The sequence below is a fragment of the Calonectris borealis genome, chromosome 21 (genome assembly GCF_964195595.1).
Source record: "Calonectris borealis chromosome 21, bCalBor7.hap1.2, whole genome shotgun sequence".
Taxonomy (NCBI): Eukaryota; Metazoa; Chordata; class Aves; order Procellariiformes; family Procellariidae; genus Calonectris; species Calonectris borealis.
Window position 1 is genome coordinate 11,385,057 of NC_134332.1, and position 254,021 is coordinate 11,639,077.

The following is a 254,021-nucleotide window of genomic DNA, read 5'->3' on the forward strand; positions in this document are numbered from 1 at the left end:
ACACCACAGCAGACAATGAAGAAGATGCCTGAAGCTACAATTACATTTTAATTCATAGTTTATTGTATGTTCCCATATATTGCAGTCTAATAACCGTAGGGGCATCGAAAACATATGAGATATCAATCACTCTGCCCCCTGGTCTTTCATGTTTATATTATTCCACAGCCTTTAAATTACCATAAGTAGTTACTTATTTTCTAAGCTTTCTTCTCTTCTCTCTTACCTTTTGCTTCCATTTATCTTTTATTCTTAGTACCTTTATCCAACAGCTATAAGTATTTGATGGAAGTTTGTAGCTCACTTAAAATCTGTAACAGACAACCTGAAACCCAGCAATTAGCAAAGACAGCTTAGACTTGTGTTCCTTTGTTGAAGGAGGCGTTGAATCTTTTGTTCTGATTTAGTCACGGTAGCTGGGTGGAAGCTGGTACCTCATTATGTGGTTGGTCTGTTTGTCTGGTAGGTAGCAGATGGTACTGGAGATGACGTTACCAAGAGAGGCAGGGTAGAGAAACTCAAGACCTGTGATTTGTTCACCTGTCACCTATAACAAAATACAGGTTAAAAGACTTTATTATTAGCTGCACCATTTTTTTAATGAAAAAACTCGTATTTCAAATGAGTCTGCGTTTGATTCTAAAGATTATTTTGCTATAGCAATTTTTCTGGTGCTCGTTATTCAAGAATATCCTGGATTTTATTCTGAACAATGTAAATGTCATTCATGTGTCAGTGTGTATGTTAGCAGCTTTGTGTTTACATTCTGTTACTCTCCTTGTGTTTTGGTAGCAAGGGTTGGATGTCTTCTTGTGTTTGTATATCCATTAAGAAGATAATCAGAGATAGCCTGTGAACTGGAGGTCATGCCATATCTTTTTAACGTGCTATTGGTATTATTGGTTCCAACCACTTAGGCAAAACTGTTACATAAAATATTGTATTTTAATTCCGTAAAATATATAAAACCTTTTTGATAATTAGCAATGTCAGACAGAGTGTACACATCCGTGACCTTTCTTAACTGCAAAATGTCTGTAATCAATTATGTGATAGGGAATTAAACTGGTATTAAAACATCTTAGGATAGTACAGTATGCAGCTATAGATAAGGATATATACAGCAAATTGCTTAAGTACAACACAATGCAACGATGTTCCACAATGGTGTACGTGGTGTCCAGTGAGCAATATTCCACATCTCTGTTATTGGAGGCAAATCTCCCATCACAGGCGGTATTTGAAATGTCTTGCAATTTAACGGAGGAAGGGAAAGATTATTTCATCACGATAAATACTATACAGCTCCACTAATTCTATTGCAGAATTCTAATCTGAATTAAAACATGAACTTCCATTGTTTCCAAGGTCTGATTTTAGGACAGTCTTTGGATAGTTCCCACAGATGCCAAATTAGCTTGCATTCTGTATGGTTTCTTGAGGGGTCTTGTGGCTATTTCATATGCCTTTCTGCAAGAGACACTTTGTTCTCCTCTGTGACATGCAAATGTATTTAACCACTCAGAGCAATCCCAACAGAAAGATGATAAAAAGCCTAGATTATTTTAAGAAGGGAATACATAAAACCAGCAAAGCTTGACTATAAATGGAGTAATTCCAGTTTTAGAAAAGATAGTCTTAACTGTGCTAACCCTCTAAGAGGCAAATCACTATGTCAGAAAACAACACCTAACAGGAATATGCCAAGTGATGTAATAATTTGCATTCGCGGATTAGGCAGCGAGTCTCATCATCTCAGATGTGCATTCAGATTTACTTTCCGTTGTGCTACCTTTTCTAATATAATTATAAGTGTGATATATATTTGACATCTTTAATACTAATTAGTCGTTCCTTACTACCCACCTCCTGGATAAATATTTAGACATCGTGAACAGTTTCCCTGTGTACTCTTTGTCTTTTCTGGTGACTTCCTGAAGCTTCTCCTCAAGTTCAGAGACCTTCCTGGCCTGGTTTTCTTACAGTCTACTTGGAAATAAGAGAAGCAAGAGGTCTCGGCCAGCGGAAGGCTTCACGAATCTGAATGACACAAATTACTACACTCTAAGGGTGAATATTTTTCATCACGAGTGTTCTTGAGTGCATCCAATTAGTCATAAACGTTTGGGGTACCACGATCTCGGAGTGTAAACAAACTTTCGAGCCCCTGCTTCTCCCGCGCTGGAGGCATTTTCCCCGACAGCCCCTTTGTTGCTCCACGGCGAGGCACGTCGCTGGCTGTCACCAGGCGGCAAACGCAGACCTCCGAGCGGCTGCCGCTCCCGGCCTCCAGCGCCCGCCTCAGCCTCTCCCGAGGCCACGGCGCGCCCGAGCCGCGGCGGCGAACAGGACGTGGCAGCGCCCGGCTCCCCGGACGCCCGGCGCCGGGGCGCAGGGGCCGGGGCGGGCGGGCGGCGCGGCCGCGAGCGGGCAGGGCGGGCCGCGGCCCCGCGCCCCTCCGCGCCTCCCAGCCCCGAGCACATGCCGGCGGGCCCGGGCGCGGCGGCAGCCAATGGCGGCGGGGCAGGACATGATGTCAGAGGGGCTGTAGAAAAGGCGCGGAGCCTCGCGCGGCGGCCGGGCTGCAGACGCGCCGCTCGCAGGCACGGCGGCGGGCGGCGGCTCCGGCTCCGCCGCTGCGCTCCCCCCCCTCCCCGTGGCGCGGCCGCCTCGCGAGCAGCCGCCCCGGGCCCCGCGGGCCGCGCCGCTTTAAGGAGAGAGGGGGGCCGCCGAGTGCCCGTCCCATCTGGTGCCCATCCAACTCTTCCTCCTTCCCCTTGGCTTTTTCTTTTCCCAATGAGCTCCAGCGGGCTGGGGGAGGAGCGGGGGAAGGAGCAAACTTTGCCCCTGAGCTGCCGCCGCTGCCAGCCCTCTGGACTGTGAGTGCGTACGGTGGGCATCCGCCCCATCCTCCTTGCAGCGCCAGCCCGCTCTCCGCCTGGTGCAGCCTCCCTCTCCCTTGCTTTCCTCCTCTAAATTTCGCACAGTACGATGTAGGGGCTTGTCGTTATTATTATTTTTTTTTATTTATTTCTCGCCGAAGATGGTTTAATTTTTTATATTTCTATTATTTATTAATCCTTCCCAACCGTAAACCTGCCCAGCCTGCTGCCAGTCGGGCCAGAGCATAAAGCCTGGGACTGCACCTGGGGCAATGAGCCCTGCACTGAAGAAGCCTCCTAGAGGGATGTGCCGGGGCCGCGCAACAGACTAGATCCAAGCCCCGAAGCTTACACCACCAGTTACCTACCCCCTCTCCCTTATCCCCTTCGCCCGCCTTTTCTGCACCCCATCCCCTTGAAACCTCGGATCAGTGCCTGCGCTGCGCTCCGGAGACCTTTGCCGGGGTGAAAAACCCGGAGCCCAAGGAGAGACGGGGCGGCCGTGCTAGATGCATGGGGGAGGGCTCCGGTTAATGCAAGTTCTGGGCTCCTGCAGGGACCCCGACAACTGTCAGCAGCAGCAGCAGCAACTCGGGGCCTCCTCCTCTGCTTCCTCAGCGATGCTTTTCCACAGTCTGTCCGGCTCGGAGATGCACGGGGTCATCGACGAGATGGATCGGAGAACCAAAAGCGAAGCACCGGCCATCAGCTCGGCTATAGACAGGGGAGAGACCGAAACGGTAGGAGGCGAAGGAATGGGAGAGTCATTCAACCCCCTAAACATAATAAACCCCTCAAAGATACAGCTTTTCCCTTAAAATAACAGATCGGGGGGAAATGTAGGCAAAATGCTAAATCCGAAGAAAATTAAGCATAAAGGCACCCCAAAAGATTGAATAAAACCGTGGGGAAAGGCATGAAACTGTTAATTATTAATAATATGCATAGTAATAGTAACGCTTGGGTGAAACGAACGGTACTGCTCTTGCAAGAAAACAGAAAGATAGACCAGCCTTTTGGTAGCGTCCAAGAACTCCTTCCCTTCCCCCAGCCTGTCCGGCCTTCCAAAGTTTTTAGGAAGAGGCAAAGTACGCTTTTATACAGATAACATTTTGGCACAGCGAATTTTTTGTCAGCAGAATGGAAACACAAACACCAAAGAATCCAATTCTGTGCTATTTTTCAGGTAGGGTGTCTACCCTGAGGTAGTCATTTATAAACAAAAAACCAAACTCGAGTGCCTTTAAATTACGATTTTTAAAAGTAATTGTAATATATATGAACACTGGGTTTGCGAACATGGCAAACAGAACTAGAAGATATGTTTCAGGGAGACGGATGGATGCAAATTTTTATAACTTTACCACTTCTTAATCTTATGTCCGCTGATATATAGTACTTGTATATTAATACATTTAGATAATAAAAAGATGCATCCTTTTAACCAGAGTTAAGCTAGCAAAGTGGAAGAGATTTCTGAAGTGTGTTAACTGATTCAACATTTTATGTATCCTACTTTTTTGTTAAGAAATGGTAATTCTGAAGTGAAACGGTCCCGTACTTTGGTTAAGTGCTGTCTTGTAAGTTGATATGGGCATATGCGAGAAAGATAACTGTTCAGTTTTTAAAACTTCATCAGTATGCGTTATTTCTCTTAATGCTATGTAGAAATTTACTTAAAGGTGACAGTGAGAGTATTTAATCCTGAAATACTGGCTGAAAAACAGCCTTTATGCTGTAAGGGTGGAACGTGATTTCTAATCTAAAAGGTTTTGGTTTTCTTTGGAAAAGTTAATATTTCTTCGTCCAATTAAACAATATCAGATGAACTTTCCTGGAATAAATATTGTGGCATGATACCTTTATATATCTATATATAATGTATATGCATACACACGTGTATATAATAAATAGTGGGATAGAATACTGGATCCTTAAATACCTTTTCTGGATCTCAGAATATTTCTGTTACCGGAAAAGCAAAGCAGAAAAATCGTATTTCATTTACAGTGGATTTACAAGAAACGACTTTGGTTATAAAACGGTCCCTAATCAGAGTTCAGTTAATGCCTTAAAGAAATAAGCTATCGGTGGACTTGTGTGGCTAGCATACCAATGTAGTGCCATAATTTTATTTATATGTAGTTCTGATAGTGGGAATGGTGTAGTGCAAACAGTAGTGCTCATAGCGGTGGGATTTTGTGATCTCTGCAAGCACTGGATGAAAGTAATCAGTCCAGCATACGGTGAAAAAATAACTTCATTTTCTTTCGATTCTTCCCTATTAGCTGTCTTTTCTTTTTGCTTTGCGCAAGGACTTAAGAGTCTAGAGGAGGTAAAAGTAAACAAACAACTTCTTCCCCCCTCCCCTCCCCTCCCCCCCCAATCAAAACAAACTGCGTGTTTGTCACATCGGTAAAAAAATGTTTCGGGTTCTCTTGCACACGAAAAATCTGCAGTGTCCTTTTGTGCAAAGTGGATGATAGTAAGTTTGGAACGAAGTGGACAGCAGCGCATTGCAAGGTCTGCCATAAACACTGCTCCATTCTGAGCCTCCTATCTTCAATACTGGTTTAAGGTGCCGGCTAAAATAAATAAGCGTGCTTAAACGGTTTCCGATATTTTTCTCTCTTTCTTGGTAGAAGTTGACAGAATATGTATGTATTTGTTTTTTGCAGGGTTTCGATTGGATTGCGATTTGACACTAAACTATTAAATTATATAGGGGTTACATTTAGTTTTATTGCTTCCAAGTTTATCCCAGCATAATCTAAAGTGCTCTGTTGTTTTTTCTCCACTTTCTTTCCCATACGTTTCCCTCTATTTCGTTTTCCTGATAAAACATTCTGCACCTCCGATTTAGTGATGCTCGTCTCCTCCACAGTTTTATTTACTGATCCCTTTAGTGCTTTGGGTCACAGCAGATTTGGATACATGTTGTTTGGAACCAGCTTGCAGGGAGAGCTGTGTCTGTAGCACTGTGACTACTAGGGGGTTTGATCGTAATTCACTCGGAATTTTATAGCTAGGAAAATACACACACAGACACGCTCCACATACACGCACTCACAGAGTATTAACTGTGCAGACACTCTCAGTATATCCATAATAATAAATTTTAAAATTAGCTATCTGCGATTTGCCCTACTCTGTGATTATCGCGCCTGTTTATTGAACAGCATCTTTTCTTGTTCTGGGACTGGAAAATCCACAAAAAAAAAAAAAAAAGAAAAGAAAAAAAAATCCTGGGTCTCATCCGGACTCCTTCCCTAAAACCTGGGGTGTTTTTCTTCTTGTCTCGCCTTCCTCCCCCGCTCCTCCCGGGACGATGGGATGCCGCGGGACCCTGGGGACCCGCGTTCCCGGGCGCAGGAGGCAGGTCGGGGCGGCGGGGCTCGGAGCCCCCTCTGTTCTGCTCTGCGTCTGCCAAGCCCCTGCAAGGGAGAGGAGAAGCCCGGCCCTAGCCGGGCAGGGGGAGGGGGGGGAGCCCAGCAGTGCACAAGAGTTTCTCCCTCTCGCTAACGGTCTGTAATTGTTTTCCCCCAGCAGACCATGCCTTCCATCAGCAGTGACCGGGCTGCCCTGTGCGCTGGCTGCGGGGGGAAAATCTCCGACCGTTATTACCTCCTGGCTGTGGATAAACAGTGGCACATGCGCTGCCTGAAGTGCTGTGAATGTAAACTCAACCTGGAGTCCGAGCTCACCTGCTTCAGCAAGGACGGCAGCATTTACTGCAAGGAGGATTACTACAGGTACAGCCTGCCCTCGGCCACCAGCCTGGGACGGGGGGACCTGCTCGCGGCCCCCCACGCCGAGCGAACCCCGTCCTGAAGAGACTACGGAGGGCATCCGTAGGCACACGGTGCCCGTGGAGCAGGCTGCGGGCTCCTAAAACCTCCCACTGGAGAGGGAGACCCATGGCGGGGATGGGCCCCGTGTTCCCGGGAGAGGGGCACGGCCCTGGCACAGCTCACCCCCAGCCGGCTTGCGGGTACTGGGGGCTTCAAGCAGGCGTCCCCTCCCCAGGCTTCTTGGGCTGCGAAGGGAAACGAAATGGCCAAGGGGAGCTAAGCGTGTTTCCCGCCCTGAACACGCAGGGCATGGCACGGAGCGGCACCCTCACCCGTGAGAAGGGCTTGCTTTCCCCGACGGTGTCCCTTTGCAGGGGTGCAGGGATGGGGCTGAGCCCCGGGCGCGCTGTCAGCCCAGCCGGCAGCGGGGCTGGTCCTCGCCCGGCGACGGTGCCTCCTGCGCGGGCCCGGGCCGTGCGCGGGGCCCGGAGACGCCTCCGGGGGCGCGGGGAAGTTTGCGGGACGGGGGTCAGTGCGTTTGCCTGCTGGGAGCTGGCGGGGCAGGAGCGGCGCTGCGAGATGGGAAGCGGGACGGGGGCTCCCGGCCCGTGGTGCCCGCCCGGCAAGCGGGCGGCGCCCGGGGAGCGAAGGCGCTCCGCAAACGTCCCGGTTTTGTGCCGCTGCCCGGGTTGAGGCGGCCGCCCCGAGCTCCGCAGCCCCTCTCCCTCTGCCGCCCTCCGGGCGGACCCGTCGAAAGGGGGGAGGGGGGGATGCGACTCTCACCGTCTCTTCTGGCCGTTCTGTTTTGCAGGAGGTTTTCGGTGCAGAGATGTGCGAGATGTCACCTGGGGATTTCTGCCTCCGAGATGGTCATGAGGGCCAGGGATTTGGTATATCACTTAAATTGCTTCACTTGCACCACTTGCAACAAGATGCTGACCACCGGCGATCACTTTGGCATGAAGGACAATCTGGTGTACTGCCGCCTCCATTTCGAGACTCTCATCCAGGGGGAGTACCAGGTGCATTTCAATCACTCGGATGTAGCCGCTGGGAAGGGCCCGGCATTGGGAGCGGGCTCTGCCAATACTTTGGGACTGCCTTATTACAACGGCGTGGGGACTGTCCAGAAGGGGAGACCCAGGAAAAGGAAGAGCCCAGGGCCTGGGGCAGATCTGGCAGCCTACAACGCAGGTAAGAGACTCCCATCTTCCCCCAGAACGATTCAAATGGTTTGTTTCTGTTCACTTCTAAAGGGGGATTTCCGTTTATTTTAGCTTAAACCGTTAATAATAGTTTAGCTGCAGCATAATTATTGAGATCAAGTGCTGTCAAACTGCAATTACAGAAGCTAATATGTTAGCATTTTTCACTTCAGCTGGAAATAAAATGTTTTGAAGCAAGGTCATCTGGTTAAGGAGGGGGAGAAGGGGGAGTGTAGCCTGAAATAAAATCTGGAAACCAGAGATTGTAAGTTAGCACTTCAGAGAGCTGTGAATTTGCTTTAGTAGCTACACTCTCAAAGGCTGCTGATGGGTGAATTATTCTGCCCTTGTCCTGAGGTCTTGCACCTCAGAGTTTTGGAAGGAAAGAGAGAGAGAGAGGAAGTAAGGAAGTGGCTATTTCCCAGGGACCTGCAGCGGGAGGCAGATGAGGGGTGCAGGGCTGGGGGTGCGGGTGCCCGCGGAGCCGGGGCAGGGGCTGCAGGCAGCAGGTGTCTGCAGGCAGCCTCGAGTCTGCTCGTACAGTGACAAGTTCGGCTGGAGTTTTGATCGTCAGATGTGACTCAGAGAAGAGTCGGGAAACTCACAGCATCCCCTTTCTAAACCCTCGCTGCCCCGAGTCGCAGCCCCTGCCTCTCAACTGAGATCAGCAGCAAGAAGAAAGGCAGCGAACCTGGCAGCAGCCACAAGCCTGCAGCCTCTGCAGAAACTCTGTCTCCCAGGCTCTCTGCATCGAGCTGCAAACTTTCTGATGTGTTTCCTCGTTTAACCTCCCCACCACCACAGCACTGTAATTTTGCAGGCAAGGGAATTCGAGCAGTCTCCTGCCCCCCCCATCCCTGCTTCCCCCCTTCCCCCTCGCTCTTCTTCCTCCGTGTAACTGCCCACCAGAACGGCTGGGATCGCTGGGTCTTCCAGCACTGCTGCTTGTATGCAACAGGAAAAAGTGTTTGGCCAAAAGAAAATTCTTAGATCTTGATTTTATTAGAAGAATTCAAGGCGGAGGTGGGGTTTACTTCAGACTCGCGCTTCCCTGAGCTGTGCGCTCAGCCGTCCCGTTAGACCCTGGAGACGAAACTCGTTTGCCTCTTTCCTTGTGCTGCTCCAGTATTGTTTGCGCTTGTCCGCTGTTTCGAGCATGATTTCTTTTTTAATCTACGAAGTTCAGACGTGGCTCATAGGGCGTAGATTTGCCTTTAACTTTTTTTTTTTCCCGGAGAGGGCGTTAGGTAAAGGCCAAGTTTGCTGCGGTTTGTTTCCAGCCGCACCTCTGCGCGCCCCGACTGCCCCGGACCCGCAGCTCCGGGCTGCGCGGTGCTTCTGCCGTTCCGCCTTGCACCGAGGGGGTGAGGACGGGGAGGAGGAAGGTGTGTGGGGGAGACCGAGGGACGTGATGAGGGTCTCGGGCTGTGCTGGTGATCTTCCAGCACCCAGGGCTTCGGGTGCGGGGGAGGCGACCACGTCGGGGGGATGAGGCTGCGGGTGTTTTGCGCCTAAAGACAGAGTAACAATAGCGACGAAACTGAGTGGTTTGCACTGAAAATGGCAGGGAGAAAAGGCGCATCTCTAACTGGCAAACGCACCTCGGGAGCAAAATTGCCAGCTATTATTGGTCTAACTAATTGCTGAATAGTTTGGAAATAGTGCAAAAATCAGTAGTAGACCCAGTGGTGAAGGTTGATGAAAGGTGATGTGGTGTTCTCGCGAGTAACAGTTGAGCTTTAAAACATACATGAACTATGCATCTTGCCCGTTTAAAAACGTCTCCTTTTCGGGGGGATTAGGTTTTAATTGTCCTTCCGCTGTCTCCCTGTGCAGGGCAGATGTTCAGATTCAAAGGACCTGTAAACCGAACCAGAGGCATCTGTCCTGGATGGGAGCACAGCCTGAGAAAATCTTACTGCTCCCTGGCTTCCTAAATAAACCGTCTTTAACTGTATTTTTTAAAATTCGTTTTCAAAATAATTGCCCTCCGATTTTTTGGTCTTTAAATTCTTGTTTAGAGCCTGCAACTGAAGCTTAAGAGATCTTCCTTGAGGAACCTTTGGCTTCTTTGCTTAAACTATTTATCTACTTAACTATTTACTAAACCAATAATTGACTAATTTATACGATAATAAGTGCCATTGATCTTGGAAATCAGACCAGATTGCCCGTTGATGTAAAATTTCACAAACTAGTAAATTATTGCAGAGCTTTCGATTTTTTGCCTTTTAAAGGGAAACCGTTTAGAAGTGTGATAGTTTCTCTTTTTATTTTTAATGGAACTTGTCATTTCCTTCTCAGAAATACACTAGAAATGCACAGATCCTCTGAGGGGATCTGTTGCTGGTAATTTGTGTAGAATACTCTGTAAATAAATCTACACCCAGAGGTGGTGGAAAAAGGGGGACCCGTCAACTTAGGCAGACTTGAGACTGGAATTATTTCGTGAATTGCAGCAAATATTCATCAGCAACACGAATTGGACTGACTTTTTTTTTCTACTTAAACGAGACTCCGTTGGCACGGGGATGATGGGTTTTAGATGTGGATAGAGCCTGACAAGTGGAAAATAGCTTAGAAGGATGCTGAAACTTCAAAAAGATTTCTTTTTCTTTCTTTCTTCTTTCTTTTCTTTTTTTTTTTAAAAGTCTGTTCCTGTGATCATAATTTCTTCTTTCACTTGTTGGAATGGAGTTTGATGGTTTTTTTAGGTCAGTAAATCAATGGCTGAAAGCTCGCTGAACACAGAAGCACCTGTAAAGAATTCTGAATACTCCCTTTGTGAATTAGATCCCAAACCTCCCACAGCCTGCTATATTTTATTCATTTGTATCTAGTCTGTCTTTAATATGAAGACACTAAAATAGCCTCGAAAATGACAGATGCATTGCGCAGACTTGGGGCACCACGAGCTGATAAAATACCCATAATCTGCGCAAACACCAAAGATATTAGGAAATATTTCCTTCCTTTACCAGCAGGAAGATATATAGTGTTTCAGTGAGAGGGAGGCTAAATATCTGGGCTAGATCTACCCTCGGCGGGTGGGGACGGGAGTGTGGGGGTGGCTTTTTGCGGGGGACGGAGGCTGCCGAGGCGCTGGCCCCGCTCCCCCGCGGGCGGGCCCCGGCACCCGGCCCAGCAGCGCCCCGTCCCTCCCCTCCCTGCCACCCCCCGCCTCCCCCGGCGCGGCTCGGGAAAGCGCCGGGGCCGTTTGGAGCCGACCCTCCGAACGGGCTTTGTCAAAAGTTTTTTTTTCCTGACAAAAATGGGAAAGCCTGGAAAGTTTTGAAGAGCGAATTTCTCTTTCTCTCCTCATTTCCCCTGGGACTAAAAGCTCAGAATAAGCTTTCCTGTGACTACACTTGCAGAGCGAGCAAACAGGAGTCGCAGCTTAAAAACGGCTGTCTTGCAGCGATTTTAAGAAGAAGAAAAATCAGAGTTCCCTCCTTTCCCCCCTCCTCCTGCTTCTCTCCCTGCTCCTCTCCCCACTCCGACGTGGTCACCTTTCGGGCTTCCCCGGGCGCGGTGCATCTGGCCCCTCCCCGGGGGGCCGGGGCAGGGAGCCGGCACTGCTCGCTCCCCAAAGGGCGAGCGGGACCCGGGAGCGCTCGCTCCCTCCCTCCTTCCCCGGGGAGGCTGCCGAGGCGCAGGGCCGGGGGGTCCCGGGGAAAAGCACGTCGGGGCGAGCCCCACGGCGAAGGGAGGGGAGCCCGCTCCGGCCCCGCTGCTAGCCCCTTCCCCCGGCCCGGTAGGCAGCGAGGAGCCCAGCTCGGCCGGGGCTGCCCGGGTTAATCGTGGCGCTCAGGGAATTACCGCGCACTCGCACCGGCTATTCAGCGCCATTCAATTGGCTTAATTGAGGGGAAAAACCCTCCGCGGCTGGCTCCTCCCGCACAGCCCGGTGCCCGGCGCGGCCCCTCTCCGGGCCCTTTGTTCTCCTGCCCGCCGCAGCCCCGTCCCGGGCCGCTCTCTCCCCCTAGAGGCACCGCGGCCGCGGGGGGGGGCGGCCCGTCCCTCCAGCAGCCCCGGGAGGCAGCGGGACACGCAGCCCTTTTGTCCCAGGCGGCTAAGGAAGGCCGGAGGAAAGAGGGTTTCTAGTCCCAGCTCTCCTCTCTCGTGGCCTTGTGATGCTCAGCCTGGAAGACAGTCGCTCCTTGAGACAGGCTTTATCTCCCTCTTCCTAGAAACCTCTTGAAATTTCAAGGTTGAGGTAGCACTTTCTGTGTCTGTTGCTCCGAAGGCTTGGCAGGGGTGCCCTCCTTTCAATGCTGCCAGGAGGAGTACTTTGTCTGCTCCAAGTGCCACAGCTTCACCCCTTTTCATCCCAGTTGTGGTAAGGAGTTCCGGCGTCTGCCTTCTCCAAGTGTCTTCTCCTCCCACCAGGGAGAAAAACTCTGTGTTCCTGTCCCAAGTACCATTCAGTAGGCTCTATCTCACTTTTGTCCCCTTCAAGGATGCGGGTACCACAAAGTCTTTTACACGTGTCTGCCAAACAACAAATAAGGCTGCACCCCTGCCTAGTCTAGTTAATCACAAGTTCCCTCTCCAGGCAGCAGGAGGTTAAAACACCCCCTTGACTCTTATTACAGACGGAAAGGGGTGTATGTTCCTGAGCCACTGAATATGGAGAGCTGATGCATGCACCAAATGTGTCTCTTGTTTCATCATTCTTTCAGAATCAGGATTAGTTTGCTTTCTTTTTGGGTAATTTAACATGTCAAACATAAGCTACTAAGAACAAAAGTTCCCCCAAAGGAAATTCCTCTTTTCTATCTTCTCCATGTGCCATATACTTAGCGACCTATTGACTACTAAGCACATGCTTTGCCCCGAATCCTGACATGTGGGGGGATCTGGCGATTGGAGTGTGAAACAGTGCTCCCAAGCTTTCTTCTTCAAATAGTGTTTGTTACAAAGATAACAACACATCCTGCTTTACGCTCATATCGCTGTTTTTAGAGGTGGTATTATGCATTATTCTGCAGAGGATATTTTGGTCACCAATATCAAAATATAACGTTTTAATCTTGGTTTCTAGTGATGCTCTCCATGGACATCACCATCTTGTGGCCAAGTGGATGTTTGTATCGTGGTGCTAATGGAGGAGGCTGTAAGAATTGGCCGCTGGCAAGACCAGCCGAAGGACAGGAGGGCAATGGCCTGGATGTGGGGACTGGAACAAAAGCACAAGGGCCTTGAAAATGTTCTAGGGTCAAAGAAGAGACTTGGCACCACTTCAGAATTTGTTTTATCACAAAAAAGGAATGAAACATTAGTGAATTTAAGACTCGTCTATTTGACTGGAATTTTACCAACTGTATTTCTGAACTCCCAGCAGCAGCCCTAGATACTGCAATTGAATGGAAATCTTACGTACAGATAGTTCAACAATTCCTTTGGGAGATACACAGGGACACCACGAAGGAACAGGGAAGAAGTGCCTGAAAAACAGAGGGTTGCGTGAGGAGCATGTACAGTGTTAGTCTTACGCCATGATGCCTTTTGCAGAAACTCCTCAGCTCTTAAAATCTCCTCATGCTTACACCCTTAGCCCATTTTGTATCTCTGTGCCTGCAACGCCCATAGACATTTCAGATTCTGTGAGAGGTGCATATAATATTAGAGTTAATATAATAGACTGTTTGAAGATGGTGCCAAGCACCAACGAGAGGGGAACTGGCACTAACTAGGAATATTTATGTCATATCGGGTGATGCCTGGGGGAACTCAAACCACTTGCGCAAGACAACTAACAGCAGACACCCTCATGCACTTTTAAAATCTGTTCTGTGACTTTCTTAATAGGAAAGGACAATAGTTAGCCAGTCTCAAATGGTACATATTTACTGTCATTTTAATATTATTTTTATTTAGTAGATGAGGAGGTAAAATTACAAGAAATTCAAAGAGTAAATTGTTTGTTGTCCCGTTGGGGCTTGATGAAAAGCTGATACCCTCATTCCGTTCTGGGAGGGTTTAGAATCACTTTCATTTCCTTGGATCCTGAGTGTATCTCATTCTCTATGGAACAGGTTAAAATCCAACTGCTTGCAGCCCTAGGGTTTGTTTTGTTGCGTATTAACATGAACAGACCTCAGTCCTTCAGATAGATATTTTGATGCATTTCCTCCTAAGTCTCTGCCTTGTTATTTCTGGGAGGGTTTGAAAGCATTTAAGATTACACACAGAGGTCTTTTCCATTACTAATACCTAAAACTCTGGGAGTGTGTTTTAAAACCAAGTGCTGCTTGATTTTACATGTCCATAATAGAATTTGCTATGAGCAATATAGTTTCAGTTATTCATCCCAATATTTTCTTACAGGAATTGTAGCTATGAAGCAGACAGGAGCACACAGGATGACCCCGGTTTGGCAACTAGATCTCAGTTCTTAAACCAGAAAAAAGATTTTTCTACATTCCACCCAGCTCCATTAATACTGAATTTTTACTATCTCCTTTTATGCGTCTTATACCTTTTAAATTCAGGTGCTTCCAGTCTTTCCACGCCACAGGAAAACAAGCAGAAATGCTTCTTATTGCTAGAATTTGGCACAAGATACTTAGGTCTGGAAAGGATTTATACAAATGTACGCACATGCATGCACACATACATACACATTTATATATACCGTACAATTTTTTTAACCTGTTTTTTAAATTATAGGAGTACAGAAACACACAGAAAAGTTTGAGGCTTCAGACGCTTTCTGCATATATATTAAACAAACATGCTTTTGGTCTTAAAGCTGAATTTTTGCAGGCCTTGTTCTATATTGTGCCATATCTTTGTAGAATTTTTTGAAAATCTGAAGTTTGCAAAGCAGCTACTGAACATGCTGCAAAACTGCTGTTTATAGAACCATTTTTACTTATGAGTATGTGCATTTTATGTATATTTTTTTAAACTGTTTTTAATGTACGCCTTTCAGAATTTATATGTTTTCAATAGGGCTGAAAACCTCTGATGGATAGCATGAATTTAAAATGAGACTATAAAGACATGTCTATGAGATGTAGTCAATTAGAATGAACCAGCAATAATGGACAATTGAAAACAAATCTGTTTATGTGTTTAAGAAATTCACCAAAAATTCACAATTTAAAACACAATTTTTTTTCTCATTTTTTACATACAACATGGAACAGAGATAGTAATTATTTTTCATTACTTTTAACATAAAACTTACAGGAAATTAAAAGGGAGTTGTAGATACTGGAACAGAAAAAGTAAATTAATGAGAGTTTGTCAGAGCTAATTTTCAGTATATAACTGATTTTTTAGTGGATTTAAGCTTGGTTCCCAGTGTTATTTTAAGAATTTTTCTATGGTTTACTGTATGCACAAATAAATGAAAAACTACTTTTTTGTCTATGAGATTATTTTGCTTGGCATTCAACATTTAATACTACTTGATAATTATTACAATGTTCCTTGCTCATAGACCTCCTTTACAGGCTTTATGGTTGATTTATGCAAATGTATCAATCAGTGTCATTCAGTGATTTCAAAAGGATATAACAGAATTGATCATTCAAACTAGTATTTGCAAATACTTTTTTAAAAAAGGAAATATAAACATATAAATAATTAAAAAGATATTTCTCATTTGGCAAGCCAGTGATACATTGTATTAACAGCTTTATTTCTTTACTTAGTCAAATTATAGTAATAATTTGCTATCTGGTACCCACAAACTTTATTTATTTTATAGTGTTTCATTTAATGGTCTCTTTTGCACTCTACAGGGTTTAGTTTGATGGAGGAAATAATTATAATTTTAACTGGTCTGTTCCATCCAGATTTAAGTGGACTGCATTGTACAGCTTTCTTTGTATGTTACAATGCAATTTATAGTGATACAAAGTACATTAAGACACTTTTCAGAGTTGAGGACAGCTACCGTCCTACAAGCAGAAAGTGGAGGAAAGGCTGTGTGGAGATGGGGGGAAGAAAAAAGGAAGCAGACCTGACATTTTAAAAGCCATAAAGAGGCAGGTGAGGGTCCTTGCAGGCTGGTTATTGTAAGGGAAAAATAGAAGATGCAGAAATGGAGGGGAAGGCAAGTAGGATTTGTACCAGTACAATACGTGCCATGGTATGTTATTTTAATTGCTGCACTCAGATGAACTGCAAACAATGTTGGTCACAGAGCAATAGATTTACACGCCTTTTCCTCTTGTTGCCTTAAGCTTTAAGTTGCAATGAAAACGATGGTGACCACCTAGATAGAGACCAGCAATACCCCAGCAATCAAAAAACAAAGCGCATGAGGACATCATTCAAACACCACCAGTTGCGGACAATGAAGTCATACTTTGCTATTAACCACAATCCTGATGCCAAGGACTTGAAACAGCTAGCTCAGAAAACCGGCCTGACCAAAAGAGTTCTTCAGGTAAGAAGAGCAGTCTTTTCTCTTGAAAAGTAAATAAAATATCAATTTTATATTTGAAATGGCATAGATTTTGCTGATTTTCAAGCTTTTCTTAATCGTTCATACCTTCTGTGAGACTTCAGTTAAATCCTAGCAAGTATGAGAAAAGGTATTTCTTTCCAGCTTCCCAAAAGCAGATCACTTGGGTTCTAATTTTTAATGACAGTTGTGAAGGTTTGGGGCCCTGCTTGTTCTCCTGTAGTTAGTTAATTCTGGTGCATGCTTTAGCTTCCAATCTGCTGTAAGAAAAAGTGAATTATTTTAGTTAGTGTGTTCACTGTAAATAGAGAGGCCTTAATTTAGAAATTACTGTGAATGTTTACCTTTATAAGAAATTAATCAGCAGTTTGAATTTATTTTATCAGAACAAGGAGGATATCTTTTCTTTCATAACTGAAGTTATGGAATTTATGGACATAAATTTAATTTTTCAAAGATTAATTTTTTATTCATAGTTTAGTAATTTAGAATGAAAGGAGACTGCATTTTAAAAGCACTTTTTCTCTGAAAGCTGGATTTTTCTTACTTCGAGGATATACACCCTGTTTGAACTATTATGGGAAGCAACGGTGAGAATATTAGTTGATTCAGCTCCATTTTAATTTATAGTTCTGATTCAAGAAGTCAATTTTAATGGGTACTTATTCAAATAACTACACCTAGAGATAAATTTGGGCATATAGGAGCCATGGCATTCCAGGATCTATTGCTGAAATTTTTAAACGGGTCTTAATTGTAGAAAAATGGTTTGTGAGCTTCATAGAGGCAGGTAGGGCTCAGAGACAGACTCCTGGGAAAGCATCGTGGACAGCTCTCGCAAATTCATAGGCAAGTGGAGGGCAGTAGACAAAAATATTGAGAAAAACTGAATTCACTGAAGAGGTTCTGGAGCTTACAGTTTGTTAATACCTAACAGAAGAAGGAATAAAGGTTTTGCAGGCTTCCCAGTAAAAACTACTAATGAAAACCCGTATGTAATTACTTCTTTTGGCTACGTCCTCCATAGTTGGATTTTTTTTGTTTTTACGAGGCTGATTTGCAGTAGTGGAACAGATTCCTCTGATATAACTAGTGCACATCCTAACACTTGACATAGTGTCTCTCATAGCAGCTCTCCTTTATCCATGCACATGGGCAAAATCATTTACTGCATTTGTCTATCCTTATTTTGACACTTCTCCTTTATTTTACCCTCAGTGTTCAGACACTTCAGTAATCCCTATTCTGTCCATTACAGTGCATTCAGACCTGAATTATCTGAGAAATTACACATAGTGCATTAAGAAATGTCTAAGATCAGTCTCTAGAAAGTGTCTTTCTCTTGATCAATTTTCTGTTCTCTCTCCTCGCTCCGCACCAACTTTGACTTCCATCTCTCTCTTCTCTTTTCACCTAATGACTCTTTCCTTCAATCTTTTTTTCCAAGTTATTGTCTCTGTTTCTTCCTTCCTTTTCAGAATGTATTTACTTGTCTCCAGAATTGGACTTTATGTCTCCACTACACCTCACTCCCTTTTTCAGTTTCTTCATTGCTACTGTTTCCTTCTAAAACACACTGCATCTTGCAGTTTTAAGGTGCTTAGTAGTTCCTCTTTTTTGCAGCAGTCCCTTACAATTCCGCTAAACTTTTTTCATCGTTTTGGTAATTGGTGTTTAAATTCTTTTACTTTCACAGTTAAATACTCCTTTATGTCTGGGCTCCTTTAGCTGAAGAGTGGTGGAAGGTGATAGTTGGTGGTGAGGATTGCACCCAGAGGATGATGCTGTTGGAGGCACTTCAAGAAAATGACTCGGCGTGATACTTTGTCGAGTATCTCTTGAGTTTTCCTGTCTGTTACGAGCACTCTCTACTCCATACTCTTTTGAACTTTGTCTTTGAAAATTTATTTGGGCCATGAAAAAACAAACTTGTTTTTTGGATTTTAGAAGCTTTGTGCCCAATTGGTTTGTCTCTAACCTGTGAGAGGCAATTTTTCAAACACTGAAGTTCACCTATATGAGTTTCAGGGTTGCTCTTTGCTGGGGAAAACTCTGCATGATGTTGGTTACTGAGATAGTGTCACTTGTTAATTCTTTTGAGCCAGAAAGGTTGGCATTCCATCTGTGTCATTTATTGAACACGAAGTAATTCACTGACACTATTGATCTAAACAGGCATCATTACTATTAGTCTGTCTTACATACCGAAGGCGCATGGACTCCCAGAAGTACGTGCACACTTGCCAGTAGTAAGAAATCTTCCGCATTCCCTATGTTGTTATTAGGTGTGTTTGTAAGCTGTTGTATTTTCTGTATGTTCAGATCTCAGTTCAGTTGATAAAGGATTGTGGCTCTTTGTATATCATCAATAGAATATATTTTAATAGAAAATACGAGGCAGCAGATCAGGAGAAACAGATTCTCTTGTTCTGAAACCAGTGTACTTCCTAAACACATGTAGTAGAGTTCCTAGTGATTTAGGAAACAGCTATAATTCCCTTACTATACAGACAGTCCCACATAACATGTAATGAGGGTGCTTTGTTTGTAGATGACCAGAGAATTTGGCCATATTCTTAATGATCTGTGATACGGATTTGGAAGACCTGACTTCTGTCTTTGCTTTATATACAATTAGTCATCAGCTACACATGTCCAGAAGTGGAATGGCATGGAAATGTAACATTCTGCTTCGTAAATTACATTTCCTTCAGTGCCTTTGTAATGCAGACTATTTTTCGTTAGTAGCCACATTAGAATCACAGTAAACCTATTTCTATTTTTAACCCCTATTTTAATTTATTTTCATTCTAATTTAGCTTTATATTTGCAATTTAATTCATATACTTCTTGTACTGCAGCTGGGGAACACAAGCCCATTATTGTAACCTATCATTCATGATTAAAGTGACCAGCTAATTGTGAGCTAACTAACTGGCATAAATATTCCTCTTCTGGGAATTGGTCTTTCTTTTTGTGAGTTTAGAAAGGGAAGGTGGAAGCAGATAGCCCTAAGAAGATATGGTTTGCTAGCTATAGGTATGTACCTCTTCTCTCCCCAGGAGTCTGGAATATGATTATCCATGGCAAAAGCAGTTTAGGAACATAAAGCGTTATTTTTCAGTGGGTGTCTTGCACATTGCTCATTCTTTCTTGAATCACTCCCCAGTAAAGTTGCTATGAAAACCCTACAAAGATTACTGAATGCATTTGGACTTTGCTAATTCAGTTTCTGGTAGTCAACAAGCATGAAAATTTTCACAATCATGCGTGAGTCCCCGGTGCTACCTTTCAATGAAGATGTGCTTTAGGACAGCATACTGCAGACTCTTTACCGAGCCTCCATTCATAAAATATCCCATAGTTCCCCTTTAACTGTGTGTTTAATAATTACAACAGAGTAATCAGAATGTATGCGCAATGAGTGAAGGTAGTTTGCTTTGTGGTGCAACATCCTTTATATTTTTGTTTCTCCACTTACTAGTTAGTAAAATTCAGTAAACCTAAATGTCTCCAGGTAGCTGTGTGAATGAGCAAAATTGTGTTTAAAAATTTGTTTCTAGCACAAGCTATTCATACAACTAATATATAACAGTTGCAACAATGGAGGTGTTACAAACAAGAGAATAAAGTTATCTAAGGTGATTAGATGATCTCATTCACTGCAGTATCCAGAATCCTTTACAATACTTAGCGTATTTATTTTCAATGCTTCCCAATCATATGGAGATGTTATTTTATTCCTATTTTCCTTGATGGAGACAAAAAGTTAGCTGCACAGATCACTGAAGAGATAGTATAATATTTTAACCACAGTAAATATTATTCTGCCTAGCTGCTGAGTTGTCCAGCTACAGGCACCCAGCCCCGCTAACCACAATGTGGTAGCATCAGTGGTGGATCTCGCAGCTGCTTTTATTTTTTGGTGGGAATATTGGTTCATATTTTCCCCTTTGATTTGAAATAGCTCAGCCTTATAATGATACAGTTGGACAGAAAAACACTAAATACTTCCCAATGATTTTGTTTATTCCTCAGTACTGAAGACCAGATTCCTAATTGTGTAATTGATGTGAGATAAGTCCTTCTGGAACAATTCTTTCAGTTACGTATCATTGGGTTATTTCTTTACTTTACTGTAATACCGTTACAGGTGCAGGGCCTGCATTGCCAATCTGAGCATACAGCGCTACTGCCATTATGCATGGGCAACCCTGACTTGCCAGCGCTTACACGCTACTTTGCACAGCTATAGGTAATGACATGGGCAGTAGAGAAGCAGGCCTACATTCCTACAACTCAGAAAACAATAGTTTTAATTATTTCACTACTCTTCAGCATGAAGTCTTTGCTGTAAACTTTCATATCTTAAGTGCATACCGGAATATCACTATTGTGATAATTATTTTATGTTATCCCTTTCTATCGTGAGACAAGGTATTTTCAGAATTTCAGTTAACAAATATTTAGATGCCTTTTCAGTAATAACATAAATATTTATTATTGGACAATTTTGAAGAGCTTTATAACCATTAGCTGATTAACCTTGACAATATCAAAGTGAGGAAGAAAGTGGAAGTAGTCATATTATGTCTATTTTTGAATAATACTTATAAGATCATGGAATATTTTCTATGACTAACATAAATTACCACTATTAAAGAGAGAATGAACCATCTTATATGTGCAGCTCCTGAAAGCAGCATTAATGGTCATCTGAGCACAGGTTTTCATGTTTAATGGCAGATAAAAGGGAACACATAAGCACCAATAATCTTGCTCACTTTTCTTTACATACTAGATGTTTCAAATCACAAACAGAAGCAATACCGTAGAGTCTCTCGCCCTACTAAGGTTACGGAGCAGTTGACCTTTTAGTAAAAATGTAAATGAACAAAATAGTTATGGTGCCTTCTACAGTTTTACACATTTTAAGCAAGAAAATTGTTTTGTGAATAGGAATGGAAATGTTACTCATATTTGGAGCTACTGCATATATAAATATGTATATTTTTAATAAACACAAGTGTGAAATTGTGTAGAAGTATGTGTATATGCAACTGGACTACTGGTTTTGCTTTAATTACTACGTAACCATGGTACACATACATATCAACAGTGGCAGTCTCTAAACTTTCATTTCACCTTCGTATGTGTTATCCTTTTTACAATTGCTAGAAGGTATATTAAAAAAATCAAAACCAAATTACTTTGTGGGACAAATATAAATTACCTTTTACTGAAAGGTAAAAAATCCCATAAATGTTCAAACTGCTGTTTTTTACCATTCCTAACTAGTTGGTGCTTGAGACTTTGTGGCTTGAATGACCAGAACAAACTGATTTGCTTCACTTGCATCCCCTGCACACGAGGCTTATCGCTTTGCTCAGAACCATGCACACACACTTCCATCACTCCCTTCTTGCATGGCTCTGAATTAACAGTCATATGACAGGACACTGGTTGTGAATGTGTCAGGCAAAAAAATAATATTTGTTTTTGCCTGGTTTTGACCACATCGCTGTCTTTTAACGGGTTACCACTATAATGGACTATGTTATAAAATCATGAGTATATTTTTGCCAGTGCTAGTTTAGGAGATTTTTGTTTTCTTGTCGTATATGAAACCGATATATAGCCTTTAAACTAAGTGTTTTAACAAAGGAAATGCCAACATAAATACTAAGCTTTCAGAAACAAGGACCTGTAGGGATGCGATTTATGCATGGCCCATGAATGCAGCTCCTATGGCCACTGCTAGAATTTGTGCCTGAGGATTATTTCCTCGTGGCATTCCCTGGAGAGAGTGCAAGAGAGAGGCTGCGCACCTTAAAGACCCTTGGTTGGGGGAGAAAGCTTTCCAGAGAAAAAGTAAGAGTGCTCAGTAGGGGGAATTTGGGTCTGGACCATCCATAGAGGAGAAGAAAACCAGTCAGAGGAAAAACAGCTGAGACACGTTCATCAGTTCTAACTGCGTCTGGCAAGCTGAGAGTGCAAAGAGAACACCTTACAGGACTGCTCTTATTTACGAATCGCTCTTCTGTTAGCGGTCTGGCTTAAAGCGGATCCTATGGCAGGGGCCATGCTGTTTCAGAGGTTCAGGTCAGAATTTCTGTACAGGTTGGTGTGGCCTTGTGAGCTCCACGCACTCAGTTTCCCTGTACAGGCCACAGAGGAGAAATCTGATGGAGACACTGTATGGCTATGCAGTGTCCTTTCACTCACTCGGTTTCTTTCTCCGACAGATACAGAGATGATGAGGCTCACTGCATCTGGAATGGAAAGACTCGGTCATATTCCTTATAGCAGGTCAACATGAGGACAGTAGGATCAGGACTGAGTCCATTGTAAAGAATGTAACAATGACAGAAGGCCTTCTGATATAAGCACAGTGAAATTTCAGCTAGTTTGTAGGAGTAAAATTACCTGCTATCAACATATATCAGGTTGAATGCAGGGTATTTAACATTTTCAAATTTTGTCCAAGTAATATGCTGTACCTAGATTTCATGCAAGTTTCACAAACACATTTTATTTTATCTATTTTCAAATAGGTCAGAAAAATATTTTATCTTTAAACAAATCCTGCAGATAGTGGAGAGCATTATTAACTTGGACCTAAACACTGAAATTTAACTGAGAAAGAAGAAGTCATAGCTGTTGTCCTTCATAGATAATAATCAAATAATGCAAGAAGTAGCAATCTTGGAAAAATTTCTGTATGTGGATGTAATTTCTACTGAAATGACAGTTTTTAATGCAATGTGGGTCTTTAATACCATTCAAGCCTCTTTTCCTGACATCATTCCAGTACTGAAAACATTTGAAAAAGGAGACTGGCATAGGAGAAGGGAGCTGAAGCATTTGAGAAAGAAGAGAAAAAGAAGAGTAAGAAAGAGGAACAGTCCTTTTAGAAAAGCGAGAGCACTGCTGACACTGAGACATGGGAAAGTTCCTGGGAGAGCTCTCAGGGCCCGCAGAAAGGCAGGGTGCTGTGATCTGTGTCACTTGCTGCTTACGATGGGAGATGGACTTGAGATACGAGGGTGCTGAAACTCATTATTTTATATTCGTCAGATGCTTGATGTCTGCCTCATCCAGACAAATACTTCTGGGATTGAGGGCAATCGAGGATTCCTGTGGGCTGCCAAATTTCTAAGCATCCTTATACACGGCCTGCACAAAAAGACTCCCCTCCTCTATCCTTAGTCCACTGCTGTCCCAGGCAGACTGTTTATATAGGATTGCAGGAGAGGGAAAGAGGAATGCTTTACAGGTGTGCAGAGGACAATTCTCATGACTGGGGCTACTTTTCTAACATGTTACCAGTAAAAACATCTTCCACAGTTCAAGTGTTGGTGAATTTGTGAGTATGCTTTTGCTTTTTTAAACACTGCAGCTCTTTAAATGCTACCCTGTTATATTAAACTATTTCAGGTTTGGTTTCAAAATGCTCGAGCCAAATTCAGACGGAACCTCTTACGTCAAGAAAACACAGGGGTGGATAAGACTTCAGACTCAACACTCCAAGCAGGGACCCCATCAGGTCCTGCCTCAGAAATATCCAATGCCTCCATGAGTCCATCCAGCACTCCCACTACTTTAACGGACTTGACTAATCCCACTATGCCTACTGTGACATCTGTCTTGACATCAGTGCCCGGAAGTCTTGAGGTTCATGAATCTCGAAGTCCTTCACAGACAACTCTTACAAATCTTTTCTGATGACTCTTTCTTAATAATTTCTTTAAAAAAGAAATTATTCTTAGTTGAAATTCCAAGTGTATTTTAATAGAGGCTTTGAGCAACTGACTAACCACAATTAGGATCTCTCCTAAAAAAACAGAAGGAAATGTAGTGTTCTGGTATTACGGAGTATGGACTGAAGAATAACTTGGAAGATCTATTGCAACACAACATTTGTGTAACTGTACAGTTTTGTGGACTGAGCAAGGGAAACAGCAATTAATTTAAGTTGGCTAAAGCTTCTGTATTTTCAAAGACTGCCATGTGCCTTATATACTGTTTTATCTACATTCTTTGGATTCCATGTCCACTTCTCTCTTTTTCCCTCTGTATATTTATGACCAGGGCAAAAATGTTAAGAGTTTGTTACTTTGAATAGTCCTAAGCCATTCATTGGTTGCTTTGTTGTTTTAGAATTTTAAGGTCAAAGTCTGTTCGAATACCAGAATTTGTAAAATCTAACCAGTAATAAAACCACTTATGGAAACTACTTGGTTATGGTTGCAGTTACATTTAACATTAGTGTCGCAATCAAGATAGGCTGATTGTATTTAAAAGGATTAGAAAACTGCACTTCAAACACAGTATCTGCCTAGGATAAACTCTAAATATGATGTATACATTCCTCTTGTTCCTGAAGTATATATGGGTGAGAAATCCAACTTGTACGACAGTCTAGGTATCTTCATTATAGAGAAATAAATAACTGTTAGTTGCAGGTAGAAATTATCAGAAAATGTTAAAATTCAAACAGACAAACTACACTTAATTTTTCTGTGTGAAAGAAACTTGACTTCAGCTAGCATTTATGAAAACAATCTTGCTTTTGTGCAAGAGATGGCTTGTCCCATTTCATGGAGGAGGCAAGCAGATATCCGACAGCTGTGCGGCCACCATCAGTCCATTACAGAGGTGGGCACTGGGTAATATTTTCCATAGGAAAAAGACAGAAGTATTTCAGGTTATTTTACAACACTGGCGGGCAAAGTCAAGGCAAAATTATGTTTTATAAAGTCACAGCCTTACATTTTTTTGTAATGCTTTGAAGGAATAAAAAGCCAAGGAAGAATATGATATAATCGATACTAATAAAAGTGGTTATTCCTTTAATGATTATGGACCTTTAATACAATTCAATTCCTTCTCCCCCCAAAATCTGTGCAGAACATAACTCATATTTTCAGTTTTTTTCCTATTGCTTTTAAAGATGCTTTTCTGTAATTAAAGAAATACCTCAGCAAAGTTTAAATATGTATAAGAACGAATATACACTATGCTGTTTGCCCAGTAGTTTTATAGATTTTGAGTGGTACATAAGATGCATACAGTTGTTCCTTTTCAAACCTGTTACAATCAGTTTATTTCAGTCAAATGTTAGGTTGTATGTGGCTAGCTCTCTAAAACTAATCCATCATTCCCATTGGATCAAAATTGCTAAAAGATTATTCCAAATAAACAGCAAGATAGGTGCCAAGATTCATGTTCTTTGCCCTTTTCAGTGCATTGAAGATGATTTAGTAGGCCAGACTCTTTGGTAACAACGTTTTGGTTTTAAAAGCGCTACATTTATTCAGCTTTCTCAGCTGAAAATTTGCCATTCTTGTGCAAGCCAAATTCCTGTCGAGATCAGTGAGAGATCTCAGAGCATGAGGACTGTGGGATGGAAATGCTGATATAATTAGGTCAGTTATTAACCGTTTTTACACTTCAGCTTAAAAAAACCCACAGGTGAGTTATCTGAAAAGCAAGCTAGTCCTAAAAAAATCGTAACTAGCTAAGATCTAAGTGAAAGGGATTACGTTCTGGTCACTAAAACCAATAGGCTAGCATAGTTCATTAAGTTTATGCACAATGATCAAACATTAAAAAAGATAATTTGGGTTGAATTAATAACTGTTACAGGTTTGTCCAAGACATTTTTCCTCGTAAAATAAATGTCTAACAAGGAAATTGTGCTGGTTAGTGGACTGTAAAAGAATACATATCTGCCTTTCAAAGATATTCAGACACAGAGATTCTGCTGCATGTAATGTTTTGTTCATTGTCAATTACCTTGGAGATTTTTTTTTGACATGCTTAGCTGGGTCTTTTCTTAATTTAAAAGGCAATGTTGGTCCACTGTTAAATGGATACAGCCCATAATTAAAACCCCTGTGTATTAACCTGTAAACAATTTTTAAAAACTGAATCCTGAATTCTTAAGTGTTACAGCAAATGTAGCGGATAACAATTCAAATGGTTCTTTAAAATTGCAGTGCTATTATTTGTGATCTTGTATTTTAACTACCTGAATCCACATGGATGGAAGTACTTTTCAAATCAGTTCTCAATATTGCCTTTTCAAATAACTGACGTTCATGAAGGGGAATACTCTCGTGTTAATCTTATCTAAAACCTATAAGAGACAATTAGAGAAATTGTCTGGTTTAATCAAATCAGGGATTTTGCATATAAATAAGAGACAATATTCTACGTAGGGTCTTTATGTAGGTGCATTAGGATTCACTCACTGGCTCCAATGACCTATGTTGTCCCCATGATTGTTTCAATCCTGTGGTATTGTTTGATTGTTTAGAGCTTGTTGGTTTTGAATGCTGTACATTTTTTTACTACTGCAATCCTAATGTTTCTTCACATACTTGTACAGTTCCACATTTGATGTATTAGTCTGAAATTCTGTTAAAAACATGACAAAAATGGAAATGATATTTCTTTGGAAGTGTATTTTTACTGTGTATCTAATTTGAACTAGTTGAACATACTTCTTTACATTTTGCATGATAGGTGTGTAGTTCATTTTTTAAATATGGAAGAGACTTAAGAGTAACTTAGAATGAGAATATAATGAAACCTATACAAATATGGAAAATACATACAATGATTTGCTACTTTTTGAGTCAAGAAACTTTTTGAAATACATTTTACCTAGTTTATTTAAGATAATGCAGATATTTTGTCTTTAAGTTCATACACAATACAGAATATAAAAGGGAATTACACATTAGAAAAACTTTCAAGTCACCTTGGTACTCGACAGCACACTGGATTGTTCTTGTCAAGCAAAGGGAAAGGATATTTCATCTTAAGAATGCTGAATAAATATATTTTGTCCTACAGTAGAGAGGGATAGCATTACTGTAAGTGATATGTAATCACAACTTAAAATTTATTGACACTATTAATACCTACATTTCATAAAACTTATTTTTCATTCAAATTATATAAGTTAGGGAAGAGAAGACCTTTAAGGATCATTATACTAACGAAGAAGCTGAATGCCTGCCCTGGAAGCAAAAGCCAATTTATCAAATATACTATGGATGGAGAAAGTGCCTCCAGGACATTTTGGTTTCCAAACTACCTTTTCTTCCTAGCTGTTAAAAATCTACATATTTAGAGCACTTTCTTATAACTGCTTGTTATTTTTTGTCTGTTGGAAGGTAAAGACTAAAGCTTAGGCACCCATAATAATAATCTTCATCTAAAGGAAAAGAAGAAAAAAAACCCAAATCAAAATAATAATCAGGCTTCATACTTAGGTGTGATGATAGCAAAGACATCCAGGTGACTAAAAGAAGTTCCATGTGTACATGCGTGTGGTCTTCACAGTGAATTAATACTGCTTGGAAGGAGAGATTTTAACTGAAAATAGGTGAATTATGATTTTTTTTTTTTACTTCAGAAAGCCAGGACTAATTACATAACTCTGTCGCTGTTTTTTAAAATGAAATTTGATGTAAGTTACCATTAGTAAGGGTCATAACATCAAATATAGTGTGAAGAGATAAGCCTAGACATTTTAAGGAGGACTTTTTTTCCCTTTTGTTTCCATCTTTTTAACCCTGGTTCTTCTCCAGGGCACATCATGAACTGTTGGCAATGGACTCAGTTTACTTTAATGAAGGTTAGGTCATCTTCCTGTCACACAGTTTATATCCTCCTGCTTATCTGCACTCTTCATACTGACACCGGCAAACACTTCTGATTTACCTTATGCAGTTTGACTGTTCACAGCTTCTACAATGTGAATCCTCCAACCAGCTGAAAGCTTCAGTGGAGTTTTTTCCTACCTCTGCAGGAATTTATCCTTTCTGAATAATGATTTAAACCATTCCTGGTAGCAATTAATTTATCCATAGCTAAAATAATGATTTCTGAGATCACTTTGACCCACATTTGAAAAGGCTACAGGTGAAATATATGTGCAACACGTCCAATTCACATTAGCAGCCAGGGCTTAGATGGGTGTGAAATGCTTGTGCATCCACGTTTTGGTGCATACAATTATGCAATTATCTGCATTTCTGCTTTCCATGGTTATAATATTACATCTCCCTTTCCAGACCTTCAAGTCCTTTTTGTCTTGTCCTGTGACTGAGTTGATTTGAACTCTGTTTAATCCCATACTTCAAATAATTTTGTCTGAGTTTTCAGAATCTTTGCTTAAAAAACTAAGTATAGCAAACCACAAACATCGTTCGCACCCTCCCATACATTGCATTTAAGGCTGGTCAGAGTCTCTGGTTCAATATGTCACTCCCCATGTAGGCAGCAGGGGCTATACGGATCGTGGTCTGTTCTCATTCTAATTAAAGAGAAGGAAAGGAATAAGTATTAGATTCTTGATCTACAGTGAATAAAAATGTGTTTTAAGGGTATCTTAGGACTGACAAATCACTTTAAAGGGGAATAAAGAGGGCATATTTTTGACACACAGGAAGCTGCTGTGGTTATGAAGATGAGCAGCAAAGCAGCTGGACTCTGAGCGCTCCTGTTTTCACTTCCGTAAGTGGAGAGACAGTCTTTAATTCATTGCAGGCTTTAGCTGGGATCCTTAAAATGATGTGGAAAGTGAAGAATCAAGTTTGACTCTGTCATAACATTAGGTGAGTTATCAGTAATTTGTCTGAAAAGTCAGTGGGGAAAGATGGCTGCACCGAATAGCAGTGATGCCTTTTACAAGTAAATATGCTGCTCATGAAGTGTTTATCCCCTCGTTCTGCTGCTAGGAAGGCATCTTCACAGTCTCCATGTGCTTGATGTGGTAAACCTTCCTGAAAATGGTCAGGAAGCTGACCTTCTGGGGAACGGCAGAGAAAGTAATAATGTATAATTGCAATTAATTGTAATAATTTATAATTATAATCAATACCCATGTCTCATTTTGCTAACATTTCTTATTTTGTAAGCTATGTACAAAGTTAGGCTTTTGGCATTGGGGGTGTTACAGAGCCATTTTTAGGTTCTTTTACTGAAGCTAGCTTTGGCTTTGTGCCATGAACGGGAGTAAGTATTGAGTTGCATCAGTCATCATGTATTACTATCCGTAGTTAAAAAAGCATCAGATGTGAAATGGCAGTTATAGAAAAGCCTAAATCTTCAGCTGGATTTAGTTGCGCTTTTGACTGTTTTACAGGGAGCTTTCACTCTTTACGTGGAATGACATGCAGTCAAGATAAGACTCGCACTGTCACAGAGTTGTGTCCAGGTTTTGTCACGGGAATCGGCTCTGGCCATACGCAGCAGTGAACAGACAAGCCAAATGAATTACTTCCAGCACGCAAGTTTTCCATATTGAGGGAGAGAGAACCCAGCCTCAAAAATTATTTCTGCTGAAGCAGCAAATACTGACAGGCCTAACATAGAAATTTATATTACTACCATTTCTGCTACAATTGTACTCTCCCCCCTAACCTGTTATACTAATTAAACATGTGTTCTCAGCATTCAGCCTGGTAAAAATAGAGTTGTGCTGAATCACGGCCATGAATGGCATTTATCCATTGGACCATTTTTTTTTTCCAAGGACTTCTGGAGGATAGATAAAAAGATATACTGGGCATGTAAAGGATTTCTGATCAGATTAATATAATGTCAGCAGTTCTTTCTGGCCTAACAACTGGATTTTTGTAGCAACAAAGGTCAGTAAATATTTTGGGGTTTTTGTTTTGAGCAAAGCACAGTGCTTAAAATATGCAACCTACTGACAGTAAATTCAGACCTAGCAATAACATTTAGCATGCTAATGCATAACACTGTGCAAATTATAATTATTTCCTGAGAATACGATTTCTGTGGAAGTTCTTCTTTTGCTAAAAAAAATCCCTGTAAAAGGCATGGCTCTGCATATATATTTACACAGCTTGTTTACATGGCTTTATATCAATTTATTAGATTGTAAAATTGTGATGGTTTTGACTGGGATAGAGTTAATTTTCTTCAGAGTAGCTACTATGGGGCTGTGGTTTGGATCTGTGCTGAAAACAGTGTTGATAACACAGGGATGTTTTAGTTATTGCTGAGCAGTGCTTACACACAGTCAAGGCCTTTTCTGCTCCTCACCCACCCCACCAGCGAGCAGGCTGGGGGGGCACAAGGAGTTGGGAGGGGACACGGCTGGGACAGCTGACCCCAACTGACCAAGGGATATCCCAGCCCATATGGCCTCATGCTCAGCACATAAAGCTGGGTCAGAAGAAGGAAGGGGGATGTTCGGAGTGATGGCGTTTGTCTTCCCAAGTCGCCGTTACGCGTGATGGAGCCCTGCTTTCCTGGAGACGGCTGAACGCCTGCCTGCCGATGGGAAGTGGTGAATGAATTCCTTGTTTTGCTTTGCTTGCGTGTGTGGCTTTTGCTTTACCTATTAAACTGTCTTTATCTCAACCCACAAGTTTTCTTACTTTTACCCTTCTGATTCTCTCCCCCATCCCACTGGGGGGAGTGAGCGAGCGGCTGCGTGGGGCTTAGTTGCCAGCTGGGGTTAAACCACGACACAGCACTTAACAGAAAGTTGAATTTTTGCAACAACCTCTAGAAAAAAAGAAATAATTAAGCTTTTCCTTAAAGAGAGAAACCTATTCTAGCCACTGCATAGTTTAGCCCAGAACCTATGGAAAAAAAAAAGTAACAGCTAAAACAAGAGGGTCACAAATATTCGGAAAGTGTTATGCAATTCTATGGTGACCTGGTTTAATTGATAAATACCAGCAATGACTTTTTCCAGGTGCATACAGATTACTGGGTAATTAGTGTTAGGAAATTACAATTAATTTGCAGCACTGTAAACACAGAAATAGCCATACATTTTTCTTGCAATGATACAGAACTACCCAGGCCATTATCCATCCGCTGCACAATAATTACTGTGTAATTTAATGTTCCTTAGTTACTATTTGAAAACAGTGAGAAGATACTTATGCTTTGGTAATTTAAAGTGTTCCTATGAAAGGAGTTTGAATTTCCATGAGTGTATTGGCCCAATGAAGAGTAACAATGCTAAGGAGCTCTAATCCATATATTATTTGTGTTGGCTGAAACCTTTACTATACAGCTAGAGACAATTTCTTCCCTACACGGAGATAAATAACCAAATTCTCCCAGTGGCTATCCATGTATATATCTGACAGATCTTACTGGCTCTCCTTAACGACTAAAGGAAGAAATGAGTCCAAGAGGCATATTTATGTTCTTATCAGCTCTGCTCTTCGTGAATTTACAAGATAAATCTGGTAGCTGTGGTATACCCTGTTTGGCCGAATGCTTCTAGCCCAGGCAGTCATTGTGCCTCTGGAGCTACCCAACAGCTCTGGTAGCCCCACCGTAGCATGTCACACCTTCAAATATTGTTCAAACCAGGTTTTTGCCTACCTAACATCACATACAGCGATGTGGTCCATCTGCTTAACCCTGGCACGTGGGAAGTGCAGATGTGAGATCAGCGTGGACGGGTTTCAATTGTTTTTTCTGATTACAGCCTCCAGCTTACAGAAACTGCTATTCCACCAACTATTTCATTTGCCTTCTCACATCATTTCCACGTGTTTGATCACTCATTTTTAGCTGTCCTTATTCTGGAAATGAAGACTAACAAAAGAGATACTCTGTAATATGGCTTTGCAGGCTGTGATTGAACAAGAAGCTGATGCCAAGCTAGTCTGGGCAAGGATTCTGTGAATGTAGGGAAGAACAACTTCTGAAAGACCAGGTCTGTCACCCACAGACAGATAAGAGGGTAAACACATGGCATTGCCCGCACTAAGTCCCCAAAGACATCTCATCTCTTGCACCCAGAGGTTCTGAGAATTTGTTAATGGTTGTATGAAACTTTTTAAGGCAAAAGAACACTTTATTTATCATTGCTTTTGTGATTATTCTAGACAGGCAGTTTCAGCTTTTTCAAACTGTAGGTCTCCAAACGTTTTCTACTGCAGTTGCAGACCGTTGTCTCGTGGATTTAACCCTGCTGACCATAGAGTTGCCTTTATTAGTTCACATGCACAGATCCCTCAGAAGTAGCTCAAAAGCTTTTATATCCATTTTTGTTACTGTGTGATCTGACCGTTTCTGGAGAAGCCGTCAGACAAGCGTGAGCTGCCCATGGACTCGGGAGATAAGATGTTTCATACCCATGAGCTTGCACTGCTCTTTGAAAAGAGGCTCTTCCCCTCCAGCACTGTCTGCAGTGCTCACTTTCATCTGGGCAGGGTTCGTAAAAGAATTCTTGGAACAGGCTGCTGCCCTGGCCAGCTGCTGATGCCTTTTGGAGCTGATATTATGCTTAAAGAAATCGATCATGGATGTTCCTACCATCTCTTTCAGTCAACCCTCATTAACACAGACCCAGACCTTCTCTATTTCATAAACACTTGGCATTGACTCCTAACACTTCACCCAACATACTAAATGACAGCAGAAGTTACACTGCAGACAGTGTCATTTGTGTTACAGAAACAAGCCTAACCACACACACTCTGAAAGCTTTTTTTAATGTAATGAAGACCATTTTTGGCCTTCATTTATCTTTATGTCTTTTCCAGTTCTACTCCTATTGTGCCTACAGAATATAGGAATCCATTTTAGATTAATATAAAAGCTATACAATACTCTTCTCTGTGATTCTTTACTCTTTGGCTCCCCAAGCGCAGGCAGTTCCTAGCCATGTTTTGTGTTCCTACTCTCTTTTTCCGTCTTTCTGTTTTGTCCCAGAGGTTACAGCTTGTGCACACCAACACCCACTGGCACTGACAGGATTCTCCAGAGTCCTTTCTGGCTATTCCAGCACAAAAGAGGAGTCTCAGAAAAGACATTGGCAGCTATTTGGAGAACTACTTTCTCCCCACAAAACAGCTCCCGTTCCTGGGGATCCGCGTTTGGAGTGTAAGGTGTGTTGCTGCCACTTACATGCAGATACTGTTGTTATCAGGTGTCTTAGAAAAGACCAAAAGCTAGGCTGCTTTTACATTTTACATTTATCTGCATAAAAATACAATCCATTTTAATTCCACAATTATATTGGAGGTGATTGGAGGTGTTAAAAGGAAGAACGTGTTTCTAGCAGACTCCAGATATTTCTGTTCTTTCTTTTCCTGTCTGTTGGCTGGAGCAGAGACCAAGGCAGGACTCCTGCCTCCTGTTTCCACCACAGACACTAGTTTTCTCTGTAGCCGGCACAGGGAGGCTGTCCAGAGGTTACTTAATTTTATTTTGCAAAAATGCTTTGAAGTTGTTGAGTGAACAGTGCCTAACTAGAGCAAAATGTGTGTAATTGCAAAGTAGAAGTCATTGCATTTCACATGGGAAGCCATGAGAAAATGAAATGGCAGCAGATGAATGTGACCATGTGTGTGTACCTTTAGTCTCACCTTCTGAGTCCTAATTGCTGCTTGACCAAGCTGTGCTGAAGACAGGAGACCCTGATTTACTTTATTTTGGAAAACGGAAAGCAGAAACTATTGCATGTCCATTTAGGGATTTGCAAGATATGCGAGAATGCACAAATCTATCACATGCAACAAACTCAGAGGAATTTATACTGGATGGTACTGAAGGAAATCTTCCTTTTCCAGGAAGGAGGCACTAGATCATTTTATTTGGTAACTGCAGATGAGAAAGCACGGGCCTGTGAAGCAGGGATGTGGAAAACTAAACATAGTCAAAACAGGCAAGGCTGAGAGCATGAGAAGTCTATCCTTTCTCATTCCCTGAGAGACAGTAAAAGTCCCAGGAGCTTTACAACTGAAAGAAGGTAAAGATACATTTCTGTATAAAAGTCACTGTAAGAGTGCTTGGGAAGAGCACCAGGCCCAGAGGTCAGGAGCACAGGATTGCCGGGATAAGGAGAAGTTATCGTGTTAGAGGTGACGCCATCCCTTTGTCAGGCTTTGGTTTGAGGAACGATTTCAGATTCATGCTGCACAGGTCAGGGAGAAAACAATCTATACTGTGTGTAACAATACTTAAACATTCAATACTTACCACCTGCTCAGCATCCCAGCCCGTGTTGTTAATAGAAGGTAAAAAATGGCAGGAGGATGTCGGAGGGCTAGTGTTTTCTTTCACGCTTCCAAGCTTTCTGTCAGAAATTTGAAGGAGATGAACCCAGCCTATTACACATACTGCCTTTCTACCCAGAACTGCTCTTTAGTACTGTAAGCTGGCTCTCTTCATTAAATGTATTTACTTAGCAGTAGATCGTTGTTATGTATGAATAATTAACAAGGAAAGATGTCACTTACTGCAGTAGCGCCGCACGTTCCTGGCTGCCCGAGTTTCTAGTCCTACAAAGCTTGTAACAGGAAACTGTAAGCCCAATCTCTCATTTTACAGAGTTTAATTTTGGCTGTGTTTCTTATCTTGGTGTGTTACCTAACTGTTGAAAGTGACAAAAACAGATGCCATAAAATGCAGGAGAAATGCCGCTGGACTGAACCTCAAGCATTAACAAAGCATATTCCCTTGATATACACTAATCTTATACCTTCAAAACCAGGAAAGATTCAGTTAAACTCACAATCGTTTTATAGTCTCTGTAGAACCATAGAAGCTTAGGGATCCTTTGTTATTCCTCCATAAAGAGGAAAGTTATAGTGAATGTGCCCTTCTTAAGTTGGGTGTTTTTAAATACTAACGTTTATTGCTCTGCAGTTTCTCTTTAATGTGTGCACAGAGAACAAGAAAACACCTAGCTGCACAGGCGTATTTTTAGAAACAATAAAAGAGTCCTCTGTTAATAACTGGTTACTTCCTTTGCCGTTTGCATAGCTGATCATTGTTAATGAACCAGTTAACAGGATTCATAAGGGAGGTTGAAAGACTTCCAGTTACAAGGTACGTGATCTGTGATGCTCGGGAATGCAGCGTGTGTGTATGTAGCTGTCACATCTCTGGGAAAGCTCCCTTGGTTGGACGCACACAAAACTGCCCCATTTGGGTCCCACGTGCCAAACCTGTCCGTCCCCACATTTCTATTAATTTGCAAAAATGGACTAATGTGGCCCAGCTGCAGCAATTTCTTTGGATTAACACTAAATCTCCAGATTCTCCCCCTGCTGAAGCATAGCCTTCCCCAGAGCTCCAGTTTTGGGCTACCAGTCCTCCTTTCCGCAGAGGCACAGTACCTGGAAGCAAGCCGATGATCAGATTTCATAACAGTTTCCGAGAACATTTGGATATAGTAAGAACAAGAAGTAAATACCTAAATAACATCAGAGCCCCTCTGCTTTATTTTCCTCACTGCTCTTGGACACAGATCAAGACTAAAGGCACGGGTCTCCAACACATAATTCCAGGGTTTTTATTAGGTGACTCCCTGATCAGCTTTGTTGAGTAGCCAAAGTGCATTACCAGGTGATCGCTGACCTAGCAGCCCACAGCCCACTGCCTGAGCAGCCAGGCAGGGCTCAGCTTTGTGCAGAGGCAGGTGGAGCCGGCTGGGTAATCCCCATGTCATCTTGCACTGTGTGGTGCAGGCATATCCAAAAAGCCTCGATAGTTTCCTCAACAAACTAAAGCAGACAGGACCGTCAGTTCCAGATTCCAGCCTGTTGTAAACTCAGTTGCACACAATATCTTTTAAAAAAATGCAGCTTGGCCTGTGTTTTCCACAAGGCCATCTCTGCTGTTTATGAGGGGACACTAATGAAAAATAAGTTTAATTTTATGTGTTTGACGTGGCACCTGGATTGTTAAAGCATTACATTAAGTTGGTCCCAAGTAAAGGTTTTCTGAATTAAAAAAAAAAAAGATAAAAGCATTACCAATATGTCAGTTGTGTTTTTGCAGAGCTCAGCCGTACATCTGTGTGTAGGAAACATGATATTTTGCTTGCAAGCTGAGCCCTGTGCATCTCACAGGACATTAATGCAAAAGTGGGAGAAATGTAATCTTCATCTTCTAGAGACTGAAACACTGATATAACATGTCATGCCCTGTCATCACCTGTTGCTAAGGGTTGAGCTATTCCCAGTGTTGGAAGGAGACCGTGAATGAGGAGTGCATTTTGATGACTGCAGAGGAGGGGAGATTCTCAGGAACTGTTGAAGATGCTGCTATTTCATAGTGTATAAAATATACCTGACCTGAGGCAGTGGATCAGCAGAGGCAGCCTGAGGTGCATGCACTGAAAACATCTCCTTTGGAGCTACTGACACATTTAGCAGCTGTCAGTCAAGGAGGAGAGCTGGTCCTCTGTTAAGCAGACCTCCTCACAAGCTATTGTTGCACAGGCCTAAAACGTGGCTCCTTCTTCGGCATTCCCTTCTCCCAGATTGAGCATCTCTTTCGGCTTCATATTCTCCTTACGTTCCTCTTTTCATCTTTTGTATGCTGCTGTCTTGCTTCCACCTGCCGCCTCCCCAGTGCCACCTGCTTGCCTCTCTTCACTTAGACTCCTTTGTTTCTTTTCCTTGCCTCTGCTCCCTGGAGGGAGGCAGCACCATGAGCATATTGTCCCAGGTTGCTCCCCCTGGGGCTTTCTTACTTGGCTTATTATTGCAATCGCAGCCTTCCCTTGCATCACCAGGACCACTGGCACCGTACCGTACGCTTCACTGACAAAAACAAAGCCAGAAACTAAGGGGAGGCCTGAGAAGCGAGAAGCCCCAGCAGGCAGGGTGCCAACACACCAGCAGCAGAAAAGAGAGAGAGACACAAGCTGAGAAGGAGACAGTGGGCTTCAAGGACAACCGGGGCCAGAGAGCCGGAGGAGCGCAAGCCTGGAAGCAATGGCAGATCTCTACACCTACAGCAAAGCAGAAGTTAGGGGAAGAGTCACAACATCTTTTTTTCATAACCAAACATCCATTGTGCCATGAAATTCCACTAGCAGCCCAGGCTTCAGCTGTAAAGTGGGGCTGAAGTGCTCCTTTCACCTACACTTCGTTGAGTGTCTCTGGATTGTAAAGTCTTCTGGGTATTGTATGTGCTTTGGCACCTGGCACAACTGGACCCCACTGTGAGACAGAGACTCTTGGCACCACTACCACGCAAATTATTAGTATTTACATTATTAGTACTTCTATTACTGTTGTTAATAATAGTAGCAACCTAATACACCATTTTCTGGGCTGTCTGGGAAACAGGGACACCATTCCTATGGATTTTATGCCAAGGATTGGGAATTACAGTTCTCAAGTGCACAAGATTGCTGTTCCAGCTATAATAAACTGCATCAAATCAGGCATTTCAGACAAGCGCACCAACGCAGTGTCAAATGGGTGCCTTTCCTGGGCTTGGCCTGGGGACTGGGCTGGGTCGGCATGGCGTGTCTTCAGCTATGAAGCAAGATCTGACAACAAACTCACACAAGTTCCTCCTGAGCACTCCAGTGCCCGGTGCACAATCCCCAAAGAGCCTGTGGGCACGGGAGTAGCATGGCATCGCTGGTACGGCCTCTTACCTCCATCCCTTGTCCCCAAAGGGGTTTGAGTCTCTTGGACTTCTCCAGGTACTGGCTGCCCCTCTTCTGTACTATTGCATCCTCCGGTTTTGCCCCTCATTACAGACCAGCAGAAATTGGAACGTTCTAGAAATGTAACTTGTGAAACACATACCGATAGCAAAGAAGCAGCCAGCTGCTATTTAGAGGAGAGCCCGTTCCTTGACACTCTGTTCCCAGGACACGAGGCCAGTCTGGCTTTCCTTCACCCCGACCCCAGAGCCGGGGACTGCAGCGGGTCCCTGGGCTGGGCTCCTGGGGCTGGTGCTGTGAGCCCCCACTCACCCAGCCGAAAGGCAGCAGACCTGGCTGGGACAGGGTGTCTGGAGGCTGAAAGTTAATCAGGAGAGATTGGCCCATACAGCGGACATGCTTTGCAGAAGAGGAAGAGTTTCAGAGCAGAAAGATTAGGAAAGGGTCATCACTCCTTCACCCAGGACTAAAGAACAGTGCGCAAGTCCCTCTCTGCTTTGCAGGGAACCTCCTGGAGTTGAAAATGCCTCTATTTCTCTACAAACAGCTAGGCTAGAATTTGCCTTTCTCCAAATCACAGTTGCTTTTGGAGCCTCGTTGCACACGGCTGGGAGAATAAAAAACACGAAGGGAAGTGCTGAATGTGTCAAGGCAATAGAGAGGCTTCTGGGAGGCACTCTGCCCCGCCACAGCGATGGCCTCAGCAACACCTCTGTGTGCTCTGCCATAGCTTGCAAGGTCTCCTGCAAAACTTTACAGGAGCAGACTGTAAACTCACCACAATATTAAGCCACGTAAAGGCTCAAAAGACTCTCAAGCCTCCTGACCAATGAAACGTAGTTAGCAAACATGACATGCTGTAAAGCAGTGTCACATGTGCTGTCCCACTAACAGTGACCAGCTCAGGGAATTTCACCCAGTTGGGGCAAACGGAGCAGCACAACAGAGTGTGGGCTCATGCTCAGAGAGGACAGGACAGAAAGGGCTCCCAGCGTGCCTGGTGAAGAAGTTCGTGACATTTTCTGGTAGCAGAAACTATGGTTAGAAAATTAAATTGCAATGCACCACACTGTCTAGTTGTCTCTAGTGAATAGGATAGAAGCCCTTCGGTTGGAGATATTAAAAAGTGGACTTGACAAATTAGTAGAAGACACATTTTTAGCAGGCAACTCTGCTCTAGGGCTGCAGCATGAAGTTGAGGTCTGAGGATTTCCTGACCTAGAGAAAGGCAATAGGCACCCCCCTTGCCTGCAGCATGCTTTCTCTTGCACAGAGCGCGTAAAATCTGTATACAAGTAGTATATCCCCATGTTTCTGGGTAGTGAGCGGAGCCCAGCAGAAAAACTGAAAGGCTCTGAGAAGTGGGGGCTCAGCGAGTCTCATTTAATTACAAGTGTAGTGCTTGCTCTGCTCAGCCCCACCCACATGCCATTTCACGCCTGATTTCTTCTCTGATTTCTTTGGGGAAAGAGAGGGAATTCGAGTGCATGTAATTTGGGTTAACAAGACGCATTATATGCAGCTTCATTCTTGTAAAAACTTTCACAGGGAAATCACCCAGCCCATGGAGAGAAAAAGTTCTCTCCTTATTGTAATTTTTCCAAGGCTAATCAAACTCTCACCGTTATCCTATTGATCACAGGGAAGGTTTGATTTTCTACTGGTTGCCTAGTTAAGGTACAGTAGCTGTTGCTTGGCTTGCTACATGCTGTGAGTACAACAGAGATCAACCCTCCATTTCTATGCTCCTTTTTGTCCCTTTCCTAGATCCCTTTTCCTTCAAAGCTCACCTGCCTTTTGCTTTTGTGGTGCTCTACCTGCATTTCGCCTTCTCCTATATCCGTTGAGCAACAAAAGGTGGAAAGCTGGGTTTATACAATTAAAATTGTCAGAATAAGAATGGGAAAAATCAAAAATCCTGAACAGATTTGAAAACAGGAGGCAAAGGAAAAGTTAGATACGAATGTGGCATCGCCCAACAATATGGACAAAAAAGCTCTGTGTCCAGTACCTGTGGGTGTTATTAGCATAAACTCCCTCCAGCTTGGACCAGTAATTATAAGGTATGAGCCCTTCGTGGTGGTGTGTGTCCAGAACTGTCGCTGAATGCACAAGGTCTGATCCTGCCATTATTGCCATATGCTTTATAGTCGCCAAAGCTTGTCTTCCTGTGCGAGGAAAAGCATCAGTCTCCATTTCAAGGTGCAGTTCCCGTCCCTCTGGGGGACAGCTGCTGTGTGTCAGTGCACAGCACGGAGGCAGGGAACAGCGACACAAGAGCAGCACGCTGGAGAAAGGTGCAGGCTTTGCTTTGCCTTCCTGTGCAAGGGTTTCTTTGGATGTGTTTTGTGTCCCTTCAAGTCACTTGGGAGTTTAGGAGAGCCAGAGAGAATAGCTTTTTCTGTCATTATTTGATAACCAATACAGTTCCCTTTGACCCTCTCCCCTCTTCCCAAAAAAGAAAGACCAGCTCAGCATTGTGTTATTTTTCAAAGCCTTTACAAATTAAGACAGTAACATGGAAATCCTCGTTGGGTTTCAGTTCATACTTCCTCCCATGCTGGGCTGAAACGGGGATTCTTTTGTGATGGCTTTTCTGCTTATTTTTTTAAAACCTCCTGAATTTGGCACACTGCCCTACTTTATTTTCTTTCCATTCTCTAGTGCTGCTCCCATTGGGAGGCTCATTCGCTTCTAATGCATGGTGTTATCTTTTGCAAGTTGAACTCTAAATCCCCGTGTTGTTTTTCCTTGCTTGTTATTCAGGTGCAGGGAATGTTAATGATGTCTCTTTGGCTGGTGGATGCTCTGGCTATGTGGCTTTAATTATTTTTATTAATGTGTTTTATAAAGTAAATTACAGATAAATGTAGATTTTAACTACAGCTTAGAGATGGCACATCTGTGAGACTTCACAATCTTTCATTTGTGGGTGAAATGCACAATATCTTCCATAGCAAGAGGATGTTCACAGGTGTGACTGGGAGAAGCTTTACTGAAGCAAAAGCTCCAAAACTAAAAACTGACACCTGATATGCAGAGGGACAGGGAAGGGGAGAAGGAAGGGAGCAGGAGATCTGCAAAATAACTTGTATTCAGGGTCAGTGAGCACTGCTCCCGCTCAGGGACAGCTGCCCACGCCAAGGAGGAAACTTCCATTTGCACATTCAACAGTCCCCATCCATAGTCGTCAGACAATCCTCAAATTAGAGATCCAGAGACCTTATAAAGAAAGGATCCAAGTTCTTTACTCGTCACTGGTTCAAAATTCCCTGAAAACCTACTAGAAACTTCTCAGCGACTCAGGAAAACCAGGGTATGTGGGTTTTTTTTCACGGTAGGGCTTGCTGGCAGAGGTCTCTGACTGTCTGCCTCGCCCTGGCTGTCGCTCGTGAGCCTGTGGCCTCAGTCTGCAGGCGCTGGAGGACCTTGTTATGGCTGCGGCAGTAGCTGTTTATGTTGCTCAGGCGATTCAGTCTCTTGTTCCAGCACTCAGACCTCCTGGGGGACCTGGTGCATTGAGCTGCGTTGGGAGAGTGGTGCAGCCTACAAGAGCCATTAGAGGAGGAAACATAGGACTAACACTATGCTAACGTAGGGTCAGCAGAGGGTAGGGTCATCAGGGGTCCTCTGCGGACACACGGTCCCTCCCCAGGCGGGCAAGGCAGCCAGCTGCCGCCCTGGTCTCCCTGGCCAGGGACTCGGGAAGGAAGCGAATGTGGCCATATGGGGAGAGGGTGCCTGGCCCTGGCTGGAGGAACCACGCGTGTCCCAGAGCCCCCAGGCTCCCTGTGCTCCCCCCGCGTGGCGGTACTGGGTAATCCCAGCCGGGCAGCAGAGGCAGCTGGCAGAGCTGGAGCAAGCGGCTCTGTGGAGGGCTCTGCACCTGCAGTAGGTCTTTCCAAAGACCCCGGGGCTCAGCCGTCACTCGGCCTCGTTCCTGGGGCAGACGGGAGGAGGAGAAAGGGACCTGCTGCGGCGGGTGCCAGCGCAGCCCTGCGGTTTCGCAGTCCCTGGTGGTAAATCCCTGCCCGGAATGGCGCGCGTGGGCTCAGGGAGCGCTGGGCTTGCTGCGGGGACAGATCTGCCTTCCCCAGAGAGATGCCAGGGCTGAGGAGGGGGAAGGAGAAATATGTACTGGCATGGAGAGAGGCCGAATTTCTCTGAGTACTCTGGACTGAACTAGGATTAGAGGATTTAGTAGAGGAAAATACGTACTAGTGTCTGTAGTTTGTCTGGTTTTTATTGAACCAAGAGTCCCATGTGAGCCATGCAGTAAGTAAGCAGTAAAATCATCCAACAATGCCTTGAAAACAGTTCTGTCTCTAAACACTGCACCTCCCGGGCACTGGTTGTGTTCAGAATGACTTTCTTCATCCCAGGAGACTGTGTTACCTTGGACAACACACAGCCATTGGCAAAAATAAATAATTAAGGGTGGGTGGCGCTTGAGTCATCGATGCAATGAGAGGAGATGAGGCTGGAAAACAAGCTGATGGGTTTTACATTGGCAAAATCTCCAGGCCATTCTCCCCTTCCTGAGCACTTGCCCTTCATTTCTATGCAAGAGACAATGTCAGTTTGGGGGAGTCTTACCAGGAGCTTGTGAGAGAAATGTTGAAAAGGGATTTTTCCAGGTTGCCTTTTCCGTCTTCCTGCTGCATTAGCTGCAGGTGGTGAAGCTGCTGTTTCGGCATTTCTTCTTCAAAAGCTACATCACGTAATATCACTGAGATCACAAGGAGATGAGGAGAAAAATGGCCCTATAGGATTTTTGTTAAAAAAGGATCCATCCATAAAAGATGAAAGGTTAAATTGCTTTTAGAAACACAGCAGCGTTTAAACAGGTGAAGATCCTCGGAAACGGAGTTTGGATTCAATAAAGTAGCCATGCAGAAGGGCAGAGGAAAGCCTTTCTTTGGAGGGAAATGTCACACTTTAGTGTTAATAAAATGTCTAGTGGTATAATAATAATGATAGCAATCAGGAGCCTTTATTTTTCACCTGGCAGGGCTGGTTCATGCGTGTTTTTTCAAAGCTACCTGCAATTCAGGAAAGAACAAAAAAAGAATCAGGCATGCATTGACTGAAAAATATCACAGTGGAAGAGAAGAGAGCCAGACCGGCCCAAGACACCTGAATGTTACTGGGGAGATAAAGAGTGCTGCTCCCAGGTGGCAGGACATTTTCTTCCTCAGCCTTTTAGATATTGCCTCTTCGCAGCTGTGTTGTAAAGACATCGCAGGAGATTTACAATCCTAAAAGAATGTACAATGAAAATGTCAAAAGGAAAAGGCAATTGCAAACAATAGTTTTGCTCTGGACTGGCCCCCTCTACACTCTCCTTAGTAGTGATGTATCACAAAGGCAATGAGCACACAGCATTAGCTACTCTTGCATCTCTTGTATATTTGTTAGGTTTAATGTGCCAGAACTTGGTGGAACAAAATTTGTTCTCTACCTATGTAGATGTCACTTAAAACTTCCCGTAGAAAGAGAGGAAGAGTGGGGAACGTTGGTCTTTTAGGGGCAGACAGTGACACCAGAGAGACTAATATAAAACACAGCAAGAGGTCTAATTACATATTATCTGTACACACACAAATGTAAAAAATAATCACTTCTTCTCGCTCAACCTTTTTTCCCCACTGGTACTTCCAGTGCATTACTCACTATGCCTCTGTCGCATTCTGGCTCATTTCTTTGGCTGCCTCATTAGTCTTACTGTCTCTCTTTCACGGAAATACAATTCACCCCAAAATAAAAACTCACAGACCTCTCTATCAGGATATGGCTTTGTTTTGGGTTGTGACATGTGTCCATGACAGTGCCAGCGGTTGCTAATATTTCAGCTCTCTAATTCCCCGAAGGAGCTTATTTGTTCAAGTTACCACGGAGGGAAGGCAGCAGCCACACCTCTAGGCTGGAACACAGCAACCACCGCTCTCTCGAAGGCCTTTTTTCCCTCCAAAAAGTACTCCTATTCAGGATATGAAAATGTGCAGCTTTGGCAAGCCCATTACTTTTGTGTGGATGAGAATTAAACGTAGCATCCACCAAAGTTGTAACTTCTTGTTAAATAGACAGTGAAAAAGGTGTCATTTTTATGGCTGTACCCTTCAGCTTTACTGAAACTTATTAACTTGTATAAAGGTTCTGGTAGTCCTGTGTGTGACAGATAGAAAACCAGCTACGGTTAGTGGCATGTGCATAGACTGATACATATCTATGAACCAGGGAGACGAGAGAATCCTTAAGCCCCGCCCAGCAAAGCGGGCTCCCAGTTTGGGCCTGTACCCAGGCTGCTCCCAGATCCACGTCTCCGCAAAACCCCAGTGCCCAGCAGCGTGCGCCAGCCCTCGCTCGCGGTGAGGAAACCAGGGAAAGCAGCGCAGAGGGGAGCCGGGTCCCCCTCCACCGCATCCCTGCCTGGATGACAGGAGGTGGAGCACTCTGCGGCCAGCACCCCCTGCTCCGTCTCAGCACAGCCTCAATCATCAGCCCGTGCTTGGGCAAGGGCTCAGGGGCAGAGCTGGGACTGAGCACTGGGAGTGTGGCTTCAAAACGCCATTCCTGACAGCGAGAACCCTGGTGCGCGACACTGCTGTTTGCGGTCGTGTCAGGAACAGCATGGGACAGCATGGGATGGGTAGCAAGAGCAGACGCTCCTCAGAAATGTTTCTGACATGTGTTTGGCATGTGTAGAGCTTGCCATCTCTACAGCGCTTGGATGCTCTGGAGCTGAATGCCAGAGCGCACATCTGGGAGGACGAGACTGCTGTCTTGCAGAGAGCTAATAGGCTGCAGGGACTTCTCTGCTATAAACTCTCTTTGCTTTGTGCAGCAGCTGGCTGGGTTAGCTGTAGCATTAATATTTGTAGCATTAATATTAACTTCAGCGAGGCTCACACTGGAGACGATATACTCCAACCCCAGGAGCCAAGTCTTTTGAACGTGCTTGCAAGGTACAGCCACAAGCACTCACTCCAGTGTTTACTTTAAGAGATTCCTCGACTGTAGATTCGCTGCTCATGCTGGCCCAGAGTGTGTGTTGATGGGGAAGGTGCCAGCTCTTGTCAGTCACTAGTGTTGTCATGAATTAGCAGGGGCCACACAGGGTACAGCCATACGTGTCAGCCTTGTGAATGAGCACTGGAGCAAGATGCGAAAATGTGAGGTCCTGCTAAGATAAAGAATCAGAGAGAGAAGGAGCTCCCTTAGCACGGGAGCTTGTGGGTCCTGCTCATTCCAGCACGTCCAAAGCATGAGCAGCCTTCCCCCACGTCCCTGGTCCAGTTGCTGCGCTGAGCCCTGATGACAGCCTTGCTCCTGCAGGAGCTGTGAACACAGAAATGTCAATAACTGATACAGAAACAACTGACTTAATCCAGGCTCCTGTAGTATTTCAAGATGCAGGCCTTAGCAGCAACAGCCAGCCAGGCCAGGTCGCAAAGGGATGGGAACTGGTGGGATTTTGCACAGGTTTCCCTGGGATCCGAAACCCGCTCTGCCACCCTGTCCTTGCACAAGAGCTGAATGAGTGCAGTGCCAGTGAAAAGCACCAGCTCAAGTGCTTTGGAAAGTTGCTATTTGTGATTCTGCGGGGTCTGCTGGAATGGCACCAGTTGCTGTTTTACACAGGCAGCAGCTGGGCACCGTGGCACTGGTAACCACTTTTCTGGAATCACAGGGCAGTTGTTGTTTTGCCCTGGACCCTATGACCACAGATGATTTCCCTGCAGACAAATGCCCATTTTTTTTATTGTGCAGTTTAACCAAAATTCTTAATAGCATGTATTTTCTATTTACATATGAGGAAAATATCCCAATCTGGACATTGCTGGTTTAGGAGCTCACCATGGGCTTGAAGCAGGGCTCTTGAGGGTCGGTGTGTTACTTCTACCCATTATAGCAGAGTTGAATGAGCTCTTTGGTGTCATCAAACCAAAGAATTTGTTCCATGGACCTAATTCAAAACCATTTCCCCATGCCTTTGAAGCAGAGTCATCATCACTTCTCTGCAGATAATTGCATAATGGTTGTTATCAGGGTGACATGGGGCATTTTTGGTGTCAGCAAGGCTTTGTTCTTTGGTTTTGTGAAAAACAGTGGTTTTGTGTATATTGGGACAAATAAAATAAAATAACTCTGGTCAAAGAGGGTACCAGGTGCTAGCAATGAAATTGTCCTTCCAAGAAATGACACCAGCCACGGCAGCCCATGCTGTACAAAACCTGAGCTGTGCAATACACTAAAACCCACTGTTTTGGCACTTTCTTCAGAGCTTCCAGTGTTAGCACCCTGCAAAAGCTTAATTATTTAGCTCCAGTGAATTTGTCAAAGTTTATATTAAAATATCTCCACAGCTTTGTGCCAGAGTCTCATGGAAACACCCAGAACATCAAAAATAACAATTAAATCCCTTAGTTAATCAGCTCCCCTTTTAAAGGTAGCCAGGGAAAGCTTTCATTCGGTGAGCTGTTTGGGGGAATTTCTGTCAGCACTAACCAAATGGTCCAAAATTAAGTATTAATGGCAGTCTCCAAAGGCAGCTGCAGAATCACTTCAGCTGGTAAAAACTGTTTGTAAAACCCGCTGTTAAGCCCAGTCTGTGTGTGCTGATCGCTCCCGTCAGCCGCAGCGCCCGGCCAGGCCTTGCCTGCGGCTGCAGCCGTGTCTCCCAGGACTGGCCACATTTGCCCTTATGCAGCAGCTCTGTGTGTTTCTGTATGTCAGTAAAACTCCTTCTGGGCTGGGCTTGCCCCCCGATGCTGTTTCATTCTGGACTACACCCTTCCTTTACATCCTAGAAGTTTCACGGATTATTTTCATTCCGTAAGATATTTTTTTATGCTCAGAAAATAAAATAGCCAGCAGCTGAGGCAGACAGAGGAGGGAATGGGGGGACCAATGTCTGCAGTGACTGACTCACAGGAGAGTGCCTCTTTCAGGTCCTGCTGATGATGTTTCTCTTCAAGCGTGACACCTGCCATGGGGTCTGGTATGACTGGGTACCTGCTAGTGTCTGCGTGGGAGGTGGAGAACTGGCGTTTATATTATGTTTTCCCTTTGGAGGAACGACTGGTGCACGTGCAGAGGGCACAGGAGGGGCAGGGGTGCAGGGCTGGACTGGTCGTGAGTGCGAGTGCGTGGCCACTTGGTGGGTGAGCAGCGCAATCCTCTCTTCCGCAAGTGCACGGTGCTTTGGGAACTGCGCCCAAGTTCTTTAGGGAAGGGGAAACAGCAGGGAGGAAATCGTCTCTGTCTGAAGGATCCAGATTTTGGCAGCACAAAGCCATTTGTGGTGAAAGGCTCACAAAGACCTGTTTGCTCTCTCAACTAAAATCCTTTGCTCAGAAAAGTGTTTGTTTGCATGATAGAGCTACTTCTGTCATATGGAACTGGAGGCTCTTGGGCAAATTTTGGACCAGTGCCCCAGCACACATAGCCCCTATTGAGTTTTACAGCCAGTTAAGCTCTAAATATGTTTCTGTGACGAGCTGACTCACCAGTTTCTTCCACCCCTCTGGCTCTGCTTTTACCAACTTGTATGATTTTGTCACGTGCTTTTGGACAATTACTGTTTTTTCTTAAAGCCCAGCTGCCAGACTCAAGACACTATGTGAGGAATCATAGTTTGAACTTGAGATACCAGGAAGAAAAAAGATGCCAACACTTACTCTCACATTTAAATCATTGATGTTTGGTGCCCTGAGTTACACTTTTGAATGCTAGTGATTGAAATGACTGCAAATGCATCAGTTTTAAAAGCAACTATTTACAATAACAGTAAAAAACTCTCAGAGATGGTTTGAAGAAGAGCATAGGTAGCACCGTGCCTATGGTAAGTTCACCAACTTTTTAGAGAGAACATGCAGCTGCAGAACACAGTTCACTTACAGCTTGTGACCAGTGCAGCTGCTGGCTTGGAAGAAGAAAGGGCAAATTGTCATCTTACCTTTGGACACTCCTGTGAATTAAGGCTGAGCCTAGCAATGTTAATTTGCTATGGTGTGCAAAATTATTCTTGCCAAAATGTTACAATTGTTATGGGCGGGAGTGTTGATCTGCTCGAGGGCAGGAAGGCTCTGCAGAGGGACCTGGACAGGCTGGATCGATGGGCCGAGGCCAATGTATGAGGTTCAACAAGGCCAAGTGCCGGGTCCTGCACTTCGGCCACAACAACCCCAGGCAACGCTACAGGCTTGGGGAAGAGGGGCTGGAAAGCTGCCCAGAGGAAAAGGACCTGGGGGTACTGGTCGACAGCCGGCTGAATATGAGCCAGCAGTGTGCCCAGGTGGCCAAGAAGGCCAACGGCATCCTGGCCTGTATCAGAAATAGTGTGGCCAGCAGGAGCAGGGAGGTGATCGTGCCCCTGTACTCGGCACTGGTGAGGCCGCACCTCGAATCCTGTGTTCAGTTTTGGGCCCCTCACAACAAGAAGGACATGGAGGTGCTGGAGCGTGTCCAGAGGAGGGCAACGAAGCTGGTGAAGGGCCTGGAGCACAAGTCTGATGGGGAGCAGCTGAGGGAACTGGGGGTGTTCAGCCTGGAGAAGAGGAGGCTGAGGGGAGACCTCATCGCTCTCTACAACTACCTGAAAGGAGGTTGTAGCGAGGTGGGTGTTGGTCTCTTCTCCCAAGTAACAGCGATAAGACAAGAGGAAATGGCCTCAAGTTGCGCCAAGGGAGGTTTAGACTGGACATTAGGAAAAATTTCTTTACTGAAAGAGTGATCAGGCCTTGGAACAGGCTGCCCAGGGAAGTATTTATATCCCTGGAAGTATTTAACAGACGTGTAGATGAGGCGCTTAGGGACATGGTGTAGTGGGCATGGTGTGTTGGGTTGACGGTTGGACACGATGATCTTAGAGGTCTTTTCCAACCTGTATGATTCTATGATTCTATTCTGAACATTGGTAGCCATCGGCAAGCTTGTCTGGGTGCAGGTTGCTTCTATAAGAAATGTAGCCCTGATTAAACCTGTAGTTTGACATACTACAGTTGAGGTCTGTAGCTCTTGGGCAGATCTTGGGCAGACAGGGTGTCTTTGCAGAGACCGTGTGGGTCCAACTGGAAGCTCATAACCTTAAATTTGTTTCTTCTCTGAGGAAACAGAGTAGGCAAAATTTGTGGTCTTTCATCGGGTACTGAAACCTTTTGGTTGAGCAGAACTTTGGCAGAAGTTGGAAACATCAGGAAAGGTCTAATGAGAAAAAAAACGCTCTGTAGTAGTACAGTGAACTGGTGTGCTAATCGTCTTTCAACAGTTACGCATTTCACGGCGTATCTTCGCTGCTGCAATTTGTGTAGCAAAAGTGCATAATTTATTGCTGTATAGCTAGCACAACACTGAGCTGGCAGAGTGCTCTAGCTGTTGATTCATCAGCAGTACACTTGGGAGAGCTCTGGACTTATCTTTTGCCAGGGTAACATGTCTTTTTGACTAATTCTGATCCAGGATTTTCTTGGAAGAGAAAAATAACCCTGTGTCTGCCCAGATCTGTATCATGCTGCACATATAGTTATTTGTATATGTGGGTCGCAAATTCCTTTGCTTCTCAGTGTCCTCTGCTAGGCACATAGTGAAGTATGTGGAATAAATTTACACCCCAAAATCTGAGGCTAGATTACTTTTTAGAAGAACATCAGACAAATTTTTACTCTAAAACTTACATGGTTTGAAATAAAAAGGAGAAGCAAGTACAAAAGTGCTTATGGTTTCTTAGCAAAACATGGTATTAGTTTGGAAATTTCACTGTTGCGCTGAGATATTTGCAATTGAATATCACGACTTTGTTCCACCAGAGCCCCGGACAGCAGACTTCAGTCACGCTGCAGGGCTTTCTTGTTCTCTCACGCTTTGACTGTTTCCCCTTCATCCTTTTGGGAGCGATGTTGCGCCTGTGGCATAAGTGGGGCGTTATGGACCGGCTGCTCCAAAATTTCTCAGTGTTCAGTTATAGCAGTGTTTAGGTATGGCTGTAAAAATATAGGGGCACTGTAATATAATGAAAAAACGCGTGAGAAGGGAAAGTGAAACTGCTTAGGTACAACACTGCCAGCAAAAGTGAAACACACTCACGTGCTCACCTGCTGATTGAAGAGGCAGAAAGAAACAGCGGAAATTCTGCAATTTCAGAGATGCCTCCAGATTGGAGAGTGTCACACAGACTTCATATATAAAAGGAGCCAATATCTGGTATTTTTTAAACAATGTGCTTTTGAGGGTCTAGAATAATTGTTTTTGAAAACGAAAGATTTACAATGCTAACAGAAAGAGTATTTTGACTGCTTTCCTGTCTTCTTACCCATTCTCTGTTTGTTGGCTACTTATGTCATCTCTCACCAGAACATCTGGCAGGGGCCCAGCGGCTGTGAGCCGGCCCTGGCAGAGGAAGGACCTTTCTTCCGCTGAGGATGGCCCTCGGGTGCAGCGCGGTCCTGCGACCGACCTGCACGAGGCCACACAGCGGGGCAGCGTCTGAGCTGGTGGGAGAGACACGGCCCTCCCGGCTCCCGCGCCGTCCTCCAGAAAGCCTGCCCCTTGCTTCCGGACACAACCGACCCGTCGTGGAGGTGGTCTTTCACAGACAGTGAGGGCATCTTTCCACACCCACTGACATGTCTAACTAGGGGTTAACTAACTTCCAACGCCTTGTTAGCCTTTATAGCCACTGGCAAACCTCCATTCTGATTTTGGCCTGAAGCTGCACCGCCTCTTCTCTTCTTCACTCTCACCAGCAGTTTCTCTGGGAACTGAGAGGCTGAGGCAAATAATAGATACAAATCATGACCAAAGAAGAAATGACTGTCATTGCAAAAATGTATTTATTAATAATCTTCACATAATTCTCTGAGAGTGATATTCTGCAAGACAGAATTGTGATAGATTTTCACCAAATGGGAATATTTCCCTCCAGAAGTGTGTGGCATTAAAGGGAGTGAAGAAGCTGAATGTGTTTCCTCCAGTCACAAAAATGACGGATCAGGGACAAGAGACAATACATTAGTAAACAATATAAAAAATGTACATTTTGTCATTTTGTATTCCTGAGTTATTCTAAATCTGTGAATAAATCGAGAGCTTAAAGTCTCTGGAGCTGTTTTGAAGTCTCTTGCTTTCTATAAATATTGCATTTGCCTCAAGTAAGAATTTCTGACATTTATTAAAAAAATATACATTAGTAAAGCTTATAAAATAGATATTTGGCATGCTGTTATTGTTATTTTTTATTAAAAATACAGTTTAATGGAGCAATTGAGTTCTACTTCAAAGTGTCAAAATTATTTTTCATGCTTTTTCCCTGTGTTCTTTGAACTTTATGGTTGAAGCTCTAATTTTCTGCTTTCTGATTTTGTCCTTGTTTGAAGCAGTCATTCCCTTGCACAGATAACGCGCTCTGCTTCCTATTAGTGCTCCAGCGAGATGTGCATATTAGGGTGTCTTGGCAGCTGGCCATGATTAGCTGAGCTTGGAAGGCCAAGTCCAGTGTCATCTATTGGACTGGACAGATGACAGACAGTGTCACCTCTCTGGAGCAGACTTGAGGGAGTATCTTACAGCTGCTTTTAGTGTTCTTATGGGGGATTTTGCGGGGGGAATCAATGCCGAACGCGAGTACATGCTGGTACCCATGCTTAACCTAACCAAATGGTGCAAGGAGATCTCTTACTGTAACAAATGGGCAAGTAGCCTGTTTGCAAAGAGAGAGTTCTGGAGTTTGATGGTACATGAGAAAAACACAGGTTTTCACGTTTGTGACGTGCTTTGTTTTATTGCGTGCTGTTCCATGCAGTCTGCAGAGAAGTTGATGGTTATCATGTGTTTGCAACATTTAGTCCAACTAAAGTCCAGATTTTTTTTTTTGTGATACTAACCATGCACTGAGCTGCACCTCCAGCAGAAAGCAGTGCTGCCAGCTCAGGCCACTGACACCGTGTCCTAATTCAACGTCCCATATGGACTTGGCATTAGCAAACAATGCTGGATGACCTGGCACTGAACATAAGAATGTGAACTGCTCTCACCTTCCCACCATTTTTGCAATAGCTGAGCTAGCAGGTGACCATATATTTCAGCACTTGGTGGATGACTCAGCGAACCCTCGAGCAGAGGCAGTTTCTAGAAGTACAGTCTGTGTTTCTGAGCTTCACAGCCACTTTCCTTGTGGGCACACATCACCGTGTATTTACTCACAAAACTCAACTCTGCGCTGAAACAGCCAGGAGCTATGAGACCCTCTGACAAACCTTGGCAAAAGAGGGAACACATGCTGCAACCCGGCTTTACACGTATTTGCATGCTCTGTATTTCCACCTGTGGACTCACTTGTTTAGGAGAAAAATACAGGAACCTTTTACAGGAAAGAAATCTTTGAAATTTCCCTGTCACCATTACAGGGCTAGGTTCACATGGTACAATATTGAGAATTTCCTGGAGAAAGCGGTTACAGCTTTAGTTCCAGAGATACACAGACTAGCACTAAATCTTGCAAGCAATGTAAATGAACAGAACAAGGGAGGGGAGAGGCTGCAGCCGACACACCGGTGGTTTTATGCGGGTGTTGTCTGCACTATGTGGCAACAGTATGAACCACAACAGTACAATCAAAGAGCTCCTCAACTTATTCATAATTAGCAGTGGGAATGCTCGGGCTTAGTTTTGTGCTCACAAAGGACCAGGGTCTGCATCGGAGGGAACTGGAACTCTTTAATTAACTCCTTTCTAGAGCTTTTCTTTGTTGAGGTTTGCAGGCTCTGTCTTGCTTGATTGATGGAGGAAACCCTTCCTCGGGACTTAGTGCCGGCATGCTGGGATGGCCGTTTTGGGTGTCCCTCAGGGAGGTTTGTGCTGCCGCACAGCACTGTGCTAACGCTTGCACAGTTTTGGCGGGAGCTCCTGTCCCCTCCTCTGCTCCCACAGCATCCCTGCAAACTTTCATACTCCATTGCAAATGGTCGGCCCTGCTCCGTGACTGGCGATATCCCCTTCTTCAGAAAGCCCCACCAGGCCTTGTGAGGGTGGGGGTTCCTCCACGGCTGCTGCTGCCTTCCCCCGGCACAGCCCGGCAGGGCCCCTGCTGCAGCCGCCTCTCCCTGAGGGAAGGCGCCGGAAGGTTCTGGAGCTGTGCGGGCGGGTTCCTGCTCTGAGAAGTGGCGGCCTCAGTCGGCAGCCGGCCTCCCGCCACAGACCTGGCTGCAGCGCACTGGAGCAGGCAGGTGTCTGTAGGAGCTGGTTTTGAGGCAAATGCTGGGTTTTTCTGAGGTGGCCATGTTCTGAGAAACAACATTTCACAGGACTGCAGTGTTTCACCACCTCAGTGGCTGCTGGGAGGAAGCCGGGGCACTCCTCAGGTGCAAGGTACTTTCAGTGAGACGATGGCCTCTGTGAAGGGAGCTTTTATCCTCAAAAGTGGAGGAAATCCCACAATTTGCTTGAGCACAGTGAGCCTCTCCCAGCTGGAGACCCACTGCTGGGGATGGCGGGAACCTCTCTGAGGAACCAGCCTTTCGCTGCTGGTGTCCCTGATGTGAATGCCCATTCTCTATGAAGGGAAGGGCAGACGGTGCTGGTGGAAGACTCTGCGGAGCAGGCGGTCTCCTGTGGGTGCCATATGAGGAAACATCCCCCAGAAGACGGCACCAGGTAAGGCTGGAGGGGGGACAGTCTGGAGGTCCAGGGCGTTTGGGGCTTGGAGCACATGGAGCCGCCAGTTCTCCCCGTCAGGAGGTGTTTGCAGCAGGATCCCAGCAGCTGAATGATGCCATGCGCTATGCTAAGCATGGGGCCTGGTTCCCTCTGACGCATCCCCTCTGTTATAAACAACATGTGGTGCCTGCATCGGCGGGTGGCCAGCCTGAGGGCTGCATCCCTGCACAGAGCAGGCTGAGGCCATGCAGGCCTGGGTGCCACTGGGGACTCTCAGTGAGGAGACGCGAGGCGAGGGGAGAAGCTGTGTCCACAGTGCACGGTCGCCTGAAAAACAGGATGGCAGGGGCACGCTCCTTCATGAAAAGTGAGGTTGGGGCTTTGGCGTGTCACATCCGAGCACTGTGGAGGTCTGTGGCTGCCAGTGAGACAAGCAGCTGTGGAGAGCACAGCTGTGGGACAGGGGAGGGCTTTCATGGTGGAGAGATGTTTAGCTTTATTTCTGTTAGTGCTGACTTAAACCAAAGTTCTGTGAAAATCTTGTATAAAGACTGCCGTAAAAATTAACATAGGTGACTGCTCTGCGCTTTGGCTTTCATCTGTAATGTTGAGGTGCTGGAGCTCCCTTAATCTCCTCCTGCCTCACAGCATGAGGGGCCGATGGTGCTGGAGGGTGCCCCGTGTTTCAGCTTCCCAAAATGCATGGGTGCTCATCGGCTGTGCAGGCCACAATGGAAGCCTGAGAAAGGAATAAGGCTGCACACACAGGCTGGCAGGTAGAAATGGTGAAGAAGCAGAGGATCTCTGTGTCAAAATGGCCAGGCAAAGACAACATACATAAAAAATCTGCACGGAGGTTTTCTTTCTCTCTTTCAAACGCTAGAGCAACCTGGTATGGGACACGCCTGGAGGGCAGTCCCAGCAGAGGGTCAGGGGGTGCTTAGATGTTGGAGGAGAGCAGGTTAAAGAAAGAACTGGTAACTTGCCACTCCCCTGAAATCAGGAGAACTGGACAGCCTGTGGGGAGACTTGATAAACATAATTTTGATCAGGGGACTCCAGCATGCTGGATATCCACTTATTTTCTAATGCTTTGACACAACAAATCTGCACCAGAACATTGGCAAGCATGAGGTTAGGCACAGAGATGCTCTCTTCATGCATTTATGTGAATTGCATCATTGTATCTCACTTAGTTTTTATCCACTGCCCCCTTGAGTTAGTGACAAAGGATTTCAATACTGGGCATGCAAATTAAAGCAAGAGCTGCTACTGTTTTTCCAGATACCTGACAGCACCTCTTACTCAACCTAACACAGACTGAATTTGAAAGCAGAGGAGCCAGGGCTGGGGTATTCCTGGCAGAATGATAGCTGACAGGCTCCTTGCAGGCTCCAGAATCAGAGTAATGTCTGACACGGAGAAACATGTGTTGGCAACCTTGCTTGAGCCATGTTTCCAGAGCTGTAAAGAAACTGGAGCATTTCCAGGGGATGACAGAAAAGCTGCTGTTTCAGGGGAGAGCCAGAGGCCATGTCATTGTCATTCTTCTCTGGCAATCTGCACAGACTCCTTGGAAGAACACCTGAGAGTATTTATGGGACAGGAGAAGTAATAAAAGTTAAAGTGATGGCCCAGTACTAGCAAGAAACCTATTAATGCAACATTTATGGCTACAAAGGAGCTCATGCCTAGCATGGACTTGTTGCCATTCTACTGAGGGTAGAGCAGTGCTGCTGGGGCACAGTCTGCATGATGAAACATCACAGCGTGCAAGAGAAGATAACTTATTTATTTGTTCTTTGAGAATCTGGCTCTGGTGAATACTAGTGTCCCCTCCATGAGGTGCTTGCCATCCTGGGTGTACTGTGAGTACATATTGAGTGCTGCCGGTGGTACTGTGACAGATTGAAAGATCCTGCTTAGTACCAATGATTCACAATGCTTTGCTTTGCTCAAGATGCATCTGGAAAGCTTCCCAGATTATACATCTGCCCCATCGACACTGAAGCACCAGTGCAAGTTGGAGGCCAGAAGGAACAGAGAACAGATTTAGTCTGGGCTGTTCTTTGGGGCAAAGATTGTCTGTCTCCATGCTTGGAAAGCAACTGGAGAGCTACACCAGCCCAGAACAATTCCTAGAGCAATTGCAGGAGATCTGGGTGCCAACAAATTGCAAGTGTAATTGGGGTACTGGAAAAAGCAATGATTTGTTATAAATCTGCGTGTTGTACTACCCCTGCATGGCAGGTAAATTGAAAGTTGCCCAACTGTGTTCCCAGTGACAGTGCTTTCTATTTGCCTTCTTATCACCTCCTGTCGGAGCTGGAAAATACCACATATTTTTTAAATAAAATTGATCAGTTGACTCCACATGCTATCAGAAATTGTAGACAGTTCTCTTCCACCAGATGTGCTTTCTCTTTCCTTGCATGAGGGGCTGGAGATGAGGATACGTTGCATGTTCTTTGGGACACAGACCACTTTTCAGCTACTGCAAAGGGGAGTGCTCTGGGGCACACTGATACAAAAAATGACTGCAATGGGAAAGGTCTCACAGAAGCACCTGCAGAATTCACAATGGGGGAAGCAGTCAGGTAAGGGCTGAGGCAAATTGCTTTTGACATATGACTGGGAAATACCTGCATTTCCATCACAGTTAATATGTAAGGCTTCAAAACAAGGGGACCTAGTTGTTGATTGTTTCATTAGTTTTGTTGTGATATGATTTATATGAAAAGAGGCAAATTTATCTTCCTGGGAAGGATTCTGCCCGTGGATCAGAACTGCACGTGATGCGTTCACAGAATGAGGCAAAATAAGTCAGTGCAAGGGTTGCAATTAGAACTGCCTCAAAACAATTTCCATCAACGAATATCAGGGATTTATGGTATTTAAATTCTTCATTTTCCTCCCTTCTTCATTTTCCCTGGTGGAGGAAACTAAAGGATTAGGTTTTGAGTTTCTTTGTGGCCTAGGAACTTAATAAAAACTGCCATCGGAAGCCAAAATATTCTTTGTTCTGGTATGATTTGTCATTTACCTGTGTCCTTCTGAACTCTCCTGGAGCCTTCTAAGTGTGGTTGCAAAGTAGCGCGTGTGCCTGTCCTTTGTAGACTGGACCGCAGCTTCGCTGTCGTGCTGGTGCTTTCCCTTTGGAATCTGACTGAAGCCCTTGACAGGAATAGTCTCCTCTAAACGTGGCTGGGTGCGGAGGGCCAGGTCTGCTCACTGATGGTTACCTGCTTTGCCAAGTTACAAGTTCTTATCAGGGTGCACTCTCAGCAAGTTTGCAGATGACACCAAACTGGAAGTGTCACCTCTAGGGTATTTTCTGGGACACAGAAGATATAAAGTCACAGTGAGCATCTGTACTGGGTCTGCTCATACACTTCTTTGTCCCCCTGTAAGCTGTAAGCTCCAGGAGACTTTCCAGGTCTAGATTAAAATAAGGAAAAGTAAAGCAACCAAAACACATCTTAGCCAGCACTTCTTTTGTTTTTAAAGCAAATACAGTACAGGAGTGAGGGCCTTGTCTGAGCCTTGCTTCTTAGGACGGTGAGACCAGAAAAGTTCCTTATTCTTCATTGTCCAGACTTTTGACACAGAGCAACCTGCCCCATACTAACTTTTGCATTTCTCATCAAGATGCAACATGCTTTAAATAGCATCTGCATGACTGGCTCTTTTTTTTTTTTTTTCCATGGAGGCTGATATACAAAGTACCTCAAGTGGCAGCTGTCACCGGTGAGGTGGCGTTTTTCTTCACTGAGGCTGACAGCAGCTGTCCAGGAGAAATATGAATGGAATGAGAATGACATCATGTTTATTCAGGAATGACATTCCCAGCCATGGATCAGTGTCAGCAATATTTTGATAAGTTTTAGAATGAGAAAACATTTCTTGAAATGTTCCCTGATTTATCCTTTGTAAAATACACAACACAAAAAATAATTGAAGAGATTGCAGCAGGACAAAGCAGGGCTTGCCTACCATATGTTTCAACGCACACTGTTTTATTGGTACAGGAGACAATCTATAGGCACTGGGACACACAGCATCTTTAACTCTTGCAAGCCCAACAAGTTCGCTCAGCATGATTTTCCATCTCTTGCTCTGCTTCTCCTTGCCCTGGCCCAGTTTGTAACTAAACATAGCGGGTTTCATAGCTGTCAAAGACAAGAAGCCATAAAGGAAGTCAGCCAGCCAGAGCAAAGTGGATCTGGACTACCTTTTAGGATTAGCTTTTAGGATACTGGTACAGAAATAGGAACAACATGGTTTGGTTCCTTACAATGCAACTAATGGGACTGGTTTCTTAGATATATGTGCATGGTTATCATGTGATGACTGATGAGGTTTTTCATGGCTGACTGACCTGTTTGAAATCTGTCCTGCTGCTAGAAGCTGTTCATCCTGAAGCCTAATGAAAAGTTTTAGTGTACTAAGCACACAGCTTAGTGTGGATCTGAACACCTGAGTCTCACAGGGCTGAAGATCTGTTTTTTCACTTTATTGTATTACTTTTTGTGAAGTCTCTTGCTACAATGGTACAACTTTCCTCCCTTATTGCAATGGTCACGCTGTCTGGTCAGTTTTTTTACGCCTGGGCTCCTTAATTACATCTTTGCTAATATGCACACATTCAGCTCTGGTCCTTTCTCAGATCCAGCCACCCAGGCCACTCTCCCCAATAAGATTTTAAGCACTGCTTGAAAAATGGCTGGCAGGGCAACCCACATCAGGAGAGAGCCCAGAATGAGTCCTTGGCCTGAATTGTAGCATGAACTGCCGCAGGCTTTGTTGTTGCACTGTGACATTAGCTAAGAGCTGATTGTTATTGTTGTCAGTAGATTCCAAAATTAGTCCTGCCTTTCCAGAGGTTCTGACTTCCCCTCTCGTGCCTCTGTCAGTCAGGCGGTGCCGTAAGTGCTGACAGGTCAGGGAGACAAATGTTTGTCTGAATTTTCGTTCTGCCTGTAAAATTGGAAGATTTGTGTCTGTCTGTCTAGTAAGAGACATAAAGCAGAAGGACATACGAGGATGACCTCACTGCAACTAATACTATAGCTGAGCTGAAAAGAAACAAACCCAGTGTGTACCAGTCAGATGTGCAGCCTGGCGTTAACTTCGCAGCTTTAAATGTATTTGTTCAGTTGTGATCTCCTCCTCGTTCTCTCTCTCGCCTCCAGCCTTGGTTCTCTCATGGTATCAGATTTAACAGAGCTATATTTAATTTGAGTTCAACAGAAGGGCTTATTTAAATATAAACTTTGTGAGTGACAGTGCATTGGCTCAATATGCAAGAAGATGAATGTGTGGAAACGGCTGGTGTCTGGAGAAGGGTGGGAGGAGGTCACAGCATGCCCTGTGAGCAACCGGTGCAAACAGCAGATGGGCACCTTACCCTCACCACAGCCTGGTCTCTGAGCCAGTGGGTAGCTGCAAACACATGAGCAGAGAGAATGGAGAGTCTGTCTAGCCAAGAGATGTCACTGCCCTGCCCTACCCCATACCCAGAGCCTTGTCCTCATGGGCAACCAGTCCTGGTAGTCTACTTGCAGTTTTGTGCTGGTTTGGAGCATAGGTGTAATTTTTCCCTTTGCAGAGCACTGCAGGAGACCAGCGCTGACTGCAAGGAGGGTATTTTCACATCACACCCAGTGCCCTATCTCTCTTCCACCTCTGGTCTCTGCAGAAGGGCTCTGCTGAAGCAAGGCTGCTGCAGCTTCCACTGAGAGGTGCTACCGTTAGGTAGTTTTACCCAGCTGAGGCGGGAATATATGTCCCTGTTAGTGCTGCCCAGGCTCTGTATTCATGCCTGATGCTCCCTTGCCCTCTGCTTTCTTATGCAGTTGCAGCAGAGAATTTTCACAGGTCACAATGAGAGGGCGACCATGCTACAGAGACAGTCAGACCCATTTGTCTCCACTCCATAGGGCAGAATAGAGCTGCTGCAATCTCTTGTTGGTCTTCGTAGCAGCAAAACAGAGCCAGCTTCATTCACTGAACAGAGTGTGCCTGATGTGGTTGTGTCTCACATCCGTTCAGCAGGCTCAGAGATGGCAGGAAAAGCTGATGTAGAAGGAAGGGCTTGGCAGCTACTGTGCTACTGTGCTTTAGCGGGAATGGGCTGTTACTAGGGCAGCAGGTTATACTTAGTCCTTGCTCTAGATGATGGAAAATGTTACAGTTCAGCATAGGTTTCACTCAGGTGAGAACTCGTACAGTGCTGCAGGCCTCAGTAGATCTCCAGAGTGGACCACCTAAACATTGATGTTGAGCTGAACTAGTCCATCCTGCAAGCTCCTCCCCGCAGTTTGAGTACCTGGTGTGCTGGTTTTGGCTGGAATAGAGTTAATTTCCTTCACAGTAGCTAGTATGGGGCTATGTTTTGGATTTGTGCTGAAACCAGTGTTGATAACACAGGGATGTTTTAGTTATTGCTGAGCAGTGCTTACACACAGTCAAGGCCTTTTCTGCTCCTCACCCACCCCACCAGCGAGCAGGCTGGGGGGGCACAAGGAGTTGGGAGGGGACAGTGAGTTGTGGTGATGGCTTGATAAGAGATGCGTCTGCTTTGGGGCCAGACGGTTAGAGTATCTCAGAGGGAGCTGGTGCTAGCTGCTTTCCCTTCTTATTCTGATTCTTTGCAGGGTGTCAGTTGCTGCAGTCAGGCTAGAAAGCAAACCATAAATAACCTAGCAAAGGAGGAAACGTTTCAGGGAAATGTTCCACTGCAGCCTGAATAGGATTATCAACTAACTGAAATGATTTTTGTCTTATATTTTGTAGGTTGTTTCACACTATTTTTTAAATCTCAGATTTTTCTTTTCTAAAAGGAAAAACATTTTCATGCATCTTCATTTGCATTCACATATGAAATGGCTTTTTCTGACCCAAACTACACCATTATCATGAACTCGCTTTTAAGTTTGACTAAAGGAGGAGTTGAAATGCAGAATAATTTTGTATCCATTAATTGATGCATAGTATGTCAGAAATTCCTGTGTTACACACACCCCTGTTCTTTTTCACATAGCAGAAAAAAGAACTATAAAGAAATACACAGTGTTTATCTAATTTACATTTCTAGATTCAAATTTTTAATTCTCATCTGAGTTTATCTAGGATTTGTGGGATTGATAAGGTATGCTGAGGGATGGCCCAGCACTGGAGTACTGGAGGAATGTTCAGTCTAGGACTAGAACAGGAAGACCTGTTAGAAACCAGTCCTGTGAGTTCAGGAGACAGTATGGTACCCATAAGTGTTTGCCTTGCTGTAGGCAGAACAGGCAACCTGATGTCCTTAGAACGTGTGGATAAATGAATCTGGAAAGGCATCTCAGTGGTGTAGCTTGGTTCCTGGGTATCTCCAAAACTGTCCTCCCCAAGAAGGAATAAAAATGTGTTTATTTCTCTACACAGCTATAACCTCAGAAATTCACAGCAAAAGTGATCATATCCCGAAATAACAATATCAAAGTGTGGGTCTACACTGACCAGTATGTCCCAGGAGAGGTCTAGTCTGCTCATCAGCGGACCTTTTCCAGCCAGAATATGTCGTGCATGCAGGCCTGATACTGCAGCAGCAGCTTGGGGAGGTGTTGGAAAAGAACAAAAGCAGTGGCTAAAAGCTGAGGCTTTATGATCACCAAGTTTGCACAGAGTAAGAAGATGTTTCTCTGAATGTTGAATGAGTCTTACATTAAATACAGAGGAAGCTACTGTTTCATCTGTGTGAGCTGTCCTACTCAGGAAAACAGATTACTTGGTTGATCGCTTTACAACCACATGCTAAACATTCTAAACAATTTATGCATTTAAACTGTGTGTTTTTCTCTCTCAAAACTTGCTACTCTGCAATGTTCCACAGATCTTGTTTATAACACATTCATCTAAAATTATCTCAGTGCACACAGCACCCTCCTATAGAACAGATGCTATGTAACCTGCAGTTCTGTTTTGATCTCAAATCGATGTGTTTAAGCTACTTGTGTGAATTATAAATTGAAACTAAACTAAGAAAATGAAATTGTTGTGTTTTTTGCCATGATGCTTCCACAGTTCAATAGTTCTATTCATTTTAGAATGCCTTTCTGGTGTGACACTTGCAGTTGCTATTTAAGGTTTAACTATTTTTGTATTTAAGGATCTTCTGGGTTATCTTAAAAAGATCTCTAAAAATTAACTTTTCCCAGCAACATTATTGAACTTTTCCTGGGTATCTTCTCAATTTGTTTTTGCATCACTTCTGAATTTAGATGAGATTTATATAAAAGAGACATTTTCCTTTGTAATTAGCCTACTTATATGTCTTCATGCATCTTGAAAGGATGGCTAAGTATCTTGGGAGATTAGCACTTGCATCCTGGGGCCTTTTCATATCTAAATCACTGGTTATCATCCTCAGATAATTATTCGTATTTATTCGCTATTTATATTAGTGTAATTCTTACAGGAATCTCCCAGGTTGGGGCCCAGTGTACTAGGTGTTGTAGGTACATGAATAAGATACGTAGCTGCGAAGACTTCCACAGTGCTCTATGAATCTGCCTTTTGTAGGGAGTTTACATTTTGCAATCCCTCTAAGCAGAGAGGACAGAGGATGGATGAAGTCTGGCACCCTGCATCTTTTTGCTTCTAGAAAGCTATTTCAGATTTCATATTCTGGGAAAGGCAGACTGGGGCCAGGGATTTTACTGCTGCTGTCTGTGCTGTGCTTTTGCTGCTAATGAAAAAATGGACTTCAGGATCCAGAGCTGAGCGGTTTGCTCCTGTGCAAATTCCTGGCTTCACAGGCCTGGCAAGATGGTCTTTTCCCTTTTTAGGGACTCTGGAAAAGCCTTCTTTTGCACTGTTTTGGCATTGTAACTTGATTTTTGAAGCCTCAAAATATATCAGTTTCTTAGCTCTTGTTTTTTAGTTAGATGGAGAGAACCTTTTCCCTTCCAGAACCTTCTGACTTACAACAGAGCAGCATCTTTGCACTGCCCCTCCTAAAAAATCTTTTGGAAAAAAATGTTTCTTTATAAGAACACTTCATGTTTCTTTATAAGAATGAAAAGCTGAAGCCAGGATTGCTTCAAAGCAGAAGCTTCAGACCCACTTTGGCTTCAGTATCTCACCATGGGAAAGTCAGGAGCTACAAACACACAATTAAACCAAGGGCAGTAACAAAGCGGCTTTGGACTCAGTTTCCCCCAAGGTTGAGGTATTGCAAGTTCTTTGCCTCTTCAGGGCTCTGTAGGGTCCCAAAAGTATCTGTTTTCTCCAGCCTGATGCTTCCTTCTCTAGGTTTATGAGAATCGTGTTTCCTGTCTCCTCATCCCTCCTGCAATGAGTAGACGTGGCAGCTCCTAGCTGTAATCCTGACATTGCTAGGGGCTCGTGTATACAGGTCTGTGGGAATGAGGGGGACGAAGGTGAGTTAGAAGGAGAGGGAACACCTGCAGTCAATGGGAAAACTACAAAAGAAAATAACAATGTTGTGGCCAGAACTGCTAGTAAGGTGTAACAAAACCCAAGAATAAGGAGGCACCTAGCAAGAGCCTGCTGCTGGCACATAGCAAACAGATGGTGCAGACAACCTGAACAGCAAGGGTGTCAGCTTCACCAGGGCTCCCTGGATCAACTAACATGTGCTGCAAGGCCACAGAAAATAGAGGGGTCATTAGTCACTTCCAGAGGTGTACAGCTCTGCCTCCCCAGCAAGCCATGGAGACCAGCCCAGTCTCGACCTCGTGGTAGGGAGGGAGTCAAAGAGTTGGAGAGAAATGATAGATGCAGGCCTTTTCTTTGCTAGCGTGAGTTCATTCACAGCTTTGTTCTGAGGAGGCAGAGGGACTTCATGAATGAAAGTGTGGCTGGTGCAACGATGCTGAAAAGGCTGTACAGAAAACTGCTTTTGCATCCAGCACATAGAACTCAGGAAGGACCGTGGGTAGGTGAGCAAAATGTGCATTTTCCTGTTGGCTATTGTTTAATTAGGCTGTTGCTGATGCTGACACTGTGTGTATTTTCTTTGCTCTATCTCCTTTCCTTCTTTATTATTTCCTACTTTAGTTTGATGTTGTTGGTATATAAAATTTAAAGAGCTCTAAATTTTTTTAAAGGCCCCTAAAGGGAGCGGTGCTTTTTTGTGTTAAAGTCATTACATGAACACCTGTGAACTGTTGAGTTTAATTGGGCTACAGCTGTTGGGGAGCGAGTGGGGATTTATTGGTTTGATTGGCTGTCTTCAGATTGCGGTGTATTGTCATGCATTGCCCTTCTAACTTGTCTCTTTAAACAGAAGCACATGTGCATATCAGGTAGTTATAGGGACTAGCATCTGAGGGATGAGGCTGTCAAAGCAGAGTGGATCGTGTGGCCGTGTGAGGATGCAAAGGCAGCCAGCAGAGAGCATGGGAAAGCTGTGTCAGCTGGGGGAGCACCAGCTGGCCATGGCCAGCCTGCTCTGCAGCCCTCGCGGGGCATGCCAAGCTTGCAGAGACATTTCTGAGCAGTGACTGATCGTGCCATGGGGTTTCTGGGCAGTGCTGGAGAGGAAAGGATGCTTCCTAGCATGAAAGCAAGGTCCTGTCTGGAACATCACATGTCTGCATGGACAGCAGCGGAGGTCACATAGAAACAGTTTCTATTAAGGAAGCAGCCAGTGGGAAAGACAACAATAAACCAGGACGCTTCTGGGTGAACAAGTCCTCTTGCTAAGAAGTTGGATCTCATGTACAGCTAGCTAGTCACTTCAGCTCTGCAGAGTATAAAGACTCCATATGGATAGCAGAGATAGGGAGGAACAATGAGGAAACCTCCACAGTACCACTGACAGAGCTCAGTCGCGATTGAGTACCCCAGAGGCAGCCTGTGTTTAGTTCATTCTTCCCTACAGAGCTTGGCCTAGTGAAGAGCACCTCTTTCCTCTCCCTGAGGGTGCATGGGGTGGGGAGGATGACACAGGGCAGTGAGAGCCCAGCCGTGCTCTGCTCCGGACCGCAAAGGAGGCAGCTGCTGGCGTCTCGATGCTGGAGGAGGCTGGGTGCAGTGCTCACCCAGCTGCGTGGCACCATCAGCTGTGGTATCAGAGAACCTTCTCTCCTCTGGCAGAGCCCACCAGGCAGTTAGTGCATGTGCCCATTTCCTGCGTATGGGAGTGCTTCCCCTCTCAGGTGAAAGGTTTAATGAGCTGAGAGGATGCTCCTGCTCTCTCTACAAATCTGTAACTTGCACCTTTGTGCAAGTGTCCAGACCCTCGTGGGGCTCAGCGACACCCCAGTTACCAGCGCATGCCTCCGCTCTATTGTTCTGAGTCATTTTACTGTATGTGTCTGTGAAGGATATGGACGGAGATGTCTCTTTGCTGCGCCTCAGGGTAGGGGGAAGGGTAAGAAAATTCCTTTTGATTCCTTTTTTTTCTGTTGTTTTCACACCATTAGGAAATAATTAACCTCCTTAGTGAAAGCATGTCTCCTTTTCACCTGAGTAGAAAAACCTTAAAATATACATACAATATTTTTAACACTAAGCTTAAATTATGCAGTTGCTGCATTTTGATGATAAATATGCAGATGAGAAGATTTCTGCCTCTTTTATCTTGTGGTTCTAACTCTGTCTAAAAACAGATTGTCGCAGTCACCCTAATTCTGAGAAAAACAGCCTTTTGTGCATTGAAAAGCCAAAACAAGCAAGTCTGATGATCAGATCTTCTTTTCCTAGCTGGCATATGTCTGCCATGCTAGTGAAGGAATCACTTATTTCTCATGGTGACGGCAGTTGGTGCCATCAATTCCTGTCAGCTGGGGAAAAAGGGATGGGAAGCCAAATTCGTACACTGGTGATTAATTCTGGAAGCTCATACGAAGAAAGACACTGTGAATACCACTGGAAAGCTCTGAGATTGCCCATTCTGCTGCAGTGCAGATATATTCTATCCAGATGTGATTAGATAATTCTTGTCTTTCTGCATCCTGGGGACAGCCCTGAGTGGGAATCCACTCAGATGGGCTCTGGACTGTAGGTGACCAGGAAGGGCCAACATAAGATGGGTGGATTGCAGGTGTTGAGGAAGGCTGTAGAACTCAATCAGCAGCAGACCTCGTTCTGCATCTGTGCTTACCTCTTTCCTTCAGTTTTGAAGGTGACACTTTCATTGGGGGCCATGACTGCTTTGGGCAGTTTGAGGAGGGGGGTGGCCCACTGCTCTGTCTGTGGAAGGCAGGGCATTTGAGAAATTGCCTGGTGCACCCAGTTCTTCTCCCCCTTGTTTCTCTCTTTCTCTCTTACTCTCATATATACATGCATACAACCATTTTGCCTCCAAAGCATAATTGCCCATTGCCCTGGCTGTTGCAAATAGGCTGCCACGTTGACCACTGTGTCCTTTACAGTGTTTGCTGAATAGATGAGGTCAGGAAACAAAGATCCTATGGGAGTCAGGCTAGCCTCTCAGTCACACAGAGACAATAAAACCTTGTGCTTGCCTAGCAATCCAGAGCTTGTGTCTGCCAAGCAGCTCTTGAGCTTTGGTTAAAAATAATGAAAGATGACTCCAGAGTTCATCTCTTCAGGCAGAGGTTGGGAAAAAGCTGCTGCTGCTTCTGAACATAGAATTGTGCCTGCACTGTCCAAAGTCTGGGTACCTGGGGTCTTCTTGCTTACCTGCTTTCTGAAATAGCCATCATGAAAAGATCTGCTTTTTCTAAGTTTTGTCCTTCTTCTGACTGTAGCATTTGGAAGGTCACTGCCTCTGAAATGCATGTTCCGAAACTCTGGAATTCTGGATCGTTACTGAGCATAGCTGTAAGCACATGGAAGCAGTTTCTGGTCAGGCAGATGCTGTGGTTTTACGCTTTTTGGTCTTTCTGGACTTAATAGCATCCCTTCTGGTGCTGCTAATCACGAGCAAGAGCAAGTTGCTATGTTCGTCATCATCCATTTGCCATTTTCAGAGCGAACTCTGTTTTACTGGGCGTTCTTGGACTGGCCACTCACACCAGTGCTGAGCTGTGAGCTGGAAGCAGCTGCAGAGGGTGGTGGCAGCAGGGCCGACAGTCTTACCTTCGCTGCATGATGGTGAGCACAGGCCATGGCAGATAATGCCTGCAAGAGCCAAACAATCGTGTACATCCTCCTCCTTCCCCATCCAGGAAATTCACTGCATGTCTCTTGACAGATTGTAAATGAGGGTAGGAAATTTGGCAAAGCATAATTAACAATATTGAGCAGATCTGGAGTTTAAGGGTCCTAGCTCCTAATCCCCTCCTTTGACCACTGTGTAGCCTAATGCATTTCTCTGGACACCTGTCAGATTAGTGCTGAAAACACTACTTCAAACCTTACGTTTAATCAGTCAGTGGAAAAGCTATGAAGTTTGGACATACCAGAATTTATATAGAAGATGGTCTCCAGTGAAAGCTAATTGGCCTTGAATTACCTCTACAGAAAAAAACCCTGTAAAATAGAAGTTTCCAAGTGAACAGTATGAAATCAAAGAACTGTAAAAACAAATAACATTGTCTGCAAGGATTGTGAAACTTTGTTCCCAGACAGTGTAACTTCTCATTTGACCTGTACATATCCCACAGTCAAACATGAAGGGCTTTGGACTCTAATACCATCTGTGGGAATGTGATCCCTTGGCTAGTTTGCAGCTGTTCAGCACTCTCTCAAGATACACTGGAATTTCTAAGTTCAATTGAACTAGGCAGTGAAAATAAGTGTGAAGGGTTTTAATATCGATCTATGAAGATTATAGTGTTCATAGGCAAATAAACACTCTTGTGTTATGTTTTCTTGCACAAAGGGCACAGCATAACATGCTTTTATTTTAGGCTGAGGAAAACTATAGTGAGAAAGAACAGAAGGCAAGTCCCCATGACAGCACGGTGTGTGTGTCTGCGCATGCATGTGTGTCAGTCTTTTGCAAATGGTTGCATACACTTGAAAACAAAAGTAGTTGTTGAGTTCTGCACACGGGAGGGTTCTTACAATCATAGAGATGCAATCCATTGAAACTAACGGGCACTTACGGCTTGGGCTGCATAATCCATACAGACTCACACCTTAAGACATAAAAAAAAATATTTTCTGATCTCCTCAGAAGACACCCCCCATTTTAGGCTGTTGGGTAATGAGGGTGAGTCAGCCACATTAGGGCTTCTATTCATCCTATTTCATTGTGCTTAAGCAGGCAATAGCTACTGGAATTGTACAGCCCATCTCTGCACTAACTCAATAGCACTGCTTATTTCTCCATCTCTTTTTAAAGCCTGTGCAAAAGTAAACCTGCTGGGGTTGTACATTAGTTTTCTTTTCACTCCATAAGCTGTTCCTTTCCCAAGAAGCCCAGCACCTTGCTGCTAATCGGCTCATATATACAGTATAAAGTAGAACTGTAGGAGATTCTGTAGAGAATCTGCCATTAGTTTTTTATGGTTTTCTAGCACTTTCTTGATTAAAGAGTTCTGTCAGAAGAGCAATGGTCCTGGAGGCATCTTTCCTTAGGGGCCTGTGAATAGTAATTCCTCTTCTTAGCACCCGGATCTGGTATCTCCTTTTCTGTATCATGAGTCCTGTATGTTTAGCACATTACAAGTTCTGTTTGAATTGAATTGGTATTTCTGCAGCTGCATCATGTGATCATCAACATTAAAATGGTTGTTCTAGGATTAATAGTTCTTTCTCTACCTTTTGGACTGTAGCTTCCTTTTCCAGGAGGGGCAGGAAATCACATCCTGTGCTTTACATTTGCAGCCTTGGCTCCTTCCCAAAAGAGAGCTGATGCTTGCAGCTTGGTAGGATTGTTCAGAGAAATGGAAAATGTGCTGTCCCCCAGTGGGAGGGGGTGTGAGTCCCTGTGATCACAGGGGAAGCAGCCTTTCGATTGGGCTCCGCTGACTTCAGTGTAGCAGTGTCTCCTGGAGCAGGGACGGCTTTTCCTGAATTCCAGTTAGTGCAGAGTGCAGCCAGCTGGGTCATGGCCAGGGCTATGGCTCTCATTCGGCCCCATCCAGACAGAAATATATGTGCATGTGCTGCACAATGCAGGTGCAGAAAATGCAGTGCTGCCAATCAAATGTGCTGCGCCTCTGCAGTGAGCTTACTACAGTGACTGTTGGTACAGGATTTCTGGATGGCAAGAGCCTGTTCAGAGTTGAGAAAATCTGCAGATAATGGGGCTGCCTGTCAGACTGGGTTATACATACACATTAGCATCCTTCTGACACTAAGCTTGACAAGTATTCATGTCTCGTTGGCCTCCAAAGTTGAAACTGAGACAAACTGAAGAGGCTCCTCTTGGTATTCGGGGCTCAAGAGATTGTGAATGTTTCTTCACTCTCACCATTGCTACTTGGCATGTTAGCGAGGCCCCACAGGCTCCTCCACTAAAGCACTGAGGACAGAAACTCTTCCCTCGTGAAGCACATGATGTCTCTGTACAGCACAGCCTTTGCCTTTCCAAGTGGCTGCTTACTAGCTATAGTTCTCTCTGCTTTGCTCAAAATCTGCTGTTGACACAAGCCTTTATCTCAGTAGTTATGGATGAGCTAGATATTCTGTGTTTGTTTGGCAGCCTGAATGTGTGGTATGAGATAGCTCCTTTACTGTTGCTGGGATCATCTGAAATAACTTTCCGCTCCAAACCAGGACGCTGTTTTCTGTGCACATCTGTAACTGGTCTTGTTGCTACACACTTTGTGTGGCAGGCTGCTGAAGAGGAGAGGCAGCACTGCAGAGGGAACACAGCCTTGTTGCTAGTAGACAGAGAGGCAGAGACGCCAGTTGTTGGGTGCAGAGGGAAGCCATTTAATAGCTCCGTGCCTGGCAGGAGCCCACATCATGTCTGTGATGCATGCCTCTGTCACATGGCCCCCACATGGGAATGTGGAAGAGGTCTCCTTCACCAAATTCACTGTAGAGCCACATCCAGTGCCAGTTTTGGCTGTTCATCATGTTGGGGTTTTAGATTGGGCTGTGGATTCTTGAAACTCGGAATCCCAACAAGGGATCAAAGGGTTGTATTTTAACCAGCATTTCATTTTGATCAACTCTTCATCTTGTATTTGCTTTTTATCTTTAGTGGCACCAATGTTCATTTGATTAATTGTTCCCAGTATTGGGAACAATCCATAGTGGGATGGAGGGGGAGCAGAAGTAGATAGGAAGTCATGATGAACTCCAGGCTGTGCAATAAGTCAGCAGAGTAACAGTGAGCCAAGCCTTGATCCCAGTGCTTTGGCCAATGAGTATCCCTGTCTCTCTCCAACCTCAGTGGATGGTTTCAAAATTCTTTGCTGGTTTTCCTTATCTAAATCTCTTTGACTTCTCGATTTTGACCTGAGATAGCCCCACTACAGCATGACCACCCAGCACTGTTTTTGCTATGGACTGCTTTGAATGTGACACCTCCAGTGCTCATAGTGCTCCAATGGAGTGGGCTCCAATGCTCACAAAAGCGTTCCTTGAAAGTAGAAGAGCTGCAAGGCTGAGAAACTTAACGATCAGAGAGCTTAGTGAGAAACCATGTAAGGAACTTCACCAAAAAGCTGTGTGCCCTCTGCAAAACAGAGCAGAGCACACAGAACACTACAAACAGCCAGGCTTTTGGATGCCGGTGTGTGCTTTTAGTTTAACCTGATGAAATGCAACAGGATAGAGAGGAAATGAAAGAGTTTGTACAAACTATAGGGGCAACATATGGCAGACTGGGGATGGGGAGACCTTGGAGAGCAGTTTGTGGCCGCAAAGATACTCAGCCTGTTTTACAGCACAGCTGCTCAGAACAAAAGAGTCTGTCTGGATCGCTGTGTGTTAGCTAATGCTGGTGACAGGAAGTTTGGAAAATGTCTAAAATATTGCTCATTAAATGGGTGAGTGCAGTGCTCAGGTTTGAAACATACTGATCAAATATGTTGGTCATAACGGACACGCTTATGAGATGTGTCAACAATTTAAAGGAGTGGGTGCGAAAGCAGGGAAACAGCAGAACCAGAATAGCAAAAGGGAGCAATGTGTTGTTGCTTAAGGTTGCACAGTACCCTTTCAGGAGAAATTTTTCCAGCTTGTGTAAATCCCTGGAATTGAAAAAGGCAGAGCAGAAAGGGTATATATGGATAAGCCATATGAATGGACCTCAGAGTACCTCAGTTTGGATTCTTGGAAAGTGCGTCAATGAAAATACCTTTTCCTGGGCTGGAAAGTTGCAAGGAGCAGATGGTTATTGTGAATTTCATAAGCAAGATATACCCTGACTTTGGTGATCCACAGATCTAATGGAATTACTGTAATTCAGAACTGATGGTGCAAAATTTATTGATAAGTTTTATGAAAGTGTAATCTGGGAAATGAGTTCTTCTGTTGAATGGCTCTGCACATATACAAACAGGGATCAGTAGGATCCACTATATTTATATATTTAGGCTGAATTTGCTGAGGGGCATGAAATAGTATCATCAAGTGAGGCAAATATTTTCAGTAATGCTTGCAGGATTGTGAGTTTATTCTTTCCTGGCATTCTTAAAATAATTGTGGATGAAGGGAGTATTTGAGCCTGGGTACACAGCACTGCTGCTACTTTGAGTGCAGCAAACAACCCTACTATTGGGGAAAAGGAACTTCTGAAACTGGTGTAAAAATGAAAATTTTCTCAACGCTTTGTTATAGTCATACAAGGAAAGTTAACTGCCTGAGAGTTTGTCTTGCCCTGTACAGTAGCATGGTAAAATCACGGGCAATTTGTACCTTTGGATACTAAGTAAAAATGTATCTATTTCCTATTATTCTTGAAGTAATAGATGTTTCCCCTTGCACAGAAAGTTTAGAGCTTTCTGTAAAATTACCATCACATTGCTGCCCTCGTATTTTTACAGACGCACAGCAATTCTGAACATGCAGTCTCTCTGGATGTGGAGGCAGGCAGCCGCCCACAGCATCTTTGCTGAAATTTTGGCTCAGTGTGACCCCGCTTATTTTCAGAACCCATGCACATAACAGTGCCCATTGCTGTGACTCCAGCTCCTGGAAAGGACTCCTACTTAGAAAAACTATCAGCATGTAATGAGTGAGGACTGCTTTACCCAGACTAGCTTTGATCTTTGCTCAAGAACTGATTCAGGATAATAACAGGCTGACATAAAATACAAATGGCCAGTTTGCAAGACAAAGATGATTGCTTGTGTAGAGCATTGGCTACCATGCAATTCATTTCTTTTCATAGATATGCAGCTAATATGTAAGAGTCATTTGCAAGATATTTCTGATTTACATAGTGGCCCCACCTTTCCTGCAGCCCACACTGAAAAAGCTAGATTGGCTGGAGGCTTACAATGATGATAGCAATGAATAATACATAATCTGCAATCTGGGCTCCTTTAGCCATGTTATTTGCAGGCTGCAGTTTTTTTCTGGCTTAAGCAATATGTTTTTTAGTGGATATGTTGGAATTTTGTTTTGTCCCTTCTGCCATAACTGTGCCTGGGATGTTTGGAACTTCACATTAATACCAGGAGAGGGTTTACACAGTTGACAGCACTGTTTATGGCTCATCTTTGTGCAGTATAGTGATGGGACAGAAATACACAAAGAAACTGAACCTGGTGAAGGAACTAGCCCTGTTTGGTGTGTGTTGTCCCCCCCACTTCTCCCCCGCCCCGCCCCATTGGCTTTTTGCACCCTTGATTTTACAGCATTTACGGAGCCTGTTACGGTCAGTATTCAGTTTTGGCTGTGAGTTTGCCATCTAGTGGCTACTATGTTTGTTAATAAAGTCCGAATAAGCCCCTTGTTAAAACCGGCTGTGTTTTAGGTTGTCCTGCTGCTCACGCTGGACAGAAGACAGTGGCAGTAAAAGCCGACTGACATCTCCCTGACTTCATCTGCTGCTGCGCTGGGTGCAACTCACAGCTCCGCTGTCCTTTGACTTAGCAGCCATCTGACATTTAAGCTTTGCTTAAAGGTGAAGCATGGTGTCAGGCCAAAGAGGTCCCACGCTGAAGTCTGGAGTTTGGAAGCATTTGTGTCAGGTTCAGCCCTCTAGAAATAGGAGCCAGCTCCATACACAGTCCTGCTGTGCAAGGGCTGAAGCACTGAGGTTTTCTGCCCAGTCTTAGCAGCGTCTCAGCCTGGCTGCACTTTCCTGAAGCAGAACCAAATTCTTCATGTTGTACATATTCAGCAGGTAATTGTTCGAGTTATTTTTCTCTATTTTAATCTGGCTTTGTGAATGAGAGTAAAGCTATTGTGTTGCTGCCATTACCGAAGTTTCATGCCCCAAGGAAATGCTTCTCAGGCTGGTGCTTTGGTATGTGCTTGTGTGTACAAGTGAGAAAGACCCTATCTCTAGTCCCTTCTTAAGGGGGAGGTAACATGAAATTCTTTATTTGAAGCAGCCATTGCACTGGAGATATCATACTTGGGTGGGAATAAGGAGGAGCACATGTGCAAAGAATAGATACTAATTTGGGTAAAAAAAAGAAAAGCATTGGAGTAATCTCCTCTGGCTCTTTCCCCACTGGGGTTTTGCAAGAGTTGTACTTGCTTGTGTTTGCTGTCCCAGGTACCAGAAGAAATCAGGTGCTACTCTCTCGTGCATGTCTGCTTTGTGCCTGACTTTCCCTTCCATGATCTCATGTATGAATCAAAGCTTGCCTACAGGTGGTGATCGAGCCCAAAAAGGCTTATCACTTACCAAGCAACCGTCTGCAATTATTTGTTTGTCCTCTGTAGCCAGCTTAGTTACTTATTGATATCTAATCTTTGTCTCACCATGTTATAATGAAAAGGAAGAGATAAAAGCCCCGTTCTTGCTTGAAGTGCCAAATTAGCTAAGAATGGTGACACTCTGCTACTGTTCTCTTGTTTGCTCAGATAGAAAGGCATAAACCATTGCTCTTCATAGGCAGGGGTAGCTTGTTATCCTGGGACAAGGCTGTTTCTAATGCTTGAACTGTGAGCCAGAAGCATTTGAAATATTTACTAGACAGTTAAAATACAGGGGATGCTGCCTTGCCGAATCAGGCATCACACCAGGAATCAGCATGAAGCAAACATTTCCTCCAGGGTAGCTGCAGTGGAGCCTAAAGCAAGCAGCAAGGCCAAGGGTTTGCTTTTGGGAGACTGGTCCTAAAGCACTTGTAAAATCTCGTGCAAGAACAAATACCCATCATCTGATCTGAGGCAGCATGGCGTTTGTGGAGTGAGTACAGGGGCCCAAAGGTCTCGTCTGAGCTCAGAGATGTCAGTGCCTGCTCTTGCCAGGAGCCTACATGGTGTGCTGCAGCAAATGCAAGGTGAGGGGGCACTTCATCTCAGCATCTTCTGGGAGGTGGAGGCAGGGGCTCCTCCAGGCCCAGTCTAAGACTCTGGACCTTCCCTCCTGGTTGTGCCTTTTCAGTAAAAGTTGTGCTTTGGAGGATCAGAAAAGAACCTGCCATGAACTACTAATTCACCTATTACATTGGACAGCAGAATGACTGTTCAGGTGCCCTCAAAGTCTCTATCATGAGACGGCTGCTTGAGAATTACTCGTAGGTGGGAGGGGAAACTTGCCAGTCTTCAGTTCACAGCAGGACATAGATTTTTGACTATATAGTTAATGTCTGTTCCTTTTAGTAACAACATTAAGGCAAGTATCCTTGAGATAATAACTTGGGCCATGTGCTTCCCTTTCCCTGCCTTCCCCTGCAGCAAAAAGAAACAGCTGTTGAAATATTTTTAGTCATAATCTGGTGGACATGAAAAAACCCACGTGTCTGTGCACACATTTTACTGTCTTTATGGTTGCATTTGTGCCCACGGCCAGACCACCTAGTGCTGGGAGCCCATCAGATGGCAGCAAGGCAGGGCTGATGGCTGACTGGGGTAAGCACTGAAGTGGGAGGTTTCCAAGACACATTTAGCTCATGCAGGCAGTAGTAATGGGTGACTCAGGAAGTGGCTTCCATTTCTGCCGCATGCAACTTTCCAGGACAGCAAGGACAAAGCCCCCTGAAAGCTACAACTGTGAGAGGTGGTGGAATCTGCACCCCATCCCAATGGCACCCCTCTGTCCTGTCTTGTCCAGCCACTAAAGCTCTCATTGCAGTGGTGCCTACTTGTCCCTGGCAGTCTGGTTACACAAGTTTCTAGTTTGGGTCCTGCTGCAAATCAGGGTTTAAAACCCCTGTGGATTTTTGTGTGTGTGTGAGTGTGTGTTGTAAAATTATGTCCGCAGACATTCTAAGCAGACCACAGCATTTTGATGGAAGCCAGGGTTTGAATCAAAACCACCTCATTTCCCTCCATACCCTGTCTCCCCATCAGACTTGTCTGGATCCCATTAGAAATGTGTTAATCAGAGAAAAATGACATATGCATCTACTCTGAGGTACATACAAATTTAGTGTGACATTGAGAGAAACCCAATGCTCCATTCTTCAGCAGCAGGCCTGTGCTCCTGCTGTAAATGCAGGGAGATTTGAGATTCTCTTTAATTACTGGGAGTCTGGTGATAACCTCCGCAATGGCTAGCATAGTTTCCTAGCTCTATAGCTGTCGCATTAGTGGTTGTTATGTTTCTTTTACTTGGCTTTGTTACGTGAAAACAATAGTTAATACTTCTGTTAGGAGGGAAAGCTTAGCTTTTTTCTCCCCCTGGCAAGAGGAAGAGTGATGTTGGCAAGAAGTTTTCTAAGCTGTTCTTGAAGTGTGGTATGGTCACGAACCAAGGACTGTTTGGTATAGAAGGCATCACCAGTTGGTGCAATTACATGTAATATTTGAAATATTTTCTTATAGGTGTGAGAGAACTGTCAATCTTGAACAGACATGCTTCTGTTCTTCAGGGTTTTGGGTAGAGGCAGCAGTGAGAGCAGGAGGAAGGTTTGCTCTCTGACTTTTCCTCATTATTCCTGAGGCAGAACTGTTCTTGGGAACAAGGCGCTCAAATCAGGCTGTGATTGCTGGAAGAGGGCTCACTGGTGTCCTGTTGGTAGTGCAACTAAGTCCTCCAGTATTTGGTGGGATTTTTTCTTCCAGACGCTGAAAGAAACGGATTTTTGTGCAACTTGAGCTCTCATTTTAGAAAAGATATTTCTAATCTTTGTGGTTATGCGAGTACTTTTTAAAACATGAAATGAATACAGCCAAATGGATCAGAAACCAGAAAGCAAAGAAAGAGAAACCAAAGTATATCTCTCCTCTTTATCACATGATCGGTTTGGGGAGGAAGAATGAGTCATTATTTTTTAGCACATGAAATTGGCAACACACGCTGTGATTACCCCTGCTCCAAGCCTGCTTATATGCACGGATAAAATGAGCTACACTTGCCCAGGCTCTGTGGCACTGATCTGTCCTCCACTGTGAGGCTGAAGACACTGGCAATTTTTTGGTGAGAGGTGGGAAAAGAGAACACGCCCAGGAACTGCACTGGCTGTGGCGCTTGTCCCTGGGGCTGGAGTCAGATGGACGCTCTCCATCTGTGGAACGGTGCTAATCGCTCTGCATCCCCTCCGTGTGCCTACACATGCACACGCTGAACCCCATGGGCTGCTCGTGCTCGTTTTTCAAGCCTCCTTCTCAATGTGTCTAACCTATTTAGGAGTCAGTAACTTGGAAGAAATTTTAATGTTAGTAGTTTAAGACTTGGGACTCTCATTTTAATTACTCTGTGTTAGTCAAAATTATCTGGCCTTCTGAGGCAGCTAAAATCAGAACAAAGACAGATACACAGGAAGAGCAAGCTTTTAAAGTTAGAGTGCAAGTCGTTTGTTCAGTATAAGCTCCCCCTAGAACTAAGAGATGGAAAAATCCTGCTGGGCTGGAAAGCACTGTAGTTCATCAGGATGATAACTACACAGATGGTGAGAAGACAGAGGTGAAGGCTTCATATCTGCTCTGTTTACAGCCCGGGTCAGGAGCAGAATGTTTTTCCCTCTCCTTGGGGGTTAGTGGCTGTATAAGCTGCATGTACCCCACTTCCCTAGCAAGCGGCCCTGTTTGTCAAGGCGGCAGGAGTCCTTGGAGGACCCTTTCTTGGACTCAGAGAAAGGTCCCAGCAAGCCCAGAGCTGAAGCAGCATTTTAGGTTGTAGTTTCCAGATTCATCAACTTCTGCTTTCACTCTTGGTGCTCACAGTTTTAACTTTTAAAACTCTGCCACTTTATGGTCTCCACCTCTGAGATCCCTATTATCCCTGTTGTGCAATTACTGTGGATCAGAGTTGAATCTATTTTTACCCTCTTGTTTTTCCCTTCAGTTTGTAATGCCTCTGGGAGTGAGTTCTGGGAAGAATCTGCTTTGGTTTTAAGCTGTATGGTGCCGCCTCCTCTCCCATTATCACTCTCTGGTTTCAATGGCCCCATTGTGCTGCCTGTACTGGCACTTTGCTTGGTTTGAAGTGTGGGTAAGAAGTTGCTCCGTCCCTCTAGTTTTATTCTGTCACTCACAGCTCTGACCTTCTACCCGGGAGCTCTTTGAATGGAGCGGCTATTTCTCCTGCCTGCACACCTGACAGCACTTGAAGTGGCAGGTACAAACTGCCACGAAGCTTTCCTGCAGTCCTGCCAACACCTGCTCTCACACCGCTGTGCCTGCTTTGCCTTACTGTAGTGCTTCTTTCTTGGCTGAGAGGAGTCATGGATCCTGCGGATCCTGCGTTTTTAGTACTTTGGCACATGAGATTTCTTTCAGGACTTTTTCCTTGTGAAATTTTGGCTTCTGCCACTGATTGAGAAAGAACACAAAAAAAATTCTGATGATGCAAAAAATGCCGTAAAGTAGAATTATTTTAATGTAATTACTTTCTGACTGCATTAAACCCTTTCCATTGTGCATTTCTCAGGCTTTATTGAATTCCAGCCAATTTCCTTCAGCTTTGTCTCATTTCCCTTCAAAGTCGGCTTTTCTCAGCTCCAAGATATTTGTGTTGCTGCCCTTTCTGCAGACCCTCATCTGCATTTCAAACCTGGTGAGAGATTGCCATCCCTGTATCTTAGGTATCTCTGTAGTCATTTAGTACACCTGGCTCACATCCAGCCCTTGGATGCAGAATTGTCTCTGATCTGGCTGACAGTGTAAAGCAGCTGCTCTCCTGTACTATCCCCAGGAGCACAGTCCCTTCCGTAAGTGTCCCGTTGTTTCCCAAATGAAGTAAAATCCCCCCTGGACCACACTGCTTGCCCTGTTGACAGACCTCCCAAGTCTTTTCCCCTTCCTTTTCTTTTCTGGCCCAACTATCAACCGTGTTGTTCGGTCCTTTCTTCAGATGCTGAAAATCTGTGCCCATATGCTAGCTGCAGCCGTGGGTAGTCACGTAAGTCACAGGGTGGTGTGTGCTTGCTGGTGGGGCAGTGCATGCACGGAGACAGGGCAGATTCTGAATCTTTGTATAATCAGACAGTTGGATGCACTTCGGATGAATATTAAGATCTTGATGTGATCACTGGGCTAATGAATTGCAGTTCTAGCATTCACTGCAGAAGTGTCACAAACATAATGGCGACAAAATTTGCTTAAAATTTATTTTGAACATGTATGGCATTTTTCTCTTAGTTTACTCAGTTCTGTTTTTTCCTGCATCTTATTTACTTTGGACTGTGAAACTACACTAGTTATTTTCACTTTTTTTTTTGTTTTGAATAAATTTCATTTTACTATTCTGCAGACAGAATGATACCACAGACTGTTTTCTTTACTTCCTGGAGACATTATATTATTAAAGCTTTCTAAAACTTTTACTTTTTATTGGTTTTATTTCTACAAAAGCTTGCACCTGAAGCCTACAGCCACCATTCAAAAGTGGGGTATTAATTGTGACCAATGTGCACTATGCTGAAATTAAGAGTGGGATTAGATGGGGAGAGTTTTCAGTATACTCTGAGTGCACAAATCCTGCTAAACTCTTATAGTGCTGATCTCTTCCTGGATGTCTCCCTGGAAGAATTTCTCTCTGCCTCCCTTGAAGCACCATTCCTGAGTTAGTCAGATCTGTGCCCCACATTCGCGCTGTTTCAAATGGCAGCATCCCATCCCCCTGAAGTTGTCTTATAAAGCTATTCTCAATCTAGCAGCGTTAGCCCACGTGATGGGTGAATCCAGGTCAGAGAGCATGGTCCCTTCACATCTGCTCGATGCTTGCTGCTGACATTTTCATTCAGCCTGCCTGTACTGGGCAGCGATGGAGGTCTATAAAGGGGGGACAGAAACATCTTTCTGCCGGGGGAGGACAATGGCAGGACCTCCCAGTAACTGCAGCTGTGTCGGGGCTCTGAATACAACGGGCCACTCTTGGCAGTGCTACTGAGGTCTGGCTCTTGGAAAGCAGCACTGTGATTCAGCTGTCACTCAGCTCCCAGCAAAGGCAGCTTTGAAAAGGCGCCTCTGCTGCTCTCCTGGAGTAGCAAATATTTCCTAGGCCTCTGCTGCTGAATGGGAGAGATTGCCATTGTCCTCCTTCCCCTCTCAAGCTTGCTGGGCTTGCTATAAATGGGCCTTTTGCAAGGGAACAATAAGCCCAGCAAAGGGTCCAGGTTGCACATGTCTGAGCAGTGAGAACACTTGAGCCCTTTTTCATTGGCTCCTGTGATGTGAAAAGCTGTGCTGCCGACAGGGCAGGTTTATTTTCCAGCCACAGCTGTGAGTTTGTTTTCTCTCTCAGGTTGCGCTGCTCTGGGTGTACATCTGCATGTTTCAACTCATTTCCTAGAAAATATTTTCACCCCAAGATTTCCTTTGGCCTCAGAAATCTGTTTCCTTTTGCAGCTCGAGCTCTGTGATGTGTTTGCAGTGAAACCCACAAGCCAGGTGGGACCAGCCTGCTTTCACATTTCTCTGCTGTGATAAACTTTGCCTTAGGTTTGATAGAATATCCCCAAAGTTGTATTGCCTTGTGGTTTTGTGGCAAAACCACACGCACCTCTCTGATTCAAACCTGACTGAAAAGCCATGGCTTGGGCTGAGGTTCATAATGAACTTTGGGGTTAATTCAGCTAGAAGAAGATGTTCCTCAGTAACCTGTATGGAGCAAAAGGTAAAATGTTCTTCCTGGACCACAGAACATTTTCTAGTTTTCCTCTGACCTTCTCGTGAAACTTTCAGCGTCACAGAATTACATGCTGCGTTTTGAATATGACTGATACTATTCCTGCCCTCTTCCGCCCCCCCAGCTGAAATAATGATTTTTATGAGTACAGCATTGACTTGCAGGCACGTGTAAGTATACTGAAGCTTTTATTCATTGGGAAGAAGGACTAGGTCCTACCAAGGAAGAAATGGGTTTGGTCTCCCATTGGAAAAAGTATTCTGTCCAGGGGAATACAATAAAGACTCTTATCACAGAGAGGCAAATATGAACATGTCATGTTACAATCTTCTCATCTGAAAACCAGAAATATCCATAATGATCTTTCGGTCATTTCGAAAAATGTCTTTTAGTTTTTAAACCCCACCCAGATCTCAAATACAGAATAATGTATTCACTTCCTCCACTCGCAATATTCACTTTTTAGGGGGTCTTATAGTAATGACCTGTCTAAAAATGATCTAAGACAAAGGAACAGCATTCAGCGACTCACAGTATTCTTACTCCCCTAGAGCATGGCTGACATGATTTACTTTGTTTCCCAACATTGCATGTATAGATGCTTGAAAGAATAGAGAACTTTTCAGTATATATAATCTCTGCTTACATACGCCTATAAGTCAATGTCAGCTTTTATTTTAAAATACTATCGGAAAAATTAATTCTTTGTTCTTTTCAGATATTCTATGGTCTGATTTTCCTCCTGTGCTAGTCTTAAGCTAGTGCAATTTGCATTGGTGCTTTTCTTGATTTAGGCCTGTCTGAGTGAAAGGAGAATCAATGCTTCCTTTGCAGAGTGACTCAGACTGCAGCCTGGCCACACTACCCCTGTCATCAAGAAGTTTGCAAAATTGAGGTGACCACACACTGGCTGCAAGTCCAGGAGTTTTGCGCTGTGGCTTGTCCTCCAAATGCCAATGAGGAAAATCTCTTTGGAAGTTTCTGCCTTGCTCATCCCATTTACTGAAACTAAATTTCAAGAAACTAATCGGGCAGAGAGTGCAAAGGATGAAATGTTAGAAATCAAATTAATGAAGCTGAATCACCAATTTGTGACCTAGAAGACTATTAGGAGTGATCAGAATTAATTAACTCTCCTTTGCAATACTTCAGAGGAAGCCGGCAAGCTAGGCATGGAGACACAAAGGACATCAATGGGATCTGACTACCTGGACCGTGTGAAGCAATGCAGCAAGGCTGCGCTCTGGCCCGAGCCTGGGCTCCAGGGGCTACTCGTGGAACACAATGGGCAGAAGCAGAAGAGAATGTTGCCATGGTCCCTTCTTGTGTCCTGCTCTTTCATGCTTATTCAGGGACATGGGGATGAAGCTGTGAACACACTGTCTATGAAGAAGCAGCAGTCCTGTAACCTGCGATGGGAGTGTACAGAAGTCTAAGGGGCTGAGTTATTGGTAGGATTTTGAATCTTCTAGTGGAACGATACTGACAATTCACAGGAAAGGTCTCATCGCAGCTCCTATTCTATGAACTTTTCTTTGACTCAAGCTCTGTTTGCATTACTCTTCTTGCTCCTCTTTCCAGCGATCAGTATTGAATTAAAAAAGTCTCACAGCAGTATGAATGTTCAGGAGGGAGACAAGAGCCCCTGCTCTTCCTCAGCACTTGCCTTTCTGACTTGCAATGGCGTAAAGACATACAGGTGCTTTGTGTCAGGATGGCCCTAGTGAGCAGGCGTAGGAAGGGCCCTCCGCAGCTTGATTTCGGATTGTTAACTGGCATGTGGTACTCCCAAACTGCCCTTCCCAGCTGATGCAGATAAAGCAGGAAGCCGTGCAGCTCCCATTATCCACAGGACGTGCATCTCATCTCTCCATGGACGCTGCACTGAGATGTTCCCTGGGAGCAGTGTGTGGGAGAGGCTGCAGGACTGGGCCCCATCGCTCTGTGCTGCAGCATGGACTGGTTGCCTTATTTCCATACTGTCCTGCAACTTTTTGTGTTACGTGTTAGCATCAGCCACGGACAATGGCAGGTTTGAGATATCCGATCGAAAGTGGCACTCACAATAGGGGCCACCTCACGTTACATCTCGAAAGCCTGGCAGCAATCACCAGAAGCAGGGAAACCGCGACACAGTATCTTGCTGATATTTTGCTGATTTAATCAAAACCAGGATTAAGTCCTAAACACTTCCAGGGAAAGATAATACATGTATCAAGCTGTAGCTTCTTTTCTTTGAAAGGTCAGAGTTTTAGACAGCTCTGGCTGATAGTTGCCAAAATAAATTGCTCATCTGGGATACTCAGTGATACACAGTCAACTTACCAATTGATTTGAAGTGAATGTGAAAGGCAATACCTACTAGTAATTCTTGAGAATTTTAAAGAAAATGAGTATTTTCCTCACCATTCTTTTTGGGGCAAATATGGAGAAAGAAGATATCTAATCATAATTATTTTCACTAACCAGAACTGCAGTGTTTCTTCTTGAGTTGATACACTCTTTTGATACACTAAACAGCCCATGGGAGGAAGAAAGGGGAGGGAAAGAGATGGCTTCACTTTCTTGAATAATGCATTGTTTAGTAAATTGACTGTCCGGTCAGGAAATAGTCCACTGTATATGATCAACATCGACATTGCTAGCTGGACAACTTACAAAGAAGCATTTTGGAATTAATTTGATGATTATGAAAATGTCTTGGATCCTTTGCTGAAGGCTAAATAAACACAATTAAAATATTCTTAGTTTTCAATGTGCTTTGTTCAGTTCATTAAGTGTAACTAGAACTTCCAGTTATCTGCATTTAGTTTTTCAAAAAATTGGAGGGTATTTTTAGAGCAATGTAAAGCTTATTGCTAATTACACCTGGGGGGAAATCTCATTAGATATTCATTTGCTTTCAGAGTTTAAAACAATTCTAATGAGCTGCATTAGTTGTGATAACACTGACTGACTCTCTCTTGTCTGCTCCCCCTGGCTTGTCTGAAACAAACAAAGCTTCGTTGGAGCCTGTAACTCAGCAAATGTGACCTTGGCTATCTTTGGGGTGGAGGGGGAGGGAAGTGTAGTCCAGAGGACAAGGGGACAGTTTGCTGCAGTAAGGGCTTGGTGCTGGAAGTGGCAGATGACCTTGCAGCCAGAATGCTGGACCAGGCGAGATGCGCTGTCCCATCCCTGGCTGCACCACTGGCTGCCAGCGCAGTGCCGGGCAGTGCCCGGCAGTGCCGTCTGCCTTTCCAGTGGTTCCTGCCACTTTTGCTGAACTGATGTGTTAAGAACTTGGCAAGGCCATAAGAGGCAGCCAAGCAAGCACCTGTGAGACGCCTGACCTACTTTCTTCCCATACAGAATGAACCTTCCTATAGGCCATGCCTGGCCAGGAGCCCTCCGACTCGGAAGGATTCAGGAAAACCCAGAGGAGCCGCTGTTTCCTCTTGACATAGCTGCTGCTCACAGTAGCCTGCAGCGTAGAGCTTTGTCAGCTGGTATGTCTGCCTGGTACAATGCCATGAAGAGCTATCAGCTTGGTTCTCAGTCCTCTGCTCCACCAGCTGCCAGAAGGATTGCTGTTTTACCACTATTTATCCAGGAGATTGGAAGGGTTTCTGGTGAGGAACTGTCACTGCCGTGAATGACCTAAAACCAGGACAATGAAACAGCTCAACCTGAAGTGAAGAGTTGGCTTGCCTTACCTAGTGTGAAGAACATTGAAGTAGAGCAGATAGAGCAGAATAATTTTACTTCTCCCTACATCAGTACATTTTGGATGAACGGGGCAGCCTGTGAGGAATTCAGTCTTTGCACTGGACACGTAAAACTATTTAGGCTGATCTTTTTATCTCTCCCCACTAAGCCCCAACAATGACTCAAAACCAAGAACTTCTTCTGCCCAAAATAAGTTTTGATCTTGCTCCTTTCCATTTTACAGGCATAGCACCTTTGTCCAGGGCAATGTGAATATATAGAGGATAAAAATTACAAGCACTCCATACAACATACTGTAACTAGCCCATGCAATCATTTGAATGTGTTTAAGTCAGCTCTTTCTAATCATGCAAAACAACATAGTGGCCTGGGAAAATACCTGTTTATGTGGCTATGTAAGCAACATAGGATATTCATCTTCTCATCTGGCATGCAAGGAAGGAAGCTGCTTGTGCACACACATCTCTCTCTAAGTGGCATAGCAGAGGTGACTGTGAGCCGAGACACTCCTCTGGAGACCACGGAGACTCAATGTGGATGTAAAGTGGGACATTGAGACAGGTTTACTGCTGCTTCTAGGCAGAGGCTATGAATTGAGAGGCAAGATAATGGTGTAGGAGTGATCACACACAGAGCAGGATATATGGGATTCTTTGGTAATTGGGGACATTTTGGCATTGGAGCTGAGCAGGGTGAGAACAAGCTGGCAGAGTCTGCATGTCAGCAGGAAGAAAAGGGCTGGCTGCAAAGATGGAAGCTAATTTTGTTTTGATCTATTGGTTGTGGAGTAGAGAAGGGGCAAGTAGAAATATCAGGCTTGGCTCCTGGCAGAAAGAATACACCTGAGTCAGAGAGGAGCCGCCTGGACCAAAGTTGTAAGTAGAAAGGTGGAAACCAGACTTTATTCCTCAAAGGAAAAGAGAGCACAGAAAACGAAGCTTTCAGGGAGCTGGAGGATGTGAAGTGGATGGTTGGTACCAAACCCCCTACTCTATGGCTCTCTTATTAAAGAGGTTAAAGGAACGGTGGGTCTAAATTGGAAAGGTTTTCACAGGCACTTCACAGAGCTGAAGTGTTTTGCAGGAGATTCCTCAAAGGTGGAAGGCGGACAGCCTCCCACCATTATTTAAGGAACGACCCAGATGTGCACCAGGGTCTTGCAGGGAAGTTCGTTTCCCTTCAGGTGAAGACAAGTCTTAGAAAATGTTTTAATAGATGAAAGGTGGCCTGTTGAGAAACGCACAGCTTGACCAAAGATAGCCAGTGTGGTTTCCGGAAAGGACCTTTTCTGCCTCGCTAACTTTTGGAAATTTCTTTTTTTAGAACATACACTCCTGTCGGCATAGACAAGAGGCTAAGCAGCAGTCAGGAGAGGCTTGGATCTTCAGACAGTGTTTGACAGGGTCCCACGTCGGAGGTTAATGTCTAAAGGTGGGGAGTTGGAAAGGGGAAGAATTGGCTCACTGATTGAAAATTGGCCAGAGGACAGGAGCAGAGTGGGGAAAGGAGGCATAAATAGAAGCCTTTCAAGATGAAAGACAAGTTAATAAAGGAGCGTGTACTGTAGGAGACTGCACTGGCGGATCCTGGTCTTTCTAATAGTTACAGTGTATGAAAGACTTGGCTGAGGACATAGAAAGCAAGATTTCCTAGTTTGCAGATCACATCAGATTTGGGAGGAGTGGTGAATAATGATGAATTCCAATACAGGCAAATTGGAGACCACTTCTAGGCTTTGATATGATGGCAAACACAGACTCAGACAGAGCAATACATTTTATGGCAACATATTTGGTTACTGGTATCTAACTTCTTTTTAAACAGTCTGGGATGGTCATTGGTTTTAATACATCCCAGTAAGCTTTATTTCTTGCCGAGCTGCTGGAAGAGCCTCACAGGGAGTACGCTTATGTACATTGTAAATTTTATTTTCTCTTTTGGTTGGGGGTAGAACAACTGGATATGTTTCAAAGAGCAAAAGCATCTGAATGGAAAAGGGCAGCAAGCAGGAATGAATGAACTGTTTTAGAAGAAATATAGAGAGCTGTTCCTTTCACATTCAGTCCAAAGTTCAGAATAGTTCAACTGACTTGGAGAACAAACCAAACCCGCCAAACCCACATATGTAGTAAAACCCATCTGCCTCAAAATTGAAACGGTATCTTTTCCATATGTCCTGTTCCTGCAGTGGTGAACTACACTAGCCAAGATGAAGCCTTTTAGGAGTAAGATGATTATTTCTCAGTCACACTGCACAGCTGGGAAGGTAATTCACGTGGCTATACATAACCTAAGGGAGCGTGGTTGACTGTGAGGGAGCAGAGCTGTCAACTGGTCTATCATAGCTCTCTTGGCTTCAAAGGATCGATGACATTCTCCACTGTCTCGGGATGAATGCTGTGGTGGTGGAAGGAAGAGGTATCTGCGCTAGTGCTTAAGTGATATTTCTCTAAGTCAGCTTCAGGTGTTTGGAATGAACCATCAAAAGAAGGGGAGTCTTGGAAACAAAGTACTGCAATGAAAGGCAGCTGTATTCAGACAGGCTGAATGTCGCTCTGGTGCTTCTACCAAGTCAATGAAATGCATGATGCCCAAGCCTGAGGTGGGTCCTGTTTGGAGATCTGCTGACATCAACTAGATAAAAGCACTTAGCTTGTGGAACGAGATGGAGTTTAACTGTCTGAATATGGCACAGAGGCTGTCCTCGAGATGCTTCTGAGCTTCTCCCAAAACATCTGTCTGTTTTGAAAGTTAAACCTCTGAGTGTTTTACTTCAATAGTGAAAATGCCCTCGCTGGGGATTTTCCCCAGACCTATTCCTCAGTGTTTATTTCTTGTCCGCCAACTAGGCTTGTGTAAATACTTTAGGTTATTTTTTGGGTAATAATTAACAGTGCAGTAGAAATTATATTATACAACTGGTAATGAGCAAAATCTTAGAAAACCTCATACACTAACCAAACCTTGGCAAATTGTAATTAGCTCAGTATTTGATACTTTCTTATTCTGCATTTCATTTTTTTTCCTGAGGAAAAAAAGCGCCCTACATAATGAGCTCTTTGAACCTAAATCAAACAACATTTTCAGTGGGGATAGGTAATGAAATGTTAGTCAAACCCATTGCAATGGGCAGATCAATCACTGCCTTGTAAGAACTTAAAAGGAACTCTGAGATAATGGTGGCAGAATGGCTCTCACTGCAAATCTTCCAGGCCAAGCCTTTGTGGGTTGCACAGGTATGTAGTGGAGAGCTCTTTCTTTCAATCCTAGCACGCTTGGAAAAACGAGTTGCCACTTTGCTGAAAGCAATGGGATTGAGACAAGAAAAGCTGCTTTCACGTTTGGATCAAGCCAGCAAATTCTCTGTGCCAAGAGGGAACCTGGAATGAGTATTAAGTCTTGCAGGAATGCTGAGGGAACTGAATATGTGTGCTTGGCCTCATGGCAACAACAAGGGAGCGTATAAAGCAAACAGTTGTGAGCTACTGAGCTCAGTTGTTCACCAGGGAGATGAACGGTTTGCTGGAGCTCTAGTTTCCATATTAGCATCATACAACAGCCTCATCTATTAGTACAGTGTACTCTCATGCCTGAGATGCTGCTGCAGCACTGAATGACTTCCCAAGACACTAACTTTTTAGTTTCTTAGCAATAAGGCTTTTCGGAAAACAAAATATTGGTTCCCTAAGAAATTCAGATATTTCAGAATTTGGGGTTTTTTTGTCCTAAATTGTGATAAAAATCAAAATGTTGAAATGCTACATTGGACAAAACATCTGAAATACTTCAGTTGGGAAAAAACCTGCAAACAGCATTATCATAATGCTGAAATACTCTAATACTGAAACATTTCTGTGCAATAATTTCAAAGTGTCAGAGATGATATATAACAATAAAGTATATAGGGATATAGACTTCAGAATGTAGGAACAAATTGTTCAGAAATATTCCTATTTCAAGCTTTGTTGAACTGCCCGTGTTCCCTGGGAGCACTTCTGTTCTTGATGAAACAGCATTTTCTGATTTTTGACATTCGGTCAAAAGCTTTCTGAGCATCTCTGCTCAGTGAGAGTGGCTGCAGCGAGGATGGGCACAGCTCCTGTCACCCAATTTATTTAATATGTTTGGTTTTGCTTCAGCTGTAACCCTGGAAGACTCTTACACTTGCTCTACCTTTAGCATCATCTGTCTCTGTGTTATTACTGCATGATTTGGAAATTAAATCCAGGCTGTGATCTTCTGTCATGCATGTTGGAGGACTTGTTTTCAGATTAGACAATAACACTAATGGGATCGATAGCTATTTCAGCCAGTACACTGATTCTCTTTACTGACAGGCACTTCTCACATGTCAATGTGCTACTTCATCTCCTCTAGGTCCACCAGGACACTTTATCTATCTATCTATCTATCTATCTATCTATCTATCTATCCATCTTTTTTGAAAACCTGTTCTGTTGGAGTCTTGAGAGACAAATCTGATGATGCGTTTTTGTTTGCTCAGCCATCAGCAGATTTACCCAGTCAATCCTCATCCTGGGAACTTACCTACCACAAACTCCTGAACCTGCAGGTAATGGTGATAGAGATTTCACATCACCCAAAGCAGCAAGTGCAAAGCAAGACTTGTGTGGTGTATTCTTTTCAAAATCTTTCTAGCAAACTCGTTCACTTACAAAGAAGCATGCCAGCATGGTCTGAGGCTGTGCTGTACATGCTCTTCAGCTAGGCATTTATGTACATGCTCGGCAGAAGACCTCTTCCATTCTATTCAAACTCTGATAGGATTTGCATGGGAAAAGCTACGATGAAACTGTCACATACAAGTGGCAGGAGAATCATCCTGACAGATGCACAAACTCTTAGGAATGCCCCAGAAGTTCCCTGGGCAGGGCCTCTGGAACAAGGAGGGGAAGGTGCTCCAGCCAGCTCTGCCAGCTGGCAGTGTTGGCTCCACGCGTCCTCTAACAGGACTGCAGAGCATTCATGCCTGCTGAGCACACAACTTGGGTAACACCATTCATGACCTGTTACCTGCCTGATGAGCCTCTGCTTTGAATTACTTGAAATACATAAATGTGCTGCTGGTAATTTGCTTTTGCTGAGCATTTCCCTAGGGTTCAGATCATTGCTGCTGAAGGTGCCTGTCCCCTGAGGATGAAAGGAGAAGCACCACCCCAAAGCACCCTCTAAGGAGGTGTTATATCTCTTTCTTGTTCAGGGATCCTGGTGCAGGTTAATCCTTGAGTTGGGCAGCTTCACCCTTTGTATTTTATTGCCTGGTACACATTTTGCAAGCCAAACTGATTAGTGCTCACCAAGGCACGAGCCCAAGTTGCTTGGCCTCTGCAACAGGCCTTCCCCGACATTCAGATAGCCTCAGGGCCTTTACTGTCTTTCTAAACACTTTCCTTCTCTCCTGTAGAGCTGCCTTATTACAGCAATAAAAATAACAAGGTCCCTGCAGACCCCTTTATAAAGAACAATTTAGAGCTAGGAGTAAGTGCAAGTATCGGGATGAAAATAGGCTATCACAGTGCTAATGTGATATACAGGTGCGATTCGTGTATTATATTGGTGCAGGAAAGTTGTGTGTCTTGGGAAAGCAGGGCCTCAGTGTGGGACTAGTCTAGGTGACTGCAGACAGATAGAAATAGTAGGTTTGATACCCACTGTACGGGAAGGGTCTGTGACAGCCTAGAGTGACTGTGACAGGTTTGAAATGGTTCTATTAAGTTTAGTGAATGCAAACACCAAATACCATATAAATCTATTCACAGACAATGTTAATGTTTAGATATGTTAGACTGGAACAATGAATACAAAATTACACCCTGGATTACACTCACTTCTGTGGGCATTTTTAAGTCCTTCTCATGGTCTTCATCAGTAACAGCCGAGCTGAAGAGAGACATACAAAACAAAGGCAAAAAGGTAAAACCACTCCAGATCCCACCTCCTACCTCAGATTTTGCTGTGTGTCTGCCCCTTTGATCTGTGGCACTTCAGGTATCTGAGGAGACCACAGGCACAAAGCAATGGGCAATTAGTTACTGAGATTGCCCAGGGGTAAGAAGAGGGTTAAATGGCTTGCCAGGGTGGTAAGAAATAGTAATTGAAGCTTTTGCTGGAGGTTTGGGGAAAGAGGAAAGGAGAATGCAGTGGTGTCCCTCATGGAAGAAGTATTTGTGAACTGAGAACCTGCTTTTGGTGGAACTGCTATTTTCTTCCAAAGGTCAAAAATTCCAACTGGAAAGTGTAGCAAAAGAATCTGCTCAGCTGCAGCAGGGGCAAGGCCAGCCACACCATGGAGACAGAAGGCAAGCAAACTGCAGAAAAGGAAAGGATTTTTTTCCCATCTCTTGCTTCAGTTCAAATGGAGGGTAAATAGGAAACAGGCTAGGATTCCTAAGGAGGTTTTCAGGCACATACATTGCATGCACTTCTGTCAGGAGGGGAGCATTTTGAAAGATGGCTTGCGTTACTGGCACATGCACAATATTAATGTATTATCTTTATTTTTTTTCAAAACAAACTGTATGCATTGGAGACATACGAAAGCGCAGCAGCTCCTGACATCAGTGAGGTGGAGCAGATAGACTTACAAAGGTTTATTAATAAAAGGTTGAGGTATTAATCACAGCCACATGTTTTTCCCCTTCTGCTCTACACACAATTTTTTTTCTCTCTCTCTTTTTTTTTCCCCCCAGAGGAAGCGAGGTGTTCCTCTGGTTACACAGAAATTTTGAGTACCTGCTGCAGTGCAGTTGTATTTTCTGACCCTTTCTTCCAGGGTGGTTGCCTTCTAATATCTCTCGGTCTGAAAGGCTCATGCTCTGCCTGATAGCTGGAGCAGTAAGTGCACCAAGCATGGGAGCCCTGACAAGGGGGCTCTTCTACTGACTTCCACTGAGGTGTGCTAGATTCCAGTATTTGCTCTGTGCAACTCAGGAGAGCAACAGCTCTGCTGTTGCAGGATCGTTAGCTGCCCAGCGGTGTTATTTCCTGTGTGACGTCTGCCCTGCTGGTAGTTTTAAATAGAGCAAGATGAAGATCCTAGAAAACCCAGAATGTCTTTACTTGGAAACCTCATTAAATAGAAATGAAATTGCTTTTGCTCTAACCACACTTGTGATAACTGTAGCAGGTTGGACTGTTCACTTCCTGTAGCTATACCACTATTAGGTGCTTGGCTTAGCTAAAAAGTTTGTAATGCTGCATCTCTGTGAGACCGCACCAAGAACCATTAACATTCATCTGGCCCATATCTTTTATATCCAGGTGATTCAAAGCAAATTCTAGTGTTGCAGGTGCATGAACATAGGAGAGGGATGAATGCACGTTGCTTTAATTTTTAAAGTGTAATGAGAAATCACAATCCAATCTAAGGAATTAAAAAATAAAGCTGCACTTTTCAAGAGGGGCTGTAACTCCTAGTGATCACAGCAGTAACTCTTTCCCCAGCACAACAACAACCAGAGTCCCAAACAGACTCTGAAGGTATTGCACAACTTTATATTAAATAGATTGATGTGAAAAAGCTTATTTGTCCCTTGCTGTAGCTGAGGGAGAAAAATTGGGTTACACAGAGGAGGTGCAGTTTACCATTGTCTGGTGGGATTCACAGAACCACTGTGCCACTCACTTGATGAACATCTGGCCTGGAGGCTGTTGCGGGGATGGAGGAGGGAGCAGGAGGGAAGTGAAATGGGACAGCAGGATAAGGATATGTCTGAAGATCTTGAGCTATGGGTATTCCTAATGGTGAAAAAGCAGAAAGAATGCTAACCTATTTCATGGCTTTTTTGATGTCTAACTTAGCTGTCATTTCTGATAACAACTTTGTAGATAGCTATTTTAGAACAGAAGGTGTTATTTGCACTCTCCTGTCTGTGCTCTGACTGGAGACATCTCCAGCTCAACGGCAAGAGGGCTTGCTCGGACCATCCTGTCTAAAAAAGCAGAGGCCCCTACCTCACCCAGTGACCCCCAGCACCAGCCTCAGAAGTTACAGCTGAGTTAGAGCCCTTCTTTCAGCAGCAGACTTCGGTGTCTCAGAGACCTCCTGCTTAGAAGTGCCCCAAAAGGCTGAACTTCAACTGGGTGGTCAGAGGGACATTTTAGTTGAAGTGCCTGGCTGTGTATGCAGGAGGAACGGCTCCACTGGCACTGAGCTCAGCTGTGGCAACAAGCTCCGCCCTACTGACTGCACCTCTGCCACATCAGCACGGGGCACAGGGAAAGCAGGATGGCCAGAGCTGTTCACAGTCCATGTTCTCCTGGTCAGCTGAAGACAGGGGGAAGAGAGTCCTGATTTTGTTTGGCTCTGTAGTACTCCATTTCATCCTCTTGTTTTTGTCCTGGCTCGTTCCTTGGCTCCCCTAAAATGTAACTTGGCAGGAGCACAATGCCCAGTGCACACACTTGGCGGCCCAGCTCTTGCTCTGTGGCTTGAGTGTTGCTAAATGAATGATGCAACTGACTTCTGAATCCAGGCCTCTCTTGCATATTAAGTTACTGCTGTCTCCTCAATATGTTTTTTTGTACTACAGGCAAGTCCCTGTAGTCTTTCTTTCTGCTTCAGTGAGGATTATCTGCCCCATAGAAAAAGCTCACCAGAGCTGTCCAACATTTGGGCTGGTCCCAAAGAAACTTAAGGATCCGCAGGGAAATGTTTCAAAATTATAAAATAATGTCTTTCTATGCTATCCTCTGCAAAGTTTCCTTCTGCTGACCAGCTGACATATGCCAATAGCAGTCACCGTACAACCCCTGCACCTTTCTGATTCCTCCTCAACCCAACGTGTAACATGCTACGCAGTGTCCAGCAACACCTCATTTTTCAATTGCTCTGGGCGACTATCTAGCTTTGCTCCATGCCTGCCCTGGGAAGAGGGGAGGGCGGCTGTGAGCCCTGCTGGCAGTCTCCTCCTCGAGTCATACGAGGCTTACGAGCACGAGATTGCTATAATATTGAGCAAGGTTTTCCAACACATGCTTTTCTCTGGCAAATCGCCACCCACAGCGCAGTGTGCCAACATAACACTTTGACTTAAAGAGGGAAAACTGCCAGATAAATGTTTTAGTTGCAGGCCTGTTTCATTGTTGAATTCTAAAATCTTGGCGAAAGCCTTTGCCAGTGGATGGGGAAGCAGCCTTGCTGTTGATGCTGGTGAATAGGGACTAAAGCAAATGTGTTCAGGAATGACATTTGGTGGACATCACCCGCCAGCTAATTACGTTACATTCCTTGCTTTCTGCACCAAAGGCATGCAGAGCAGATGAATGACAATGGAGTGGGGGACCCTTTAATTTCTAGTGGTTGGCAAGCAATAGGAGTTCTTGTGATTTTGAGGAATATATCAGTGCTTTGGGGGCACTTTCTGAGCTTGCAGCTTGCTTGCTCTTTGAGATGCTGGCCTTTCATGGTTATGGGGGTAAGTCCCTGGCACCAAGCAGCATTTCAATAAGGAGAACAGTACTAGACTGAAGGAAAATTTACATTGCATTTGAGTCCCTGGAATAAGGGTGGAACACAGCTCTGCTCCCTGCCACGCCTGGAATTCATCCTTTGGGGTATTGCCATTTCTGTGCTCTCTTAGCCGCTTGCAACCTCTCCAGCTACCCTGAACACACAGTGAAAATTGTGTGTGCGCGCAATCCAGGCATAATGTCATCCAGCAGATCCTTCCAAAACAACAGGGATTAACACTCCTTTGCTTCCCTCTGCCTGGATCTACAAGCACAGAGGTGTCAGAAGGACATTCTGTGCTCTTCTGCCCCAGACCCAGAGAACCAGAGGATTAGCAAAATGTCAAAGAGTTAGGCAATAGGAAGGAAAAGGCTGAACTTCCCCAAGTCACCACTTGCAATAGAAAAAAACAGACTACTGTAATTGTTGATTTTCTAAAGAAACCCTTGTTTGCATGGCCTATATCTTCCGGGGTAGCCACCTACACAGCTTTTCTTCATCAGGGATCATTTATTTTGTTCTCAGATCATTGTCTACACTAATTGTCTTAAACAAGACTAACTTCCTTTCTCTTTATTCCCTAGTGGTCTTGATAGGTTTTAATTACCTTTAGGTGGTTCCCTGTATAATTGCACATCAAGTTCATTAATGATCACAATATGTTCACCTAATAGGTTTCCATTAAAATCCAATGGGTTCCCATCAAAATGAGTTATGGGAACTGACAGAAAACTCACTAAAACCCCAGTATCTTTAGTTGCAGTGAATTAAACATTGTGTCTATTAAGAAAGATAGAAAACAAATGCCAAGATGAAAAAAATAATCTCATAAGTCAATAAATTTATATCTACAGAGCTCTGCAGGAACTAGCAAAAGGCCTTTACTTCTTTGAGCCCAGTTAAACAATGAAGTTTTGCCACCTTGACCTGAAGGAGTGAATTCTGTGACCAAGAGCATATAATTAAAGTTCATCAGATAAATCACCAGAAGACAAAAAGCTAACTTCATTCCAGTGCATTGAAGTTTTGGAGGAACAGAGAAGCCTGAATCCCATGCTGGTCCCACTTCAGTTCTTGCCACAGCATCCTAAGGTTGAAGATGGTATTAAACCTGGTAGGTTTAATAGCAGCAGTGTCTGCTGTTCTGCTCCTCATATTCGCTACACCCTGCAGTCTGGGTGTAAAAGGAATTGCATCAGAACAATCCCTCAGCTCTTCTCGGGTGCAAATCACAGTGCCAGACTCTGACCTACCCCATCACTTTGTTTTATGACAGGACACAAGAAAGAACAGCTCAGGCAGTTCTCCTAAATCTCGCACTCCCTCTTAATGATCGTCCTGGCAAATTATCTTTTACTTGCTTCCAAAACAGGCAACACTCAGTCTTTCTTTCTCAAGTCTTTCCTCCAGGCTCTTTCCTGAAGTTCCCACTTTGTCCTGGGGCACCTGATGTCTAGGGATCCTGCACCCCTGGCTGCAGGTTTGGGACGACATGCCTTTTCCACGTGCCTCATGTCATAGCTTGTTATATGACATGCACATGTGTTTTATAGCAGCTATGAATTGTTCAGTACAAATCCACACAGCATGTTTGCTGAGGAGCAAAGGAGAGAGCATAGGGCTGGGTTTTCAGGGGGTCATGCCTGGAGCCTGCTGGGGATGCTGGGGGTGATGCTGCAGGCATGTGGCAGCAGCTGTGAGAGAATGAAGGGCAAGGCCAGAGGGGAGGGATGGAGCCCTTACTGATCTTTCTTCTATTTCTGCACCTTCCACTATGAGCAGATCCTCCCTCTCTCTTTTGCTCCATCCCCTCTCACTTTCCCATCTTTCACTCCCAACTGCAATAACCTCCTGAGGTCCTGCAGCAAACTGGAGGGAGCTATTTTTTCGCTCTGCTTTCTTGACCCTTGATCTCTTCTGTGACTGGTAGCCCAGGTGCTGTCCAGGGACGCTTGGAAAGGAGAGGTCATTCTTGCATTTTCAGTGCTAAGATAAGCCCAAGTTAAGTAGGAATGTCTCAAGGCTGTGAGGTGATGTCAACCCCAGGTTTGTACCCTCTCATTGATTCTGGATCTTGTAGGCAGAGAGCATCTTTGAGCTGAAAAAGTGCCCAGGACAAACCTTTTCATCTGTACCTGAGCTGCCCCTCAGTGTTGAGCCCCATTGAGTGGTTCTGCTGCTACATACTGGCTTCTGCTACAACAAGCAGGACTTCAGAGAAAAAATCAAACTGCTCTAAATTCCAGTAAGCGAATCTGTGACTCTTCATGGCAACTCCACATTATTCCCGAGTTGTTTGCTATTTTCTCTGTTCTTCCTTCCCTGCTGCCTTCATTATCACGCTGAATATCACCAGGGCAGCATGACAAGAATCTAGAAAGACACATTATTAGGACAGCCTTGTTCATACCTCTGAACTGTAGCGTTTGTTAACATTTCTGAGCTTGAAAGGGTGGGGGAGGATGGCAAAATCTGCTTTTCCAAATTAGAAAGATGTATTTTAACAGTGTGTCTGAGTAAGATATGTACTTCACAGTTGCTAATAGTGACCATTCAGGGACGTCCCTACTGCTCTGCCTCACAGCAAGCCCCTTGGAGCGGCAGCTGGGGGGGCAGGGGGTTGTCCAGATCCTGCCCCTCCAGGCGCACAGAGCATGGAATCTGGAGTGTGATCCTTGCCTTCTCTTTGCACTGTAGGTCCCACTACATGTGCTTAAGCAGCAGTTGTAGTGCATTATAAAGCTCTATATAAGTACGACGACTTGCAGATAGCATTCCAGCAGCGGTAAGCAATGGGCTTCTTAAAAGAAGGGGGAAACTTAGTATGCAGCAGACCCTGCTCCATGCCTGCAGCTGAGCCACATTTGCAGACCGTTGGCAGTATGGTAACAGGAGTGGCTGGAACTTCAGGCAGGGGTGTTCAAGGCTGGGATGTGGACACTTCAATGTGACCTTATGTGTGCTGCCAAAGGCCACATTTTCCAGTGAGTTCAGCTTTCATTTTGTTGCCACAGGTGTTGTCTGCCTTTTAATGTTAGTTTACAAGAAGGCTGCCCATGAATGCAGAGCGAAGTACCTGTTCCTCTGTGTGGATAGGGTTGATCTGGGATCAGACTGTCTTACTCTGGTCCTGGAGTAAGAGTGTCTGCATTGCCTTGTGTGAAACAGAGTTTAGAAGAGGAAATCAGGGCATTACTTTTCCGCTTTTAATTCCCGTGTGCGTCTAAGTTAAGAGTGCAGAACTTTACTTCCTGTTTCAGCCAAGTGCCAGGCAGCCTTTCAGGGGTTCCCGATAACTTCAGCAGGAGACAGAAAGGCAACGGAATTGGCTTCCTGCCACGGCAAAGGTTTTGTGCCTGTTTCCTTGGCAGCTTCCTGAAGTTCCCTTAGTGCCAAGAGGGGAACCAGAGGAAGTTCCTACACACAGAAATGTGTTATTACCATTTCCTGTTATGAAAACCCACCAAAAGCATCAAATCTTAGTGGTTTCATTTGTTTATCTTAAAATGAACTAAAACTTAAAAGTTTTTCTCACAAGTAATTAAATTATGATTTTTCTCTGCAGTTGCTAGAGGTAATTTAGCATTTTAATTAGCTCTAAGCTACAAACACATGCCTGACCTGAGAAATAAACAAAAAATTGTTTTCTGGTCTCTGGCACTTACAAGTAAATAAAATAGTCCTCTTCTCCTCTTGCCACCAACTTTTATTTAGCGCTGCTAAAAGATACCAGAATGTCAGCCTTGGAGACTAATTCTTCTTCCTAGACAGGAGACCATATCTGTTCATAAGGAAGAAAGAGCTGTTGCTGGAAGTGCACCACGTCTCAATTCAGTGCTGGCCTTATCTGGCTGTTACGCTCAATTGCATGTAAATAAGGATCTGTAGGAGAAGGCAGTGAGTGGAGGACGTTGAGGATAGCCTGAGATTTGCAGAGAGCAGTCCTCTCCCCTCCTCGTTCCTTCTTTCCCCATGCCCTTCCCTCATTTTCTGGCTGCAGGTGTTTCAAAGCCATCCTGATTGCACTGTTCTCCAGTTGGTCACATTTTTGTGGACTGGCCTTTTTTTCTTTCCAGGAACACATGTGCTTTGCTTTCTCTCCAGCTCTGTCACTTTTTAGTAACTCAAACAAAATCTAGGGAAGCAAACACCTCTTTGAAAATACTTTCAGTAACTTGATATGATACTGTCTGAGAAATGCTGAAACCATTCCAGGGCTCCAAGAGAGCAGACCGTGGTGGTGTCAAGGAGAGTTTTACAGCACATGCAGCTGGGTCCACAGCTCCTGTTACAGCCTGTCAAGGCCGGTCTGTTCCAGCCCCACTCTGCTTGTTACCACTGGCGGATTGTTTGGGTGTTTGAACAGGAATATGAAGTGAAGTGGCTGGTGCTGTGTTTCAGGGTATGGGACAAGGCGTGCACATCATGCAATTGCTTGCCCAGCCTGGTTTCCTGATAATCCCTATCCCATTCAAGCAATCTCATCTCAACTTGCAAGCAGTATTTTATGTATTTGAAGCACTAATATGGGCCAGACAGTGGCTACCCATGTAAACAACCCCACAGTACCCTTGGCAAAGGTGGGATCAGAGTGCCAGTGTGAGTCTGTGTGGTCCAGCTGACTTCAGTGGAATATAGCTAATTTACATCAGCTGAGAGTACTGGAGTACTTGGGAATACAGTGGGTTTAACTTCGGTAGTGGGGAGTGGGGACATGGAAAGCTGTACTTGCAGGGCTTGTGGTTTCAGGGAACATAAAGCATCTCCTGACTACAATAGGAGTTGTGAGTGCTCAGCATTTCTAAAAAGTGGCCTTGGTATCTGGCTTGACATACACACTTATATAGTATTGTGTGTCCTGCTCTGTGGGAAACTGCACTCAACTTTGACATGGCTGAAGAGAGCCAAAATATTTAACATTAGGAAGAAAACTGCGTTGTCAAGAGAGACCACTTTGCAGCACAGGACAACTACATAGGAGTGAAAGCAGCACACAGAATGGCTGTTAGACTCAAGCAGAGGCCAAGGGATGGATGACTCCTTTATGCTTACATACAATGGGGCTTCAACTACTACCTATATTAGCTTAAGGGGCCATGCCTAGGACCTTGAGCCCTGGGCAATTTTGCTGCCTGCTTGCTTCCAAAGCCAACTCTGGCAGTAGGAAATCACAAAAGCTATTTCAGATACTTATATTTGAAATTTGAAATTTGAAATTTGAAATAACCATGATTACTTCAGTGGATGAAATGATTTGGAAAATGGGCTGGAAGGATGAAAACAGCCAAGGATTTGTTTTTAAAAAATGTGTGCTTCTGAAAGAGGGAATAGGCAGTAGACTGAGCTGTGCTGAGTGCCTGCCTGCTCCTGACATTACACAAGAACAAAGGAGACCTGTACAACATGTACATGGAGCCCCAGCTCTGCACCATTTTGTATGAAAAAGCTCAGGTGTTGCCCGAGATCAGATGTGAGATATTGTTTGACACATGTGACTGCCAGACCAGAGAGGAAAGATTAAGTTTTCATATTAACAGTTCTTGGCAAGCTCCAGATTTTTCAGCTTTTCATAGTTTGCAGAGGTGCCAAGAACTGAGGCAAACAAAGGGTGAAAAATATTTCATTCATCCTGTAAACAGTGAATTCAGGGACACCCATTATTAACCGAGTCAAGCACAGAGCTCTGGATCCAACCCTGGGCAGGAATGCTCTCTTCTGAGACTTGTCTTCTTTGGATCTTTGAAAAGGAGAAGAATGCTTTCTGCATTTGAAAGCAGCAAGTGGGATGGAGCAAATGCAAGGACAATTTAGTGAAACTCTGCTTTCTTGTCAAATTGAGCATAAGACATAAGTTTGTACAGACCATAACTGAAAGGCACTTGCTCTCCAGAAAACAGTTCATAAATTTCCTTGTACTCCACACCCTGTACATAATGTCCACAGCAGATAACCCCTTTTTCAATGCCAAAGGAGACATACACCAAAGAAAAGCGTTAAAGAATCATTGCTACCTGCTGCATCTTTCTTAACCTTTCACCATTTCAGCACTAGGACAATTTCCACTACTGTTGACAGGTCTTGCAGAGGGACCACGTACTGCAAAGCAGGAATCCTAAGATTGACAAATAAAGAAAGTCTTTTTTATACAAATTATACTTTGAATTCAGCTAAATTATTATCTGGGTCAAAAACTTACCAGGGCAAAAAAGTTATTTGGCACCTCTCTCTGGATTGTCTCATTACTCACATGTAATAATGAGTTTATAAACACCACATCATTCTGGACTGGATATCTAAACTTGCTGCTTCAGAGCACAAATTGCTCTCCTGCTGCAGGGTGTCAGAGAGAATCTTGCACTGCGGGCAGCACATTTTGCACTTTTCTCTCTAACAGCTGCTGCTGGCGATTGCGGGAGGCAGGACCCTGGGGCAGACAGACCACTTGGCTCATCTGTTACAGCAGTCCCTGTGCTCCTGGACCCATTCCCGTGAGGCTGATATTTTCTCTCTTGTGGTGAGTCATGCTGCTTCTCAAACTTTGTGCTTCTGTGCTTGGTGCTTTAGAATATGCCCCTAGTGCTAGAGGATCAGGGAAGGATTCCTCTGCCATGCAAGCTCCAGCACACTCATACGCCAGTGGAAACAAGGTGCACATGTTCCTAATAAATTATATGTCACCTAAGGTAGATTTGTGTAAAAAGAAACTTACCAACTTACTTTACAAGCTGAAAACTTATTCCAGGTTCACTGAGGTTCCCAAACCCTCTGCTTAGAGCTGGCTGTTTGGTGCTTTGGGAAAGCAATGATACTCAACATTTAAGCAACACTTTACGTTACCATTGTAACATTTAGCAATACAGGAGTTTTGTTTGGTTTGAAAGTCACAGGTGCAAGCTGACAGGGATTTCAAACCTTTGTGAGCAAAATACTTCTTCCTCTCCTAGCCTTGATATGTCAGACAAATTCCAACCTTCAAAAGCAAAAGATATCAACAGGCAGGAACTGCACCTAGGCACAGGAGAAGTGGCTTTGCTGGAGAACAGTGTATTTCAGTGCAGTGATTTAGGGAATCTATCTACGTACAGCTGGTGAACTATGGCTGAGGTTACGGAACTGCTGCATGAATGTTTCAAAGTGTTTTGTTTCCACATGTCACATATCTTTAGATCAAGTATAATGGAGGTCCCTGATGTGTGAATAGGTCCCACTAATATGAGAATAAGGGAGGGTTGCAGCTTAGGCAATGTCTCAGATGATTCTGTCTGAGAGCTGGTAGGGCTGGAGAGCCAAATAGGATGTAATGCTGGGGCTTAAACACAGCAGAGTCTGAGAAGTTAAGGAAGAATTCAGACTCTCTCCTGCACAGAGAAAGCGTGGCAAGGAACACAGAAAAGAGATCATACTTTCATCTGATGGAGGAGGTGTGTCCTTTATCACTCTAGGACCAGCCACATTAAAGGATAACATTTGCATAGGAGAGGAAGAGAGAACTAAAGACACTTTGCCGTGCTTTGGAATGAAGAGCTATTTTCTGCTGTCTCCAAACACTGTTCCTCAAGCATACCTCTTGATGGCTTTCAACAAGCCATGGAGTTATTTTACACACTTAAAAAGCATTCCTGAAAACCACTTTTCAGTTACACACAGTTTTTGAGTTGATTTAGTTTCTGCAGGCTCGTGATAGGCTGCTATGGGCAGAAAGAGCTTCAAGTAGCAGGGTGTTGAAGAAGCAGACTAGCTTCTGTGAGGGAAACACAGCCCTTGAAGTACTTCAGTTCTGAAAGCCCCTCTTATCCAGTGGTAAGTACTGCTGGGAGTAATCAGCAGAGCTAATAGCATGTGCTCAGGGGAAAGATTTTGCCTGAGTTCCATATGTCTGTGTAAATCCAGATCCAATTGATAACAAGATGAACACACTAAATGGAATGAGCTCCCCAGGTGCAAATGGCACAATATAAAACGGATGTTCCCAGCACAGATGATACACAAAATTAAGGCGAGCACAGCTATCCAGGGCTCTTTGGAGAGCTCCTTTCCAGAAAACGGACCCATCTGATTTCTCTTATGCGAAGGAAGCCAGGTGGCAAGAGTTCAACTGGTCAATAGAGAATTAAGAGGAATGGCCACTATGCATAGGCAAAATGTCTCTGCAGTCTGCAGGAAGGCAGCCAGGGGGATTCAGTTTGGGATGCCAGCACCGGGAATCGCACTTCACAGGGAGTGGCCTTACTCTGGCAGAGATGTGTCATGCAGGGCTCCGTGGTGAAGAGTCATCTCTGAATGTGTTCTCACAAGAGCTGCAGCTCCGACTTCAGCTTTAAACCTGTTCTTTGTGTACTGCTATCTATAGTGCTGCAACAGCGCAGAGCTCAGCAAGGGCCAGAAACCCAGCCCAAAGAGCTGGGTAAATACTTGGAGCTAAGCACTAACAATACTGTTAGTCACAGCAGCTGCACTGCACGCAGTGCCAGAGCAGGGCTGCTTAAATCCTGCCCGGTATTTCTGTCACTTAGTCCACTTAGTCACTGCAGTGACTGCAGTGTAGACAAACCCCATTAGAAATAATGCATAAAGGTTAATGAAATACTTGCAGCTATTTTAATAAGTGATTAATCTTTTATTACATACTGTTACACAGTCCAGCAGAGCAATAGATTGCTTTTAATTGTAGCTTATCATTATCTATGGTAACTTCCACTGATGTGCTGGTAACCATTTTGGACACATGCTGCTTATATATATAACAAGCCAACAATATCAATTCATTATTTATTAATGCCTTTTAAGCTGCGTAAAACTGGTACTATAACATGAAGCATAATCAGGGCAGGTCTGCAACGTATCTGTGATATTGCAGGACTGGCTGGGAATGCCAGGAAAGATAACTGTGCGTAGCAGGAACTCACATGGCTGACTACAAGTGGCGTGTAAGCAGTGGGACTGTGGGTTTTGCAGCACTTCAGGAAATCGGGAATGCTGCTATGCTTATGCGGGAAATGCCCAGCTCAACCTGGTGCATCTTTCCCCAAATGACTTCATAAATGAACCGCTAAACTGGGTCAGGCCTAAGAGACAGTGGCCTAACTTTAAACTCTGCCCTAGGCATCTGCCTTTGGCCACTGATGGAGACAGGACACTGGCTAGATGAACCTCTGGTCTGATCCAATATAGCTTTGTACCTGTACCAAAACTTGCCAGCTCAACAAGTGAGTGTCTGTCTAGGCATTTCTAGCACTAATCCTCTGAGCGCCCTGCCCAGTGTCTGTGTGACTGCTTGCCGCGTATTTCCAACTGAAACGGCAGTTCAAGGATGTGTGATACAGAAGGAGTCCATCTGTCAGTGAGATAACTTAGGGACTCTCCCTTATGCTCGCGGTTGGATGCAGGCTCCCACCCTTCTGCTTTCAGTGGTGCCTGTGATTTGCCTGGCAGCCCCTTTGGTTTTAAAATGTAGACCAGTGATTTGGATTTACGCACAGGCTGAGGTTTGTGTGGATGTTCTTGCAGTGCTACCACGTGTGTTCAGTTTTTAGGTATCTGTGCACAGAGAGCAGCTTTTCTCATTGTTAACTCTGATTAAATAAAAGCTGGTGAAGAAACCTCTGAGCGTGACTCACTATCTCACTCTCTGGGTCTTGAAGTCACTTCTTAGAAAATGAAATGGGGAGATACTGCTGCATCCCTCTGATAATTGTCTGCAAAGAGGGTGATGTGAGTAATGATCTAATTTTATCATCTTGTGGTTTGAAGAAGCATCGGAACTGGTTGCAGATCTCTAATTAGTGTATGGCTGGCAAAGGGTATCTGACGCAGTCTTTACCAGTTCTGAGGCAATATGGAAAACAGAGAGTATGAAGGGGAAATTCAGTTCAGTGTGCTTATTGATTCATCAGGCAAATGCTGGTGTGTTCTCGGAGCTGATTAGCAATCCAGTTACTCTGTGATCTCACTGGGCTGCAATGAAACCAAAGGTGGTCTTATGAAAACTCCCAGCCCCCCTGCCCCTTCCGTTAGCAGTGCTTCAGGTGCTGTGTGTGCAGAGTTGCTCTGAGTGGTTCCTTTCCCCGTATGAGCCTGTGGATACACGGACGGCTGAGTCTGACTGGGACTCCACTTACTTACCCACTTATTTTCCAACTTTGGCGTTGCACTTATTCACCTGGCTGCATGGGCTGGAATTTGCCATCTGATCTGTAAAAACATTGAAGAAATGACACGGAGGGCAGGATGCATGCCAGTTTATCCCTTAGGATTGCTTTCATGTGTTTGTTCCAAGCCCAGTTCCTGCTGCTTTGCAAATCCAAGGGGTTGTGGGGATGAGGATTCCTATGGAGTGGGTAGTCCTTGTCCTGTTGAAGAGCCTGTCTGTTTTAACAGCAAAAATTTTCTTGATTTAGCTACAGCAGTAGACAAAAAATTGTACAAGAGGTTTGCTTTGGTGCCACTTTGCTGAGGAACAAGGACATGAGTCAACTGTAAATAAAAGATTTGTAGGGACTCTCACCCTGGGGCAAATGTCCTGCCTTCAGTCCAACGCCTAAGGATGCTGAGCTGGGACAGGTGGAGACAGCAGAGTGAGGAACAAGGACGCTGGAACCTGTAAAACCAAATTACAGGTCTACCTTACGAGTAGCTTTACTAACATGTTCCTTTTCCTTCAGACTGATCCCAGGTCAAATAACCCTTCTGCTTCTGGACCGGTCTGATGAGTGTATTTGTTACTAATCCCACCTTAGCATGTTTTTTTCCTTATGTCATTCTGCAATTTACTGCTTTTGAGAAACCACTGACTGATGTGATGCTAAAAAAAGGGCAACACCTTAAATGGCAAGAGTGCCAAGAAAAGGATCTCCTTTTGTTCCAGAGCTGGCGAGAAAGCAGCCCCAGTTCAGCAGACAAAGGACCCTCCGGGTCTAGGAGAATAAAGTGCAAAACAAGTTTTTGTTGTTTCAGGATCATGGACCCAGTTCTAGAGCTTGTCTGAGCATCCTCTGAGTCCTGAGATTATCCTAGGAAGCCTTTCCTGTTAATCCTGGGTTCCATCAAGTAGTTTTCATAGATTCCCCAAACATCTTTGTTTAATGTTTCACTAAATATCTGAGGATAGGTCTCATTTTCATGCTGGAAGGTGCCACATGGAGGACAAAAAATGGAAGCACGCACAGAGAAAATGACCTCTCAAACATGCACCTTCTGCTTTTCTCAGTTAGGCTTCAGGGTCTAGGTGCAAATGAGAAGCACCATGGTCTCACCACCCCCTCCAAGTAACATTAAGTATCAATAATGGAAGTGCTTACAGATACCCTGTACAATTCAGCCCTTATCTTTTATTTATAGCTGACAAAGCTCAGAGAAGGAAAAAATATCATCATACTTTAAATAATAGAAGGTAGAGGTATTAAAACTACCCAGGCAGTTACAGTAGTTGCAGAAATGTCTCCCAGCAGACCTGAGTGTGCATACACCGACCGCATTTTTAATTTTTAAAACATATTTCTTTCAAAATTATTCAGCAATACAAGAAAGCCACTTTTATGGGGTGATAAATTACTGTAATAAAGTGTCTTTTGTCCAAGCATACAGAAAGAAAGCCATTGCAGGCAGCAAAGACAGGCGTTAGCCCCCAGAGAGCCAAGACCAATAAGCAGAGGAGCATGTTGATTTGTCTCACATGATTTTAATTATTTTTAGAGCATTCTCTCTGTTTTTTAACTGCAATTTTGCTTTCAGTTAACATTTATATGAGGGTTTGATTTCTGTGTGAGTTTTGAATGCAATATTAGGCCTTTGCACTGGTTCTGGAAAACTCTGCTGCCCCTTCCCTGCAGCCCAAGCTAAATGACACTGTACCTGTCATTTACTTGCAATTAGAAATGCTTTGATAAGATTTATATTCCTTTGAAACTTTAGAAACTTCTTGCAAGTATTAACTGAGCAAGGAATCATGAGTGATAATTAGGGGTCTGATCCAGCTCCCTTCAGGGCCGGTGTGTTTTTATCACAGCTACATCCATCATTTTAGTGGTCTGGTATATGATTACACATGCAAATGGAGTCACTCAGTTCTCAGTGGACTAAGCGCCAGTGGACACAGGGCTTTTTTGTTGTCCCTCTGGACAGGATTGTCACACTTTCACCCTTTGCTTCTCTATTAATCATCAGCGTTGTTGTTTTGTAAACCCAAGCATCTTTAACCCCGGTCCTATATATACCTATATCCCTGTTCTGCACGTAATTCTTGCCCCAAAGCTATGGCGTTTGAACTTCAGAGAATAAAGTACATTTAATTGGACCTATTATTTTCTTGCAAAGGCAAAGCCTTTCAGATCAGGCTTCAGCCTCTCTGTGCCAATGAAAACACACGTGCCTAATTATTTCCATTTTTCAAAGAACCTCAAAGGCAGCTGATGAAAGGAACCTTTTGCAAAAGCTCACAGCAAACAGAGTGAAGTCACCTAATGTGCAGAGAGAGAAAGCAGTGATCTCCTCCTGCGTGCATGGGGCCAGTGACGCTTTGCATTGCCTTGAAAGAGGGTGTCTCGCTGTTCCTCTGGAAAAGAAGAAGATTGTTGGGAAATGGTTGAATGCATGTCACCAAAGAGTTTTTGGGAGGTTTAGAGCTTTTAGGGCATCAAGCCTTTTGGAATATGACAAAATGTTTTTCCCTGCTGCTGGCACCTGTATTCACAGGAGGCACAGCCCATGGTCCAGATTATTCAGGTGTGTTTCTTCCTCAATTTGAGAACAATTCTTTTTCATTGCAATTTTTATGCTAACATCTTTGGCTTCACTGACAATGTACTTTTGCTTCTCTAGGTGTCGTATAGATGTTGGGCAAGAATTTGGCGTTGCCCTGAAAAGCTCATGGTCTTAACGAGCAGTTCTGCTTATTATCAGCAGAGGGTCAGTATGAGTGGTGATACTGCAGAGTTCCTCTCTCTTCTCCCATTATTGCCCACTGCAGCCCAGCAGCCCCAGAACACTCTCTCTGGGGAGTCCGAGAGTCTGTTAGCATCAGTTAGCATCTGTTAGCCTCTTGCATGTGTGTGAGCTTAGACTCCTTGCTTTTCTGTTTGGGTGCCAGGTGCTGTTATTTGAAGGGTAACACAGGTTTCCTCCACTTAATAGTGGTTGAAAACCATTCCCTATTATTTTTTATCTTATTTTGCTTTTAACATACTCAAGTCTTCTCCAAGCCTGGCAGTACTGCTTTGTATTCTTTGCTGTGGCTAACAGGTGATGCTTTCACCAAGACAAGTCACAAAACCCTTCTCTGTTTTCATGGGCTGACACCTGAACTGGATGTGGACTCAGACACTCACACAAGTGCTGACGGATGGGCAGAGCGAGGAGCCCTCCCTCGGTTCTCCCCCCTTACACAGTTGAGCCATGGCTTCATTGCTGTGATGGTCTGTAACAGCGCTGTCACTGATCAGTGAGCTGGGAAATCTGAGAGCAGTCTGACGAGGCACTGCCGATTCTCGGAGGGAGTCTCAACAGCCTGCCAGGTCAGGGATCTGTGCACGCAGTGGCCACAACCACCTTTGCATCAGCGTCTCTCATTGAAAATCACCTCCTGCAAAGTGAGTGCTTTCCCCATGGCATGTAGGGGAGGAAAACAGTTCTCTGCCACCTGCAGTTTGTGTAAGTCCTTTCTCTAGAGCCCTGACACCAGGCCTTCCTTTGCATGGGAGAGCTGGAGACCTTTCTCCACATCTCCCAGCAATGACAGCGTACCCCCAGCTAGGAGGATGGGGAGGGAATCTGATACCATGAAGCTCTGGACTGCCGCCCAGCTCAGGAGGGAGAAGGGAGCAGATGGTAACTCATGGCCTCTTGCATTTTTTCATACAAAATGGAGGAAGAACAGTGTCCTGTTCAGCTCTCTACATACGCCAATATGCTCCACTTGGCTTCTGCTGGTGTTACTTGTAGCTGCTCCATCTATCTCTTTTGCTGTCAATGGAAGATTGATGCAGTCTGGAAGCTTTTGTCCTCCATCCTTCAAGGATAGTATTTATTATGAATTTATTAGCCTCAGAGGACTTGGTTTAGGCCCCAACAAAGACATTTGTAACAACAGAACACACTTGAATTGAAACAAAGACAACTCTGATAAAAACTATTCTGGATTTTTTGGTCAGCCTGCAATCATTTGTTCAATGTTTATTGGCTTTGTCTTGACTATCAGAGGACTTTTCTTCACTGGACTTAAGCCCAGCTGGACTTAAGCACATGCTTAAAGCTAAATATGAGTTAAATTACTGTGCTGAATCAGGGCTTTTCTTCTTTCTGAGTTATTTTGCTGTGAATGCATTTTTGGTGCACATGAATATAAACTGAAGCTGTTATGCTAATAAAGTTGAAACTCCTGATTTTAATATTCTACATTTCTTTTCATTCTACATGGAGACGGTGATGACTTCTTTTGTATCTGAGATTTACATGCAGTCCCATATTTTAACAGTGACACATAATTTACATGTGATTAGATCAAAGTATTTACTTTCACGAGTTTTAAAACAACAAAATCTGATATTGAATATGCCTATTTTCCACACCTTTTAAGTGAATACAGAATAGAAATAGCAGCTTGAAGCAGCAGAAATTTCAAGAGATCTGAGTTTAAGAGAGAGGTTTCACTGCACTATCCTTCTTTCAACTGCTACTGTCATGGCTGGGGAGTGAAGGTGGCAATGTTTTTAGAAATGTTTCATGAAATATTTTATAAGTGCAGTTTAAATTACTTTTTAAGTTGGGTAATCTGCCAAAGGTTTACATTGTTAACAGAGAAGGAGAAATTGCTTCAGAAATGACTGGTGTGCTCAGGAGATGGGAAGGCAATTCCTGCCATGAATTCACTGCTTCACATAGAGAGTGTATTCCAGCATCTCTTAGCTATGTCAAGAAGCATCCCTACCTGGGAAAGATAAGCATGTTTTCCAAGTTGCATGGGAAATGCGAGTACATCTGCATGGAAATGGACCCAGACAACATGCCCTCCCAAATGGGCTCCACATTCCTTTGATGGAAATTACTATTGAGAGACGGGTGTCTTGTGCTGTCCATTTCAGATTAAATACAATTGGAGAAATTCAGCATTCTTGAACCTGCTTTTTCTGATACTCTGTGCTTAGAACCTCTTTCTGCCACGTGGGTGAATTGTCCTGATGGTTTGTATGAAGTCCTCTGTACGTCCTTCATGTAATTCTGACTTACCGAGTCCTACTGGAATCCCAGTTGTGTGCGCTGGCAGCTGCCCCACGTAATCCCTGTGCTGTGCACTCACGGCTCCGCCTCGTACTAGTTGCTGGGCTGCAGGGTTCATTTATTGCATGCTAGCCTTTTTGCTCCTTTTTGGTTAGGACAGAGCTATGGAGAGCTAAGCCACTGCCGCCTGCTTTACAGGGTCTGTCATTGTTGGGTGTTGTGAAACCAGTACCTGCACCACGGGGCTCACGGCAGTTGGCACTTCAGGCATTTGTAGTAACATTGCTGGTCCCCTGGACTGCTGAGCACGGCTAGAGTCGCGAGGGTTTTATTCTGTAGACCTTAGCTGATCGATAGGATTTGTCTGAGTAGTCTCAGGCCCTTGCAGGAGAAATCCTTCCTTGCTTCAACACAGCTCTGTGTGCGTGGACATATGCAGGACTCTGTATACCAGGTACGGCGCGTTGTGCAGACCTGAGCTCTTCCAGGCTGGGCTGTAATTGACTTTGAACACTGAGCGAGACCTAATTTGTCTGTCTCACAATTCCTCTCGTAACACAAAGGAATCATCTCTCTCCACTCTCTGTCCAGGCACAAGGAGCAGATAATTAATCCTCTAGGGCAGAGATGAGGCTCTGGGGAGGTTCCAGAGGCAGAGTCCTGCCCTTGGAGAAGCAGGAACAGCTGCGCTGGCCCTCCTGGTTGGGAATTTTTTTTTCAGCTTACCCAGATAATAAGATCCTTTCTCCTCTTAACCTCATACCTGGAGTGCAATTAGGGGTAAACTGAGCCGGCTGCTCTGTGTAGAAAGATGTGTCCTTAACCTGGCAAGAACAACTTCTTAATTATTAAGCTAACAGTGGGAAGAGTGGTCTGAGTCTCTCTGAGCCAGGTGAGCCGGAGAGCCTACAAGACTCACCTGGCTCAGTGTAAACACCGCACAGTGCTTTGATGAGATTTCATCTGCTGAACAGTCTCTGTGAAGCAACAACCTCACTGAGGTTAGTCCTGGCTGGAGTACGGTGCCCATCCCTCCCTCCAGACATGCTCACAGAGACTATTAGTGATGTCCATACTGGTCCCAGCAGCCTGCCATGTCACACGTTCTGCCCTGCCATGCCCGAGGGTTGTTGTGCATGAGCATGTGTGTGTGCACGGTCATACTGGTTTAACAAATCCAGTAGTCTCTGTGGTGTTCTCATGGGAGCAGACACAGTTAAATGGATCACAAGACACTTTCCACCTCTATTATCTGATTTCCCCTGAATGCATTTGTTCATTCTCTGCTACGCTGTTGTTTGGTGACAGCTGTGCTCAGTGAACCATTTTCTAAAAGCAGAGCGCATCCAGTTAACCACTTAACCTGGTATAGCAACGGTAAGAGTTTAGCTGGGAAGTTCCCCCCCGCGCTGCGTGTGCCTCCGTGGGAATTACTATCAGAGCAAGAAGTAAGACTGGTGCTGAGGGATCAGAGGGACTTTTCAGCAACACCTTTCTAGTGCTGTGGTCCTGGGGCTTTTCTGTGCAGGCCTTTTGTGAGTTTTCTTTTTTCCCACAGGCAAATAGCAGACAAGATAAGCTGCTACTGCAACAGATGACTTACATAAATGTTAATGAGCAACTAATGTGTACATCATTTTCCTGCAAAAGGTGATCAAAGGTAGGAGAGTTTTGACAGGTCTCATTCCAGGGAGCAAAGTGAGCCAATATCTCAGCCCAGGGGCCAGAGCTCAACACTGGAAATGGCGACTCCAAATGCAGCTTGCATCCTGGCTCTGTTTACCTCTTTCAGGCACCCTTTTTAATCTCTGCTTCAGCTGCCTTTCAAGTGAGCAGGACTTTTTTTCCCCATTAAAGAAATATTACTCTCTCAGGCTCATTTTTACAGCGTATGGCTGCTACAGCAGCATCAGCCAATTCCCATCTCACGCTGCACCACCCACCTGCCTGGATGCCGTGAGGACAAGCAGCACGTGGGCAGACCGGAGACACGCATGCCCCTGCTCATGTAATCCTTTCCCTCCTGAGGCAAGTTGGGTGGCTGAAACAAAGCCCTTTGTGGTCAGACAGAGCACAGGGAAGCTGTGGGACACATCCCTGATTTTTGTGAGGGAGTGGAGATGTCTTCAGCACAGCATCCAGCTATTCCCACTGACAGTCACTGGTTTGTTGTGGGTAGTGTCAGCAAGGCCGAGGACTAGCGAGGCTTTAGATGCTGAGCTCCTTTGGCTCTCCTGGCACCTTGCAGGGCAAGGTTAATGCCTGACTTGGCTTCTCTAAACCCTCCCCGTGCCTTGTTTGCTCTGCCTGACTCCTCCCCATTCTGCTAGGCTGCAAGCCTGCTTGAGACCTGCTCTCTGGTTACTGATTTTACACCCGTCTTATCTGGGTGTCTTCTTTATTCATCAGCATAGCTGAAACTTCCCCACACTCACCCTGTGGTAAACCCCAGAGCTTGTGGGCTTAGTTTGATGGCATTTCACATGCTGAAGTACTCCAGTGTTAATAAATGCTATTTAAACTGCTGTCTGTAAAGGCTTTACAGTTCCTTCCATTAACTGAAAGCAGAGCTTTTCCTCCTGATTTGCAGAGTCCTAGTCCCTGGAAGGAAAGGGGACTAAGATAGCCTGCTGGAGCCCAGGTGGGAGCTCCCGAGCCTGCCTGTCCTCTCTGGACCCGCCAGACTCTGGGCGGGCGGCCCTGAGTCACCCTGGCTGGTGCAGATGATTAAAGGGACACAAATGATTTAAACATTTCCCATTTCAAGACGTCCATGACCCTGTAAGGCAAGATCTGGGAGATTAATTATTGCAAATACTGTTGTCAGCAAATTATGCCTCTTTCTCTGTTGTCCCTGATCAGATCATGATAATTACATTTACGCTTTGAAATGACTGAGGCAGTAATGAGGAGTTCTTGGTCTGCAGTTTGTTTGTGACAGGAAACTGCCAACGTGTACAATTGAAGTTTGGCGTTGCTCTGGTTTGACATGCAGTGCACGTGATTGATAGCATTTCACTTCCCAAACTGGGTAAGTGTAACTCACGGCATCAGGTGCAAAAGCTGGTTTATGAGCCCATAATTCACTTTATGGAACATTCCTTCAGGGTCGTTTAGGATTTGCTGGTTTGTGATCATTCCTACCAGTAAACTGGCATTCCTGGGATGTTCACTGCAGGCTAATGTCAGAGGAACATTTTATCCCACAAATAACAGCCTCTGCATGGTTTAAAAACCTTTCTCTATAATGAAAAAATAAAAGTGAAAAATTTGAAGCATTTAGGCCTTTTTCTTAAAAAAAAAATACTTGAAACATTTCCACTAAAAACATTCCCTAAGAAAATGAACACTTGCCTTCCAGCCCTCTGATAAGCACATTTTGCACGGACAATACTTCTCATTTCCTGCTCGCTTTATGACCAGTCCTGTGTCTGACTCATTCCTGTCCATACCACCTGGCCACTACTTTCTGGTAAGAAAACAGGCCAATAGATGTGGGAGTGACCGATTTTTCTCTCAAGAGGACATGGGTCTCTTGTTCTTTTCTGTGGTTGTATTTCCACTGCTTTTTATTGAAACATAAATAGCCATGAACAGCACTGCTCTCCCGGAGGCTGACAGTTGACTGTGGAGGGACAATTTTATTGTTCCTCCTCAGGTAGTTGAGCAGATACCTTCCAGCTGGAGCAAGAAAGAGGATACAGGGGTATGTGTGAGCGCGGGCATTTCAGTCATCTCTGCTGTTAGGTCTGAGATTGCGTTCTGGCAGGAGAACAGGAATGTATGACTAAAGAGAAGGAAGTTGTATCTGATAAAAGGTCAGGCCTGGGAAGAGATGGCAATATTTCATTATTCTGCTCAGGCTTAGCTCTTTCTGTGCTCCCGGGGTACATATCACCTACCAGCGCCATCACACAGCTTCCAACACTGCTGTCGTAGCTTAGCAGCTTCTCCGGTGTGCTGTGTGCTCACTTAGCTCTGCTTTGGAAGGAAGCTGCTGCAGGGAGCGGATGCAGACCCAGATCCAGCGCTGCTCTGCAGCGGATCAGATGATGCAGTCTCCAAGGGGAGCTACGTGGCCAGGCTGAGAGCATGGCAGGGAACAGCACGGTGGCAGTCCCTCCTGGCAGCAAGAAGAGGCAGAGGACTGCCCCACAGGCTCTGCAGCCTTATCTGGAGCAGCAGCATGGAGCCCTGGTGCAACCCCGTTATCTGGCTCCACCATGCACCAGACCCCAAGGTTAAGACCCAGGGCAAACTCTTCAACTCTCCTGTTTCACTAGGTCTGCAGGGACCAGTCCTGACCCTCTTCCCTCTTTGCTCAGCTGGTTGCTGACTCTTGAGGACGCTGACATCCCTTGTCAATGCCATGGGGTGAAGTATGTCCATGACTGGCCCCAAAAGGGACAAGATTACCTGCCTGGCCTCTGCAACAGTAGACCCCCTCCGGCCAGAGTAGCTGCAGGGGTTGCTCACAATGGCAGTCAGTGAGGAGCGGCCCCTGCGTAGGAAGGGGGGCAGCCAGTGGAAAGCAGAGCTGGAGAGGCAATTGCTGGGGGGGTCTCCCTGCCCTGCAAGGCCTCTACCCGCTTTTGGTGTGCCCTAGCAGTCTCCAGGAGATGTTGGCACAAACTTCAGTTGCCCTGCAGTTTTATGTCTAAGCCTGGGGATGTCAGAGCTCTTTCCTGAAACAAAGCAGAGAGTGTTCGGTGAGGAGACAGCCCTTGCGTTCTCCTGCTTCCCGCAGCAATCCCCTCTGCTCCCCATCTAAGCAGGGGCAGAGACGCACCCTCCTACCCATCTTGTTTTCGGAGGCAGCAGATTGGTTTGCCTCCTGGTGCTTCCTAAAGGAGTTCTGATGTGGCAGGCTGCCTCTTGCAAATGAGCTAAGCTGCAGCTGGGCAACTAAAATAGGTCCCAGTTTCCTCCGACAGACCAAATCTGGCTTGCAGGTGGCCTGCACCGAGTGCCAGCATGCTGGAAACTGCTACCAGGAGCAGGGTGGCAGCCGGACTCACTGGACTAGTAGCAGCGGCTCCATTATCTGGCACATTGGAGCCAACTCTTAGCCTCTCAGTTCCCAGGCACCGTGACATATGCTGTCTTAATGCCTCCGGCAAATTGGAATCAGCTTGGCTTTTTCAAAAGCCCTTTCATACAAAGGGCTGACATTTTCTGTGCTTTTTTCTGGAGCTGGTTTGGGTTGTTAAAAATTAAACCCAGTGGGTAGGAGCTGCCATACCTCCAATTGCCTGTGAGGCTACTCTGTATTTTATCAGACTTTTTTTTTTTTATTTTGGTGTAAGGAGAGGTGACCGTTGTTTTGAAACTGTAACAAGACTTTCCAATAGATCTGGAAATGTGCTAGTGGTAAATAGCTATCTGAAGAACAAGCCAGCCCCCGGCACCTCAAGGACAAGGCCTCCAGCTGTTCAGTTATTCAGCCTGGATCATGGGCTCCAGCTGTAATTTCAGTTCTGCTAGCTTAATTCTACACCATTTTTACACTGGCTTTTGAAAAATGCATGTTTATTCTCTCTCTGCCTTCCCCCATTAGCTGTAAATGCCTTTCAGAGGGTCGCACTCTAAAGGGCACTTGTCTTTATAAAGCTGTTCACAGCGCTGCATCAGGACACCTGTCTGCAGAGAGGAAGGTAGGAGACGTGCATTGAGGATGGATCTGTCTGAGTCCACTCATGGTGCTGAGCCAAAATGGAGCAAACAGTGGGAAAAGCGAATCTCTCTTGTCCTTCTGAATGTCAGCAGGCATACAGGCACAGACGTGTACAATAGCAACAAATGCATTGCAGGCCCTCGTACTCATCTTCCAAGACACCCTGGCAATGCTGGATGTGCTGACCTGCCTTCTCCTTGCATCTTCATCTGATAATGTTTTTTTTCACTTAGTGGAGCAACTCCTCTTCATTTACGTTGCAGCGAGGCCGGTGTGGTCATTTTCACAGCAGGGGCAGAGAGATCAAGCAAGGTTGTAGAAAGAGACATGGGAAAAAAGCATGAACTGAACCCTCTGGCAAGTCGGGACAGGTGTCTTTACAGCATTTCAAAGGGACATAGTATTTGAACAACGGTAGAAATAGAGTGGAATTAGGAGACACCAAATTGGGCTGGGAAGTGGGGTGTGTGTTAAACTTCTGAATCATTTTTCACGGGAAATGGCATTGTTTCAGCCCTGTGACTCCATGCTGGCCAAAGCAAGAGGTCAGAGCAGTGACTAATTTCTACAGCTCATTTAGCTTCTGTGCCTGTTCCAGGAACAAGGTGGTGTGTCGAAGCACGACTTTCACTTCTGTTCTACAATAACTATTTCAGACTCTCTGATTCTATATATCGATCACAGATATTCCAGACAGCAGCTCTGCTTTTTTGGTGTGAGCGGTGAGATCAGACACAGACTTGTTTTCTGGTGCCTAGACTGGAGGAGCCTGTAAGCAGTTCTGGTCCAAGTGCCTGTGTGGGTGAAGTACAGGTTAGGCTTGTGAATGATGCTGACTCAGGTGACTTTGAATATTTCTTTTTCTGATCACTTATGCCAGGGAATGCTCCCAGAAGTCAGTCAAATAAGTGCACAGCTTCCCCACAGGGACGAGTCAAAAGGAATTTGGACTGCTTTAACTGGTGAATGCATTGTGGAGGACAGCATACAGCAGCCTGGGGCTGGGCTATGGGGGCCGTCTCTCAACCCAGGCATCCTCTGGCAGGCAGCCTGTACACCTACAGTCTCAGCTGAAAGCGCAGCCCTGTCCGTTCCCAGCACCTGGGCCGGGGAAACAGTATCACAGGCTCCTCAAACTCCTTCCCTATAAGATGCTATGTGGCAAATCCCCTTCCCCTGCTACCTTCACCACAAAGACCCTCTAACTGCGGCTCTCTGCCACCATGTGTACTTGGCAGTGCTAGGTTAACGGTTGGACTTGATGATCTTAAAGGTCTTTTCCAACCTAAATGATTCTATGATTCTATGATTCTGTGATTCTATGTCTCCTCCCAGTGTCCCTCTGTCTTGCTTGCAGGGAAGCATTCTGTCCCTGAAGGAAGGCAGCTCCTGTCATTAAGGGACTGAATACTTGGTTTTTATTTGGCTAATTCTTGCATTAGCTCAATCCCATGGGCTATGTAGAGGACCTGAAGCTAAAAAGGGCTGATTTGTCTTGTTTCTGCATTGTCTAATGGCTGTTGCCCATTTATACCGTGCTCTAGAGCTTTAGTGAGTCCACTCCAGTCCATTAGATCACCCCACTGAAGTGGAGAAAATGAAACATGTCCTTTCTTTTCCAGTGACTCTGTAAACAGTAAGAAAAGAAAAGAATTAAACCCTCCCCAGTAGAGAGATTGCTCTAACAATTATTTACTTTGAGCAGGCATATCTATATTAATTTGCTTTGGGTTGGCTTGACTTTCTTGATGAAGATTACAGTAGACGAGTTTTAGAGGAAAGTGAATTGCTTAATTGCCATTCAATACTGGGGGTATGTCTTGCCTTTCTGCATTTGTAGAGATTTTTAATAGAAAACTTAGTTTGGGATGAAGGAAATATGAATAGAAATGTGTGTGTATCTGTGGGTATGTGACTAAGCAGTAGCTTATATTTAAGCACATTGTTAAGTGAGTTAGTGAGGAGGGGAGTGTTGCTCAGCTGGCCTACTCTTCTCTTTCACAGCCATGTATGGGTATGTGTTTTCAAGGCTTTTGTTGTAATTACCTAATGAACAGTAGGAAAGAAATTACCACAGCACTGTGGAAATGGCATATATTCTACCCGAAACAATCTGTAGGATTACAGCAGTTCAACTTCACATTTAAAGGCAACGGATTTTTGTATTCCCTCTTTTGACTTGTCATATGGAAAACCTTAAGTGAAATATTTTTCAGTGATTGTTTATGTCAAAGTGTGATGCTGGCATTACCCTCCCAGCTTTCTGTGGTCTTGGTTTTTCTTTTTCATTGCTCAACTGCTGACCATACAAATCAATAACTTGTTATTAACTCCTTTGGGAAATGTAGCTATTAATGGGATTCAACTAGAGGTTTACACAGTTTCATTTTAACATTCAAATAAGACTTCAAAAGTAACTTTACATTAAGCTTCAATTTTAGACTGTCCTTCAAACTCTAGTTTTCACTGGTGAAAATTTGAACCAGGGGGAGGTAAAACAGAAGCCTCAGGTGGTCTCACAGCCCTGCGTGGACACAGGCATACTGAAGAGCAAGCATCCGGGTCTCATCCTGGGTTTCCAGTCTTTGATACTTTGGTGCAAAGCAAAGTAAACAGCATGAGCAGAAAGGCAGCCATGTGTCTGTCCTGGCTTCCGGAGCTCTTAGCTCCATGTCTCTGCAATTGGAGATGAGGCAGAGTTAACTTTTTCCACTCCTCGGAGCCCGGCTGCCCTTCTGGTTAATGTGGATGTCAGTCAGCCATGACTGGCACTCCCTCTGGGGCACCTCTGACTTAACTAAAAATAGGCAGTATTGGTAATCTCCTGAGAGACCTGGCTTTCCTGAAGTCTCTCATCTAGCTCTGCAGACCAGGACACTCAGGGACATTTTTGTTAAAAATCATCAAATGGAAAGAACTACCTTGAACCTGTGGGATTTTTCCCATCACTGTCCAAGGAAACATCTCCTGTCCCCTGTCATCCCTGGCTTGCTCGGTAGGATGGGGATCTTGCAGAGCTTCCTTGTCTGGGACCACATGGCACTCCTTGCAGCTTAAATTGTTAACGCTGAGCATAGCAGAACAGTGTTGGGCGAGGGATTCCACTGTCCCATGGCCCCGGGACTCACCAGGGGTGCTGTCAGCATGTGCCGCGCTCTGCGCAAGGCTTTGTGACTGAGCCTCCCTTGGTCCCACTCCCACCCTAATAGATCAGCTTTGAAAAATGCCTAAATAGATGTTTCAAAGCTTGATAACAAGGTGATAGGTGCCTTCGAAATACCAAATTGAATGTTTTTAAGTTCATTTTGCCCTGTAAGATGGGATATACCAAGATAATTTCAGCATTTCATTGTGTCATCTTCAGTTTAATACACAAATTACTTAATGTGGAGTTGTGACTGCAGGAACACATTGCTGTTTCCTGTCCTGGTCTTAGCAATATTAAATTTCCCCAGCCCTACCAGGACTCAGCTCCTCATGCCAATCACAGAGACTGGTCATTAAAAATGGGAGAGAAGAAAAAAAGGGAGCTGTTCCTGTAAGCCATGGGCTTCAGCTGATGGGGAAGGCAGGAAGGAGGAGATGGGCTTTGCTCCTAATCAACCAGAGACATTGCACACTGCAGAGACAAACCCCGCTCTGCTTGAGACAGGCCTGAACCACATCCCGGCTCCAGGTGACCTTGTTTAAACTGTACCTGGACCTGTCTCACCGGTCCACGCCATCTCTGCTGTAAACAGGTCTTTGCTCAGGAGCTCTCCTCACATATTGTTGACATATTCTCCTTCTCTCCCCACAGTTCTCCCACTCCCTGGGGTGGCTGGGCAAGATATGCTTTCATCTCATATCAAAGACAGGGACTGTGCTGTAAAAAGCCATTGCTACTGGTGAAGAGAAGAAACGAGCTAGCATCGCGTTATGGGTGAGATGTGCAGGGAGAAAACAGGCTATCACCTGGAAAGCAGATCTCAGGTCTGAACTTAACAGCCCTTAAAGCCAGTGGACATGAGGCCATGTACAGACATATTTTTTCTCTTTTTTCTTCTTGTTTGCTGAAGGGGAAGAAAATGAACTAAAGAGTGAGAATGTAATGGAAGAGACAGAGGTTTGAAGTCTAGAGCAGGAGAGCACTTGTATCGTGTACCGTGTCCTGCCCCAGGCCTGGGGACCTCAGCTCACTGGGTGCTGGGCTGGAGGCACAGTCAAGGCCAGGCATGTATATGTGTGTCAGAGTATGGGAGACACCAGGCTGACCCCAGGGATGATGAAAGATGCTTTATTTGGAATTTAAGGAAAGCTTTTTGTTCTGTAGCAAACAAGCAGCCATGTGCCATGCGGTCTGCCAGGGCAATGCTCCTGTGCTGATGTGAGGGCTCTTAGGGTGCGCTGCAAAAGTGCACGTCGGGCACACCGTGGGGGACTGTGTTCTGAAGTGCCATAAAGCAGCTATACAGTAGCAGTAGGAACACTCAGCCTGGGGCCCCTATAGCAGGTTGCGGGAGCACAGCAGGCACTGCTCCAATTTGACAAGCACAGTGAGTGATTAATGAGCCAGGGAAAACAGGGTGACACATGCAAATACTAGAGATCTACAGAGGAAATACTGAGGATCAAGTCCACCTTTGTAAACAGAAATATCTCTATTATTGGGAAAGACAAGAAGAGAGCAGAGAAGCTCTGTGACTTCCCCAGACAGTCTCTAATGATACTTTCTGCAGTTTGCATCAATCCAGATTAAGCTTTGGGCTGACACAGACAGATCTTAACTAGGCTCTTGTCCAATGGAGTTGCATGTTCCCCTGTCCCCTGCTTTCTCTGTTGCTGAGCTAGGCTCCACGCCTGACACAGAGTATCTGCACATCCCTTTGAGTAGCGGACCCTGCTCCCCCGATCGCCCTGCCAAATGAGGCTCTCGTTTCACTGCGATGCGGAGTGCTGCATTGATGAGGACAGTTCGTCCTCAGGAGGAAGTGGTTTTGGTCTGCAACTTTAGTTGTTCCAGGCAGAAATTGGAGCAGCTCAAAGAACTGCTGAAGGAGGCATTCTTAGTCTCCCAGGGTGCCTCTGCCAGTGTAAGGCCACTTATACTGCCGGTCCCTGAGCATGACTGCTTCAGTGATGGGCTGGGCCTTAAAAAAGAGCTCCAAATTTGGGAAACAATGTCAGAGTTGTGGTCAACGGGAAATGCCACTGTGTTGGCCTGGGATGGTGATGTGCTGATCTGGGGCAGGATGAACAGTGCAGAGCAATGCTCCTTCCACCTCTGTGCTGAGAGCAGGGAATGTGGCTCCCGGTCTCTCTCAGCCCTGAAAAATGCACGTCAGGTTCTGCAGGAGCTGCACATGCCACAGACCAGCCCAGTTACTGCAAACCTGTGCAAGTGGAAGTCTGCAGCAGTGCTCTGGAGGCACCACTAACTAACAACAGCTGCTTTTCAACGATTCACATAGGACTGTACTCCCTTTCAGAAAGAGATTTCATTGTGGCCTCTAAAGAGGAGATCGGTAATTATTTCTCTGCTCTCCATCTGCAGAGGAAAGCCTTGACCTTCTGGCACATGGTTAGATACTGAAAACACTTTGCTGCCAAAATAAACTTTTGAAAATTTCCCATGTCACACAAGAGGGGAGAAGTTTTAGTATGAGATTTTCAGAGCTGTCTTGGAGTCCATTTTCTTTAGATAGCAAATGCAGATTTGAAAATCTGTTCTTTGGTGTAAGTAAGGTTGAATATCCTGGAGGCTCCTTGAGCCATACTGCAGTTTTACTGGGACTCATCCACAGACAGTGGTGGATTCATTTGCATCAGCTTGAGTCTTCATCCTGTACCTGCTGCTCATACAAGTTATCCCAGGGGTCTGTGGTGCCCTTTCCACCACGGTACAAAAAGCAGGTGCCCTTTCCAGTACAAAAGCAGGACCTCAGCACAGCCTGGTAAACATGGAGCAATTATTCTGGGGCACGTGGGGACATGAGAAGCATGATTGAACATGTCATGTGTCAGTCAGGGATGCCCATATCTTTAGCAGACAGGGGAGCAAGGTAATTGACTTTTCCAGGCTTGTGTTATCTGGAAACTTTCTCCCAGTTGGTGTGAGTCTACAGTAACACAAAAGTGGTTGGTAATTGTGATCTGCACAATGCACATGCTGCTAAGGTGAAGCCTTCTACTTCTTGAGAAGGCGTGAGCTTGGAAGGGTTCTGGGCTTGATTGTCATTCTAGACAAGTGTATCCTGACATCCTTTCCTTTTTACTATAAATCAGAAGCAAAATGAATAAATTAGTTATTGAAGTTCCTTGTGGGCTTCATTGATGCGATTGCAGGTGGAAAAGACAGGTAACATAACCAGAGGGAATTGGTGTCAAGGCTGCTCCTTACAGACCCGGATTATGTCACCAATCAGCTGGTGAAATAAAGAGATTTCCCGTGTATATTTAGTAAATCAACATGACAATGTCATATACAATCGGAGTTAATTAGGCAAACCTTCTTGCTGTGTATAGCATACCTCATGCCTTAAAGGTAGAGAGGCTTCCATCATTACTGCAGCTTTGCAAGTGTCAGGGGGAGCTGGTTGGTTGCAACTCTGCGTTGAAAGGCACCTACAGCAGCATCCTCTCCAGGCTGCTGCTCAGATCAGAGCTGGGGGAGCTCTGGGCTGGGCAGTTTCATGCCACCAACCCCAACAAAGCTGAGGCCTGGCCTATAGCAGAGGGTGCTATTGCGAGGGGACACTGCTGTGGTTTGACATAACGGGGAGACAGGAATGATTTACGGCAAGCCTCATGTTTCTCATTTAATCTCTGTGCTCCCTGTGTTTCCTTAGCCCCCTGTGAACGTGACCTGCCATATCGCCAAGAGTCACACAACCACTGCGGGATGCTGTTTCTGACATACATGAGGCTCGCTTCTCAGGTCAAAGAGGGACAGAAGTGACAATAACCCCTGCCCCTACTCGAGCTGCACAGAGCTTCCTGGCATGTCTAGGGCAAAAGGCATTTGATCTCTGAAGGCCTCTTCCTCGCCTCTGCCCCAGGGAGGAGAGGACAAGTGTAGGGCAATGGAGTCACTTGTCCAAGGTCGACCCATGTCAGAGCCAGGAGCCCTCCACCATTTCCTCGCTCTGACCGTGGGACTCCCATCTGGTTTGATTCAGCTGTCAATCCTGGAGCAGAAAGTGGCAGTAACAAAAGGCTTTTTCAGACATAATCCCACTAAACGGAGACAATCCTGTTATGTTTCCAGGCGACAGGAATTGAGACTTTAGTGCCAGAGTATGAGGACTCTGCCCTAAGGGCTTTGTTTCAGGACTTAATGTCAGGTGATCTCAGGGCCAGCCTGGTCTTTGTGCCCTAGAGCAGCACAGATTAAGCCCTAAACATGTATTTTTAAACTGAGCAAAGCCCAAGAGGAGTGATACACAATACGGTATGGGGAGGAAAAACCAGACCAGCATCCCAGTAAGAGGGATTAGTCTCGCCAAGACAATAGCAGCCGTGAATCTCCAAGGGGCATGGCCTGACATGCCAGCTGAGGGCTGGGCTGCCCTCCCCATGCCAGCTACACCAGCCTGCCAAAGTTCAAATGTCTGACAAGCATCACACTGCAGCTCCTGTATCCCCAGCCCATGTGTCCCTGATCCCCAGCAGAGGCCAGTTAATACCCAATTAACAGGACTCTCTCTAATGAACTGGGCCTTAACCACCAGCCACTTCATCCTTTAATCTCTCCAGCCGGAGTGGAAGGGCTTGGCAGGTGTCACTTCAGGCTGGGGTGATAGGGCAGATCTAACCTGCCAAAGCACAGCCGCATGTCTGACAACCCCTCACCGAGCCCTCCTCCCCTGGAAACATGGTTTACCCCAGGGCAAACAGCACACGCAGCCCTGTTTCCATGTTCATCCCTGCAGGTCTGAGGAGTTCATCTCTCCCTCTCCCTGCCACCCCGCTGGGTTGGAGCCAGGACACGTTACCTCCCTGGCCAAGGCAGTTTTCCTCAAATGACTGTCTTGGCCAGTCACACTATGTCAACGCTGTTCTTCTGCACCTGCCTGCCAGAGCCCCCTTTTCTAGCCGTGCTCAGTGTGAAGGACTCAGTGCCACCGCATGTGCCCAGGCATCCTCTTTATAGCACTGGGTCCCCAAATGCACGAGTCAGCAGTCCCTTGTGTAAGGCCCAGGGATACAAGGGAAAACGGACCTCACTTCAGGAGGTATGGCCGGCCCAGAGACCTCATCAAACAAACCAGGACTGGGTGTCTTCAGCTGTTACTTCTCAGAACACAGGAGAGCCATGCACCCCTGTCTCATGGGTCCCATCAGCACCCCAGAGGGCTGGATTTTTCTGTAGGGAGCTTTAGAGGTAAGCGGTTCAGGAGTTAACTTGGCTTTGGGAACATCAGAGTGAAGCTGTTTCTGCTGTACAGGAGCAGCTGCCTTGCTTTACAGGGACTATTGTGCAAACTAGACTTTCTCCTCCATGTTGATCTCAAAAATAGAAATCTAAGATATTGTTACAAGCTAGAAAATCCCCCTACATATCATATCTCAGTTCCCCCAGCTTTATCTCCACTCGCAGGAGGCTATGTGCATGCAACACGCATCTCAGTGGCTTCAGGCAGAGCAAAGTGTGAAGATGCAGCACAGTGTGGGTGCTGTGGAATTTGGGTTTTGGGCCAAATGAGGCCATGGAGAAAGAAAGATTACATGAACAGTAATTCCTAGTGGCTAGAGGCATCCCACGCTTCTCCTGTGCCTCTCTGGCTGCAGGTAGCAGCAGCAGAAGCCGGTGGCGGGTTGTGCTGGAGTCAGTGCTAACCTGAGCAACTCGCCTGCCAGGGAAGTTACTGCTTTTTGAGTGGGAGTCAGTCTGTGAGTGGGAACAACTGTCATTCCCAGACTGACCCCCCCTGCAAGGTGCCCAAAGGCCCTGCAAACAGCTGTGGTTTTTGATGGTGAGTTAGTGAGAGGCAGTACTTACCACGCCAAAGTGATATTGTAGCACCCCGAATCATCATTAAAGGTGACTTCATCTTCCGCATGCTGGGCTAGCACAGGGCTTATTTCAACTCAGCCAATGAGTTGAATGTATTTTCTGGGTTGCAGTTCTTGATTTTCTGAATTTAGAAAGCAATAGGTGGGATGATCCCTGCAAAGGACCTAGCTTCATTGTGATGAAAAAATAAGGATTATCTGAGAAAGCACTTAGACTACATCCAGGCTACCAGGCAGAGCAGGGGACCCACCCTCAACCTTCTCGGTGTCGTGCTGAGGAGGGTAGGAGAATAGCTTTGAATTACCCTGAGTAAGTCCTACTTGGAGCCGTTTATCAGAAGAGCCGAGGGGCCAGATTAGGCTCCACAAGGAAACAAATTCCCCTCTCTCCACAGCATGGCAGAACGCTGCAGGTGGGAGGGAAACTCCTCTGGGGCTCCAGAGGTGATTACTGTGGGATGGGCGTTTTCCTCTCCTCAAACTGTGCTGCAGAATTAGAGAGTGAGTTCAGGTGCCTTTGTCCCATGTAGTAGGAATTAGGATTTGACAGTCCTGTAGAAACAGAAATACTTACAGTTGTACTGGGGCTGTCAAGGATGGCAGCTGCTCATCTCTCCACAGCTATGGTATGGATGTTGCTGATTTCCCCCTCAGTGCTCCAGTTGTTTAACTGGTGTTTCTGGGGATGCCAGGAGCTGCCAAGTCTGGATACAGGGTGAGGGCTGAGTCTGCAAGTCCAACAGCTAATCACGCAGTATCATTGCATTATCGTATTTCTTTCATCTGCAGATCTCGGCATGCTTCATATGTACTAATGAAGACTAACACCATCCCAGGAAGGGGTGAGATAGTATTAACCAAGCTTACAAATGGGGAAAGTAAGACTCTGAGAGAAGGAATGCATTTAGACACTGGCTCCTGTCTCTGTCAGGTGCCTGCAAGAAGCTGGGCCAAAAAGGATTTGCTTAAAGTCCCAGAGCAAATCGCTGGAGCAGATCTAGGACTGTGTGCCCCAGCCTTTGGCTGCCATAGCCACAAAATAGCTCCATCCCCCAGACTGGGAGAGGAGACACTGGGAGAAGAATAGTCTCCTAAATCACAGGGCTTCTCCAGATTTTTGGGGAGTTTCTAAGGAACAAACCTTTGAAGTACTTTCTTGTAAGTATTGGCACAGCCCCAGAAGCTGTGACACAAGCTGCTCACACTCCTGGTACTGTGACAGTCTGTAGCCTGGTCTGAATTTATGTCGGTGCCCATTGCCTTTACGCTGTGCGGAGCCAGGCAGCTCCTGCTGTGCGACTCTGCTTTTCCCCCAGCCCAGAGAAAGGTTTGAGATGTTCAGTCATCGTTTTCTAGAAGACACTGGCCTAAACCTGGGAAAGCAGGCTGGATCCTAAGGGATCACTGAAGAGCAGTAGATAGGATCCTGTGGGATCTGTGCAGACATATTGCCTGAGCAGCTTGTGCAGCTCCCCCCACTTTGCAGCTAGCGGTGTATAACAGAAGAATTGAGTGTGAAACAGCTTCCCCGCAGACCCCATTAGCCTGAGCTGGCAATTGCCAACATAAGGCCGGGCCGCGCAGCCCTGGAGAGATGCTTGAGCTAGTACGGCACATTTTGTCAGAGCTTCCCAAAGCAGGAGGGAGCGGAGAGTCAATGAGCGGATCACTGTACCATTTTTGCTCTTAGGCACAGGGCAGCCACTTGCCCATTGCTTCCAAGCAAAGCTCTGCTCCCTGGCCCATGCCAGCAGGAGATTCTCTGAAGGGGCAGGCTGCACTGAGGGTGTCCTTCTGCCTCTGGTGGGGTGGGGCTTCTCTCTGCCCTAATTTTCTCCCAGATGAATTTCTCCTGTGCCTCTAATTAAGCTTCCCCTTTGGCTTAGGAGTGTGGACAGTCTGAGCATTTGTAAATTACCCCATCCACCAGACAGGCTTTGTCCAGCTCTCAGACCTCTAATTATTCTATTCAGCCCCTAGAGACAAGAGATCTGCTGGAGATAGACTGAGCAAAGAATATCAGGTGCGATAGACCCTGCTTGGACAGCAGGAAAACATGGCTGCTGCTGCCCAGCACAAAGAGCTGTTGAAGTATAGCCTGAACCCGTACCAAGCAGAGCTCTGTGTTTGCACATAAAGAAGAAAAAACTCTTCCCTGCTTGCATGCCTGGGCTGCGCTGTGGTCAGTGTCCCCCCGCCATGTGTGTCACAGGCTGGTGCCCTCCCATGGCAAGCTCCGGGCACAATTTCCTGGCAAAGCGCAGAGCTTATGGCAGGTCTCCCAGCACTGTGCACAGCCAGCTCTGAGCTGAGTCTCTTCCTCCTTGCCACACACACCACTGCGATGCTCTGATCCCAGGGAAAAGGGGATGACTGTCCCTGCCTGAGGAGGTGACCAGCAGCTGCAAGCACTGGAATAGATGACTCCTGTTGGCTGTCTTGATGGCTCCCCAGCAACAGTCCTTCAAGGATCTCTTTGGGTGAGCAGGACAGCATCTTGAATGCAGTGCAGTAGGCTGCTTTGGGCGAGTTTAGACATATTTATTTAACATGTCATGCGAGATTCAGTTCACCATTTGAAAGAGACCTGTCACAAGTCACTTGCAATCTCTTCTCTGCAGCTCCTTCCCCAGTGTAGCTCGAGCAGCCTTTGCGTGTGCAGGAGTATTTGGATTTGTTTACAGGAAGCATTTGGAGAATGTGGCCATTCTGGGTTTTCTGTTTTCTTATAAACAAACATGCAGGCAAAAGAGTTGGTCTCATACACTGGGCTGTGCAGGACAAGGAGTTAAAAAACTTGCCCAGCTGGGCTTGACTGGGAAGGCACAGGGAATGCCGAGCCCAGCGACTCCTGCTCTAGGAAAGAGAGGTACAGGCAGCCCTGCCCAACGCCTGACAGTCACTGCCTCGGGCATGGCATAGGAAGGGTGCATCTTTGGGGGAAGAAGACCAAGCAGTGTGTTTGCCCTCTCCCCTCCAGGGCAGGGCAGCTGCTGCAAGATCACTCTTTATGCAAAGATGAAAAGAAAAAAATGCACCTCTCTGAGCTAGCTGCTTTGTCTAAGTCTTGAATGATTTTCTGTCACTAGGTATCAAACTGTAGTTGAAAGGATTTCCCGTTGACATTTAGCAGTATTAAATTACAAAATAACCACAAGTCAGCCACTCAGTATGATATAAACAGTGGGATTTGACAGAGCTTTTTCTGGCCTTGGGGACCAATTTACTCATTTTTACAGTCCCAACTCCAGTCATCCGCTGGTAATGCACAGCGCCTTTTGGACACCATCTATTTGGAATTAGAGACACATATGGCAGAGTGTAATTACCTATTTATTCTGCTGCTGAATCAGCAAACTGAGGCTAGTTAACATTACAGCTCATAAGCCCCTTTCATAAACATGGGTCAGTGCTGGAACTGGGCAAAATTAATGCAAAAGAAAGAAAGAATTCCTATCGAAAGGGGAGCCAAAAAAATCAGATGATTTAACAGGGAAAAAATGGACTCTCAATGCTTTCTGCAAGGAAGAAATCTGAGGAACCACAGCCAGGCTTCTGGGAGGAGGGGCCTGGACCATCGCTTATTCCCACTGGTGTAAATCGGGAGTAGCTGTGGAAATGTCTTGCTGAAAGTCTAAAATAAATGAGAGGGAAATCAGGCACATTGGCCAGAGCTCCGGCTCAGCTCCCCGAGGAAACAGGCAGCTGGTCTCAGCTCGGAGCTCTGCGTACTGCCACCCCATGGGGTCCAGCTCAGGCCTGGTTTTATGCTGGCTTTTGGGGTTGGACTGCGAGTCACACTTGTTTGCACCAAGAATGGATTTAGCCTCTTGTCACCAGCTGCGACGCTGTGGCTGCATGCGCACAGGACCGCCTGAACTGGGGCTAAGCACACCCCTGGCTTCCTGTCCTATTTTCTGCTGCCCTTGGCAGCCCTGCATGCAGGTTAATAACCAGAGGCAGAAAGTGCTTTGCAACTCTCTGCGAAGCTGAAACATTTCCTGGTGAGTAAATGGCAAAGCAGCCAAGGTGGGGAAAGCTGCTGAGGCAGGAACGCTGCGGAGAAGTGCCGCTTGGCTGACGCACCACAGGGGCTTCCCCAGCCTGCCAGCCACACAGAGAGCCCCAGCCTGCAGGACTCCACCTGCCCAGACAGCTGCAGAGTGCGACGCTAGATATGATGCCCGTGAAAGGGTTAACTTCCACCAGTACCAGCTGCTCCCAGCAAGAAGCTAGGAGCAGTGTCCTGCCCTCTGGGCAGACCAGCCAAGGGGAATCTGTCCAGTGGGTAACTGGATCTCCCACCCCCCAGGGCTGTTAGAGCCCAGTTTCTGGGGAACTGGACAGGATTCGGGGCCCCTACTCATACTCCCACCCTGCCATCACCTGCCATGGCAGAGCCCACTGCCTGGTTCCAGCATGTTTCCCTCCATTCCCTCCATGCAGCCTGCTGTGGGACCACGTACTTCAAATAAACCAGGGCTTTGCAAAAGAAAAAACCCACTGCAGAGAAAGGAAAGTCTCCACCAGCTAATACGGGATGGGCAGAGGCAGGAGAGGGACTGGTGGGAGGAGAGGAGGCTCTGAGTCTCTCCCCCCGGAGCTCCCAGGCTGGGTGCTGCCATCGGCCTGGCACTCTGGGCTTCTCCAGCGGGCTGGCAGCACAGCCATGCCCTGCTCTGCCCTGTGTGCTGGAGCTCTACACACCAGCAGGAGCTGCCACGAGTGACATGCAAACCCAGGCGTGAGCCTGATTGACTGCAGAGCAGCCCAGACCTCCAGCCAGGCAGGGAGGCTTGCCACTGGCCTTGGGTCTGCACCGCAAAGCGTGCTGACACGGCCCTGCAGAGCCGTGTGTCAGTGAGCAAGGGCGCTGGGGGCTGTTAAGTGGCACGTGTGCAGGGTTCTGGGGAATCTCAGCGCCCGTACACGCTTGACTGCAGGATCTAATGGCTTCTGTCTTAATCCACGTGGGTGTGGGTGTGGACGTTGCATCCTTATTCCTGGGGTTTGCACATTTACAGTCTCTGGATATGGAGCATCGTAACAGCACAGCTCTGTGGGACTGCCTGTGAGTGGGCAGGCACGTGACCGTGAATGTCACGTAGCGAAAGGCTGTGTGCCCGCCAGCCTGGGGTACCGGAGAGGTGTTCTAGGATTAAGAAAAGTTTGCCGTGTTGCAGTGTGACATGCATAGGGCTGGTGGCTGGAGAGTGGGGAGGAGGGTGAGATGAGGCTTGTCAAACAGGGCACGGAGTCAGGATCTGCCGTGGGGTCCAGGACTGGAACGCAGCGCAGGGAAGGGCTGACTGCTCGCAGCACTGCCCGGAGGAGCAGAGGCGATGCTGGGCAGAGGCAGCAAGAAAAGTAGACCCTTGGGAGGGCAGGGAGGACAGCTGAAGTCTCCACAGCTGGACGTGGAGCTGGGTCTCTGCAAGGGCAGGGCTGAAGCCTCTCCTGTTTTTCTGGTTAGTGCAGTGACGTGCAGGGCAGTGCAAGCAGCGCAATGCTGCAGGCCCAGAGGGAGCTTGCTCTGTAGCAAGGGCTCGGCAGCAGCTCGGCCAGTCGAGGGCAGAGGAAGGAGGCAGCTTCCCTTTCTCTCCGTATGTAGCAAAGGGCAAAATAATAGCAGGAACCTAAGCTGCTAGCAGAAAAGCAAGAGACTGTTCTGGAAAGCACTAGCTAAAGCTGTAGGAACACGTTTCTCCTCCCACTGACTTTCAAAGCCTCGTAGTGATTAAGACACACATCACTGCCAGGACTCCTCAGTAAAGCTGCTATTAGGTGGTTTCCCTGGGGGACAGGGTGAGGTACAAGACTTCACAATGATTTGAAGCCAGATAGAAGAGGAGGCGTTGGTCCCTGCCTCTACCCATGGTTGCCCTCCCTCGGGCTTCTCTCTTGCAGGGAGGTTTGTGGGTCCTGGTTTGGAAAGCACCTGTGAGCTGTGCTGTACACAGGACAGGTGGTGGCACATTGCTACACCTGGCCTAATTTGGAGTCTCACCTGGCTCCTGCTATTCCAAAATGGAAGGGAGCAGTTTTAATTCCTCCTTCTACGTTACATTTGCCACAGTGGCCAGCCACTGCCACAAACAGCAGGAGGGAACTGAGTTCCTTGGCTGAGCTTTGAAACCTCAAGGACCACAGCTGATGGGGAAGGGGCTGGCACACCAGGGTGGGCACAGCCACCCTGTGTCTTTGCCCTGACAAACCGCATGGTCTGGACAAATGAGTTCCCTGCTCTAGCCAGCACCTCGGTTTCTACATTTACAAAATGGGGATAATAATGACCAGCTTCACTGCAGTGCTACAAAGGCTGATTCTTAAGTCGTGCTTTTAAGCTCTTCAGGAAAAGGCATTACTATGAAGTGAGCATGGCATCCTGGAGCGGGGTCCTGTCCACCTGCACCGCCGGCCGGAGCAGGGAGCAGCCCGCCGTCTCCTACAGGTGCACGCACTTGTGCTTGTTTTCTTTTCATTTTTACTCTTCAAAGGGCTGGGCATCTTGTATGAGGGTGTGCGGGGAGCTGGGATTTGAACTCATTAGCTTTGTGCAGCCTGCACCTGCATCTCACTTATGTCTGCAGCCTGTGGGGAAACAGTTTTGTTTTCTTTTTTTCCTTCTTTTTGTTTTTTTTTTTGTTTAAGAGGGGAGGAGAGGGAAGAGAGAAAATGACAAGTGCTCAGGAGGACCAGCTTGGTTCTGGGCCAGGTGCTGCACAGTAGGAGCAACAAAAAATGCCTTAGAGGTAGCTGGTGAAACTGTTCCAGGGAACGTGACTGAAATACCTGTGCCTCTCGCTGTGCTGAGGCCTCATTTGCCTTGGGACCACATGCAAGAAGGGATTGTGCTGGGGAAGCTTCTCTGTGGCTGCTGGCTGAACGTCTCCTGCTTAATGTGTCCGCAAGATCAACCCCCAATTTTAAATCTCCAGTTGTGGATGCACCTTGTTTGGTACAAGCAGAAAGTAACACAAAATTTCTGCCTTTTCATCCCATCCTCCTTGCAGAGGGAGTGTGTGGAGAACGAGGAGAGTTAGACCATAAAGCTGGACAGCAGGACTTGTCTGTCCTTATTCTTCCCTTTGCTATTATTCACTCTGCTAGCATGGATTTTTTTACTTGAAACATTAGTTTCGCCATCCGTAAAACACAGATGGGAACTAGGAGCCCCACAGGAATATTCTACACCCTTCAGATGGAGTTTGTCTCATCTGAATTCACATCTACCTGCCTCTTCCCCCCAGCCCTGTATCTTTTTCTTTCTCTGGGATTTCAGATAGACTCCCCTAAATCTTGTTCCAGGCCTAAATTAAATGACTGCTTAGAAGTCAAATCCCATCTGTGGCATGCCCTATGACCTGGCAGTCTTCCTTTCCATCACTGAAAGCTGGCAACGTCCCAGGGTCTCAGGGAAGTTCTGCAGAAGGATTGTCAGCCTCCTGGGATTTAGTTTAGATCAGTATTTCCATCCCCAAAACCTGTTTTCAGGGGAAGGGAGAGAAGAAAGTAGTTTGATGCAGAGTTTTAAATTGGCCATATAAAGTCCATACACTTAAAATATGAAGCAATCTGTTTTATATCTGAATTTGTTGGATCCTCTTAAAGGCTATGGAAACTTAAATGCAAGAAGTCCTGTTTTCCCACACTTGCTGATCCTTGGTTATGTGCTCTTTCTACTTAACATCCTGCCCCCGAGTGCGCAGCAGTTGTTGGTACTTGCTCCGCTGGCAGAGGCTGGTAAGGGGCTGCAGTTTGCAAATCTTTTGTGAAAAGTCTGATTTTTATCTCAGGTGAGCATTTTTGCTTAATTTAATACCAGCACTTTGCAGTGTCAGAGGACTGCACAAAATGTACCTAATGAATGCGGAGGAACAAAAATAACAACAGGAAGTTGTTACAAAAGCAGCAGAAGATGTGATCTGCACGACAGCGGGATCAGGCTCTGGCCCCACGGCACATGCAGGAAACAAGCCACAGACGGGGTGCCAGCAGCATCCCCGGGGAGGGAGACGGAGTTGGGACCCACTCCAGAACTTTTCCATGGGAATTCAGAAAGCCCTATTTTCTGATGAAGTCGAAGTTGGCAGGACATGTAGCCGAGCCAAGGAGTTCACTCCAGAACATGGTGATTTTTAATAAAGTCACAATTGCTGCTCTGTGCTAAATGAGTCATTTTAAAGTCAGCCCCTCATAAAACAATCCCTTCTCAGATACTGCTTCCTTCTATACATGTTTCACCAGCACAGCATACTTTTATGGCGTAAACGCTACCTTAACTTATATTGCTGGCTGAACAGTTACTGCTTGTTCTCACAGATTTCTCAACAGTGAAATCCAGGGCTGTGCACAATGCCAGTGAACAATGTGCTTGTAGAAAGGGGCGGCAGAATTTTGCATCCAAACCCCAGTGGCGTGAGCTGCAGTTACGGTGACAAGTGCATTGATGTGTGCATGTGACACAGGCCCCCCCTTGTTCCCTGGCTGGACAGGGTAAGGGACCGTGCGGTGGGCCAGCAGGACAGGCAGAGGTAGCTGTCGGGCTTCTTTCCTCAGCAAGGATGCTCATTTCATCACTTTCTAGTCCACTGATTTTTCACAAACTTTGTCAAACTGAAATCTGTGTTGGAACCTCCTTCAACTGCCTGCCAAACTACATAAAATTATTTAAAATTGGCCAGTGAGTTAAAAAGATAGGGGGTGGAGGAGGTGGGGGGAGATGACAGATGGACAGTGTGAATGCAGAAGTCTTGCGTCCTTAGGAAACCAGGCTTAAAACATTCAGAAAACTGAGGAGGTCTCTGATCCATAAACCCCTTTGTTCCGAGGCACTAATCTACCCAAACCAACCAAGCTGTTGAAGCGCAGGATGATTTAGTTTGCTTGGTTTTGTTTATTTGCTTTTTGAGGACGTGTGGGCCGAAATCATGTCTGAGAATATGGCAAGTCTCGCATTATTTGACTGTGGATCACAACCTCGTAAAACAGCTTTTTTCTAAAATACACAGTGTGAGTATTTGTAACTTGAATGCAAACTGCCAAACACACGTTCACAGAACTCTGGTATTTTTGTTTAATATGTATATATTTTCTTTTACAATTTGGACCTAATGAAAAACATGTGGTTTGTGCTGAGTAAAAGGAATAATAGAACTTTGTGACGGCTGTGTCAGTTCCTGCTGGGCATTACCGACCGCATGTACTCTCTTGCTGGCCTGTGACTCCAGATACTGCAGAATAACTTGTACACGTTCCTCATCCCCACCCAGACCTGAACATTGCGGTTTTCAGAACACTGTTGTCTTGGCAACCTTCCAAATCCTTTCTGGGCATTTAAAACTCGGCTGAAACTAGTGGAGCAAAAGCATGTTTCAAGTGCTTTCCCAGGCCTGTAGCACAACACCTGACTGCGACCCTGCTTTCTTCCCGATACTCGGTTGCTTCAGTTGTCTTTGCTCTTACTTCTGACTACAATGGCACCATGGCGGTACCTCCTTGTTTCCTTCCTGTTTAAAAGAAAACTCCATATCTGCCCAGCATTTGAACCAGGGCCACCAAAACATTTTTGTTCTGTGGTTATTCACAACTGAGAACTGCAAACAGTGAGGACAGAGATGCTTCACGGGCTCTCCGGAGGGCTGAGTCAGCACTTTCAACTTCCCAAGTGATACAGACTCAAGAGGGCATGAAACAGTGCTGCTGCTTTAGAAATGGCACTGAAACCCTACAAATGCAGAAAACTGCTCAAAGAAATGTAAATTTGAATGAGTGCCACTGAAACACATATAGGAAAATCCTTCATTGTGAATGTAAATTTAAACAAAATCGTCTACCTCCTGCCTTCCCACACAAAGAAAACCTGCTGCCTCTTCCCTAGGAGAGTGTTTTACCAAGCCCATATGAAACTCTTTTTACAACATCTCTTTGTCTCTCTTGGAATCTGACCAAGAATTATAAGCCTTTAAAAAGAGCTTTTTGCTTGTTCAGGCCCAAAGGGAGTAGCCGGGTATAAATAATAGATTGGCCTCTAACAGTGTTTCTGTTTTGCTGCTCCTCACAGACACAACCTGAGAAAGGTGTGGCGCTGCCTGTAGCAACAAGAGAGCAGTTATCTGGTCTCCCTTGAAGGAACGTGATGATAAAGTGAGGAACAGCTGACAGGACCAGAGCTGGTATGTGCAGCCCAGTGGACGTGACGTTCCAATTTTAGAAAACTACAACTGGGGAGACTTGCTTGCTTGCTGGACCTTGCTGCTGTTTTCCGTACAGGGAGCCTTGGGAGAGCAATGTCTTATCTGTCCAGCCTACTCAGCAATAGCAGCTCCTCCTCCAGGCAGCTGATGGTTAACAATTAATACCTTTGGAGCATACACCTAGCTAAGGAAAAATGTTAGGGATTTGCAATATACAGCCAGGCAACACGAACTCCTTGTTTTTCCACGGTGAACAGCTCTGCCACGTCTGCCTGGAAAGCCACAGTTATCCTTTGTTTTCAATTTTGCCAGTATTGCATCTTCCATCTCTCACTTGCATGTGAGCATCAGTGTTGCAGCCCCAGAGATCCAAGCAGTCCTGCCTGCTGCCCACCCCACTCCCACCCATCCCTGCCTTTCTTCTCCCTTCATCTTGTGCCTTCTAAGCGATCAAAAAACATCTTCCCACCTTTCCTAAAAGATACCCTTAACTGTTCTCTCTTCTCCCCCAGTGTCAAATTCTGCCTTGAATTGTCAAGTTTGACACTGGCAATTCGGCAGAATCTCAGTTCCCACCCACCTCTTTCTCCATTGCTGTTGTTTGTAAGGAAGGGAGTTAGGGGCTGTTGCATATTACCAAAATGAAAGTCTTGTATTTATCTCTTGGCAAGCAGAATTAGGAACCTGAACAAGAATATACAGGCTTCTGCTCTCTTCTACTCCTCAGCTACCTTCTTGGTCTCTCTGGGCAGATTACGGCTTTTGTGCTGTTTTTGCCAAGGTCAGCGATCTATTCTTTTGTATTCACTATACTCGACTCAATTAGTTGAGGGCATTTAACATGGATTTTTCATATTTGCATCACAAATTTTAAATGATCCATGAAAAGCAGCTGTTCAGAAACTTCTGAATTCATTATCCCCAGTGCCTTGGAGTAAAGCAACTTTGCCAGCCATTTGGTTGGGGCCCTGTGTAATCAGTATGATGGGAAACTGTCAGTCATTTTTAGCCTGCATTGAAGAAATAATGTGATGCTGTGGCATCTGGTTTCCATTTTACATTCTCTACAACCTCTTCTTTACCTGACTTGCTATTTACCAATAGTTGTGTCAACAGATTGGTAGCTAAAGACCTGTGTAGCAGCACCCCCAAGGACTTCAGCGTTGGCCTGGTCATATGCAGTGGTGTTACATGCCACAAAACCATTTCAATCTCATTCCTTCTCTCTTCTCTTCCTCCAAACAGAACATGCTTTAGATTTGAGCTGGAATTTTTTACTTTACAACACAGTATTCCTTGCTCTTGTTTGCTGGCTCTTTTAGAAAGACCTAGGACCTTGACAAAACGTGATGATGTGAATAAAGGACAAGAACAAAAACACCCCTGCCTTTCACAACAGACCTTGATGCCATGGCCTGGAATAATAGGGGTGACTTTAAACTTGGGAAAGTTTCAGCACAAGGTTTTAAGGATTGCTTTCCAAGTCAAAAAGGAACTGCAAGAACAGTGGGGGAAATGCAGGACACGGAGCACGCAGGTTCCTTTTCCCTAAATAAGCAACAGTGGGCTCTCCAGTGAGTGGAGAGCTTTAATTCATTTGGGGCTCAGCTTCCTTTCGGTTTTGAGGTCCAGTAGTTAGCAAAAGGAAAATTCATAATCTTCTAAGCTGAGCTGTATTTGTGGTATTAGCTCCCCTAGCTTCGCTTAATCATTGACAAGCTCAAATGGAGGCTATGGAGAAGGACTCATTCACATTGCAATGAGCCATGGCCATCCTTTTTGCATTGTCACTTTATTTTCTACATCCTTTACTTTGCGTCAGTGATTTTTTTCTACAGGCCTTAGCACAACAGGCACCTGCGATTATTTCTCAGTGACAACCTCAATGTTTTCCTGTCCAGGCATTGCACATTACACATTTTCGAGCTCACCAGTCATGCCTTTTCCCTGAACTCTAGCTCTTGCTTATGCAGCCCTTCTACGTCTTACTGCTGTGCGCCCACATGTCCAGCTTACAGTACGACACACCTCGGCACGCATGGGCAGCCCAGCGCACACGCGCCCTCCCCTCAGCTGTCCAGCACTCCCAGGCACACAAGTTTGTACCGGGAGCACGGGATACAGCTAGAGACAACTTTTTATGCACCGCCTGATTCTTCTGTCTTACACACACGCGTGCAAACACCACACCAAAAATCACATGCCCAGAGCTCTCATCGGCCCTTCTGCATCTTCCACCCAGCCAGTTTCTCAGCAGTCGTTGCATTCATTCATACAGAAATAGTGTGGCTGAGAGCCAGAGGCTGGTCTTGCTTTCTCCTCTCTTTCCTTCCTTTCTTTGGCTCGCTGGATGTGACAGGCTGAATGCAGTTGTTTATTGGTTTTGTTTCCACATATAATCAGATCTCCTTCCTTGACATTATGCAGCTCAGCACAAGCACTCCAGGTGGGATGAATCCAGTTCAGTGCCCTCCTCCCACCCTAGGCTGCTCCTATCGCTAATGAACTGCAAACAACCATGTTCCCCATGTTCAACCTTCACCCTGCCCGATGCATCCATAATCTAAATATAGGCCATAATTATTCCACTGGCGTCTGTAGACCCATTGACAGAACTGACAGTGGCAGAGGTCGGGAGACCCTTTGCACCTTTAATATATTCTCTTAACCGTTTCTATGCCACTGATGGTTACAGTCTCCCTAACATCCAATAAATGTCTGGGATTTGTCCTTTGACTGTTCCAAATCTGTTTGTTCCTTAGTCCTCTCAGTTCCTGTACCACCAAACTGCAGGCTGATTATTTTCTTCCTTCTAATTGGGACACTTCATTTGTTTATCTGGTTGTGCAATCAAAACGTGAACTCAGAATGCTCTTTACAAGCCAATGACCTGCATTCCCCCAGATGCAAATCCCAGTGCCTGAGAAAATGAGTGCAGGAATCGATCTCCTGGCCAATGCACTGTTTCCATGTTGGAATACCCTGGAAACAGAGGCACTGACTTTCCATATTATTATTTTTATGGCCCTATGGAACAAACAGTTGAATATGGTGCTGTGTGAGTGAATAGCGGGGGGAGAAGCTAATCTGTGCTGTAAGTAATTTGATCACAAATCATTTAGAGAATGTAAATTGTAGGGGAGAGATGTCACTCCTGGCAGGAGGTCGGCTCTGTCACCTGTCAGACAGTCCCCAGTGGCGATCATGAAAATTTCTTTGCAGGATTATTAATAAATAAACATAATGCTCTGCATTTGTGCAGCACCTTTCACTGGAGGGACAGAAAGCACTTTAACATTAAGAACTATGCTATGCAATTATTTTAACTTCCTTTCAAAATATTATTTTAAAGGTCAAATTTGTCATTTGTTTCCTGGGATTATAAAATGGTATTAAATTTAAACTTCATGATTTCCACCTCCACCTCTGCTCATTTTGAGGTAAGGTATAATCTCCATTTTACATCTTGATAAATAAAGTGACAAGTCATTAGTTCTGAGACGTATGATAAATATTTGTAGTGCAGTAGCTCTTAGGGAGTGTAACAGTGGTCAGGAATCCCATGTGCTGCTACAAAGGACAAAGTTTTTGTCCCACAGAATTTATAGTTTAGTTCAAAACTAAGAAAAGCAGTAGAGGAGAAAGGAGGAGGTTGGGTAAGACCAATCGTGACTGTTTAGATCTCCTCTAAGCGTACATCACGTGGGACATGTTATAATCATAAAATTGTAGTGCTGTCATTCAGTGTGTAGTGATATATTGCTGCACTTCTAAACAATTGGATCCTGGCTGCACATATCAGTATATGTATCACCATAACTGTTAATGAGCTAGAGGAATATATGGAAGAGGTGAAGAAAAGATGGAAGAAGAGCTGTTGATATTGTACAATCCCTGCGTGTTACGCTAACCAATAATGCCTCATTTTTCATTTGCATTCTTTTGCCTCTGTGTATCCATATTGTTAGTCTGAAATGTAAAACTTACCTGCAAGATTTTTCAGGGCAGGAGTCTTCTTTTGTCCTGTGTTTTTTGCACAACACCAAGCACAGTTTGCGTCCTGACTTATGAGTAGGACCCAGAAGTCCTACAATGTTACTAATCTGTCCTGCTCCCAGTGAAGTTTATGGCAAAATTCATCCCACTTTCTCTAGCTGTGAAATTATATACAGCACTGGTGCTATGAACAGATCTTAGAAGTGAAGAAGAGAACAAATCACAAAAGAAAAGTATTACGGAGATCAGATTCTTCAGAAACTATCCCCCATGAAAGGGGGCTGAGAATGGGAAGGTGCATGCATGCAGCTTCTGGCAGGGTCACACTTGTAACATCTGGCTGTGAAAGCTGGAAAGCTCTGCCAACTCCTTTTGAATAACAGGCCGTGCTCACGGAGACTGAGTGTAACTGTGCATTCCTGCGAAACTCGCCCAGAACACTTGGAAGGGGTCACGAGGAGGAATTCAGGGAAAATAGGGGAAGGGCCTAGGACTGTTAAAGCCAGAGCTGCTCAATCTGGCTTCAATCGCTTTTCTTCTTTTCCTCCTTTTCTTTTCTCCTTTCGTTCTTTTCTCCTTTTCTTTTTTTTTCTTTTTTCTTTTCTCTTTTCTTCTTTTCTCTTTTCTTTTCTTTTCTTTTTTCTTTTCTTTTTTCTCTTTTCTTTTTTCTTTTCTTTTCTTTTCCTTTACCTTACCTTACCTTACCTCTTCCTTTTTCCTTTCCCTTTCCCTTCCCTTTTCCTTTTCCCTTTCCCTTTCCCTTTCCCTTTCCCTTTTTCTTCCTTTTCCTCTTTCTTTTTAAAGAAATTCACTCATGGAACTGTAAGAAAGCAAATCTCTGCAAAAATAAAAGAGAACTCCAGCATGCTGAGTAAGGGAAGGCATTTGGGTATTGCTAACGACCAGAGACACTATATAAACAGGGACCAACTTAAGACAGTTCAGTAAGAAAATAGGGGAGACAGAGCAGTAAAGCTTGTGCCTTTGCTAACACAGTAATGAAGCAGTTAGAATGGTGTATCTTTACTATCAGCCTAACATATGGTTTGAGTTCACACCTGAGCCCAAGCTCTCCAGTTATCCACACTGCCTGTGTGTCAGTGTGCTCTACGGCTCCAGCCCAGGGAGCCACATTCAAACCCTACCCAGAGAAGCACGAGGGAGGCAGCTAGTTTGAATTAAGGTGCTTCAAACTCCAGCACAAATGGCAGGGTAAGCTGTAACACAGGCAGCACGGCATGCAGCTTAGAGCTCAAACAGCCACAGAATAGCGCTGCTTCTGATTTTTATTGCTCTGTATGTGGTGTGGCCAGTCTTGCTTCTCAAAGCAAGCCTTAGATACCTGCTGACTTAGTACAGACACTTCTGCCAACAAGGTGGTTAAGAGAAGAAAACTGGTGCAACAGATAGCACACTATGGGATGTATCAGAGAAAGTACTAAAGCTACATGCCTGTCTCCCTGTGCTCTGTGCCACACAGCCTGTTTCAGATTTGTGACCCTCTGATCACAGGAGATTGGATAATTTTCCAATTCCACAAGGTCTCCTACCAACCTGCCAAGTTACTCCTCACTAGACATTTCCTTACCGAGGTGTCTGTGGAGCTCCTTCTCTCTATTACATGGATCCGCTCTGGGTCTAGCCACAGTCTGCAGCAATCGTGCAGGACACGGTTCAGGTCTCCTCTTTGGGTTCCGTCCCACCACTGTCCTTCCTTCTCTCCACCCTGTTGGAGCGGGGTGGTCTCTCAAGGTGATGGCAGCAGCAGCAAGCAGCTGGACTGTGTGTGGTGATGTGAAGTTTAGATGTTTGCTTCTCCTTTGACCTTGCGTTGTCCTTACACTGACACACAGACTGCTTCTCGTAGTGCAGCGTGACTCCTGGTTGTTCAGCCTGTTGCTCAGGTCCTGCCGTATCTGCAAAGGCAGCCACACCTGCGTTTCATCAGTAGCTACAACTTCCTAGTGATGATGAAGGACTTCTAAGGAGCAAGCGCTGCAGCTGGGCATTACCTTTTTGTGTGACTTTCTCTTTGAAGTCTAGCTCAAGGAAACCTTTTACTGCTTGGCATTATTTGTCCTATCTGCTTTCTCCCTCCATATTATAAAGTTCCCAAAAGAGGACCATGGGAGATGCTGGCTGCAGGGGAGATCCTAGTGACCACATGCTGTCAAGAGCTGAGGTGCTGGAAAAGCCAGGGAGTCCTGAGTGGGCAGAGGGTGGTGCAGAGCCTGCAGAGACACCAAAAGAGAGGATGTGCTGGCTTTGGAACAGAGGGGAAGTTACATGAACGGAGCTGCAGAAAGGAAAATGCATGAGTCAATATTCATCCATATATTCATGATCTGTAGGCTTGAGTGCTGTGATGCTCATTATCTAGGCATGACCTTAAAAACTGCAGTTGATTGAGAACACGGCAGCCCATCTGCTTGGCAACACAGGCTGCTGGGGGCCTCACCCCAGCACTCTGCTCCCTGCACTACTTCTCTGTTCTTTGTTTGAATACAAATTCAAGGGCTCAGACTTCATCTCCAAATCCTTTGCTAGGGCCTGAGACAAGGCATCCACAACTCCTTCTCTCTCAAGAGCACATGAGTGAAATCTGCGTGTGCGGGATACACAGCTTTCTCTGTGCCCCTGCTCCAGCTCTATAAAGCAAACTTCCTCCTCCTCCCTCTCTCCCCAAAATAAGCAGCGACCACAAGCCTGTGTGCCTGAAAAACGCCATCTTCCACTTGCCCTTCCACAAAAGCAACAGAAAGAGCCATCCCACAGCCCCTGCTAGGCAACATGGAGCTCATGGCATGAGCTCTTTTTGCAGCTCGGGGTGGTGGTAGGTACCACAGGGACAGCCTTACAGCCAGCCTGGATGTAACAAGGAGAGCGTGCTATGGCCGACACTGAGGCATTCCCTCTACCCCTTAGCTGTGCAGAGGGGCTCTGCTGGGGTGAAACACCCCTCCCTGGCTGTCCTTTCCTCACGGGAGAATGAGCAAGTTCATGAATGAAAACTCACAATTTCCTGCCCTGCTAGTAGGGGACAACAGCCGCCTTCTATTTTTCCTCTACCACCCCGCCCTGTTTGCAACTGACCAAAGGAATGAATGAGAACTGTCCGCTGCCACTTCATCATTTAAAATACACAATCGCCAGAAAAGAGGAAGCAACATTAAATTTTCTGTCCATGTGAAAAATCCTTCTGCTCCTTCCTCCAGACACCTTCCTGAGCCCGCTTTCTAGCATCCCTTCTTCTTGAAAAGAAAACGTGTCTTTCTTCTAAGCAATTAAACTCTATAAAAACCGGACATTTTCTCCATCATACTTTCCCATCTCCCCTTTCCTGGATGGCAATCACATACTCCAGATCTCACGCTGCGAAGGATATTCTGCCACTGGTCACATCTGGTTCCCTGATGAGATCCGCAGGCGGCGGAGCTGGAGCGTTCACTGGGTCACGTGGCGGCTCTAGGTTGCCTTATCTTCCTGAAGACCAGTGCTTTTTAACCTCCTTTGATTCTATTTCTCTCTTTTTGCAACACTCTTATCAGTTTGAGACTAAACTGCTGCACAAATTCTCATGAGATCAATCTACAGATCTTAAATATGGTAAAAAAGAGGTGTTTCTCTGAGCAATCTGTTGGAGAGATTTTGTGCTGACTTTTAGACTAGTTCCACACTGGTATGCATTCCTTTAGCATTAATGCTTCCTCTGGGACTCGAACCTTACAGAAATATGAGAACAGAGCATGCAGGCTGCAGACACACTATGAAACCAGCCCGCATGTAGTGTGTGTGTGGAGAAGACATGCTGCAGCCATGTCTGTGGAAAGAGAAATTCACAGCCTATCTTCTCTAGCTGCTGCTGGAAAATGGAATCTCTTTGAACTCTGTCATTTTCATTTGAGGAAGAAGGCTTTTGGGTTTTGTTTCTGAAAATAACTTCTAGCAGAAGTCTCCTCAGTGTATGCTATTAGGAAAGGAAAATAACAAGTCAATAGGCATATATTAAGTCAGTAAGGCCAGGATTTTATCAATGATGGACTGAGGATGAAGGATACAGTGACAGTTGCATTTAGCGCTCAGAATAAAGTAAATCAATCAAATTGACTGTATGTTGATTTAAAATCCTTAAAGATTTGGGTCAAGATCATTCTAGTTTTCCCGAAACAGACTTGTTACCTGGAATCTTCATACCCGCAGGTAATATAGAAATTTTCCTGTTTAATTTTCTCAGCCCCCACTGATACCATGTGCTTACTTGCTGTGCTTGGTTCTGTTTGAACAATTAAAATAAAATGGCCTCACTAGCCACGGGTCAGTACCGAAACATTTGGGCTGGAGATAATGAGGAGGTCGTGGTTGCCCTACAACTATATGAGTATTAGCCATAAAAGCTTTAGAGGCTTTTTCCTCGTGTTTTAGGTTAAAAATTAAGTTATTTAGAATACTTTTATTTATGTAGTTCTCCATTCCTTACAGGCTGATCTTCAGGCTTATACTAGCTACTAAGAGTTCCTTTTGACAGTTGTATCAGTGGGATTTTAAATATTGTAGATTAAATGTACATCAACCCATCCTTGAACTGTACAAAATAATTAAATTGATTAAATGAAGATCTGTGAATGGTGCAACATTCATTTAGATGGCTGTGTATAAAATACACTTCTTTTACTTCAGGAGACTCGATCTGGAGACATAAAGCCTGATCTTGCCATCCTTGGGCACAGGGCACCGTGTTCAAAGGGAGGCATCGCAGGGGATGTGATCAGTGCCTGGCGTTAAAGACGGCAGGGCGAGCCAGGCCGCAGGATCGATTCATGGCTGTTCTTCTAGGGATCGAAACAAGGGAGAAGTAAAATAAACATCTTCTGAAAGTTCTCACTTTGGGGGTTGTTTAAAAGAGTATTTCACACAGAACCATAGCATACAATACGAAAGAAAGTCTATTTCTGTCAAGACTTAATTGAGGAAATTTAATTTTCTTTCGTAAGTGAATTGCTGTTGATAATCTAAAGTAATTCTGTCTGGTCTGTCTAATTTACCAATGAAAAACCTTGAAACTGTGCACAAGAATGTAGCAGATTTTTAAAAACAGCTTTTCTGAATAGAAAGACGGTAACTTATGGCAGCGTAACAAAAGATCTTTTTTTTTGTCATTGTTTTGATGTAAGACACTTAAGTTCTTATACCTCAGTGCACTGACACTCTCTTTTTAGGAGAAAGAAATGCATTTTTGCAAATGGTACATCAACAGACCTTGGGAAAATTGAGTTTGGAGAAAAAAATTGAATTCATTTTGTTTTTCTAAGCACTTTCCCATGTTTCAGATTTTGTACTGATAGATTGATGATATGATTTGCTTTAAAACCAGGTGGCCTCTTAGTTTCCATCTGTTGTGTCTATTGCTCTGTCTCTAGTGAGAAGCATTGCATAGCTGTGCAGGCAGCTGTACCCTTGAGAGAAAACTCTTTACACTATCAGAAATGCTCAGGGAGAGAGAATCTAGTTTTACAGTATCTTAAATGTGAGACGTATCAGAAACTTGAGCCCCTGGAATGATCATGTTTATATTCACCCAAACTGAATGCACTGAATTTATATTAGCTTTGTGTAAACAACTTTACAACAAAAACAAAACCTAGTGACATTTCCAGAAGAAACAGTTCAAATCTTACAAAACCACCTGAATATCTCACAAACATTTGCTGCAGTTTCTCGTCTCTCTGGATGCCAGAGGTGGCATTGCTTTAGCAGGAATGTTTTCCTAAAAGTAGGAGTTTTGATGGATAAACAACACCATTTGAGCAAAGACCTGCCATGATTTTTCAGGTTCTGCAATACAGAGACTTACTGTGGGGCTTAAACTATGTGAGTGGAGTCTGCTGGAAAAAGTGACTTATTTGAACGAAAATGTCTTTGGTAGCAGGTTCCCTGCAGCTCTGGTGTAGGTGTAGGTGATGCAATCAGGCGAGAGAGGGGAGACGCAGCAGCCAAGCGTTACGCTCCGTGCGGGCTGCAAGCATTTCCCTAGAAGTTGTATGTTTGTGAATGTAACGCACAGAATGGGGCCTTTCCCCGCTGGAATGGAAATAACAAATACTTGGTGCTGTTGGGCAGGGCATCACGGTGCCTGACTGTCTTCTCTAGACAGCCAAGTGCGGCACCAGGGCACCTGAAGGAATTTGGAAACACCTAAAGGCCAAGGTACATGGCAAACGGGCTGAAACTGTCAGTCATGTCCCAAAGAACCGGGCTCCCCGCGTGCGCGCGGTTTCGTCCTGGGTGCCTGCTGTTAGTTAATTAACCGGGCCGACTTGGAACTCCCTCCCTCATCCCTGCGTTTCCCATCCCAGCTGAGGTGGCAGCTGTGATCAGCTTCACACTAACTGCTTACAGCAATTCAACTAGTCTTGCTTAGAGGATTGATTTTAAAAAAACCCAACCTATTATTTTTAACTGGCAGAGGGCTGAGTAGAAATGAAGATACACTGGCAAAAGGTGCTTTTGCTTGCTTGTTTCATTTGCTGAACTGCTCTAAGTCATGCCGGCATTAGCGCTTTCTGCTATGACAGCACTAGGAGTTTCCCAGTCATACCAGCAAACTAGGCCTTGCACTGCAAAAGCTGACAAAATATGAGCAATCACATTTCTCACCAGATATGCTGCTACCCTGCACCTCTCACCCAGTTTAGACAATTAGTTGAGACTTGCTAGTTTCGTTTTTATTTATTGTTAAGTTCACTTTCAGGCTTTTGTTCACTTGTAAAAAATCCTGTCGAATTTCACGTTCAAATTCAACTTAAAACATACTGAGTACTAACATTTGTCTTCATCTGCAAAACACAGCAACTTGTGAATTAAGGATTTTCCATCTGAAGTGTTGAATGTATGTCAGGGCGAGGCCCGTTTGGACCCCTGCTCCTGCAGAAACACCTCTGTGCTTCACCTCAGGCACGCGGCCGCGGCTGTGAAACGCGCCGGATCTATGGGCGATGTGGGACCCGGGCACCGAACGGAGCGCCCCCCACATCACCCTTCTGCAAAAGCACCGAAGGGAGCAAAGCAAAGGGAGCGGCGGCAGCTCCTCCGTTGTGCAACCGCTCCCTGCTTCGGCCGCCGCCGCCCCACGCTTGCACAAGCGGCGGCGGAAGGAGCACACCCGGGATGGCGAGCCGGCGGTTACCCACGGGGAACCCCGCAAGCGGGCGCCGCGTCGTTTTTCAGGGCGGGGGGAGCCGCGGGCACTTCTTCCGACACCCGCGGCGCGGGGAAACCGTCGTTTTCCGGGGGAGGAAAGGCCGCGGCGGCGGTGGGAGGGCTTCGCTCACGCTCTGCTCCACAGGGGCCGCCGGGCTTCGGCGCTGACGCGCCGCGGGACGTGGAAAAAACAGCCCCCGCGCCCCCGCGAGCAGCGGCAGCGGGACCGCGAGCGGGACGGGCGCGGGGCCGCGGCGCGGCGGGCGCGGCGGACCGGCCGGGCGGGACGGCAGGTGGGCAGAGCGCCGCGCGGCACCGCCCCCCGCCCCGGCCCGCCGCGCGCTCCCGGACCGCCCGGCCTGCGTGGCAGCCGGCGGGGCGCGCGCCCGAGCGGCGGCGGGCAGCGCGTGCGCGGGCGGCGTGCGCGCGCGGCGAAGTTGTCTGCGGGACGCGGCGCCGCTCGCTCGCTCGCTGCGGGGCTGTGGGGGCCGCGGCCGCCTGCCCGCCTCCCCCCCTTCCCCGCGCCTCCTCCGGGACGGGCACCGGCGCTTCTCCGCCGCCTCGCCGGCCGCAGGTGAGGACGACAGGGCCCCGCCGCCGCCGAGGGCCGCGGGCGGGCCGCGCCGCGCCGCGCCGCGCCGTGCCGTGCCGTGCCGGGGGTGTGCCCGCCGCGGGGCCCCTCCGGCGGTGCTGCCGCGCTCCCGCCGGCCCCCCCGGCCGGCCCGGGCCGCAGGTCGAGCGGGGCGGGTGGGGCGTGCGGCCGCGGTGCCGGGGCCGCCGAGGGGCGTGCGGGCAGCCGTCCCCCCGCGGAGGGGTCCGGGCCGCGGCGCCTCGTGGCCTTCCGCCTTGCCGGAGCTGCCGCGCCCCCGGCCCCGGGGCCCACACGTGCCCGGGGGGGGGGGGAGTGGGAAATAAACGGGAATGTCACCAAAACCGTGAGGGCTGGCGGGTCGTCATCGGTTCCTCGGGGAGGTGGTGTCTGGCAGCGTTAAGATTTGAGCAAAGTTAAAACCCCTGTGAAAATACGAATATTTGTGTGGTTTGGTGTTATTGCAGAGTTTTTTTGGAGGGTTTTGTTGTTTGGGTTTTTTTTTTTACATTAAAAGCAGTAGCGCTGCCAAGCACACATGCCCCGGCGGAGCCGTTCCCGGCCGAGCGCCCCGCGCCTGCCCCTCCAAGTGTCGCTGCCCCACCAGAGAGCCCGGCGTGGGCTTTCCCTTAACTTGTCTCCTCTCTGGGAGCTCCTGGGGCTGCTGGAGAGAACCCCGCGGTCTCCGGGGGTCCCTGGGCGCTGGCCTGAGACCTTCCCCAGCTGCTTCTCCCTTACGGTCTCCTGAGACTGCAGCTCCTGGTGTTCCCCTCGTCCCCTCCTGGGAGGGGAGCGTGCCTGTTCTCGGGGTGCTCTCTTTTGTGCCATCTCAAAAGACGGAACTCTGAAACAAAACCAGCACTTCAGGAATTACCACGTTGCTTTTGCGAGAGCACATGTTAGAGCTGAACTATGAAATACCATTTTTTTTTTTCCCTCAACATGTTATTCCCTCCAAAGTGTGATTTATACTTGTTTAGAATAATGGGGGATTTCTGAGCTCCATCTGTTTGTCTGTCTGTTCGCGCACAGGGAATATTTCTGCCAATGGTGATTGCCTATGGCATTATTGCAGTATAAGTAGTTTGATAGGAAATATTGTAGCAATTAAAAGTCCAGTGATGCAAGTTCCTGACACATTATGACTCTCTTGCTGTCATTTCTATGTCTCCTGTAAAAGTTCATTTTTGTGAATCACTGTAAGCAACTGTTTAACTTCTGCAGCATTTCTACAGTTTTTACATTTTGAGAAATCTCTTGACATTGAGTCAAAGTCTTTCTACTGTTATTTTTTTCCTGTCGACATTCTTTGTGGCAGTCATATTCTTTTAAGCAACAACAGAGGGGGGGAAAAAAAAAGGAACTTCTTTTAGATAAGAATGTTGCTGCCCCTGTTTCCTATCACTCTGTGCCTTAGAGACCTAAAAAAAATGGGGGCTTGGGGGGAACTTTTATTATGGTGGAAAAAGAACATCTGTGGGAAGTGAGATTTCTAGACGGAGTGTGAGTGACTGCTGTCACCCCAAAGGAACTTGTCAGAACAGAATCAACCGTTTGGTGTCTTAACACCTGCGACATATAATACACTTCTGCTTGTTTTGTTTTCCTTCCTTCCTCTGGAATTCTGTTTCTTGACAAATACATGTTTTATGGGAGAGGATGGGCACGTAATTTGAAGATGAGTTTTAATATACCTTTTCAGATTCTTCAGTATTCATTTTGTTGGGAGAAAAGCAGATGAAGATGAGTAACTTGGACTCCAAGCCCATGTTGAGAAACAGATTTTTTTGTAGTACTTGCCTTCAGTGATCCTACCTGAAAAGTTTTATGTCAATATATAATACTTTAATGTACATTGAAAATATTGAGCCTATGCTGGCTTTTCTCATTTCTCGTATAATCGAGGCTGTAGTAGAGAAGATAGTGGGAGATTCTGAGATTTCTCTTACAGCATGCTTTTTGGCTTTATTCAGACCTACCTGTTGGTCTAAAGGCCTCTTTCAATGGCTTTAAAGAGTTTTTGCCGTACTGAATGATTTATTAATGATTGTTTACTCATGGTAAAATGAGGTGGGTTTTTTTGGTATGGGGATAGGAGTCGGAAATACCTGTGTAGGTTTTTCTCCTGCTCTACCTCTGCTTTCTTAGCAGTAAAATGGGGGTAGTTACCAACAAGTCCACCTCCTGCGAACCATAAGAATACACTTTCTAGATGTGTAGAAGATGAATTAGTGGATGTACTTTAACATCGTTTCCTACTTTATGTAGTGCCAGATATATTTAATCTCAAGGCTATGAAAAATGTATACACAACAAACAACATGGCAGTACAGACTAGACCGTGTGAACTGGAGCAGCCAACAAATGGGGCAGGCGGTAGAAATCAAATGTATTCATTCTGAATTTAAAGGAAGAAAATTGACCGTATGTTGCTGGAGGAGCAGAGAAATTACTAGAGGAAGATTTAAAAAACGAAACGATGAAAGTGGGCATCAGTATGACCTCTGGGGCTTGACTTTTGCTCTGTCCTAAATGAAAGCCCAGTTAGGATACAGTCCTTACAGAAAATGAGTTTAATAGCCCAACTTGTGTTTTAGTTTTTGTCATTCTAATTTGCTTTTCTTAGATGGTCTTGTTTATAGAAGAGGTTGTTCATGGTCATCTCCAGCAAATGGGAAAAATAAATACATGGAACCTCATTTTAGAAGTTGGGCTCTTCTTTACCATTGAGTGAACATGTTTTTAATTGCAACTTCCTCAGTATTACTACAATTCAACACTCATCTAGATGGACAGTGGCCATGATATGGTTTGAGCACAGAATTATGATTAAGGAAATCATGAATAGCCATTCCACCTGTGACATACACTCCTGCATTTTTCTTGTAAACTCACTTAACCAGTCTGTTTTACCTTTTATGGGAATGATGGTGACTAATTCGGTGTACACCTATCCAGGTGCTTGACTGGTTTGTTTGTAGGAAATTATGTGATATATGTCTTTGTTTTTCTTGCATCTTGCCTTTGTACTGGATACATTCTTGCAATATTGAAAGCAAACACTAAATATTCATGCAGTTGAAATATAGTTCACGATTGCCTTCATACCACTCATCACTGAAGACCCTGAAAATGTGACTTTAGGCAAGAAAACGGTGACCCACTCTGGTACTGGTTACAGGACAGGCATGGCAGCAGAGCAGGCTCATGTGTGTCCGTGCCACGCTCTGTGGACCGGACAAAATGGCCTTTCCCTGTCTAAAATGGACAGAATTAACACTTTGTTCTGTTAGAGGCAGAGGCCTTGAAAATAGTTTCTTCTGTTACTAAGTCACGTTGACGCTGTGTTTATTATACTCACCCTTCCCTTTGTAAAGCTTTTAGTACAAGCATATGCAAGTACTCAGCAAGTTCCTTGTGCTTTTTCATTGGTAGATCTCTAAGTGCCCTAGAAGATAAGTACAGTTTATCTGAAAGCTGAGGATAACAGAATCGGGAAGATTTGGTATGTCTCAGCGTCACGCAGAGTCCCTAGATGGCTGAGCTAACATCAGACAGCTTGGTGCTACGAAACTGGATGGTTCCCCTTGTGTTCTCTGTTCCCTTGTGCCAGGGCTGGCATTCTGAATACTGGTGAGTTGGCTCAGCTCAGTAAACTGGTGTAAAACTAAGGAACCAAAAAAGAAGGGAAAAAAAAACAACCAAACAAAAAAAGTTTGATTAAATAAGAGATTTGAACCGCTTTACTCTTTGTGGCTGCTGAAAGGGCAATTTGTGTTTTCCCTAGCTGTGCCCTTGCCTTTTCCCAGAGGGGAGCTGACCCACCAAGGAATTGAAGGACTGCTGCAACGGAGGAACTGGGATGTGCACTGGGGAAAGCAGGCCGGACCCTCTGGTCTGACGCTTTTGAGGGAGCGATAGTCTGCTGGCTGCAGAGCATGTTGGGTGTGATGTGATATAATAGGTCTCTTCCACTTCTGAATTCCACGTTTCACTGTAGAGCTGTGTCTCTGAAGTTAAAAGGAGGAATAAAAAAATAATATCTAGGAGATAGAAGAAGAATGTGTCCAAACTGAGAGGTAGTGTTGGCCCAGACAATATTTTTCTTTCTGAAGAAAAAAAAAACAAGCCAAAAAATTTGCATGCAAAATCTAGATTTAAAACTGACTTTAAAAAAAACCCCATTTTTTTCCAGCAGGTTGAAATTGCTGCAGTGTGTCTAAATTACATAGAAAATTAAGCTGTATAAAATACTTGTTTAAAATTTTCTTATAGGGTTGGGGGGTGTGTGGAGGTGTGTGCATTTGTTTTTAAAGCCAGATTGGAAGCTGCTGTCTTTAGTTGGCTGAAATGCAGGACAGGGAGAACCAAGGTTCTGTGTAAGTGTGTGACAAAGCGGGCAGTTCTAGAGCTTGGAAGTTAAATTTTGTTTAAAAACAGAAAACCACAGGGAGTTATTTTTAATAGTGGTTCAAATGCAGAAGTCTGTAAAGCTGTCAAGTCTTTTTATGGGAAGATAGGTCTTTTTCTATCTTGGCTTATATTTTATATGCGTATTGGATTGGACCAAGATTACTTCAAGTTCTAACCTGTGCTAAGTATTTAAACATCTGGACTTGCTGTAAGTGCCATTGCTGTACATGTGTGAGAAGTCTCTTGCATTGTTTTTTAACATTTTAAAATATTTCAGAAAAAAATTTTTTTTTATTCAATTAAAATAGTATATTTATCTTCTAGTGTTTAGTTGTATGATATGGCTTATCACATGGCATGATGCAATAAATTGCAAAAACTTTACGGTGTCAGTACAAATAAAGAAATTAAATTTCCAAAGTGTTTACTTCAGCTTGGTGCTACTTTAAGTGTCTGCTATCATAGATTCCAGGCAGTGAACAGCTGTCTGTCGCAGATGGGAGAGGAAAAAAAACTTCCCCTTAGCTTCTTACTTCTAAAAAGGTTTCCATATAAAACCAGTAGTAATGTAATACAACCTTTTAGTCAAATTTGAGTTTCCTGTTACATGTTTAAGTGAACGGACAGCAGACTCTATCTGTTTGAAACCAAATGGTGTAAGTGAATGAGACTCTAGGAATTTTGTACTCCAAAGCGTTCTTGAAACCTCACAAATGCTTGTTTAGCAGTCAGAATGCATTATTTATTACATCTCAAAAAAAAAAAAACAACTTGCAGGTAGTTTAATAATTACTTTAGAGTCTGCTGTGTTTCAGTAAGACAAGGTGGTATTGTCTGTCCTGTTCTTGTACTGTGTTTTACACAACAAAATCAGGTAGATTAGAAACTGTCAAGGAAGCATGTAGCAAATCCATGATTTTAAGAGTTCAAGTGCAATGAAGTCTGGAAAAAAGCAAGTGTGAAAGGCGTAATGATTTTTGTTAGAGTTGAGTTTTTCTGCTAAGATCTCAAGATGGCAGAAATGGAGTTTGTGCACAGAACTACATGAATTTAGTTTCAGATTGTAAATTGGATATGATGTTTTCTTGTTCTTTGAGCTAGTACACTGTGGCAATTACAAAACTTATTAAAATAGTTACGACATGTCTGATCACAAAATGCAGAAGACGGTGAGATTGTTCTTTTTAAATGAAAAAGTTGTTGCTGCTGGCATAAAGTTTTTCCCTTACGGTTCCTTGCTATCTTTTTTTTTTTTTCCCCTGGACTATTAACAGGTATATTACAATCCCTAGGCACTTAAAGTTTTTGTGTTTATTTGCTTTGAGTAACTTAGGCGTCCTGTTCTGGACTCCAACCTTTGGATGTGCTTCACATGATGAATCAAAGTAGGTGCCAAGTCATCCTCTGCCTTTGGGCAGACCTCGGGCACCAACCCTGACAGATCAATGCATTTGCTTTTTAGGAACGCAGTTTATTTTGTCGTTTTATCAAAGTATTGACTGGTTTTGGTTGTAATTTCAAGCAGTTCTCATTCTGAAGCTATTCTGATTTCTCTCTCAGCAGCTGGCAGGTGCAGTGGTCCGTGCATGTTTCAATTCACTGGGTCTTTAAAATGTGGCTGCACCTCTGGACAGATTTATCTCAATATAATGTGTAATATGGCTTTTTCTTTTTTTTTTTTTTTTAATTCAGTGGATGGATTGTTTGTGTAACATCAGTTGGAAATTGTGTTGAAATGTTGTTTTTCCAAGTGTGGAGACACTGCTGAGGCTGTTCCAGAAACCCCTTTTGGAAACGAACCTTCTGGTTAGGGGGAAAGAGATGGCTCCTGATCTTGTGGTGCCCGTGACAGAATGATGTGTGGGAGTGCTCCCTGGCACGTTTCAGGCAATGATAGCTCGGTGAGCTTAAACCTCTTACAAACCAACCTAACTGAGGAATCAAGGGTAATAAACCCGAGTGTGGCAGTGCTAGAGAAAAGGGCAGAGATTCCCCTTTGAGGAGGGGGGTGATAATGTCTTGCGCTACCACAGCTATTTACAAAATGAATGGCTGTCAACAGCCTGGCTGGTGTGTCCCCAGATAGGCATTTCAGCATTGCCAGGAGACAGCTGAGGGACCTTCCTGAGGAGGTCTCAGTGTCTCGTTTCAACGCAGCATCCCACCTTTTGGGCCCGAAACATCCTTTGGTATTTGATCTGGGTGGGATTCCCCAGGACTGATTATGCTGTCCATTTGGGGGATGCTTTTGCCATCCTGCTCCTCCATGTGCTTTATCCAAGTGAATCATAGTTGGCTCACCTAGCACGCTAGTATTTCAGGGGTCAAAAAACAAACTGAAGGGCTGTAACCCCGCGCCCAGCCCAGCCTGCTGACGGAGCAGGTGTTGCTCCACACCCTGGGGAGGATTTGCAAGGCTTTCATTTTGCAGAGCTCAGTGACAGATACTGTTCTCCAGTTACTTTTGTCGTTCAGTCTTTGAGAAGCCCACTTGCTACAAGGCGGGAAAAATCCACCAGCCTGTTGAAAACTCATGGCGTGCATGAAGCAGAGCTTTAAATCCATGCTGACAGGGAAAATGGATGCTGGATAGTCGGGATTGCTCCCTCTCAGCCGGTGTGCTAGGAGGTAGCACAGCCTGAGCTGTTTCGTCCGTACTCGCTGCTCGATGGTGCTTACTTCCAAGGCAGCCGCTGTCTCCTGGCTCAAGTGGCGCAGAATAATATAAGTTCCAATTTTTCTTCTTTCCTTAGAGCCAGCTGTCCTCTTTACTTGGGAGAGTAACTTTTTTCTTAACCTAGTGATTTTTAAACGTGATGTTGGAGATCAAAATCGCTGCAGATGGTGCAATAATTGGGGAATGTTGACTTACAGGATGGATTGCAACTTCACAGTACATTCAATATGATTCCCTCCAGGAATTTCAGTTTAAGTCTCTGTCCTGTTCTTAACCTTGTGGACACTTGTCTCTGCTGTCCTGAAAAGGAGTGGTTTTTCTCCTTGTTGGAACATTCTGTTTCTTGCATAGGAACACTCTGAATGTCAAGCCTGTCTTGGAGAGTTTGTGGTGGGTTCTGGTTCTCGGGGCATACGTACGTCATTACAGGGAGGAGATGGGGAAAAAAGCTGTAAATGTTTTAAGGTTCCTTTCCTCCAAGAGTAGGGACCTAGGGTAGAATAGATAACAACAAACGTGGACACAAAAATTCCCTCCTCTTTCATTCATGGAAGTTCTGCTTTCATTCTTTTGTGCTGTCAGTATTTCATTAGCTCTCCTGTCAGAGTTGTGCAAAACGAAGTCTCAAAAATGTTAAAGTGGAACAGAAAAACCCCAAACAACCTTGAAAAGGTTTTTAAAAATATATGAATGTATTCCAAAGAAGCAAGTAAGTCACAACTGTGTGTGTCTGCTACCCTTTAATCAGCTGGGAAATCTATGTGGTGACTTTCAGCTGTCACTATATTAAGAACCAGTGCTGCCTTTTGTGGCAGTCTGTGTATACTGAACTCAGTACTATGTAGTAAATATTCTTGCTGTGTTTTCATAATCATTCTACTTAAAGTAAGTGCTTCTTGGGTGGGTATTACAAATCTGTTAATCTTTATGGTATTTATAGGGTAATTTTTAACTCTCTTGAGCTCTTTACTTCCTTGGGGGTCAATGACTCAATTTATAACATTATGTCAGTTGCAAGAACTTTACCATCCAAGGGTAAACAGTGTTGGGTACGGTTCTTTACCTGTGTTTGCTCTTAGTTCTTTGTATATTAAGGTATGCAATAACTTACTCCATGACTTATTTATTGGCATTTCTTTTAGTCTCCCTGGTTTGTACTTTAAAGTGACTGTGATGACTTATTTTAGCTTTTGTGCTTCATCACTAATGCAGGGAGAGGGAAAGCGTGCAGCAGCTCTCTGAAGAAAAGACTGTTAATCAAGTTGCAGCTAATTAAATCAAAATTGCTGCAAATAGTGTTTAAATATTTTTGGTTGTCTATTGATGAAACTGATTACTATAAGTCAAACATTTTGCTCTGTTGTGAGCACACAGCTCTCCAGGGGAGGGTTTGGCTCTGTAGCAGGGAGGGATGGCTGACTTGATTTTATGTTCTCACTGTAGTTGTCCATGTTAAAGTGAAAATCTGCTCCAGCTCTATGGAGTTTCAGTTGGCCTATGGAAAGAGAGAGTGAAGTTATCTCCTGGCACTGGAGTTTTTCTTCTTGAAATTGCCTTTCCCCTTGCTCCTTTTGCTACCATCAGCATTACCACAGAAGTGCAACCTGGTGGTGGTGATCCTTGTGCAGCAAAGGGGCATGCCCTCTTTCCATAGCATTTTACCTGTTGAGAGTAAATTTGGAGTTGTAGAGTGGGAGAGAGGTATATATAGTCAAGAAAATCGCTGGTGACTTGGAAACCCTGGGTTTGGGGAGCATCCGTCATTGCTCATGCAGCCACTAGCTCTGGGAAACAGCAGAATGGCAGGAAATTTTCTGGAAAGCCTAAGGTAGATAAGGCCAGAGATGCTAAGTAGTCTAGTGCTAAAGTCTCTTCCTTTTGTTACCTGTGAATGCTGAAGTGTAATCTGCCGGCTTTTCTTCTCTTACGCTTTTCTGTTGTATATTTTCAAGATGAAGTTTCTTCTGCAAACGCAAGTTTCAGCATCTATGATGGCTTTTGGAGGATCTAATAAGTCCCCAAAGGAGCCCGTGTTCTAGTCGCACTTTTCTTTCTTCCCAGGGGTAAACCATGATTCATTCTCATGGACCAACAGACCTTGTAGCATTTTTGGTATAACATACTGTAGATTGTCGCTCTCAATGAAGTGCGTATTGTTTTCAAAGATTCAGCCAGGTTTTTTTTGGAGTTGGTTGTTTTGTAAGCACATCACACTGTGGTGTTCCTGGGGGTTTTGTTTTTGTTTTTTCTTCTCCATAAAACCCCGCAATATTCTGTTTACTTATGGATTAGAAAAATGTCAAAAGGGTAATGAAGGAAACAAGAACCTTCCTATTTTCAGAATAGGAAGGTTAAGTGTTTACTGCCTCAGCATCGTTCATTCCATCAATAACAAGGCAATGAAAAGCAGTATTTCAGCACTGTTCGGACCATTCTCTCCTAGTCACCTTATTCACATCTTGACACACCTTTTGGAGTATTTGGTTTTACATTTTTCTAAAGGCACCTGTGTGTGGGAGCTTTGTCCTGGTGTCGTCTTCCCGCACAGCGTCTCTGAGGTGCCCTCCTGCCTTTTGTCAGCTTTATGTCAGAGTTCGTGGGACTGGCAGGAGAAGCTGGCCATGTCTTTCCTCCAGCTGGTGTGTGAGAAGTTGGTCAGCTAGAAAAGGTTAAGTGGAAGTGAAGCCTGGGTTGGCAGGAGATGAGTGTTGTGTGTGTTTTTAAACAACCTGTTTGCGTGTGATGCGCCAAAGGAAGTAAAGTTTGAAATGAAGCACTCATCACGAGTCTTATCAGACTTTGCTGAAGTGGCATGTTACCTTTCCTATTGTTCATCTGAAATTGAGGGCAGCTGAGTGCCAGTTTGCTCATTTTTTTGGTGACATAGATGGCACTAATGAGTTTGATAAAAGCAGCTAGATGATATGGGCAATATAGTTTCCCTTTGGAGACTGTCTCTAATTTGTTACACAGGACCATATTTAAATTTGGTCTAATCTGCTTTTAAGTCATCAGACAGCAGTAATAACCCGGGTAGCTTTTGTTCGTGCATCTAATATGTGGCATTAATTCCCCTCTGGACTTTGTTGCTATTGTCCGTAGTTTTTCCTTCATGCTGTTACTGTAGCATGAAATACTGGTGCTTGCAAGTATGTGGGTGTACATTTTGCTGAGAGCATGTGGCAGTTATGTTCTTCCATAGACGAACTAGCATTTTACTGGTAGGCTTTTGGCTTGGTTTAGACTGTAAACCCTTCAGGGAGTGAGCCCTCATGTAGTGGAGCTGGGGTCACTAGCTGCTGTGCCGAAGCAACTCTCCTTGCCATCTCTCATCTTTTAAAGGTTGGCTTTGACCTCTAAAACTGGATGTTGTAGTCCTGCCTCTGCCTCCCTACACAGAGGGTTCACGTTTCTGGGGCTTTGGATTCACCTCTTGCCTTGGTTTGATCAGAAATAGTCCACATCTGTCAGCCAACTGGTAGATGTTGCAAATTCATTAATAAATATTTTCTGTTTATTTAAATGTCTTATTTTTCTTCCTCGTATTCCATTTTCCACACATTTACTCTTTTAAAACATGTTGTTACGCAGCGCTCGGTTGTAGTGTGGGAACTCTGTCCACTCACAGGAATGCGTGCTACCAAAACAGCTTTGTTGTTTTTATAGAAACCTTGCCCACACACTCCATTTGCTTTCCAAATATCTATAAATCCCTGCAGGATTCTGCTGACATCACTGTGGTGATCCACGTTTATATTGTGATACTGTTTAGGGGTTAGAGCAAAGTAGAGTATGGAGTCAGGACAGGCGTGTTTTGTCCCCATCTTTGACTCCAGTTAAGTCTGGACACTTAATACAGCAATTCATGTTATTTCCAAATAAATTGCTACATCACTATTCATTTACATTTTCCTACTAGCTCTTTAAGCTGATTTGGTTTACATTAGGTCAATTTGATTCTTTGCTGTCACTGCTCTTTAATTTTTATTTTTCTGCTTTTGCACTTGCTTTGCTGTTTTGCTTGCTGCTTCACTGGTCGGGGATAGCTGCGTGTGGATTTTGCTGGACTTGAAAAATTGTTTCTATTGATGAGTAATAGTGTGTTATTCACAGGTATTAATAAGGTGTCAATTTGCATTGATATTACTAAACCATGTTGTAGCTTATTTTGAAATACTGTAAATATTTGTGTTTCTTTTCTGAAACAAACCTATGTGTTTGTGCAAGAGGAAATGGCCTCCAGTTGTGCCAGAGGAGGTTTAGATTGGATATTAGGAAAAAATTCTACACTGAAAGGGTTGTCAAGCCTTGGAACAGGGAAGTGGTTGAGTCGCCGTCCCTGGAGGTATTTAAAAGACATGTAGACATGGTGCTTAGGCCATGGTTTAGTCGTGGACTTGGCAGTGCTGTGTTAATGGTTGGACTCAATGATCTTAAGTGTCTTTTCCAACCTAAATGATTCTAAGTATCTGATGGTAAACGGTTGTCTTTGAATCCTGATGAACTGGTCCATATTTTCAGCTGTGTTCTGCATAATTACTCTTAAAAACTGGTAATTTGAGATGACTGGAAAATTACATTTTACTTAGTTCATGGATTGCTGAAAGCTAAATTGCATTCTGTGCCTCAGCTGGACGTTTTTGTTTCTTTCTTTTAATTGCATTAGCACTTTAACCCAAAGTACTTCTCATCATGGCTGTGGCTGATAGGTAGGTGTCTGGTGGTAGATAAACAGATGCTGCATTTTGGAAACATAATGTAAAGGCCTTTGCAAAGATCTGTTAATTCTTTGGTTTCATGCTGACATAAATGCTTTTTTATTATCTGAAGGACTGTGTAGTATCCGCAAAACAACTGTGAGATGGACCTCAGTTTTAGGGGGAAGGAAAGACCAGGGCAGGGCAAGTCGTCTCCACTCTGCCGATTTCCTGTGTCTGTGTGGTGAGAAACTGCTCAGTCTCTGATCAATATATCACTGTAGAGCTGGGAATGTCTGAAAGACATTTTGTGGTATATAGCAGAGATTTTTCAGACAAGAAACTGGAAGTGAAACTGTGGAGCTGTTGTCTTGGTAAGTAAAGCATAATTCTTCTAGCTCCCTCAAATAGGTGAATTTCTGTTCTAACAGCACAGTATTAATCTGAGATCAGTGCGGTGTCTTAGCAGTCAGGAGGTTGGGAAAGAAACACAGAGTATGCAGGATAGGAGATTTTTGTTTGCCTGAGTAAGCTTATAGTTTTTAATAATCTGATACTACTGAGTTTATGCTTCAACATAGAAGCTTATTAGAATAATAGAAAATTGTTGTGTAGAGGGCAGAATATAGTGTGAAATGTGATTTGTCTCTTATACAGAGCTTGCACATTTAGTTATAATTTTCTTGAAAGGTTAATTCCCAGTTTCTCTTCAGAACATTCTGTGCAGGCCTTTCTGTAGCAGGAAAAAAAAAATTGGACCCAATTTAAATAGACAAGTCTTGTGAATCCTGAAAGAATTTGGGCATTTAGCCCAGGAAAGGGAGAGTTCTCTGCAAGAACTTCATTAACCCTGTCTGTCATCAAAATAAGTAATAAAAGTAGCTATGCAGACTTCATAAAGAACAGATCTTTCTTGTTTTACCCGGTAGCCTTGATCTGCAAGGGACTGGTGAATGGATCTTGTTCTTTAAGGAAAACTGTGCCCATGTGGGAAAAGAGATGGAGATGTGTTATTTACAGTGATACAGAAGTGTGGATATGAACTAAAGAGCTGCATTAATTTTTGGAAAACTGGTGCCATTAGTTCCAGATACTCAGGAATGTGTAGGGAAGCTGACTCTTTTATTTAGTATAGATAAGACACCTTATAGCAATTGATAATACAGTCTTATTTAGCATATTTTGAAGTGGAAAAAATACAAACATATTTCTAACGTAGCTATTTTTGTAAGTAGAAAAATGTTAAATCTTCTTACACGGGGAAGAGTTTCTGCTTCCGTTTGGCTTTTACTTGCAAGATCCAGATGCTGTGAAAGCTCTTCCTGCAATGCTAGCATCTGGCTGCTTGGAAGTTTTGCATAGGGTTTTATGAGGTGGCTTTGAAGTTGCCTTTGGATTTGAGTCATATGAATCTTTAGATTGGCTGGGCTGCATAATTCTCGGCACCATTTCCTCTTACTTCTGATTATGAGAAATGTAAATACTTCAAGCTGTTTTTCTGACGTTTTGAAGTTGGGTGAACATATATCTATATATATCTATATCTTCCTCCGTTCCTTTTCCCTGTATTCGAGACAGATATGTTGGCTATTAAAGACTCAAATTAATGGCTCTAGATATAAACTGCATGAACAGAGTGGTTACAGCAGGTTTCATGGATTTTGAACCCATCTGACATGGGCTTGCTCTTTTACTTTGGTCTGCCTAAGCTTTCCTTAAACATTTGAGAAATTAGAGCAATATTTCAGAAGTATCTTTGTGAGGTTTGCTTAATATTTGTCAAGTGGTTGGAAGTGTGCTAATTAAACGGTATTTATCAGTGCTATGTGGTGGTGTTTCTAATCACATATGTATATATGTATTTATAGAAAACTTTGGTAGGATTTAAGGTCATATGTTTGTTAAGCTTTCTGAGAACAGACCAGGCTGAACAGTTCCCGCATTTGGGTTTTGGGGCTGTAGCAGCAGAGCTTATTTAAAATGTTTTTTGTACTTTGGATGTTACTTCTGTTTTTGTCTTACTGGCTTAAGGTGATCTGTTTGCTTGTGCTCTTGTTTGAGACGGCTAGTTGCTAAAGGTGTCTTGATAGAAACAAGCTGTGGAAGTAGTTTGGATTCTTCATTGTGTGTGGTAGAAGCTTATTTTGGGGATTGGCTTAAATTGGATGTTTTTGCCATAGGTTGCAAACAATCAGTCTTCCCTACTACTTTATTTTTGGCTCTTCTTTTTTACAAGGGCTCTTCAGATGTTGATCGAGAGTGGGAACTGTTTGTATTTCACATGTAGGTAGTCAACTCGCTGGTAGTACAGTAAGTTTGCTTAACTTATGTGCAAATAGCTGATTGTTCCCTTGATGCGGAAGGGAGACCGTACAGCCAGCGTGATAATGAAGTTGACATTACTGGTACAGACAGTGCGTGTTTCATAGCTGTATGTGATGTTACTTATTTCAGTTTCGATTTAATGATGTGAAAATGTCTGGCAGTTTCTGTGAACGTATGTTATGAATATATTTCCAGCCTATATTTAATCTTTCCTTCATCAGAAATGAATGAATTCTGAGAAGGATAACAGAAATGTTCTTAAATAATTTGGCTTCAGGCTTGAAAGCTTTATTGCATTATAAATTAAAAGGTGAGCATGTTGTTGCATGCTTAGTAAGCAATACAGTAAAATTCCAGGTAGATTTAGTATGTGTTTATTTTTAACATGTGTTTCGTTAGCACCAGTAGTGGCCTGAGAGGTCTCTCTCTAATGTTTCAAAGGTTGTAAAATGAATATAGAGAATACTTTCAGAAGGCTCAAAATTGCAACTAGAAGAATATAAATTAAGGTATGCTGGCTTCTTACTTTATCTGAAACATACATAAGTGAAAACTAGTTGGGGAAAAATGCAACCTGCTGTTGCTGTACTGTGTTTACAGTATTATCTCTCTTCAAAGGAACTGTTGTCACTTTAAATGCTGCTGACTGCTATCCATCCTCAATTTTGGATGTGAATATGTATTTGATATTTATCTACATCTTACACAAACATTGTACATAAATATTTACATGTGGTGTTGCACTAGGAAATTCCGTGCAGTGAAATAAGAGCTAGGGATAGTCCAGTTAGGCTGGTGAAAAGGAACATTTACCTTATCGCATTGATTACTTAGTCATAACTGTAAATCACCAAGTACCCTTGGCATTGATCCTAGGACTGTTTAAAGGAGCCAGGTGAAACCATTCCTTGAATGGTTTGAGCTACATAGCATCTAAAGCATATTCAGAAGACTTTTACAAACAATTATGTCTTTTGATTTGGGACCAAGCTCTAGGGAGCTGATACTACGACATAGAAATAAAACCCAACCCAACCCTTAACTCAAATGAAACCTTTTTAAACCAAAATTAGAAGTAAGCTAACTACCTTCATGGTTGGTGGTGAGAACTGGTGAAAGCAATGGGCATACGAAACGTTCTATCGAAACTATTGTATGAACTCGAGTAGGATCCTCAGGCATAGTAATACAGTTGGGGAGGGGAGAATACTGCGTCAGACCGTGCTATTTTCAAGTCATTTTACTAGATTTGTCCACAAACTAGAATACAGAGTATTCGAAATTATAATCTTGCTTGCTTAAAATGGGAATATGGACCTGAGCTGGATGTGGAGAGTGATTTGAAAGACAGTGGGAAGTTTGACACAGATACTTAATTATTGGCAGGAAACATTTGTTTTATTGACATCTACAGTGAGATGGCTCCGAATAGCTTTAAATAGTTGACTTAATGTCATTTTGCTTCTAGGTATGGAACAGTGAATTACAGTGTCTGTCACGGCATTTGTTTAATGAGTATCAGTTGTTGACATAGTATGAAAAAGCTCTAGGGCTTTTCAGCCATTTTACTAAAACATTCTCAGTTAGTGGCTTTTGGGTCTTTGAGAAGCCAGCACTCCCTTACTGGCTGTTGAAAATCTAGTTTGTACAAAGTCTTAACACAAACTCATCCGCACCCGCTTTCAGGGTAATTCCAATGCTTGTAAAGTGGAAGGGGTGATTAAAACACCGTTCTTCTGCTCAGTGGTCAGTTTGTTACAAACATCCTCATCCTTTTTAGGGGTTTATAAATTGCAGGTACAGTTTTCACTGAGGGCTGTGACTTGGTTTCTGCATTTTGATTGGGCAGCAGCTACTTGTAAAATTCTGAATATATAAATACCTAAATGTATTTTTGTATTTTCTTATTGTGAGGTCAACTCCATCATTTTAATATTTGTAACTTCTATTAATACAAGTTATTTAAGGTTGGATGAGGATATGCTTCTGAAAGTTTTCAAAAATATCCATCTGTTAAATGAAATTCAAATAAAGGTTGAGTTAAAAAACACAGCTGGGGTCCATAGTGCTTAAAAATAGTGATAAAGAAAATGGTACCTTGAAACACAACTATTGTCTTTAACTGCGTTTGGTGACTGATGCTTTTATTAATTTTAGTACTAGATCCAGGCTCTACTCTTTAAGGCTTCCCTGATGTTAAAAGCTGGGAAAGTTGATTTCTGCCAGTTTTCATTTGTCCTTTAGAGCTTATGTCAATGAGGATGAGCAAAGTTATGTTAGATAATATATTAGCACTTTGATCATGGATGGCATTGCTAAATCTAACAAAGTTGTGTAACTGGGCGATCTTAATATATTGTTTTTAAGAGTTTGTTCAAGCTTCCATATATTTTATGCTTTCTCGGGCTTTGCAGGTGTACATAACTCATGCTGTGTTACATTTGCATGTGTATATCTATAGATGAAGTTTCATCTTAATGCTAAGCTTAAAATTTTGAAACTATTTACTGGTGATATATCTGCACTCTATTTAACAGTTTCTGCTTGAATTCCCTCATTGCAGCCTGGAGCTGTTGGTAAGACAAACCGTACAGTCCTTCCTCTGCCGGGCTGGTGGTGTTTGTGGGCAGCCTTGCCACCGCAGTGCTCCAGCCAGCTGTACGTTCTGTAGGCAGCTCTTTCTGAACTGTTTTTTACTGAATTGTATTATTTAACTCTGCTCTTGCAGCATTCTCTCCTGTCTCAGTGGCATTCCTCATATTGTTTCCTTTAACATTCATATTCATATTTTTTTGCAGTGTTGGCAGGTGTGTATTTCACATTAACATGAGGGTTTTTTGGATGTTAGACTGCTATTTGCTTATGGTAATTTCCAGTCATCATAAGGTGACTGTTGAGAGAGATGAGCAGAGAGGAAAAAATTGTCAAGCATTTACAGTAAATACTCTTCGCTTTTGGAAACGCTGTCAGAAGTTTAATTGTTAGGTTCAAGTAAGTTTGTCATGTGCCAGACAGAATCAGTCTGCTGTAATGAACGGGTTACGCACTTCACCAGCAAAAAGGGAGAGTGAGAAACCAAGGGATGCTCAGGATTTCCTGTCACCCTGCACTGCAGAAGGAATGGGGTAGGCTTTTTAACCTAGCCTGTAATTAGGTTTTGCGTGGAAGCATATATTACTGCGCTTGCTTTGCCAAAGCTCTTCAGTATGATGGATGAGACTTAAAGGTTGATCTGACTAAATTGCAATGAGAATACTAACGACAAAGATATTTCTGTTGTGAACTATTCCTACCAGACATCATAGTTGTCACAGAAATGGTGTAAGATAATGGACAATAAAAGTCACTCGAAAATAATACTCTCCTAGGATTGGACTGCCTTCCCCATGGCACATACCCTGAACCAGAGCGATAATGTAAACATAAGCCAAGATCATCATTTAAATATATAGGTAATCTCATATAGTATCCTGACAGATTTATTTTATGAGCAAGCAAGAGGGAGAATATTATTGGGCAGTAGAGAGGAAGAAAGTGTTACTGATGTGGTTGTGTTTATTTTGTAAAATAGCTTGCATTGCTCCAGTCTTTGGGGAGGTTGCGGTGAACAGCGTGCTGATGGCTCAGGGGAGGTGGGAGAGCCTGGGCTCCCACCGGCAGCGTGTCCGCTGCGGATATCGACAGCTGACCTAGGAGCCTGGTTTATGTGCACTGGTGGATTTTATGCACCGTTAATCTCAATTCTCTGCATATGTTAAACTATTGCACAAATTTCCATCTTTTAAGTAATGTACTTGACTGTGTTTAAACAACTCATGGATTTCTGGAACTATGTAAGACTTGCCTTTTTGTTTTGTTTTACACAAGGTACCCAAATAGAGCTGCTTGCCTCCCCCTCCCAAGTCCCCTTGTAGCCAGAGGATATGAGAGGGATATAGTAACTGAGTGGAAAAGCATATATATATCTTGCATGATATTTGAGGGCATTGGAGCAGGTCAGAGGTACAAAAAGCCCCGTCACGTTTCCAGAAAGGGCACAGCTGCCCCCAGTTCACAGCCAGGAACGCTGAGACTCCTGGAGATGGAGTCGTGTCGCTTTTACAGTAGGAAGTGGCACAGAAGTGGAAGGCCTTGTAGTTTATTCTGCAGAATACTTTTCATGGCAGTACTAGGGAAAGCTGGAATTGCTGTGGCTCATTCTGCATTTACAAAGCTGTTCACTGTGAAGTCTCCAATATGTATTATAGAAAGAGCTGCTCTGTGCGGTGCCACCCCTTGCTGTGTCCCTGGTCATTGAGGATCGGTTTAGCAATGGCTGGGGTGTTTGGGTTTGCTGGCTCCTCCAGTGATGTGGGCAGCAGCAGAGCTGGACGCTGAGCCCATGGAAGCAGCTGGTGTGTCTTGCAGGGAGGTGAAGAGTGTTGGTACAGAAAACAGTTGTAACACTGAGTGCTCATACTGCTGCTTTGCTGTCTACTTTAGAGGTGCACGGTCCTATCACATTGATTATACATCTGGGAGCAAATAATTTGGCCTGTAGTTGGGTTTGAGGCATCCAGAGACACATGGTGGTACCTGATTACACCAGTCACAGCTGTTTCACCAAGCTGGTTTAGAGAGGAGCTGCACCCGGGGCAGTAGGGTGTGTGAGACTGAACACCAAGATGCTGATGAGGTTCTGCTCCTTAAGGAGTGTCTCGTAACTAATGATCTTGGCCTTTGCTATCAAGTGCCCTGGGCTGTTCTGCTCTGAGAATCCCTCCTGTCAGGTACCTGCAAGGTACCACGGGGTTCGGTGGGGTTTTGTGTTATCCTTCTCCCACTGGAGTTTCATAGTACCAACTTTGAAAAACTCTTTTTATGGAGAGCAACCCATGTGTTAGCCTGTTTATATGCAGCAGGTACTCCAGCTTTCAGAAGTCTTTTCTAGTGAGTGTTAGAGTGAAAGTTTATTTGCCTGAGAAACAAGAAGAGCCTTTTCTCTGCTTTCTCCCCAATACTGCATGTGTGCGTGTTACGGTAGCTGGTGTTGGGAAAGATCTGCTGGAGCTAAAGGCTTGTTTCACTGACAACTGTTAAAAGAACCAAGCACAACTTGCTACAGAAATTCTTCTGCATCGTATTTTCTCCCCCACATATTTAAAATACCTTTGTATTTTAAATTAAGAGTTAGTCATTGCCCAAGTGCCAGGCATGCACTATTAATACACTAATGAGGTCAGGTTGTGCTCTTTCACTCAGTAAATACTTGCCAAAACTCTTGAAACAAGTTTCTGAAAATGCTTGTGTTGACCACTAAATCTTCCTTTGTCACTGTTACACTTCTAGTCGCTGCTAAGAACAGCAAAAATGCAACTCTAAATGACATATTATCTAGAGCGTGTGTGGATAATGAATAACTAGTTGTGAATAACATTATTAAATAAGCCCAAAAAACCTGCATACAGTCCTTTCTGGGGAAAGGACGTTAGTGTATTTATTGTGCGTGTTCTGTATATGCTGTGAATGTATTTTGAAGACTGGCTTTGTTCTTGGGGCCAGAGCCTAACCCCGGACTGGCATGGAGCAAGGAGCACTGTGATCTGCTCTGAGTGTCCCCTGAAGAGCTGATAAAATTACCAGGATTGGTCCGCGAGTCAGGCTCAGACACGGCAACACTAATAGTTCAAGTATGGTTTTTGTTTCCTATAAGGGCTAGAAAATATGTATGTGCCTGGTCTCTTGTGCTTCTGCAAACAGAAGATGTATCTGGCAGGCTCTCAGCCAAAAGCATGTAACTGCCCCGTTACTGTTTACTACAGCGTTCCTGAAGTCCGCGCACAGCTCTGCGTCAGAGGAGGATTGGCTAATCTGGGATCCCATTGTTATTCCAGCACTAGGAATGTCTCAGCTGCGAGACACTCAGCTTTCCCTCAGTGAGAGGGAGAGCGTGGAAACCGCTTGGTGTGGTCTCAGCGTCACGGCTGGGGTTCGTGGGCAGGGGTGGCTTGTCCTGATGCTGAGGTAGTGCAGTTGTACGCACACACTCGGAGGAACACAGTATTTCTGCACGGTGGCGCTGAGCAGTCGAGAGCAGTTGTACCCATACTGCTGCGTGTTGGACTTGGGTGGTGTTTTCAAATGTCCAGCATCCTGCTTAAATAATGACAAGTCTGGTACAGTTCCTTTGCCTCATTCAACCGTTGTGGGAATTTCACTTTTCAATTTTTCTCTCTCTCTCTCTTTTTTTTTTAAATTCTAACAAATGAAAACTGACTACCACACTTCTCATTCCTTCTAATTGGCTTGTGTCATGGTTGATTATAACCTCTTTTTTGAGCGCTCTCACCCAAGTACTTGTGTCTCTTCGTCCTTCCTGTTACCCACAAGCTTTTGCTTGGTTTTATAATACTGCTCAAAATAAAACTAATCTTGTCATGCTGTGAAACAATTGGATTCAAGGTAGACCCAAGATGTGATGTGTAGAAGTTCTATGTTACAGGTGCTGGATTTCACAGCTCTTCACCAGCTGTGCTACCAGCATAAATGAAGGTTAAATTTTGTGTGTGTTGTGACTCAGAACTTCACAAACGAGATCTTTGCACTTAAAAAGGGAGGGGAGACTGAATTGGTCTCTATAGGGTGAAGGGTAATTTTAGAATGAAAATGAAGGACCATTGCAAACAGTGATGGTGAATTTATTTTTGCCTCCTTACAGTAAGCTCTGTATCTGATAACTTTTGCTAGACTCTTTCCTCCGACGCTGTATCCTTTCGATTTCTGTAATTTTTGTAGGAAATTCTGCTGGACAACTGTGCTTAGTAATTGCTGCAGGTAAAACTGGAAGAAATTAATTCATGGAATTAATGTTTGTTCCTGGAGTAATACTTTGATCTCATTGAATCTAGTATGGTTTCTAGCTACTGCTTCCTGCGGCTTACCAGCCTGCATGAAAACTTTTGATTTGGGGGTGGAGAAGAAAGAGTGTGGGTAAAGCTACACTGACCAAATAAACCCCTTTTCTGCTATTTTGCTTATTATGAAATTATACCAGTAATATTTGTGATATTTGTATTCTTGTTTTGTAACCTCGGGAGAGCTAGGGTAGCTCTGACCTGTTGCTGTGTCCTTTCAGCTTGCAGTCGGCAGCGGGTGCGTTCTGGTCTGTCACTGATGAGCTGAGCTCCTGTAGGGCTGGGGGTAGATAAGGGTTTTCTTTCACCACTTACTCCAAAGGAATTCAGAAATTTCACATTTACAGCCTCAAGAAAAAAGGCATGTGCAGGCAGTGTCATGTGAAGGATCTGTAGTCTAACACTGATCAAATATCATATCTACTGCGTCCTGCCTTCAGAAAGGACTAAAGCTCAAAAAGAGAAAAGGGAGTTATTTCTGAATATAAGAACCCGAGTCATCTGTTCATACACAAGTGTGGGACATTCCTAAGAGAACCGTAACTTTCCACCTGCCATAAGGAAACTCAAGGTACAATTACTTACCGTGAGGGATTAGACAATGGGAAGGCAATTAACAGCTCAGAACAGCCTGGCTGCCACGAGCGTGTATGGGAATGTATTAGGCGCAGTGTTTGGGTTTGATCACTGTGTGTTTAAAGCTCTACAGCTGGAAGCAAAGGAAGAAGTAAGAACAAAATACCAGCTTTGGAAAGAGATACGGCACAGCTCACATGACACCAGCTCTGAGCCCGCTGACACCTACGGGACAGCGTGTCCTGCTCCAAGCTGTCAGCTCGGCTATTCTTGGGCTATGGGCAAGCACATGTTATAGGTAGACTGGAAGGGGGATCCCCGGGAAGGGGCTTCACGGAGGGTCTTCAAACAGCCGCCGACAACACAAAGGCACTTTATTATGTCAAAAAAGATACACAGATTGCACAGAATTGTAATTCTACGGGTTTTTTGAGATTCTCTCTTAAGAAGTCTAACTACAGAACCAATATTGCAATCATATTTTTAAACATGAAAACGTTGAGCAAAAAACATGACAGTGTCCAATATAACTGCTTAAAACCAGTGACTTTCACCCCCATTAGTATGAAAAAGTTTGATTTTAAGATTCCTTCAGTGTTGGGCATCTGTAGGTTTATTAGTAACCAGGTGAATACTTAAAAAATAAAAATACATCTCAATATCAACATTAAACTGTCCTATGAAATTTCTATCTTACATTACACTGCCAGAACTATCTTAATTATTTCATTATTCATGCTTTGAAGAAAGGCTATTTACTTGAAGGGAGAATGTAACACAGGTTCTTTCTCTTCCAAGTCCGTAAGCACAGAGAAGGCACTGCTAGGGATCGCAATTAAGTTTTACCTATATGTATTTTAATTTGAGAATTGTATGCATGACTCAATCCGAGGAAAGAAAGGGGTGGAATCAGTTCTTGCTGTCTTGATGTACAACCACGTGTAGGCACACCCCTAGAAAGAGTTTCTTGCTTTCAGCAAGATGGACAGTGGTAAGACTTCTCTCTCCCCTCTTTCTTTTAACTCCAGCAGAACTGTGGGGCAGAGTTTGGTATGATACCATGGAAGGGCAGCACAACCATCCACATCATCTAGGGGACCAGAACAACCCTCTCTGCAAGCTGCCGGGGCAGGAATATCAGCATGATCCTCAGGTAAGTGCATGTATCTCTTCAGTCTTTCTCCTTTTCTGTTTTGTTCCCTTCCTTTTATAAAGGTTTATAGATTTCTTGGCATTTAGCCTTCCCCCCCCTTTTATTTATAGTGCAGTTATAGCAGTTTTAGGGTATATCCAGTTTGGCATTCTGCCAGCCAGCCAGAGTTTCCTGAATCTAGTTTTTTGATGATAATAAGAGAAAAAGGAAATACTTAGAGTTTTGCTTAAAGCAAGTATTTTTAAATCGTCTTATAAAAACATGGACTGTGTTGGCTTTCTCTTGTCTTTGATTCCTTGAAGAAAAGGCCAAAGAAAAGCAGTTGATTGTGTAGTGAATAAATGTATTTTATCTCCTTTTATAGTTTAATAATAAATGCTGAAGAGGTAATTACTAACTATAAGAAAATGTTAATCCTACATGAAACTGTAGGCGCTCTGACTTCATTTCCTATGACTTTCTGGAATCTGTCCTGTAATGTATTTTGTCTATACTATTATCAAGTTTCACTATAGTGGCTCATATGTCTCTCTTCTCTGCCTTTCCGCGGAAGTGGGCTAAAACTAGGGCTAGACCTGTATTCAAAGTAATGTCAATGCCTTCACTGTAATAATGAAAATTGTATGTTGTGAATTCTGGCTGCTTGCCTTTTTTAGACTCTTTGTCTGTTTATCAGAGCAATTAAGTTTTACCTATATGTATTTTAAGGAGTAAACAAAGCATCATGGAAAAGCTGTCAGAAAGAAGACTATTGCAACTGTGGTGTAACGTTATCTTGGGGAGAGGGCTGTGGGTGTTAATCTGTCATTCCAAATGTGCGGTCCGGTGGTGATCAAGGTTCCTTGAACAAGAAGTGGTCGTTAGGAAAACTGTATCAAAACACAGTATAGAATTTGCAAAAACCCTAAGTTGCCTACACATGGAATACAACAGTGAATGTATCTTACACAGCACTGCTGGGAAAGTAACGTTGTATGGAGCAAAGCCCCCCTCTCCTAATATAGCAATTTGTCATATTAAGTCATTTAATAATAATTGAATCCCCTTGATTAATCTCCTAGAATTAGCCAGTTGCATTTTGAGCAATTAAGGTTAATTACTGCCTCATTTGGCAGGATAAAGCCCCTGTAATTATTTCATGAGCAAGATTAGGAAGTGTTCCTGTGCAGCAGATACATTCATGGCATCTTGGAGCACATGTTAGAATTTGTAATGACATAGTTAAGTGTAATTAGTAGCTAATAATCTATGTTCTGCTGTTATGCTGATGCTGAGTGGGCTCATTTTGCTGTATGGTCATTGTTCAGTGAAACCTCCCCTCAACTCTGTTAATATCCAAGTTGTGTTAATGGAGGTCTCTGAGTATATTAACTGTTCTGAGAATGATGTAGTTTGGAATTAAGACTGCAGAAAGACTTTCTTTTGTTTTTGCTGTTAAAATAAAAAAAAAAGCTGAATAACAAAAATATATAGTCTACCAGAGAACAGAGAAAAATGCCTCTCCTCAGCAAACTCAGTTTAGAAATTAACAAAAATTGTACTATTTAGAGGGCAGGCCACCTTACATTGATGGCATGATATGATTGCTTATTATATATTTTTTATTTTCCATTTTGCAGGAACATAATTATATATCATTTTCAATTTTCTGGTACCTATTACCTGGAAGAATCTAAAATTACATCATTTCTTTCTTCTAAAGATATAAGAAATGCAGACATGCTATGTAATAGCTTGTGGAAGACAGAAAGGTTTGGGAAAGAAAAATTGACCAAACTTGTCTTACAAGAAATGTCATGCATGGCAGGGATAAAAGCTTAAGCAGAAGAAACAGAACTTGAGCTTTTAGAGTCTCAAATGAGGAGGGTTTTTTGTATGGAATGACCCTCTCTTCCTTCCAGCGCTTTCATTCAAAACTACTGTGTCACCCCCAAAAAGACCAGAGCAACAGTGTGCTCCTCTAGTAGAAACTTTTCCTATAATTACGCTGCTTCCTAAAGCTGCTTTTTTTTTTTTCATTCTGACAGAGGTGTTATTTCTGTTTTATAACTAGTTAGTATAACTAAAGCTATAAGTAAGTGTATCAGACTTTTCTTTTTGTCTTTAACTACTATAGTTTAGTAATAAGATGACACTTTTGAGTAATGCTTCATATTTAGAAGTTTTCTAATTAGAGTAAGTGAATATATAAATCTAAAAAAAACCCAATAAAATAACAGTTTAGCTGCTGGCTCCCTTACCTGCCCAGCATTACCCTGATGAAGTTGGTCAGCAAGAGGCAGAACACTTTCTAGTAATGTTCCAGAGTGAAAGGGTCAATTATTTAAGTCTCTAGATTACTTGATATTTATAGCAGTAACCAATAGAAGTTATTTAGGAGTAAATAAGTAAAAATACGGTGCTATAACTTTTGACTTAGTTTTCTTGCTATATAAACATAACAACTCACTTTTAAACCACCTTTTTAATATACTCACACAGATTAGCAGCAGAGCTGTTCATGGTAGTTTCATTTTGGTCTGCAAGTTGAAGGTAGATTTGAACTGGTCATCTAGCAACAAAGACTCTTCAATTTACTGTTTTCTGAAATTCTTAGATTATTTCTATGTTAATATTAATTTTTTTGTGAATATCACCTTGGTCTGCTATTTTCAAGCTGCTATTTCTGTCTTTTCTTGTCGTAAGCTAGTGGAAATATCTGTTGATAGGGATGTTAAAAATTTGAAATTCAAGCCAAGTTTTTCAGCAAACTTTAAATTCTAGGTAATAGGTCAGGTTAAGGATATTTTATGATGACTGCGTGGTCTAGTTTTGAAGCTGCAAATTTGAAGCTAATGTATTCTTCAATAATTACTTGACTATCTGTTTGAAGGATAATCCATATTTTAAAAGTTTCCTCATCTCTTATGAGCTTAGAAGTTCTTTTTTTTTTAATCAATCTGTTCTAATGTGTTCTCATAAATTCACACTGGAATTTCAACCTCAAAGTATGTAAAATTCTTTTCAGGTAGGCATTATTGAATGGAGATGGGTGTATAATTTGGGACATCATAAAGAGGTTTGAAACACTGATGTTGATAGTAAATCATTGCTTATAATGTATATGTGTTCAACTGGAGGGGCTGAAGCTTCCCCATCTACTACCACAGATGTCTTTTAAAGGTGAAATTAGTTTACAGTAAATGTCATTCAGATGAAGTATGCACGTTAGAAGCAAGGAAACCATTGCTTTAAAATTAATGATGCATTGCAAATATCAGAAAAAAAACTTATATCCAGTGTAAAGATAATTAAAATTCAGGTCAGAAGTGTATGACTTAGGCTAAATTTTTTTAATGAGATTTCAGAAAATTAATTGGGCGAGTAAGTTTTTACTCTTCTAAAGAATATTTCACTTCATGGCTCTACAGGAAAGATGATTTTATTGGCATCTAAAGACTGTAGTGTCTGACTTTTTAACTGTTGGTTAACCAATCTTTAACAATTTTTAGGTTGATTACAAATAATCTAAACATCTCGTGACCTTGTAGCCATTTGTGCAGAATGATGGCTAGTTCTGGTTTTCCACGTGCCAATCAGACAGCAGTAAAACAACTGACTTTATTATTCATTAACATTAGCACTCTGGGTTTATATATTGTGCAATTAGCAGAGAACATTCCCCTTTTTTCAGCTCATTCAGGCTTATTTTTTTCTGTGCTTCTGGGAGAAGCAGTCATACAGGCATTGCTCTGGAGCATCTTAGTGTTTTACTGATATTTTTGTCTTCGGTCTCTCAGTACTCTCCTTTGCCTGAAACGTCAGGTTAGAGGCTGCAGGAAAGGTTTCTTGGACAGCTTTTTCAGGACTGTTCAGATTTTCCCCAGCTCTTATATAATTACAAAGCGGTAGATTTATTGGCCAAACATTAATTGTTCTGGAGGTTGAAAGTCTTTCTACAGAACAGTTTTTTGCTATTCTTCCTTATCCCAAAGTACAAATTTGGAGCTGTACAACTACTCACTTGAAAAATACAAAAGTTATGTTCAGGTTACGTAGCTGTCCTCCCTGCACGTGGTTATAGCAGTGTATGAAGGATTTGAGGGAAATTGTATCAAATCTCCAGTTGTAAATTTTGGTATGTTTGTACTCCTGCATGTGGTACTGCCACAGACATCCCTGAAAATGTGGAAGCATAAGTAGAAACTACATCCTATCACCAGGAGCAAGTATAGGAACTTTTCTAATACAGTCATCCTCCATATTTGCCTGGGTTGCTTTATAATCGGGTATATAGAGACTCCTATTAATCTTTAGTAAAGCTTCTTATCCTTGCAGCATATCTGTTCAGGTGTGTACAAGATAATATAGCTGAAGTTTTTATTTAATTGGATTTTTTTAGTGTTATAAAACCTTACTAATTCTATTTTGCAGAAAATCTCGTAACACCTCAAAATTTGAGGCTGAAAGTTCTGACAAACTTCTCCATTAAGTATTGTGACGAGGGCTGTCGTTGCGTCCTTTCACCAGCTTTGAAATTTTTGCTCTCGCATCAGTGATTACATCTAAAAGAGAACATGTATGCCAGAGATGTTGTCCAGAATAGCTTGTTCTTGGAATAATCTCTGCATTTCTTCTTAAAAATGAATAGCCTCTTTATTTGAATGAGGAATTAATTGATTTTAATCTTTGGCTTGCCTTTTCCCCCCCCCCCCTGCTTCCTTCCAAATGGAATAGTAGAAGAATGAGACTTCATTGTGTGGATGAAGAGAACAGCCTTTGTCTCAAAACCAGTTCTTCCCGGACTGTCCCCTTCCTACAGCTGCTCTGGGAACAGAAGTGTGCAAACAACCTAATTTTCATAGTGGATTTAGAGTTCCAGTGGTTGTGGGGGGGTTGTTTATTTTTTTTTCTCCCTTTGTTTTGTTTTTTTTTTTCTTTTTTTTTCTTTTTTTTCTTTTTTTTTTTTTTAATTTAAGCTTCATCACTGACCTAGAAACCTGTTCTGCAGAGGCAGTGGCTTGGTTTTCCTGTATTTATGCAGACCTGAACCCTTCACTGAGCCTGAATCTGTCCTGAAAATGAGAAGATCTATTTTTGATGAACAGGTTGGAAGATGATGGTGGTGTCTAATTTTACACACAATTTGTATCTGTATGTGAAAACTCTGATATTTGCAGAAATAAAGATCATGGTTTATTTGAATGAATAGGTACTGGTTCTTTGACAGCTTTATGACAAATTGTGGTGGTTAAATGTGGAAGGACTTGGAAAAAATGGAGTTCCCCTTGTCAAAAGTCATGAAATAAGTGAGATGTATGTAAGGCCAGACTGTAGGGATGATATTCTGAGGAGGTAGATATTTCTTAGGTATTCTAAATGTGTCCTTGTAACAGTATTTAGAAGAGTTACCTGCTTACGTTTAGGTCCAGTAAAGCATAAGAGAATGTTAATTTTAAAGAGACGTATGGGAAAATGGACTGCCGTAATCAATAGGGAGCTTTCTGGTATGGTTTGGTCTAAGCTGAGCATGCTCTCTGGTTTATACCATAATCCAATATCTTCTAGCCTGTATGAAAGCTCCATTACTTTAATTAGGTCTGATAGGTTGTGATAGCAAATGCAAATCTAGGTCATTGCATATGTAAATGTGCAGCTGTAGTCCTTCAGGATGCCAGAACATATCAGCTAAGGTGTCCAGTCATCACCCAGCATTAACTCCAGCATGGCAAGCAGACTTTATGTGCTAACCATGTGAAAGTGGTTAGGACACACACATACACCCTGTCACTTCCCTAACATTTATTTATATTTTCAAGTTAATAGGTTGCTAGATATTTCTTGGCACATGCTTAAAATATTTACACTTAAACACTCTTGGTTTAAACACACAATTTAATGATTTATGAAGGGCAAATTGATACCATCCTTGATTGCAGCATGGATTTCTGCCCTAAAAAGAAAGTTTTGTGGTAGTTGTCTCATAAAATCTTGTTAAAACTACTACCTCTATTGTGAATGTTAACTCCAAGTTAGAAAAGCTTTTGCTCAAGCTTTCTTACTGTTCAAGAAGAACGTGGCTGAGGAGGCACATGTTCATGGCTAAGGAAATGCTTTGGTTCCTTTCTATTTTTTAATTAGGAAAAAGTGTTTTGTAATTTTATATACTGACACCTTTGTTTTGTCTGGCTGGACAGCTCAATTAATTTGCTTAGTAGCTCATACATAAAAAAATCAGGAAATGGAGATATTTCTGGTTAGTTACCAGTCAAGTTGAACAAATACTTGTGTTCAGACATTCTTCTGGTGATTTCATCACACAAAAAATGCATGTAAATTAATTTTTGTTAGCGTTCCCTGGAATGAGATGAGTGTTCCTGTATTACTGTAATGTATATTGATGAGTGTTACTGTTTATCAAATCCCTGCAAAGAGAGATTGCAACCAATTTAAACTGAGAAAGCTGCAGGGGCTGATTACTTTGAATGTTTGCTTGTCTGGTTTCATCCCATGTTGCCTTACTTTGTTGATAATTTAGTAACTTAAAGGGGAATGTGTGTAAATAATAAAGTAGTGTTATCTTAACATTTTGCTATTTATCTGATGACCCAGGCTACCTTCTTCCTTATCAGTGAAAGGATACCCCCATTTTATTGTATAGTATACACTGCAAAACTTAGAGAAATAAATCCTGACTCTTCCTTTTAATTTTTATTTTGCTGTGTTATAGCTTGTAAACGCAGTATAACTTCAAGCACAGCACACGTACTGAGAGTAACCTGCCTGTGCTTGCTAACACAAACTTTGATTGCAGCTCAGTAAGGTGGGTAACGGGGCTTCTTTCAGAGTATAGGGGAGACTAAAGTGACCTTAAAAGGGAAACACTCCCTGAACTGTTTGAAGGAAATACTTGATGAAATTAGCTTCCTATTTCTGTGTGACTCGCCTTCATCAATAACTGCAAATTCTAATGCAGCCTTCTCATTTGTGTAGGTTACTGTTCATGAATTAAATTTTTTATTGTGTTGTCTTTAGCCTAAGGAAAGAAAAACCATTTCTCATAGTATGAGAATATTTAAATGCTCATGGTGGTAGATGGAAAAATTTACCTGTGGCCTTGGCATTTCAAAAATAATTACTCGAAGTGTAGTTTCATCTGAAAAGGAGTGGGTTTGCTCTTTTGGGGAACTCAGGCTGAGAAAGCTGATGATCATGATGGCCTGGAGTTAAACTTCCAGTTATGTGCCTACTTGAATTAGTAGGCATTGGCTGGACATCATGGTATTGCATTTTTGTCTTCTCTGGAGTTCATAACCGTCTAAGCTTTTCAGTTTAGCAACAAGCCTCTCTTTTCATAACTGTGGAGCTTTATCCTCGGTAAGTTCTCAACGGCTGACACAGAGCAGTGGTGTGGAAGTGCAGGGCAAGCTCCAGCAGCAAACAGCCTTTCACTGCCAGAGAGTTGAAGGGGGAAGATGACAGCAAAAAGACCTGATAGTCTTTTCACTGTCTCGTTTGTGGTTTATATCTGCATCTCTGTATCATCAGCATTTATAAAACATAATCATTTTTCTTGACTATGCCTGCAGTAGAGTAGCTTTCATTGTGGAGATTTCTCCTGCGTTTGTTGTGATAAAGATGCTGTAAAGGTGACGGTTTTCAAAATAGCTTGTATTGGTTGATTGATGCAGTTTGTGGGTCAGAAATTACGATTTAGAGGACTTTATTGGTGAGTTTTCTTAAAAACATTGAATTTTCCAACTTTGTTTACAAAACTTCTGCCAAATAACTGTGATTGTAGTTCAGAGTTGCACAGACACCTTGAAATCTGGAAGCTTTTTCAAATGTCTGATTGATACTTTTTATTGTTTGTTGAATAGTAGTCGTTTTTATTTTTGTTGCAAAGAAAAGAAGTCCAAACTTATTTACTCGCCAAAATAAATATATACTGTAAGAGATCCTCACACTGTCTTGTAAGTAGTGCTGGCAAAAGATGCTGGACTGAGAGCTTTACCTGCATTTTAAATATGACTTCCAGCCACACCCCTCTGTGTTAGGAAATGACAGTGGTAGCAATAGTCATCTCCTTAAAACATCCAGCCCTCCTGGCCTGCTCTCCCTGGACACTTGTGCTGGGATTGTCTGCTAAAGATTCAGCTGTAAGCGATGGCTGCGTCCCTGGGAAGCCCTCCCCCCCAACTTTGTTGCGTACTTGTCTTTTTGTGGTTTTCGATGGGAGGTCTGAAATGGCTCAAGATGCTGAAGCTTAAAAATATTCTACTTGGCCTGCGTGGCAACTTTAAGTAATTAATTGTCATAATTTCTTTTTTAAACATTGGTTAGCAGTCATGTTAATTACAGAAGAGACCAGAATGGCTCTAGGGAGCAATTCCTAGTCCATGGAGTACGTAATCCTCGTTACGCTGTGTCTACCTGCCCGGCTGGGTATTTACCTGAGACGGCTCAGAAATAGGCATCAGCATCTCCCAAGTGACACAAGCAGGCAAAGTTGATGAGAGGGTGTGTAACCAGGGAGACAGCAGTTTGGGACTAATTAGTTACTTACACAGAAGGCAAGACTTTATTTCCTTTTTAAAAAAGTAATTTAACTTAATTCAGCCTATATTACTAATACATTTACTGGGAATTAATGCATTTATGGTCAGAATTATCTATAGACTGATCAGCCTAGATTAAATTCTTGACCATCAGAAATGAGAGCAAGAGAGTGTGCACATCTGTCGATCTTAACTCTGTTCTGTACATTTTTGGTAGCTGTTACTAGTTTTATGCTTTGGTTTGGTTAATATTTTTACACAAGTCTCTGCCGTTACGTGTGTGTGCTTGCAGCTGTATGCCACTGCTCTGGAACAGTATTGTCTGATGTGGACAAAGAAAATTGAAGATGGGAAAAGGAAAGCCAGACCACTACTTGTCCATTGTACACCAAATCAACACCAAATTTCTTTGTCTTTCTTGCTGGACAATCCTTACTGTGAGGAATTTATCCTCCTGAATATGATTACTCATAGAAAGCGCTGGTTTGCAGTCATAAAGAAGACAGATTGGGAATGCAAGTTCATGTTTTTGCATCACTTTTTCTAGTTCATTGATTTAATTTCTTTTGACCTGGACAGAGACATTTGACGTCGTACCCGTATCGCTGCACGTTGGCAGATTTTCAGATAGAGAAAAAGATTGGACGAGGACAATTCAGCGAAGTTTACAAAGCAACTTGTCTTCTGGACAGAAAACCTGTGGCATTAAAGAAAGTTCAGGTGAGCATTTAAGTTCGAAGTCTTACTATTTAGCAAGTAGAATGGAAACGTTTTAAGTGTCTACACAGGTTACTTTGAGTCAGATACCTCTTTCAGTATTCTTTTGTCAGCAGTAATAATGCAATAAAATGCTTTATAAATTGAGAGTTTAAGGTTTGAGAGCAGTGGATGATCTGGTTTGATAATTTTACATTTAAAAAACCCCCAACACTCTGCTTTCCTATTTTATTCAGTTGGGTTTTAGAGGTTTTGCTTTTTATTTGGTTTCTTTTGTTTTGTTTTGTTTTTTTTTAAAAAAAACTTTATTATTTCAAGATAAAGAATAATGCTTCTGAAGGTCTCAAAGCAGCTTTACAAACACTGATCAAGTCAGGTTAGTTTCATGGCCCTCAGTTTACATCTGGATATAAGAGGCCAAGTGGCCCCCCTGCGCACCTGCTTGCCCCTCGGTTGTATCCTCTGTGGCTGTCTTCTCCGTATAGCCCATGTATCCTATGTGGAACCCTCTTTCCATTTTGAGCAGCCTATTTGCACTGCAGGGTCTTAAACCACTCCAAGATGATGAGGGATAGTGTTTCTAAATCAGAATTATGTAGGAGTAGAGCAATTTCATATTTAATTTCACTTTTTACTTTATAAAAAGGGTTCATTAAATTGTTACTAAATGTGTGTGAAAGAACGAGGCCCTAATGGCCATAATCATACAGCTAGGAGACTGCCATCTCGACACAGACGAATCATGAGAACACGAGCACGAAAGGGAAAAATGCCTGCGCTTGCTGATGAGTTTTAGAAGAATTTCTGACAAACTTTCATGCAAGCAGTATAGACCTGTAACTTGGCTTAAAGTATTGTGCAGTGTTCAGAACAGCATTTTGTTTGAAGAAATTTGCCTTTAATCCTTCAACAGATCCTTTAAACTCTCTGATTATTACAGAATTAATATTAATGCTCAATATTATTGTTAATTAGTACAGAGAAATCAGGGAAAGCTGTATCTCTGTTAAAAGCAAAAAGTAATCGTTTTATTTTTTTACCATGTGAAATTAATAGTAACTAAACTAACTATGTTTTGAAAATCACGACAGCAAATTCACAAACAAGTATCTTTATTTTTCGTGCTGCTTAGAATATTGCCTACAGGTTCTAAAATTAATTTTACCCTATCGCTAGCCCTTTAGTGGTTTCAAAATAAAGAAAACATTGATCTTTCTTTGATCTGGGGATTGTGTGTATACTCATTACGGTAGAGGATATACAAATTGGGAGAGGAAAGACCAATTTCTTGTTAAAATACAAAATTCTTTTTTGTTGTTGTTTCATTTTAATCTTCTATGGTTTTGTCTTTGAAGATTTTTGAAATGATGGATGCCAAGGCTAGGCAAGATTGCATTAAAGAAATTGACCTCTTGAAGGTAAGAGTTTTTACAAAGACTTTTTCCATTTTTTGTTTTGAGGAAAAAAATCATTTTCAGATTGGCAACAGTCATTTACCTTTTATGGCAAATAAAGCTTATATAGCACACACAACGATCTTAATAGACCATGCTTTCTTTTGCAAGCTAGAATGCCTACATGATGGAAGAGTTTTGTCTTAAAGCTCAATTTTACTGAGTTTTCTGCCTATAGTCTAAGGAATCTATTAAAAATCTTTCTGTCGTAAAAAACCCGCAAGTACTCGTCCTTCAGAGAGGCATGTAAACTCTGCCCTTTATGTGTTTTGATTTGTTTGTCCCTTTAAAATAAACTAATTAATGAACTAGCTAAATGGGAAAATAGCTCTGCATATGCATGTTGTGTATGTATATGTATACATATCACACATAAAAAATGGTAATTTAGATAAAGGCTCTGAAATCAGAGAGTGTTTTTTACGTGATTAAATCAACTAGTGATTTTTTCCATCTCAATACTTTATTTCAAAATGTTGGTAGAAAATATATATGCATTGCACTTTAAATATCTATTTTGAGTAAATGCAACAGATTGTAGAAGGCTAAAGTTTTAGTTCAACTAGTCAAATTTAATGTTTAAAGTATTAAATAATTCATTTTGTAAATATTATTTTAGGTATTCTATTTAAATTGTCGATTTATATTCATGCAGTTGTAGACAAAGCCTGAGTCTGCTAGACTGTAGCGAAGGCATAAACACGAAGATAGCAGTTTGTGTGAACGTGATCCAGTTGCTTAACAGTCATGGAGAAAAATAATGCCAACATTAACATTCAAAAAGAGAATTTGTGATGTTTTTGGGTTCTAGGTAATCTAAGCAGTTTTGTCTTGAACTCTGGTTATGGAAGATGCCATAAACTTGCACAGGATTTGTTCGGAGCAGAGTGTGCAAATTTTTTAGAATCAGAGGAAAATGGAAATAAAATACCCACAGTGACGGGAGAGTCTAGAAGGTCAGCTCCCAACAACCTGTGTGGGATGACCAGAGGCAACTTATCTTCTTGTGTAAAGCTCACCAAGAAGCCAGCTATCAAACCCGGGTTACCGTAGTGGCCGAGTTGTGAAAGTGAATACGATACATTGGGCTAAGTAGGGTTGATAAAATTGGATTATTTTGCACAATATTTTATAGAAGACTAGGAAACATTCTAGTAAATTAATTTAGTTGGACGTGGAGGGAGGAGCAGGAATAGTTGCTGACAGTCTACAGAAACATACTAATATGCTGTTTATTATGCAAAACATTACATGCTGGTAATTATTTATTGTTGAATGTCAACAAATCTTCCTGCTTGGACAGTTGTGTAGCACCATCCAAGGAATCTGAAGTCTGAGTATGTTAAAAAGTCAGTTTTGATGAATCCCATTGTATTACAGATGCAAAGGGGATATATTTCTTAATATTGCCTGTAGTTCACTTCCTTTAAATGACTACTAGTTTTCAAGTCAGAGCCAACAAAATCCATTGAGTTTTATCCAAGATGAGTGTAGCTCAGCTTCTGAGAAGATCAGCAGATAATGAGTAAAAAGTAATCAAAGTTGAAATTGCCAACTTTGGAGCCGCCCATGCTGTTCTGGTCAGCGTGTCTGCTGACCCAGTGCAGGCGCAGGCTGTTCCCCGCGGGCGGCCGGGCAGAGTTACTCAAGGTTTGTCTGGAGGCCGGGGAGGGTTGGTGTGGCAGCGTCAGCAGCTGCAGTGCACATCACTCCGTGCCCTAAGATGAGTAACTTGTCAGATTAATATATCTGCAACTCATCTTTTGCTAACTGATCGCTCCCATGCTGCCTGCGCTCACAGCTTCAGAAATAACCGAAGGTCTGTGTGTGGATGTGCTGGGACAGTCATGAAAAGTCGTGTTTTAAAACTTCCAAACTGCTGCATCAGAGTAGGACACAGGGCCCTTCTCAGGGCTGGGCAGTAGATGTTACCGTTTATGCAGCATGGGGCAGAATAGTCCGTGCCTGGAAGCAGGAAAAATATTTTAAAGTGAGACTTCAGTTCTTGCTGCAGAGTACACATGATCTCTGGCCTGGCTCTTTACGAAATTTCATGGGGTTTCTTGTTCTGTTGTGAGCTTTTCACATTTTGGTTTCCTTTAGAACAGTGTGTGCACAGCTTCAGGAAGGTAGGACAGGTGTATTTTTCTCAAATGAATGACTTAATAATTTAAATCTCAGCATTTTTAGTGTCCTTATATTAATAAGAGAAACTTCCTAAATTTATTAAAGATAATTGATCTTGTGTCTAGAAAGTGTAAAGTGTGTAAGGACCTAATTCAGCACAGATTTTCAGAGTCTGTTTAAAACTTGCTCAATTTAGCTTTTTTTCATCACTGTTAGTGAGAAGTACATGTCTGCCTTGCAATTGTGTCTAGTGTCTGGCCATCTAATATGGGATATTCATATTTTTAAAACTTTCTTGCTACTTTTAAACTGGTGTTTAGTATGAAGTATTTATAGAGTATTACTAAAAGAACTTGGGGTAAGAGTTTTTTTTTCTTTGCTGTTTTTATTTTTAATGTAGACCATTGAGGAATTTGTGAAGGAATTACACAGATTTGCTGTAGTCCATCCCTGTTAAAACAATACTTTGGTTTTTTTGATCAAAGACTTCTGTGTGACCATGAAAACAAAGGGGTTTTTTTGTGATTTCTAAATGAATTATAATTAATCAAAATTTAACAGAAGCCAGACAAAACTGTATATTACTTTTAGTGTAACTCAGGCTAAAAGGTTTAGGTAAAGCAGCTCAATAATGTGGCTGTAATCAGCATTTGGGCTGCCAGCACCCACACTCGCTCATTTAGAGGTGGCTTACCCTTCTGCGTGCCTCTTGCTGACAGTGCTGCTGTGCATACACATCAGGCATTAACTGCCATCAAACTTGCAGGATGCATTAAAGAAATAGGAAATGTCATTAACCCAAGACAAAGTGTTTGTAATCTTTTGTGCATTTAAGGATTTGTGAGAATGAATATGCTTTCCTTCTGACAAAAGAAATTTCAGACAGTCTTTTCCATGCCGCAGACAAATACGATAGTTATAAAAATAACGCCGGAGTCAATATATTTATTTAAAATAAGATTGACAAAAGGGAGAGTGGAAGATGGAAGTTTGGCTTATCCAGAGTGGTCTACCTGGCTGTTCTGGGAAAACAGAGTTCAAAGGTCAGTGAAGTAAATTGTAGGAAAACCATGTACATCTGCATCCTCACCTCAACAGGGTCACGGGCAGCCTGCTGTGCTATGAGCAGGGAGAGTCAGTAGGGCTCCTTCTAGAGCACTCGTCCCTCTGCTCAGCTTCAGCAGAGGGTGGTGTCAGCTTCTGCTGCTGAAGTGGGAGTCCTCGGAGATCTGCTCATCAAGAGAGGGATCACAGAAGTCAGCCTGGTGGCATGCGTGTTTCGCTTGTTTGCTTTTGATTTTATACAACTTCATCGTAGTAGAAGAAACATTCCTCTTTGGATCTGACGAGTTTCTTCAAATCAATACAAACCATCAGTAAAAAGTGTGTACGCACTCTCACAAAAAATGTATTTAAAATCTTTATATCAGTTAAGCGAAGCTTGGGTCTGAGTGAGTTGGGTTTTGTTCTACCTCTCCAGAGGTGTGCAGTCGTCATTCCTTGTTACAGTTGTCATAGTTGACGTTGTGTTTTATTGGCACGTGGTGCCGAGGCTTAGAAAAAGGCTCGTTTGGCTGCTTGAACTTCCCGATGCCCAGGGGTAGGCTCAGCCGCACTGCGGGAGCAGCGCGCGGTACCCGGGCATCGGGTGTGCCACGGTAGACAGTGCGTGTGATGGTGTGGGGGCAGAAGGGCACCCTGATGTGCATTAGGTGTCAGAGGCTATTCTGCTTGTGATTTCGGTGCTTTTTTGGCTGGAAGTTGATCTTTGATCGATGTACCTGAGAGCAGCCATTTAAAAGAAATTTCAACAGAAATGGTGGCCTGTGATATTTATTTATTTATTTAAGGCTTGGTCTTGTGGGGATGTTCTTCTCCTGATGCCTGCACATGGATCCCATTAACGCTAATGCGCGCTAGTGTCGAGGCATCGCAAAGGAGAATCTGTCCCCTAACGTACATGCAGAGAGGAGCGATTAGCATGATGGATCATAACAGTGTTTCTTTTGGCTTCGTAACCCCTGGAATAGACAGGTTGAGTCACAGCTGTTTAGTAGATGAAATGCTCGCTTCAGTAGTTTCTAAATTTACTGCATTTCTAAGAGCACAAGAGAAAGATAATCTAATGCAAAATGAGCAAGAGAGTGAATAGAGATCTAGATACTACATTATCTTTTAAGCAATTACAGCTTTCCACTTTAGGAAATTCAGACATAAAATATTAAAACAGAAATTTTAATTTGTTGAGCCTGTTTCTGAATTTAGTCCTGTGAGTAAAGTGTAACAATCTGAGAAGATATAAATTTTTAAGAAACATAGGGGGAAAAAAAGATTAAAATACCAGTTGTGAATATAAGAAAAAGCTATACTGAAGTGAAAAAAGTAATTAGTGAAGATGCCAGCATAAATAATCAGAAAAATACTGATGTATGCAATTTATGCATTATTTTCCTCCATCAAAGTTTTAATTTAATTCTGTTCTTATTCTAAGGGGCAAAGAGATCTCAGGGAGTACTGTAATCAACAGTTGGGTGTTTTTGTTTGTATTTAACGGGGTGGGGGGAATCAGTTATTGCTTAACAAAGTTTCTTTCAGGACATAGCCTTTTCTGTTGTAAACTTACAAAATATTTAAAAGTAGTTTCACCCTATTTTGGGCCGTATTGCTCTTACTCAAGACAATTTTGTTATGCTGTGCTTGCCATAAATGATATTTCTTCCAGGATTTTTGTCTATAGTAACCCACAGCACAGTTTGTAGTGGCACCTATTATGCACTGTTTTGCATAACGATTGCAGAAACGGTACAGGTATTTATCTTGGAGTTGTTGTTACTACAGCGTTATAAATTTTCTTTTTATATTTCCTCTATCTGCAGCAACTGAACCACCCCAATATAATTAAGTATTTGGATTCTTTTATTGAAGACAATGAACTTAACATTGTCCTGGAACTGGCCGACGCTGGTGATCTCTCTCAGATGATTAAGGTACGGGCATGTCAGTTCCAGAGGTGCTACAAATGTTCAGGATTAGGCACAGACACAGAGCGGTGAGCACATCTGTGCTGGAAGCACTTTTATTCTCCTCTTGCGGTTTTAAACACCCACAGGGTGCTTCCAGAGCCTAAACCGAAGTGTCTGATGGCGTTCTAAATACGCCAGGCTATGCCACTTGCTTCTGGTCGCTGCTTCGGAAGGGAGCAAGCCTCTGTATGATTTGGTGGGATGTGTGTGTTATTTGCAAGGTTGATTTATCCAGTCTGTGATTGATGGGGACATTTAATTATTGTTAGATTCACTATTCACATAGCCTGTCTGCCACTCTGAAGACATTCAAGAAAGTGTATTGACTTTCTTTGCAATGGGGATTTGGGTTTGAGAAAATGTTTCAAGTACTTGTTCTTCTCTTATGTTGCTCTTAGGAATACTTGTATTGCTGCAAACCAGCTTTAGTTAAGCTGTTACCACCTGCTTTTATATTTTCTTTGACATGTTAATCTTTAGACGTACATCCCTTGTGAGAACAGATGTGTTATATCATGTTTGTTAGCACTCTCAACCTTCTCTCCATGTTTTACCTGTTTTTTTTGCCATCATTACTCTGTAATTATCATAAACGAATGTTTGGAAAGTTCTCCTCCTCCTTGTTGTCACAGTTAAAATATCTTATTAACAGATTTGTTTTCTTTGCCAGCAGAGCTATGAGGCACTAGGCCAAAGGCTGTCAAACAAGTTATCCATTTAGCCCCTAGTCAGCGGCTAAATTTACAGTATCCATGAAAATCTGCTCCATCTCACAGGAGAGTCCCCCTGGGCGAGCGAGCTGGGAACAGGCAGTCGGCAGAGCCGTTCCTGGGGAGAGCCCCAAAATTCCAGACATGGCCTTACTCCGCAGCCGCTCAGTAGTGGGAGCGATGGTTGGGTCTGCCCCGAAGCCGAGGGACGAGCGGCGGTGACCCAAGCCTCCAGTGCGCGGTGAGGCCGCCGAAGGCGGCCGCTTCCTGCAGCCGCAGGCGTCAGGGTCTTGGTTGTGCTCACTGAGGGCTGTGGAGACAGAGCTTGTCCTCCTGCCTGGGGAGAGCTCGTGTGCTTGTGTCTTCCCCTGTTTTCTTGTGGCTGCTTGTATGTTTTACCCTTTTCCCAACAGTTTATCTCAGGCTTTTAGTAGTTGCGGTTAAATATGGGGAAAAAAGGGAGGATTGTGAGAGCAGGAGTTAGAGCTGTGGTCATCGTGGGACGTGCGAGTGTTTTGCTTGACTTTTAAATCTTAGCTTATAAAAAGTTTTACCTACATAATTGTTAGATATCATCATATAAAATATTTGCCTTTTTTTTGTCATTTAGTTTAAACTTTCCCTACTAATAAATATGTTCATTTTTCTATCAGGGTTGGTTATTTAGTTTTCTTAAAATTACTTTTTATGTCATTATAAATAGGAGTTACATTTTCCAAAACATAATTTGTGGATTTTTAGGCTGGTAACTTAAAGAGCACTGTAACTTGTGTTCTTTCTGCCAGCGCTCCCCAGTCTGGTCTGTTTTCCCACGTGTTTATCGCAGGCATCAAGAAGATGCACTAGTTTTTTTCAAGGTCATATAAATGATGTTTTTTCATCGGTGCAAATACTTGAATTCCATTTTTTTAATAAAAGAAAAAAAAACACCTTAAAAACAAGAACAAAAGTCTCGTCATCAACATAGCTTTAACTGCAGAAGGGGAGTTTGCCTGCTGCCCCTCTGTGTCACCCCCACCCGTCCCTTGGGAATTCAAGCTTATGTGAGGATTTTCAGTTTCAGCGAGGCGGTAGGAACAGCAGTAACAACACTCTGAAGGTGTGAGAGTGATAAAAACAGGGACTGTCTTTGTCATGCCCCTGGTGCCTGCATTATTTATGAGGTATTGTAAAGCTGATGTAAGAGAGAGCTGCAGGATAACCCACTGGAGAGTTGGGACTTTCTTGTAAATGTCAGGCGAATTTTATTGGACATGACATTTAGAAAATTATCACTTGTGGTCTTGCATATCTACTCTTAAATACTTTAATGAGAATTAAATAATAATATTGTGTATATAACACTTTATGCCTCACCCTCTGTAGTTCCTCTGTGCTCTCTATCAAGTTTTGGTTTGAAACTGTTGCAATCTGTCAGATTTGCTGCCTGGGGAATTGCAGGGTCGTGCCCCTTCACAGCTGATCTGCAAAAGAAAATTTGCCATTACTTGAGTCAAACATGAACCAGTAACAACATTTCACATAAAATATAAAATGTGACAACGGACATCAGCTGTCTGTACTGAGAGGAAAAAGCACAAGATGCAGAAAGGGGCAACAACCAATTCCCTTCCTTTATTCTTGCTCTTGCATGCTGCTGATGGAAATTCTCAAGGGTGCGATGCAAAAGAAATGCAGTGTGCTGGAAGGGTGTACAGCGTTTCAGAGATAGTCGTTATCCAATGGCACCTTGTATATCAAAGGATGAGGATAAGTCTTAAACCTCTGGAAGCGTATTATAAGTGTGTTCTGTTAATGCTCTGGATGAAGAACTGGCTCGGTATCTAGCACAGGAAGAAGCAATGGGAAGTCAGGGACCAATAATCTGAAGTAGTGCATTTTTGGGATGCCTTGGAGGGGGCGGTCACACTTTGTGTGCACGGCTGTTGTGCATTTCTGAAGTGGAAAAAGAGTAGTTGAAGATATATAATGTTTAGCCTTCACTGAAGTGTGCAGCTGGTTATTTATTCCTGTAATAAGTTGCTCGGGAAAAAGACGTCGGTATTCCAGAGAACCATCACCATGCTGCACTCCTTCGTATTGTGTGCATTATGCTTACCATTATTTTGTTTGAGACCTATTAGCACCCAGAGGTCCACTGAATCCGGACTTAACTTTTCTTGGCGCTGCATAAATGCGCACAAAACGGTCTTTTTCCAGATCTGTGTGTCTCTTGATCAGTAGTGTCTTTCCGTCTCACTAGAGATAGTTCAGTTAATTTAATATTCCTATTATGCATGAAATAGAATATATTATTCTACCTGATCACAGAGGAAACATGGATACTTTATTGATGTTCTGGCCATCTTTTAACAAGGGGAAACAGATTTCCATATTGTTGTTAATAGACTGTACAATAATGAATGTTTACAATTCTTTTTTTTAATGATCTTTTGTTACTTAAGGCAAAATATTTGAGCTGTTTGTTGTTTTGAGGCGTTAAATATGTTTTGCAAGGTAGTTAAGGAGATTAATGCTAATTATAATTAGTGTCCATTCAAAAATGTCAAACCTATTTAAGCATATTTTTCATAATAGTTGTTAATTAGTGAACTGCATTGAAGTTTACATACAGAGAGAAGGAGTTAAAAGCTAATCAGAAGAAAAGTCATGCTGCTGCAGATCTGGAAGACATGAGCAACCTGCAGCTGACTAACATGAGTCCAGGAACGAAATATGTTGCTTTTTCACTGATCTTTTATTTATTTCCTCCCACAGTATTTTAAAAAGCAGAAACGGTTAATCCCGGAAAGGACGGTGTGGAAATATTTTGTGCAGTTATGCAGTGCAGTTGAACACATGCACTCCCGCAGGGTGATGCACAGAGGTAACATTAATTCAGTCTCTTTTCACTGAATAATAATATAATGTTCCAATTAGTAAGCGCCTACATTCAAAAACAATTATGCTGATGTTCAGCCAGTGCATGTTTAGAGAGGCTGGAGCTTGCAAGATGGATTTCTCCTTCTGTCTCGTTGCCTCATTGTTAAAGGATTCAGTCCGAAGTGAGTGTGGTATTAGGAAGATGAGCTGCTTTGTATTCCAGACACTGATATTAAGTAGAAGTGTCAAACTTGCCATTAGAAAAGTGTCAGAAGTAAAATGCTGAGACTACTGGATACAGTGAACTCAAAAAAATAGTCTTCATTATATTAGCTATGACCTTAGAGAGTTTAGAAGAGTTTTTCTGTATTGTGAGCTTTTCTGAAATATTAATACAAACGTGTCCCACACTCTCATAACCTGTTCTCCATTTTCATTAATTATTTTTGAATCTCTTGTCTTAGAACTTTTCGTAACTTTGAACTCTATCCAAAAATTATGTTGCTTCTTTCAGCGTAAATGAAATGCTTTGTGAAGGACTTGACCCAGGAAATGCAAATATCCCAAAAAGCACCGATACCAATCTCTGCTGCTTGTTATTTCCTTTATCCTTTGAAGTAGTGAATTCTTCACTAGTTTTTTTTTCACCACCGTGATGCCATTTTTGCTCCTTTATACATCCTCTCATGCAGTTTATCAGTTATCCCTGTAATTGGTGGCTGAAATTTGGAGCCTCGCACATTTAGCCTGCTTAACATGAGGAAAGAGCCTCACTAACTCAATCCTGACGTGACTGCTTGGGAAACTGGGGTTCTGGTAATTTTTACACTCTGTGAACAAACTGGGCTATGTAGAGCCCAGAATTTATGTATGTGTGGGGCAATAATTTGCCCTTGGTGTGAGGGGACCGTGGCAGGCAGAACAGTTTTGTGCAGAAAACGATCATTTCCAAAAAGAAGCAGGCTTACTTCTTTGATTTCCATCAGTTAAAGAGGTTGCCTCTATTCTGTCATGCTGTTTCCTATGTTTTCCCTCTTGGTATTTCTAGTGTCCTGGGAAGTATACTCTGATTTTTGTGTATGTGCAGAGCTTGAAGTCTTGGAAGATTCAGCCTATTAAAGCTATAAAGAAACACGGTTCTGCTCGAGCCTCTTTTGTACAGAGCGTGCTCCAGGCTATGTTTCTATTGCAGTATTAGAACCAAATAACCTTTTGTGGCTTTGACCTTTTACCTTTTTCTTCTTGCAGACATAAAACCAGCCAACGTGTTTATAACAGCCACAGGGGTGGTGAAGCTGGGAGATCTTGGATTAGGCCGGTTTTTTAGTTCTAAAACCACTGCAGCACATTCCTTAGGTAAGATGGTACTTGTACAATTGTCAGCTGTGACGTTCAAAAGAAGTGGTGTTTGTCCTCTTACTGTGACAAAAGCTTGATTCAGTGGCTGCATACTATGTTTCCTATGATATGTATTTTAAATACTCCTCATATGAAATTAATAGGTATTTTTTGTTTTAAAACTCGCTTGATGTTTTTTTCTGGAAGGTCTGGCCTGGTGAGTGTAGAATTTATAGCAAATGTAACAAACACAGCTTTTCCCCTCTGAATGGTGTGTTTACCTGCACTCTGCTTACTGGAATTAGATGTTACACCACCACCATTTTTAGCAGATGCTGGTCAGCAGCCTTACCCTCAACAGGGCTTGTGACTGTCGTCTGAGCTGGGGGAAGTGTTCAAAGCCCTCGGTTCGTCTGTTCCAGAAAGGGACTTCACTTGAAACTCAGCTTAGGCTTTAAAGATCCACATTTTCATAATGTCTTCCACGTATCTCGAGGTTGTCTTCCTGCTCTTCTCTTGCCAAAGCGTAGTACCTTGCTTTTATTCTTCCTGAATTGTATCCCGTTTCCAGACTCTCCTACTTGCAATTACTCTGAATTTTTATTTTGTAGTCTGCTGTGCTTTGGTTCATCCCAGCTTCTTGTTATCCACAAAGGCAATAGTGTTGCCATGGTCCCCCGTGTTAATGTTTGTGTTGAACAGAACTAGAGCTATCAGCTGTGTTGCAGGACTTCACCTGAAGAAGCCTTCTACTTTGACAGGGAACTGTTTTTCTGACCAATTTTGTATCCATTAAGTGATTTCATTTAGACGGATTTAACAGTTTGCTTATAAGTAAAGTTATATAAGCCTTTCATAAAAGTGTTAAAGTTGTAATACGTCTGTTGCTTCTGTTTCCTTCCCTCTGTGGCCTCTTACCTTATCATGGAAAAAAATTATATCATTTGTCATGATGTTTTGTGGACCAGTCATAATGACGATGATTCAGTTCTGGTTCTTTTTCTGTGTTTTACAAGTGATTATACCTCCAGCATTTTTCTGGGAATTGAAATTAAGTTGACTGGTTTAGACCATCTGGGTTCTTCTCTACCTCATTTTTACTGTTAGCATTAATTACAATGCTATAGAAAAGTATACAGTATATACAGTTCATTCTTTAAGTCTTACAGTATAAAGTATTTCATAATTGTGTCTGTAACCTCTTGAGAGGTGGCTGATTTTCCGTTTTTATTAATGGGTCTCAATTTTTTGAGTCACAAAGGTACTTCTGTGTTACAGCAGTGAAGGAACTTTGTCTTTTAGTGCAGTATGTAAGCTCTTTCACATTTAGCTCTCTCGGTTGATTCGGGAAGACATGATGTGTTTGTTGCACTGTTTGTGCAATTTCCTTCACTGAGTGTGAGTCTTGCTCGATTGTTTCTTATATGCGTACAAACTTAATTGATAATACTCACCAACAACACTGGGGCCTCTCAGTGCACAAGAAAGGAAGAAATACGCCTTATTTTGTGTGTGCTTAAAAAAAGAGAGACGTTTCTAGAGTTTACTTTCATAAAATATTAGGAGATTTCCCTTTGCATCAAAAGCTATCCTAGGCTATATACACACTAAACTTAATAGATTAAAATAAATCCTCTTCACAGAAAGTTACAATCACATCATCTGAACAGGCAAAAATATGATCGTGTCTAATTGTAAGATCTTACCTAGTTTGACTGCTGCACTTATTATATTAATAAGAATAAATTGGGGCTTGGAAACTGGCTGCACGTGTAAGCCAAGCTTGTGACCTTTACCAGGGTTGCTCTCTCTTAATTGAGAAAGCTTGTGTAGGAAGAGTTAAGCCTCTTCTGCACAAACCTTGCCCTTCCTCAAATCAACAGCATCCTAGAAACAAGTGAATAAGGTGCAAAACGCTGAAGGAGTAGCAGTGAGTGATGCTGGAGACAGTGTGGTGTGTTGTGGGAGGGATGGACACACCACCATTTCCAGTGGTTCTTGTATCCAAGTAAAAAGAACATTTTTATAATCAAAAAATATGCAGACTTGAAGCTTTTTTTTTTTGGTAATTTCCCAGACGTATAGGTTTTGTAGCAGCAGGAATTCTACTGATCTTGGTTTTGGTTTAATTAAGACATTTGTTTAAGTAGCCGTGGGTGATGAACACCCTGCAAACCAGAGCATGGTACCCATGCGGACCCAGGCTGTGATGCTGGGCACTTCCCGTAGCCGCGTTGCCCCGGCAACCGCCCTGAACCATCATTTCTCTGGCTGCTGACCCATGAATTGAATGCACAGCTTATGCAAATATATTAATCTAATTTTTTTTCTTTCTTTGCATTTGCTAGCATCAGACGGGCATAAAAGGGCATTAGGCAGTACCACGACCCATCTGACAGGTGTACCACTGAGCTGCGGCAGCACGGCCGCCACCGTGTCAGGAATGGGAGCCGTAATTAGAGCAAGGAACAGAATGAACGTCAGATGAATTACTAGGCAGCAGATCATATTTGTCAGGAAGGATTGCATACATAAAAATTAAGTGACAGTACATGCCGGGATAATGAAAGAAAAATGAAAGATTTGCCCATACACAGCTCGTGAGATGCAGGCAAGCGCCTTGCTCGGAGCAACGGCAGGATGCCTGACCAGCGGCACGGCTGGTCGGGAGCATCGCTGGGGCAGCGGGCGACCGTGAGGCAGGGAAAGCCCCGGCGCCTGGAAAACCTCCAGGGGCAGACCTGTGAGAGGGGAAACATGGGCACCTCCCGCCTCACTAAGTAACAAAACTGTGTTGGGAAAGGCAGCAGTGTTGCGGGATGGATGATAAACACCAGAAACCAGCCGGAGGCTGGAGGGTGCGGGTGAACTCACCAGGTGGCACCTCTTCGCTGCTTTGCCTTTTCCCTGTATGACTTGTAAGAGAAGGCAGGAGATGCCTTTCCATAGGGGAGAGCTCTTCGTGCACAAGCTTTACCAGAAAACTCTCATGTTTTAAAGGTAATGAGTGTAGCTAAGGTGAATTTTACTACTGCTTGTTACTACACGGTGGCTTACTGTCCTTCCTTCCATAATTTAAGCTCCCTTGTAGCACAAGCTCCAGGATTTAGTTTAATGGAGATGGACTCGCGTATCACAGAAACTTCATTTTATTGGGGGGCTTTTTTTTTTCTATTTTCAGTACTGCTTACTATTTTCTTCAAAAACTTTTACAGCCTGTTCTTACGCAGTTTATAATGCAAGTGTTTTACTACATTCATAGTCTTTTTTTTTTTTTTCCCCCCCTTTCTTTCTTTCTTTTGTTTGTATGGTTGTTTTTTTCCCCAGAGGAGCCATATGATACCTGTTTGACCAACTATTTCACTACAGAAAATGACTATGCTTAACCCAGGGCTTTGCACCCAGTAATGGTGAAATGACATCTGGATGCTGGAGTTTGGGTGTGTGACACCGTGCAGTTCGGGTTGAGTTTATAGTACTGGTGTGTGATGTGCTTCCAGGTGTCGTCTCTTTCATTCAAGATTTAATAGGACTAGGAGTATTTTTTTGTCTGTTTTTAATGTTTGATTGTGTCCGTTGTTTATTTTGTTGATCTCTGAGGTGGGCATCCAGAGGAATATCTTGTCAGTTAAGGCTATTCTAATACGCTTGTTAGAAAGTTTAAGTCATTAACTTTGCTATTAAACCTAAATAGTTGTAAGACAAAAATCAGAAATAGCAGAGCATATTTAAAAACTACATAGACTTTGGAAAACTGCATAGACTTTGGAAAACTTGACAGTAAGCTGGTAGATCTTGTTTTACTAGGAGCTGTAATAAATACAGAGAATTTCCATTAATATTAAAATGGACAACTTTATTGTGAACTGGTATAATTCCCATTTTTAGCCAAATAAACTTGGCATTATCCAAAACTTCTGATTGGCTTTACATTTTGAAGCAAAAAGAGAAGAGAAAAGGGGGAAAAAAAACCAAAACACAGTTCTACACAGAATAGTCTTGTTTTGGAGCAGGTGATTTATTATTTATTCTTGGACAAGAATGAACTTGGAGCAGATTTTCCTTTTGGGGGATGCATATAAGTCAAAGCTTCCCACTTTAGAACACGCAAATAGCCATGAATTGGAGTATGTGGAGTGTTACACGTTCCTCTGGTTTCTTGCTGGATGTGAGGGTGAACAGGGACTAACTGCAGTCATGCGAAGAGCTCTTTTATAAATGGACTATTTGTCTTTTTTTCTTTTTTTCTTTTGCTTGCCAAGCCAGTTTGCCATCTGAAACAAAATCACAGTACTTCAAGGGGCTAGTAAGCAGTACTTGTTAAGAAAAAATGGACACAAGAAATCCACTTAAAATTTCAACAGCCAATATTCTGTGCATTTTGGGAAATTTTGGCCTTTTGGTCTGTGCCTGTAGTACAGTATTTGTGGAAGAAAAGATTGCTGTAGAATTACTGCAGGTATATTGTACTGCCTACTTGTAAAAAACAAAACTAAACCAAAAAAACTAAGGACTTTGGTAGGTTTGTGTATGTAATTAAATACTAATAAGAAAAAAACAGAGCGCTTAGGGCAACAAGTCTTGTAAAAACAGCTGCAATATTACGCACAAAATATTTATTCTCTTTTGTAAGAATAAGTAGACTTAATCTTTTTTCTTTTTTTTTCTCTTTTCCCCTTTGAAACAATTAGTGGGGGTACCTCACACTGAGATTTGAAGGAATTTAAAGTATATTTTAGTGCCTTTGATCACTGTTTCACTTTAGCTAATTCCCAAAAGTTGAGCTAATTCCCAAGTTCTCCTTCTGGGAAAAGACCTCAGCCTTCTTGTTGGAAATATACCCCAAGTCATGCAAAAGTTTGGAAACAGATACTTATGAACTAGACTCCTTTTAAATAATGCTGTAAATTTTTCTTGGTAACCTATAAGCATGTCTGGAGAGATGAGACAGGTGAGAGTTGTGGACTTTCATTTCCAAGTGGAATTGCTTCCCTGCTGTGTTTGCACCACCGGCTATTATTAAAACATACTAAAATATTTTTCTCAACTGTATGTATGTTCATGGAATATGTAATAGTGTCTCTTACATGTTAAAACTAAGCTAATAGTTCTGGAAATACTTAATTATTATTTTAAAACCTGTGTGTTTTTTTATTACTCATGGATGGCATCTCAGGTTTTTAAGCATAGTTCTTTGCCTTTTTCATTTGTAATGAGCATGTTTCAAAAATCACAAGTATTTCAAAACATTGCGAAGTTTGTTTTGACAGGAGCGGAGCATCTCTAGAATGAAGGAATGCTTTAATCAGTATTACCCCTTTGAGGCCCGCGTTGTGCTCTGATATCTCTCGGTTTGAAACTGGGAATACTCTGTAAAGATATAATAAAGGTCAGAATTTGTTAGGTTCTTTCATATTCAGAACTCTGTTCCCTGCTGTGAGAAAGAAAAGTGATAGATTCAGAAACACTATTCAGCTCAGTATTAAAGATTAGCTGGAAGGTGCTGGTGAAGGCAGAACAGTAAAAGCATTCCTTAGCACTTGTTCTTCTTGTGCTTTGCAGCCAAATACGGCTATGGAATTCGATTAATTTCAAGATATGCTTATTTTTTATAGCATTTTTAAAAAAACAATATACAGAGCCTATTAAAATATTTGGAAATACTCTGCACTGATTTCAGCCTAATGACAATCTGCCTGAAGGTGCGGGAGACTGCTGCTGCAAGAGACTCCTCTGCGGTACGTTAAATTCAGTGAATGAGTCTCTTGATAGAGCCTCCTAAGAGTATGAATCGGATTTTCTCTTGTTTCTGCCTATCTGCAGCTAAGGATGAATTTCACAGGAAGCATTGATCCCTGGCTGAACTGTATTTGCACAGGGAGAAGCTCTGTATAGAAAATAACGATCGTGTGTGTGACTGTACTAATAACCCGGCCACTGTCACTTTCTCAACAACAAAACTCCTCTGATTCAAGCTGAAAAACGTTTTTAAAACGAGTGAGCATGATCTTCCCTGTGTAGTGAAAGACTTGCTGAGTTCAGAAGTAAGGTAGCTCTTCACCTGGGTGTTTCTGTGGCAGACGTGGGAATTCAGCTCAGCGTACCTATGCACACTGGTTGCTGTAGTTGCACAGGTAGGGTTTTTAATTCAAACTATATATGAGAAGAAAGGAATTTGAATTTTAGTTCTGGAGTAGCTTTGCTGCCTTTGCCTGTGTGTTTTCCTGGTGAAACAAGAGACTCTGCTCTTAACCTCACTCAGAATAATTAGCACTTCCCTAACTTGGGTGTTGCAGGCATCCCAGAGCTGTTCTGGTCCGTGTGGGTGTTGTAGCTGTGCACACAGACAGTGCTGGGGAGAGTAGGAAGAAGCGTTGTTCTGGTATCGCTGAGGTATGTTGATCTTCAAGTGAAGTTTTTCAACTTTCAGGAATAGAACAGGAAGATGCTTACTTAGTCATAATCTTCTCTACCGTTTTACGACCTTTATAACTTTAAAGGCATTACTCTACCAGCTGGTGATTAATATTGAGTCTGAACAATATTTTGTATTTTCAGCAGGGCAAATACCAAAGGAAGTTTCTCATTAATAGTCTCCGATTAGACTATTCTTGTCAAATTGACTAATGTAATGCAATGGTGAGCCCTGACTGATTGCACTGGAAGCCTTGTGCAGTTTTCTAGAAGATGCTCATTACAGGAGATTCCCACGTAATGTTGGACAAGCCATAAAGAGAATTGGACTTGTCAGTCTTTTATCATGACAGTTATTTAAAAATTAATGCATCAGTTTTGAAACGCAGAGACCTGCTTGTTCGTGCATTTGCTGACAACACTACAGTAATGATAGGTAAATGTGCAAGGTAGACTTCATAAAATCAGCTCAGGCGTGGACTGCTCCACAGACCTATTAATATAATGGAACAGACTAATGCACAGAAAATCAAATACGAACTATTAACGCACTCATCCGTATTATAAATCCTGTCATTCTGCTTTGATCGAAGGTCGTTTTAAGGCATTATCTGAAACGACAATTTTAGCCTACCAAGCAGACCACTGCTAACGTGGAAGGCAAGGCCATAACTTTAGAGCCCACACGTTATTATTTGCTCTGAGCTTGCCACGCAGTGACCCAGAATAACTGATCGCAAGAACAGCTACGGCTGGAGGCCGCCCCTGGCACCAGCACTCTGAAGCACGAAGGCTTCGGGGAGCAAGAGTGGGAATGATCTTCGTGTTCCCTCCTACCAGTTGTGTGCTGCTGTCCGCCCATGCTCAGCTCCTGTGCTTGCTGTCAGTGAAGGGCTGGCACGTCTTCTGCTTCATCTGTTCCGTTAACGCTCCTGGCAGATTTGAGAAAAGCAGCAGCACTGAGAAGTTGAAGGTAGGGAAGTGTCTTACACGCTGGTGCTCAGTGGGGACTTCCAAAACTGTCTTCAAGAACTTCACATAATGAATCACCATTTCTTCTGCAGCTGCATATTTTTAAGCAGGAAAATGAATCGGTGCTATTCCAACCAAGTCAGTTCTTGTACAGAAATCTGGCAAATGCGTGGGAATTACTTGGAGAGCTGTGCTGTCTGTTGTGTGCATCTTGCATGCACATGCGAGAGATCCCCAGAAAGCCTTGTTGGATTCTTTGAATGAGTCCTGTCTGCTTTTGGTGTTCTGAGAGGTTACGCTGTGCAGTTCGTTAAAAATTATTAACTATGAGACTCTGGTCTCATGCATACATAGAGGCCTTTTACTGGCAATTAAAACCAGCCAGATCTGGGACAACGTCAGTTTGGCATGCTCCTAGGCTGGGTATGATACTACTGAGCATGGAAATCTAATAATCTCCATGCATTATTTTTCCTGTGTTGTATGTGTATAGGATTTGCAAAAATGTAATTTCTCATTAGGCTACTCTTCATGTTGAAAGTGAAGTAATTTCTTATTTGAATGACCTGTAAGCACAAGCTGAGTTTATCATATAGGGCAGCTGATTACTGAAAGTCCTGAGGGACCAAATAAATAAGCCAGTCAGGGAAGTGGTCCCCTTGCTTGGTTACTTGGACTATGTTGGCAAGTAGCGTTTTGTATATGTATTCCTATAACGATGCCGTAGGATTAATTTCACATTATATGCTACATTTCTGAATAGCTCTGAGTAAAAATCATTGAGGTTCAGTAGACTCAAGGTTTGGGCATATAAATGCATGACGGAAATGCAGAATAAAGATTGAAGGGTGTTGGGTTGGGGGGGGAATTGTTGTTTTTGTTTTGGGGTAAGCTGCCTCGTTTTCATCCCAGAGAAAGAAAATGCCTTGAGTATTTAAGGTGGAGTAGCTGGTACAAGATGATCCCAGTTTACCCCACAGGAAAATTAGGGCTTCACAATGCTGATACGGTAGAGACTTCTGTAATGGGGTAAACTGGGAGGATCTGGTGCATATGGCATCCATACTTCCAGCAAGATCTACACAAGGGGGGATGTTGGGGGTGCTTTGGCGTAAATTGGATAATTGCATGCTAGCATTGACGGTACTAATTTCAAATCAATGCTCTTTGTTTTGACTAAACAAACCTAAGAGAAGATTTTTCATATTTCTCTGATTTCCAGCTTCTGTTCGGATGCTGATGTACGGAGAACGAGTATTGTCTGAGTGCTCAGGTGCTGCCCCAGGTCTAACAGTTCCTCTGTGTCCTGGTTTATATACATGTGAATTCTTTGGGGCTGTAACCATCTTTTTGTCCGATGAGGGCAGGCTTTGTACGGTGCCCGTATCAAAGGGATCCTGGCCTGTGTTTAGGTTTTCTGGATGACAGCGGAATGCAGTTAAGATTTGGGCTCACCTGGATACTTAGCACGGCATGGTCTAGGCTAGAGGGACCCCAAAGTGATTTTGTTCAGGTACGCACTGACGGCAGCAGCTTTGCGCTGGGTCCTCTGTGCACTCGGCGGGGGTTGATTTTTACCTTTTGGGAAGCTGTTGCTTTCTGTCCCAGAACTCATTTGTTTCCTACAGTGTGCAAACCCCTCCTTAGGAACGTCGGGGGAAGGTGGTGGCTGTTCTTCCCCCTCCACCTCTAACACCAGCCTTCATCTCCTTATTAGTCTTCCAGCTGTCTGCAGTCAGCATTTCAAATGAAGAAATTGTAAACTGAATGTTGCAGGCAAATTAAACATTTGCCATCTTGTGAGGAAAGGTCTTTAATTAGGAGAAGGATACACTGGAATGCCAAAAGCAAAACAAAAAAAAAAATTGACAGGGGACGGGCAAGCAGGGGAAGCAGGAGAAAAGAGCATATAAAGTCCTTGGATGTTTTAATAAATGATGTATCTGAGGATTATTTGATGTAGTTGAGACTGCCAGGATGTCTTTTATTTCCAGTACCACAACTGAAACTTATTTAGGATTTAAAAAAGAACCTTTTTGAGGTAAGGAATTCATTAATAATTTCCTGTAACTCCTGTCCGAAATGCTAGAGTAACTTTCTTTTGATAAAATACAGACTTCTGGAAGTACATAGAAATCCCACAGCTTTTGACGTGACTGCAAGTTGGAGCAGTATTTTCAAGTTTCAAATGATTATCTTGATTCTTTCAGAAAGTTTTTGAATACCTGTCTGGTGCGGGGCTTGTTACTTCCATTTCTCTGCTGCAGTAAATGGTCTCCTGAACTCTTAGAAAGGGTACCCCGTCATATCTGGAGCCGTTCTGTCATGCTGCTGGTGCGGTGTGTGTCAGGTGAACGTTCAATTGATACGCTGTCACGGGATTCTTGTTTTAGCAGAGTACATTCATGACATCTAACTTGCAGTTTCAATGCTGCTGAGTGAACCAAAGGAGGATGATGCTTTATGATTGCTCTGTCCCTCTGAGACACTCTGAAGGTACTTGGAAGACTCGAAGGGGAACAAAACATGCCTCAAGTTTCAAAAATACAGAAGATACTTTCAGTAATGTTCACCAGTCCTCTAGCTCTATATGTGATGATATATTTGGTTCTACGCCTTCGAAACCATGATTTGTTTCCAAATTTTTGTGCCAATCTCTTCTAATTAGCTATTTGTGCTAAACCTAATCCTTTAATGAAGTCAAACTTCTGTATAATACAAGTTGCACAGTCACTTTTTAAGATGATGACTCTTTGTTTGTTTCTTTTTTACAGTGGGAACTCCATACTATATGTCCCCAGAAAGAATACATGAAAACGGCTATAACTTTAAATCTGATATCTGGTCTTTGGGCTGTTTATTGTATGAGGCAAGTATCTTCTAAATTTTTTTTCCCAGATTTGTCTTTCCCATACCCAGTGTGGTATAGCAGTTGAGTAGGTCAGACTTCCTTTAGCTTAATTATCGAGAAACTTTATGAAAAGTTAACTCTTTTTGTGCTCATTGTGTGCTTTTTGAGCATAAACAACAAAGGGATTGTGCTATACACCACTGTACTAACACAAAGTTAATTTAGTAGGTCACAGTAAGTGTTGAGGATATAGACATAAACAAACCAGCTTACAGCATTCTTTCTTCCTCCTGTGAGCAGAGCTGTTATTAGGGCAGCATATTCATAGTTTCTCCTGAATACTGCATTTGTTTTAAAAATAGCAAATTCATTTGAATGTAAGCTTCTGGTTTGTTAAATTGAATTCTGACCAGTTGGAATATTTTAATTTTGGGAACTTTCAGTGAAGAAAAATAGAGTTTTTATGTAATGTGAAATCAGTTTCTCTAACTTTGTTAGACTATAGCTGGAATTTTTTCTAATTGTACATTGTCTTCTAGCCAAATGCACAGATACAAAGCAGGCACACTTTGTATGAACTGCACACTTAGTGTGCAACTTTTTCTTAAAAGCTATTACACGTATTTTGAAAATAAGTGCTATGATTTTATAACAGTTCTTTGAGTTTTGTGATTTCATTTTTAGCAGGGATCAAAGGGTATTAAACAGTCTTGTACTCCTTTATAATCTAATCTTAATCTTTTTTTAAATGTATTCATCTTTGAATTCAAGTGGAAGTGCATGTCAACATTTAGAGAGCTTTTATCTCAGCCCAGAGAATTAAAAATCCCTGGGATATTTAGTAATAAGAATATTGCTTACATCCTCTTTGGATAATAAATTATGTGAACTGATAACATTCTGCTTCTCACTACAACTTCTCGTAACCACATGGAATTAGAGAATAAACAGAAATGTAACTTGTTTTGTGAGCACATCAGATGTGAAAATTACTATGGTTAAGCATGTACTTCAGCTAGTTGATTAAACAAACCTTTTAGGACAAGATGGTGTAAAAGTAAATTTTCCCATAACTTGTCTCTTTTAATGTATCTCGAGGAAGAACACTCATCTAGTACAACTAAATGCAGTGAGGTAACCTACTGTCATTGGTGTGCTACCAAGCCCTGAGTCACACAGTTCCATAGGTGCTGATTTATTGTTGGCAGGGTGGGAACGGGCCATGTGGTGTGCATCTTCAGAGAGAGAGATTGGTGCTGGAAACTCGGTGAAAAAAATGGATGAAGTCCTGCTAGAGGGACTTAAGCAGTCTTGGGGGCTCGACTCTTAACAACCCTTTGCTTCTCGCATGTAAGACAGCAGCACAGCTGGCCCAGATGTGGTTATGGACTTGAATGTGGTCCAAAAAATGGTCTCGGGTGTAAAAAAACCCCAGAACTATCCATTCTTTTTATCCTCCTACCGGTGTCCATCCAAAAACTGTATTTCCAGCATGATGTAAAGGCACTTCAAGACAATCCGCTTACAACTGCTGACTCTCCTGTACACTTGGCATGGCATAGAGTTTGATTAAGGAAAAAATTTTATCTGGGTGTCTACCATAAATGCCCCATAAGTCACCACGAGCAGTGTCAAGTCCCAGCATTGGCCTTACTAACATCAGAGCAAATAGCCACTAAATCTGCTGAAGGGAAGATCCACTTTGGTGGAGACACTGGAGCCCGATGTGGTTGTATCACTGATTTGTTGTTAAAACTCCATGGGATAGGAGGGAGAGAAAGGGCGTAAGGCACCCTGCTGAGTACTCGATTGGAAAATGGTGAGCTTAAATTGAGTGGTTGTGTGTCTTATCCTCAAATTCTCGTTACCTCCAGTGAAAGAATTCAAGAGACACTTAATAATTCCCAAAGCAGCAGCAGCAGCAACATATCATTGAAAAGCTGGTATTTTTTATAAAGGATGGTTTTGCTTGTAATGCTTCTAATGAGATATTGAAAACTGGAATGGTACAGTATAGTGTGTGTACCTGGGTCTGCTGGTGGCGTTTGAAAAGGAATTTGGAGACTCTTCCATGGGAACAGAGGGGCAGAAGGCTGAGCTCCCAGTAATTCATTATGCTGAACAATTCCAGGACACTTCATGTATTGGGCCTAAAGAGGAATTCTCAGTTTAAGGCTTTGCCGAGTTAAGGACTTTGGCCCTGCCATGGTGTGTTGGACTTGCCAAGTCTATCAATAACAGTCAGAGTTGCCCAAGTTGGACACCACTACTCGTTTGCTGCTGAGCTGTACAGCTTCTCCGTCGGGCTGCTCTGAGTCATTTCTGAGACTGAGCTCTGCTGGAGATGGGATTCCAGATTTATGCAGAGAGAAATATTTAGCGTTGTGCTAAGATATGTTTTTGTTGCAGGCAATATGGTTCCCTTATGGCACAGTAGTCTTGGTACTCCTTATATTTCAAGAAGCTGACTTAATTGCGCACTAAACATAATTCTCTGGTAGGAGTAGCAGTACTATAGTAACATGTGAAAGATTTGGCATGTGAAGCGTTTTTAAATTTGCTTCCTACGTACGTAAGCCTTAACTTTGTGAACAGGAGCTGTGAGATCTTGCAAATTCCAAGGAGGACTGGACAGTTACCAATTTTGTGTTCAGTAGATAAACAGCTACTTGACTTTTTAAACTTCTTAGAATTTGGAAAATGAAAAATCAAATTCGTATGTCTTTGAAGGAGCTGTATTTTATCTTCACTAATTTCTTGTAACAAGAATGTTTTTCCATTTGGCTTAAAAGTAAGGAAGCGATGTTTGTTTGGTTATGAGTCACTTCTGATATTTCTCCAGAGAGATTGTGTAGATCAGCTGCAGAGAGATTTAATGTACAAATTGCCTTCAGAGACACGCGTGTCCACTGGAATCCACTTAGGGCACACTGAGGGGTTTGGGATGTGATGCCACACAGCACCACTTAACTTTGACATTGATAATCATACAGTGATTTTTATTAAATCTTATCAATATAGTAGTAACTGTCTTCATCCCTCACTTCCTGTAGATGTCTGTCAGCAAGATAACTTGAAGGGGATAAAAATAAGTTGTTAATTCCCAGAATATAGCTACAAGCAATGGCTTTAGCAGTTCTGGCAAGACGATCAATTTAAACACTAACAGTGATTCCTATATATACGTATTTTTTAACCAGTCATACTGCATGGTGGTCATTTTAAATGGAGATCTAGCTGTCCTGTGGTAATTGCTCTAATCAAAATGTCAGGAGCAAACCCCGATGTAGCATCACAAACTGTTGTTAGTGAGGTATTTGGAGCGCCTGTGGTCACGACTGCCGCAGACCTGACTGTTTTAGCCAGAATGTGTGTGCCATCTCTTTCCATTTTAATTCCCTGCATTTACCACCCCAAAACCCTGCGTTGTTTCCTCTTCGTTCCTCTGCTTTTGCACGTGACCGCTTAACTAGACTTGGAAAGAAGAGAATTGAAAAATCCCTTTCAACCTTACTGGCGTTATCGATGTTTGTATTGAAATCTCAGAGACCTTGTTTAACCCTTGATTGCTTTCTGTGCCTTCCCTAATGCGCCCATTAGTGTTTTTCCTGGAACAATCTTGCGTGCCGGGCTCTCCAGTTTTGTTTTAACTGATTGGGAGCAGTTTGCTATCAATCTCTAATTGGAGATTAGAGCCTCTAATTGGAGTCTGTAATTTTTTCGCCCCCGATTTGCCTGTTACTGTATGATGCCGCTGAAATAGCGGCGATACTACTTCACCTTTTGCCTTCAAAAACTTCCAAAAGGCTACGAGCACCGGGCTGTCAGGGCTGGCGCCCGGTCGTTGGGGCTCCGGTCACAAGCCTGTTGGGTGAGTCTTCAGCCTCAGGTCTGTAGGGTTAGGAGGAATAGCTTAGCGTTGCTACTGATAATGGTGGTGAAACCGCAGAGAGTAAAAGTGTGCCCGTCCCCCAAGCCGCTGCTTTGTGCAGCTGTTAAAGGCGTAATTCCTCTTCTCACTCAGCCTGCAGCAAAGCACCGTAAATGTCACTAGCGCAGCAAATATCTCAAGCGATGTTACATGAAGCATTACAGGCAAAAAACTGAACAAGCCTGGAATTTTCTGAGATGTTTCTGGGACCGTGTGTTCAGTTCGTTGTGTCCTTCAGTGTAATTTGGGTACCTTTGTATATTCTGTATTGCCATTTATAAGCCTCTTTGGATATCTGATAAATACCTCTGGAACAGCTTCCTGAAAAATAATTTTAGTCTGATGGTACATAAGGAGATAACCTTGGAGATTTGGCCAGAATATATCTTATTACTTCTCGTAATGGCTCAGAACTCATTGCAGAGGGTCTCTTACCTCTGCATGGCTGTTGTGCGCAAGGTGACCCCCTGCAGTTGAGGCGCGTTTTCACTAATTTCACAGAGAAACCAGTATGTCTTGCAAGTAAGCAAGGAAGAAGCATAATAGCTTTAGATTACTTAAAAGGTAGGTTTATGATTTAAACCAAGGATAGTTTATCTTGATGCGTCCTGCATTGCTTAGCACTTGGACATCTATTAATGGTAATGAAGTTCTGGTAAGACACCCCCGGCCGCAGCCTGCTCCTGCGGTGCCCGGGGGGGCGGCGCGGGGGTGCCTCTGCGCCCAGCCACGTCCTACTGCTGGAAATCCAGCCCAAACGCAGCATTTCAAAACCCTGCCCTAATGAAAACTGCCTGTCTGTCACAAAATCACTAATAATCCATCAATCTTGATTCCTAACTGCAGGATAATAGAGTGGGGAATCTAGTATTGACTTTTTTTTAATTCTGCCAGGAGCTTGCTGCGTGTGTCAGCAACAAGACAGCGTTCTTCAGATGGCTTTCACAGCGCATGGTAATGAGCAAAAGACTAATAATAATCATCAAATAACCCCCTATTAAAGCCATAGTGAGAAGCATCAACTTCAGCTGGCCTCAGTATGAAAAGTTTGCCGATTTGATGTGGCTTGTAGCAAAGCGGTCTAAAAAGATCTAAACAGAGTGGATAATACCCAGTTACCCAGCGGTGCTTCATTAGAAGGAGGGCTCGCTGTGCTGTGCGGGGCTGCCTCTGACAGGCGGCGAGGGTGACGAGCAGCGGCGAGCAGCACTTCAGTAACGCCCTGGACGAAGAAGCAGATGGGCCCGGCACGGCCAGTGGCCACGGGGCGTCTCCTGGGCTTGGGTCCCTCTGTGGGAAAGCGAGAGGGAAGGTGCTTAGCCCATCGTGTGTACCTTTAATAGACACGACTTAAGCCCCATTTTGTAAGTTCAAAAATGCCAGTGTTGCTACGGCTGTTTTCCTGAGGCTCAGCATTCGTTTAGACCTCCTGGTTGAGAATTGTAAATGGTGTAATGCACTGTAAATGGTTTTCCACACACAAAGATGCAGTTTCCTTCCTGAGACTTAAGTATAATATAAACATATTTTTGTAAGGAGTCTCCACATGCCCTGGAAGGAATTCTTCCCCACCCAGAGCCTTCCGTCGTGCTCTCCTTGCTGTGTGAACAGCCTGTTTATCTCGGACATCTGTCATATTTTTGGAGATGCAAATACTGGATTCATAAAAGAGAATTGAAAGAGGAAAAAGACCAGATTGATTAGGAAAAGTTTCAGTACTTTGGTTCCCAAATCTGCCTGGGATACTCCTTTCTAAATAGCAGATTTCCAGCAGGAGGGGATGTTTGTTTTGAGGTCGTTTTGGTTTTTTTTTAAAGGCTGAATTACATTGCTCATGCTTACGAGATTTTTTCGTATTCTAGAGGGTAGCTAAATGTCCAAAAATAATCCATTTATTCTTTGTAGCAGTCTATTAAAAATCTACCAGTTGCAGAGAGCAAAATGAACTGAATATGGTTGTAACCGAGGAAGATTGAAACCATGGCACGTTATCAAAGACAGAAGAGCTTCTACTTTTTAAAGAGATGATTGTGTTTATGAGAGGTTTTCCTAGTCATCTTTGAGCCAGTTGGTTTCTAACTGATTGCCCTATGGTCCGAGCATCCTATTTCTTGGGATTTTTTAAAAAAGGTACTTTCTTCTGTGTACCTGTAGAATTGCCTGTATACACCCAACGTTTTGGGCAGAAAGAATCACAGTGACAGGAAAACGTAGTGACTTTTCCAGGCTCGGTGCTGCCCGGTGGCTGTGTGTCGCAGTCACGGGTAGCTCCGGCGGGAGGCAGGGACGGGGGGCTGGCGTCGCAGGGGCGCACCGTAAAGCGGTGTCGGAGCAGGGGCCTGGCTGTGCTGAGCAGACACGACTGGCACTGGGTGCAGCGTGGCAGGAGGAGCTCCGCGCTGCTGCTGCAACTCCGCTCGCTCACGCTTGCGTGCGAGGACGGCGGGGCGTGGGGTAGCGTGCCGCGGCACGCCTGGCACCAGCCCTGTGACGGTGCAAAACTGTCGTGATCTCGGAGCAGCTTTGGCTGTGGACATTCTCAGAGAGCAACGTCATCACTTGCTCACTGCCAAACAAAAAAAGTTGCTCTTGCAAATCGGCAGTACTGAGGGCTATTAAATCCTTTGCATTTCTGAAATATTGCCTGTTTTTCCTCTCCAGATGGCAGCTCTTCAGAGTCCTTTCTACGGAGATAAAATGAACCTGTTTTCTCTTTGCCAAAAAATAGAGCAATGTGACTACCCACCTCTTCCAGCTGAACATTATTCTGAAAAGGTAAATTGGGAGCATTTTTGCAGGAGAATGTGGTGGGGGGTGCAGTGAAGTTCCTCCCCGCACAGGGGAAAGAAAACCCGGGAGGAGAAGCCCCCCCACATGCAAGGTGGAGCAGGAGATGGCCAGAGTGTCCCAGGTACCTTAGGGCTGGCTAAGGAAACTATCGTTGTGATGTCTAAATATTGACAAGCTGAATTAAGACAGAAAAGAAGATTTCTCAATGTGGGGAATATTTTGAAACTGAAAGTCTGTGACACTGGCAAAAAAACAACGAACTGTGGGAAAGCCCTCTCCTTCACTTCCTTTCCCTTAAAATAACATATCATGAAACAGCACTTAAATTTTTGTTTACGAAGTCTTCAGTGTGTAACAAGGGGAGAAAGATTCTTTATAAGAGGGGGAGGAAAGCTATTTAGTTTAATGCGGTAAGCATCTATACAGCAGCTGTACAGGGGCTTTTTATAGTCTGTTTTTTTGTGCATGTGAAAGCAAGGGATGAAGAGCTGAACTGGAGTATATAAAAAAAAAAGAATAAATTGTCCCTGTGCATGCTTGCTCAGCGATGTTTCGCTTCAGCTGCAAACACGGGTGTTGTTTTTGTTCAGGGCCGTTTGAGGTGGGTTTCTAAAATCTTTTTTTTCTCTTACTTAGACAAACCAGCTGTTTTTCCTTACCTCCTCATTCAGTTACAGTGGCCTTCTATTTGAAAGGAAATGGCTAATGTAATTTTAAATGTTCACCATATCCTTTGGGGGTTTTCTTTTGTTTTATTCTACCTCAGAGTTCTGAGGTGCAAGAGGCAGGATGCAGGGGAGATATCGTACGTGGCCGGCAGCAGGCAGTCTGGTCTCCACCCTGAGAGAGAGTGGAGACACACATTTTACATTTTACTTAGTTTTTTACTTGCTACGTAACTCATGCGAAGAGATTATTTGAGAACTGTTCTGGAAAAGTGGATTTTTTTTTTTTTTTTTTCTTTTTCCCCCCAAGCTGCCGTAGCAGCAAGTCCCGGCTCTGCGCATTCATGTTTGCCATGCTGTTGCAGCATGCATTTCAGGATATGCCTGCTGGCAGCAAGAATTAGTGTAAGCTGACAGATGTGTTTCCTGTCTTTACAATTACTGTCTGTTTGCTTCCCTCTGGCAGTGCTAAAGAGTGCATGTAGTGTAGTGATACAATCCAGGGTGAGAAGGATGGTTTAAAGCTCAAAGGCGCCAGGTCCCAGAGAACTAGACTCCAGATGGTGTTCATACGCTATTAACAGAACGCTCGACAAAGTCTGAGGAGGGCTGTGCCTTTGGCTGTAGCTCATCTCGATGCATTAGCTGCTGCTTCGGACTGACGCTGTAAAGAGCTTCAGTTTTGTGAATATTAGAACATGACTCCAGCATGAACAATATTTGGTTTAGTACATAGTTATAAAGATTGGATTTTCAGATGCTTTTGGAGTAGATAGCCAAAGGGGAAGGTGTGTTGGTGTCTCCTGGCAGCCAGCTAGATAAATCATGCAGGCCGGATCGTTTCTTCTGAAAGGCTGGGAAACGTCGGGGCAGCTGCCTGCAGCAACAAGTTGCACCAGAAGGAATTTGTTCTTCCCACGGCCAGTGGGTGGGTGGTTATCTTGGTCTGGACGTACACATTTTCCTTCAAGAGCAAATGTCTCCATTTTAGATTGAAAGGGCAGAGTCTTTATAACCACTCTAATATTGTCACTGCCGCAGGTTTGTGAGTGATGTGGGAAAGCCTTTACGTCCTCCCGCCCGAGGGCAGGGGTGAGGATTGGGCCGTGCACGCTGCCAAAGTTTTCAGTGATGCTCTGGAGCCATTGGCATGTCTTTCCTTCACCTCGGTAATGCGGTCTCAAAGCGAAGCTTCAGCTGCAGGCTGACTGCTGATTACATGAATATTTTAGTTGCAGCATTGTTTTAGATGAACAAGGCGGAACATTTATTAGTGGTGTTCCCTTTCAGTGATGTTCCTCTTCTCTGTAGCCTGTTGTGGCTAACCAGTCCAAATCCTCCCGTGACCAACTGGCATGCTGCTTGTAGCAGGAGGAGGAGCTGGGAGTCCAGCCAGGATTAGTTTTCTATATCGGGAACAAATTTGCTAGTCATTCAAGATACTGGTTGGCGGTGCTTATCAAGGCTTGGTCCGCCAGTCCCTTGTAGGTGATGGTGAAATGCCTGTGCTGTCCTGGTCATCGATAGACGACAAAACTTCCCAGGCTGTGTTTAAGTGCTGTATTTACATGGGAGCACAGCTACGGGTTGGACAAGTTGTACTGATAGCACAGGCTCTGGTCAGAGCTTTAGAAGCATTTTAATTTGTTCTGTGGTGGTCTGTCTGATCAGGGCTGAGGTGTGTGTTAAGTCTTTGGGGTCTCAGCTGTTAGAAAGGCAGCAGCCCCCTGCCCTCAGGTGAATTAAGTCACCACAGCAGTTACGAGAGAATGGGCCAGGGCCAGGCAGCGGAGTTGGGTTTACTCTGGACCTGGCAAAGGGGTTTGTGTTCCGCTCAGTGTGCACACACAAAATGACAGGCAAGGTGGTTGGCAGTAACTGCATTACACCGAGTCCTTCCCGCTCATCCTGCCTGCGTGCCCCTGCCTCCGTCCTGCCTCCACGTGCGCAGCTCGGCCACGTGCTGCCCTGCAGGAATCCCCGCTGGAACGTGCGTCAGGCCCAGCGACAACCTGGAGCACAGGGCCTTGCTCCATCCAGAGCTGAAACCCTCACTGGGTACATTCAGTAATGCAGCTGAAGCAGTGAGCTTGATAGCTGTATGGTCATGCTTTTAATTACCATTAAAATAATTGGCACTGTGGCTACTGGGAGGATGTGAGAAGATCAGAGGCTCAAGGCTGTTTCTCCTGGTGCCTCGGGGGTACGAGCAGCTTTCAGTGTCTGTATAATTAAAAGCTACAATCTTTCATGTGCACAATAAAGAGGGTTGGGAGGTGGAGAGACTTCAGCCCTTCTGCATTTTATTTATTAAACATAATCAATGACCAGTCTTTCTTCTTCACAAAGGTTTTTAGGAAACGCTGCTGTCTGACAGCCGTGCTCCAGTATCTTAAGATACACAAATGCTGTTCAGACTTGTTACATTAAAAACCTTGAACTGGCTTATTATCCAGGAGCGGTGTGGGAAGGGAAGTGCAGTTACTGTACAGGAGAGCTCTGTTCAGGATACGTTTTTAAACCCCTCCCTCTATTTCCCCTTCTTCAGAGTCCACTTTCACTGGCAAGTCCATCCCCGCCTGGCAGCTCAGTCAGATTTCTGGTAGTGATCTCGTTTTTCCTTCCTTCATCCCCGTCCTGCTCATGCCGGTGCCTCCCTCTGCCCAGCGCTGCTTCCCCAGCCCGTGGTGCGCTCCGCTGGGTCCCCCTGCGCCGGGCTCCCTTCCCCGCTCCTCCCGCCCGCCGCCCTGTCTCGTGCTTCCGACTCCTGTTGACCACCAGCTGCTGGTCGTCTGACGATACTGGTCATCTCTGCGCTGGTCTCTGAAGTGAATCAAAAATCCCCCAGGAAAAAAGATTTTGTATTTGTTTATTTTAAAAAAAAAAAGCTTTGAAACTCCCAGTATCGACAGATCAGAGGTGTTGGTCGCTCTCTGCAGAGCCACACTAAGCCACTGAGCAGGGAGCCCCTAGATACATAGACGCTACTAGCGCATTGTAAATGACGATGTAAAATCCACTGGGTTGTGTGGAAGATTTAAATCTTCAGTGCTGAAGGTTTGGTGGAAAGGGTTCTTCCTAGTCCGTTTGGGGGGGGGCGGGACAGGGGACACGGGACAGAGGGACCTGTGCCTGCCATCTGCCTGGGAACATCTGCATAAGAGAGGCTCCCAGCTCCTGTCCTGGACTCCAGTGGACAGACAAACATTCCCGCAGCCCTTTCCAGTAAGAAATGAGCTGATTCATTCACATCTGCGTGCCTGTTTTCCTGTCTTTCAGCTGCGGGAGCTGGTCAGCATGTGCATATACCCAGATCCAGATCAAAGACCTGACATTGGTTACGTGCACCAAATAGCAAAACAAATGCATGTTTGGACCTCCAGCACATGAACATCTGCAAACACTCTCAAGAAGCCAGCACAGCTTAGTCTTACTTGAATTCTTTTTCTCAGATGAAACCGACTGGTGCCTAGTCACACAAGTGAGAGGGCTGAGCACTCATAGCAGGATGCTCCATTATTTCTGCAGGTTATTTGACAAGGACTCTTACAAGGTGGTCATGCTTTAAAGTGAAGATTCTGTGAGGTATTGCAAGTGATTTTTTTTTTTTTTTAAGGCCAATAACATGTTACAGACGTAGATCATTTAAGGGTCCTTTCTTAAAACTGTCGTGTGTAATCTAGGATAGATGATATTAATGAGGGTGTCTGAGCATTTGACACACCCCTTCTATCTTAACTGTAATGTGAAATATTGAAATAATTCCTTCAGTGAAATCACTTTATGCTAATGTAAGAATTACAGTAGATTTTGTGTAATTTGTATAACTGCTACTTTGCCTCTTCTGCAAATGGTTAATAGCAAATTCAGTTTTTACTTCTTATATTTTAAAGCAGCCATTTATGTGTTTTTATTAATTCCCTCCTCTTCAGACTTAGGAACTGGGAAGGGTTGGGGGGTGGGAAACACATTTGTTTCAAGATTTCTTTTTTTTTAATTGAAAATTTAGAGTGAGTATTTTGCTGATGCATTTATCTGCTAACTTGGCTACAGCCAATGAGGTGAGTTAAGCATGTACCTGGGGAAAAAAGAAGAAAACCATGCCAACAAACGCAAAACAAGCATTGCTTCTGCAAATAATTTCTCTTTAAACTTATTTTCCCATTTGGCATGATTCTTTTTAGACTACAGGTTCTTGTTAAAAACCAGTGTTTATCTGGTGATCTTGGTGAAGATACTTTTACATGTTCAGTATAGTACATCAGGTACTATAGGTAAAACTTAAGCAAAGCAGTGTTTTAAACATGTTGAAAATTTTTTAAAAAGTAGTAAGTAAAATGCTTTGTGTATCTAATTCTACATAAGGATCAGCCCCTGTTTATGTAACTGTGAAAGCTAATTTACAGAATGTGAATTTTTATAAAATCTCAACCTGATTTGAAGGAGTCATCTTCTTTAACTACATGAAAATTTTCAACCAGCTAAATTCATTCATTGAATCAATGATTTGTTTCATTACTGTCGATGAAAAGTATTCACTGCTTTAGGAACAAACGTGGATTCACGTTCAAGTGTTTCCATTTCATTTGCCTGTTCAGAGGAACAGGGCTGCACTTAACGTTCTTGAGGACTACAGCGGGGGAAATGAATAAGCCTGTACTGTTACAGCGCTGCTTCCGTGTGTGATGGTGGCAAATGCCAAAATGTAGATTTGTGTGTGACATGCAGCCTGTGCCTGTTTGTTTTCTTAAGAAAAGCATACAATTCTTAATTTTTTGGAAATAAGATTAGGGTTAGAGGGTTACATACATATATATGCTTTTAGTGGATTTTTTTAACCTATTTTGCTCTACTTAAAGGAAAACTGCAGTGCCATCTTCAACTACTTCCTGACAAATTTTGAAATATTTATATAGGGTAGCAAAAAAAAAGCTATTAATTGCTGTGAATAATGTTGCTATCATTAACACAAGGTGCCATTGAGTCTTCTTAGCAGAAAGTTGAGCCTGCTGCGCTCATGAGAGATTCAGGAAATTCAAATCAGCCTGAGAATGTAGTGGAGGCACCAAATTGCTTCCACCATTCCCATGCTAACTTGTTTAATTTATACCCAGCTTCTTTAGCAATTCTTAGATTTAAGACGGAAGACTGTCACTTTTACACTGCAGATTTCCTTAAGCCATGGTGGCAGCTACACATTCGGAGGGATGGTTGTGCTGCGCCTCTCTTGGTGTGACACGGAAAAGGATCTTTGGCTTCCAGGGAAGCTCAGCTTAAATTTGAGTATCTTGAGAAGTCTGGTCACTTTCTTGCTACATAAAATTTATTAGTGCTTATAAGTAAATGTATTTCAGAAGGTAATTTTTTGCAATTGTGCATTTTTAGATAAATAAAAAAATTATTTACAAAATAAACACCTTTTGTTTAAAAAAAAAAAGTGAAAAAACCTCCACCCATTGAAAACAGGCCTAAATATGTGTGAAACTGTTCCTTACAGCTGTCAGAAAATGGATGAATGGACTACATAAACTGCATCAGTTGTCCTGATGGAAAATGATGCATGAGCGACTTTACCCTCTAAATTGCAGCACAGCTAAAACTGTTTTTGTGGATGTTTGTGGCAGGATGCTAAGACTAGGGACTGGTACCAGTTAACCTTTTGAAGCTGACTGTAGATGATACACCTTCCATTTTGACTGAGAAAATAATTCTGCAGGTGGATTTTCAGCTAGCTTTTTGTGTTTTTTCTTTTTTTTTAATAAAGATCATGTTTATCTCAAATTGTACAAGCTCAGGATTTTAGGACAAAAAAGGTCCAAGTGGGAGCTTGTAGAAAAATGCAGGCAAGTACAAGACAATTAGACTTTGAATTATGCTGTCTTCAGTCATGTAACTTAGAAATGAAAACTTGTGTACTGGTCTGGAGGTTGGATCTATTCCATATCCTGCCTCTATCTACAAAAAACAGGTAAGAAGAGTATTAACATGTTATGATAACACAGTATTACTTCCCTGCAATAATGTAAGTAGAAGCAGTCTGCTGTAGTCGAGGTCAGCAGTTCAGACCCTCCGGTACTCACTCTTTTCATACCATTTCTTGATCAGGTATGTATCCATCAAGAAAAGAACATTATGTTAAATTAAAACCTGTCAAACTGGGCTTACGTAGAGTAAGTGTTACCCTTGCTATTTTGTTCCTAGAGTGAGCTAACCAAACAGCTGTTGTACTTGGTGATTTTTCAGTATGATACTTGATGTCCACTGCAGGAGCCTGGCTGTCTTTCACATGATAAGACAGATCTTTTAGGGTGAAGTTCAACATGCTTTCACAGCCAACACCACTAAAAAGAGTGGGCAAGATGCTGCAGTTCTGTTCTGCGTAAGCCTCACGTTATCAACAGTGTAAGAAAGAAGGGAAAAGCAGCAGAAGAAAGCAGTGCCACATAAAAACACTTTTAGGAGAATGGTCAGAACCCTCTTTATTCTGTAGCAGCTGCACGTTTCTCTTGATGCTGGAAGGCTTCTAAACATAACTAGTGCTGGTCTCCAGTGAGAGAGAGGGCTGCACATGATGGTTCAGGAAGTGTCCATGGTTTGCACAGTTTCATCCACCACCTCAATTTCCAGGAGTGCTACATTTTCTGTGAGAACAGCAGTAGTTCCTTTTTCACACTTGTATCTACCATACCTGTTAAAGAAAGGTGAAAATTAAGCTGGAAGATTGTACTACCTAGGAAAACTCTCATTTAAAATTTTAGAACTAATCAGCTTTCTCTGGAAGTTTCCTGAAAGAGTCCAACATAAGTAAGGGAACTGTGCTTACTGCAAAATCTACACTGATTGCAATAACTAAAGTTTCAGATAAACTAGCATTTTCTGTCTTTAAAAAAAAGGTTAAACCACGACACCAGGTAACTGGAAAGGCTACTTTATAGAAATAAGTGGGATCTCATTACAGTGTAGGACCTTCTTGCTGTGTACCCTCACTCAAAGAACAAGGACTTTATTTATTTTTTGCAACTCTAGAATAATTTTACCAGTGTATTAGCTTTGGGTTGCTGTGCTAAAATTAGCTAACACAAAAGACTACCTGTAATCAAGCCATGCTTCTGACTTCTGAAATCTTAACTGCATCTGACTAAGGGAGTTGTCACCCTTTTCACCCATCTATGCAGTAGAATCTAGAATCCAAAATCTCACTTAAAATGTGTAATAACTCTCTCCTAGTTGACCACCTATATACAGTTCTGCTTATGAAGTTGTACAGTAAGAAATCCAAAAGACCTTGAACTGGAGCAGCACAATTCTTTGTGGCTTTGGCTATAGTGTCTGCCTTAGAAAGAAGGGAAGAAGCCACTTCTTTAAACTCTGCTATTTGGCAGTGGATTGAAAAGTTGCACAACTTGTTACACATAACATAAAAGTACATACTGCAAAATCCTTCAGCTGCCTTGGGGGCTGTGATTTCACTGATTAGGCAATGTAGTTCACTGAGCAACTCAGTGTTTAGAAGAAAAATTTGCCAGCTCCTCTAACACTCAAATTTTGCTCGCTTCAGAATTTCATCACCTCTGTATCCTGAACATTATCAGTATTACAAGACCACAGGTACATACTTAAATGTAACCTTGTTCCCAGAGAGTTCCATAGTTGAATGTTTTGACACAAAATTTAAGAGATTCAGAATTACTGGCCTAAGGAAACAAGAGACAGAATAATGTCACCTTTGTGAAGGATTTACCATACAGTTTCACATGCTGTGCAGACTTCCCATGTGCTTTAAGGAAATGAACACCGAGAACTGGAGAACTGTAAAATGGGGGGGGGGGGGGCTGTAAGAAATCTGTCTTTTTGATGTGGCTTGCCAAATAAAAGAGCTAGGAGGAAAAAAGCACAAGTTTCTACGTAGTGGAAATGGTTGAGAGAGGACTGTTTGATTAGGCAAGCATGAATGCTTACATGCTTTTTTTAAGTTTATTTATACATTAAATGGGACTCCAGTTTAGTCCAACTAAGAAAAAAATCTTGTGACTGCTGTATTTAGCTATTAACTGTAAACTGCCCTTTCAACACATCACAGTGTATTTCTGGACAATTTTGAGGAAACTGTAGTGATCAAAACAATGTCTGTGTGGTCTTAAAAATCTCGGATAGGGCATGTTTTCCAGCCACTGGCTAGAAAGGGCCTCTAGAAATAGAATAACACACAACCTAGCAGTCACAGACTAGAGTTGTGGAGTTTTCACTTGGTTTTTGGTTTTGTCCCGGCAGTGAGGTCATAGATCACAGCTAATGACGGGCTCTGCTGCCTGATACTGCTTTTTTCAAATCTCCACGCTAAGATTAGGCAGAACTACAGAGGGTACAGCAATGCCAAGAGTCCTTCTTACACCACACAAGCTTCAGCAAGAACATGGCAGAACAAGACTATGTTGCTTCCTGACAGCGAAAGAAACGCAAGTTTCTTTTTTGCTCCATCGCAAATGCGAAACGTCATTACTTTCTCAAACTGCCTGAAACTCAAGAGCAGCCTCTTGGCTTGGTAAAGTGGTGGCAGGTAAGAATTTCATTTGTTTCCTTCACACATCTGTATGTGCCGTTAGCAGCTCTTATTCAACTGCAGGTACAGCCACTAATTTTTTCTTGTTTAGTTGAAATTCAGTATACAGATCTAGAGATTACTCTGACAAAATTTAGTATAACAGAATACAGGAATTGCTGGGAGGAAGAGCATGGATCAGGTACAGCTTCAGGAATACTAACCTGTCCCCCTTTCTGTTGGCCACATCATATGGACGGAGAAAATCCAACTTGTTCTTGCTTATAACACAGATATCTATGTTACTGCCGGAGCCCAGATCGTTGTATATGCCAGCTGCAATGGCATCTCTCACAAGCTGTTTGGCTTCCTCTTCCTGCAAAAGTTAAAAAAGCTGTCATTGCACAAGTGTTGGCATTTCACAGAAATGTTTGTCCACGTGACAGTGGAAGCTGTGAGCTCTCAGAACGATAAATGAGATACCAGCGCCTTTTTAATCACCGAAATACTGCAGAGCATTAACACCAGCCTGCTGAACAGAGGGACTATCTACAGGGACAACCTTTTATCCTGTTCGTGATCCACCACGCCCCAGGTCAGATCAGACTTAGTGAAGACAGTCAAGGAAGCAAAATTAAGATTTCTGTCTTGATGAATGGGTAAAATAAATTTTACAATTTTTATCTTCCAGGCTTTTGTGCACATGTACAAGTTCCCTATAGTGCCCTCTCTGTAACAGTTGCATACAAATTAAAGATTCACACTAGTTTAGTTACAAGACTTCCCTAGGTAGGGACGATTAATCGTCCTCTATAGTACCCAAAATTATTTCTATGATTTTGTAAAATTATTTTTACAAAAATAATTTGTAATTTTGTAACCAAATAGCTTGGTTTGCAAAATTTATTCAGCTCATCTTAATAGTGACTGCTTTGCAAAGCAGCCTAGCTCTGTACTGAATTGTAGCTGGCTAATATTTAATTCCAGTCCTGAACACAAGTGCAGAGAATTTAAAGAAACCTGCCAAAAATACTGGTCAAACTAGGTACCTCTGTCAAAATACTGCAATTTGTAGTTAAGTTCTTACCATTTAAATGAAAAAATGGAAAATTTGCTACAGTTTTTCTGCTGTACACTTCAGAAATTCCATCGGTAACTGACACAAAATATATAATATAATTAATGCATACTGTATTTATATATTTCAAAAGCAGGTATATTGCTAAATTACTTTGTACAACTACTAGAATCGTATTTGCAACAAAACTAGAATAGAAAACTAAACAGGATATAAAGCTCATTATTTTTATTGCTTCTGAAACCATGCACTAATCCTGCAAAAGTGCTAAGGTTTGCTTTCTTACAGGTTTTGTCTCTGCTTTCTTTTAAAAGGGCAAACATGCAGCTGCTGAAATACACATGCTGCACATAACTGAGAAATTTACTATTTAGAAGCTGTCTGAATAGCCTGAAAGAGTGCAATAGCGTCTGCATTACACACACACGAAGTAATATTCAGATGAGTGTCTCTTACAAGGAAACACTTCAAATTCATCAAACTCTCCATTAAAATATTACAACAGATCTGTAATCATCTTAGTTCCCCACCCTCCCCAATAAAATTCATGAATGGTATTGATGTGAAGGCATCAGAAATACAAGTTTTGATATACCTGATAACCTCCTCTTTTCTAGTAAAGGCTATTACAGCTGCACTGGCTCCCTCTACAGATCCCTGGCAGGGCTTATTTTTATTTCAAAGGCAGCTTATTGAAAAATCACAGATCAGATCCAGTGCTATTAAAAATAATCTGATATAGCCAGTAAATCCTTAGTTTTGCACTGTAACTGAAGATGGTGAGCATGAAGAAATGTTGCAGAACAACCTTCCTGAGGTGTCATTTTAAATCTTGTAAAAACTAGGTACAGGCATCTGTTCTTGGTACCTACACGTGCCTGTCCTTATGACAAAAGATAGATACACTGCCGCTTGACAAAGCCCTACAGCCCTACGGTGTGGGGGTCGAGTCCTCTCTCCTACACCATGGCACTGTATTTCTTGCTAAGAGAGACAAAACCAGCGAGGACACGTCCTGCCCCCTCAGCTCCACTGAAGCCTGCACAGACTAAGTGCGAGTGCTCCAGTCATCTGGCAGAAGTGTCAGAATGCAAGGAAAACAGATTGTGTCCATATATATGTATATACACACACACAAACACACATATATACACAAATACACACACCCACACACACTTTAATCTTTTCAGTAGCCTCTCGGGTACATACCAGACCACTTAAGACCCCTTAATTTTTCTCAAAAATGCATAAAGAACTTACTTGAAAACTGACTAGAACATGCCTGTTCCAGCAAAGAAAGAATAAGACTGAAACATCTATGATCACAGAAATACATCTATGAACACAGAAATTTGGACTCTGTTTTATCCTCAAGTCATTTACGGCAGTTGCTGCTCAGCCCAACATGATCATTACTGAATGATAAGTTTACCATGACCACTCGTCATTGCTTTGCTGTATTTCACACCTTTGAATAATCTTCTGCCAGTAGATATCATGAACAAAAGAGCAAATATTCAATTGATTTGATAAACGCAGCTTTTAAAAGTTTGCCTCCTTTTAAAGGCCTCAGTGTCTGCCAGCATCCTGCCACATGAAAATAACGATGCTGAGATCCACAGCCCACTCCTAGAATGTCTGATTCAGACAGCAGCTGCACAAGCCCCAGAGTACAAGTGCAGCTGAAGAGGAGCCCAAAATTAGCTCAGCTACAATCACGTCTGCTCCCAGCGCATACTTTGCATGCTCTGATGGCCCGCTATAAAAGAACCTGTTAATAACAGCAGTCCTGTTCTAACAGCTTAATTAAAGTATTGACCAGGAGGGGGGGCATTTTTTCAGTAAACTACAGAAATAGCATAAATTCTTATTTCACTCCCAGCTTCCTTAGTATTACACATTAAAAAAAAATTGAATTATACTTTCTACCAAGCTGACTAGAACAAAACAGCAATGCTGTAAAAATAACTCCTGTACCTTTCTTCAGTGTTTTTGGTAATAGTAAAGTATTTCCTCATTCAGATGACTTTCACTGATTTGTTACATGCTAAGGGTATTTTAGTACTATAGTGAAAAATATACTACAATAAAACAAAGACGTATGTGTAGATATGTTTAAGTGGTAGCAAAAACCAGAATAATTTCAAGCTATTATGTGAGTGTTAGTATAAGAAAAGCATCGCAGCATAGGAAAAATAAAGCAGATAGATTGGTAGGGGTTTGTTCCACTCTCCCTTTTAATTTTAATTTAATCTTTTTTAGACAACAATGTAAATCTCAGAGTCCTCTCACTAACTTAAACTTTTTAAAGTGTACTCTCTCAACCTGTTATCAAAGTTCTAAAAATATCCAGTACAGTCAGTAGAGCTCAGTTGTAACTGTGCTAAGGCATCCACTACACTGAGAAAGTCTAAAATGTAATCTCAGCTCTTTCATCTGATATAGTGCAGCCTAGTCCATGGACCTGGAATAATTACAGTTTTAGAAAACCCTGCTTCAGTGCTATTTACTCCTCTTCCTCTTTTCATAACTTAGAAAGATGACCAGAATAGCCACAAGGAAAAAACCCCACAACATTCCTTGACAAAGATCCTGCACACGAAGTTCTAGCAAGGACTGCTATTTTACAATCGGAAAGTAGGGGGTTAGCATGAAAAGTGCTGACACGGTCTTAAGTACAGGGGCATGAATGAGTCACTGTAATAATTAATCTTAAAAAAACCCTAAAAGTTCAGAGTATATAAGAGGAGCACTTCCTACTTTATGGTTGCAAAGACCAAGCTAACTGGGAATATCATTCTCTCGGGTCCACACTGCTGCTTAAATGAGATTACAGCAAGAGTGATGTACTGTAATACAAGTCAGTTGTGACAAGCAGCGCTTTATAGAGCTATCTGTTTGTCTCCATCACCACATCACACAATGTGTCCCAGGACTCCAATGTGCAACTCCATTTACCACTACATGACAAATGGGCAGCACTTGTAAAAGGCGCAAAGAGGTCCAGATCAGCCGTGTAATGGTCACCACAGATGTACCGTAGTGCTTGAGGGGGGAGAAAACAGACCCCCAAGTTCATTAAAGTGACCAGTAATGGATCTTTCAAAATGTGTCTTAGGAATAGTACAGTAAAGGCTAAAATAAATAACTCAGCATGGAAGGCTAATCTGAAATGGTGTTTGATAAATTATTTATAACACAGACAATTGTCTGCATTTAATATTGGAGCTACTGGTAGCATCTTTAAAAGATGATTTATGTCTTGTAATGCCATTAAGCTTTATATGGGCCCACTGCTAGCTATAAAGTCTGCTGAGATTTAGAGAATGAGTTTTAAACTGTCACTGCAACATCATAGTAGATAGAGACTGTATTAAATCTTTACTTTAAACCTGTTATCTAGAGAGTTGCATTTTGTAGACACTCAAGAACTGATAGATTACCTCTCTACAGCTGCTATGGTGCAAGTCCCAAACAGCACCAATAAGGAACTTTTACACATTATTCTTGTATATGACTTGAATCAAGTTTCTCTTCTCACTTAAGCAATTTCCAGATTTCAAATGCTACTGAAGTAAAAAAGAAAAGAGACTTCCTACAGAAAATGGGGATATTTCTACATCATGTTAACACTTTACTAATAGCTTTTAAACAGGTTTATCATTATGCCTCCAGCAGTAAAGGGAGCAGCTAGAATGGCTTGTGAATATTATTTCCTCAACATTTTTTAACTTGCTTGCAAAGTTACACAGGAGATGTTTTTTCCAAATTTAAAAACTGTAGAAAGGATTTTTTTTTTTAATTCTTACCAAAGTGAAATGAATACCTTCTGCGGGTCACTGATGTCCTGTTAGATATACAATACATAGTGCAGTTCTCCAATAATAAGTCTTATCAATAATTTGAAATATAGTACACAATGAATATTTGTATAGAATGACTATGATGTGTGTAACAATTTCTGTAAAAATAAAATTCAAATATTTATCACAACTGTCTTTTACAACAGAATGAAATTTGTTCAAATTATATATGTAAAAAGTCGATCCTACTTAAACTGAGAATCCACAAGACTCACATGGGAAGAGAAGAGGAAGGAAAAAAAAAAAATCAGAATCTTCAGGAAGGACATAAGCACCTACAGAAGCATAATTAGACTTTGGAAGAGTAATCAGCATACTACAACATGTGAGAGGATGTATAAGGCTGCCTGTTGGGAGAAGTTGTGGTAGAGATCAATATGTAACTGGAAGCAAGGCTAAAATCTGCTGGCTAAGTCCAAAGAGAACAAAACTGAGAAGCAAAGTAATTTGTGTTTTTCTTGTAAGGGGAGGTTGAAAGACTCCATTAGTGAGAATGAATTTGCTTTGGCTACCTTTTGAAGCTGGAAAGGGGCTGGCACATGTAATTCAAATCACTCAAGTTTAACAAGTTTTCACCAAAAAAAGCATGCATTTCAAGTAGTACCTCATAAGCAGATGAATGACATACCTTGTTTCATAATTTTTTAATTTTTCTTTTTAAATAGACCTATGCTATAATCAAAATATCTTGCTTTTCTTTCATCTTTGATCAGGTGAATGAAATTTAAAAGTAGCTAGTCTTTCTCCCTCACCCTTCTTCCTCCACCACCTTTTGTTTGTGCTCTAAAAAGTCACAAAAGAAGTTAGAAGCAGAATGCTGAGATCTAACAGTCCAAACAATGCAAAAACAGGCTATTAAAATAGATATATGTGATGAATATGTAGGATCAGGATTCCAAATCACAGAAAGCAGGATTAAACTGATATGCCAAATGACCACAGCACAAAGAAACATTTACAAGATAGAAGCTGCAAGTAGAAAAAGAATTAAAGCAATGATCACACCAAAGGCAAAGGGGTTATGAAAATCAGAATCTGAGATTAGCAGCATCTGGGAGACACGGAGCAGTAAAACGCAAAGACGGGTCCTAGAAACAACGACCAGTTTGTGCATGAAGAAGAATGGGTAGTTATCATCAGTATATTCCCAGCACATGATGGAAAAATTAAGATATCTAAAGATATCTAGGACTACAACTATGCCCTGTAATAGGTATAAAGATGGCATCACCTCCATTCTGCTGAATTTCAACCGTACGCTATTTTGGAATCGTGTATGCTCTGAAGAAAAAATCTGAATCTAAAGAAAAATAAGTATCATATACAGGTTTATTTAGTTTTAACAGCTGTTAAAGCCCAAGATAAACAGAAATTTAGTAGTTTCTAAAGCAAAAGTGAGGGGGGGAAAAGTGAAATAACTCTATTACTTTGTGTGTTAAACAGCTAAGTTACTTTAAATCAAGGTAACATGTATCATGTTTTTTCCAGTTCTGTTTCCACAGCCTTATTTAACAAGAAACCAAAATGCTCCAAATTCTGAAACATTACTTCCATTCACTTGCGGGAAGGCAAGTCAATGACTCAATATTTGCACAACAAACACTGTCAAGGACCCAAAGGGTATTAAATATGATCAGAATTTTCTCTCCAGAACACATCCTGTTCAAACGCTGTGGAACATGCCTTCTGTTTAGAATGGTAACTTCAAATACATTTGTCTAAATTCTAACTTCTCTGAAGCTTTCAAAGCTGGACTTCTATTTAAACAAAGAAAGAAAAAAAAGCAGCACAGACCAGTTTGTTACATACTCTATACTAGTCTGTTCATCACTTGGCACTTCCTCAAATGCAAAGTCTACAGAGCCTGTCTGTGCCACCATCACCAATGCCGTACATTAGAAGACAAAAACCCAATTTACTTAAATCCCTGGATTACAAACACACCAGGGTTAATGTGCTGCCTACACTACAAAAAAAATGCAGCACAAATATGGCATGGGCAGGAAATTACACAAAAAGAAATCGGAGCGTAGCACTGACCTGCCAGTCTCGTTAGAACTCAGCAACTTGAGTTTTTACACAAATGCACCTACATTCATTCATTAATAGATCATAGAATCTTAGCTCAGGTAATTCTGTACTGTATTTGATGTCAGTTTTGTTATAAATAGTATGTTAGTAAATGTTTATTTTCCTAACTGTTTTCTACTAAGAACTTTTCAAATAAAATGCACCTTAGTCCCTAATTATTATTCTCGGTGATTACAGTTTTTTCATGTTCCAATGGTAGACGCCTGCAAGCCCAGACTCATCACCACCTCCCCCTTTCTGATATCGTACACCACACAAGTATAATAAACCATGTTAATATTTCATACCAGTGTGAAATATGCTGGAGTATCAATTCAACATCTGCTGTCTTTAGGGTACTGGCGTCCCGCAGAGACACTTTCAATTTGTAATTGAGTTCTATACTGAATTAATCAGCAGTTTATCTTTTTTAGTAAAATAATGTCTTCCCCACTAACCTGGATTTACATTAACAATTTATGCCAAATTACCTGCCAAGGCAAGAAACTTATATGCTTCGGAACTACTATTCAATAACATTAGTTCCTATATGTCATTCCTTACATGAAGATTAGTACAATACATATTTCCAATGGTACAGAATTAAATTACAAGCTCCTCTCACAACTATGGGATTTCTTCTAATACTATTTCCATGCTTTGAACTAAGAATGAATATGAAAATTCATTTAATCCATCACTTCTTATGTCTGGGTGAAGTTCATGGTTTTTTTAGGGAACTGATTCTCAAAATAAAATGAACTCGCTCAACAGTAACAGAGCTGTAAATTCTGCCAGGCTGCAAGTTCTACTCTGACAGTGCGATATCCTCAATTTTCTGTACAGCCGCATTACTGCACAGTAACGTAGTGAACCTTAGCCACCAGGAAATAGCCAGAAATGTAAACCATGCAAAAGACGACAATTAAAATTACTATGTATTATTACTGCATATCAAAAAATTACTATCCAGCAATAACACGTTGGCTTCAAATAAAGCAAATCTCTGTTCATGTGACTGACACTACCTCTGAAAAAAGGATGGAAGGGAATGAAGATCAACATTTTATTTGGAAAAAGAAGTCTTGGGCCCTCTGGTAATTTTTCCTTCCCAATTCATCAAAATGCTCCATAAAGCTTACTGGCCGGGAGGCAGCCGCCCCTCACAGCCCAGGCTGGCTCCCACCCCCCGCCTCATTCCCGTTCACTCTCCCCTACTCAGACAGAAATCGCGCTCTGCCTCCGCAGCCCTCGCCGCAGGAGCTGCGCTCGGGCTTCGTGCCATGTGAAATATTTTCCAGTATGTTTTGCCGGTGTTCTGCAGTTATGGGAGATATACAAACTGAAACAATTTAAACTGGAACACCTGCTCCTGAGAAATGCATCAAAAATAATTACCTGTCCTACGTCTACCCTGTGCAGTGAAATGATCTCTTAACACGGAGCCCTGCTTCCGACTAGCTTGTCTACATTATTATGTACAAAGTTTAAGTGTTACTTTTGTAAAGGTGAAGAAATTGTTGCTCTTTGTCATGCAGCAAGGCCCAATTTAAACTAAGGTAAAATTTATTTCCCTTGATAAAGTCTGTAAACCGAAAACTAGAAGAAGGTGCTACTGGGTATCACTGGTAACTCAGACTGATACTGTTGGCAGTTTCCCACCTGATTTCTGCACAGAAATTGTGCTTTGATATATTCAAAAAGCACACCTCAAAACACTCCTCCAGTAATCCTAGCCATTCCAGAGCACATCTAGCTAGCACATTTTAAATCAGCCTCATATTTCCTGTTTAACGTTAGTTCCGCAAAGGAAATCAATCCAGGGCACAATTCTGTGAAAGAAGATGAGAACGGTACTAACTGTCCAATGCATCAAGCCGAAACCAGGTTACCACAGAATAATTTTAATCTAATGTAAAAATAAGAGACAGTGTGATAAGCCTTTATTTTCTGGATGACTGTCTGCACTAACGCCTGATATTTACCCATGGAAATTCAAGTCTCTGAAGGAGACAATAATACAGGTATGTAAGGAAAGCTTGCAATCTGTATCGCCATGGGCTCTGTCAGAAAAAGCAGTGAAGATATGCCACTAAGTCTCAGTTATTGTCACTGGCTAATGAAATAAACAGGTACACAGTGCACATAAATACTAAGTACTTATTTTTGTTCACAGAATCAGATTTTTTTTCCCTCCCCATTTACTTAATCTCCGTGTTTGACACCAACAGGGGTTCAAGTATCTCAGGCAGGCTCTCCAGCTTAACTCTGATAGTCTGGCTTGATCTCTATTGTCTGCTGTCTGAGCTCAGCCGACAAACCTCCCAGCAAGTGGTCACCTTCCTATGGAGTCATTAAACCTCTGAATGTCAGCTGGTGGGATTAGCCTGCAGACTTCCACACCTGAGCCCTGTGGCAGGGACACAGGCATTTTGATCACCATCACTAATGAATACAGAATTCATATGCAGCTTGTCATTGCTCTTGAGCCTTGAATCACACAGATGCAGGCTAAATAAGACTGATGAGACAACTATTGTTGAAGATTAGAGAGTTTTGACAGTTTCCAAAAATAGCTCAGTATTGTCAGTAGTTAATAAACAAAAATAATACCACCATATTGAGGGACAGTAGGAAATACGAGCACAGAAACATCTGAATGATCTGTATGTCAGCTGTTTAAAAATGGAAGAAAGTGACATGTTTTTGTCACTTTATTTTGTCACTAATATTTTGTACTATGCCTGATGTATTTTCTACTGAAACAAGAGGTATACAGTGAAAGCTGAGTTTAGACTACTTTCCACTTTGATACAGCAAAGACCTTCAGCGCACATCGAGCATCCGGAGGAAGGCATTCTTTATGCCTCAGCTTCTTCACTCTGGGAATATGGAGCTGCTCAAAAGTACCTCAAAAATCAGTCACAAAGCCAGGAACAAAACTGTGGACCAGAAGAGCCTGCGTCTACACATTTTGCAAGTTCCTGTCCTCCTCCTTCCTATGATTTCCTTGTGAACACACCTACTCTGACAGCTGCAACTGTTAACTGAAAAAGGTTATACCTCCAACTCCTCCTGTCTGCCACTCATTTCTCCTTTTACAGAGGATTACCCAAATCTGCCAGCTGAATTGCTCATAAGGTTGCTCCCTAACCCATGTTTGTCAAAAGCAAACAAGTAGCAAAAGCAATCGCTGCAGAATGATCACAAAAGCAAACCTGGCCAACAGGTGAAGGAATCTCTGGTCTGGAAAAACTGCATCTTGCTCTCCTACAGCATAGCTGCTGCAGGAAGGTAAATGCCCACGCTCCAAGTGGAATATAGTCAGAACAGCCCCCCCTTATTTTTAAACTGTTCCTACCCCTCCAGAGTCATCTTGTTTTCATTCAGTTCCACTTGATTTCCTGCCACACTAAAAGAAGTGGTATAATAAATGACTGTAAACATAATGTCACATTTTTGGGATGACCTATTTTAGAAATTGTTATTAAATATCTGCCAGACTACCTCCTTCCATTTTTTTCCCACCTATTTGGTGCCCCTGAACTCATTACGCAAAGATTTACTTCCCCTTCCCTGCAACAGTTCTGCTTTCTGTGGCTTCTACTGCTTCTCTTCCTTCTGGATCCTCTTTTTATTAAACCTGGCTGTTTTGATGAAACCCAGAAAATAAATGAAGTTACAAGCAGCCTGTTTTCTTGCTTAAACGTGAAGCTCTTGTCAGAAGGCTACAACATAGCCTCACTGTACATCAAGTAATTCTTCCACAGACAAAAAGCTTCTACTTTTCAAACGACAGAAATCAAATACCGGAATAAAATATATAATACCCCCCAATCTCCCTAGGAATTCAACAACCACAGGACAGATAAACCCAGAATTTCAGCATTTAGTACTGTAGACATTTTTTCCTAGATCATATGGTTTCCATATCCACTGACTCAGAGTATTTCTTTACTATTGTTTAACACCAGAAGGCATGAATACATTTGCAAAATCTGACTGTAAGGTTTAAAAACCATGTGGCTACTCTATTGAAAGAAAAATTGGCTGCAATGAAAGATCTAAGCTCAAAACACTCTATTAGATGTGCTGTTCTTCCACTTATGTTTTTTAAAGTGGATCTATAGCTGCCCACATGACAGATTAATATTGTTCCACAATAGTTAGGTGCTTGGCATTACATTTTTGAAGCATCTACAGGCCTTCAGGGCTGAAAGTGTTCACATCTTCAGCAATCTATAATGGTTCCTCTAGAGGCCAGCACTTGCTTCATAATGAAACATGCCTCCATAAATCAGACCGCAGAAGTGGTACTCGTGTACGTCACCATCTATCTTAGCAGTTTCTCTGAAGGATGTTGGGTAAAGATCATCTCCTGGCATTGCAACCAGGGAAAGGACCATCACAGTTGACATTGATAAAGCATGTGCTACTTAAATCTGAAGACACACTAAGTCTATGGAAAAAACACATCCTGCTGGTGTTAGCATGCCTCAGGCAGTGGTAGAAGCTTTCAGCAACTCATCTTCAAAAGGCAGAGAGCCAGGGCTCTAGAAACCTGCAAAAATTGGCTAAGCCTGCAGTCTTCTTTTTTTTTTTTCTTTTTTTTTTTTCTTTTTTTTTTTCCTTTTTTTTTTTTTTTTTTTTTTTTTTTTAAGTTGAGCATCTTCAAAGTCTACGATTCTAACTGTAGGGCACAGCAGCTGCCACTGCAGATTTGATCCTCTCAGCTTTTGGCAGCTCTCAACTTGAAATTCTAGCAAAAGAATTTTTCAAGTTGCTATTATTGCCTGTCATGGATTTATAAATATTGTGCACTATCTGCTGTGGCATGGCTCTCATGGGACACCAGTGCATGCCAAAAGCATAACAGAATGAAAAACAGTTCCTATTCTTCAAATAAATGCTAATTTTTTTTTAACTGTGCTCACACGATGTGTTTGGTGATCAGCTTCAATAGTACAGAATATATATCAGAGGCAAAAAAGCTGATTGTCTTTTCCAGTAGTATTCAGCTGCTACTTTCATTAAGCTTGTTTAATTACATTCCAGATGCTAATTTGCAAGTCGATACCAGAGGGTGCAGGACAGTTTGCCTTTGAATCATTTTTCTGTGATGTGAAGCACACCACTACCCTCCAGTAGCCCTAGCAAGATATTCTGACAATTAGTGCAAAAGAAAGCAGTATTGATCTTGACAGAAAAATATTAATCCTCAACCCATTTTATTAAATTAATCTCCAAGAATTTTATCATCATTGCCATTTCATAGCCAATTTTATGTAAAATATACATTGTGTACTTCAGATTTAATTTGTTTTAATTTCAATAGAAATATCATTTGTTACTTCGTTACTTTACCGGAAAAAAAACCACATCTGACTTAAAAGGTGAATATTTTCAGCTGGCAGCCATAACAGAGTATGAAGTGTTTAAGAGTACAGTTGAGCTTTATCACCTGAAACTTTGCTGGTTTAGTTAACACAATTACTAAATTGTTATCAGATAACAGAATATCTAGTAAAAACAAATGAAGGGTTAAGGTGCATGCAAGTCTCAAAGATCTAAATATATATTTCAACAAATTGGTAGGCTGCATTTCTACATGCTTGTTATAAGAGTGAATATCTACTGCTATTTATGGTTGTGTATGAAGACAATTTAATTAGGATGACCTTTCTAAATAGGAAAAGTTGGAGATTTACCAATTTTTGGTGCCTTTTTTGGTTGCTCTTACACAAAAACAGACTTAAAATACAAGCTTGAAAACTAGCTGAGACGAAGATGAAATTTTCAGTTTCATAGCACAGCTCTTTGACATTTGTATCTTTGAAAGCAGACTATTATGCTGTAGCTGTTAATTCCAAGGATTTGTAGTCCATGTTTTCAGTATGAATAGCAGACATGCCAAGTGCACAGTCACACAAGAGGAGGCTGGAAAAAGAGACTCTGTCGTTCTTACAGCGGCATGAGGGGAGAGAAAAAAAAAGTAGAGTCTACCTCTATCTAGCAGTTCTTTCCATCAGTCACCTAGTGTAATGCTACTTACAGAAGAAACTTGAGTGCCTATTAAAAATATTCCAATATTTCCAATAGCATTTATAAATATACTAGAGGTCAGAAGTCCAGTGTCTTCCAATACTGCCCAAAACATTGCAGCAACACAGGAATCCTGGTATTACTGCACACCTACAACTATTTCATATATACTGACAGAAAAGAAGCCAGTTCCAGGAATAATTGGAAAACTGCTTATTACTAACTCTTAAGCAGTTTAACTACTGGAAAACATCTCAAAACAAGTTGGGTCGTGTGTCCCCCCCCAATCAACTGATACATCACATGTCTTCAGGAGATGTAACAGGGTATGACACATCACTTTAAAATTTAAATTTAATTAATTGATTTTAGAGAGGAACTCAGTGGACTTATGAGATTATCACCTGAAAATACACTGCAGTCACGCCAACATTTGAAGGGGAGGAAATGACCCACAGCAGTTCCAGTACAAAGACAAGGAACATCTAAAGACCTTTTCTGAAGTAAATCAACTTTTTATTTTTCCAGGTTATTCAATGATAGTAAATAGCTATAAGATTTGTTATACTGCATTTTAGGCCGAAATAATTGCAACTGTTAGTGTTACAAGTCAGTTTTAATGGGTTCAATTTTCAATTTTGTGTTCAATTCTCATTTTTTTCTTCACTGTGAAAGTATTAATCAGTTGGAATCAGAAGGAGCATTCACAGAAAGTCTGCAGAGATTAATGTGGTTTAAAAGAGGGCTTGACATTACTGAGGCATTTTACAAAATATGGTCACAGAAAGCCCTTCAATTGTTTTGGTTTTATTTTCATCAATAGTCTGTCTGCAGATAACTGATTTTTCACTGTTGAGTTTAGCAGGCACTGAACATGGTGTAACCAAGTGTAAGGAAATACTATAGCTAATACAATAATAATGTACTGCATACATTCATAAAAAATAACTGAATAACTTATTCTGATCTTAACCATGACACTCCAGCTTTTAGCTCCTCTGAATGATTCTCTATAATGAGCAACCAAACATTTTTCCATTTTTTATCATCAGCAAAACACAAACAACCCACAATCTTATAAATCTTCTGATTATCAGCTTTTAAGTCGGTATTAAAAGTCCAATTACTAGTTCTGAACATACCCAATCAACCAGAAATCTAATTGGTTTCATAAACTACTTGAACATTTTTTGTTGCTTTTACAATCATGCATTCTCTTTTCAAGAGAGAGGACTGACTACTGAAGGAAAAACAGCAATACTGACTATGCAAGGGCTGTTGAATTCCTGAAGTCAACTACAATCAGTAAGCTGTATGTTTTTAAAGCTTTCACCTGCATTCAAATCACACAAGTTTTTCCATACATAAATTTGCAAGAAGCTCTATTTCTTTAAATTTATTTTACCCATCAACTTTCACAGCTTTGCAGTAAGCTGACATTAGTACATTTTAAGTGCAGCGAAACTAGAGCAGATTTAACTTTAAGGCTTCAAACCTCTTAAATTCTTACAATCATGAGAATTATTGAGGGAAGAAACACTGAGCTTTAAAAATAAAGTTTCTTACCTCCATGTCCGGTTTGTATTTATCTTCAAATACTGCCATAGCTGCTAATGATCCAGAACCTACAGTAAAAAATTAGAACACTTATTTAGCCAATGTATTTAGTGCCACAGTTTGTAATTCCTACTCCTCCATTTCTCCTGTCCCACTTTTGTGCCTGGCCACGTTAGAGGGTATGTCACTTATTACTAAGACACTTAGAATGAATAGATTGCTTTAACGAGCTGCCCTGGCACAGTCACCTTTACGCATGGGGATGAGTAAACTAGCAATGGTAATAGGGTAGCTGGCTGCTGCCATCAGGTTATCTCCCATATCTACTTTAAAACAGTTTATTATGCATTTACTTTGTGCCATTATTTTTACATTGAACAATAACAGCTGAATAGACAAAATGACAGATATGAAAACATGAGTTTAACATTACTTGTCTTAAAGGATGCAGTGCAAGTGTAGTAACGGAACAGAAGCCATCGCTACCCAATGCACTCTAACTGCAGGCATTATAAATGTGCTTTCTGTAAATTAATACGAAAAGCAGTATGATACTACTTTGTTCAGAAAGAGTGAGTCTTCAGGAAGATATCTTGTCTGTCTGTGGCCCTAACCATATTTCAGAGCGCGCTACTTTTGGGGAGTGAATAAAGTTACCTGCAATTTTTTACTCCAATTAGAAGATTTTTTGGCATTTATTACTTTTTAACTTGTTTTGCATACTGCTATCTGTTTAGCTGGGTCACAGAGAAAGCCGTATTTTCTATTTAAAATGATTTGTGTATATCGCTTGACCACCTCAATGGTTTAGTGAAAGAAAAAGGCAGCGATTAAACAGTTTCAAATGAGGTGTCCTGCTGATTTTATCAAGTCTGCTGAATGTATAATGAAAAAGGAGAAGCTGACAGTGACACTGTTGAGAAAATACAGACTACCTTATCTGAACCATTTAAGGAGGTCCAATTATAGATCAAATTTAAAGGGTAGAAACAGCAGCTTTACAGACACAAATCAATGAACATGGTAATCCCAATGAATATGACAGATATTCCTGTTACAGAATATTGCTGTGGTTGAGGATCATTACCTTTACAGTACCAAATACATCACATCTAAAAGCAGTAGGACACTCTAAGTGTGTACTTGTATTACAGGCAATGACTATTCATTTACACCTTGGAGCAATACATGACTCCATTTTTTTAAATGCTGAAACTGGGAATAAAGAAGATTTTTAAGCAACTAATAGCAGAAATGAACTGCTGATACAAAGAGCTGATATCACAGAACAAATCACAAATAAAAGGAATTTTACTGATCCTTCAAACAAGGTCAAAATAAGGTGTGTTCCAAAACAAATACAGGACTTGAACCATAAAATAATTCTTCTTGTGGAATGACACAGGAACATTTCTAATGAGGGGGGAAAAAAAAAAATCTGAGATATGGTCTCAGACTAAGACCACATTCTTACTACACTCAAATGAAGGCCTACCATAAGCAGAATGGGAAAACCAGAAAACAAACTAGTCTCAAAACTAGAAAACAATCTCACCTTTGGATAAGGGTTCTCTGAAAAAAATTAAGAGTATAGAGACTAAAAAGTGTGCAAGAATGAAAGTATAAAAGGTAATACCTGACAAATTACTACATTAAAGCTACTGAGCTAAGAAAAAGTAGTCTTAGTTTCTTAAGACTTCTACTGACAAATAAAAGTTATCAATAACACAAATATTGCAATAATCTCATACATGGCTCAGACTGGATTCATTCCTCTAGCTCCTTTTTAAAAGAAGTTCCCAAAAGAACCTATGGTCCAGAACTCAGTAGACTTAAAGAGAAAAAAAAAGGAAAAAGGGGGGAAACCTTATGTTACATTACATTAAACCCTTTATACATAAAGAGTTGTACAGTTAATTATTTATCTCCCTATATTACCAAGATGCAAATAAATGCCAAATTTAATATCAACTTTAAATAAATGCAGACAGTCCTATAACGTAAGTTTTCAAAAAGTTGTTGAAAGTTTTAATTTATTTAAACCTACATGTAGACATTTTACATCTAAAAACCACAGTCCCAAGGAGGTTCTAACAGAACAGGAAGTAAAGCTGGAAAAGCTTAATAAATTCAAGGTTTTTCTCTACTGCTTATAAATCCTAAATGTAAGTTTTATAAGCTTGCATTAAAAAAAAGTACCTAGCAAAAGTCTCACAGCACAGCTAAGCATTCTCTGAAAGAACAGATTTTTGTAATCTTAAATAGCACAATGAAAATTCTTTACTCTTACTAGCACCAGATGTAAACACTGTATTTTTAGAAACACAAATAGATGTATACCTCTGAGTTCCTGTATCAAAACAAATCATCTTCTGTTTGACAACAGCAGTCTGAACTGTTTTGAAAAATACTAATGATGCACATATATTCACCTGTAGCACATTAACTAAAAAACCCTCAATCCCTCTATTTGCATTGCTGGTGGAATGAAACCCCGGCACTTGACCGTCCATGCAGAAACGCAGAAAACCAGCCATGGACAGTTGGTCGCGAGCACAGTTGCGAACTTCACTATCCAATTACACCAACTTCCCTCTACTTGTCAAATTCCACATACGATCCAAACAACCCCACAATGTTCCAAGCAGTTCAACCGACTTGTGAAAGCTATGCATTGTAACAGGAGAGCTGGCAATAAAATCGTGAACTTAAGTAAACACTGGAAGTATGGTTTTCTTATTGCAGTACCTATAAAAGCACAGAAAACTTAGATATTAAGGGTCTACGGAGAACTTGTTTGTATGTGGGGAAACAGCTGTTCTCTTGTCCATGTATTCAGTGCCCACCAATAATTCATTTTTAACAGGCATGCTTTGCCTTTATGTAGAAACAAGCTTAATAATTCCCAAACATAATGTCTGGAGAAAGATAAAATCCAAACATTGCAAAACACCATCCATTAATTAGGGACAGACATTCCCACCTCATACACACAATAACTGATATAAGTCACTACCAGTTAGGATTCAACATTGCTAAGATGCAGCAGTTCAACCTCAAATCTATTAAAACATTCAGGAAAGCTGAGAGATAATGCGTCATTAAATAGTGTCTTTAACTGAGCTCAGATTCAAAGTAATACCAAACCAGATATTTATCTTAGATAGATAACTTCAGTTTGAAATCTTAACAACACACAACCAATCCAGAAATAGGAACTTTTTTTTGTTGGAATTTTTTTTTTAAATGTTGGAAGTTTACAACTGTTCTGTGTATGAGCAATAAGGATAATTAAAACAAAGTGTAATTGGTAAAGTCATCATGTATTTGTATTACATAACATTCAGGGGAAAAAACCCAACCTTTCAGCTAAATTTTTTAAAACCACTAAGTGCTATGAATGGTTACACTTCAACAAGCTTGGAAACACAATCATCAAGAAAAAATGCCATATCAATTCCAAAGAATTTATTTTGCATACATTTTCAGTAAGCTACACTTTAGAAACAAATATTCAGGAAGTATTAATCTAGCATCTAAATATATAAAAATATTGATTGCCAAACAAGCTATAAAGAACTAAAACTGAGATGCAGAGCTGTATTCTGAGGCAAATGCTTTTCAGTCTCATAATTAGCATGAACCAGGGAAATTATGAGACCCTAAGAGATTTTATTTTCTTCTTCTTTAAGAAACATTGGTCATTTCATAAGTTTTCACAACTAAGTTATTCAAAAGTTTTCTGGACTCAACTGTAATAAACTCACTTTAAAAATCCCATTTGGTGTTTACTTGAGGAGTTGTACTACTCAGCATAGATTTAAAGTGAAAGATAATTATTGATAGCAAAAAATCCAGCCAACAATAATTTCCACCATATTTTGCAACTGTAGTAGCTTCTCTAAAACAGGTGAACTAGATTTTTAGCAGAACGTTCACTGAAGACAACTTCTTATTGCTAAGCACAGTCCATTTTCATCACCCAAGGACCTGTTTGCTACCTCAGTCTGCCACGCTGGAGGATGTACGGAGCCTTGAGAGAGTAACATTTAGCACTTCCTAATCCATCAGTGTCAGGGCTCACTGACAGGGCATTTATTCACACGCGCTCATTGTTATTCAATTTGCTGTTCGTTCTAGGTAAAAATTCAGTGATCTCCACAGCCCCATCGACTGGGATCATTTTTCACCCTGGTTCCTGGCTGAGGGGCTGAGTCTCAGCAGTGGTAGTGCTTGCTCTGCAGGACGACACTGCCAATGCATGAAGAGCTGATTTATGAATATGAAGCAACACTGGTACCAGGGGACTAGCTTTAGCCACTAGAGACGACTGGAACGTACTTACTGTTTCCGAAAGCTGAACTACAGACTTCAAGTGCTTTAATTTTATGCATGCATTTCATTATAAGTCTTGGCCAGAAGCTTTCCTAGACAAGCCAAGCAATCAGACAATCTTGCATCGTTTGCTGAAATCCAATTTTGTCCTTTGTCAGCATAAACCGTTTAATTTGATGTTTTCACTCCTGAGTAAGCACTGAGTATCTTTTAAATCCCCCTTGCAAGGGAGGACTCCACTCTGTCCATCCACACATACACTCCAGAACATTAAAACAAACAAAAACGCTACACCTTAACAACCTTTCCTATTTAATACTGAATTTCCAAAAATTAACTGGCCAAAAATACCTACCCTGATTTAATAGACTGCCCTTAGAACATTTGGGGAAAAAACCAAAAACAAGCAATAGTCTAAATAAGATCAAAATAAAATTCCAACCACTATCTCTGATTTGACCTTTGACACCTTCTCTGCTGTCTCAGTTCTATCTTTCTTTTATATGCATAAGCAAATCTTTTTACTAAAATATATCCAAGTCACTGGAGAAAGTACCAGTGTACCAGGTGTAGAAAAGTAAAGGACATTTATGCTGAGAAGGGCTTTGTTTGACAGGGTGGACAAAAGTAACATGTAATCACCAGACACAGACCTGGTACAGCTGACAGCAAATCAAAGTTTAAGCTACAATGAACTTAATCCATTGATATTCTACTTTCTGTTTGTTTGAACTTATTCTGCTACTATGTTATTTTTGTGGAGGGAAAGAGGAGTGGCCAGGACTTTCAGAAATACCATAGTTTAAAGCTTTTAAAACATAGGCACGAAAGTAAACATGTACATAACAGAAACTGGCAATCAACTACTAGCAGCTATCAGTATAGAGTCAGTTATAGTTTTACAGTTAACTACAATATTGGGTATAAGGCAATTCTAAGAATCAGACATTTACTTTTTTTATATCAAAGGCTAAACAATGACATCACATGACTGTTACATGGATTTTATTTGCCAAGTCAGTAATTTGCCAGTTCCTGGGGTAATGGCACCATCTGTTGGTCCAATACCACCTCTGCAGAATTTCTGCAAGTTAATCACAGTTCTCATTATACAGTTAACCAGATGATTCAGTTTAACAGCTGCACTGTTTCAGCAGCGCAAATATCCAGAAGAAAAACCTTTAATATTTCCAAGAATACAGTAAGTACGTGTTTTATCTAGAGATGCCAACCATGAACAGAAAAAGATTAACTAAAATTAAAGTTGTATTTTCCCATCACAGAGTCTGCATAAAAGCTGCATCAGACATAGGCTGAATCTGATTTACTAATCTGACACACGGCATTTTCAGATCTGTTTTCTTTTCTGATATATTTATTTGGACTCTACATTACACTTCTATAGCTCTACCAAAACCAAGCTTTAATTTAAAATCATCCAAGTCTTCAAAATGAAACGCAAGTCTGAAGTGATAGTGTCTTCTTGAGTGATCAAAGAGCAAAAATAATTGCGACCCTGGTTATGTTTGGAATTTTACTTTTTCCAGATATATGATATTCTCAGTAGAGCATTAACCTTAAAAGCCACAGATGAAACTGCGCAAGAATATTGTTAGCTCAGAAGGCACTAGTTTAATCTCTTACCAGTGTCTCAGTGGCGCCTCTTACTATTTTTTTACCCTTTTCTCCCAGATTACTGCCTATAAATCACAAAAGAATTCAGAACTAATCAAAACAAGCTCGACACTACTATTGAAAATACTCCCTTTGCCAAAGACTGGGCAAGTTCCGTAATATTTCGAGATGTGTGTCTTTCCCTTCAACAACGCATGTGTTATTTCTCTTCTCAAAAAAATATGAGGATAATGGTTACCACTAAGGCTCTCCTGCAAGTCACAAAGCTTATTATAGCTTATTACTTCAGGATTCTTACCACAGGGACCTCCAAGCATCCCTCAATAATTAAGAAACAGAACAAGATGTCTAAAGAAACAATTTTACCTAGAGACCATGGACAAAGAATAGTTAGAAGACAGGGAGGAATGACAAGTTAAATTCACAAATCAAGATTAGAGATGAATGAAGATTTTGTATTCTGTAATACAACGTCTTCCTGATTATACTCATAAGAGGCCTCTAATTGGGTTGTTTAGCAAGATCACAGATAAATGAGTATATGCTCAAGAGCCATTTCACAACGTGACATTATTGCTACTGCAGCACTTAGGAGTTCAAAAGTTTAATTCTCTCCTGTAGGTATTCTTCACCTTCTTCTGTAGAACTGGGAAGTAATGGAGCAATGTTTCTGCTTTTTAAGTGTGAAAGACAAGACACCAGAAAAGCTGCTTATGATTTGCATTCTGCTACCACAAAGCACTTATTTCCAAGTTATCCCATATTCTTGTTTATAGTGGAAGAAACAGCAAATAAAAATATATTTACCAAGATTGCATTTTAAAATATATCCTGAACATTGCTTTTGTAACTGGTCTCGGCAGGGTAGTACCTAAATGCCAGAAAAGCATGCAAAAATCTGTGGTTTCAGCTTTCAGAATTATCACTTCCCAATTCGAAACTGAAGAAGAGGTACACAGAATTGCATGTACGTATAGCTCAAATTATTGTTATTACAAAAAATGTTACATAGACAGAAAAGTTAGGGTACTAACACTTAATAACCTGATGGTGGGCTACTAATGTCAAGTTGACCCCAACAATAGACAGAATTAAACTTCTTTACTGAGAAGCTCCATACAGTAGTTAAGACTGATTATTATATGTAGCAAGTAAACTAGGTGTGGCTTCACTATAATGAAGCACCTTCCTGAGTAAAATACAGCTGCTACTTAGCAAGAAATACAGAAATACAACAGTCCCAAAGGAGACGCAAGACACATTTTTTTCCCTAATGAAACTACAGAAAAACTTCAGGCAGAATGTAATTCCTCAAGTGAGACGTTCTAAGGAGATTTCCCCCTCCCCCCAGCGAGTTTTTGGGACTCCCACAATTCTCTTGCTTTAAGGTATGCTGGGGAACACACACAGGAACTTTCCCAATACCATTTTTTTGGCAGCTTAGATTAGGTAGTATAATAGCCCATGTTTTTCAAGTGTTAGAAGCAAAACAGAATAGTGCACCTGCCTTACAAATAGGGGTACAACTTTATCTTCGAAGTCTGAGGCCTGTACAGCTCCCAGCAAACAATGGAATTTAAGTAAAAAAATTTTAAATAATAATTTGAAGTGTTCACACTTTTTACCAGTCAGTTGTATTACAATACTGAGGGAGTATCACTTACCCATGGTAACATAAGGCAGTTTGTCGGTTGATCCATGAGGATATATGCTGTAAAGGTGAGGTCCCGTGACATCTACTCCCCCTAAAACCAGGGCAGCACCAATGTAGCCTTGATACCTAGGAGCAATGTTTATATGTGAATCCGAAAGTCCACAATAAAGCTGTGGTTCTTTTTAACGCAATGTACGCATTTGAGAATTTTTCCATGATTACACCAGGCACATCTCTGTAACAGAAAGACTACTTTTACTGTCTGTGACCAACAGTTTAAATTAAGAAATTTACTAAAAACATGGTATATTTCAGTGTCAAGCCGAACAAACAAGCAGACTGGATGATACATTTGTGCTAACAGGGAGAGAATTCAGATTAGTTTTTAAGCCTTAAATGAAATTCCTGTATTTGCAATTAAGTTTTTATTTAGAGACTTCAAAGCAAATGTATTCCTTCATTTCCCCTGTGAGATGTTCTTGGCTGCTTTAACTTTTTAATTTATTGTTTTGTGACACACTTAAAAGGCAAACTGCCCATCAATACAGCATTAAGTGACTGAGCTGAATTACTGCAATTTATCTAGGTCACTTGGTTGCACAAAGCATTTTCTTTTCATTGCTTTATTTCACCTTCCAGGAGACTTTCCAATAGCTTGAACAATATCTTTAATTGAATACACTCATTTCATTCTTTCCTTCTCTTTCAACGGCATTTTTTACTTCTGCAAAAGACAGTACTAAACAGTACTGGAATACTTAAAAGTTTGGAGAGCATGCCCTCAATCTAAGGGGATGCTCTATGTCATGCTGCCATAGGAAGTTCAACTGCCATACAATAATAGTCTGATCAGTCAAGCAATCAAATAAAATCTTAAGATAACTGCAGTACAACTTCCAACCATTTTACTCATTTATCTCACTATACCACCAGCAGAGTTCTATATTAACAGCTGTAGGCTTCACATGGTTAAAAACTTTATTCTTTTGAAAATAAATCACATTTTGAGGTAATGATTCTATTACAAGCCATATGAAAGACTCAATTTTACAACCTTGCACATTACAAGATTATTACTGGTCCAGCCATCTTGCCACAGAGATACACATCAGTTTTCATGGGTGTGATCAACAGTTTATTAAGCTAATGATCTTCTATTTTTGCAGTGTAAACACTAGCAACACTGTACAACTATAGCATCAATTCTCTAAAACACCATAGACTTGATTTCTCTTCCATCTCAGTTCAAATACCTATGAAGCAAAGAGCAATTATTAAATCTTTCCTAAACTCTTATGATGAAGGTTAACTAGGTTGAGGAAGGATGCTCCTTCACAGGAGCTTAAATACTATCTAGTGATTTCAACAGAATTGTTAATAAACGAGAAACCCATTCCGTTACCTGAAAAGCATTTGCTTTAGCATTCGATTAGCTGTGACAACTCTTGGAAGTCGTCCAGTAGATAGTGAATGGAGCTCCAGATTGGAAGAAATCAGCTGAGTTGTCATATCAGTATCTGCAGCTGTTCCAGCACCGCAGCAACTGAAAAATAGTAAGAGCAAGTTAGGAAAAGGTGGGGAGGACAGGGGAAACAAATAACTCTGCGCATTATCCAACAAGTAGAAATTTTCTCACTGTAAAATTGAGGAAATTAAGTTCTCATACAGTCAATATTTTCAGAGCATGAAACAAGATAGCCTGTTTAAGTGTAAATGAAATACCAGAAGTCCCCAAGTCTTGCTAATAAATTATCATTTTAAAGTACACCTTAAGATTTGCTGTTAGCAAAGGACACGGCTAAAAATCCCAATACTATTACCAATACATTACACAATAAACAATTTTAATACTTACTAGATGTTAGGAGAAATGAAGTGTATTTTTGAACAGTTCTTGTCAGCAACAACCATTCCTTCAGTTGCTCTCGTATCTGCTCCGAGGACTATGCCATCCTACAGAAAGAGAGAATTATCCCCAACGCCTCGACCTTCCCGGCACCGACGGCGAGATCGGCTGCAAGGCCCGGGGCAGCTCGGGAGGGAGCCCGCAGGCGCCGGCTCCGCGCAGGCCGAGGCCGGGGGCGCCAGGCGTGACTCAGCAGCACGGAACCTCCGCCACGAGCCGCGCCGGGACGCTGCTTCCCGACGGGGCCGCCCCGGGGCCGAGCGGCCTTCCCCCGGCCCCAGCTCAGGAGCGAGGGGCGGCCGCGCCCCCGCCCGGCTCGGCCTGGGGCTGGGGAGCGTCCCGCGGGCCGGCCCGGCCTCCCACCCGCCGCGAAGCGCCGGAGGGACGCGCCCGGCACTCGCCTCACCTTAAAGACGACGCCGGCGATCGTGGTGCCCGTCTTGCGGGCGGCAGGCAGCCGCTGCCCCTTCTGGGCGAGCTCGGCCTCCAGGAGGGAGTTCCTGCAACACAGGGCGAGAAGTGGGGCCGGGCGGGGGCCTCCCCCGGCCGCCGCCCCCACACCCCGCTGTCGCCCGGGCCCGGGCCCGGCCCCAGCGTCCCGCCCGCGCCGCCCCACGCCTCACCGAGCGCAGTTGTCGAAGCTGAAGCCGCCGCTCGGCGCCTGCAGCGCGGAGACCGCCGCCATCTTATCGCTCCGCCAGGGACGGGCGACGCCTCCTGAGTGCTTCCGGGTCACCTGCCGGCGCGCGCACCGGGGCGGGGCCTCAGGCGGGGGCGGGGCCTGGGCCGGGCCTGCCTGGGCCTGCCCGCAGCCCGCGAAATGGCGGCGGCGGCGCCGGGCCGAGGGCCGCGGCGGGGGAGTCACCGCCGGGGGCCTGCCCGGGGGCGCTGCGGAGGGACCGGGGCTGGGGGCTCGGACGTCCCTGCGGGGGATGTGCCTGGCTTTGGCTCTGCCGTGGTTTGTTGTCTGCATCTGCCCTTGGCGCTTGGGGCCTGTTGGTTCTGGTAGCTGGCAACTTGAAACAAAATCCTCTGGCTTCTGAGGCGCAGGGCTTGTCAGGTGCGTGGGGCAGCCGGCGCCAGGCACCGGGCAGGGTGGTCGCTTGGGTGTTGAGCACGCACAGTTTAGCACAGACCGGCCGCGGGAGGCGGCGCGTTCACTGCTGATGGATGGGGGTCGTTCTGGCGTGGGGCTGGGGGTGTCTGAGCCCTGGCAGCGGGGGCTGGTGCCGCTCCAGGCCGAAACAGGCGGTGGCAAAGCCTGCACGGACAAACCTCAATTTCCGCGTAATTTACACTAAGCAGTTGATGCTGGTCTATCCTGTACCACTAAATGAGCTGCCTAACCCTGTTCATCGGCTCAGCCGACCGCCCTGAGGAGCTTCAGGCATCGCTCGTCAAGAAGGTGCCCTTGGTCCTCGGGGACAGGGCTGGTCAGAGCAGGGAAGGACGGGGACGGACGAGATGCTCATCCAGGCTCTGACTCTGCTTTCGTCTGTAAACTGGGGCTGTCTCGTTACTCTTTCTTTTGCCTTTGTTTTACCGTATTTAAAATGGCAGTAACGCTGCTTTTACTGGGTTGGAGGACTTGTCTAATGCGTTTTGTAAAAAGCTTGGAGACTTTCAGAGAAAATGAAAGCATGAATGAAGGACAAAAAGAGGAAAAAATCCCAAACTTTCATGTGTAGATCTTAGAAAGAACCTATAATTGCATGAAAAAATGCAAACCTACTAAAAATTGCTGTGCTGTTAATGTAATGCTTATATGGTGAAAGAAAAAAGATAGATGCCCCTGTTCAAAATTAGGGAAGTCCTGCTGTATGTCAAGGAGGTCAGTAAAATGAATTTAGTATTTTCTGGGTATACTACATCCGACCTCCATTTTCCTCCAGCTTATTGACCTCTTAAAAGGAATGGCCTAATGTATCTGTAGAGAAAAGAACTCATGGCAACTTCTCAAGAAAGGAGGCATTTTAAAGCAACGCAGACATGGAGTGAGATTTTTTCCAAAGTTTGTCACATACCTAATTTGCTGTCTAGATGTATAAGTGCCTGAAATTAAAAATCTTGTTGATTAAAAAAAAATAAAGTAAAATGTTATTTTTTCCAAACATTAAATGTTAATTACATGAGGCCCTCTTTCTTCAAGAACAACATAAGAACGTAAGTAGTGCGTTGGCTTCTTGCCTAAAGGAAACTTTCTCCAAGTATTTTACTGAGTGAAGTGTCTTCCTTCTTGAGGTGGTTAATGCTCAGAACTCGACATCGTTAGAGTAGGTGGCGTTGCTGAGAGGAGCAGGCCTGCGTTTCGTTCCAGGAGAAGCAACGGCTCTTGCATCAGAAGCGAGTGAGACATCTTGCAGACTCCTCTGAACAGTACCCGATTAGCAGATGGCCTAAAAATGAAACTGGGGTCCCATGTGTCCACACCAAATCTACGTGGCTGCAGTGTCCCTCCTAATTATTTAAAAATGAGTGTTCTCCATCAGTGTGTTATTCAGATGAAAGTATGCAAACAAAAATGGGGTGGGTGGGCAAAGCTATTGTGCAATGTCTGCTTTTTCCTCCAGTGCTCAAAAATACTTGCAAATGGGAGGGAACAAAAACAGCCATGCGGAGGAAGAACAAAACCCAACCTCTTTCTTGATTGTGCCAGTCTTGCAGCAAAAAAAACACCAGCAGTGTTCAGACTGGAGGAGCTGCAGAGCCAAGCGTGGCACTAGCCCCTGCCAGTGAATAGGAAAGTCCTGCAATGAAACACGAAAGAATCCGTTTGTGTTAGGGATAGGGGAACGAGATCCTGTGACTTACAAGCTCTTACTGAGGACACCTTGCAGATGGTGAATTCTGAGACGTGCTGACATTGCTCGAAGTCGCTGTGCCGCTGAGGAGGGGGGAAAGGCGCCTGGTACTTGAAATCTGGAAAAAGGAACGGACATGTCTGTTTTCCTAAGTGCCCTTTGGTTTCCGTTAACCGTCAGAAAGCCGTGTTGCTCTGTCCCGCGCAGGCTGGGGGCTCCTGGGGATACATTACTGAGCTGGTGGAGCTCCAGAGGCCACCTTTTTGGCATAGGCCACATTGGACAGAATGTCCTGTGTGTGGATTCATCGTTGCTGTGTCCTGTAGGGCCCCGATGAGGCTTGGCTGCCTGGTTTGAGGTGGAGCGCAATATACTGGGAGCATTTGTTCCAACAGGCCATGAAAGATCTTCTTTAAGATAAGCACACAGAGAACCTGTGCTCTGCGCTCTCTTCTCCCCCTTCTTTCAACCCTTGAGTAACTAAAATCCCATTTTCTTGTACACCGGTTAGGCTGGGAAGCTGTCTGGGAGAAAGAATATCCTGCTGCCAGATGCTCTTTTTTTATTATAACACAGTTGTTTTTCTCTTCACTTGATAAAGTTAAAATAAACAATCTCTGGGGTGAATTACAGGCATCAAAATTGGATTGGCATACAAACTGTAGAGCAGTTGGTGGTTGGGAGTCTGGGGAAAAAGAAACAGCAGGTTTTAGCTAGAGGGGACAACAGCTTTATTTCCCTCTTGGTCCTTGACAACTAAGCAGATGTCCTACAATTATTGTTTTACCTTCTAGTAATATAGTCTCTTTTCCTATCCTCCCAGGTACGCGACTGGCTCTTTTGCAGCTGTGCAAGTACATCTCCTCCCTAGTTCACGCCGTCTTAGTGCACCACTAGCTCCATCTATTGCCAGTTAACGGCTGGCTGAGATTCAGACAAATGCTTGTTTCTCCCTCTCAACTTTATAGGATACCTATTTCCAGTCCCATTTATGTAGATACAACTGATGGCCTTAAGAATGAGATCTTTTCTGAACATCTTACATGGGCTTTTTCACACCCCTTGTATTGCAGACTCTGCTTCGGGGTTGATGCCCTCCACTGTATACACAGATGTCTCGTTCACGTTTTCTGCAGTCCTTCAAGTGCAGTTGTTATCAGGACCACGAAACTCTGACAGCTGCCCTGTGTTCCTCTGAACAGATGATGGGGTAATGGGTGCCATCACTACGCATAACCACTGTCATTGGGTACCCACTGTGCTAGGTTGGAAGAGACGTAATGTGATGGTCCTGTTCTGAAGAGCTTGGTAAGTCTCAAAGTATTAGAAGCAAGCACACTGGGGAAAAGACCGTCAAGTTAAATGAATTTTTAAGGTTCTGGGCCAATATATAAAGGAGTGCTTGCATGGTCTCCTGACCAGCAGTTTCTGTTTAGCGTGAGGAAGGTCATCTTAGCACTGTCTGAAATATCCTCTTTGAAAATCTAGGGCTACACACTTTCAGGGCTTACCTTCCCCTGGTATGATGAACTGTGCTGAAGCCTGAAGAATGCAAACTTTTCTCTTTACTTTTAAAGCAGTCCTGAAGGCTGTTTCTAGCCTTAACAAAGCTGCAATCCAGGTTTATCATCCTACAAGACATCTGACAGGGAAGTTAAATAGCACTCCAGACACATTTTTAAAAACTTACTTGGGATACAAGGAATGTTAGTGTTTTTCTCAACAGGTGGGCATTCAAGCTGAAGCCTATGTCTTTACAGTATGTGTGTGATGTAATGTATAAACTCCCAGGTATTTTAGTGTCTGCATTTATACCCTGCCTGATTTCCCAGTTTTGTATTCAGTGCTTTTTTTGTGTGTGAGTGCCCAATTACATCTTAAATTCTTGTACCTTATTTAAAGAGTCATTGGGTAACTTGGAATGTTTAACCAAATCTTAAGTAAGTTTTACTCTATGAAGCTTGCACCTGCTCTTGCCGTACGAAAGACAAACATGCTGTTTCTTCAGGGTACCAAGTGTAAATCATCAGTCAATTTTTTGCTCTCTAGAATAAGGGAGTTGCAAAAAGTAAAGTCTTAGCAAATGAGGCTTTTGATCCTGTAGAGACAAGACTGGTTTTATGTAAAGGGATAGAGTGATGGGCAGAGGGTTCCCATTGTTCCAGCACTCTCTGATGGCGTAACTTGGCACTGCTTGTTGAAGGTTTTCCCAGGACAGCCAGACGACCCTGATGGCCGCAGTCAGCCCAACAGCTGCACACACTGGGACACTCTCGAGCGCTCTGCAGTACGGCAGTGAAGCCTGCAGCTCTGTTAGGTAAAAGTCAGCGAGGATCCCAGTGCAGTGCTGGTGGGAGTGTGGTGCCCCGAAGCTTGTGGCTATGGGACTGGTGCCTACAGCCGTTCAAAATGAAAGGTGACAAATCCCCCCTGGCACATGCATGTGAAATGACAGTCAATTAGAGAAACCTAGGAAATGCTTTCGTGTGCTGTGAGTAGCCACACTTGTATCTCTGCTGCACGAAGTCCAGATAACTGAATGGCTGACTGCCCTTACGCTCAGCGTCTGTCGGCAGAACTCGTGGGGGAATATACTGTGGCCCTGCACCATCCAACCCTGCACGGGACTGGTTTTCATTAGAGCTGGCCGGAGGCAATGCAAATTGTCCAGAAGCTGAAAGCACATATTGCAGTTGTGCCCAAACCCTGGTCATGGCTGTGTCTTCTGCATATTCCAACAAACACACTCACTAGTTCCCAAACTAGCCAGCAACTCCTGTAATGTCCCAAGGTGAACTTGTGTTCGGAGTGGAGCCAGGCAGAGAGATAATCACTGAACTGGAGAATAAATGCGCCATGTGTCTCTCCTGTTCAAAACCACTCTAATTTCAAACATCTTGCCTCAACAACGATCTGTTAGCAAACTGCAGGCCAAGAATCTGTCAGAAGAATTTAAATACAATTCTGACAAGACCAGAACTAGATAGACTAAAACTTTACCAACCTGTGCCTAAAACAAAGCTAATCGAGTAAGTGCTTGCCCAGGTTGGGACAGAAGGTGATCTCTCCGGGATCTTCTTTGTTGTGCAACTGTAGCTTCTGGAAGCAGGAGGTGTATTTGAGGTGTTTAAACTCATTACAGGAAATAGAGAGTTGACCTGAGTCCAAGAGGGTGTCTTCATTACTTTGAAAACTGTCAGAAGAGGTTGAAGCTGGGAGCAGACAAGTGTTGCAGTCAAGGGGATGATGCACTGAAATATGAAGCAAGTTCCCAAGACTTTCTGAAAGAACCATTTTGTGAATGGTGAAAAGGAGCTGGCAGAGGTGTAGACCGTCTCCCTCCAAGGGAGGGGACAAATGAATTTCACGGGGAGCCCTTTGCTTGCTTTCAGCTAAATGCTATAGGATGCTAAAAAGTCCAGTGATGATCTTACACTATGTTCTAGCATTATGATACTCAAATCATTATGCTTCTGTCTATCACTTGTCACTACTGTTTAGGAGAAGTGCCTGAATTTCTGGTGTTCTGTTGACAATTGCAAAAGTCCTTCTGTTAGTAGTGTTGGAATACGTTTTCAGCTTTATTTAGGTTCTGGCAGAACAAGCTGGCAAAACTACACAAGTTGGAAGAGGAGGAAGAGAGTTTCAGGTACGAGGAGGTCTCTGTGCCACTCTCCGAGATGCTGCTGCATGCCATTAAAAGGGATGTGAAGTAGGGAGTCTCCATCTGGACTGTGAATATGCATTTGAGTTGACTGAACATGACTGCAGAGGTACAACCGTTATTAAGACAGGCTAAACTTCCAAAAATAGGTGTTCTGTAAGTGTTCACATTTGCAGAACACATTTGGAGCAGCAGGTAGAGGTATATATATTGTAACTGTGACCTGCTGTGTTGCAGGAAAAGTGTCTCCCATTTGCACTGAGGAATACCACTAAATGTCAGTGAGGTGGGAAGAAAATACAGTGGGAACACTGAGCAGTGGGGACCCAATCGTAAACTGGGGTGATGGGGAGCTGGGCAGCCAGGTGTACTGCAATCCAGCATGAAGATGACTGCAGGGAAGTAGGGAGCGATGCCTGGCTCTTGAAAAACAACCTGCTGCAGATGCTGCTGTTCTTGCAGGTGCGTGTGGATCACAGCCCACAGCTTCCCTGGCTCTGCTTGCTCCTGTCTGAGGATATCAGTATCCTCTAGCGGGTCCGGCACCTTCCAAATGTTGCAGTCGTGCTCAGCTACACCAGGGATGGCTGGGAAGAGCGAAGGGAGTCTCTTAGAAATGGGCAAGCTGTTAGACTGGAGTCTTCCTAGCTTTGAGAGTGCCTTATGTGCAGATTGTCCCTTCATAATCTAAGGGTGGGTCTGTAGATCGCTGCGTTCTCTCCTCTCTGCCTGCAGAAAGCAGGTGAGTACAGTAAAGTTGCCACTGGGCTAGAAAATCTAAACGATCACCTGGATTGCACCCAAAAGGGCTGGAAGGAGGCGAGTGTCTGACAGCCTAATCTGAGCAGTGACTTGTCCTCAAGGGAGCAATTACACGTCCTGTGAATCTCTGGCTCCTTCTGTGCTTTCATTGCCAAGTACTACCCCTTCGTTCCTCCTTGGGCAGGGAAAGCCGAGGCAGCCTTACAAGAGATGGCTCCCTCTGTGAGCTTCAAAGCAACATGTGGAGCTTCTATTATAACACCTATTTTATAATTCTGTGGTCTGTAATTTTATAACCCTAAATATCCGCATTTAGCCTTTATTACTGGTATCTCTGTGACAGGAATCTAGCTTAATGTCCTGATTCTGACAAAGATGGGAAGAGCTGCTGAGTAGGAAAGTGTCCGATTGTCTCATTGAAATGGACAAGTGATGCTAAACCCCAGCTTTGGAGGTGAGTCTGTATTTCATCCCATGGGACCCAAAATGTTTTTGTCTTCCCTGGGATCACAACAGGAACCACCGAACATCCTAGAGGTAAAACTGAGAGTAGCTCAGATACTGACGGCACTGATCAACTGCTGAACTGCTCATTCCAGCCTCACAGGATTAATTATCTGGCACTGGGAAAAAGCTTCACTCTGTACCTTGTGGAAGCAAAGCCTCACATCCTTTTTAAGCTATAAAAGCCATAATTACTTTTCTTACGACTCACCGATGCTTCGTATAAATAGTCATAAGGTATTTTAAAGAGTCTTTTGGGTATGGGTAGGTCTGCTGTGCTGGGCAAGAGCCCATACTGCAGGGAGGTGCTGTGACTCCATGGCCAGCCTGGGGAGGGTCTCCGAGGAGGCACCGTGGCCCCAGGGGACCACCGTGTCCCTCAGGGCCGCTCATGCTCCTTGGTATGATACCTGCATGTAGGCACAGGTTTCCCAGCACTGGTTATTGGATGCATGTATGGATGTTGCACAGTGTGGGAGACAGCAGAAATAAGGGGAAACCTCCTTGCAGATGCCTGTGCTAGTCTGACCGAAACACAGCTCCAAAACTGCGGAGGCGCCCACGGCTCAGCCAGACACAAGACGCTTCCTCTTTCTCAACATCTGTATTCCTGTAAGTTGATGTGGAACTGCTTATGCCGGTTGTTTGTAGACTCTCCCTCCTGTCTTGTGACTGACGTGATTAAATCCAGTGAAGAGATGGTTTCTCTATTGCCAGGTTCCTGCAACGAAAACTTGGGCCATCTGCTTAATGGTCTGTTGCGTTTCTGGTCGCATGGTGCTGCAGTACTGCCTGGAGCTCTGCTGCTGTGCAACAGTCACGTATGGAAAGCTTTACCCTTTAATGTGAAAAATGGGAAAGACAGATGCAATCTGGGTCTAATATTGTTCTTGTACTTTTTCCTCTCATCTCTCAGGAGCTCTCTTGCTGCTGCCTTTCCTCACTCCGTCTGAGCACCAGAGCCCCTCTTTTTACTTGATAAAGCAGGCACAGAGTCACCGTCCCCTGGAGCGAGCTCCCTGCCTCAGGGCTGTTGCTCAGGATCTCCGGAGGACATAAGCCACCTCTCTGTGATGTTTGTGAATCTGAGCCCATGCGTATCGACTAGCCTCATTGCTTCAGAATGCACCCCACAGGAACAGGTTTGCAAACTTTTTGCTAGCTGTGATTACAGGTTAAAGTAGATCCACAGTGGGTGTCTGGTTAAACCAGCAAAACCCCTTATTAGAAAACTATGGAAAAAGGATATCAGAGAGATTTAGTGTTTCAGAGAGGATCAGAATAAAATGCCCTGTCTTGCTGGTAGGAAGATGGGAGATTTAGGAGTAGTTAGTAGCTTGAGAAAAAAAACAAAGAGAGACGAATAATAAAGGCAGGTCCTATTTTTTCTATTAAAAGTTTCTAGGCTACACAGATTTGCTATAAATGATGGCACTAAATAAGCAGCCCTGCCCCAGCTCCCCTGAAAGGCCCTCTAATATCAGCAGCTGATGCCCCACTGCGCAGGGACACAATGGGGTCTGTTCCTCCAGACAATACACCTGTCACTGGCAAACATAAAGCTGGCAATTAGCAGGGGAGGCTCTGTGTTGCGCTTTCATCCCAGACAATAAGAAGGGCCTGGAAGAGTGAGATTAAGGCTGGCATGTCCGCAAGAGATTGTTGAAACAAACCTCACTGAGACTTGGGGGCATTTAAGAAACAAAAACAACAAAATAAAACCCTGGTTAAATCTAACTCTACAAACAAGTCTAGAAAGCGTAATAGCCCTGGAATAGGATCATTGGCCTTAGAAATACGAGCCTGGGGTTGTGGAGGAAAGACTTTCTTCCCAGCTGTCTTGTAGTTGTCGGCGGTGTATCATAGGAAAAGAACGCCAGGCGGGGTTCTGCGCACCGAAGCTGCAGTGGGAGTTCTGCATTGCTTAGCCAGGACTAGGACTAAGCACCAGCATCTGTGGAATAGATTTTTTACCCAGCTAATGCAAGATCTAAGCCCTGAGCAATGCTCCGTACTTGGCACTCTGAATGTTTAAAAGTCTCCCAAATTAATAACCCTACAAAGGCCCTGAAAGCAATGCAGCAACACGAGTAGTCTCAGCCACTTCTTGTGACCAGTACTGAAACTGGAAGGGAAGCAGCTGACCACCTCAGCCATTTTAGAGTGCACTATTAGAATAAACTAAATTCAGCAAGTCTCAGACTGTTTGTGCTGGTGCAGGAGTTCTTCCAACACGCAGGCATTAGAAAAGCCACAGAGGTAAATTAGGAAAATCTTTTCCTTGCTGTCAGTTCCATCTCCCCAGGCATATAACTTATGATTGCCATATGCCACAAAATAGTGTCTGCTGTGGGTCTTAAGTGATGGATCCCAAACTGTACTTCAGGAGTGCACAAAACAGGGAGAGGAGACACAGATACTCACTGCAGAGCTCTTGCACAGCTTCCTATTTGCAAGCAGGTGAGGTGTGACTCGTGCTGAAGGCAGGCCGTGCTGCTAACGGGGCATGGTGGGGGAGGACTGCAGGGTGAGTTGTGCGTTCTGCTGTGCGAGGAGAGCTGGTACAGGCAGGCTCTTGAGACCTACGTGCTCGGGTCACCGTCCCCTTGGGGAGGTATTGCTCTTCCTGCTTGTGAACTTGTGCCCTCTCCCCTCGGCTTCCTGAGGGACATATCCCTGATGAACCAGACTCTTGATGCGAAGCTTGTAGCATCAGGAATTTTGGTGAACCTGATGTGACAGACTGGAAAGGAGAGAGGAAGAGCAAATGGAGAGAACTAGGTAAATAATGGGATTGCCAAACCTGCAGGTGTCTGGCCATAAAACCAAATCAGCGTAGATATTTAGTGTGCAGAATAAGAACGCTTGTTTGGAAACCTGAAGAATTAGCTTGAACACGTGTCCTCCTGTCTCTGCTGCAGAGCTGTGAATGTGAAATTGCATCCACGATCCAAAGTCCAAAGAGCAAATTGTGCGCTTGATGACTGCTGCTAGCGAGCTTGGCCAGTCAGGGGTTGCTGTGTAGCTACAGACCACTCTTCTGGGTGATGTGTGCATGGATGTTAGGTGGTGATGCTGTGACCTTGTCCAGAGGAGGTGGAAGAGTTGTCCAGATTTTTCCAGGCACTGCTGCTTCTGATAGCTTGATCAGAAGATATCAGAGAGCGATAACGTGTGTTAACAGCTTGCTTGGCATGACAGACATGGGGTGTCCTGGACTGATGTCTCCCTGTCAGCTGGAACAGCGGGAAGTTGTGCCATGACCGGATCACTGCAATCAGCGTTAATTGCTTCCTGAATACTGATAAATCTTTTGGGAGAGCTGACCTGGAGGCCCTGCAGGAGCAGAAGCCAGCAGCCTTTCAGCCAGTTCATTGGACAGCAAGCGCCCGTTCCTCTTTACACATGGGAATCTCAGGGGTGTGGGAAGGAAAAGGAGAGGAGCTTTAGCGTGGAAGCATCTGTTCCAGGGATGTGTTAAATATACAGGCTGCAAACACACTCCAAAATCCATTAGTCCTGTTCCTGTTTCAGTGGTAGGCTGCCCATCCTCAGCCTTAAGTCTGCCACAGACTTATTTGTGGAAGTTACAAACTGCCCATTTGCAATGCCCTCATGCTGGGGTGGATGGCATCTGGTGGAAGGCTTTGTTGGTGGAACTGGAAAGCGGAAGTGTTTTGGCCCCATAGAAGCAGTCTGGAGTTTTAGTTTCTGCATGTGAGAGGCATCTGGGCTCTGTCTGTGCTCCTCAAGGAAGTGCCTGAATTAGAGGCAGCAGAAGGCTCAGGTTCTTACCTGTGCGCTCACAAAAACCCAGCTGCCCTTTTTCAGGTACTCAGCATTAGTCAAGAGAGAAACAGCAACTGCTTCACTCTTCTTTCTGAATAATAAGTAGTTGGAGAGTTGAAGATGGTCTGTTAGGATGCAGACTGTGCCTTCCGTTCCTTCCAAACCCTACGACAGAAGTATCCCTTGCAGAAGCAGAGAAACATCCCTATGCAGATAAAGAAGGGTACCAAGGAAGCTTTGAACTGCAGAAGCAGCGCTGGTATCAGTGTGAGGCATCAGCACCAAACAGCAGCTTATGAAATCTTCAGATGTGTGAAAGTGTAAAATAATAGAGATACGGCAGGCGTGTGACATACTTTCACAGCCTCAGTACTGGCGGGCAGGGAGGTGTCTGCATCTCTTTACCAATGCCTCCTAAGTCAACACTTCGCAAGCCCTGTCTCAGCTCAGAACCGAATCTGATTCAAACAAAGTTTGGGTGACATTAAACTCCATGAGGAGGAGCTGGGTCAGAGAGAGGGTCAGCTTTGTGCAGTAAAAAGTGGGAAAAAACAAATGCTGGAGTAGAATAACATCTACAGCTGGGCTAAGGAAATGTTATTTTGAAAGATAACTCTGCAAGGGACAGGCTTGCAACACGACCTAGTGATCTCTGACACACACAGCGCTTTGTTCCATTTTTCAATGCATCTTGCTTAGACACATGGCTTTCTACTCCACTTGGCAAATATTTGATTTATGAAGATTAACATGTTGCTAGCCCATGTGCTGGGAAGCTCTTCCAAGGGTTGTGTGAAAGATGTGCCTTGAGGGTGGCAGATCAGGGTTTACTAACGGGTAAGGATAACACTTCTTAAAATGCACCTGAGCTGATTTTTCAAATTGACTGCATGTAAACAGAATTGCAGCTTATTTAAAAATAAGCTAACCCAGAGTGACAGCATCACCCAAACTGCGCAACACAACTTGCCCTTTGCTCAGCTGCTTATTAGAGAGATTTACAGACATTAAAAGTACATTGGGATTTTACCATCTAACTGTCCCAAGGTCATGTGTTTGCTTGCCAAGGTCTTCTTGCACTGGATGGACATCTCTTAACTCTAAGAACTCTGTTATTTCTAATTTATTTTGAGATGTATGAATGGAGGCTGACTTCAGGTACTGCAGTTGCCTTAAGGAGGCAGCTGACTGGCTGGAGTATTTGCTTTGGAGGAATTAGTGCCGATACGATGATGAACTACCAGCACTGGTGGCGGTGACTCCGCTGCCATGGCAAGGAGCAAACAGATGGCAGTGCCCGCGTGCCCATGTGGCTGCAGGAAATCCTCCGGAGAGCGGAGAGGTCCAAAGGAAGCGTCCAGCAGGCCAGGCGCTGGACCCTGCTTTCTGGAGTTGCTCAGCAGGCCAGGAGCCTGCGCTCTTTGGGGCCTTTTAGGTGTGATTTTAGGTGAAAGGACAACGAGATGCCAATTATTAGCTTCCACTTGCTGGCTGTTGCCTTTCCCTTGAAACGCCAGCGAAGCGTTCTTGCCAGAGTCTCTAGAGCTGTCCTTGATTCCAGCCAAAGCATCAAGTCTTATTTGAAAGTCCAGTGTGTGATTATGGAAGTTAGTTCACATGTAAATCCAAAGAACTTGTGTAGGTGAGGTTCAAAACTCAGGCAGCGTTCAGTGAGCACAGGAAACTTTTCTTCACCTCTCTGCATGTGCACAGAGGATGGTTTATTTTTATGGCTGTAGAAAAAAGGGGTCATGCGGGAGGCTGTGGGCTGGATTCCCTTTCTAATGCTTCCAGAAAACTGCATTTAGTGCTGTTACAAAAGCTGTTTAATTCTGTCTAAGACACAGGCATAAAGAAAATAGTTTACTATCTGCTGGGGAACTCTAACTCTTATTAAACCTAATCCAGCCGTAAGTTTGAAAAACACTTTGCACTTTTCCTCTGGAGATCTTTGGTGTAAACTTGGGCTCTGCCTCATAACCTTTGCTCCCTCCATCACCGAGGGAGCAGGATCCAGTTTTGGCCAAACCGCAGTGAGTTGCAGAACCCTCTCCCGGTGCTGCCATCCAGCTTCGCAAGCCTTTGGCGCTCTGGGCTGCACTGTCCATGAGTGCCAGGCCATTTCCCAACTGGCAACGGTGACTAAGCAGCCCGGAGCAGCTGCCTCCAAGGACCATTCTTCTGTGAGAGATTTATTGCAGTGAGCAGAGGCGCTGGGATGTGATAATTGCCTTCATTCCCGGACGAAGACCCTGAGGAACAAAAGCCAGTTGCCCGTGAATCCATGGTGTGATTCAAGCATTCGCTTGGAGGGGAGGAGCGGGAACTGTGTGCCTGTTGCTGTAGCAAAAGTGAGTGGGCATTAACCAAAAGAGAGCTCTGCCCTGCGAGGCGGGGAGCGCTGCCGGCCCATGGAGGTGGCCTGGGCCCTCCAGCCTTCACGTCCTCCCCGGGGCTGCCGCGGGCCCGGGCTTGAGGAAATGCCAGAACACTGAAGCTGCTCGGTGAGGAAATCACACCAGGGACGCGCTGGCGGTGCCCTGCAGAGCTCCTGCCGGTTTGACTCTGTCTTTCAGCCCTGCCCCTGCTCGTTGTATCCGCCGGGGTCTTTTGTTTGTCCTCCTAGACATCTCCTCTAGAGCTGACCTTCTTCACCTGCACTCCTGAGCACGCAGATGTTAGGCTCTTGCTACTGTGAAGATCCCTGGTAACTTCCCCACCGCCTGATTTTTCTGCCAAGACCACGTCCCAGATTTCCCGGGAAGCTTTATCGGGGACTTCCATGGAGAAGTGATTGCCTGGGAAGGAGACCCCCTGCGCTGCTAGCACAGGTTGCGGAGCGGGCAGGATTGTGAGTGCTTTGCTGTTAGCCGGGGCGAGGGCGTCGGGAGCGGAGTGCGCGGGAGGAGCCGCCCCGGGGTGGGGGCGCGGGGTGGGGGTGCCCGGGCCCAGCATCGCCCGGGGACTCGGTGTCGCCGTTCGGGCCCCTCCGTGCCGCCGCCCAGCCCAGCCGTACCCGCGGGGGCGGCCGGGCGGGCCCGGCGTGGGGAACGGCAGCGCCTTTCTGCGCGCCGGGCCCGGCGCTGGCGGGGCGGGGGAGCTGCGGGGCCGTGCGGGGCCGTGCGGAGCGGGGCTGCGAGGAGCGAGGCGCCCGGCGCGGAGGAGGCTCGGCGGCTGGGCGTGCTGCCGGGCGGCTGCGGGGTGCAGGCCACGGGGTGCGGGGCATGGGGTGCGGCGCGGGGAGCCGAGCGGGGCGCGGGGGCCCCGCGGAGCGGCGCGGAGCGGCGCGGAGCGGCGCAGACCCGCCGCGGGAGCCCGCTCTCCGTCGGGGTCGTCGCTGCCAAACCCCCCGAGCTGCGCCCCAGCCCAGCCGGCTCCCGCTGCCAGCCCGGCTCTCGGGCTCGTCCCGCCGGCTGTGCTGGAGCTAGCCCCCTTCCCCCGGGCTCCCCGGTGCGTGGTGAGACCCTCTCTGCCAGCTGGACCTCTAGTAACTCCCCCGCTGCCTTATTTTCTGCCAAGACCGCGTTCCAGATTTCGTGGGGCAGCACCTTCGGGGACCTCCACGGAGAAGCGAAGAGCTGGGGCTGCAGGCACAGGTCGAGGAGCGGGAGGTTGGCAGTGCCCGACTGCTAGCGCAGCGCTGGGCTCTGCGGGCAGCTGCCGGTGGCTCCCGTCGCTCACCGATCAGATGAGCCCAGAGCCAAACACACTTCTCCCTGGAGGGCTTGGAGCTGTCTTCGGTGTTTATAAAGTCACTGCTGAACTTTGGAAGACTGCTTGTGAACATATTTAGAGTCCGGGCTTCAGAACGGATCTCCTTAGTCCCTTAGCAGCAAAGTGCTTAAATGTGTGCTTTTACAGTGCAGGCGGGAGAGTCCCGTTGAGAGCAAAGAGATTGCTCACGGCTGGCAGTGTCAGTGCCGAGAGACAGCTTTAGGACTTGTTTGCGTTGGAGATCTCATTGCCAGTTTCCATGTTTGTATCTTTACATACCCTTATCTACAACATTGCTAGATTTTATGCGGCCATGCACTCAGACTTTCCTTCCACCGGTGCAGAGGTGGTGAGGCGGGGGCTGACCGGCAGAGTCCAGACGTTGGGCGGCTCTCGGGGACGGCTCCGTTGTACTGAGCTGTGTGTTCAGGCACTGCTCGTGGAGGGTGGATTTACTGGTCTGCAGGATCTGTTCTGGTGCTATATTCCTGCGGGCTTTAAAAGAAATGAGAAAAGCTGCCAGTGATGTGACACTGTTTAACAATG

The 254,021-nt window shown here is 43.5% G+C and overlaps 3 protein-coding genes across 6 annotated transcripts; 2 read left to right on the forward strand and 1 right to left on the reverse strand.

Moving 5' to 3' along the window:
* The first annotated feature begins 2,579 nt into the window (after window positions 1-2,579).
* On the forward strand, window positions 2,580-26,933 carry LHX2 (LIM homeobox 2). 2 transcript variants are annotated; one of them, XM_075170855.1, is made up of 5 exons: window positions 2,580-3,622; window positions 6,429-6,634; window positions 7,485-7,867; window positions 16,077-16,282; window positions 23,738-26,933. In XM_075170855.1, exons 1-5 carry the CDS (start codon window positions 3,392-3,394, stop codon window positions 24,023-24,025), a joined length of 1,314 nt encoding a protein of 437 aa, XP_075026956.1. In that variant the 5' UTR covers window positions 2,580-3,391; the 3' UTR covers window positions 24,026-26,933. The 2 variants fall into 2 exon arrangements, with proteins under 2 accessions (XP_075026956.1, XP_075026958.1); XM_075170857.1 differs by having other exon boundaries at window positions 2,876-3,622; window positions 6,432-6,634.
* Window positions 26,934-28,911: 1,978 nt separating this feature from the next.
* Window positions 28,912-210,976, forward strand: NEK6 (NIMA related kinase 6). 3 transcript variants are annotated; one of them, XM_075170860.1, is made up of 10 exons: window positions 28,912-28,932; window positions 167,047-167,171; window positions 176,288-176,428; window positions 177,781-177,843; window positions 182,883-182,993; window positions 186,497-186,605; window positions 187,850-187,957; window positions 198,100-198,194; window positions 204,769-204,882; window positions 208,842-210,976. In XM_075170860.1, the coding sequence occupies exons 2-10, from the start codon at window positions 167,079-167,081 to the stop codon at window positions 208,950-208,952; spliced, it is 945 nt and encodes a 314-aa protein (XP_075026961.1). In that variant the 5' UTR covers window positions 28,912-28,932; window positions 167,047-167,078; the 3' UTR covers window positions 208,953-210,976. The 3 variants fall into 3 exon arrangements, with proteins under 3 accessions (XP_075026961.1, XP_075026959.1, XP_075026960.1); XM_075170858.1 differs by lacking the exon at window positions 28,912-28,932 and adding an exon at window positions 144,223-144,422; XM_075170859.1 differs by lacking the exon at window positions 28,912-28,932 and adding an exon at window positions 144,287-144,422 and having other exon boundaries at window positions 167,050-167,171.
* A 1,039-nt stretch (window positions 210,977-212,015) lies between these two features.
* On the reverse strand, window positions 212,016-238,988 carry PSMB7 (proteasome 20S subunit beta 7). Its single transcript, XM_075170861.1, has 8 exons — window positions 238,865-238,988; window positions 238,648-238,741; window positions 238,191-238,288; window positions 237,738-237,878; window positions 236,346-236,461; window positions 228,721-228,779; window positions 214,326-214,477; window positions 212,016-212,250 (listed from the first exon to the last, which is right to left on the reverse strand). Exons 1-8 carry the CDS (start codon window positions 238,924-238,926, stop codon window positions 212,139-212,141), a joined length of 834 nt encoding a protein of 277 aa, XP_075026962.1. The 5' UTR covers window positions 238,927-238,988; the 3' UTR covers window positions 212,016-212,138.
* Between the last annotated feature and the right edge of the window lie 15,033 nt (window positions 238,989-254,021).

Excerpts from the sequence above, each read along its gene's own strand:
- LHX2 (XM_075170855.1), top strand. The coding sequence starts at position 3,392 with ATGCATGGGGGAGGGCTCCGGTTAATGCAAGTTCTGGGCTCCTGCAGG. Across the intron at positions 3,623-6,428 it reads ACAGGGGAGAGACCGAAACG|CAGACCATGCCTTCCATCAG; the intron begins GTAGGAGGCGAA and ends GTTTTCCCCCAG. Across the intron at positions 6,635-7,484 it reads TGCAAGGAGGATTACTACAG|GAGGTTTTCGGTGCAGAGAT; the intron begins GTACAGCCTGCC and ends TCTGTTTTGCAG.
- NEK6 (XM_075170860.1), top strand. The coding sequence starts at position 167,079 with ATGGAAGGGCAGCACAACCATCCACATCATCTAGGGGACCAGAACAAC. Across the intron at positions 167,172-176,287 it reads AATATCAGCATGATCCTCAG|AGACATTTGACGTCGTACCC; the intron begins GTAAGTGCATGT and ends TGACCTGGACAG. Across the intron at positions 177,844-182,882 it reads AAGAAATTGACCTCTTGAAG|CAACTGAACCACCCCAATAT; the intron begins GTAAGAGTTTTT and ends CTCTATCTGCAG.
- PSMB7 (XM_075170861.1), bottom strand. The coding sequence starts at position 238,926 with ATGGCGGCGGTCTCCGCGCTGCAGGCGCCGAGCGGCGGCTTCAGCTTC. Across the intron at positions 238,742-238,864 it reads AGCTTCGACAACTGCGCTCG|GAACTCCCTCCTGGAGGCCG; the intron begins GTGAGGCGTGGG and ends CCTGTGTTGCAG. Across the intron at positions 228,780-236,345 it reads ACTGCCTTATGTTACCATGG|GTTCTGGATCATTAGCAGCT; the intron begins GTAAGTGATACT and ends TTTTTACTGTAG.